Here is a 270,849-nt window from a genome sequence, read left to right as displayed (position 1 = left end):
CAGAGAGAGACAGAGAGGCAGAGACCCAGGCAGAGGGAGAAGTATGCTCCATGCAGGGAGCCCGACACGGGACTCGATCCCAGGTCTCCAGGATCACACCCTGGGCCGAAGGCAGAGCTAAACCACTGAGCCACACAGGCTGCCCAGCATATTTCTATTTGAACTTCCTAGAAGCCACATAAAAGAGGGAAACAACATCCACTGGCAGCTTCCTGGTGTCTATAAGATAACAGTTAAAGTGTTTAAGAGATACACAGATTTCTGTACAGATACAAAAAAGAAATGTCTCTAGTAGGCCCCTCTTGTCTTTGGAAATAAATGAACAATAAATAAACCTAATATAAACTGACAAATTATTTGCCAAATTTAATGTGGCCACATAATGTCAAACAAGCCTTGCAGATGTAATGTTGATGCTTCCCAGATATTGGTGGGTGTCCATCTCCTGCACCCACAACCACATCACTGGTTTTGACAAGAAATCCAACTGCACCAAACATTGTTGGTGATTTTTGCAGACAAAACTGAAGATTCCAGGGATGGCAAGCAAAGGTCCCACACTCAAGGTCTTGCTACTTTGTTGCCCATTCTCCTCATCATCTCCTCCTGCTCAGCCTCTTCATCCCTCCTCCCTGCCTCCCCTACCCCTCCTGCCAACACCACCCAGGCTCACCAGCCCAGTGTTGCCCAAACCCTTGGAACCCGCCATTTACTCAAATCTGGGAGTTGCTGCATTTCTCCATAAAAATCTGGCTTCTCTGTAAAAGGAATGTCCTCACTCTCCTTCTTATACACTTGGATTGGGGAGCCAATCATCCCTCCATACTTTCTCGTACTCCCACGTGACTGGAGGGATCCCTGCCACTCCTTCCAGGCTGGCTGACATGGTCTAGAGTCAGCTCTACAGAGCAGTACCTCCTTACAGTTATCTCTCAGCTCTGGCACTGGCTTTAAAATAAGCTTCTTATTTTAATTACAAAGCTGCACAGTGGAAGTAGACAAATGAAGTGAATCTGAAATCACTTCTGATCTGGGCGAAGTAAACAAGTGTCTGTTTCTAAGACCAGTCTGCAAATAGAACCAGGGCGTGACATAAAGGACTTTTGTCAGATCTCCTCCCCGCCCCTCCCCCCCAGCTTGTTCCTGATGTCTGAAGAGCCTTTCTCTTTACATTCTTTGCTGTAGGTACTAGGATCCTGACAAGTGCTTGATTCTCTACGGGGATGATCAGATAGGGGGTGGGGGTAGGGGTGGGGGGTGGAAGGAGAGCAGTAGGCACTTATTCAGGGGCCAGAAGACCATCTGCCATTCTTTCAGGGAGAAGCAAGGGGCGGGGGGGGGGGGGGGGGGGGGAGGGAGGAGGGTGGGAGCATCTGTGTCTTAAAGAAGAGATGAAATGAAGATGGAAAGCAACATTATGTCAAATAAATAAAATACGAAGAGGTAACAGGTATGAAGCGCTGGTTCACAAGCCTGGTGTCTTGCTCTTGCTTAGTGCTTTCCATTCGATCCGTTCAATTCAATCACAAGGTGACGTTATGATTGCCATTTGTGACAATGGGGAAACTGAGGCACAGAGCAGTCACGCCTCATTTTTGAGCGTACCCGAGACTGGGAGGTGACAGACTGGGGTTTGAACGCAGTTTGATCCAAGTCTGTGCAGTAACCATTGTGCTTTCTGACTTTGAAGCAAAACAGAAAGGCTGTTCCATCCAGGTCAATGTGAAGACACAGGGCTGGACGGAAAAAATCACTCTGAAGGCAGTGACATCGGAGCACCCCGGGGGGAGGGGGGCGGTGATAGCACAGCCCATTTGTCTCCCATTAGGCAGGGGAGGCGCTTGCAAACCCAGGCCAGAAGGGAGGGTCCCCGCCTCTGTTGTTTCCCAGTTACAAATAAGGTTTAGATGCAGATTCCGGAGGGGGAAGACACAGGGTGCTGTAAACACAACGAAAGTTGAATGGTCTGGTATCCTAGGATCTTTCTGAAAAAAAGAATTAGCACCGGGCAAAGACAGACCACCAGGGGGGCACTAGCTCCGGAATGGAAGAGAGGACGCCGGAGAGAGGAGGGAAGAGGGAAGAGGGACCGTTGCAGACGCTGGAATCCAACAGGTCCCAACGTCTAATTTTGCTCGGGTGTGGCCTTGCTCTCTCCTTCCCCTAAAGCCTTTTAAATTTTTTTTTATTATTATTTATGATAGTCACACACAGAGAGAGAGGCAGGGGGAGAAGCAGGCTCCATGCACCGGGAGCCCGACGTGGGATTCGATCCCGGGTCTCCAGGATCGCGCCCTGGGCCAAAGGCAGGCGCCAAACCGCTGCGCCACCCAGGGACCCCCTCCCCTAAAGCCTTTTAATGCAGATTAATAAAACAAGAGACAAAACGAGGAGCCGGAGAGCAGATGGGCGCTCGCGCCGAGACCTAGGCCCCCGGCGGGCGCGGGGACTGGTCTGCGCACTTCCCGGCTGGGGGGCGCCGTCCACACCCGCCGGGAGGTCAACCGCGTCCTGGATTTACGCTGCGCGGCTTCCGGGCCCGGGACTCCTCCCAGGGACTCTGGCCCCGGGACGGGAGGGACGGGAGGGGGAAGCATCGCCCCCGCCCCCGCCCCCGCCCCCGCCGCCGCGGGTCAGCCGTGCTCCGGGCGCCCGGTCAATGGGTCCCCGCGGCTCCGCCCGCCTCCTTGCTGCAGTCCTGGGTGCGGTCCCGCCAAAGCCGGGGAGGCGAAGCCGAGGCCGACCCGGGGCACACACGTTCATTATGATGCAGGTTCATTGGTAAAAATGCAAATGATTCACCTCATTTCATCCTCTGGCAGACTGTGCTGGGAGCAGTACTGGCTGCTCCCTACACCTGTCATCGCCGCAGCGCTGCTCACTTTGTGTGAAAGGCCTGCCACGCTTCAGGTGTATATATAGCAACCAACCCGCGTGGAAGCCCGCCTGCTGGAAACTCGATCGTGCACTGCCCCCTCGTGGACTACATGCGAATGAGCCAATGGCCTGGGTTCTTTTTGATTCAGCTTCTAAGCAAATCAGAGTCGCATTTTATGTCAGGAAGAGCGCCGGAGCCTGTTGCTTTAGTCATTGTTGCTGGTGGCTGTAGTTCTTAATTAACAGCACTTTAATAAGATAAAATGTCAATCGTGGGGGACTCTTTGTGGAGCTATATTTGGATGTGAAAAAAGCCACGACATTTTCAAAGTTGTTTGAGTCCTCATTTGAGGTTTATTTTTAAAGATCAAAATTTCTCTAGGCTAGAAAAAGGCTTAACATGAATGTAGCATCAAAGAGTTTATGTTGTCATCTAGCAAAGCCATCCGTTGTGCCTGAGAGAGAAGTAAGTTTATTATAAGGCAGACCCGATGGCTCTGCCTGTCTGGTCACCTAATCATCCTCAGGAGGTTTCAAGGTCTTTGCAATTTGCATGCTTCTTGAAGGTCATGTATTGAAGACTGAGAATTGAGGACCCAGTCACAAGCAGCATAGGGGAAGCTACATTTGCAATACGTTGACAAAAGGAACGGGAGCTTGGCTCACCAACGTCACAGCACAGGTTCTCTTGATGAGTAGTTATCCTTGGACTTCTTTAGATTATTGCATCTAGCTCAGGATCATGTGCTTAAAGATCATTTGATAATTTTCATCAGTGTTACATTCAGCAGACTGAGAAATCTGTTTCTTAAAATTATTAATCTATTTTTATACCCTTTCTGAGCTATTTTCTCATTGCAAAGCCTTGACAGACTTGTAATTATCTCAGACTTCAGTGACTTCATTGCTCTGACCTTCAGGCATATCTACTCCTAGAATATTCTAGGTGTTAGAATAACTCCCTTTCCATAGCCTAGACTCTTGTCATAAAGACCTCCATTGATATAGTCTAGGGCAACCACAACTGAAGGCATCCCTTGTGTGTGGATTAGCTTCTCACTTATACATCTAGAGTGATACCGTCCTTGGGAGAACTGAAAAAATCATCCCACAGATCATTTTCTGTGCTTTGTGGTACGGACGAGGAAGTCTGGCTCAGCTGGTTACAAAAGAAGTGGAGTCTGGGCGAGACCCACCGAGGGCTATAATGTTATGTCCCCTATCGGACAGCCCTGTTCATCTGATGTGTTTATTTCAAGCTGACAGTAGGGTAGAGGAAATATCCAGGAGAGAAAAATGGTGGTGAGAAAGTCTTCGTGGATCAGCATAGAGCAGAACTCAAATTTTTCCACCCTGTGTAGCTCAGAAACAGCAGGAAATGAAGTGCTTCAGAGTTTTTCCTAAGCAGACAGTAGTTTTCCTCAATCACAGGAAGTGCTGTTGGTGAATCACCAGGTTAAACTTTTCCTCCTGAGTCAGAAGTTAAGCCGAAGCTGCCGTGCAGGGTGGAGGCCCAGAGGGGTGGGGGTGGAGCTGAGGGTGGGGGGACTTGTTTACTAAGTGGTCCGAACTTCCAGCCATGAGACTCAGTAGCCTGCTAAAGAATGCAGTGAAACTCTCACGGTGGAAACTTTCAATACAATAATAAAAATTAAATAGGCTTGGGGGATAACTTGCCAGAGAGAAATAGGTCAGTGGAGCTGCCTTCCTATAAGTCCCCATTACAGCCCAATGGGAAGTCCCATGACTGCCTATTTTATTAAAGTTGGGCAGGCTGCCCATCGAGTGGCTCCACTTTACCTGACCTACTTTGCATTGGTCCATCAACATGTATCCCAGCCCCAGAAGCCCCAGAATGGAGTGATCATCTGGTCTACCCCTCTGCCCCCCACCCCAAGCCAATATCTCTGAGATAGCATCTCTAAAGAGGTGCTCGAGTTGGGACTGAATGAAGTGTCAGAGGCAAAGAGAAAGGGCAGGAGAGTGGGGTCGTGGGTAAAAGCTAAGAATAGCTTCTTTCATCTGCCTTGGGGATTTTACAACCTAACTAGAAGAATCAAGGCAGAACGCGTGTGGAATGATTTAAAAGTGCACATAAAGGAAAACACGTAGGACACAACCAATATTTCTGCTTTCTGAGCTTAGCTACTTTGTCCTATTCAAATCAACGGGCTGCGTGTCCCCGGTAGGCCAGCGAAGCGATCCAGCAGGCGGACGTGCACAGAGACAGCCCCTGTTCCGAGCTGGCCGTCCTTCAGCGGAGGAGCTGGCTTTCTCGAGGCTTCCCGCACGCCTTGCTGCTGCATCCTCCCCGGCTGGTCTCTGGCCAAGCCGCCTCACGGGCATAACTATGTTTTATGTAAGGGGTTCGGAGCTGCTGGGGCTGTGGCTGTGGCCGCGGGCAGCTGATGCAGGGGCTAGAACCTGGCCTTTCCCGTTTCAGTCTAGACAGATGCATGATTGAATAAAGGATTCATCCAAGCCCTGTGTCACATTGGCCATCTGGAAAGTAGCCAACCACTCATTTAGCAAATTGCTCTGTTTAAATGCAGCTGCTGTGTCTCTCAGCGTTTATACTACCAAGACAGATCGCATGATTCCTCTTCCTTCATTTATCTAAGCCGTTCCTCTCAATCTGCCAGGAACTTAAAAAGGCTGTTAATGCATGACAAGGCACTTGACCCGCGTGATTTCCAAACCGAGGAGGAGCATCCGTCTTGTGCCGGGTCGTCCTTCCCTCAAAAGCAAGGGCACCTTGCCTGTGCTCCCTGTCTTAATGAAAGCTGCCTTTATTAAGAATCCCATTAAGCTCCCCAGCGCCCGGCTATCCAACACTGTAAATATCACCCTTTAGAAATGCATCCAGAGGCCCCGCGCAGGCAGCTGGCCCGGTCTCGCGTGCTTGCCACTACAGTCGGGAGGTGACCTCAGACCTCAGCCCTCTGGACAAAGGGTGATGTTTGGCCGCCTGGTGCCTCTCTCCATTTGGAAAGATGGATTACAGTCGTTAGCAGATAATGTCAACAAAGCCTCTGAGATGATTTGATAAGACTTGGAAGCAAAATGATTTCAGACTAGCAATGAGCTCTCGTGGTTTTTTTGTTTTTACCTTGGTTTCCTTTCTTTCTAAAGGAAATGGTAAAGAAAATAAAAAAGGCACTCCCAGGGCGAAGCAGTTTATTGTCAGGATGTCACAGTCACTGGTCACTGGTACTGATTATGATCTGTTATTTATCGGGCAAATAATCCTGATATGACCACTGGTTTCATGAACTGCTTAACTTAATTGGGGTCACGGTATCATTGAAGTCTGGAAGCTGGAAGCCAGAATAAGTGTTAATTAAATTAAATATTATCTGATGAGCCCTTAGCTAGGCCCAATGGAAGAGAAACTGAATAGTACAATAAATGACCTTTGCCATTAAATCCTTTGGGGGAAAAAATGAAACCAACACAGGAGTATTTAGCACAGTGCATGTGTGAAGCATACATGCTTGGAATCATAGCAGGTGCAGGGAAGTCGCCAAGAGGAACAAGGTACCAGCAAGAGAAGGGATGCCTGAGAGGAAAGAGCTGCTTAGCAGCTGAACATCCAGGGAACTCAAGGAAGATGAGAGCCCAGAAAAGTTCCATTCGATGTATTAGAAATGGAACCAGTGATGAGAAAAATGTCATCATAGGAACAGGGAGCAGATTTCAGGGCTCTAAGGAGGGAGTGCAGTGTGAGAAAACTAGGGGAAATGTGAGGAGAGGGAAACAGTATACGGTGGTCTCTTGAAATAAAATGAGGTTCTAAATGGCACTATAATCGAAAGTGACAGAACCCAAGGATGAGAATGTAATTCCCATTAATAGAATATGCACTGGGAAAGTATTATGTAAGACACATGCCACAGAATTTTTGGTGTATGTCATACTAAGGTTAAAAAAATAGCACAGTGAGAGTCCAGAGATTTCTAGAGATTTGTATCAAGACAGAGTAAAACAATGACATTACAGACCATGCACTCCACATTGCTGATTCACCTGAGCTCAGAAACCACATGAAATTTAGCAAGTCCAGCATCCATGCCACTTAGGACTTCTGGTACTCTGGGTACATCATTCAAACTCCCTCTGCCTCAGGCTGCATAAGAGAGAATCAAAGTGTCTACCCTACAGGATTATTGGGAAGATTTAATGAGACAACGCATACAAAGCGGTTAGTGCGGGGCCTGCTACTTGTTCATGGAGGTATTCTTTAGCCACGCTGATACCAGAAAATACGATAGCAAGCTCCCGTGGACAAACTGGCAGCAGTTAGTTCATACAAGAGAGGGCAAGTTTTGCTACTATACACACCTGCTATAATACCAATGTTTTCCTCTGGCCCTAGTGCTGTTCCAAGTGCAGGTCACTATGAAAAATGTCCTGGAGTGATCAAGGTCCTCTGTGCACACAGTCACACGCGACAGGGAGCTCCCCCTGTGACCTAGGGCTGGGCATTTGGACAGTGCAGTCTGGCCAAACTCGTGTCCCATTCAAGGTTATGGCAGTTCCACTTGCTAAATATGAAAGCCCATCTGCTCAGGGAGAAACAGAGAAGCCTGAATTATCTATTCCCTTTTAACTGGGAAAACATTGCTTATTGATTCTGCCAAGAGAGCACAAGCTATTTATTAGAGCATGGGAAATAAATGGAATATGTTGGCTCTTTACTTCAGAAGGGAATTTATTTTTCTTTTCTTTTTTAAACTGTGTTGCAGGGATGCATGAACATTCTGTCTTTGGCTTCTGTAGGTGAACTGTTAAGGTAAATATTGAAGTTTAAATTTAATTTCAAAAAAAGGGGAATAATACATTTTTAAGCAAGGACATAGCCTCTTTATGTACCTATTGCCATGGGGTAAGATAATAAACTGAGAAAATGTTCTGAAGATTAGCTTGGGGCTTGGATTAGCTTTTTCTTCTCCTTTCTTAGATTTTCTTCACTATGCCACCCCCTGATATACTTATTTCCCTGCTCCAACACTCCCCTTTTGTGGCTACAATACCACTATGGACCTCCAAAGTTGGTACATTTATTCATTCACTCAAGAAATGTTCTCTGAGGGTGCATCCAGTCATTCTGCTTGGTTCCAGGTTGAGAGCAGTGAAACCCAAAACTAGCCACAGACAAAGCCAGGATGAACATTTCAACTAAACATAAGATGTTCAGAGGATCAGATGAAACGTAGTCTGCATTGTGTAGGCAAGCTGCTGCAACAAAAAGCACCCCCCGCCCCCCGCCAAATTTGGTGGCTTCTCACAGTAGACATTTATTTCCTGCTCACGTAACAGTTCACTGCATGCATTTGGTGTGTGGCCTCCATGTGGTGATTCAAGGACCCAGGCTCCCCTAGGGTGTTGAACCCTCTGCATCCAGGCAGCAAGTTAAGGAAGACGACTGAGTGAGGGGTCATACAGGAGGACTTGGGGATCACACCTGGAAGTACTGTGGATCACTTCTGCCCATTTTCCAGAAGTCAGTCACCTTATGTGGTCACCTTAATTAAGTCACCTTAATTATGGTCACCTTAATTGCAGTGGGTGCTGGGACGGGTAAACAGTCACCAAGAGGGCAATGCCTCATGGTGAATGACTAGTCAGTCTTTGTCAAGAAACCTGAAACTATGGTACCAAAAGCCCAACACACCATATGTCTCCTATGATATGTCTGCTGGTGGCATGGACACCCCCCCCCCACTACCTCCTACCCCACCCGTCCCAGGATATTCTCTCTTGCTGTCTCCTCTCCCTTTTGCTCCTTCTTTCCATTCCTCTTTGCCTTGCCCAGCTTGCCAAATCCATCTCCTTGCAGGCTCTAAGGTGGGCCATCTCATAATCTTGCCTTCCCCACGTCTTGGCTTACAGGTTGCACATTTGGAGTATGCCCTTCCCTCTGTCCTGGCTTTTCAAATTCCTCTCCCACCCTCAGTGCTCGGATGGATTCCAGTGTCTTCCAGAGTTTGGCTGATCACCGATCACCATGCATAGCCCTCCATCTATAATGCTCACTGTCTGCAGCACCCCTAGGGCTTTCTCACTCACCATCAGGTCGGGAGGCTTTAGAGCAATGCCTCATCTTTCAGTAAAATGGATGCTGTTAGAGAGGATGGCACCTGTCATCCAGACCTGATAGCTGGGGGAAGGAGACTGAAGTCATAGGAGATGCTGGCCCACAGCTCTGGTCCCTGTCTGGGTGTTCCCTGCAGCATGGGCTGTCTCCAGAGCCTTACCTCTGCTCCTGTGTCCCCACACAGAACCTGAAGATGACAATAGCTGCCCCACCTCTCCTCCCAGAAGGGTTTTGAAATTCAAACAAGGTAATTTAGATATATCCAGAAGGAGGACAGGGAAGATTATTCACCTAGCTCACCTGACTGGGAGGCAGCACACGGGGCGTCCTGGGAATGGGGCTCAGGTGGCGTCCCAGCACCTGCCAAGGGACCAACAAAGCCCTCATTGTGTCAGCAGAACAGAGTGGAGACGGAATGGCCACCTGTGGTGCTTCCTGGAAACTGGAGAAGTTTTATCTGAAATGAATAAGAAGGGGTACATCAGGAATGAACACCCCTGGCTTTGGGCTTTGAAATGAATAAAATATTTTTCTTCAGACAGAAGAAATAGCTGGCTACCATCACTCTGGTGGCGACTCAGAGCTCTACTTAGAGGGCATTTAACGCCCCTCATGGTAAGCACAGGTGTACTGCCCAGGACCTCTGTGTGAATAAGCCCATTCACCTGTCTCCCTGGGAGCTTTTGCTTTTGCTTGGGCCCTCTGAGTTCACTCCGGGAATGTCACCGCCCCCATAGCTGGAGTGACCAGAGGAGGGCCCTGTGAGTCCCTTGCTAGCAGCTCTGGAGTCAGGGCCATGCAGGGGCTTAGATAGGACTGTGATTTCCTTCCGCTTTGCTTCTCCCATTTGCAAACCTGGGAGCAAGTACAAGCCATATCATGGAGATACTCAAGGGACTTAATTGTTAATGCTTAACACCAATGCTGCACACGTTAAACATAAATACCGCTTTGCCAACAATGGCCTCTTGATGAGGAGATGCACAAGTCCTCTGAATGGATGTATCATTGGTTAATTTTAAGCTGGCTGAATAAACCGAAAAGCACAATTTCTATAGGACATCTCATTTTCTCCCTTTGGAGAAAAGCAGATTGAAATCCAAGTGTCTCCTGCTCTTTTGCACCATTTTTGAAAGCTTACTGGTAGAAAGGGTGCTGGACATGCTCCCTCTGCTGTCTCTCCAGTTAGTCCTGGAGATGACGAGTTTGTGCTTTTATCAGCGGAGGCATCCCTTGGTACATTAGTGGGTGCCCTAGGAATGGGGTCAGGACAGTACAGCTCTGTCCACCTCATGGGAGAGAGGTGATACCCCAGTCATATCATGCCCTCAGTGTGGTATACTGGCCAGCAGTGTGCAGAAGAGGCACCAGCAAATCACTGTTGGTGGCTAGGGATCCCAAGGAGGGAGCTACTTGCTGTTGGCCAGGGAACCGGGCCTGTCCCAGTCACACTCTGGGGACAATGAGGTACGAAAGCAAGGCAAGGTGTGCTGCTGTGGGCATTTTCTGAGGTCATTTTGTCTTCATGTACCATATCTCCACAGATAAATGTACCCATGGAGAGAGGCACATGGATCTACAGACACCCCCACACCCAGCCACACCTTCACAGAAACTTGCCCACTGACATCCCAAATATCCGCAAAGGCAAATGTACAGACTCTTCACAAATGCCCTACAAACACCCCTACATACTCCAGAGTAGAACAGCCCTACACACTCCTACATTCACACATTCACCCCCATAAATGCCCTATAGATACTTTGCAGGCACTCTCACACACCCTACAACCCCTCCACACCCCACTGACACCACATAGACACTTTTACTAATATCCCAACATCCTTCACAAACATCTCAAAATATACCCTCCAAACTCCTGCACACACCCCTCCACACATCTTCCACAGATTTCCTTGCAACAGTCAGCCAAATGTATCTCCTGATTTTACCCCTCAAACTCCCACCCAGACAGTCACAGCTACCCCCTCCAGAACACTGCACATTACCCTCTGACACACACACAGGCATGACACAGTCACTTCCAAACACCATCTAGAGATCCAGATGCACTGCACACAGTTACCACCCCACATAGATCCCGTGTGCAGCCACACACACAGGTCCTGTACACATACACACACACACACACACACACACACACACACAGTCACACACACGTAGTTGCCCCTCACAGGTCCTTGTGTGCACACAGAGATAGACACAAGCCAGATGTGCAAATATGTCCATACCTCTCCTTGGATAGGCCATACCACACACACAGACAGACTCACACAGAGACTCATCACCTGCAGAGGCTTTTGCTAAGACCTCACAGAAACTCTCCCTCCAACACGTGTAACACAGACCCTCAGGGGCCTAACAAACACAGCTGAAGACACAGACATACAGACACCTTAGCTTCAATTCCTTGATTTGTCATTTCAGACAGTCTTCTAGCTATAATCTTGTAAATCAATAAAAGTTCTATATTGCAGACAACTGGGGATAGGGTGCACCACTCTATGGTCATGGAAGATTAGAACAGAAGAGCACTCAAATGAGATCAAATGGTGCATTTTTCCATCACCCTGGCCGGCTGGTTAGAAAGCCAGGATGGGGACCAGACATCTTGCTGTGCCCATGAAGAGTGCCGAGCGCAGCTGGAAGACTGTGCTGTGGCTTCTGGATTGTGCTGGATGCATTTGTTCCCCCTATAGCCTTCTCAGGGAACAAAGTCTGTTCTGACCCCTTTCATGCAGGAGGTTGTTGTCTTCCTCTCAGGGATAGCTTTTCTTCCCACATGGCCCTGCAGCTGGTTTTCCTTATAATACAAAAGGAAAAAAAAAGATGTAATGCTCCAAAAAATCCTCACATTCTCTTAGAAAATAGGTGCTTCCAAAGAGGGGTATAATAGTATGGTAGCTGTTGGAAGAAGGAGGGGTAAAACATGGAGATCAAAAAGAAAACCAGGAGGATGGATAAAGGGATTAGAATGCAAGAAATAGCCCAGACCAGCTGGTGGCCATCTGGGAGCTATGAAGAAAGAGAAGAACAAAGTTGTTGAGTTTCTAGCAAGTGGGTACAGTTTTATCATGAGAGGAGGTTACTGCTTTGAGGAACTGGAGAGAAGCCAGAGCCTTGCTGCCATTAAAAAAAAAAAAAAAAAAAAAAAACACTAGTGGTTTCCCTGAAGAATGGATTACAGTGAATTTGCTCCTGTCTCAAGTAAACTAGCTAAAGACACGATAATTTCAGGGAAAGTTAGAGGGTGTCGGGTGTGTAGGGATTCAAAACTTAACCTCTGAGTGTCAATGTGAAAATGGACAATGGGGAAATGAGAAAGGAGCTTGGGTGTGCCTCATACAGAGGTTGTTTTTAAAGCCTCAGATAAAGACCATGGGGAAGACAATAAATTATTATCATCAGTTATTTTGATTTTGGCAAAAATTATATGTTTGCATCAGGGCTGTACAGAGGGGAGAGAAGCCATAAAGCCCATATGTACGCCATAATACATAGAGACAGTAAGCATCCATTCACCTGTCCCACAGAGAACTGAAGGACGGCATGTCTGAAACTCAGCTCATGATGTCTTTGCCATTCACCGACAGCGTCTCTTCTCTCTTCTTCTGCCTCTGCGAATGGTATCACTAGGTGCCCACTCCAGGCTAGTCATCCCACTCAGCCCTACATTCAAATAATTGGTCACCAAGTCCTGAAAATTCTCTCTCCTTAGCAATTATCACCTGTGCCCTCCTTTCTCTCCCCTCAGCCACTTCCTGCATCCAACCTATCATTACCATCACAGCGACAAATTCCTCACCCACCTCCTCAGCCTTCAACATCAGATCCCCACAGATCATTTCCCATATTTTTATTGGGTGTCTTTTTGTAAAACAGCAAGTCTAATCTTCCACTCATTTAACAAGCATTATTGAGCGTCTGTTGTGTTCCAGTCTTCATCCTAGTTGCTTGGGACATGATAGTGAATACAACAAAAATGTCTGCTAGATACCTAGTCAAGAGTCTAGTGGGAAGAAGAAAGCAATAAAAATAATAAATTATATGATATCTTTGAAGGCCCTGTGGATAAAAGGAAAAAAAAAACAGCAGGGCACAGGATATCAACAGTGTTGAGGGCATGTATGCATGCATGCACGCATGTGTGTGTGTGGGTGCGTGTGTGCATTTGTGTGTGTGTGTGTGCCTGAGTATGGGCTAAAATAGGGTAGCCAGGGTAGTCCTCACTGAAAGGCTGGTATTTGCTCAAAGGAGGTGAGGGAGTGAACCACGGGATATTGGCAGGGAAGAACATTCCTTGCAAATAGAATAACCAGAGAAGTACTCTAAGCTCGCACAGCAAGTGTGCCAGTGTGGCTGGAGCAGAATAGGTGCAGGGAATAGAGAGCATGAGGTCAGAATTAAGGGAAGTTACTTGAGGCCTTGTAGCAGGATGGAGCCATGGGAGGGTTTTAAGCAGTGGGGGATATGTTCTGACTTCTGTGTTGAAAAATCACTGTGTTGATGATGGTGACTCATACCAGGGAGAGGCAGAGGAGACTGAGAGATGGCGATATCTCCGTTCTGTGGAAAATCCATCAGCGACTTTTCCTTCGTCTTCAGATAAAATCTGAACGTGTCAGTGTGGCCCACAAAATATTTCAGGATTGGGGCCCTGCTTATTTATTCATCACTTCCTGGTACTTTCACACTCCCAATGGCCTCGATGTTCTAAAGCTGCTGGGTTTTTAATAAGCATCTTCTTCTCTCCTCTCATCATGCCATGAGGCTGTGTAGATGGCTTCCTCTGCCTCAACCACAGTGTCCTTCTGAGACTTCACTAAGCCCCTTTTCCTCAAGGAAGCCTCTCTTCTCCATACCATGCATCCCAGAGCAGTTCATGCATACTTCAATGATTGGGATTATAGCTCTGAGACAAATTGTTCTGTCCACAATCTGTCTTTCTTACTAAATTGGGAACTCCTAGAGGGTAGTAATTTATTTCTGAGTCCTTAGTGGACATTAAATGGATGCATGGATGATAGACAGATGCATGGATGGGTGGTTGCTGGCTCTTCATCAGATCTTGAATTCAAAGGATTTTATTTTCAGTTTAAAATTAGTTAAGCATTAGAAAATGCTTAAAAACTAGTTATAAAACATTAACTTCTTAGTTGTTGAAGGGATGGCTGAAGGAGTGTGCTCAGGTAACTACTTGTGAGCGTATATGCTCATCAACTGCATGTGACGGCTGTGTGAGTGGAAAGTTAAATATAAGAGGAATCTTGATAAGTGGCCTCTTATTTGTCCATTGACCAAATACAATTTCAGTCGTGCATTATTTTCTTGACATGCTATTCAATTAGCAGTGGTTCACACTATAATCTTATGTTCCTTAATATTTAGCTTTCCCTACCAGCATCTGTCAGATGCATCATTCAGCTGAAAGGATTAATTTCTATTTGGCAAAAGATTGAGGAGAACCCTTTTAAAACATGAGGAGTCTTTTTGCAATACATATGCATTTCCTAGTTCATCTGTTTTTCTAGTGTTATCATTGCCCAGGTTGGGCCTCAGGGTCTTCTCATCATGAGAAATATTGTAACATGTTGGTTGTATGTGTCAAGCTGGAAGCAGACTCCTTCCCCAACTATTGCTTCAGAAAGGCAGAGGAAGCAACTCCCAGATGGTGGCTAGAGACATATTTCTCATCCTTTGTAATCCTTGGGGGACAGAACCCAAAGGAGCAAACTCTCCCTCAAAGTGTCACTTCCTCACCAAGGCCATCCCTCACAAAAGTACACTGTAGACTGTATGGAAATGAAACAAAACAATAGCACATTTTCTCAGATTTGAACATTTGAATATTATTCTAAGCCTAGAATAACTGTAATGTAATCAGAAGGTTTAAATAAGAGATGTGAAGGATTCTGAGTGAGGTCTCAGGTAGGCACCTTATCTAATTTGTGACCAAGCCAGTGGAATTAGAAGCCTTTCAACCACATCCCTGAGAGGTAGACATTTCAAATTGGCTTGGCCTTTGCAGGAAAAAGGAGCTTCTTTCTCAAGGCAGCCCCCCAAAATATGGATTATTTCTAAATGTTAGAAGGCAAACCCTTGTATGACTCCAAATAGACTTTCCACCCTTCCAGGAAACAGGATAGGTTGAACACATGCCTCTATTTTTATTCCCGCCTAAACAAAATTCATCGTAACAACAGGAAGGGGATTTTTTTTTTCCTCTGAAGGTACAGCCTCACAAGGATAAGGTAAATAGAAACAGCAGCAGCAAAAATGTGGAGTTTGGAAGACAGATAAACACATGGTAAGTTTTTTAGGAAACCCCAAAAAACTAAATCCTTAGGTCAGCTGTGGGAAAAGCTGAGAGCCAAAGAACCATTTTACAAGGCAGAACCCCCTCCCCCACAGGCCCCAGAATTGGCAGCCCTACTGGCTAAATCATTGATGCCATACCTTCACCTTTTAGGCAGGAAAAAGCAATCCAATGTCATTATTATCTCTGGGAAGACGAGATAAAATCCATTAAACAGGAAGATGCCATTATAGAAGAAAATTCGGGAAATAAAAAGTTCTTCGAATTTAAAATTGTGACAAACATTTTTTAACTCAATAGAATCGTTAGAAGATAATATTTTCCCCAAGACATAGAACAAAAAGACAAAAAAAAAAAAAAAAAAAAAAAAAAAAAAAAAGAAAAGAAATAAAAGAGAAAAGATAAGAAAACCATAGGACCAGTCCAGAAAGTACAATATCCAAGTACTGGGCATACAAAAAAGAGAAAAGAAAGGGAAGAAAATAATCAAATAAATGGTTTGAGATCACTTCCCAAAACATTGAGCAGAGAGAAGATTCTAGAAGTGTTGAGAGGAGGAAAAATTCAGTTCATCATACATAGTATTAATACTCACAATGGATTTGGAGTTCACCCAGCAATACTGGAAGCTAGAAGGCAATGGAGCAATCTCTTCAAAAATCTGAAGGAGGGGCACCTGGCTGACTCCGTCAGTAGAGCATGTGACTCTCAATCTTAGGGTTGTGAGTTTGAGCCCCATGTTGGGTATAAAGATTACTTAAAAATAAAATCTTAAAAAAAAAAAAACTTGAAGGAAAATTATCTCCAGTGTTGAAATATACACCCAGATAAACTATTACTGAAATGTGGGAGTAGAACAAAGTCATTTTCAAAGATGCAGTGTTTCAAAATGTACTTCCCATATATGTACACTTTTAGAAAAGCGCTAAAAAGATTTTCTTTATAAAATGAGGGAGAAAACTGAAAAGAGGAGGAACAAGAGGAGACAGCAAACAGGAGGTACGAAGAAGAGGAGCAAATGGCATCCCCCTGATGACAATAAAAAGAGGGCCCAACATGATAGCTGTGAATCAGGCTCAGGGCAGCCAGAGCAAATCAGAAGATGAAGCCAATGAAATGAATGTCTCACAGGGCTGGTTGTCTTGAGAGGAGATTGAGATAATGGGTAAAAAATGCTAAGTACTCAGAAGTCTAAGCAAATGAAAATAGAGAGTCAAAAGATAATACTCCAGTCTGAGAAACCAAAAGAAGCAATACAGCCATGTTATTTAAAGACATGGAATAGATATCAAATAATCATCTAAAAGGAGAGAGTGTGGAGACCCTTGGGGATGGAAATGGGGAGAAGAGTCAAGCTTTTCAAATGTGCAGAATTATTATACTCTTTAAGCAAGTACATGTAGCTCAGATAGAAATAAAAATAATTTTTAAAGGAAAAGAAAAAAAAATTCCCCCAAATGCACTTTTTCAAGTTTTTGAAGATGACTATTGTTTTCTCTTCTTCCAGACAAACGTTTCTAGTTTTCTCAGCTGTCTTTCATATGACCTCATTTCAAGATATCTTGTCATGAAACCTCTCTTCCAGACACTGTCTGGAATACTCAGGACTGGACACCATAAGGCACCATATGGCCCACCAAACCTTTACTTACTGGCACATTACTTCCCACATTCAAGCCATGTATTCCTCATCCTTTCTTATAAATTGATGTTTTGAACCTAAATGCAGAGCCTTCATTCTTGCTAAATTTCATTTTATTGATTTTTTTTTACAATAGATAAATCTATTTGGTTAAAATAATATTAAATGCTGACATTGACATCCAGTATATTCTTTTTCTTAGCTTTGTGCAGTCAATAAATTTAGCAGTACAGAGGAGACTGTTGAACATGGCACAGGGAGAACAGAGTCCAGTGGCACGTCAATAAAACCTCCCCACAGGGTGGGATTCACCTGGTACTATTCATTTCCCTTTGACTAGAGGTGTTCGCTCATTTGCTCAAAAGATATAATACAAGGACACCTTTGGGAGAAGAATGAAAAAGAAACAGTACTGGTAATAATAATTGCAGGAAGTTTTGGTTCTCTCAAGTCACAGTAGGACAATTGATTGTATTCTTCACTTGCATCTAGGTGAAAAGGAATGAATCTGTTAGAGCTTTGCCCTATAATGGATGAGCCATCTCCCCTAACACACAGGCACGCACACACATACACACACACATACACGCACAGTGAAAAAATTTCTCAGTATACCTGCTGGGAACCAGAGAACCCGAGTCCCAAGTGACACTGGTCTTCCATAGCCATGGAGCTTCTGAAGTGTGGGAAGGGTTCTCATGGGTAACCATAGAGAGCCCTACACTGCTTCTTAAGGGGTCCTGGGTGGGGGGCTGGGAACTTGAGGTTCCAGATGCCTTGACAGCCTCCCTCCAATCTCTGTGTTCTTGGAAATTAATCCTGGTGCTTGGATAGTGCTAGATTTTTTTTTTTTTTTTTTTGACAAACTGAAAGATAAAGTTCAACGTGAACAACTGGCTCCCGATACAAACATACTCAAACTCATCAAGCCAGAAATGTGGAGAGGGTTCTTCAGAATGGATGAAAAACTGATACAAGAAAGATGATTTAATTTTCTCCTGTAGATATCTTCAGACAAGAACAGCTTTTGTCATAGGTAACCCAGGAAATCTATCTGCTTTATGCCTGGTGGAGATTAAAAAAAAAAAAACAACAGATTATGAATCTTGTCTGAATTAAAAAAATATTGATGGATCAAACAGAAACTATTATGAGAATGGAATATAAATTACAATCAAGTACTTATTCCTTGTTTTAGAGACTTTGTCCCCATCAGGTAATTCAGCACGAGAGACTGCATGTTTCCCAGCAGAATTTAAGGGTGTTTTCTAGAGTTTTTTCTCTTGAAATATGAATGCATGTTTAAAATCAGTCACCTTTGAGTCCTGAGCACCATCATCATCTCCTTAATCTCACTAAGTCTGTAAACTTGGCCAGTTTTTCTCTTCTGCCCCATTACTGTCATGAAAATTCCTTCCAAGAAATTAAATGTATCTAGAGAAAAGTAACAGATGGTGAATGGTATTATGAAGAAGAGGTTAATGGAAGGAGGTCAGAAAAGTTTTTATTCGAGAGAGAAATTTAAATGAGAGGTTAATTGACAGAAAAAGTGAGTTGAGGGATTCTCAAAGTACCACAAAGGAGAGTGCAGCCTGAGGAGATGTACTTGTTATTTGCTCTATTGTTGAAGAATAGGTACTTCATAAAGTAACAATACCAGACATTTTAAACCGCTTCTTGAAAACTGCTTTTAAAGAAAAAAGTTCCATTTTACCAGTGAGATCAGATTCATTGAGGGTATTGTTATGGAAGCCAAATCAATTTAGACCATAAAATAAATCTTAAAAGAACAGCTCCACAGGTAACAATGGAGGTTGTCAGGTAGCCAGCATTGGTTTCTGAGGTGCCATAATCTGAAAGTAGAAACAAGACAAATAATGGGTCCTGAGTTCTGAAGTTTGGGAAATGAGCTCTACTCAATTAATAACTTTCTGTACTCTTTGGCTTAGGTTGGTAGGAGATGAAGGGCCTTGGGTGGAACATTTGAGAAAACTCAGCAATAAAGGGCTTCATCAGGCAAAGATGGTTGGAGAGGCATGTGTAAGAGGTGAGGTAACCTGAAAAGGAATTTGGAGACGTGAGTCTTTGCACAGACTCTCCCTCACCCCTTATGATGTGAGATAGCACGGCAAAAGCTATAACCAAACTGAGAGGAAGTGAGGAGTGATCACCAATTTAGACGGTCTCTTATCAGTCTGATAGAATCATTACTCACAGAAGAGTCTCAAGGAATAATTTTTGAATGGCTTGAAGCATACAAATTTAATACTTACAAGTAGTCAAAAGTAATGAACAATTTAAATGAAAAAATAAACTGCCATGATAGCAATGAAAAAATACAGAGTAAGATCAATTTAAAAAATAAAAAATAGAAAGTGCAGACTAAGAGAACTTTATTATGATATAACTAATACAGTGGGGGAAAAAACCTAATTACTATGGGAAAAAAAATCCAATATTGGGACTGCTTTTGGGGAAGCCAGTGCACTCCTATGGTTGCTGGTGGTATATATAAAAATGACTTACTTACAGGTTTCAGTGAGTCAGAGATCACCGTTCCAGGTTAGATCTAACTCAAATATTTTCAAGGTCATCTCAAAGGATCCCTTGCAGCTCTAAAACAGTCCATAATTCTGTGACTTGCTGAACCACCCAAGCATCAATTATAGACTCTTGTGTACAGTTAGTCTAGCTACTAAGAATGCTTTAAGCTGCAATCCAGGCTGCTTGGGTCTGAATCCTGACTCTTCTACTTGTGAATTCTGGCAAGTTATCTAACCTTTCTGGGCCTCACATTCCTTATCTTTTAAAAAAAAGAACAATAGGAGATCCCTGGGTGGCTCAGAGTTTAGCACCTGCCTTTGCCCTAGGGCGTGATCCTGGAGTCCCGGGATTGAGTCCTGGGATCGAGTGCCACATCGGGCTCCCTGCATGGATCCTGCTTCTCCCTCTGCCTGTGTCTCTGCCTCACTCTCTCTCTGTCTCTGTCTCTCATGAATAAATAAATAAAATCTTAAAAAAAAAAAAAAGGAACACTAATAGTGCCTATCTCATAGGTTTATGCTGAGGAGTAAATAGGTTAATATGTATAATGTGCTTGGAAGAGTAGTTGACACATAGTAAAAAGTTAAGTGTTTGCTATTTTTAAATAGCAGGATAAAATAGCAAAAGATAAAGGAATTTATCTTTCTTTCATTAACAAAAATGTCAGGATATAGGTGGTTGCTGCATTGCTTTAGCTTATCAGTGGTGTCATGAAGAGCCTTCAGTCTCTATTATGTCCCTTCACCATCTTTAGTAGGTTGGCTTTTTGTCCTTCAACCTGTGCCTCATAGTCTCACAATGGCTGTCATAGCTCTAGACATCATCTCACATATTGACTGTGTTTAAAAACAGAAAGAATGCCAGCCAGGGAAGAGGAAAAATTAGAGAGGGAGAGAGAGAGACAGAGAGACAGAGAGACAGAGAGACAGAGACAGAGAGAGAGAAGAAGAGAGAGACTGCTCTCACACTATTTTCACATTTTCTGAAGAAGCAAAATATTTTCCCAGAGTCCCTTGATGATTTTACCTTATCCAAATTGGCCAGAACTGAGTCATAGGACATCTCTGATATCAAGGGATCTGTGCCTTGGTTTTGTTAGCAGACAAGAGGTATGAGAATACCTGTTGGGCAGACATGAGTCCTCCACAGTGAAGCATTCCTCTGGTTTTCTTTCAAATGTTTTGCTCCTGCTTCAGCTGTGGAAGGACAGTCTGTCTCCCAGAACATTCATGTGAATTGCTCAATAATTAAAGAGCTTTTATAACTCTGTGTGGTCACTGATGCCATTTCCAAGTTCTTCCCATTTGACTTCAGGATACTCAGAGTCCTTAGATAGTCAATATTAGTTGAATCCTTATTCTCTACTGGGCCTTGTGGGGGCCCTGAAAGCCTTCTGGTTGTACATGTCTGAGTGAGAAAACAAAAGCAGTACACATCAAGCATATCCTGGAGTCCAGAAAAGGAAGGGATCAAATGGTCTAGCACAATCAGAGAAGAGCCCATCAAGGAATTAGTGAGGCCTCAGAGGTTGGGAGGGAATTCCTGACCGGAAGGATAATCTGAGAAAAGGCTCCTGGTTGGAATAAACAGGATGTGGGAGGGAATTCATTCATATCCAATTGAGATTTTTATCTTTCTCCTTAGAACGTGGAAGAAGCTGCCCAAAATTGAGAACATGCCAAACATTAACATTAATAACGCTGTGACCTCTCCAAATGTAAACTATATTCGCTGGAAAGTGCATGGAGACTGGATTACTCAGGTAAAACAAAGGAAAAAATAAAGGAAGGAAATAGAAAAGAAAAAGAAAGAACAAAGAAAGAAGAAAGAAAGAAAGAAAGAAAGAGAAAAAGAAAAGAAAAGAAAAGAGAGGGAGGGAGGGAGGGAAGGGGAAAAGAAAAGAAAGAAATGTTTAAATGAAAGTAAATTGGGATCTGCCAGACTGATGTATCTCTCCAGGTATATCAGCCAAACAGCATATATATATTGTTTAATGAGTGACCACTATTCCCAAGGTAACTTTATTAACTAAGCTGAAAACAAATAAAAATAAATGTTGCATGAAATACCCAGAATAGGACAAAGAATGATAAACATCTAGTTTCTAGAAGCTAGTGAGACTGATCAGTTTGAACTCCTGGCATGCTTGTTTTGGGGTTCCCATTCATCATCATTTGGATCTGAAGACAATAGGTGTGATTCCCTTTCTCTTTTTGTTTAGGGCCAGTAATATGACTTTAGACCTGAGAGTCCTTTCCCTGAAATTTTACTGGCTCTGAGAAGCTAAATTAGTGTTTCTTAAACACAAAAGCAAGCAAGATAGTGTTCTTTATGTTAAGGCAGCACAGAAACCCAATACAGAGTGGACACTTCCTGAGGATTAGAGAGAGAAGGGTTTTCAGGGTTGATAGAACACCAGGTAGGGGAGGAGAGACTCCTGCCAACATCTTTTGTCTATTCCTAAACACATCGGGCTTAAGGCAAGAAAAGAAAATATTAGTGGGTGAAAGGAAAACTAGGAAAACAACCAAATTTATTTGCTAAGTGAAAAGGAAAATTCAAGGGGAAGAAAAATTGGACCAAGAACATAGCATTTGTCTAAAAGATGAACACTGACCAAGTTTCAAACACAAGAAGAAGAAAATAAAATACCAATTCTGGAGTAGAAAGGAAATGAGAATCAAGTAAGAATATAAAAACAAAACAATCCAACTAAACAGCCACATGTAAAATTGCCGTATGTAATACCTATTATTTTTCAAAGGTGATTGGTTACAAGACCCTTACTTTCTTAAACTTTTCTGAGGTAGCTGCATATCATAAATTTATGCATCTTGAGTGTACAATTAATGATTGTTGATAAGTTTACTGGGTTATTCAATTATCACTGTAATGCAGTTTAAGAACATTTCCATTACCCCAATAAGACCTCTGTTAACCATGTAGAGTTAATCATCATTCCCACCCCCAGTGCCAGGCAACCACTAATCTACTTTCTATATCTATTGATTTGCCTTTTCTCTCCATGTCATGTAAATAAAATCATATATTATGTGGCCTTTTGTGCCTGGCTTCTTCTACTTGGACATTTTGTCCCACTGAATTGCCAGCCCTCATTGCCTTGGAAGGTGAAAAGAACAATACTAAAATCTAGAGTCAGTGCCATCCAAGGGATGACCACACAAGGAGAGGTGGGGTTGGGGGGGGGGGGTGGTAAACAAAGCCGGGCATTGGCATTGGCCATGTAAAAAGGGGGCTAACAGAGAGGGGCTATACCAGAGAATTCCCCATCACCCCAGGGGTGTGTTCCTGGAGTCCCCATTTGGAAGTCTGCCACATGAGCCAGCTTGAGGGAGCCCATTTCAATAGAGAAAACACAGAGACAGTTTTGAGGTTGCTCAGGGCACTGGATCCTGCTCTGCTGGATCAGGCCTCAAGCTCCAGAAACCCTGTCTCCTCTCCCAACCCCACCCACCCCACCCCACCCCCGCCCCTGCCCCACAGGCTTACTCTTTGTCTTCCTGTGTCTCTGGTTCTCTGGTTTCTGCCCTCCTTGAGGGTTAGAACTAAGGGTTATCATCTGGGCATGCCCCTCTGAACCTAGCATAGTGCCTGGAAGGTCTAAAAGAGAAACCAATCATTTCTTGTAGCTAATATGTTGCTCTTTTAACACTACTATGGCCTTATCCATTTTACATGTTTTATATTCTTCAATTTTTTTTTTTTTTTTAATGATAGTCTCACAGAGAGAGAGAGAGAGAGAGAGAGAGGCAGAGACACAGGAGGAGGGAGAAGCAGGCTCCCTGCACCGGGAGCCCGACGTGGGATTCGATCCCGGGTCTCCAGGACCGCGCCCCGGGCCAAAGGCAGGCGCTAAACCGCCGCGCCACCCAGGGATCCCACATGTTTTATATTCTTAATAAGGACTTCCTCCAGGGAGGAAGTGTTCCAAGATCAGAAAAACTCCTCAAATCCCACCAACCCCTGTTCCTCGAACCTGAGACCAGCCCTGGCACCAGCCCGAAGATCCTGGTTCCCTAATCCTGGCACATCTGCTGCTTCAGAGCCTGGCTCTTGATTTTTAAAGACAGGGGAAGAGAGTCTTTTACCCTTCCCAGTATGATACTCAGCATAGTGTCCAATTTAAATATGATTTATAGTGAAGGATATGCTGTTTTCTCTGTGAAACCCCTGCAGCTATGTAGGCAGCATTCCGATTTTCTCAGAAATATCTAAAATACATAGTATAAACTTCAGCACAGTCTGCCAGACAGGATACCCAGGAATTGTTGTTCTGGTGTTAGCCTTGAGCGAGCGTCAAGGAGAGAGAACCCCCACACGCTCACTCCGCCAGGCCACCTACACATGTCTGCCCACTTGCAAAAGTGGGTTTTTAAAAATATGCCTATCCTCTGAGGAAGTTGTTCCTTTCTCTTTCTCAAAATGGGTGTCAAGAGAATGCTTTAGGTATTGTTACAAATTCTTTCTTGACCTGGTGTGTGATCTTCATATTAATTAGCATTTTGTCTTTTTTTGTCATTTCTAGCTGAACTACTATGATTCCATCAAAGCCGTCATTTCAAGCTCCAACCATGAGCCCACTGCTCTAGTAATAGGTACTGCTTTCACTCCCCTTACGTTCGTAATGTTCTCTGTGTGCCAGATCCTTGGATGTCTCCCACCTTTGTAATTTCTGCATTGCAACAGGCATCCCACACTCTGCAGCTCAAAATGTGACAACCTCCACTGTTCGGTTTGCCTTTAGCTTTATAAGCCTCACACTATGCTGTTGGAGAGGCAGAGTGAGGGAGGGCACTCCTATCAGGGCTTCACAAATACTGAGAGCTTGATCGATATTTGTTGATTTGAAATAAGAGCAAAATCCACTTCAGGCAACCTCAGGCTACACCATTTGAGCACCTCTAATGTGTTACAAGATATTAAATATACAGTAATGTCAACATAGGACTGCAATCTTGGGGCATTTGCGTGAAGTGAGAATGAGGAATATCTACAATTCAAAAGGCACACTGGAAATAACATTTTCTGTGATGGCAACAGAAAGACCCAGAACCTGAAGACCTTTGCATTTTTTGGAAGCTGGACTTTGACCAAATGCATTCAGAGAAAGGCTGAGGGAGAACCCAGATCTTAATCCATCCCTCACTCTTACATCCTCCAATGCATAGCTAGTCTGGGTATGGGCTTGGCAAGGCTGACCCTGGGTCCATGAAGTAGGGAATGTGGCAGAACAAGTCTGTGCCGCTCACGTGGGAATCACTTTGTCTGGACCAGATGGAGGGCAGACATCCTGGTACTGGGTGAAGGACTGGTCTAGATTTGAACCAAGATCCTTTTAAATGGATCACTCCCTGGATACCAGCTCATGGTCAGAAGTAGATGCAATCTCTGGCCCTAAACACTAGTATCAGACACTGTACTAAGTCCCTTCATTGTATTATTTTAATCTCCAAAACAACCTTATGGTTTAGGTCCCACCGTTAGTGTCATCTTACAGATGAGTAAAGCGAAGCATAGAACTTGTCCTGAGGTATCATTCAAGGCTTTTTTTTTTTTTTTTCAATATTAAAAGAAATGTAATTCAAATGGGAAAGCAAAAGGAGAATTTCTTGGATGACATGAGAAGGGCAGAAGTGCAACCCAGTGTTGGGAAATCCTGGTAGCAGAGGCTCAGATGCTGCTCCGACTGTCTCTCTCTTTTTCTCTTCTGCACAGTGGATCCCTCAGAGGGTGAAGAGCCCATCTGTCATGCCACTTTGCCACCAACAGACTGGCTGCCACTCTGGGTCCCCAGTCCAGCTGCTCCTGAGAAGATTCCCAATAGAGCATGTTGGCCCATCTTTGGGACAATTGCAAGCCAAATGACCCAGGAAAGGCAGGGGCAGTAAGAACCTGGCAGTGTCTGTCCAACCACATGATGTATGAAGAGGTGTGCTTTCAGAAGTAAGAGTGGAGAGAGGAGGTTTGCTAAAAAAAAAAAAAAAAAAAAAAAAGTGAAGAGTGATGACTGCACTGAGTCACACAACTCAGAAATGGAAGACCAAGGACTGGAATCCGGGTTGTCCAGGCTGGTGCTTGTAATCCTTGAATGCACAGCAATGGCATCCCCTGTGTGTGCACTAGAATTCCAGGGTCCCAGGCCCCCCTTGGAACAATGGAATCAGTCTACACTTGAAAAAGAACTGAAGGTGACTTATGTACATGTCAAGTCCAAGAAGCATCCTTTAGTCACAATAACAATATTTTCTCTTTTTTTGTGTTATACTAATATTTTTATAGTTTTTTCTAATAATTTGCCCTTTGAAGATCTCAATTCCTCATATTTACTTCATTAAACTTTATACTTATTTTGTGAAGCCCTTGAGAGTATGTTGGAAAGCCCCATCCAATTATTCAGCATCACTATCACCATATTTAATTTTCAAGTTTATTCTAACAGTGATTCCTTCCATGTGTTTAGTGTTTACTAATTTGTAAGAACTTTCACATTCATTGGTGGTTCTCAGTCTTCACTGCCTATTGGAATCATCTGCGGACTTAATAAAAGCTAGATACATGGGTCTTATACTCAGATATTCTGACCTGACTGGTCTGGGATAAAGCCTGGGCATCGACACCTTTAAAAGCTCCCCCAGTGATTCTAAAGATTTAAAACTACTGTTCAAGGAGGTATGGCCCAGACTTCTGCATTATTTGGACTCTTTACAGTGGCTTTAATTTGCTGCCAAGGGCAAGAACCACTCACATTCGTTACATTTCTTGTTTGATATTCATGATAGCCAGGTGAGGTATGAATTGTGCACATATCCCATTTTACCAGTGAGGACACCTAAGCTAAAATTTGCCCATTGGGTCACTTAGCTGGAAGAGGGAATTGGGATGCAAATCTGTTTTTTCTTACCCTAAGGCCACGAATCCACCTGAAATCCTGTAGAGTTGGGCTGGAAAAGTTTGCCCCTCGGGTCCTGGGACTTGTTTTAGGACAGCCTGGTTTCAAAAGGAAGATTCTGATCCTGGAGCAGAATAAATGTCTTGACTGCAGAGAAAAAGAAATGTTATAATTCATCTTCACATAGTAAGAAAGTGTAGCCAATAAAAGCCATCTTTGACCGCTTTTGTGTACCTGACAGCAGCAGCCTGAGAAAGGAATCAGTGAAGAGCCCAGACATAGACACTCGTGTCTACTGCCCAGCCAGGTGCGCCTGGCTAGCTGCACCTGAGTATTTCTGAGATTTGGAAAGGCTGAAATCCTAGAGTTTTTTGTTTTGTTTTGTTTCCTGAGGTCACAGCTCTGTTACTTACAGAGCCAGGGCTGGAACTCAGAGACCTTCATTCTGGATTCATTGCTTCTGTCTGCATAAACACTGAATTTCGAGCTGCTTCAGTTTCTGAAGGCTGAATTTTAGATTCTTAGGATTCATATCCATTATCATTCCAGAAAACCACAATTTCCCAGTTTCAAGAATGTCTAATGAAAATTCCCAAGAAACTTCATAACCACTGCACATCTTTTCCTAATGCTTTGGTGATTTAAATGTCAGTGAATCAGAAATGTATAAAGGAAGATTTCCTTGAAAGACAACGTAAGCTCGAAGGCTGTGAATCAGAGGTGGAAAGGGCCTCGGGGAAGCAAGGTGGTATTTCATAGGAGGCTGAGATCTCAGGCATGACTCATTACTGATTTTCCATGATGTTCGATGGCAACTGGAACAAAATTCTAAAGGGAAGTAGGAAACAAAAAAACCCTAGCATTTCAGCCTTTCCAAATCTCAGAAATGATCAGGCACAGTTAGGCTGAAAGGCATCATGAAAGAAATGGCTGTTGTCATGTGGGTGGGTGACTTCTGAGAGGTTTAAAAAAGTGTTAAATATTTTATTCATTATATATATACTGCTTGGTGAGTTCCAAACAGGCCCTTAAAATCTAGGGGTGGAGCTGTAGGAAGAAAAAGAGAAGGTGAGAGCCTGTTAGGAAGGCTGAAAGAAGAAGGTGATGATAATTCCAACAAATGAAATATCTGCAACTAACAGAGCTGTGACCTCAGGCCCCCATTTCTAGTTCAATAAAATGCTAGACATGAGCTGTGAGGATCCATCCAGCTCACATGCCCTGATCCCTAATTTTGCCACGAGTCTCCTGACCATCCCTTCTTCTGTCTCACGTTCCAGAAAGCAAGAACCACTAAAGTTGCTCATACTCAGAACCGCTATTAAGTCTAGACAAGTCTGTGATAAGAAAAGTCAGCACCGTCCCCACCCCAGTTACCAGCTCTGTAGTTTCTCGGGTGTGGTGCTGAGAATACTGGGACTCAGAGAGACTTTGCAGCCAGACTCCTGGAAAGAGCTACCTGCAGTTGCTCCTTCCAGTGCCTCACTTCCCAGTCTATGACCCACTTTGTCCCTGTCACACCTCCCAACTCACTCTTGTCAGGGGCCGTCAGGGCCACCGGGGCCCTGTGTGCTGCTAAATGCAGGGTGGATGCTCATCCCACTGGCCTCTCCACACCTGAAGCAACAGGTAACTTCAGCTCCCCTCCTGCACTTCTCTCACTGGGCTCTGGCCTCCAGCCTCTCTTGGTTCTCTCCACCCTGCTCATCGCATTGCTCCTTCTCTGCCTTCCTCCCATATTCCTACATGACTCCATGACTTGCTGCTGGAGCTCCAGACTTCTATCCATGCTCTTCTTCGCTTCCATCTCCATCAGCCCCTCGGTGACCCCCTCCAGCACCATTACTGTCTGTTCCCAAATTCATGTGTGCAGGCCAGCTCTGCCCCCAAACTTCAAGTCTGGCATTTCCAACTAACATAGAACATCACCATAGACATCAAAATTAAATCCAAACCTGGACCCATGTCTTCTCCCTCACACCATCCTCCCCAGCTAGGTTGGTTCTAAGTCTATCCTTCCAGTTGCTCCAGCCAAAACCTACTAGTCACCCTTGGCCATCTCTTCCACAGCCCACACCAAGCCCGTGGGCTTTGTCTTCATACTGCACCCAGGATCTGGCCATTTTGCCCCAGCTCCACCCCTACTACCATCTAGTTGGAATCACTCTCTTTTCTCTCCTGGATTACAGGAGCCTTGCAATTCTCCATGTTTCCATCCCATCCCTATGGTCTCTTTTCCACACAGCAGCTAGGAAGAGCCTGGAAAACTAGAAGTCAGATCCATCCACATCCTCCTTTGGACTCCCATCTCCTTCACAGTAAAAACCAAAGTCCTCTAGGGCCCTGTGTGTCAACCTAGCCCTTATATCTCTGGCCCAGTTTTCTACTTCTCTCCCTCACCTACTCCATCCCACTCACACCAATCTTCTGGAATATATGATCTTTTCACCGGATCCTCTCTCTGCTTGGGAGGTTCTCCCTGCAAATGTCTGTCTGCATCGTTCACTCCCTCATTTCCTTGAAGTCTTTGCTCAGCTGTCGCTTCTTGGTGAGGTCCTCCTTGCCCAGTTTTTTTCATACATATTCTGGAACAACCCAGCCCCTAATCTTCCTTACCTTATTCTACCCTTCTCTACATCCATAAATCCAGTCACCTTCTAATAGACTATATTATTTATCTCTTGCTTGCTGTTTATGGTCTGCCCCCCCCCCATCAGAAGGTGAGCCCCACAAAAGTAGAGGTTTCTGTTTTGCTCAGTGTTGTGTCCCAAGTACTGGGACTAGTGCCTGGTACAAAATAGGTGCTCAATAAACATTTATTGAATGAACTTCTTTGTGGTCAGAATTCAAACTACATACGTCTCTCTTTCCAAGTGGTCTCCTGAAGCATTGCCTTCCAGGAAAAGTAGAATTCTGTGGTGACAAGTATTTTCCTCCTATGCTATATCCTCTTTCCATCTCCCCATCTACTGCCCCGCAAGCATGTTCTCACAGTGTCCTACACATATATCACTGCTTCAGTCAGGTCTCCATGTATTCACACACACACACACACACACACACACACACACACACACACTCCTCCACAGGGTGCTATAGCACCAGTTCCCCACCCCTAAATGGGAGTTACAGAAAGGGCTCTGAAGTATAGGAAGTGCTTTCAAGTGTATTTGTTTACTCAAGGTCATAGAAGACAGGAATCTTTGACTTCATTTTGGTTATTAGTGAACATGAAAGGGAGATACATCTTGGTAGAGACCATGGAGAAACCGAGGCTGGGCCTTGAAAGTCTTACGTCTGCAGACGTGGGCAGGGCTCCATTTATTACTACAGATCTGTGGGCTCCTGCCACACTGAGGAAACTGATGGGCGGGGGGAATAAGATAAAAGGAAGGATGGGCAGGAGAGGCTCCAAGCTCCACCTCAAAAGAGGAAGAGTGAAAGTCTGAGCTTTGGGGAAACGCATCCACCTCACTGCCAATCCAAGGGGATGCTGGGAGCCCATAACTGTGGATGTGGCTCCTGGGTCAGCTCTGGTGCTAGCAGCTACATAATCTACCATCCTGTATGACTCCAGCACCTGAAGACTTGTCTGCTTGTTAGTTAGAGTGCTGGGGATCTGAACCTGCCTTGAATCTGCTCTAGGTTTCCATGGTGATTGCTTTAAACTTTTCATCATCCTCCCTTCAGACCTTGGGGGAGAGCTAGGCTCTCTGGTTTCCATGACAACCATTTAAACATGTATCTCTGTCTGGCTCTGTTGGAAGAGAACTGCAAGAGATCATGCAAATGAACTGGCTGCTCTCCCTCTACTTAAAAAAATAAAAATAAAGTGACACACCTGCTTAGAAGTTTCAGATCTTTGCTCATAACAAGAAGGGTGAAAGTGTCAAACTGGTGTTTGAGGAGGGTTTGCTGCATTGCTTTGATACTTCAAGTGCTCACACAGATACGCGGGTTCACTCTGCCGTCTGAAGTAATTATCTGCACTCAGCGCTTATCCTCCCTTCCCCTCTGTCTAGCAGATGAAAGAGCCCTGGGTTCAAGGCTGTTTACCTTCCTGCTGCATACCAGAGGAGGAAGGGAAGGACAGGGCCAGGGGGACTAGCCAGCTACCCTACCCAAGCCAGCCCTTCACCACTGCTCAGAGAAACTGTGGACAGCAGGGTTGTTACCTCAGCATACCATCAATAAATTGTCCCAGCACTTGGGCTGTAGCCCCAGATAAGGTGGAAATCACATACCCCAGTCATTCAGAAATGGAATTCAATAGCCAGATGACTCTGAGGAAAAAAGGCTCAGAAGAAGTGGAAAGATGACAGCCCCGTTTCCCTTCCCAGACACCTTCCTGTCCTCCCCTACAGCAACATGCTCCCAAACCAGAGGTCTCCAGAGGCAGCAGTGGGACAAGCAGCCACAGACAGATTTAAAATATGTTTTGAAGCTGTGCACTAACTTTTAAAATTCTGGAAGTTTCCAATGAAAATAGATATTTCCCACTTCTCCTGAAACTTAGCAGATCTGCATCAGAGTCCCACTTGAGGAGAGTCTACTGGATTGAAGAAGCACACCCGTCTGAGAAGAAGCATGCACTGGCTTTGGTCCAGCTTCCCCAAAGAACAAATTCTTCTCTTTGTTCCTGGGAAACAGTTGAACTGGTAACTTCTTACCAGTAGATATGTAACACATAGGACATCCAGACAAAACCAATCATCCCTCAAGTAATTGCTGACGTCACAAATCACGAAAGAGAATTCTTATTTGGGCATAGGGGCAGGGGGAGGCTGGAAGATGAAATATTCTTCCACCTGCTTCATACAGGGCCCTTCAGCCACCGTGGACACAGCTGAGATTGGAGATCAGAGTAAGCTAGATGGGGATTTCCTTCATGATCTTCTGGTGAGACTCATGTCTGACACCTACAGGAAGGCCTTTGATTGTTTCAGTATGTTGCTCCTATTGTCATTTTACTGTTCAGTAGATTCATAAGCAAAATAGTCATTTGACTAAATATATATGTCAAAATAATTATAGGAGAAAGTTGGCTGGTTGGTGGATGAAACTGATAGGTCAGTTCCATGAGCTCTGATTCACAGTTTGAGATACGGTTTCATTGTCTTCTTAATGACAAGTTCCTAACCCCTATAGTGTAAATTTTCCTATCTGTCCCATGGAGATAAAGTTGCTTCTCTCACTGAGTTTTTCGGTGATTCAAACAAAATTATGTATAGGGAGACCCTGGCACAGTGCTGGTTCTCAGTAGAAATTTGCTAGGTTCTTCAGAATGATTTGGCCTTCTTCCATTTCCTCCTTCCCTGGGTGACCCTTCTTGCCTTCTTCTAAAAAAGGAGGGGAAATGAATCTTGCTGTTCTTACAGACACAGTTTTAATCCTTCGCACTCCATGGTGTAACACCAGGGGCCAGAAAGAGGAAGAAAAAAGTAGACCTTGCTGAAAACAAGACCAAGACCTTTAAAAATCAGCAACTTGTCAGAAAATTTACTGATCATATTAATAAGTCGTGTTTTGTTTTTCTGTAAATATTTTTAGGGTGCACTATGGAAACAACAAATGTCAAGCAAAAGATGAAAGAGGTAAGGGGTGTTAGAAAAGATGTCGAGGCAAGAAGAAAACAAGCATTCCTTGGTTTACCCCAAAGGCGGGCAGGATGTGATCAAACTGTTTTTCACATCTACAAAGGAGTCAAGGCATTTTCATTCTGTAAGAGAAGGAACCTGCTGCTGACAGGTGGAATGGGCCGAATCATTCGAGTCTGGAATCCTTATCTGCCAGGGTAAGTTTTCTTTTTCTCTCCAACCCAAAGTGCCACTGACCTAGTAAAGTACATGAGCGCAAGACAGGGGATGGCTAATTCCCTTTGAGGATAATTTAAGAACCCGTTCAAAATTGATCTCCCATACACAAAGCCCGGGAAACTTCTGTTGGTGGCCACTAAAGAGTCCTTCTTTGGGGTTACTAAGCAACTCATTGGCCCCATTTACCAATGAAGAAACTGAAGCTTAGAGCTTAAAAACTTAAATAACTTTTTGGAAACAATGCCAGAATTGAGGTTCAAATGCATTTTGGCTGATTCTAAAAGACTATGTCATTTTCGTTGGTAAGTGTTGAAGACGGAAGAAGAGTGGAACATGGGGAGTAGTCTTCTTGTGCACTGGTAAGTGAGGATTTGTAGACAAGAACAAGTCATTAGGGGGTGCAAGCTTCCTCATTGAGCCTGTATACCAGGCATCAGTGGAGGAACGTCAAGGTGACCCATGTCCCTCAGCATGGCAGGCAGCTGCAGAGACAGTGCCATGAGCAGGGGGGCACATGGGACCTGATCCTACCCCTGTCATTTTCTAGCCCAGTGATCCTGCAGGAGGGCTGCAGTCAGTGTCCCCCTCGATAGTGGTGATCACAGGAGTACCTACCCTTCCTGTAGTAATAAAGATCATAAATGGGGTCACCCATGTATAGCGTTTAGCACAATGTCAGATGCCTAAAGAGAAAGAAAGAAAAAATGATTTTCTAACCACTTCTATTATCTTAGACTCCCATTTTTCTGGTGATGGAGAAGAATTGACTTACCTTCCAGTGACTTGGTTATAAAATGACATTGTGTTCTCCCCTTCAACCTCAGCCCTGCCTCCCTTCTCCAGGCCCTGCCTCCCCACCCTCTCACTACACACCCAGCCCTGTGACCCTGAGGGCGTTGTGATCCCTCAGAGTTCCTTAAAATAAACTCATATTAAAAATACCTCCCCCCTAGATCTGAATACTGTTAACTGTGGCCTGCATAAAGCAACACCCTGACATAGAATCTAGTCCAGCACCATCCTGTACTCTTCCTCATTTATTCCTTTTATAGTGATATTGTCAGCAGTTGGAGAAACAAAGCCCAGAGCTTCATCTCACACTGAGTTATGTTGCTATAACTGGGTATTATTTGCTTCAGTCCTTTTATCACACAAGATATATACTTGTGTGATTTCAGAAGGAGACATAACCCTCCTCCAGGCTGAATAGAACTGCCAGATCCGGGCCAAGTTTAGTCTTGCATTTTTATTTAGAAATAGCACATAGGAACTGCTTGGTGTTCATCTGTTCTTTTTTCCATTCTAGAAAACCAACAGGTATGCTGAAAAGCCACATGGCTCCAGTGGTCTACATCCATGTATCCGCTGAGGATAACAAAATATTTTCCATGTCTACCGACAACACTATTAAGGTTTTTGCCCTTTTACCTTTCTGATGTATTGTCCAACAGAGTTGCAGATAGAGAATGTGTATGTTTCAAGTTTTCTTTCCCCTCTGTGAAGCTCTGGAAGCCTCTGCATCAGCAGATAGTCAAATGGCAGTTACATTTGTGGGTTTGCTTTGGAAAGAGTAGATATGTGGGCAATTGAGGGGTAGTCTTTTAGAGAATTTTCTATACCTGGTATTGTTGGTATGAGTAAACCTTAAAGCATCTCAGTCTCTGTTTGCATGCTGTCCTCATTCCTCTGGGAGAATGTGTATTGGAGGATGGGGAATGGGGACATTGTGGAGGCAGCAGTCCCTCATTACTAGTGGTTATCTTATTTTGCAATACACATAGGGCAAGTGGGCCCTTTCTGAAATGTTGTCTGTAAGTCTTAGAATTTAAATCCTTTTGGCCCTGGTAGGAGTAGTGGTATCATCACCTTCATTTTGTTTGTCTTCACACCTCTTTTTATATGTACAGTTCTATCCACCTCTAAAACTCAGCTGCCCTGTGACCTTTGTATTGCACTATTTTTATACCCCCCAAAATTTCATCGATATGCTTTAGCCATCATTTCATATGCATTTCATATGAATATGAAAAAGTTTTCATGACTTCATCAATATTTCTTTTTCAACTGTCATGGGGTCAGAGGGTGGGATTTTAGATCAGTCTGAATCAAAGGAATTGGAGCGTGAGGCAGGTCGGTATCATAGCTTTGCATAGGTACATAAATCAGCTCACTGACCACACACATAATAAATGATTTATAGATGCTATGGGCTGAATCACGTCCCTTTAAAATCTATATGTTGAAGTCTTAACCACCGGTACCTCAGAATGTGATTGTATCCGGAGACACGGCCTGTAAAGAAGTAATTAAGGTTAAACGAGGTTGTATTGGTGGGTCCTAATCCAATATGATTGGTATCTTTATAAGAAGAAATCAGTACACTTAGATGGAGGGGCAACTGTGTGAAGGCATGTCAGGAAGGTGATCATTTGCAAGCCAAGGAGAAAGGGCTCAGAGGAAAGCAAACCTGCCTATACCTCAATCTAGGACTTCAATCCCTTACTTGAAACCATACTCAAAACAAGCCATAGACCTAAATATAAAAAGAGCTACAATTTCAAAACTCTTAGGGGAAAACACAGGAGTAAATCTTCATAACCTCAGACTAGGGAATTATTTCTTAGATATGACATCAAAAACAAAAGGGAGAAAATGAGTGAGTTTCATGTCATCAAAATTAAAACCTTGTGCCTCAGAAGGCACCAATAAGAAGGTGGCTAGACCACCTACAGAATGGGAGAAAATGTTGTCAATCACACATCTGATAAGGGACTTGAACCTAGAATACAAAAAAATCTGTACGCTCAACAATAAAACCACAAATAGCCTGGGCAAAGAACTTAAATAGAAATTTCCTCAAAGAAAATATTCAAATGGCCAGTAAATCCCGGACAAGATGCTCCACATCATTAGTCATTTTGGAAATGCAAAACAAAACCACCATGAGTTACCACTTTATACCCATTAGGATGGCTAAAATCAGAAGATAGAAGATAACAAGCATTGGCTAGGATGTAGGGAAATTGAAGCCCTCCATGCATTGCTAGTGGGAATTTAAAATGGTGCAGCCACTTTGGAAAACATTGTGGTGGTTCTTCAAATGTTAATCATGGAGTTACCATATGACCCACCAATTCTACTCCTAGATTTAAACCTAAGAGAACTGGAAACTTATGTTCACATAAACACATATGAATATTCATAGCAGTATTATTCCTTATAGACTAAAAGTAGAAATAAGCCAAATGTCCGTGAACAAATGAATGAGTAAACAAAATGTGGTATATCCATACAATGAAATATCATATAGTAATAAAAAGAAATGAAGTGCTAATGCATGTTACCACATGCATGACCCTTGAAAAGCTTATGTTACATGAAAGCCAGTCACAAAAGGCCACGTTTTGGATGATGCTATTTATATGAAATGTCCAGAATAGGCAAATCCTCAGAGACAGAAACTAGTTTAGTAGTTACTGAGGGGGTTCAGTGAGGTGGGATAGGGATTGGCCACTAATGGGCATGGGGGGTTCTTCCTGAAATAATGAAGATGTTTTAAAATTAGACAGTAGTGATGGTTGCACAGCTCTGTGAATATGCTAAAACCCACTGAGTTTGTACACTTGAAAAATGTGAATTTTGTGGGATGTGAATTATATCTCAATAAAACTGTTATTTTGTAAAGGAGGGGGAGGGGAGAGAGGGAGGAGTCAAGGGGAATGCCAAGGCTTTGGGCTGGAGCCCACTGAGACAGGGCAGATGGCGGAGAAAAAGAGCATAAGATCAGGAACTCTGTTGTACATGTGTTGGATAGACTCATCCTGAGTTGAGGGGAGATGTCAAAGCTAGAGATATAAATTTGGAAGTTATTAGCATTTAGATGGAATTTTAAGCCGTGGAGGGGATGAGATGGAAAAGAGAGCAAGAATGAGCAATGGGGAGAAAAGCCTCAAAGACTGAGCACAGGGGCGCTGTGATGGGCTTTGCTCTCAGGGTACATGGACATGGCTCCTATACTGTGAGCTCAGAGTCCATCTCATGGCAATGATGAGGACATTTTACACAAAATTAGGTGCTGAGATCACAGTTGGTGATGCAACCAGGACCCAAACTCAGTTCAGTCCTTCAAGCAAATTTGATTAAAATGGGAAGATTCATGGACCTCAGTATTTGATTTATTTTGAAAATCAAATCCATCCTAAGGTATCCTCCAAAGCCACAAAGTTGGAGACTTCATATTTTTAATGAGCTTTTTTTTTCTCAAAACTTGGCACCATCAGATAATCATAATTCTGTATGTGAGGACACGTCTCCTACCCTATTTTCTTTTCCTAGTGCTTCTCCATTTTCTTCCAATCTAAAATCATGATTACAAGATTAGCATCTTGCCTGTGATGATTCAGGCATATTGAATCACTTCCCAAAATGTGTTTAAAATATATTGAAATCCTATCTTGGAAATATGGTGTGTAATTTATTTCAGAATACATTATTCCTATCAAATAAAAAGTAATCAACCAGGAACCAAACAGCTAAATTTCTAGCATGCCTGATCAGATAGTCTTCGTTCTTCAAATTGATTTTTCAGCCCAAATATTTCACTTCTCTAAATCATGGGGACATATGAAACGTTTTGGGAGTCTGCTGGTTTCTGGCATTACCCTAAAGGAAAGTAAAATGACAGGTTCAGTTTTTTGTTTTCACTTGTTATTTTCTGTGAATTTAATATTACATACCACAAAGAGGGCTGTTTTGTGTCAACAGGAATTAGCATAGAAAAAAAAGTTATTTCTTGAAGGAAGATAGCATGGTGTATTAGTTAAGATAAGGCTTGCCACTGTAACAAATAAACCCCATATTTTCCATAGGTTGAGATAATAGAAATTTATTTCTGTTTGCTGTCACACCCAAGGCCAGTGCTCCTGGTGAGGGGCATTTTTTCTTCCATTCAACCAGGCTGTCTTCATGCAGGGTCCCAAGGTTCTCAGAATCTTCATCCCAAGACAGTGGGAATGAGAGAAGATAAGGCATATATGCCTCTTAAAAATTCCAACCATAAATGACCCATCACTTTCTCTCACATTTCACCAATGAGTTCATAACTCTGGGTGAAAGGGAAACCAGGAAGTGCCTTAGTTTGGTGGCCACTCCCCAGCAACACCTTTCCACTGTAGACAGAGAGTGTGCATTGAGGGGCTGGGGCACAGCATGGAGAGATATTGGAGAATTACAGACTTGAATTTGAACTCTGAAACTATCAGAAATTAGGTGATCTTGGTTGAAGTATTCAATCCCTCTGAACTCAGTGACTTAAATCTCTTGGACACTGGTCGCTTTTCTGTAAAATGGAAGAAAGACCCATCTTGTAGGTTAGTTGTGCTCATAAGCGATAATGTATGAATTGTGCTCATCATGAAGTAGTTTTACCAGGTAAGACTCTTGGGCCAAAGAGACAAAAATCTAACTCAAGTAGTTTAAGCTAAAAAGGGATAATTTATTGATTATAGAAACTGGATCATCAGATAGATGGTCTCATGGACAGCTGGGTTCAAAGATGGCACTGTTATTCCCATGCTTTCTGCCTGCACTTCCCTGGCACACTGTTATCCACTCCTAGTGCAGAAAGGCTATCTCTTTCCAAATGGTCGGGTCCATCGATGCCCAGTCTGAACTCACAACTCAACTTCAGATTCACTGTCAGCTTCAGCCAGAAAAATTTGAGGGAAGACACAGATTGACCAGGTTTGGGTCTCCTGCCTACTGCTTGCAATCAGAGAGGCAATTCTCCTCACAGAAGACGAGAGGATGCTGGACAGGCCATAGATAAGTCAGCGATGCTAATTCGTTGTAGCTTCTTTTACTTTGGGGATTTAATGCCAACTTTCCGAGTCAACCTCAGCAACAATAAGGAGAGTATATTCCCACCTTTCCTCTTCACAGACCTCGTAGGGGTCCCTCTATAGCATCCCGTCTAAAATCACTCTCCCAGGCTTCAGAATTACCTCATCCTGCCCCTCATTAAAACTTCCTCTCTTTCAGTAACATTATCTCATGAAATAAGAAGAAATTACCAGACGAATGGATAACTGCTGATAAAAACTGGGTGTGTTACCTTTCTATTACCTTTCTATCCAGGAAAATTAGCATTTTTCAAGCAATCAATACTCCAGAAAGGAGTGAGAGATGCCTCTTGAACAAGTAGTTGTTGGGGTCACCTTTCCATAGGACTATTTTACTTTGATCACTACTATCGCCCGCGTACTGACCTCCCAGAGTTTATTGCTTCCTGCCTTTTATGCCATGACCTAAAATAACAGATAAAAAAGCAGGCTAGAACTTTCAAAAGAACTTTGCTACCTGCTGGGGAGAACTAAGGAAAATAAACAGTATAAATAGAACAAATAAGAGTCTTGCTTAGGGGGCAGAATGCTTCAAATTTCCTGTTAGCTGATTTGCTTCCTGGAGTCACAAAGGAGGGGAAAGAAATGCCATCCAAGGACATCTTACCCAGTTTAGTCCTCGGATTTTCCAGTGCAGTCTTGGAGGGTGATAAGGCTGAGAAGGACTCCTACTCTAGCTGCTCACTGGCTCTGTCCCAACAGGAGAGTCATTGAACCTCCCTGGAACTCAGTGGATTATACCTACCTCCCAAACTTGGTTTAAGATCATATTCATTTGTAAAAAAAAATACCCCAAACTGAGTGACTTTAAGAATCCAAATTTGTGTCTCACAGTGTTAGAGGCTGGAAGGCTAAAGTCAAGGTGTCAGCAGGGTTTGGTTCTTCCAAGCTGAGGAATACTCTGTTCTAGGCCTCACTTCTAGCTTCTGATGGTTTGCTGGCAGCCTTTGGCATTTTTGGCTTATAGAAACATAACCCTAATACCTGCCATCATCTTCACAAAGTCTCCTCCCTCTTTCTGCGTCTGTCTCCAAATTTCCCTTCCTACAAAGATGTCAGTCATATTGTCTGAGGCGCTTACCCTACTCCATCACGATCTCTTCTTAACTAATTTTACTAGCGACAGCCCTATTTCCAAATAAGGGCACATTCTGAGATACAGGGGGGTTATTCGACATACAGATTTGGGGGAGGGGGACACATAATCCAACCCATAACAGAATGAATAAAACAATGCACGGAAAGCATTTAGCACAATGCTGGCGCACGTCAGCTCACTACGCAACAGTTGCCTTCGTGATGATTCTGTCTTCCCAGTTTTACACTTGGGCCCATCTGCTCTTCCCCAGGGATGTGGCCATCATTCCCTGCAGCTCTCATCAGATTACAGTACCTTAAAATACTACAAGAGCCATGACATGACTTACATAATAATCATAGTAAATGATTAACAATAATATCGTTCTAATCATGTGCCATCTTACCATGGCCTAGCAGCTAAAACACTATTTTTCACTAATATTTAAAAATCCCTAAGATTTTAATCCCTATAAGTTAGGCATCATTATCAGTCTCCCTATTCTACAGATGAAGAAACAGGGAAAGGGAATGTGGTAATTTGGCTGAGGCCACATACCCATTAGGCAGTAGAGCTGGGATTTCAAACTAGCCATGGAGATTCTGAACCTCCATGTCCTTGACCAAAAGCCATGCTGAGGTTTGTTCCCTGAGCCCTCCAAATATCCCCCCAGTGTCTGATTTTGAGGAACTGATTGAAAAATGGGAACACAGCTGGGGGATATAGGTAGCTCTGTGCACACATCGGACCCATGTTATCAGACCTACACTGTGAAAGATGGTCCATGAGAAGAGAAGCCACTGGCCACTCCTTGTGGTGGGGAGTGAGGCACAGGCATCTCTGCTCCTTGCTTGGTTTTATCTCTGCAGAGGGGCTCAGGAAAAAGGGCCCCACTTTTGGCCAGGTGGGAGGTTGGACAGTTTTTAAACATTGGTCAGTCCCAACCAGACCTCCGCAACAGGTAATGCCTTTGCAAACACGGCAGAGTAACCTGTCCCAGACCTCCAGCTACTTTGTCTTCATTTCTTCCTCAGATCTGGGACCTAGAGACTGATAGCTGCTTGTTGACCACCTCCTCCAAAGCCAGCCAGGTATTAAGGGGGATTTCGCAGCCTGCCTCTATCTCCCCCTCTCCAGGGCCCTGTGTGTGGCCACGGACACAATTGTACTCCTACACCTGAGACTGAGGTATGAGGTTATACTCTTGGCCTCAAGCTGTAGCTCTCTGGAGGGTACTGAAGGGCTCAGGGTAGCTGCTTGCAACCTTCTACATAATGATCCACAGTTAAGATCCCTGGGTAAGCTCCTGAGCTATATGCTCCCAAGTCTTTAATCTTACATATTGTATTTGGTTAGCTCCCTTTAACATTTCCCATTAATTACTCCAACACCACCTCCCTGTTATCCAAAACATGGAATCTACCTCTTGAGTCCTTATTGCCCCACTTGCCCTATGCCTATAGTGAGTTGTCCAAGAAGATCTGGGGGCTTTTAATTCAGTCCAAAAGCATCAGCCCTACTTGCTGCAGCAGTGGCCCACATCTGAGACCTTGTCTCTACAGCAGGGCAGCCATTCAGGGACAGTACAAGCCCAGGTGATGGAACAGGCCCTTGAGGAGGGTCCCCTTGTGGGCTTTTCCTGCCCAGGGCCTCAGGGTCAGGGAGCTTGAATGTCTTGAAGACATCTCGGATTCCTCTGCAAATGAGTCCACCTTAGTTTCCTTGGCACACTTTTGCCAGGCCACATTTCATTTCCTCCTTGGCAAGGAAAGTGGTGCCTGGTTGTCTTTTCCACACTCAGGGAGGTCATTGAGACATTTGTCCCCTTTGCATGAATGTCCATTTCAGTGCCTGCCCCTGTTCTGCCGAGGCTGCCCAATCTTACAGAAGAGTTTAAATCCTGCCTCCCAGATACCCACAAGTCACCTAGTGTGATGCTGCAGTTTTACCGATGAGTGAACAGAGGCCTGGAGAAGGAATGAGTCGCCCAAAGTCAGGCAGGGTGTCAGGAGCAGAGCTGCGACTAGAACTCCTCTCTCAGGAGTTCCCGTTGCCTTCTTCCTGCGTCGTGCTCCTCCCACCGGATGGGCAAAAGTCTGACTGAGACTTCAAAGGGGAAGGAGAGCTTAATTTGTTTTGTTTTGTTTTTAAATTAGACAATGGGAAGCACATTGTCTAGTCTTCCTTCTGCAGAGCCTGCAGAGCTCCTAAAAGACACCTGTGAGTGGTAGAGAGAATGGGCTCTGCCTCCCTGGGTCTAGAGGCCTTGGGGTAAGTTGCAACTCCTGCCCTTGGCCTTGGCAGAGCTCGCAGGGCACACTGCCTGCGCCTCGAGAACTTTCAGGCCCTCTGCATACATACTAAAACTAGAAACATCATTATAACCTTCTCATGGTTCAAACATGGTCCATGATTACTTTCCCCACTTGCTGCACTGAGATAAACACATTCCTCATTCCCCGCCTGCCTGCAGCTTTTCCCTTCACTCTTCAGCAGGAGGATGACTCCCAAATCCATAGTCTTTGAGGACTAAGGAAAGGAGGAAGGGAAGGTTCAGGCTGAATAGTGTGGTTTGCAGGGTTCACATCCCCTGTATATGATAATGGCAAATGGATTTCCTGAGCCTAAAAGGATGGCAGACTGTCCATAAAGTGAGTTTTTTAAAAAAGAAATTTGTGCACATAGGCACATAGGAAGAATCTTAAATATGTCTCTTGTGTTTGGTGATTAAATCACAGATCAAGAATTGACTTTACAGAAAACTGATCAGGTTTCACGGCATCAAAACTCTACTGAGAAGGCCAGGTCATATGGCTGCTGCCTATGTCTATACCTGCTCTTCCTAATTTGCCCCTGTAGCTGTGGGAAAGGCTCACATGGATGGGGAGCACCAGGGCAGAACAGTTGCCCAGTCATCAGTACAGCTGGGGCTGGAAGTGCGGGCTCTCTGCTCAAGATGCCAAAGCAACCTGCTGAAAAATGGGACTACAGTCCGTTGAATCGCTGTTTGTTCTACATGGTATCAATGTGTAGAAAAACAGCCTGTTGGATTGAGTTTTTTTTTCATTTAAGCAAAGTGACTGAAATTCTACCTCCTAGCAAGAACAGCCGGGATCTCTAGCGCCAACACTTAAGTGTCAGATAATGTCTGCCAGTCCCTGCTCTGTCGCAGGGAACTTTGTGATCTTGATCAAGTTACCTGGTCCTTCTTAACTTTCTGGTGGCTTCCTCATCTGTGAAGTGGGGAGACTCAGACTCAGCGCCTTCTCTTCATATTGGGGTAGGGGTATATAGGTAATGCCAGGAGGCTCTGGCTTGAGGCCCAGCACTTTCTCTCTGCAACTGTGTCCTTCCTTCGTTCTTCCCCACAGGCCAGACTTCGTCCTTCCCCACAGGCCAGACTTCACTTACAGCAGTCCAGAGACCATTCATGGGAAAGTGCTAGTCGTCCTTCTGCCAAGAGCTATTCTTCCTTGAAAGGGATTTCACCCACTGGAAATAGTCTGGCACTAAGTCAGAGGTTTTAGGTCCACTGAAACTTTTTGAGAAGCCCAGCTTTAGGGCCGAGTACTGGGAGGGACAAGAGAGAGAAGGCAAAGTAGTAGTAGTGGGAACCAACATTCATTTACGAAGTATCCCCCGCATGCCAGGCTTCTCCAGACATTTGACATCCTTTTCCTCGCTTATTCCTCACAAAATTTCTGTAAAGGATTCCATATTCCAGATGAGGAAATCAGCGCAAAGCATTCGATTGCTTAACTCCTGTGTGCTGTCTCCCAGAGGTGGCACACCGGGAAAGGCCCTTGGCCCCTGGGTGCCCATGGGAGGTGCACTGTGGTGCCTCGTCCCTGCTGTGAGTGAGAGGTGCTGCCCATCAGGATGGGATGATACAATTTGTGTTTATTTGAGGGAAGATGTAAATTCATAGGGAAGAAGGTCCACTGTGTAGTCGTATGAAACACACTCCTCTTGCCCTAAACAGGAGACATGTGCCATCAGTTTTCATGGTCATCATCCCCACTTAAGCAATAAGAATTTTCAGCAGTTAAACAACTTGTCCAAGGTCACAGACCCATTTCTATCCTCTTAATCTTTCTTTCTTAAAAGATTTTTATTTGTTTATTTATTTATTTATTTGAGAGAGAGAAGGAGAGAGAGAGAGCAGGAGGAGGGCAGAGGGGGAGGGAGAGGGAGAAAGAGAATCTTGAGCAGACTCCACACTAAGTGCAAAGCCCAACAGGGTGTGAGGTGGGGAGCCTCAATCTTATGACCCTGAGATCACAACCCTGAAATCATGACCCGAGCCAAAACCAAGAGTGATAAGCTTAACGACTGAGCTACCCAGGTGTCCTTATCCTCTTAACTTTTCTTTATAAAGCAATAGATGCCTCATCAATGGTATCCATGTCATACATTGGGTTCAGGTTTTCATTCTTCCTGTTTTTCATGAGGACGATCTCCCCCGGAGCCTTACCTAGCGGTCTCCCACCAAGAACCCATGCTGTGCTGCCGCTACAATCCAGCCTTCAGGCAGGTGGTCAGCTGTTCTGAAGCATCTGTTAAGTATCAACTCCTGCTTTCTTTAGCAATGATGTATTTGGGAGTGTGGGCCCAGCCCCATCGTCCTCACCTTGGAGCAGAGTAGAATGTTCTGGGGACATGCTGTCCCTGGAAGTTTGGAGTTCTACTAGAGTTCTTCAACTCTACTAATTATCAAGTATTGTTTGGACATTCTTGTTAGCTGGGTGGAAGACCTCACAGTTTCTCTAGTGGTTTGTCTTGTGAGCTATTTGTAAGGGCCATCTGGTACTAAGAAATGGTATTATTTCATGGTGGTGTAGGATGATTAATACAACCGTATTACCTACTTTATAACACTAATCCAGAGCTGAGGCTATGGAGTATTCCACATCCATTTGCCCTTTCACTGGAGTTCACGAGGATCACACTCATCCTCTCCTAGATGAATGGCACATCCTGGTCCAGGAGGGTACAGAACTAGTGCTTCTTGAATAAGGAGTGAGAGCAGAGAAGCACACACATCCCATAACTCATGTACTCCTGTCCTTGAGCTAATCGGGGGCCACATCCCAAGTACATTCAAGATATTTAAGTGTTCTGAAGTCTCCTAAATATCAGTTCAGTCACTTTCTGAATCACTGGCCTAAGCTCTGACATTACAAGCCGGTGTCCCAGGCCATCTGGCCACGCCCTCTTTCCTTCTTTCTGCAATTGCCAGGCACACCCTGTCTTTAGGATTTATAGCCCCGGGGGCACCACAGTCTGGACATGTCCTCTTCATGTTCACACCCACTTTGGCTTCATTCCCAGAGAGACTCAGTTGTCTTTGCTCATGTTCTTGCCAGTCCCTGCTCCAGAGATTAGTCATCACCATGGTTTTATTAACTATTGAAAGAAATAGATTATTTGGTCTGTTGATCAGAAATTTTTATGATGACTCAGTCTCAATTCATCTCAAAGAAGGTGGATTCCTGCATAGTTTGGGCTCATACTTATAAAGAATCATTTATCCTCCAGATTTATCAGAATCACCTGTTACTCCAAGGGCTCCAACATTCTAGTCTCAGTATCGTGCACTTGTCTGTCCCTGGTGCCGTCCAACATTTTCCTGTCTCCACTCTGGAATTTCCTGCTTCCTCCTCTTCTCTTACACACACCTCAGCAATCTTTCAAGGTCCAACTCAAGTCCTATCTCCTCCACAAAAATTGTCTTCAGTGCTCTCGACTCATACAGGCACCTTCCTCTTTGTGACTACCCAAGCTGATGCCTCCTATATAGTGCTGGATTCAGTTCTCACTTGCCTGCTCTGTTTCACACTCATGAGCCTTGTGTCTCTAATTATTCAGCAGGCACTTAGGGCAACAAGCAACTCATTTGTGTTTCCCTCTTCTTCCTTCTCTTTTTTTTCCTCTTCTTCCTTCTTAATCTGTCAAAACCCTTCTTATTCTTCAATGCACAACTCTGGATATCGGCTCCTCTGAGAAAAATTTCTAGATCCCTCCCACATCCAGGCAGAATGAAGGGCTCCATTAGCATCTGGGCTCCTAATTCTATGCTAGCAGTCTCCTTCAATAGCTTACTTTTGATATGCATTATCTTCCCTGCCTGTGGGTGGCAAAGAGATGTTGAATTGAGATATAAATACTCTCTTAGCTCTTACTGTATCCCTGTAATAAACTCTCAGATACTTACACTGGTAATAAACTCTCAGATACTTACTGAATTGAGTTATTGATTTAAGTATTTGCTCATCTTGCAGATCTATGTGTAATCTTTATAACATATGTCCACTGTCACGATCCACAGCATCTAAGCCACATTGCAGTTATATTTGTGGAGGAGAGAATATAACCCAAGATCTTCATGATGTCTGAAGTTATGAATACCACTACACCACATTTTATTCATTGAGTTGCAAAGCACAGTGCTAGGGACCACCAACTTACAATGCCTCTGAAAATGCTTGAAAATGAAATGATTTAAACTAATAAATATGCAATTAAATGTTTACAATGTGTTACATAGGAACTGCAACTTACACACATCCACATATACAGTTTTATTTAATATGGAACTTTACTTTTTAAGAATAATGAATAATTTTTCATCAACAGAGCTTACAACTATAAATATTTTGTAAATATTTTAAAATTAAGAGCAAAATTATATTTAATTTGGGATGTGGTTGCATTTTAATATGTTTAATTGAATGGGAACTTCAGAAGGAAGAAGTGCTTGGGGCAAGGAAGTTCTTAGAGGAGCCCTGCTAGGGCATGAAATCCCCTCTACAAAATGCACCTAAAAAGTATAAATAGCACCTTTAGACTTTTCTTGATTCTATAAATAGAACCCTGAAGTCATTTTTAAAGATATTGTAATTGCTCACTTCAATCTTTTCACTCTCATTACCTGCAGTAGCAGGTGATATTCTTGGGGGGTTTTCTTTTTAAGGAAACAAACGTGTGACTGCTTAATTACTTAATGGGAAGACAGGTCCATAAGGAAGATGTCTCCTTTGGGTGTCAATCCAGAGCTATTTTCCTCACTCAGGGCCCCTCTGCTCATTCAATGTCAACAGACACTTCATTCAGTTCTGGATCTCAACCACATTACACATCACTGCATGTTGTGAAACTTTGGGATGTTTGCAAATGTCAGAATAACTAAAGTAAAACTGAGTAATGCTGAGGGTCTATCACAATACTAAGGAGAACAAATTGGATGCACCTGAGCTGTAGACATCCCCAGAAATCCTGACATCATAACAGGACAGAGGGGAAGGAAGCAAAGTGTGCACTACTAAAATCTCGTCTCAGGTATATGAAATCAACAACAGTGAGAGGATGCCTTCTGGTTTCTGGATTGGAGGACTGGAAGTTTCTCTATGTCAATGGAACAGCCTCTTTTACAAAGTGGAAGACTAAAAGGAACATTCAGTAGTTCTGAGAAAGGGTGGTATCCTCAAGCATTTCTCCTCCCACACTGTCACTGCCTTTGGGTGCAGGCTTTCTGGAGGAAAAGCTCCAGAAAGTGCTCTCCTTATGGTGGGCACTTACCTATCCTAAGTCATGAAAGATACCACTCAACTCCCTCTATAGATGATTCTAATTCAAAAGTTGCTCAAGGGATGGAGCTGAAAGAAAGTAATTTCAAGACTGGAACTAGGTGGACTGAGCAAAATCTTAAAGCTGAGGGTTGAGAAGATATGTCTGTCCCTCCAAATAGGCGGTCTTTCTCACTCAGCTGTGCCTTGGTCCTGAATACATTTTGCTGCTCAAAATTCAATCAGCACCTATTCCTCTCAGCCTAGGTAGTCAGGAGATTTTTATCCAAAGATTTCTAAATTTCTAATCTTCTCACTGAGTGTTATGGGCTAAATTGTGTTCTCCCAAAATTCATATGTTGAAGTCCTAACCTCAGCAGCTAAGAATGTTACTGTATTTGAAGATAGAGCCTCAAAGAGGGGATTAAATTAACATGAGGATGTTAGAATGGGCCCTCATCCAATCTAACTGGTGTCTCTATAACAAGAGGAAATTTGGACACATAGAGACCCTGGGTGTGCAAACACAGGGGAAAGACCATGTGAGGACACAACAAGAAGGTGTCCATTTGTGAGCCAAGAAAAGGTATCTCAAAAGAAAACAGACCTGCCAACAACTTGATCTTGGGCTTCTAGCCTCCAGAACTCTGAGAAACTAAATGTTCATTGTTTGAGTCCCCCATTCTGTGGTATTTTGTTATGCAGCCCCAGCAAATGAATATGCTGAAGTAAGCCAACTTGTATTGGATATATAGATACTTTCAGGGTAAATTTTCATCTTTCATATCTATACTTTTTTATCTAGACTTCTAAATGCAAATTCTCTTTAATTTGATAGTCAATATCTCTAGGTCACGTTTTTTCAACTTCTGGATATAGGTGGTAAAAGTGTGGGACTTTGAAACAGGAAAGCTGTTGTCTGGATTTACTGGGGCTCATGGCAATGCTGGAATCACATGTCTGACCTTTGACTCCAGTGGAAGAAGGTATGTGTCTTCTCCAGTATCTTCAACCATTAGGTAATGAGATCCCTGACATGATTTCCTGACGGGAGACTGTTTCCTAGGCTAATCACTGGGGGCAGAGACCGCTGTCTGAAGATATGGAGCTACAACAATGGATATTGTCTGCACACACTGAAACATGGCAAGTCGCTTCCTACCAAGGATGTCCATAACATAATGTTGCGAGGGTGGAAATTTGTTGTCAATACAGAAGAAACAAATGAGATGGAATCTAGAATGCATGTAACAATCCTACACCCTTTTTCTTTGGCACTTTGTTTTACCAATGACTCTAAACTTCTACTGAAGAGAGACATATTTTACATAAATGTGTGTGCTCTGAGCTAAGCCTCCTGCACTTGGTCTTTTATTACCTGGTATATTTATGTAAGTTCTTAAATGAGCTTAACTTTTCTAAACATTTTAATCATCACATAAGTCAAAATCTAGATAAACAAACTAAAAGCCAGTCTGTTTTGTGCACTACTGTGATTTTTTTTCCAAGGCCTTTTATTCCACTTGTTCATGTGCTGTGCCTGATCCTCGTAGAATTTCCACAAGTCTGACCTGTCATCCTTCTATAAGGAAGATAAGAGAAAGACATTTTTTCAACTATCAGAGAACATAAATGAAGTCAAAGTAAAAAAGACATAAATTACCCAGGGTAATGAGTTTGTGATTCCTAGTTCTGCTTTCGACCTATATACATTCACTTGTTCACTCACTCACTCACTCACTCACTCACTCACTCACTCAACAAGTGCCAGGCACCGTGTAGGGTCCTGTCAGCAGAAGGCGAGCCTCTTTCCAGAGCTGAGCAAGGGCAAGTCCAGCTTTTTAGGGCAATGAATGTGACAAGAAGCCAGCAGTACTTTGATACCTTGAATAACCCCTAGATGTGGTCTGAAAACTAGAAAGTAAGTACTGAAGTTTTCTTCAATCATCAGTTTAGATGAGTCAATCTGTTCAAGCTGATTCAAGAACCAGTAAGAAAATTGTCTAATATACTTTGATAATGTTATCTTTCTAGATGAAAAGCAAAGTGAAGTGTGTGATTGTACCTACTTGGAGGTGAACCAAAATAAGTGAGTTATATTCAGTTTGGATATAGAGAGGCATCTTTTTGATACAAAATCTATCCTGGAGGAGGACACCAAGACAGTGAAGGGAATTTTCCAGGAGGAAACATGTCAAAGAATTCCCAAGGACCCCAGTTGCTCCCTGATGGTAATTTAGGCAACTAGCCTCTTCTAGAATATTGCAAGCAATTCTCTGCATGTTTTGATGACTGTTTAGAGGTAGGGATAGGGAGTACTGTATCTCTCCACCAAATGCTTTCTCAAGGAATAAATCACAGACTAGATTACTAGACTAGTTAAATTCAGTACCCACAGGTTAAAGAATAAAAATCCCATAAATTCTCTCCTGAACACTAAAAGAATAAAAACAATTCCTGATCAGTTTCTGTTTGTGTCTTGCCTCCATGGTTCAACCATGCTTTTAGGATCGAGAAACCCTCAGGAGGGTAGCTGCTCAGGGAGTAGCATCTGTAGACCTTGGAATTATAGATCCCTTAAGCACCAGTGAAAATACTAGCCCTAATTTATCAAATCACATTTTATCTTATTCTTCATAAAAAAAATTTTCCTGCTCTATTTATCATATTGACATGGCAAAATTAAACCACAGTGTTGATTGCATGCAAAAATTAAAGAAATGATAAGCTTAAATACTGAAATGTACTAGTTTGTTACTGTTCTAGGTGTATCATAGCTGTTGGATGGGACAAAAGAATAAATGTGTACTTTGTAAGTGAAATGTACAAAATCAGGTCTTCAAAATTCTGCTTACAATTGCTATCCTCCCCACACCCACACCCGTTGGTTCTTTCCCCACTAAAAACAAAGCTCGTAGTAATTCTTTATGCTCCTGCTCTCTAGTACAAGTCAAACCATGATAGAGACAGAAGAATTTCCTCCCTTCCTCCCTCCCTCTTCTTCCCTTTTAAAAACCTTTTTTACTTTGTTTTTTTTGTCTCTTCCCTCTAGTTATCTTTTATAGGAAGAAGTATAATGACACTGCACCTAATTCTGGGAGGGGGGTGGTTCCCACACAAACAAGTAATTCTCTAATACCTACGATGTCCTGCAATTCAGCTCAATCCTGACACCCTCTCCCCGGGGATGGCATCTGATCCCAAGTTACAGGCTCACTCCCACGAGCCTGCCCTTCTTACCACCACCCCCCGCCCCCGACTTTAGACACCTCCCATGCTCTCATCACTTAAGAAGTTCCAAGAGTTTTAGGAGTCGTCTGCCAGAAATGGAGACCAAAATTAAATACTTATTCTTATCACAAATTGCAATATCACAAAATATTAGCTAGAAGAGCTGTCAGAGGTACGGAGGGCATTCCTGGGAATCCAAAGCAGATGGTACTTGGAAAGCATAGCTCTCCACACCTTACTTTGTGTTCTTACCCCTTGTACAGGCTGACATGCTCCCTACTCCCTAGAATGCAGGAGCTTCAGCTCTAACTCCTATGCCCTCATCCCTAAATGAGGGTTAGCCTCTCTGTCAGTTGTCCAGCCTTTTACTTTCTTCCTTCCACCTTGTCCTTTTGCCCCTGAACCTCTCTAAGTGGAAAGGGGAGATGAAATGCCATCCATAAGCATCTCTATGGGGAAAAAAATCTTGTTTTTATGGCTTAGAGATGGAGAAGGGATTCAGAGAAAGGGGAAGTTGAAAATGCTGACTGAAACTAAGTTTTAAATCTACCTGTGACATTTTATTTCCCCTGCTTGCTATGCCGGATGGTCATGGATTTCCAACAGTCTTTAAACATTGTAAGTTCTTTATTCATTTGAAGGTGTACTGTATTTCACAGCCTAAGCCTTGCATCCCCAGATGATTTGAGAGATGACTACCTGAGAAGCCCTGGCATTGAATTCATCCTATGGTATTATAGGTTCCTGAACTAAAAGCTTTTGTTTTAACGAATGCAACCGTTATGGGTCTTATTATGAAGGCAAAGCTATGCAGACCATCCAAGGAGAGTTTGTCAGTTGACATATGATTCGTTGAAATGCAATCACCCAAACGTCAGAAGTGGATTGCTTTTTATTCTCACTAGCACTAGGGGAATTTGCTTTGACATTTTGAAAATCTACATCATTGGTGGGGTGAGGGGTAAGGTTATAAAATGTGCCAACACCTTCTCTCTGAAGTTGTGAGTGTGTTGGCAGCTCATTTCACTGCTTATACAACGTCCCCTCTTTGGCTTTGCATCCAGGATGCACCATGTGACTTTCATCACTTCTGGAAGCCTCAGCCACACTGGCAGGATGACCTGGTGAGCCCTGGTCTGCTGTCTTGCTCTCAACCCAAACAGTGGCACATGATGAGGATATACTTCACTCACAGCCTCACCCTGACTCTCCTGGGCCTGCTTAAGGTTATCACAAACACCTCAAAAGCCTCTGCAGTGGCAGGATTCATGACGGGTCCAGGTAGAGCCAGGAGCACTGATGTCCAAGCAGCTGCTTCCCTTCCAGGAAGAGTGATGGCCTTGTGTTCAGATTGGGGTATGGGGCCTCATTGACAGGCAGTGGGGGGGGGGGGGGGAACCACAGGAGGAGGATCCCAGGTATATGTGGTCACAAATCACAGAAGGAGGCAGGATTTGTCAGAAGATTGTGGAAAAGAGAGAACCATTGACCTTCTCTTTTCTGTCTTCTCTTTTTCAACTGTCTTATACCACCACCCTGCCAGCTACTTGAAGGCAGAAGGGACATCTTAGATGACAAAGGACACTCAGTGGGAAGTATGTGGAGGCAAGGGAGAAAAAAAATGTCTTTACAGTGCCAAGAGAAGTGAATTCTCTTCATGTGGAAACTGTACCCCAGTGAGAAAGTTGAGAGGATAGTGGCCAGGGACTCTTTAATCTCTGAAGCACTGGTCTCAAAAACTCCATTTTGGTTTCTCATTTTCTTAAGGATCCATATCCAAATCCTCCTTTCAAGGAGAGTAGGTGATCTCAATTCCTAACTGCCTGTGTAAGCCACAGGTGGGAGCCCTGTAGGAATCAAGTCAAGGGATAACACACTCTGGGATTTACACTTGAGCTATTGGGAAGCCAAGCCCTTGATCAGAGTTGGTTTCCATTATCCCATTGCCATCAACATTTCAGCCTCAAACAGGCATCCTTGCAAATACTATGCTTGCCAGCACAACGCAGAGGTCAGGAAACTGTTAAAAGTATCACTTCCCTGGGGAAGGTAATAAACTGACTCAAGGAGAGGCAGCATCTCCTGCATGGAGTGATGCCCTGATCTTTGGGTCTGGGCCTCAAGGTTCCAGATGAGTCTTCGAGGTTCTAGAAGAGTTTTCTGTGGGCCAGCTCAAAAGGAGGAATACGTCTGCATCCTCTATCTTAGGCATCAGATGAAGGGGAGCTAGCCAGGGGTGACTGAGGATTTGAAGTCTGACCTTGTCCCTCTCCATCTCTTTCTTTAGAACCATGGGCACAGGGAAGACATCCTCTGTGTGGCTCAATGCCCACCTTTTCTTCTTGCCACCTCCAGTTATGATGGGGAGATCATCATTTGGAATGTCATCTCAGGCCACATGTACTGTAGGCTGAATACTCCCAGCCCCTCAGATGGTGCAGAAGACAGAAAATGTAGGTGAGGGGTAGGCTCCATGGCTGGTCTGCACAGGCCCATCAGGCTTGGATTCCTGGTATATCCTAAAGAGATCTCAATTCTGGACAGAGTCCCAGTTAGAAGGGATGAGCCAGGTTTCAGGTTTAACTTGTCAGGTCTGCCAAAGCTGGAAGAGGGTTTAAGAGTTTGGCTAGCTCAGTCCACACCCCCAGGCACTAGTCCATCAGAGCCTGTCTTAGACTCACCCACCACCTCTGGGAGCCTTTCCTCATCCACTGTCCCCCAAAGGATTCTCTCCCCTGTTGAGCCTGTTAGGCCTTGTTACAGTGCCAATTTTACCCCTCTGTCTTTACAAGCTCCTTTTGCCCAGCTAGCAGGCCTGCTCTCCCAACTCACCTCAGATACCATCTTCTGATGTGTCACTCAGCTATCTGCCCTCAGAATTTATGCCACCCTCTCCATCAGCCCCTTCAGGTGGCCCCCAGGGTCCCAGAGTCTTCACATTGCCCATGACCCCCTGTACTCCTCCACATGGGTCAGTCTTTATTACTTGTGTGTGTGTGTGTGTGTGTGTGTGTGTGTGTGCATGTGTGTGTGGTGTATAGTTTTGTTTTTTTACAGTTTGTTTGTTTATTGCATGCAAGGATGGTGGGGAGGAGCAGAGGGGGAAAGAGAATCCTTGAGCAGACCCCCACTGAGCATGGAGTCTGATGCAGGGCTTAATCCCAGGATCCTGAGATCAGATCTGAGCTGAAACCAAGAGTCAGATGCTAAACTGACTAAGCCACCCATGCACCCCTTATTACTTGTATGTTTTATTGCAAAACTTTTCCCCACGCTCCCACCCCATTCTCCCTAGTTTTTCTGCCCTGATTCCATTTCTTCAAGACCCTCTCTCTTTGCTAATGTGATTGTGGGCCCATTCTTTCACATCTTCATTTAAAACATATTGGTGTGTTTTAATGATGAGTTCCTGCCACGTGCCATGCCCAGTGCTAGGTACTGGGGATGGTAACCACACCCGTCTCCCTCCAAGTCATGAACCATTTGAAAAACGCACTTATCTATCAGTTTCATGGCAGGTTGTACTGGATGGAAAACCATGGGAACACACAGCCAAAGGCTTCCTATCACTCCTTGCCTAACCTCTAGTGTCCAGGATCATCCTTCCCAGTGGCAGTCTAAAGACACCTGCCAACAGCCAGGAGATCCACTATCTCACACCCATGGAACCCAGGGGAGACACAGGGCACTGGTGATTTTACATAGAACTGGGGAATTCTTGCATTTCCTGAAACCCAACCAGCAAACCCTCAGAGAACCCCACACTGTAATCCCCCACTTCAGGCATTTGATAAGTTACTAGTCAAGGAACAGCTCTAATGACTCATTTGATCAGAAAATATCTTTGAGCCATTCCCCTTGGGCATACCCTAAGGGAGATGCATAGAAAAGACTAGAGAGAGATGTGAGGCTTGATGCTGCCTTCAAGGGCCTCACAGTCTAAATTCAGAGACGAGATGTACATGCCCAAGCAGGTAAAATAATGGTAAAGCAATGCCATCATCTTCTGGACTGCTGTGGTTGAGACACACTCTGGCAGGCAGTGGTTAGAAACTGAACACCATGAGATTAAAAAGAAACTCTTACCTATAGACTTATTATCCAGTCTATTCCTATCCACTTTGCTATAACGTAAAAAAGATCCTTCTATGAGGCTCTTTCCAAGAGTGCTTAAAACCTTAAAAAAATCTTCGGGGAAAAAGTGGTGGCATTTTCTTCTAAGTGATTATTTTTATTGCCATTAAAATGAAAATAAAGTCACTGGCCAAGAATGCACTGTTGACCTTTCAGCCAGCAGCTCTAATTTAAAATCCTGTTTGCAGCGGCATTTATTGCTTAAAGTTATGTGACTGCTGGCTTTGAGAAACTCCTTTTCTGCTCCCAAAATGTAAAGCCAGCCATAACTACCATAATTCACATTTCTACATTGCACAAATGAGATGAAAATATGTGAAAGTTCCCTACCCGTCCAGGAAAGAGCAGTATTGGCTGTTCTTGAAGGTCATACCAGGACCTAGTGGTTTTTTCACCACTGGGATTAGTTAAGAGGTCATCATCTTATTTGGAAAACTGTCCAGACAGTTCTTCTGAAGTCATTCTTAGTAGAGAAGGGAGCTAAGAGAGAAAGACAATTGTGCAAGCAAAGCCAAATGAGCTAAAAACAAATTCCTTCTGCTGACTTTTCAACATTTTACCTTCATTCTTCCTTATATTGGGGATTGCCACATCTTCCTTGACATCAAAGAGAAAAAGATTGACAGTGAAAGAGAGAGAGAGAGATTTCAACCAGCCTAAAATCCAGGAAAGCAGCGAGCTCACTGAAAGACTAAGGCTTTTTCTTTCTCCTCCTGCCCTTCCTCCATCCTCCACCCCTCCTCTTTCCCCTCCTTCTCTCTCGTCTTCATCTTTCTTTGTTAATTGTAGTAAAATACACACAGCAAAATGTACTGTGCAATGGTATTAAATATATTCACATGGTTATGCAACATCATCACTGCCAATCCACAGAAACTTTCATCATCCTCACCTGAAACTCTGTCCCCACTAAACACTAACTCCCCATTCTTACCTCCCTACTGCCCCTGCAACCACCATTATACCCATTGCCTTTATGATTTTGACCGAGTTCTTCATGTGTATGGAATCATATAGTATTTGTCTTTTTGTGGCTGGCTTGTTTCACTTAGCATAATGTCCTCAAGTTTTACTCATGTTGTAGCATATTAAAGAATATACTTCCTTTTTAAGGCTGAATAATATTCCATTGTGTGTGGATATGCCACAGTTTGCTAATCTGTTTTCCCATCAGTAGCCACTGGGTTGCTCCACATTTTAGCTATTGTGAATAATGTTGCTATAAACATTGGTGTACAAATATCTCTTCAAGACCCTGCTTTTCAAAGATTTGGGATGTATATTCAGAAGTGGAATTGCTTGATCATGTGATAATTTTATTTTCAATTTTTTGAGGAACCTCAGTACTGTTCTCCACAATGGCTGCACCAATTTACATTCTCACCAATAATGCACAAGGTCCGAATTTCTCCACATCATCGCCAACAGTTCTTTTTTCTTCTTCTTTTTAGGGAGGGGGAGGGAGGGAGGGAGGGTAGGAGGGAGGGAGGAAGGAAGGAAGGAAGAGGAAGGAAGGAAGGAAGAAGGAGGGCGAGGGGGAGGGGAGTAGGAGGAAGGAATGAAGTTCGAGTAAGAGGACTTGAAGGAATTCCTAAGGCTTCCTTACCTTCTCGGGACTGTTCTTTCTTTCTTTCTTCTTTCTTTCTTTCTTTAGTTATTCTTTCTTTCTTTCTTTCTTTCTTCTTTCTTTCTTTCTTTCCTTCTTTCTTTCTTTTTTTCTCCCTTCCTTTTATAGTCACCGTAATGAGTGTGAGGTGGTACCTCATTGTGGTTTTGATTTGCAGTTTCCAAATGATGAGTGATGCTAAACATCTCTTCATGTACATATTAGCCATTTGTAAATATTTTTTGGATAAACCATCTGTTCAAGTCCTTTGCCCACTTTTGAATCAGGTCATTTGGTTTTTCTGTTGAGTTTTAGAAATTCTCTCTACATTCTGGATATTAATTCCTTATTAGATATATGACTTACAAATATCTTCTCTTAATCTGTACGTTGTCTTTTTAATTTGGGTAGTGTCTTTTGATGCACATTTTAAGAAATTTTCATGAAGTTCAATTTGTCTATTTTAAATTTTGTTACCTGTGCGTTTGGTGTCACATCCCAGAAATCACTGCCAAATCCAATGTCATGATATTTTTGTCCTGTGTTTTCTCCTAAGAGTTTTAGTGTTTTAGGTCTTATATTCAGGTCTTTGATCCATTTTTTTAGTTAATTTTTATATGTAGTATTAGGTAAGGGTCCAACTTCATTCTTTTGCAGGTAGATATCCAGTTTCCCTACACAATTTGTTGAAAAGACTGTTCTTTCCCAATAGAACAGCCTTGGCACCCTTGTCAAATATTATTTGACTATAATTGTGAGGGTTCATTTTTGGACTCTCTATTCTATTCCATTTGTCTACGTGTCTGTCTTTATGCCAGTACCACACTGTTTTGATTACTGTAGGTTTTTTTAAAAAAAGATTTTCCTTATTTATTCATGAGAGACAGAGAGAGAGAGAGAGAGAGAGAGAGAGAGAGAGAGGCAGAGATGCAAGCAGAGGGAGAAGCAGGCTCCATGCAGGGAGCCCAATGTGGGACTCGATCCTGGGACCCCAGGATCATGCCCTGGGCTGAAGGCAGGTGCTAAACCACTGAGCCATGCAGGCGTCCCTGATTACTGTAGTTTTATAGTAAGTATTAAAATCGAGACATGTGAGTTTTAATCTTCTTTTCAAGATTGTTTTGGGTATCTGGGGTCCCTTGAAATTCCATACAAACTTTAGGATGGGTTTTCTATTTCTGCAAAAATCATCACTGAGATTGCATTGAGTCTGTAGATTGCTTTGTGTAGTATTGACATTTTCACAATATTAAGGCTGCAAATCCATGAACATGGATGTGTTTCCATTTATGTTCTAAGTTTTTTTCAGCAATGTTTTGTAGTAGTTTTCATTATACAAGTCTTTCACTTCCTTAATTCCTAAGTATTGTACTTTTTGATGCCACTGAAAATGTTTTTGTAATTTCCTCTTCAGATTTCTCCTTGTTTGTCTATAGAAATGCAACTGATTATTTTGTGTTGGTTTTGTATCCTGCTACTTTGCTGAATTCATTGATTAGTTCTTAGATACTAAGGCTTTTTAACTAGGAAAACAATATAGTATTATTTATTTATAAATAATGATATTGTCTATTATAACAATATAATATTTAATAGATATAATAATTTAAATAATATTTAATTATAATTAACATAACAATATATAAATATTATAAAATAGTATATTTAATCTTTTAAATATAACCACACCTGTCTCCTCCAAGTCATGAACCATTAGAAAAACACAAATCTCCACTTCATCTGGCTATGGAACTAATGCTCCAGTATCATGGGATTTCATGTGGTTTACCTCTTGGTAAATATAAAAAGTGACATAAAGGTTAATTTGTATTCCTCCAATCCAGGAATTTCTGGAGATCGGGGACTTCTTGAGAAGCACCTGTAAATTCCCAAAGTCTCTCAAATCCTTGTCTCTCTCCAAAAGTCCAAGGGCTCTGGGAAATGCCAGGGTTCCTGGGCTGCTGGGGCTGTTAACCTTCACACTTGACTTTATCTGGGTTGGTTCTTAAGCAGCGAAGGTACCTGCCCGCTTGCCCGCACACCTGTGTGCACAGCTCCTGCTTCAGGCCCACTGTGTGTTTGGGGGGGGGGGGGGGGGAGAGGGCAGAGCTGCAGAAGGGGGAGGGGGAAAGAAAGGGCTGTGAGCATTGTGGAGAGCACAGCCAAACTCTCCCTGGTCACCAGGCCCAGACCAGAGTGTTTCCTGCCTTGCCTTCCTGAAGACACGGGCTGCCAAGTTTGAATCACCTGCTGCTTCCCTAATCACCAATGGGCCCGAAGGTGAGAATGGCATGTCATTACCCCCACTCCCCCAGAGGCTGTGCTGCTCTGTCTAAGACTTGGTTACTGCAGGCCCAGGCTTGGAGAGGGAGGGTCCCCAAGCACTCACTGCTCTCCTCTGCACCCTCTGCAATTCCTCCCTCCTGCTGCTCCCTCTCCCTAGAGCCCAGGCTGACTAGCCTCCCACCCCGGCCTGCTCTGGCCCAGTCCTGCCAGTCAGGGCGGTGGTCACACAGGGAGTGAGGCCTGACTCCCACTCCCTCCAAATCAAGTTTCCTTGCCCAGCTGCCCACTCAGGGCCCTCTGCAAGTGAAGTGGGCCATGGAGGACATCATTTAGTCAGGCTCAGTAAACACCAAACCCAGCCTGTAAGGGTAGGGCCACAAGCGACCACAGGCAGCCTGATGGAAGAGCCTGAAGAAGAAAAACAAAGAATCCTACATGGAAATTAGCTATGTAACCTGCTTGTTTTAGGACAAAGAAGCCAAGGCTCCCCTGAGAGCTTAAGAATGAGCTTCTGAGTCCAGATCTGCCACTAACTAGCTAGGTGACACTACACAAATGACATGACCACCCCTCCGCCCCCCAAGGCTTTAGTAAAATGTAACAAGTGGGCCACAGTCCTGCTCCAAAGCTCTAAGATTTTAATTAAAATTTCCAGTTGAAAGCAGCCAGCCACCTGTGTCTGGTTGCAAGGGGAGGCTCAAGTTGTGTGTATTGATCCCAGGGTACTTGAATGTTTGTGTTCCTCTCATCAAGTGGTAATGGAGGCTGCCTCCTCCAAGTTGCAGACTCACAGCTCCAGCCCCAAAGCTGGAAATGCTCTTGGATGCTTCTCTTCACCCTCTACTCTGAGGCATCTATGGCTTCTGCTTTACCCAGTGGAAGCACAGAGCATCCCTTGTCCCTGAGAGAAGAGGAGGAAACTGCATTCATTAGGGAGCTCCCAAGAGGAAGTAATATGCATGGGGTCCCCACTTGCTACATGAGCACCCATGTATAAAGCACAGTCAAGAATGGTGCATGACTGGTAGGCAAAAAGAACCGGCCCCTGCCAAGGATCCCTTTGACTAGGCAAGTACCAGAGTGTATTTAAAATAAGTGCTTACACATACATGCACATGTGCACACACACACGTTAATTATTGCCATAGCCCAAACTTCTGGACCTTTCCTCCATAGGCAAAGCTGGAGACTTTCTCATCAGGAAAGCTGCCTAGATTAGTGGAGAAGGAAAAGGCTACTGAGCCATTTAATCCAAAACCCATAAAGAGGACCCCGTGCCCCAATACTCACTGATAATTCTAACTGATCGGTTAGCCAAGGGAAAAAGGAAAAAACCCTGGTGTCACGAGGCTGCAGTGCCTGTCAGCAAAGGCTCAGAGACTCAGCACTGCAGGGCAAAGTGTACCCTTCCTGCTGTTCCCTCCTCACAGGTTCTGTCACTTTCTGGAGGCTGTTCAGTGGAGCCTGTCCCATTGCAAACTTCATTCCTGTAAGTTGGGCAATTGATTGGAAATAACTTCCATGCTTTAGGTTTGTTGTTTTCTCTTTTTCTTTCTTTTAAGATTTTATTTATTTAGTTGAAAGAGAGAGAGAAAGCATGAGCGGGGGGAAAGGGAGAAGCAGACTCCTGCTGAACAGAGAACCTGATGCGGGGCTCGATCCCAGGACCTGAGATCATGACTTGAGCTGAGGGCAGATGCGTAACCGACTGAGCCATCCAGGTGCCCCTATGTTTTTTTTTTTCTTTTTTGACACTAGCCTGACTATGTAACACAGCAACTCTTCTGGGCTCTATGTTTTTAGCTTTACTTTCTATATAGCCTTCCTATCTTGCTGAAAGATTAACACCAGCACAGTGATTACTTCTAACTATAAATGAGATACAACATTCCACTTGCCATTGTCTGACAGGTAAGCTTTATCTGCAATGAGCCCCATGTGCATCTGTGATGGGCTGTGTGTGTGTCTGTGTGTATACGTCTGAAGGGCCCTATGTCTGTGTGTGTCTGTTTATGAGTGGTCCCGTGTGTATGTGACTGTGATGGGCTATGCTTATGTGTATGTGTCTGTGATGGGTCATGTCTGTGTGTGTCTGTGATGGACCTTGTGGATGTCTCTGTAATGGGCCCTATGCATGTGTTTTCCAGTCCAAGGACAAAGCGCAGGTCAGTAGCATCGCAGTGACAGCAGATGTCCTTGTCTATGTGGCTGACCAGAAAGGCTTTGTGCACGTCTACGACATCAAAGAGTATGGCCTGCAGGGACCCGAGCTGCAATTCCCCAAAAGTAGGCAATGAACTCTTCATGTTAAATACCATGATAAGCACAGCTTCAGTTTTAATTTTATATTCTCGTTGGCAAAATTAAATTGTACCAGTGAGGATGGTGGGGGGGGGGGGGTCTCTTAAGCCTTTTAAGAATGGATTTAGAAAAAAAAATGGATTTAGAAACAAATATTTTCAGGAAAATATTCATGGTTGATGAGGTTACTGGGAAATGGGCACTCATATACTCTTGGTAGGGGGTCAACTGGTATATACTCTAGGCAAGTTGATAATACATATCTAAAGCTTCAAACCAGCAGCCCTACTCCTAGGCATTTGGCTGAAAGAAGTAATAGGACATGTGCACAAAGATTCAGATATCAGGTTGTGAATCAATACATTGTTTGTAAGAGAGAAAGACGATAATTAGAGACAGCCTGGATATCCAACATAAGGAAAATTGATTCAGTACATGATGGTGTGACAAATACACTGGAATATTACCTAGTCTTAGATAACAATGCTGTATATGAAAATGTATTCACAGAAAAATACTCCTGGTAAATTAGTAAATGAAAAAGTTCAGATTGCAAAGCAACATTAAAGTATGAGTCTTTGTTAAAATTAAGAAGTATATGGAAGATTGAAAATCTGGAAAGACATACACTGAAGTTTTAACAAATGTTATCTCTTTGAGATAACACTGAGGTTATGGATGTGTTTTGTTTTTTATTTTTGGAAATCTGTATTTTCTAAATTTTCTGGGAACATCTTGCTTTAGCAGTAACAAAAATGTTTAAAATTTTAGAGCTCTTTCATACAATTGTAAAAGTGCTTAAGTTTAGAAAAAAATCAACACAAAAGAATGGAAAATGAAAAGTGGTAGTTGTTACTCTGACCTCTTCTACCACCTAACCTGCCATTTCTGCATCCCAGGAACACTGTTAATGAATTTTAATTTTTTTCCAGAAGATACACACACACACACACACACACACACACACACACACGGGCATCTATATATACACAATACATAATTTTCAGTACTTGTTTGGTTTTTTTCTTTGTATCCCTTAGACAACTTTCCAAATAAGTATATTTAGCTCTGTTTAGAATATTTAATATCTAACATGTCTAAATGTCTATATGAAATCCCATTAAATACATTTCTATAAAGCCAATATAGAGGTAAATATTCACATATTTCCATTTAGTCACCTTTTCCTGTTCACCACAAAAGTTTAAATGCTACTGTAAAAGAGATTGGAATCTAGAAGTAAGAGCCACCTGCCTAGCCTTAGTTCTTTACTCCAGGTACTGGGAGCACAGCTCTTACCAGGCTATTTTACAAAGCTTTTTTGGTTATTTGTCTACTCCTGCATGCTTACCAAACCATAAACACTGAGGGAAACTATAACATAAGCACCTAGCATGGGAGCCATTTTATGTCTTTGGACCTGACAGGGGGTCTTGTGCATAGTAGGTGCTTGATAAACACTTATCAATTAATGTAGCAAAACCAACAAGTGCCACACCAGTACCTTTCTCTTTTCTGGACACTCACCCAGATCTGACCCCATCCTATAGGAAGTGTTTTTTTTTTTTAAATATGTATATTTTTTTATTGGAGTTCAGTTTGACAACATATAGTATAACCCAGTGCTCATCCTGTCAAGTGTCGTACAGCATCTAGCATCATGGTGGTTAACTCTCCCACTGTACTCAGGTGTGTTCTTCCTTTCGATTCAGATGTGATGGTCTGGCGGGCCCATGTCAGTGTGATGAGATCGTGAGTACCATCCATTTTAGAGTTCAAGAATTTGTAAGAGTTAAAATATGTTCATAACTTTCATCAAATCAACCATCTCAAGAAGGCCTCTGAATTAATAAAACTAGGAAAATGGTATTACAATCCTGCTGTTGGGGAAGCAAGATGTATGTATCACTTGCACAGCATTGACTAGAAGTCTTTGTTTTTCTTGTAAATGGTTAATTATCTTCCTTGAATTGATCTGATCTGGTATTTTACTGTAAGTTTAGAAACTTCGTAAATTTATCTATCTATCTATCTATCTATCTATCTATCTATCTATCTATCTATCTTTTATTTTTCTACTGAGTTGAAAAGACTCCGTGCTCACGGCACGACCTGAACTTTGGCCAGGCTATTTACAACCTCTTGATCTTCCCCCCAGACCCATCATCCATAAGATGGTTTCCATTGTATCTTGTTTGATATCTTGGGGCTGGAGCTGGAGAATTTGGAGAGTGTGGTGTGGTAAGAGGGAAAGAATGGTACCAAGAATAATTCAGAAGATTGGCCTGGCTTCTATATTAATGGAGCATTGATCCAATGTCCCTTTTATGCTGGAGCAGGCTTGGAGCATCTATCCTCCCTTTTTATCTCATTCGTTTGGAGCTGGTAAAAGAAAAGTTTCTGTTGTCATCCTCCCTTGACCGCACTGTGTGCCTGTGGAGCAGGAATGGGGGAGTACATAGGTATGGAACATCTACCTGGCCACCTCCTTAGTCCCATTTCTGGGCTTCTGATGTTGCCTCTGTCAAGTCATGAATTCTCTGAGGCCAAGTGTACTAGTCAGCTCAAGCTGCCTAACAAATACCATTGACTGGGCGACTGAAACAATAGACATTCATTTCTCACATGAGAATAGTTCACAGACTAGAAGTATGAGATCAGGTGCTAGCATGGTCAGGTTCTAGAGAGAGCTCTCTTCCTGGCTTGCAGAGGGCCATCTTCTTGTATCCTCACATGACAGAGAGACTGCTCTGTTATCTCAGATTCCTGTCAGATCAGGATTCCACCCTCATGACCTCATTTTAGTCTTAATTACTTCCATGAATGCTTTATCTCTAAATATAGTCACATTGGGGGTTAGGGCTTTAACATGTGAGCTTTGGGGGGAAACAGAATTAAGTCTATACCTCAAAGTCAACTTATATTCACAATAATTATTAAAATCAAAGACATTTAAATGTAGAGAACTCAGCTAGATTGAACTCGGTGAGCTTGGTAAGGAACCGCATTATCATAGGGTCATGCCTTGGTAGGAACAATTCAGGACTGGGGAAGCTGTGCATGGGGAAAGGCCTAGCCAGAGTGGGCTGAAGTACTAAGATTAACTTGAATTACTGTGTAGAGAGACTCTGTACCTATTTCAGCAGGTCATCTGGTCTCCCTAACTGATATTCCTGGAGGCAAATGCTAAAACTGTTTAGAATTTATCCTGTAAGTCCTTAGTATATTACTGAGTAGATTAAGCACCCACGTGATGCATTTTGTAGGAGGCACACCAGGCTCAAGTCTCCAGAGCCAACTGCCCTGGAGTTGTTTCTTATGAACTACAGAAGCAGAACTAAATTTGATTAGGTTGGTTGCTAGGTTGACCTAGCAATCTTAGCAGTAAGCTTTGCTCTGATTAGAAGACAGGTCAGTTTCCGTACTATGCTTATTTGTCTCTATTCTTCCAGGAACCTTTGGGCAGCATAGCCCCAGGGATATTTTCACTCCTGCCTCCTGGAGCCACCCTAGAGTGCCCTATGAAATTTTGACAGATCCCCGGAGCATGCCTGCTCTCCCAGTGCTGGAACAGGATGTGGCTGCTATGCACACAGAAGAGGAAGGGCAAGACAACGTGGTGGTGGAAGAGTTTAAGGTTGGTTCCAGCACATCCAATTCACATTTTTGCATTTTTAGAATTTTGTGGTTTCCAGGCAGATCAGCATGGAGTACAAACTGCAGCTTGAAAGAGTCAAGTAACGATCCAGAGAACCAAATAAATATGGGAATTAAAAGTGTGTCCCTAGATCATGATACTGACCAGAGTTGGGGTGAGATTTGTTGGTCCATCTGTGGAAATGGTCAAAGCTCATCTCCCAGTGCCACTTGACTTTGTCTTCCTTTTGACCAACAAAACAGTGACTGCCCATGGCCTTAGAATGTAAGGAAACTCAGCCTCATGCTCAGCCCAGCAGTCACATCTGAGAAGGACAGACACTGAAAATTCAGCGCACTGCACACACTCCCCATTAAGAAATACACACAAAACCTTGGCTTCCTAACAAGTGAAAGGAAGAAATGATCAGGTTAGTACCCCAGTCTATGAAAGTCAAAATTGGAGCAAGAGATTTTGAGAAGGCTCTGGTAGATGCAGTCTTGATTTAGAGCTTAGTGAAATATATGGATTTCCGAGAAATGCTTGCCCTTTAATAAATTGAAAAGAAGGTCATTTCATGAGCTATTGCTCACTGGTTATGTTACAACTCAAAGCAGAACACCTGCTCTGCCAGCAAAATAATGTGTCTCGGGTTTTTCCTTGGCAGCCTCCTAGAATACTGATCACACAGTATAACCTCGTCACTGACTTTTGTGTAGATCCCCAAACATGTTCAAAATAGGAAATAAAGGGACTGGGCAAGCATAGATCAAGAAGACCTTCTGTCTTGTCAGAGGCCTCTCACATTTCCACAATCGTGTTCTCAGAAGCATTCCCAAGGTTATAAAGAGGTACGACGGTGGCTCTCAGGATATCAGAATGTGTCTACCCAGCACTATCGGCCTATTTAGAAATACAATAATTTCAGTGTGCATTTGATATAGAGCAAATAAATGAGTTCATTAATTTTGATAGACCTGCAATTTGGAAACAAAAGCACACAGGGAGGAGGGAAGAGAGGAAGGCGAGAATGAGGGAAATGTGCTGACGTGCGCAGAAGCCAGGCGGATGTTTGGCTGAGAGGCAGTCCTAGAGAAAAATCCGCTAGCAAGTCTAATGTAGGAACAGGAAGGAGGGAGCAGAGGGAGAGCAAAGCAGGAAGAAGAGGGAAAGGAGGGGAGAACAGAGGCAGGAGGGGAGGAAGGCTACTCAGTTCAACAAATCAAAATAGATAATTTACATGGTGTTTGTTCTCTGAGGGAAAAGGGGGTTGCAGTAGACTCCAGGATTGACCTAGGTCTTCATCCACGGTACCTCAGGTAATGGACTGAAAGTTCTTTCCAACAGAAATACACAGGAAAGAGGAAAATAATCTGAGCCCTTATATACTGTATTTGGGCCAGTCAATGGGAACCCAAACTGTGAAATTGCAGAATAAAGTGTTTGCTGCATAGTTTACAAGATAGGGCCACCTGAGTTCTACTCTCCAGTTCACCTTCATTAGATGTGTGACCTTCAGCAATCACTCCCAACAATCTATGAAATGAGAAGGGGTGTTAGCTGATCTGTGAGTTTTATTCTAGCCCTAAAAATGTTACATTTCTCAGAATTTCTGTTTTGCAAAACTGAATGTGTTGATTAGGTTTTGGGTGTCAGTAGTGATTGTTCCAGAATGCCAGCATATCAAACATAACCATAACTAAAATAAGGTGATGGGATGCAGAAAGTCATTCGCCTGGAAAATACCACATATGAGTTAGTGGTTTGGAAATTGAGTAAAACCTCAGGGGGAAATGCTCTTGTTTTCTAACCAATTCAGCCAACCGGGATCTTGTTCCAACATGGAAAATTCATGTAACTGACAAGTTATCCGTGTTCCCTGTCACCATGGCCATAACTGTTCCTTCTTCTTTCAGCCTGAAAAGACTCCTAACTCTTGCTCTCTAGAAGAACCCATCCTTGAAGCTGAAATAAAAGAAGACATAAATCGATGGTATGCATTTCTCAATGGCAGGTCAGCCTAATGCGAACAGCCAGGTTGACGCAAGCCACCCCACCCCCTACAGTAAGGTAGCCTTTCCTGGCTGAGGAATCTTAGGACACTCTGTCATCAGTGTGAGTCACTTGTCCCTAAGCCCCCATCCTGTGAGTATAATGAGGTCACCATTCAAATCTCACCCGTTTAATATCCTACCTGCCTAACTGGACACTCTGAGCCCCAGTTCTGTCTAGCCATCCCAGGTGGTCAAGGGCTATCTTTTTGGGTGCTTTACCTGGAGCTCCATGGCTGATGTTGTTGCCCTCAAGGCCACGTGAGACAGCGCCCCCATTATTATTCCTCCTGCAGCCACTCTGACCTCCTAAGGGTGTGGGGTTGGGGGCAGGTACTGGGGGTCCCAAAGCTCAGATAACATGGACAACCACAAAGGCCCTGTGTGCCCTCCAATCTTCCTGCACTGGGATGTGGCTGGGCTCTACAGAGAAGTAAGATGAATGAAAACCTCTCTTGGCAGTTCGGTGAGGTGGGCCCCAAACCAGCCTTCTTGGGCCCCAGCCACCAAGATGCCTGGAAACAGCCCCTTCAGTGTCACCTGCTGCTCCTTTCATCATGGGGTTTATATCTAGGCCATGGGGCCAGATGGGTGATGACACCATCCCGACTTGCCCAGTTCCTTGATGAGTGGCTCCATGTCATCAGGAGCCCAGGCCCTTTCTTCATACTTCTGCCCACTATCTTAGCTCTGGCTTCTGTCTTCACTATCATCCTATGGTACAAACAGTTACTAGGGCCTCTCATCTTCCAGACAGTGTGAAGAAACAGGCCCATGGAGAACAGAGGTCCAGGACAAAAGGGAGGCCCATTCCAGCCAGATTGGCTTCTTTTATAGGCTTTTCCAGGAGGTTCTACACACTTCTGCTTATATCCTGTTGGCCAGAACTTAGTCGCATGGGCCACACCTAGCTATAAGAGAAGTTCAGAGTTCTGTAACCAAGGAGGAAAGCAGCAGAGGATTTTTGGTAGATGGCTAGCAATCTCTGTTCCAGTGAGTCAAATAGAAAAACGTTTCAGATGCTATCAAAGTCAGAGGGCGTCACACATGGAAACACTACCATGAATATCATGACAGAAAATGGCTGACGGCCATGAATCTAAAGTTTGGTTTGGGAGAACATTTGGCTGGTTAGAAAATGACATGGGCTAAGATTATAGTTACAGGTCTGTCTCTGAAAACAGTGTAACCTCAGGCAAATCATTTAAACTTCCTGTTGATACACCTAGAGCTCTCCCAGGTGGATTTGCAATCTAAGGAAATGAGCATAACAGTGTATTGCTTTGGAAATGGAAGAGGATAGGGCTTCTCCATCCACAGACACCTGGGGTTTGACATCACCAGCGTCTTCACCATTGTCATCATGGGTAGCAGCAGAATCAACATTATTATTATTATTCTTTAAACATCTTCACACAGAACCACCCTGGGTTTTAGTTGTTTCTCCTCAGAGTGTTAATCTGCTCAGGCTAATGTAACAAAATATGAGACCAGGTGGCTTACACAACAGACATTAATTCTCATAGTTCTGGAGGGTGGAAGTCTGAGATCAAGTTTCTGGAGAACTCAGTTCCAGGTGAGGGCCTTCTCACTGTGTCCTTATGGGGTGAAACAAGAATAATCCCTCTTCCTCTTCTTATAAAGATGCTAATCCTATCCTAAAGGATCATGACCTCTCAACCCTAATTATCTTCCAAAGACCCATCTCCAAATAGCATCACACTGGGGGTTAGAGCTCTAACATCTGAGTTTTGAGGGACACCATTCAGTCAATCACCAGAGATTGCTGTGGGTGTGAGGTGGAGCAAGGCTTCCAAAAAACATAAACCAACAGGGGAGGCAGCTGCAGGAAGATGCCATCACACTCTCTAGGTTCACTCCAGGTGGGGCAGCATGAAAGTCTGCTCTGGACCCAGCATCAATTCTCTACTGCTCCCTGCTGAATGGCCACAAGAGTGAAACATAAAGGAGGAGCTATGAACAGTGAAGAAAAGAGGCCAGAGTGGGGCTGCTTAGAGAGTCCCAACCAGGAGGGAAACCAGTGGAAAATACTCCCATCCAAATGGATTGATGCCAGTGGTGGTTGTGCTACTTAAAAATATGTTTTTTTAAGGCAGGGAACCAATGTACATATGGTAAATGTTTTATTTCAACATGCAACAGTAAAATGTATCTTCATTTCCTAATCTTTGGATGTCGGGCCAAGACCTGTTCTTCAACTAAGAGGAGTTCAGCACAGTCTTTCATAAATACATCGTATATGACTTTCAGTTTCTGCTTTAAGTGCAGCAAGAACTTAAATATATTTGCAAGGCAACATGAGCACAGTAGCCTCCTAGATTTTTAGAATTTTCTCTAAGCTTTGAAAGTTGTCCCATTTATCCTCAATTCAATATCACCCTTCATGTAGTCTTTCCAAAGAATTCATGTTAGTTTCCACATGTTTGTCTTCACACTAATTTCATCAATTTTCAAATCATTTAAATTAATTGATAATCACGGGGTGCCTCAGTGGCTCAGCTGGTTGGGCGTCTGCCTTCAGCTCAGGTTGTGATCCCGGGGTCCTGGGATCCAGCCCAGCTTCTGGCTCCCTGCTCGGAGGAGAGTCTGCTTTTCTTTCTCCCTCTGCCACTCCCCCTGCTTGTGCTCTCTCTTTCTCTTTGTCAAATAAATAAATAATATTTAAAAAATAATAAAAACAAATTAATCAATAATCACAATAAAATGTACCACTGGCATAAATAAGATTGGGAACAAATGCAGTGAGTCCTTGTTAAGCATTCAACTCAACCCTCAACCATTGAGAGCGGACATGTCATGTAGCAGATGTGACCGTTGGGAAGCTGGGGGCATCTGGTGATGTTTACAGAGTCAGTCAATCCATCAGTTCAGTCAGGAGGGACGTCTGCCTCATGTGATCCTTTTGAGTAGCAAAGATCAAAACAAATCAAACTGATGCTTTCCCTGGACAGCCTAGCTGCAGCCCTGTGGATGAGAAGAAGAGAACTCAGGTGGGAAGGAGGAGGGGGAAGGTCCTGTCATTGGTCCACCCATATTGATTTTACAGATACCTCATCTACATTCTCTCAGTGGCACCCACCCTTCTCAAATAATAGCACACACTTTAGCCAACACCACAAAATGTTGAGGATCTTCCAGGTCACCTCTACTATTTAGGTGGGAATTATTCCTTTATTTTGTTGCATTCTCACAACATCCTGGAGATGTACTGTATGTTATCTATACTTACATATAAGGAAACTGAGGCTTAGGAGTTTGTCCAAAGTCAAACCAGTCATCGGTGGTAAGGCAGGCACATGGTACCACTGCTCTGGGAAAGGAGCATACCTCAGAAAAGGGCTTTTATAGGATCGCAGAAAGGAAGGTGTAGCTTTTTTTTTTTTTTAAGATTTGTTTACTTATTTGAGATGGGGAGGGTCAGAGGGAGAAGGAGAGAGTATCCTCAAGCAGACTCCCCGCTGAGCACAGAGCCCCAGGGGGGGCTTGATCTCAGGACCCTGAGATCATGATCTGAGCTGAAACCGAGTCAGTTCCTTAACCAACTGAGCCACCCCGGTGCCCCAGGGAGGTGTAGCTTTCAAATGCTCCAGATACTAAGTAGAAGCTGTTGGCAATGGGCAGACTATTGTGGAATCAAGCATCCTGCCCCAGATGCAGGCCTGGGTGACAGCGCTAGTGTTAACTAGCTGAGGTTCACGTATACAGAAAGAGGTGAATAGTGGCCAGAAGTAGGTACTTTCCAGGCTGTGCAAGGTGAAGTGAGGGTGGGAGAGGCTGGCAGGGAAGAAACTCGGCACCAGGAAGGCAAGTGGATGACCTAGTGGCTGTGCATGGAGCAGAGGGACGCTCAGAGACACAGAAAGAGTGCTGACTGTGGCCATGGAATCTAGTAAACAGACAGAGAATAGTACCCCAGAGACAAACCACGCTCTCGCAAAGGGTAGGCAAGTATACCTCCCATCCCTGATGATCACGAACATTCAGGCTTGGCCTCAAGAGTTTTGCTGGAAATTGTGCATGAATACTTCCAGGGAGTTCGCTCAGCATTCATGCTACACTACTTGTTGAGTGCTACTCTGTGCTGGGCACAGTGGGAACAGAAAGGAGTCTGTGACCCGAAGGAGTTCACACACTCAGGGAAGCAGAGGGGGGTCTCCAGGCTCTGCCCCTGCACTGCTTGGCAGCCCCCTGACAGCAGGGGTGCAAAGCATCCTGGAAACAGTTGGGGGGGTGGTGTGCTGCTGTCAGGCTTCCTGGATGAATGGACTTCATACCCAGACCTGAAAGTTGAATAGGATCTAGCAATTTGAAGGAAACTTTTAGAGAAGGAAAAGCTGCTATCCTGTGGACAGTAAGTGAAATAAGCTAAGTGAATAAGCCAGACACAAAAGGACAAATACTGTAGGACTCTACTTAATGAGAAACTGAGAGTATTTAGATTTATAGAGACAGAGCAGTGGTTGCCAGGGGCAGGGGGAAGAGGGGAATGGGGAGCTGTTGTTTAATGGGGATAGAGTTTCCATTTTACAAGATGCAAAGAGTTCCCGATATGAATGATGGTGATGGTTGCCCAACAATGGGAATGGGCTCAATGCCACCAAACTGTACTGTGGCTAACAGTGGTTAACATGGTACATTGTGTGTTATGCATGTCTTACCACAATTAAAAGTCCAAAGAAGGGTAGAGAGAGGGACAGTCGGGGGGGGGGGGGGGGCGTGAGAGGAGCATGAGGCTAGGCAAGGCAAGAGAGAAAAGTGGAGGAGTTCTGGGGAGTATGAGCAGCTCCATGTGTTGGCATAGAGTTTGGAGTGTGGAGGTGACAGTGGCAAGAACTTGACAATGAAAGGAAGGCTCCTAAGGGCTCAAGGTAGATGGCTTCCAAGGTGTTGAGAAATAAACAGGAGGGAGAAGAGCTGGAGATAGAGGTGAAGAGAGCAACCTGCACATGTTTTTGCTAATGGAAGCCGTCCTATGGTGGGGAGGACCACCGTGCTGAGCTGGGGCTTCCGTTTAAGCAGGAGGCAGCAGGTGCCCAAGCAATCCACACGCTCGCCTGGTTCTTTTCTTCCAGGCTGCCACGGGACCAGAACCTGTGAGCGGGGTGGCCCAGCATCTACCAGGCCCTCTGGTGCCACCAGGTCGCCTGCGCGTCAGCTGTCGGGGAGAAGCCAGACTTGTCTATTATTGGCTCAGATCTGTTTAATTTAAATTTTCTTGCACAGGGAAAGGAAAGAAGTGAAGCTTCCCAGAAGGAGCACTGATCACACAGCAGTTTCCTTGTCTGGGCTCTGAAGAGACCAGGATGCAATTTTCTTGGCAAATTCTTCCTCGGTTAACCCAGATGTCTGAGTGAGAGTCAGCCTTGCCCGACAGGGGCAAGGAGGAACAGAGCAAGAAATGATTTCAGCCGGTGTGGGCTTCCTCCCAAAGCAATTAGAGTTTGAATTGAAGCAGCCGACTCAGATTCGAGGTTTTTCTTCCTTGGATGCCATGATTTGCTGCGTGACGACAGCACAGAGCCGATGGGCTGCAGCTCTACCACAACCCAAATATCACGGCAGCCTCGGCCTGCAGGTGGGCTGGGAGAGCAGGCAAGAAACGGAGGCTGTTGGTAACAAGCGGACAATTTTGAAAGTTTGCTCTGTGCCAGGCGAGCCTCCATTAAGAGCTGGAATGTATGATTATCTCCTTTATTCCTAAGTTATTAGGAATGAGTAGATGCTAGTATTGCCCCCATTTCACCAACAAGGAAACTGAGCTCTGGGAGGTTAAATGACTGGCCGATGGCTATCAGTTAAGTAAATGGCAGAAGAAAAATCCAGAGCCCACATGTTCTAACTACCAACAATGCAGACTGTCAGAGTAGAGAGAAGCAAGCTCCAGGAATAAAATCAAAGGTCAATTGCCCTCTCCTTTTCAAGTGTGGTCCTACAGAAGCCATTTTAAAGCTATCAGCCCTCTCGGAGAACCCGACAGTGGTAAAAAAAAAAAAAAAAAAAAAAAAAAAAGAAAAAGAAAAGAATAAAGCTGCTGCCAGTTACTGAGCACTTGCTATGCCAGTCTTTTCATGAGCATTGTTTAACCTTGAAGCAGCCTAGGGAAGGTGCATCCCAGCTTTATAGATGAGAAAACTGGTCCTCAGAGAGATTATGGGTTTTTTTGCACAAAGCCACACAAGCCAAAACACTCAAACTTCAAACCTTAGCTGGGCCCCAGTAACTGGCTATAAATCTCTACCCCTAATTCAAAGCCATCCTTTTGTGAATAAGAATTGTAAGGTACAGAGTCCGTGATGGCAAACACAGGAAGTCTCTTGATCCACCCCAGTCCTGTACTTTCCAGTACGCACTCACCTGCTCTTTGGTCAACGCATGAGCAGCAGCCTTCTCAGAGAGGCAAGAGGGGTACTGTCTGGGCCATGTCCTTCCCCATGGGGCAAAGAGTCTGCAAGACTAAGGAGAAATGTCCCACTTCTGGACCATACTGCAGGTCCTGGGAACTGGAAATCTCATGCCCAGATATCCCTGGATCCATGTCCAGAGCCATGCCACAGGCTGTCCTCCGTGCATTGTCACATCACCATGGAATTATGAGGACTCCAAAAGTTCTACATCCATCCTGGCCTTTTGGGGTCTTCTGAGTGGCCAAGGTAGGAGGATAGAACATTCATCATCTGTTAATATTTTACTGAACACTTTGTGAACTTGATATTTAACTTTTGAAGCCTGAGCCTCCATTTGTAGTCTTGCCCTGGTCCCCCCAAATATCAGGGGTGAGCTTGCCTCTACTTCCCTTTCACTTCTCAGACTCCACTGTCCCACACCTCAAGGCACCTGTGACCACAATCCCTTTTCTGCCCTTGCCAAGAATGTTGGATCCTCACTGAGCAATTTTTAGGGGCCCCTCCCTGCCCCCCACCACGAATGGCGTTCCACAGTTTTTTGTATTTTCAGCAGCTCCAGGGGAGATGCTGCTCTCCTTTCTGGCTCAGTTGCCTGATTGCTCCCTGTGACTTTTCTGACCCAGCCACGCAGGAACCCAGACCTCAGTACCTCCAGCTGGTGCCGGTGGTGATCCCTCATATCAGCGAAGACTCTTGGGTATCCATTAGGCAATCCAAATTTAGGCAAAATAAGAAACGAATCTATTCCTAGAACCATGGGAAAAATCTGTCCAAGAACTCAGTCCCAGCAGTACTGACTTCTGTCCTTGTTCGTGTGGTTCCATCTGTTCTCTCTCTCCAGACTGGTTCTGCCACTTGCAGGAAACATGGCCACAACCATCCCTGGGTTTAATTTGTAGCTTTAATTCCACAGGGAGACTGACATCAAGTTCTCTTGGGCTCCAAGTCTCAAATCCCTAGCAAAGGGACATGCTGACAGTATCTTGGGTCAGCCACTTACCTTGGCTCAAACCAAGCAAAGGCTTGGCATTTAAAAATGCCAAAGGCATTTAAAAATGTCTGGTCTCTTAGAGCCACAGTGATGCAAAGGCCCTGCTGTCCCCTGGAGAAGAGGAGGGTGCTGGGTACACAACCAATCCTCTGCATATCCCTGAAAGCTAGACCGTTGCCTTCCACTGCCTCAGACTATCAAACAACGCCTCTCTGCCTGGTTTCTCCTTCCCCTTCCCGCCCTCCCTACTTCCTTCCTTTCTTCCTGACATGAGTTTAAATCCTGAGTTTTTTCCTTCTTACTGAATCCAAGCTCCCGAAGGATGGGGAGGACAGGCCCTCAGCTCTGTCACCAGCCTGCTGATGGGCCGGAGCACATTATTACTTTATCCCTTTAGTCTTAATATCCTCAGCTCCTGGAAAAGGGAAGGGGGAGCAGTTTGCTCCCACACAGGTTTTGTCCTTCTGTTTCTGAGTCTTGGAGCCTCCTAAGCAACCAGCCTACCTTGGCCAGACCCCTTTCCCACCCCGCTTTATGTAAACCTTTAAAACACTGGATTTCTCCCTATTTTAATGAAGTACTCATTTTTAATCCTTTATTTTTGGACCGTAACATTTAGAGTCTAATCCTCGGGGTTCTAGCCTGCCTACTTGGTACTATTTTAAATTGAGAGCTCTGCATTAGTGCTGTTTTGCTGAGGGCAGTGTTCTCTCCATTAACTAATCCCTTGAGGAAATAATGCCATTATATAAAGTCAGCAGCATTCAAAACAAAACCCATCTTATAAATCATGCCGAGCAGGGTTCCAGATACCTCCAGAGGCAACTTCCAATTGGTCTGGCCTTGTTGGAAGAAAACGGGGCAAAGAACACCAGAACTTTTTCTGATCCAGGTATTCCTTCGGCCCCACTCCTACCTCTGCATCCAGAGTCCTGCTTTCTCACCTGCCCCCTATCGCATCACAGCAGGAGCACAAACAAGTCCAGCCATTATCCACAGGTCCTTGCAGAAATAAGTTTGGGAAATGCTGGATTAAAGACAGTTAAGCGGGTTTGTTTACCTCTGATCCCATCTCAAGCCGATCACCTCCCAAAGGCATCACCTCCTACGCCCACCACATGGCAGTTAGAGCTTCAACATCTGGATTTGAGGGTGCTACCAACGCTCAGTCCATAACAGAGAGGTGACTTGTTCAGGATCATAAGCAAGAATGTGGCTGAGCCATGGCTAGGACAGATGTCTCTGAAGCCCTACAGACCTGTCCTCTTTCCCTTGTACATAAAGGACACTGTGAGGCATCATGGATTGTCAAGTAGAAAGAACGTGCTAGGCAGCTGGTAGGAAGGATAAGACTACATAGGATTTGAGAAGCTGATGAGGCCTGGCATCTGACCAGTGGCCCCAGGGAGTCTGAATCTGCCCTGCCAATAACCCCTTCTTCTAGTGAGATCTCAGAAGGAGACACAGCAAGGACTGATGTAAGATGGAAGCAAGTGCTATTTTATTGCTAGCTGAGATGCCTGGTAGTCCCTCAGATGGACCGCTCCAGGAAGCTGAGCTGGGGTTATGACAGGCTCAGAGCCTAAGCAGGTCTTCCTTCTCTGACCCAAATCTTACAACTGGACTTTGGTGAGTTGACAAGTCTGAAGTGAGTGACCCACCATGAGGGGTAAAGCCCATCAGGGTCCCTGTCTCTGACTGGTGGTATTAGAGTGATGGTACTGTCCTCTCTCCTGTTTGGAAAACCCAGCATAGCACCACTTGGAGTACAATTTGTTTGCCTTCCTAGGATGCTCCGGTAGAAGGTAGGGGCCCATCAAAGAGGAGCTGCAGCCTTTTCGCCACACCAGGTGCTTGAGGGAGGCTGGCTACAACTCTATGATGCTTGGTCAGCTGCCTCTGAGATTCAGAACAGGGGCAAGACCATTCTTCTAGACCGTGGAAGCCACTCGGCCCTACCTGAATCCTGACTAGTCCCAGGCCCCTCTTTGAGGCCAGCCTGTCCTCTCCATCCCTCATACCACCACCTGCCCTTTCTGATCAGGTAAAACCTGATCAGCCCCTCACCCTCAGTTCCAAAATCCCAAGAATATTCTATAGTTTAGATGCTAGTCTGAAATAATATGGCCGGTTTGATATATCATGCCCTCTCCTCCCTCCCATCCCAATACGCACTTTCCAGCCTCCCCTTTCACTTCTGCCTCTTGTTGTGGGAACTCTCATGAAGAAAGACGTCATGTGTGTGCCTCTTTATGATCATCGGAGGTATTACTAAAGGCTTACAAATTTTAATTACTGGCTTAATATGCCTATACAACAACAAAGGAAGCATATTTTCTCTGGGAGATTTCTCTCTGATGAAACACAGACAGGAAAACACTGCAAGAAAGACATAGGCAATATTTCTTCTCATCCACTGTGGGGCAGGTATGGGCTGAACGATGGCCAGCCACAGCTAGCGAGTTCCAATCCCCAGAACCTGTGGATGTGACCTCCCTGGGTAGTGGGTCTTTACAGATGTGATTAACCTCAGTATCAGGAGAGGGGGAGATGACCTTGGATTATTTGAGTTGTCCTTAAATGCTATCGTAAGTGTCCTTGTAAGAGAGGCAAAGGAGATAACATGGGGGAAAGATGACGTGAAAAAGAGAGATGTGGCCACATGCCAACAGACACTTGGAGCCACCAGAAGCTGGGAGAGGAAAGGAAGGATCCTCCCCGCAAAGCCCTCAGAGAGAGTGGGACCCTGCCACCAATTTGATTTCACACCTCTGGCCTCCAGACCAGTGAAAGAGGAGCGAGACATGCAGAGCAGTGAGTGCTACAAAGCCACCAGAGGAGATGAGGCCCAAAAGATCACTAGACTTAGCTCCAGAAAGTTCATGGGTGATTTCTGAGAGCAGAGCAGTTGGAGCGAATGAGCATGAGGAGACAATGGACGCTGTGTTTGCAGAGCACTCCCCCACATGTAGACTTAGGAGAGTGGGCAGTAAACTGGAACCCTAAATTACCCACTGAGTAAACAGGCCCTGGAAATCAGAAGCACGTGTTTCAGGCACCAGCATCAAACCCAGAAAGAACCCCGGAATGTCCTGGGTCCTCCCTTCTGTCCATCTGGTGTCACCCTGTCCTCGCCCCATTGCCTCTGCCTGTTTCCTACCTGGGGGACCCTCTTGAATCTCGGCTGCAGCTGAGAATTGACTTTCTCCCCTTCCACATGCTGTCCAGAGTTTTAGCCAAGAGTGAATTTCAAACTCCATCTCTCACAGACACTGTAAAGTTGCATGACACAAAGACCTCTTTGGAATAACAGGGTTGGAAAGAGAAATCCACCTGTGGCCTATCCTGCTTTGGGTTTGTCTCGTGGGGGCAGAGAGGGCATGCATGGGGCAGGGGGCTGCCACTGGCCCCTTAAAACAAGTCCGCAGAGAGGTCTCGCAGGCCATTGGGACCAATTCCAGGCTGAGGCCTACACAGATCATGTTCCTGACAGGGTGCATCATTTCTTACATAAGCTAATAAATCCTCATTTACTTGTAAGAGGAGAAGTCAGAGTGTCACAGCCAGTTTGGACAAGCAAGGAGAGCAGTCCGAGGCTATTCTCCTGTTGTTGGCTGGGGAAGTCTTGGGTCCCTAAGACAGTGACCAGCCTCTCCTCGGAAAATGGGATGATGTGGAGATGTTGGAGCAGGACTGCAGCTTCCACTGGAGAAGGAGTGACTCCTAGGGACCCTGTGTACCCCATATTCTGTTTCACTGGACACAGTGGCCCTGCTCTCCCCACCCACCAACCACCCACCCTTCACCCGGGTCCGTATATGGCCCAGTTGTTTGTCTACACTGAGAGCTTGAGGCACTGCCTCCACTCTAACCGGCAGTCTATTTTAGCTCAGACCTCCCTCCTGGGTTCTGCACCTGCGAGCCCCCCTACTCACTGGCTGTCTGCCTTGGTTCTCTGCAGACTTTCTTTCTTTCTTTCTTTCTTTCTTTCTTTCTTTCTTTCTTTCTTTCTTTCTTTCTTTCTTTCTTTCTTTCTTTCTTTCTTTCTTATTTTATTTATTCATGAGAGACACAGAGAGAGAAAGAGGCAGAGATACAGACAGAGGGAGAAGCAGGCTCCATGCAGGGAACCCGATGTGGGGCTCGATCCCAGGACCCCGGGATCATGTCCTGAGCCGAAGGCAGATGCTCAGAGGAGACCAGGCTAGAGGGGGAAGTGAGGAGAGCTGACTTCACCGTCGTGCGTGTTTGAAGTGCGAATTTGAAATGTTTGCAGAGGGACCCCTGGGTGGCTCTTATGACCCAACTCATGAGATCACCCCCAATTTCTTTTATAAAGATGCAGTTGATCTAAGTGAATACAAGTACTATCTAATTATTTGACTAATAAAGAACCATCTTCTAATTCTTCAGTAAAGCTCTTCTTAGGCAAAACACAAACAGTATTGCCGTAAAATGTCCAAAGTTCTCATACAAATTTAATTTACATCATTTAAAAGGAGGTTGGGCTGATAATGACAATCAAGGTGTATAATCCTTGATTGTATCCTGGATCCAAAAAAATAGCTCTAAAGAACATCTGGGAGACAAATGGACCTGATAATGCTATTGTGCCAGTGAGGGGTTCCTTGGGTGTGGCAACAAACTTGTGGTCTGGGAGAAGGAGGTCCCTGTTCTGAGGAGGTGGGTGGGGAAGAGAGAGGTGAGTGGAACCATGACTGGCCAAGTGTTCACTGCAACATTGTTAACTTTTCTAAATAAAAAGTTAAGGCACTTAAAAAGAATGCTACCTTGGTATTTATTGTTGTTTTAAGGAAAAGGGATGTTATTTAGGCAACTCTTTCAGAGGTATTTGGTGTTTGTTTGTTTGTTTGTTTTTTAAGTAGTCTCCATGCCCAGAGTGGACCCCAGCATGAGGCTTGAACTCAAGACTGTGAGATCAAGACCTGAGCTGAGCTCAAGAGTCAGATGCTTAAGCATGTGAGTCACCCAGGCACACCCCTCTTTCAGAGGTTTTTATGCTAGTAAACAGGATAATTCACAAATCCTGACAACCACCCCTTCTTCGGAACTGGGAAAATATTGTCCTCTGCTTATGGATTATAAAGCCATGGTTCCCAAGGGCGGTTTTGGGCACCATCTGTCTTTTAGAACATTCCTATCCTGAAGTGGTTAGCAAAAGGGTAGCCCTGGGCACCCAGCAATAATAAATAGACCGAATTCCCACTAACCCCACAGCAGCTGGTTGGTTCACTGAGCAGCAAGATGGGCATGCTTTGACTGCCTATGTCTATTTAAAGAGTCACGCTTTTCACAGAAAACATGAAAGGGAGGAAATTAAAAATATCAATGTGTTTGTGTGTGTGCAGTAATAACAGTAAACAGTACATGCTGATATTAGAGAGGAAAAGTAGCAGAGGAAGTGATTCTCTACTCTTGGTGTGGCAAAGCCTTCACTGGGTGCCTGCTCTGTGGCAAGATCACCAAATGCTTCATGTATAGAAATTCCTTTAATCCTCACAACCACTTTATAGAGGGAGAAACTGAGCTCGGAGGAAATTGGCTGGAGCGGGAGGGTTGGGTGTCAATGCCAAAACCATGCTGATTGTAAAAAGTGGAGCCAGAATGGAAACTGCAGTATGTTTGACTGAAAAGCTATGCAAACACTTAATTTACTATCCCTTACAACCCCCAACTGAGTTAGAGCCAGTACTGGGTAAGTAGGAGATTGTTTCCTGATTCTCTCTACTATACTTATTTGATTTTTAATAATAAAAGACCAAAGCATCTAAAAAGAACACATTTGTAGGAGAATATGCAGAGGATGTTGGGGTGAGGGGTGGTGGTGATGCTGGGAAGGACCCCCAAGAGCACTAGCACAAATAACTACTACCATTCATTCAGTTGGCTGCACAGTTGGCTCATTCTCAATATGACTCAAGCCTTAAGGGATGAAAGCAGAAGCCATTAAACGATGTACACAGCCATCAGTCCCCAAATTCTCCTACTGTGAAGTGACAGGACAGGTGTAAAGAAGTTGGAATTGAACATCCCTAGCCAATGAGAAAAGTCTGAGTACAGAAAAATGTAAATAGATGAACATATACCAGTTTACAGAACACAGTATCAATGCTTGGGAAATGGAACTTCAAATTCTTAGGGCTGAAATGTCGGTTAACATAGATGCCATATAGTCAACAGCCCAGTGGTTCTTGCACTTGTACATTAGCCTCATCTGGGAAGTGATGAAAATCCTGATGCCAGGGTCCCATCCCAGATCAACTAAATCAGAACTTCTGAGGGTGCTTGTGTATATATATATTTTTTATTTTAATTTTTAATTTGTTAATTAAATTAATTTTAATTTTTAAAAAATTTAAAAAAAAATTAAAGTTTTTTTTATTTTAAGCCTCTGAGATCTTTTAAGTTGCAGCCAGTGTTGCAAATCACTGCTTCTAGGGCAAAGTTTAATGAAAAAGGCAAGCTTGGTTTTTGTTTTTTGTTTTTTAAGGAACAATTGCAATAGCCTAACAAAAGCGTGATAAACAATTGCAATTGTCTCAGAACCAATACTCATCTTGACTGTTTTAGATTCACTGATATTTTGCTTAATCCTCGTCCCCATTCCCTCTTCTTTTCTGTCCCTCTCTTGATCAGGGTCAAAAACACTGGATTAAGAGTCTGTATTTCGTAAAGAAAAGCTTTGGTGTTTCATATAAGCATGAGTTTAGGAAGCTATATACAGCCTGGTGAAAAAAAAAAACAGCAAATCTTAATATGGTTGAATTCAACATAATTTCAAAGAACAGAATGAGTCCTCTCATGAAGCATTTGCAATGATGCTAAAAGTGTATTTTGACAGTGCTGACCAACTTTTACACCTAAGTGCGTGCTAACATTTATCACTCTACTGCCACAGAGAGAAGAGGCTTTGAGTCCATCAGATCTAAGTTAGTCGGACTGTCTTCCACCCCATTTCTCCACTTGTAAAATGGGAAATAAACACCCCTCAAAGGATTGTGAAGCCTGAGTAAGAGCACCTGGCAGAGTGCTGGGTCACTTAGAGGCAGTTAAGTGCCAATTTCCGTCCTTCACTTTTTGTAGGATTTTGAAGTTCACTTTCCTTAGAATGGATCTCAAGGTACAGGGGGCAGTTTGGGTTGTCACAACAGGGGCATCTAGTGGCAACTAGTGGATGAGGGATGCTGTTCAATGTTATACATGGTACAGGGCAGCCCCCGACAACACATTATCCAGCCCCAAGGGTCAATGGTGCTGAGGCTGAGAGATGCTGCCATCGAGGGATGCACAACATGAGAGACTTTGCCAAGGGTATGTGATGTAGCTTCGGATAAGGAAATGGGAGATTCAGGAAAGTCAGGTGATCTAAAAACCATAGTATTTGGGGAGGGGCCTGAGGGAAGCACAGTTTGAACCCTTGGACGTGAAACTATATCCTTTTTTACCTAAAAAAATGTTCTTTCCACTATATCATAGTGCCACCTGTCCTTAAGCAGAATAAGAATTATTAAGGGACCCACACTATGCTACAATACTGAGAAAATAAAACCAGTAGACACTGGAATAGCGAATTATTCTAAAGCTTTCAAATGTGTCACACATGCTCATATTATTTACAAAACACATGCAAATACAGATTCAAAAGTAATGAATTTTGGCTGGTCGTCCTTCAGGAAGTACCCCAGTCTAGCAAAGCTAGACAGTCATAGCACATTTGCCACTGATAGCAGCAATGGCATAGCAGAAACTTCCTCATCATCCTGCCCACTACAAGAGCTTAACCATGTCCAAATTACTCAGTTCTTTGGGAGAGTGAATTTATCTTGCCAAATACCTTTGAATCAAGACTCAATCTCTCCAGAAAAGTATGATATGGTTGTTTTGTGCTGATTACATACAGATAGTGAGATATTCCTTCACTGCAAATACCACAGACAAGACAACAATCTGGGTATAAATTGACAAATGGTTATGTCCAAAAAAAAAAAAAATATTGAACACTGTTGATAAAAGCAAGTCATCGACAACAGCTAAAGTTTATTTTTTTGGCCTTTCTAAAAGTAACTCTTTTTTTTTTTTTTTTTTAAAGTAACTCTTGATAGCTATTTAGTAAAGAAGCATATACTTTTTGATGAGAAATCAAGGACAAGAAAAATCAAGTAAATATTGAAGAATTTTACCCAAGAAAGTTAATCATTGCTCAGACTTCACCAATGTTCATGATGAACTAGACTTCAGGGGTCCATTAATGATTACTAAAGTCAGTATTTTTATTTTTTCAAGTTTTTATTTAAATTCTGATTAACATATACTGTAATATTCGTTTTAGGAGTAGAATGTAGTGATTCATCACTTACATATAACACCCACTGCTCATCACAAGTGCCCTCTTAAATGCCCACCACCCATCTAGCCTGTCCCCCTGCCCACATCCCTATAGCAACCCCCAGTTTGTTTCGTACAGTTAACGGTTTCCTGATTTGTCTATGTTCATGTTTTCTTAAATTCCACTTATGAGTGAAATCATATGGTACTTGTCTCTGACTTATCATAATAATACCCTCTAAAGAGCTCCATATACATTGCTAATGGCAAGATCTCATTTTTTGATGGCTGAGTAATACTCCATTATATAGACCACATCTTCTTTATTGGTCCATCAGTTGATGGACACTTGGGTCTCTCCATAGTTTGGTTATTGCTGATAATGTTGCTATAAACATCAGGGTGTTTATCTCTCTTCAAATCAGTATTTTTGTATTCTATGGGTAAATACCTAGTAGTGTGATTGCTGGATCATAGGGTAGTTCTATTTTTAACCTTTTGAGGAAACTCCATACTCTTTTTCAGAGTGGCTGCACCAGTTTATGTTCCCAACAGTCCAAGAGGGTTCCCCTTTCTTTGCATCCTCGCCAACACGTTTCCTGTGTTAATTTTCCATCCTGATAGGTGTATCTCATTGTAGTTTTTAGATTTCCCTGATGATGTGATGTTGAGCATCTTCTCATGTGTCTTTTTTTTTTTAAATCTTCTTTGGGAAAATGTCTATGTCTTCTGCCCATTTAACAACTGGATTGTTTGGGTGTTCAGTTTTTTAAATTCTTTATATACTTTGGATACTAACCTCTCATCAGATAGGTTATTTGCAAATATCTTCTCCCATTCCAAAGGTTGCCTTTTCATTTGTTTCCTTGCTGTACAGAAGCTATTTAGCTTAATGAAGTCCCAAGAGTTTATTTTTGCTTTCGTTTTTCTTGCCTTGGGCCTATCTAGTAAGTTGTTACCACCAGTGTCAAAGAGGTTAGTACCTATGTTCTCTAGAGAGTAGACATTTTTAAAAATAATTGTCATGAAGTTACAATTTAAGTGAAAATTAAATATAAAATTCAACGCTTTGTTAAAAAGAGCACTTACCCAAACTAGTCCATGTCCTGAGGATTCTAGGTGATTACTAGATACATCTAATGCAGGCTCACACAATTGTTAATACATATCACAAAGTAGTCAACGTTGACATTGTGGTTTTCCCCCACATCCAAAAACGCAATCCTGAGGTCATTTTATAAAAGATTTTACAGAAAAGTGATACTACAGAAAATTTCTAACCTTTAATTACAACAACTTAGGCCAGATGATAGTTCCTTTATCATCACCAGGTACTTTTCTGGGGTGGAAGAAAAAGTTCTCCCATTCATATTTTTAAAAATCTTTCATTTTTTATGGCCTTCCCAATAGTACACAGATCACTAACCTATCTTCATGTCTCAATGGGGGGCCACATACCCAATGAGTATATATTAATATGCACTAAGAAATAAGAAAAACCACAAGAGACAGACTCTTTATGGTTAAGAAAGGTGCAAAGAAATTACAAATTGGGAAAATGTGTGAAGTATCGGCAAATGGTTAAGAGTGTTACTAAGAACATTTTCTAGAAGATCAACATTCAAACATTATCAATAAGATATTTATGAACTGCAAATAGGAACACTTACAATGCTAAAGTACACATCACATTCACAAAAACAGATTACTTAGTACTTAGTGGCCATTTTTGGAGTATGGGCTTTAAAATTTGAGTAACTGGAGTGCCTGGGGTATTTGAGGACTGTATCTAACCTAAGCATGCATGTCTTCCCCAGCAAGCCAACCCTTCTTGTCCTTAGAAAATAAGCAGATAGGATCCATTGCAGCCTCAGATAACAAAAACCTTCTCTCCACCAACACTGGGACTGGTTAAAATATTTGTATGTCTTTATATTGGGACTCAGGAAAGCAGTGCAGTTACAACACCTGACTATATTCACTTCTTTCCTTGGTTATACAGTTTTAAAAAACAGCCTACACAACCATGTAACACGCATACCTGTCCCAACACTTCCCCATTATTAAGACAAGGTTTGAAGGATATGCAAGAAGTTAATGTTCCCCTCCCCCTGCCCCGTGCTAGGGCTATATTCAACTTTATATTTTAAAAAAATTTACCGTAATAAATATATGCTACTTTTCTATCAGGAGAAAGCACATGTAAGAACAGCAAAAAAGGAGAATCAAATTTTCATACTAAATAACTTCATTTCTGCTACAATTTATACACCTTCCCCTCCCCCGATTCCATTTTGGAGTTAGTGACAAAACCGTTTAGAAATAACACCATAAGATGAACTTTATTTTAAAGCTCATAAAAGGCTTCACAATATCAGTTACAAACAGAATCAACATTTCTTCCAATTTACACCTCCACATGACAATGTACTGTATAACAAGAGATATAGTTGAAAGTTTTTGTTCTGCATGCTAACACATTTCACTAGCTTTTGCTTTACTCATTGATTTTTAATATCAAAGCAAAAAGTTGTATTCTATTTTTCAGAATTAATATTAGAAAGCCCTTATGAAGTCAGACTTAGTCTTGTTTATAAACATCCACACCCACACACATGCTGAAATGGAGAGCAAAATGCAAGAAAACTACCTTGGCAGGAACAAATGCCTCAAGATTTTAATCACAGCCTTCTTGAACAAGCAGTACAGTTTTAGTTTCTCCAAAAGACAAAAGTCAATTTCATCCTTAGTGATGCAAATGGTAATACTGCACAGAAGCTTAGTATGAATTCACAATTCCACAGGAATCTGAAAGTTACCAAGGCAATTTTCCCTTTTAGGATCATAAAGACTACAGACTTAAGCTTTTTTCTCTTTCCATATAATACACAAAATTTCTAAACATCCTTAAAAAAAGAAAATATAAATAGTCTCAGTATGTTATGTAGAATCACATACTATGGCAAAAATATTTTATTCATTGAAGGACTAAGCCAACATAATATTATCTAGTCCAAGTCCATATTAATGGAACTCTTCTCATTAGGGTAACATTCCCCATTCTGATGTGGAGGCTCGGCACCAAAATTTTCTTTGCCTTCTAAATCTTCTTCCTTTTTATCAATATTTGGGCCATTTGGAGTTCTTTCCAGTTTGGGCGATTCAATTTTTGGCTTGGGTTGTGTTACGACGGGTTCACAAGTGTTATTCAACTCCTAACCAAAGGAAAAGAAAACCAGTAAATAGGTTAACTCTGATCCATCTAGTCATTTTCAATTACTTTCCTAACACACCTGAACTGTTATTTTTCTACCAATCCCAATTATACACGTCTCAAGGAATTCAATTTTCCCATTACACTTGCCCAAAACTATGGCTTGAATTCTGATCAAAAGAGAAAAGAGCACTGAATATTTTTCTATGATGAGTCAGGAACCTGCAAAGTACTAAAAGTGTTAACTCAAATGTTATTACTTCATTTAAACCTCACAACAATATTGAAAGGTAGAAATTATTATCCCCACCTATGCAAGAGGAAAGATGGTTCAAGAGAGGTTGGGTAACTCAACCTCAAGATCAAGAAAGCTAGTGAGTGAAGAACAGGGATTCAAGCTTATAGCCCTCTGACTTCAAAGGCTCACGATTCTTGGAGGCACCTGGGTGGCTCCCTCCATGGGTTGAGCTTCGGGGTCTTGGATTTCAGCCAACGTCATGATCTCAGGGTCCCGGAACCGAGCCCCATGTCTGCACGACTCCTGGGATACTCTCTCCCTCTCCCTCCCTCCCCCCAACTAGCATGCATGCTTGCTCGCTATCTCTAAAATATGTAAGTAAAATCTAAAAACAAAACAAAAGGCTCACAACTCTCACTGTGTTTGAACATTTTTCCAGATGGAAAGCATTCTTTGGTTTTCTACTCAACTTTCTTCAGAGCCTCACACACTTAGCAAGGCCTTTCTTGATAAAATACCATTCTGAGTCCTCCTCCAGTGCCCAGAATCTCCTAATCCTTTTGACTACTTTATTTTTGTCTTCAGCATGTGACACCATCTGATACACTTCCTCTCATACTTGTTGCTGACAAGCCTTCCTCGAACCAGATGACTGCTACAGGGGCAAGGACTGACTTTGTCTAAAATTAACCTGAGAACAATGTGGTAGGGGCTCAACAAATATGTTTTTGAATGAATAATGAAGCAATGGAAATTTAAGAAAAGCATATAAGGTCTTCAATATTTTGTAGTATCAATGATGAACTCAGAAATCTGGTCTCAATCAGGAGGAGGTAAAAGATTGATCAAAGAAAGAGCTTATTTAAGGTTCACATGATTGCAGGATGCCTGGGTGGCTCAGTGGTTGAGCATGATTCCGAGGTCCTGGGATCGAGTCCCATATCAGGCTCCCCACAGGGAGCCTGCTTCTCCCTTTGCCTGTGTCTCTGCCTCTTTCTGTCTCTCTCATGAATGAATAAATGAAATCCTAAAAACAAAGTTCACATGATTGCAACTTGAGTCCCGAAGAATACACAGCAGTAAACATTAGACAGTAATGCCTACCTTTATTTTTGCTTTAATTTCCTGAGCACGTACAACTGGATCCTGATCAAGACTCTTTTTAGCCTGAGCATTCATGATATTATTCATCCATTCCATCACTTCATTAACAGACTTCTCCACCTTTTTCATCTCAGACTCATCAATATGATTGTATTTCTCATCCTGAATGGAAAAAGGCATGGTCATTCTGTAGACTTAATTACGTACAGTGGGGTGCCTGGGTAGCTCAGTTGGTTAAGCATCTGCCTTTGCGTCAGGTCATGATCTCAGGGTCCTGGGATCAAGCCCCGCATTTAGCTCCCTGCTCAGCAGGAAGTCTGCTTCTCTCTCTCCCTCTGGCCCTACCCGCACTCATGCTCTCAAATAAATAAAATATTTTTTTTAAAAAAAGATAAGTATTTAACAGTAACCTCTAACCTGGCCCAATTTTCCATGAAGTTCAAATCTACCTCTGGTCTGAAATACGAAATTTCTTATTTAAGAAGATGTGTTCACAGTAAAGGTTCCTCAACTTACTATTAGCTTATTAAAACCTAAGGTAACTTACAACATACAAGACTTACATTATTTCGGAAGTCTGCTGCGATCTTGGCATAGTGCTGCAGCCTCTGTCCCAATTCTTCAAACACTGTTGGTCGTTCCTCAGCTTCTTGAAACCGAACTTTAACTGGAGTGCCAATTTTCTAAAACAAAATGTAATAACTTAACATTTGTTTAACTGCATTTCCAAAGTCTGTAGTCTAAAACACAGTGCTTTCTAGGGGGAGAGAAGGGCCTACCATTAATTCTTCCAACTTGTCCACATAGGCTTGTTTAGCTTGGTCCTCTCCTTCTTCATAAAGCCAGTTTTCTGTCTCTGTAAGCAGTCTCAAAAAATTTTGGTGATCCTGTATATGTAATGTGAGAGTCAGTGTATCAGTGGTTAAGTGTACTTTGAAAGTTTTCATAACAAAACAGAGTCATCCTAGATGTGTTAAAAACGAAGTCACCAATCTTATTTCTCAGAAGGCACTCTGATTAGCTGGATTCTCTTTATGGAAAAGGATCAAGGAGCAATGAACACTAGTAGCTCCATATTTTTTACATGATGGATTAACAGTAATTCCGCTTACTGACTTAACAATAATATCTCAGAAGTCCACTCTAGGACAATCTGTACATTGGAATGGGGGGGGGGAGGGTTATGGAAGGGCAACGATCTTGCTCTCCAAAGCAATTAGGTCTTAAGTAACTTTCTAATCACTCCCACAACTATCCAATACTGGAAAGGAAAGAGACAAGTTGACAATTCCATCACTGAAAAAAAATCATCCCGAACTAACTCCCATAACGTATTTCTACTCTATCCTTAGGAGGCCTATCCTGCTTTGGGTCATCTCTCCTTCAGAATCCCGATTATAAGAAATCCAGGAAATGTCAGGGCAGAGCCCAAAACTAACATGTATTACAAGGTAGCCCAAGGATCCTAGAACTAAAATTGACCCTTAAGTTTCAAAATTCTTTTAACTCCAGAGTTAATCCCAAAACCATCCCAAATTTCTACCTGCCAATTGTTTTCCAAGCCCCATTTTCACAGTTGTGCTTTTGGGATTTACTCAGAGCCACACAAGGACTGTGGGAGCTTAGAAAAGGCCTAAAGGGAATAATGTGCCCGATCAACTTTGGAATGACTGGAGGAATAAGTCTTATGGGATAAAATAATGACCATGACCAACCAAGGGAACCAGAGTCATAACAAAAAAATAGAAACAAAAGGTCTGAGGTGTTTAAAACCAAGGATTTTCTCTTTTTCTCCTTCTAGCCCCCATACCTGTAGTGTTATGACTCTGAATAAATGTTTGATAGGTTCTTTCTGGATGGTAAAAACTAAAGTCATTGGGACGAGTTAGAGTAAAACCACACCTCACTAATTAGCCTCTCTTCAGGACTCTGTTTATACAATCTCTGTTTCAAGTTTTCTGTTCTCAGAAAGCTCATTAGATAATCTAGTAGAAACATACATGTCAAATTTGATGTGAAACACTTTATGAGATTATCTAAATAAGAACAGAGCTGGGATCCCTGGGTGGCGCAGCGGTTTGGCGCCTGCCTTTGGCTCAGGGCGCGATCCTGGAGACCCGGGATCGAGTCCCACGTCGGGCTCCCGGTGCATGGAGCCTGCTTCTCTCTCTGCCTGTGTCTCTGCCTCTCTCTCTCTCTCTCTCTGTGACTATCGTAAATAAATAAATAAAATTTAAAAAGAAAAAAAAAAAAAAATAAGAACAGAGCTCCACACATACCTGCTCAGATATAAATTTTTCATATGGTCCACACAGCTTGTCCCTGAACTCATACACATATTCCTCCACTGCATTTTTAGCATCGTTCCTTTCCTTTTCCAATTTATCCTGCATTATCATCTTACCCTGTCAGAAAACAGAAAAGGTTAATTCCAGCCTTAATCTTCTATTGTAACTAAACGTTAACTAGACTCTAGTGTAAATCAACAATTATATCAAAAAAAAAAAAAAAAGTGTTTACACTTTTACAACTCATGAAACTTATAACAAATCTTACAAAGTTCTTCATTTACTAAATACACATAGTGGGTTTTAATTTTTTTAAAGTTATATAATAAATTACATAACTTTTGCATCTCAGGTTTAAACCAAGAAGGAAAAAACCCAATTCGTTTTAATTTTCTTTTAGATCATTCTATGGTTGTCTCATATTGGGATTAATATTGGCCAATATATAATGATCATAGGATGCTGGAACCATATTTGAAATCAAGGACTAGAAGTAAATTTATTTACTTATTTATGAAATATTAACGAGGTATGATTATTAAATTTTGAAACACGTTGCCATCTCACTAAAACAAAACAAAACAACAAAAGCAAATCTCAAATTATTTCACATACTCTAGACTACAGAGAGGTACAATGTATTTTAACAGAAATATTTAGTGTGGCCTGAGATACCAACTGTATTGTGCCCTGTGCTAGGACATCCTGGCATCCAATTTCTTCCAAGAACTTGGGCTATCAATTATCTATCACACAGAATGATCTATGGTATACATCTCTCTCGTAGGATGCAAAAATGTGATTAAAACTTGTTAAAAAAAATTAAAGGACCACTGGTTTTGGATTCATCTTATTCCTAAAACTGTATAAAACTTGGGGTATGAGAAAGAAGTAAGTACAGCTATTTCTCTATTACAAATATGGGTAACAGGGCCAAACTACTTAACAGATTCCAGAATGGAAAATATTTACCTGAAGTACTTACCTCTGTCTCAATATACATGTTAAGGAGGTCTTTTCCTAACTGCCAGACCAAGTTGGCTTCAATAGGCAGCTCAACATTCACCACCTTTATTTTGGGCTTTTTAGCTTCTGGAGGCTGGTCAACTTTCTTTTCATTTGCCTTAGAAAAGGAGTAAAAAAAAAAACAAAACAAAAAAAAAAAGGAAAATTCTTAAATAATCCTTGAAAACAACAGCAAAATCTCCCTATCATACTTACTAATGACTTAGGCAAAAATAAAGCCCCTAAAATCCTAAGTTAGAAGAGTGCAGATCATCTAATTGCCACCCACTCCTTTTAAGCCGGCCTGCAATTACAAGTGAAATAGGTCATATTTTTCCTCAAGAATTCACCAGGATATTTTTCTCTTTGCATGTTACACTTAAATTTAATCTCTCCTGCTAACACTTTTCTTTATAGGTCCTTAATTTTTAAGCCCCATAAGCAATGTCCAGGACTCCAAAAAAGCCAAAACTATTATTAAATTATCACATCTTTAAATACCAGTCTAGAATCTAACAGTAACTAAGATAGACTGTGACCAATGCTAAGCATATTAGAATCAATTCTATTCCTGTGATACAGTCCTGAGTCCCTATATCCCAGTATTATACCTGCTTCAATTACAATTAGCACTACACTGATGAGTGCATTCTGAAGTTTCCTCCTGAATTTGGGGATTGTATATACACACACATACATACATATATATATGTATATACATACATATACATATGTATACATATAAATATCCTTATTCCCGCTATCTGCCTTGCAGTCATACCCCTTTTCACAAGCAATTCTGGGAGGTAAAAAGAGATAAAAGAGCCTTAAAACAGAAAATGAAATGCAGCAAATTCTAATGGTTTACTGCAGATTTTTCAAAATACATAAATACAGGGCTAAAGAAGTAAGTATCTCCTATGGCCTTTAATTTTCCAAGACTTTTCTATGTATTTCCCATTTCTACAGGTTCCTACCAGCTGAGAGGACAAAGACCACAATTTAGGAAACTAACTCAGCTGCAGAACAGATCAGAAAATAACCGAGGGAATAAAACATACACCCTGACTGGCTGAACTGGTCAAGCAGGAGGGACTCATCATTATAATGAGCACCACCACTGGTTAATTCTGGCAAGTTAAAAGGTTGTTAGAACTCTAAGCAATTCATAGAAGAAACTGGAACTTGAAAGCGGTTCAGTGGCTTGCCTAAAATGACAAAGACAGATGTGGGACTAGAACTCCTTTTTCTCAGACTTCTAGTTCAGTATTCCTGTAAGTCACAGGTCTCAGAAGTGTAGCCAGTTGTCTCACCAGCAAGGATCTAGTCAATCAGCAGCAGTCCCCAAGTCTTCTTCACCCTAGAGCACCTGAGAACCCATCAATATACTGTGTATGCTCTGGGGGCACAGACCACAAAGAAAATGAATTAGAGGACACCTATACCTCGCAAAACACAGGCATACGACGGATATTTGATAAACAAATGGATGACAGTACACATGTGGCAGTTAAAGTCAGCATAAGACTCTGACGGTACAACATTAGACCAACTACTGACTAAACCAAAATTATTACAAAATGGCACTCAACAAGGCATGGATAAAGAACCCTCCAAAGGAGTGTGTGAGAACGTTCCAAAAGGCCTGACGCCAGCGGTCCCACTTACAACTAAGAACATTAGATAGTACCCAATGGCATGTTCCAGACAGGCACTGAGACTACCAGCACAAGTCAGTTAATACTCAACACTAAGTGAAGGGGAGGGATGGGACATTAAGCTGTTGTGGCAAAGAAAGCAATGCTGCTCTACCACCATCATTGTGGAGGACAGAAAGGCAGCTTTCAGAGTCAGGAACTAAAGCTCATAGGAGGATCCCCACAGGACCAGTCAGGGCATGGTAAAAACTGGAAACTTTACCAAGTGTAAAATGTATATTTGCCAATGAACAAGTCTGTAATTCATTTAAAGGTAAGAGAAATACAAACCACTAATGAAAGGCTAGTAATTTAACAAGCAACCTGTACAAAGAGTGAAGTTCTGCAAAGCACGGAATGATCTGGAGTAACAATAGGAACTTTCCAGTATCTGACTATGAATTTTAAAAGTCTGATTAGAAGCTGTTGTTTTTCAAGGGACAAAGCACAAATATTGAATTTAGCTTCCAATACATACTGTGGAAGCCTGGCAAAGAAAAAGGACTTTGAGGTACAATCTGGTTAACAGCAGACCATCATCATTAACTTAAATTTGACAGGTGATTTGACAGGAGAAAAAGTTTACTAGACTCCTATAGCCCATGTATTTATCATCAGACTAATTCAAGTGAAAACTCATCACACAGCAGAGGGATGTATCGATTTCTGTCCCTTACATGCAGGTACCTCTAGCATTAGAGAAGACAAGAAATAATATGCATTTGCCTCCTGGTGCTTGAAGTGGCAGTTAATCAAGAGAAGCTTTCATGTCTAAAGCAGGATATTCAATTCTCTTAGTTGAGTTTGAGCACCTCTAACTCGTTTTAATTGAAAAACATGTAAAAAATTAGAAGAAAAACCCTATACAGAATAAGGTAACTTGGTGCTTGCTCTTGAAACTGCAGATTTAATGATATCATTAATGATCACATGTTGCAACATTGTCTAAAGGAATGAACTAGAAGAGTCACTCACTTTGTCAGCATCTGGGATTTTGTTTTCTTCTGAGGTAAGTTCAGGTGAAGGGGGAGACTGTGAGGTTTGTTGACCATCAGTTTGTACCTGGGGCTGTGTTCCAGCTTCACTGTTGTCTTGCTGGATATTTTTCTGAAATGAAAGCCCAGGCACAAAGGATGTAGAAAGCAGGTGTACTTATATAAATTTAAAAGGTTATAGGGCACCAAAGACAGTACACTCAATTTCTGAAATCTTAGTAGGTGGAGGAGAACAGATACTGGATAAAAGCAAAATAAACACAAAATATTTGAAAACTCCTTATGAATCTTAAACCTGTAAGAAATTCTTTGAGTGATAGCAGTTAATATTGTTAAATAACCAAGCAGTAGGCATTTTGATGTGATGACAATGAAGAACTCTCCTTTAAGAAACTTTCACCTCACTTTACACAGCTATTAACTCTCAAAAGCAGAAGAAAGAGGTTAACTCCAGGCCTCTCTCCCAGAAACAAGATTCCAAAACTTAAGTTCACCAGCAACCATCAGCAGCTCGACTTACTGCCATTTCAATGAACTGAACAGTTGCATAAAGGAACCAGCTATCAGTAGTTCAGGGACTCATCATTTCAGCTTACAGATAGATACCCAAGACTCCTCTCTTTTCTCACCTTCTTTTTGTGATCCAGCTACTTCCAACTCAGAAGAACTCAGGATAAAGAATATGCGCTACAACATGTTAGTAGACCTCAATCCCCAATAAATCAGTGCTTGCTATAGTCTTCTCATCTTTGGGAGAAGCCCAAAACATTCTAAGTTACCTACTTTCTGCCCACCCTGAAGTCTCTCAAATTTTTCTTTCAGAGCTTCAAGATTCTAAGGCAGGTACTGAGTATACTGAAACAAGGCACTCATGATGTAAACAGATCCAAAAGATACTAAGAGATTGATACAACAGGCATTAGAATAATGGTGTCTGTAGCCAAATGGAAAAGTACAAGGCACTGATCATTCAATACATTATTTTGAAATTTTTAAAAATGAGAACACAACTAAGGCTCAGATATTAATGTTCCTGAAATGTTCTAAAAATGATAATTAGGGATTGTCTGACCACAGGATACCACACTTAATCATATTCAACCAGAACACTGTTCCACTTGCCTCTTCGTTTAAGCTACTTCTGATTATTATCCAGAAGTAAACTCTAAGAGCTAATTTATTTCAAAGTTTCTTTAAATTCTTCTGCACTCATGCTAACTGGAAACATATAAATGGTAACTTTCTATATTCCATGCAGATAATTCTCTCCCTTCCCTCTCACAATACATCTCCCTTCCCTCTCACAATATAACAAATCATGTAAATTAAAAAAAAAGTCTTAAAATACTAAAGTCAATTTTGCAATAGTTTTTTATGAATCAGCTTTAATATTTGGTATATATTTCACCGAATTTGTTTTTTAAGTCTTTTTCTTTTTTTCTTAATCAGTCAACACTGCTTTCTCAGTATGTGGTCAATGCCATAAAAAAAATTCAGAGACACTTTATTATTTTGTAATCAATTATTACAGTCTTATTATATAATGTGCCTGTTCAAATTAAGCTATACAGAATTTAAGCAGAATTCACCAAATTCTGGGCTATACATTATCACCATCTAGCAACTGCTATCATCATTCCCCAAAATTCTAAATAAAATTAAGGAAAACATTTTTGAGAACCCTTCCCTAATTCTTTTCCTCTGGAGTTAAGTCAAATATATATTCAAACTCAAAGGCTTATACAAAAACTTACATCAGTGTCCAAGTTTTCTGCTGGTCTCGGATTTGGACACTCCATGTCTCCTTCAACAGAAGACACTTCATTCTCCTCAGTTGGGATTTTCTCCACCATAGACGCTGTAGAGATGGTGAAAATGCCATGTGTATTGACTCGCACTTTGACTTTCACTCTAGATTTTTCTCCATCTTTCTGAGCAGAAACATTCTGAACTATGAAACGGCCTGGAACAAAAAGAAATTGACAATTTTTGAAGTGAATCTAAATGTCTGTAAAGAAGACAAAGGCCAAGAAATACAGTTGAAAGTACGGCTATTCCCAAATCCTCCCATTTTCTCTACCAATTGAATTAAGACATAAACAACAAACATAAAATAAACTTAGTTGTATGGTATACTTCAATGCCTGGAATTATTCTTAATGTGCCAGAAAACCTTCAAAGGTAAAGCACTCTTGGGATTTTTATTTAACAGATACTGTAAGACACTAATGATAAATAGTCCTTGCATCCTCCTACCCTATTTCTCCAGATGGGTAAGCACAAACTAGACATGAAAATCTGTTACACCAAGTAAAAGGCAGAGATCTCAGGCAATATCAAGCACCAGATGCATTTTAAGCCTACAGGGTCTTTAGGGAATACTGTTTTTCTGACTGAATAATCAAAACATTTTCCTATGCCTTCAATAGGAGAGGTTTGATAAAACCTGTTATCAAAACCCGAAATAATTATGCAAAATACAATAGCTCCAGAGCATTACTGAGTAGGAGTTAAGAGTATGGACTCTGACCCAGAGTCTCTGGACTAGAATCCTAGCTGTGTAATCTACTGCAAGTTACTTAACCTATGTGTGCTTCTGTAGATAGAGTTGGTAAGTATTTACAGTGAGCACGTAAAACTACAGAACCAAGTGGTAGGTGTTAGCTATCATCTCCAATGGTCTTGTTATTCTAGAGGCTGCTAAACCAAAATGAAGTATTTGGAACATAGTATGTGCAAAGCACTATGTATGGGGGTTTGACATCTTCAAATTTCAGGTGCTGTCTACACAAGCACAGAAAGTTGCAGATATAATTACCAGGTCAGTGAAAGATGCTGGAATAGGTATTCAGTAATGATCAAATCAATGGCCCTCAGGAAATAATTACTGTAAGACCCATTTAAAGTAACAGCATTTACTGTGGGGTTTCCAAGCAAAGATGAGTTAAAGGAGAGAGAGATGTAAGATCATTCTTCAGGTATGTGCAAGCTTTTCAGTTTTGGTGATAACCTATCGATTTAATGTCATACTGAAAAGTTTGGATTTCATTCTTTGCACGATGGAGAATTAATGCATAGAATCCAACCTATTAAAATTTTAGTCTCTATTCAACAATTTCTCTAATTTCTTAGCAATAAATTCGTAAAAATGGTTTACAAACATAATAGCAAAAAACTCTTCTGCATCAGAATATTTTTAGTGTTAAGTAGTAAGAAAGAAAACATAACTGGTCAGGTTAGACTTCTTCAAATAACTGTTATGAAAAGGTGTGGGGCAAGGGTGAGTCCTCAACAGACGTAGCAATACTGGCAAATTTTACCCTCAGCCTGGGAAAGACACATGGCCGCTTAGGAAGATATCTCCCATAAATTTTCAGTTACCAAGAGTCAAAACAAATGGATATTATCAAACCTCTCAAAGAAAAATGTACCAAAAAAGATGTACCTTTAAAAGGATTACAATAGAAAGGTACATTTGAGAAGTCGTCACAACAGTTTTAAACTGGAAGTAACAGTCTACCTAGAAGAAAGGTTAACATTAAAAATAGAGAGCGACTGCGTGGCTCAGTTGGTTAAGCATCTCCCTTCAGGTCGGGTCATGATCCCGGGGTCCTGGATCAAGCCCTGCATTGGGCTCCCTGCTCAGTTGGGAGTCTGTTTGTCCCTTTCCCTTTCGCCCTGCGCATGTTGTCAAACAAATAAATAAAATCTTAAAAAAAAAAAAAAAAAGAATAAAAATAAGTGGTAATCCTTTAAGTAGAGACTGTAACAGAAGAGAAAAAAAAAAACTAATGTGTCTGTCCCTAAACACAAACACATGGAAGAAACAGCAGCACTATAAGCAAGCTGATTTCTACAGGCCAATTTATTCATGAATAAAAGGAAGAGATTTCTCCATCATCATTATTCTAAACTGACAATGCCTTTAACAAGGAATTATGTTCCATTCAACATCACTGAGGAGAAAAAATTTTACATTGGCACACCAAGTCTTTAAAAGTGTAAACACACAAAACTTACTTACCTATTTTTGCTTCGGGATATGGAACTCCCTGAGGATCAGAATAGAAAGCTTCTAACTCAAAAGGCCCCCTTCTCAAGAAAGTGAGGACTTTGGAGAAAGGAGCAGCATGGTTTCGACTAAACACTTCATGGACCCTAGAGGAAAGAAAAAGGCATTCAGTATTCCAAGCACTTAAGCTTATTATGCTACACAAAATGGAAGAAATGCTCTGAAATCTTCACCAATTCTACTTCGCGATTTATTTACACCAAAAGGAGAGAGATATTGATAGGTTTGGTTGTTAAAGATCCCAAACAGATTAATCAGACCCTCAACTGCAAAAGCCATTTGTGTCAATTTTTCTTCTCCATATTAAAATACAGTATCTGAATAAAGTTATCTTCAGTTACATACCCTTCAGTATCTTCTGAATCATGGTTCCACACCAGAGAGATTGGAAAAGGAACTGCATCTGTGATGGAAAATTCTCTAACTTTAAATGCTGGGGAAAGAATTGCACACTTAAAAAAAAAAAAAAAAAAAAAAAAAAAGAAGAGGAGAAAAGAAAAAGGATTACTGTAAGATTATGAAAAACTACATTCACCTTTTAATATAAAAAACTCAATTCAAATTGGATGGTATGTTTAAACTCAAATTCAGAATTGCTTACAGTAGAAGTCATTTTAAGTACAAAGGATTTTAATATCTAAGTACTAAGCCAATCAATAAATATAGGCAGATAATATAATGACTCTTAGGACAATTATTAACTAATAGCAACTTTCATAGGAGATTAGGAATAAATCACTGGCCTTGCCAAAAATGCCCTGATAACAATTTCAATCATAAGCTGTATCGCTTTTGAATCTCTGTATATATCCACAAACAGCTCTGCCCACATCACCTTTCAAATGTTTAAGAAAGTCAAAAAAGATAAAACCCAAAATGTTCGTATTTTTAGGTAATTTTATAAAGGAAGCAATGGTAAATTCAAATCTGGGGTGGATAACACCCATCGACATATGGATTTAGATTAATCATATAAAACTGACTACACGACTAAACTAAAAGTTAATCTCTGATTAGCACAGGATCCTTCAAAAGAGAGGCCAAAATAGCCCTACATCTATAGACATACATTTCCAATGTTCTGGGGAATTAGAGAAAAAGGCACACTCCATTATCAAGGAAAAAGCAAAAAGGAAAACTCCATGATGCATCCCAAGGATCCAGTGGATTTATCAGCAGTCATGAGCATCAACATAGTCTTCCTTTTTTAAAGTACTAAGTATACTCCTTCCAAAGATCTTTGTGTACAAAGACTCTTGCTGTTTTGTATTAAAAATAACTGTGCTAACTAGATTAAAATTTAAGAAGTTACCTTGAAACTTTAGTTAAAACTACTTAGTGACTATATTATTATCCTAAATATAAGTAGTCATTTTCCTACCAGTAACTTCCAGTTTTGGTGCTTTTGCTTTGCTGAACAAACTTAAACCTCTGAGCGGCCCACTTACTTGATAAGGAAGTTACAATCAGTTTGGAGTAAGAGGAGTTATTTTCTAGAATCACTTGTTAACAAATACTTTTAGCCCTGCAAATCTTGCCCTAAATCATTTCCTTATTACACCATGTTGCAGTTCTCATTCTCCTCTCTGCGCTTGGGAACTACTATCACCACCACATAGCTAATTCGTGCTTTATGGTTTCCTGTGTCCCCTCAGAATCATGCCTGTTCCTTAAGAAACATCAGCTGCCAATTTCCATTACTCAAAAATTTCCTCAATCCTCCAGATCTGAAGATCCTTTTTTCCCCACAGCCATGTGGATGTGCTTAGAAGTGAACTCCCTTGTGTTACCTAACTAGACACAGGGCCTTGCTTACTATATGACCCCACCACAATGAAATAAAGTAGAAATGGGTTTAAAGAATTAGCCCCAAGAGAAAGAAGGGCCGAGAAAGCAGTACCTGTAGTGCACACCCTCTAGCTACTGCTTCGTCTGCATTGAGTGTTGTGCTAATGTCCTTTCCGAAGAATCTGGCAATTTTTTCTTTCACAGCTGGAATTCGCGTAGTGCCTCCAACTATCTCCACAGCACTCACATCTTCAACTTTGAGCTGAGTTTGTTCCATCAGTGAGTGAAGGGGAACTTCTATCTTCTGCAGGAGGTCCGCACAGAGTTCTTCAAATTGTGCCCTTGGCAAACAAGACAAACACTATAAATCTTTAGAAACATGATCTTAAACCAGTATCCTATCCTATCCAAAAATTTTTAAAACAGTATTAACTCCGTGAATTTTTTTTTTTTTCCTTAGACAACCTTGATTCCACATGGGCCAAGTTTAACTGTATTATAATTTGTAACTTTAAAAAAATATACACATCTACAAAACAGGTACAGAAAAGAAATGGGAGAGAAAACTAGTTCTACTGGTATTACTGGGAAAAAAAAAATCACTTTTATATTAAGATTGCTGTTTTACTCCAAAAACTTTGTGAAACCATTATTCAATTACTGGCCTAGAAATACTAAGAGATGATAAATACAAAAAAAACAAACAAACAAAAAAAAACACCAAAAAACTCCAACATGAGGGCAGTTAGCAAAGATCTTTTTTAAAAACCTCTTTGCATGGGGCGCCTAAGTGGCTCAGTTGTTTAAGCATCCAACTCTTGATTTTGGCTCAGGTCATGATCCCAGGATTGTGGGATCAAGTCCCATGTCAGGCTCCGCGCTGGGCAAGGAGACTACTTGAGATTCTGTCTCTCCCACTGCCCCTCCCTGCCCTAAAAAAAATAAATAAACCACCCCTTTGCAGAAGTGACCCTAGTTTCTAGTGATGTGAACAGTCCTAGTGTGTAGATACAATCTTGAAATGTGGGCCATGACACTCAACACCACAGCTAGATTAACATCTGGGCTGTAGTTTCAGCAAGAAGTTCCTTCTATTTAATCTAGCAGAATACAAGACGCACCTGTTCATCTTTCCTGAAACATCTTTGTCATTCATAAAGCACTCGATATTCAGTGGTAGGTCCGTGCTGTTAGAGCTCATTAGCTTTTTCAATTTTTCACACTCTTGATACAGACGAAGAAGTGCTCGAATTTTAGATTTTGCATCTAACTTGTACTTAGTTTTAAATTCTGTACAAAAATGTTCCACTAATTTTGCATCAAAGTTTTTTCCTCCTAAGAAAGGATCAAAAGCTGTGCCCAGTACCTAATTTAGTTAAAACAACAAATAATCTGGTTATTTTCAATCATATTTTTAATTAGAATCTTAAATATTGCTACTCAAACACTAATAGAATCAAAACTTTTATCTAAATTACAACATGAAATCCAAGTCAGGAGAAATTATTACTACCAAATCCAAATGAAACGCTAAATCGCTGATTTACTTTTAATGATTACATACAAGACCATCTTAAAAAACTGCTCTTTCTTAAGCAAGTATACTTACAAATATGCTAAAATAATTACATCATGTTTATAGACAGCAACCTTAGGAATAATACCTTGGTGATATTACCCAAAACTCTTCATTACCAAGAACCACAAAGTCAAGAAGCTCAGTCGCTTAAAGTAATGACAAATACAACACATTTAATATCTTTTGGTCACTGAATTCCAGTTTATAACTTACCTTCAATTTTCCCTTGTTAAAGGCACAGGCAGACACTTGAAAAGCGGAGTGTCCCATATCAACAAAAACCACTATCCGAGGTTTCTCATCCAGGCCTGGAAGATCCTGCTTATAAATTCCATAATTCAAAGCAACTACAAAAAAATAATTATTTCAATTCTTTGGCTCACATTTTCTCAGGAATTTCATCATTACCAAAATTATTATACATGCAGAAAACTTGACTATACTTCAAACACTTAAAGGTGAACACATTCCTTTTTTACCTGACTTTGAACTAATTTTCATGGCATCAATAACTTTTTCCCTTTCTGATTTTAGAACAATGCTCTATCACTTTCCAATGTATGAAGAGATGTGACAGAGAAAATGTACAAGGTGCAAATACAATGAAATGTAACCACAAACAGTAGCAGGCTCATTACACAATACTTACATTTGAACCACAACCTGCCAGGAGACTGCTTATCCAAAAAAATTAAGAATTTAATACACAAGCTACAGCAACTGCAGTTCCTATTAGTTTCTTTTTAGATCCAAGGCAAATAAATGATCTACCTTAAAGAGACTGTTAGCTTTTTCCAAACTCTGAAACCACTGAATTTTTAGATACATATACCTTGAGAACACATCTTTATCGATGCTTTAGGAGTTTTAAAAAACATATATATTAGATACACACCGGAAAAAAAGTCTTACTTGCTTTGTCTGAATACACTAAATTGTAACTGACTTTTTGTTCACCTATAATCATAAAAAAACAGTAAAGGCTCTAGGAGGAACAGTGATTGCTTTGCTTACCACTATATCTGTGTACACAATACCTGGCAAATGATACAGTTTAAGTCAATATTTGACAGAAGATGAATGATCAAATGACTAACTGCATATATGCAGGAAATATAAGAGGGAAAATTTTTTTTAACTTAACTAATATTTATAGTCAAGGCAGTTGTGAAACCCCAAATTCTAAGGTTTTGAGAAAACTGAAGTATAAAAACCATGTAAGGAAATAAAAAACTAAATCCAAAACACGTAATTTAAAGGATTAAAATACATACATAAAAGAATTTCTTAATGAAAACAGATTCTCACATCTGGTAAAGTGCCAGTTTCTCATTAAACAAAAGCATTGGAAAAGCTAGAATTCTTTACTTTCAAATCTAACCCGTATTTTTTAATAGGCTAGGTTTTCTACAAATACATGAAAAAGTGTTTGGTGATGGTACCTGATGTGTCTTAACTCTAATTTTGATAGTATAATTCATTTCTACACAAAAATATAGTTTATTTTCCTTACCAGCTGTCATGTCATTCATAAGTCTTAGGCAGTTTAGGCCAACTATTTGTGCAGCATCTAATACAGATCGCCTCTCAGCATCTGTGAAGAAAGAGGGGACCTGGGAACAAGAAAGGAAAGAATTTTAACTAGTCTAGAATATGCAAATTTCTCACAGCACTGACTTATAATAAATCAACAACAGTCCATCTAAATAGGTGCCTAGTGAAGCCATAAAACATTAGAACTTCAGACTTAGTTTCCAGTAAAAGCATCTTAACTTTCAGAAGAATAAAAAAAAATTGCCCCCTTGGGCAGCCCCGGTGACGCAGCAGTTTAGCGCCACCTGCAGCCCAGGGCGTTATCCTGGAGACCCTGGATTGAGTCCCACGTCAGGCTCTCTGTATGATGCCTGCTTCTCCCTCTGCCTGTGTCTCTGCCTCTCTCTCTCTCTGTCTCTATGAATAAATAAATAAAATCTTTAAAAAAAAATTGCCCCCTAATTGTATTATTAAAGTAATCTTTATTGTAACCAAATTTTAACCCAAAATAAAAATTAATCAGGAGTATTTGCTAATATTGCCAATTCTATCTAATAGAAAAGTTTTTTGGGGCAGCCCCCCAGTGGCCCAGCGGTTTAGCGCCGCCTTTGGCCCAGGGCGTGATCCTGGAGACCCGGGATCGAGTCCCACATGAGGCTCCATGCATGGAGCCTGCTTTCCCTCTGCCTGTGTCTCTGCCTCTGCCTCTCTCTCTCTCTCTCTGTCTCTCATGAATAAATAAAATATTAAAAAAAAAGTTTTAAGTGTATGCAATACCATTTCTAAGCTAATCTTAAATTTCTGACAGCTGGAGATCACAATGCTAAGTCAACATTTAATGTCAAATATATAATTGAACTACAGATAAATACTGCAGGACCTTAAAGATAATATGGAGCTAATTCTAGCATATGCCACTACCCTACAGTTTTGCTATTTATTGCATTCAAGCATTAATAAATGGTGGGGTACATTCTAATTCTGTAGATCTGTTAATATTACAAAAACATTTTTAGGCAAAGCCTGTTGATATTCTTAAAAGGAAAAAGAGCAAAAACAGCTCAAGGGATAGGATGTAGTTTCTTATGGTGCTGACTTGTGCTTACAGCTAGGTTAATTCTTTTGATGACTTTCTAGGACAGCACTTTAACTAGGACACTCTTTAGGAGGAGCATCTAACAATACAGCCACAGAATCACTTAACTAGAAAGTACCGAAGAGAAAACTTAGTATAGTGGCTTTCATTTTTTTTCCCCAAAGTATTTGTAGCTGCTTCAGAAAGAGGCAAGAGCAGAAGTGGGTCTCTGCTCACCTTTCAAATCAGGAACACTGCTTTCATCAGTTTTCCATATTGCTTATTTAAACAAAGCAAAAAAAGGAAGGAAGAACCATTGACTTATAATTCTTTAATTTTACCATATATTATTTTTTCCAAACGACAGCCAGATATTCCATTAGTAGAATACCTTCTGTCCTGCACAGGCAATAGGAGAAATTTTTAAAGCCTCTGCCTCTATTCTTTCATATCCTAGGATACACTGCCGTAAAAGCTTCTGAATGGTCTGGGCAGGCCACCCTGCCTATGTTAGAATACAAAGACCATGCATGATGTAGGTTAAGTCCAACACAGACGGCCTTAGCCCAGGGTATAATCACAGCAGATCAAAGAGTAACCACAGACATCTGGGAGAACAGAATTTACAGCTGCCTTTTTAGTGTCCAAATAAAAGATGGCTTTTGTCCATTTCAAATACGCCTTGATAACCTACCAACTGCTCATTGAGGGTAATGGGCTTGTCAGTGTTAAAAACCTTAAGTTTTGTCACTACTGTTAGGGGACATTGTAAAGCTCCTAATCAACCTGTTCTCAACTGATGATTCAATTTTGAAAATCTCCCATTAAGTATACAAATTGTCTAACAATGTGTTAATTCACTGTATTAGAACATCTCTTGATTCAACCAATCAAGTCTTTTTTTCCAAAGAGCCTCACAGGAGATTCTGATTTGCAGCACATCCAGTCAAGAACCTCTGCAACTTCTGGCTAAAAACACCACTCAAACATTCTGAAATGCTCCTGAATACTATGGTAATATGGTCCAGTAGAATTTTGATCTCTAGTAATAGAACAGTTTCACACATTTGATACTTAAGAGTAGCAAAAAAGGCAAATTAAAATAAAACACATTGCCTTGCTGAATTCTACTTACTGAAATAACACAATCTGTTACTGGTTTCTTGAGGTTGTTTTCAGCAGTTTCCTTTAATTTAGTCAACAGCATGGCTGTGATCTGCTCCACACTAAAGAGATGTTCTTCATCCATGTACATTACCTATATTGAGGAAAGAAAACATATAAAACATTATAGTACTTAAAGCTACATGCTAATACTAACTTCCAAATGTTATTACATATCCTGTTCCAGAAAATCTTTATTGTTGCAGTGGTTTAAAAAGAAAAAAGAAAAGGGAAACCAAAAGAACCCCCAAAAAACAAAAAACAATAAACTTCTCTCTGAAAATGCAAAGGAGCAAAAGAAAAGCTAGGGTAGATTATTCCTCCATCCAAAGTACTAGTCAAAACATTATAGAAATCAGTAAATTTCCGCTCTAACTGAAGAAATGAATCACTATGACAAATACTATTTTGTGTATATCCTTCTGCAAGTTTAAAAACAGATTTCTGGTTGCATTACACTACTGCTCTCCAAACAACCACAAATGGGCTGTCATGGAATAGACTTTAGTTTGATAAAACAACACAACTGAGATTTTTTTTTAACCACCACTAAGGTGACCTAAATTTTAACAGTTATAAAAGTTATGACACAAATTAAGTTACAGCAGTATATGCCACTTGAATAATTTTCAGACATTAGAACATACACCTACAGTTTACAAGAACTGGACAAAAAAAAAAAAAACCCTCACCTAATTAAGAAATTGAGTTAAATATTTATTAAGAATTAAGCGTTTTTTCTATAGGTGAATTCCATTGCCTATTAAGTATTCTAAGGTTGCTCGGTTATATTACCTTTATTCCAACTCCACCATTTTTCATTGGAACCAAATCGTAACTTAAGTTCTCCTTCTCCTTTTGAATGAAGGGGTCATTGAATGCTCGGCCATGAAATCTTTTGAAGTTAGACACTGTATTGTTTGCATGAGTGATTTGCTGCAAAAGAAATTAGAACTTTCATTTTTTTTCTAATTTGAACATCAGCAATTACAATTTTATAAAAAGTCAACTGTACAACTCAAACCATTAAGAATATAAATAACTTTCTTCACAACCCTGGGAAATGCCAGAAGGTAGGCAGTGAGAGGGAACAGGAGGCGATACTGTCACCAGACTTTTTAAAAATCTGCAAGATAAAATCTAAGATGGGGAAACTAGCACTAAAGCCCTGAACAAATCAACTGCATCCGTTTATTTCAGCCTTTCCCCCCACTAAGCTTATAAGTTTTATACCCAATGTATAAATGAATAAGGAGATCTAGAAGCACTACAAGTCAAATTACTTTTTTTTTAAAAAGTTAATTGTGTGTGTGTGAATAAAGATCTTCTTTATTCATGAGAGACACAAAAAGAGGCAGAGACATAGGCAGAGGGAGAAGCAGGCTCTCTGCCAGGAGCCTGATGTGGAACTTGATCCCAGGACCCTGGAATCACGACCTGAGCCAAAGGCAGACACTCAACTACTGAGCCATCCAGGTGCCCCCAAAAAGGTAATTGTTAACAGCCTAATAAATTGCCAATTGGTCAAGATAAACATTTTGTGTAATAAAATACATAGATTGGGATAATAATTGGGAATGTTAATTATCTATACCAAAAAGCAAAAGAGGCAAGGAAAATTCAAGAAGTTTCTAAGTGAATGCCTTCAACTGCATATTTTTTATGATTAGGCTTTGGAATGAAAAGACCCATACTTCATAGGATATTTTACTCGCAGAAGTCAGCAATGGGAACTTTATTTAAAATACAGAAATAATTCAAAGATTAAAAGCTGAGACTTCTTAAGTAACGAAAATACCAAAACAATTTAGTATTTACTGTTTCCTCTGGTCCACTTCTTTTAAAGGGAGACCACAAGTTGGCAGTGCTAGTTTTCCAAATAACATGGAATTGAAGCATATTTATACACTAAAATTCCCTGGAATTCTGAAACTGACTTGAAGTGTATCTAGTAACCTATAGACCAGATCTGAGCCTCAACTGACTCTCCTCATATAACTACAAAAAAATGCAAGAGAATTTTAGGTCTGGTTATCAATATTCTAAATGGCCATATTTAGGAAGAGTTACTTCACTAATGTGTCTCTATCCTTTTGAATATGTCATTTTGAGCGTTCATAGCTATCTTTCTTTCCTTCCTTTTTTATTTATCTTGTATCTCTCCCAACTAGCCTTATTATAGCATTCCAGGATTTAGAGTTTTGTTTCTGCTTCAGCAATACTATTTTCTGTATCTAAAATAATTTTTTCAGGCTCTTTTCAAAAGCCTCTCAGAAGAGATTTCATACTTCGTGCTCTTTTAACTTTTATTTTTTCCTCCCCAACCGTAAGGGTCCACCATTTATAACATGAGCATACATAAATTTTCTAGTCATGTTAAGTAGCAGGTGAAATTAATTTTAGTAGCCTATTTTAAAGCCTAATAGATCTAAAATACTGTCATTTCAATACGCACTAAATATAAAATATGAAGGAGATACTTATTTCTCTTTAAGACTTCAAAATCTCATGTGTACTTCATACTTACTTCACATTTGTACATTTCAAGTGTATCTAACAGATAACCCCCCAAAATAGCAAAGGTCTATATAGAAAGTTCTTCCAGTCTTACCCTAATTATTAAGTAACCTGAAAATGTTTTTAAATATAGAACTTCTAGAAGGAATCTTTAACTCTTAAAGGTGTATCATAAAAAAATCCATATGAAAGAACTTCAAGGGCCTTACTTATAATTTTTAAAAATCAAATAAACTAGAAGGTAGTAAAATTACTAAAAATTAATGTTGGCAGATTAGGAAGTTAAGGCAGATCTTAGGAAGAGGAAGGGAACAGAAGGAAAAATATCTATCTAAGGGCTCATAAATACTTGCATTACATTTCTAAAACTCCAATAAGCCATGCTATTTCATACTTTTGTATGCCTTTGAGATTTTACGTTGAAATTCTCTTAAAGAACATACCTGATTTTTGGCTGCAACTCCAATTGTTCTGTTTTTTGATCCAAATGAAATCACTGATCTAGAAGATATACAAACCACAATGTCTTAAAAACGTTAAAAGGCATAGACATGGATACCTTTAAACTGACAAAATAGAAACTTCATCCATTGAGGAGGAGGGCAGCACAACTATAGCACAATTTTGAACTCTAAAGCTTTGGTCAGATACTCAGTGGAAGTCCACTTCATTGCCAATCCAGGTGGCCATCTTACCCAAGAACTCTGCTCATGGTTCAGGGGGCATTTGCAAATACTTCATATACTAGTATAATTCTCCAGGTCCCCAATTATTAGGAAGTGGACACCAACTCTGAAAATACTCTGAATAAAAGATATTATTAACCTGTCCTTGGACACATAATCAACAAAACATATGTTACAATTCCACTTTTTGGTTGGCAACTCCACATAAATCTAAGTGTCACTGTCAAACCCACTGCTGTCTTGATAACACCATCAGCCTCTTTAGGATCAAAAGGTTTATATAAACCCAAAGAAGTGTGCCCAAGTGATGTTTCTAGAGTCTAAAAGCACAAGAGAGGGCCGGGCCTCTATGGAAGACTTTACTTAAGGAAGCCAAGTAAAAATGATGCAGAACAAGTACCACAGCAGAGCGGAGTTGAGGGAAAGCAGTGAATAATTAGTTACATTAAGTCAGCCTTGAAAAGATGAAAAATGACTTCTGTGAGACAGGCTTCTCTGCAATGGAAATGGAATGGTACCACAGAGCACACAGTCCTATCAGGAGAAGGTAAGCAAATTAGGTTTTAAATCAGAAAGCAGGGAGGAGTGATGAACAAAATGGGAATATGCTGAGGATATTAAACATGAGACTAAATCAACTTCAAATCTGCTAATAAAGGGAGATACCCTAGACCTAAATTATCTGAGCAGGTGCTAAATAGCATCCTAAAAGCCAGAGAAGTGTTCAAGCAAAGGCCAGAACCTTCCAAAAACAGTGAATCATTCCAGGCTCAGAATAACTATTCACTTGCAGAATGACTTAACTCATTTTCCACACTGAAATTAATAGTAGCCAAAGCAAATAAGTGAACATCTATTATATCAAAAGATTAAAAGGAATTCCAATGGCTGCCTCTGTTTACCTTTTATAGACATATCTGTCGTCTTTAGTTTCACAGTGGTCACTACAGCTACATACCCAATTTTTTCCTACTCTCATGTGAACAGCTTTTCTTCCTTTTATTGGATCAAAGAGAACAAAGATATAAACTGTACCTAAGCACAAAAGCCTGACATACTGTCTTTCCTACTACACTACAATTATAGAGCCCTTTACACAGCCAAAGAACAGACTGTAAATTTGCAAATAGGTAAAATCACAGAATAAGTCTTTCCAATGCTACTCGTTGTCAAATATTTGCTTATTTTCCATGCACTTTCATAAATGGCCATCTGTACTCAAATAGTGACATAAATACAGTCATTTTACCTTTAGGCTTACTCTCTCATTCTACGTTTTTTATCTTGGGTTTAAGGCATTTAAATATAGACATCTATATTAATTTTCCGGAGAAGTAAGCAATTATTTTCATCAATGTACACGCAGATCTGTTTGCATGTATTATCTCCAGAAAACAAGCCCCTCGAAAAAGTTGCTTTAATAAAATGTTCTCTCTGTCCACCCCATGCCGCTGTAGAATATAACATTTAATTTAGTGACAACACTCCTCTCCGAGTTCTAGCGCAAAGTGTGCAATTTTCATTTTACCTCCTTTATTTAAACTGTGCAAAATTAACAAAGTAGAACACGATTTAGGATGGCTCTCATAAAATGAGCAAAAGGACGTTTCCATCTTCACAAATGAGCCCAGGCACTAAGGCTGACAGCGTTAGCAACCAAGAGTGCGCAGGCCGAGGCATCAATGAAAGGAGGGATTCCGTGGTCGCTAACAACAATCCGCCTGCTCGCTGGGAAGCAGCAGCACAGAGGCTCTGGAAGCTTCCGTTCATTTCGAGATTCACAATGCGGAAGAAAAAACTCAGCAGCCCCGCATCTGCGGTGCGCAAAGATGTGCTCGGAGGGAGGGGGACAAGCTGGGGGCGGCCCCGCGAGCTCAGAGAAGCCGCGTGGGGAAACGGGGGCGGCCGCGGAAAGAGCCAACCGAGGCTTGCCAAGAAAAGGAGCCAAGTCGCGGGCTCGCCCGCAGCCCCGCGCCGAGGCGGCGACCCCGGGAACCGCCAAGACCCCCCCACCCCACTCCCGCTCGCAGCCCGACCGCAAGCCCCCGCCGCTCCTCCGGGGCGAGCGCCCGCACCCGCGCCCGCACCCGCACCTCCCGAGGGGCGCGCCGCCCCCCCCCCACCGCCCTCCGTGCCGCCCCGCGCTCCGCAGCCGCCCCGCACGCTCCCCCGGCCGCCGCCGCCGCCGGCCTTCCCCCTCACTCCAGAACCTCTCCCAGCGCCCCCGCAGGCTCCACTTACGGGGTGCACCGGTCGCTGAACTCGTTGGCGATGGTCTCGATGCCCCCGGCCCGGGCCACCGCAATGTAGCAGCTCTGCGAGCCCACGTCCAGCCCCACCACCGACATGGCCGGCTCGCGATCCGCCTCCGCCTCCGCCTCCGCCCGGGCTCCGGCTCCCGCTCCGGGTCCGCTCCTTCGGCAGCGCCTCCTGCCCCGGCCGCGCGCGGCTCCCGCGGAGCGCGGCCGCTCCCTGTCACTCGGGCGGACGCACGGACTGTCGGCCTGGCTGGCGCCTCCGGCTCCCCGGGGACGGCGGCGGCGGCGGCTCTCGGAGGGGCAGGCGCGGGAGCGGGCGGCGATCGGCCTCCGCGGGTCGCTCCGCAGGCTCGGGCTGACTGCGCGGTCCGCACCCACCGCTCACCCGCGCGGGGCTGAACTACAGACCCAAAAGGGGAGGTCCCAGCCGCTCAGCCTTATGTATCGCACTGATCAGAACTTTCCAGAATCTGCGGCATTTACTCACCGGCGCCTCCACCGGCCCCTCCACGTGCCACTTCCGCTTCCTTCTTCTCGAGCCTTCTCGAAAGATTCTACCCAATGGGTGGCTGGTCCCTCCGGGGACGGCCGCGGTTGCCATAGAGGCAGGGAAGCCGCTCCAGCGCCATTGGCTCGAGCCGACCAGGCTGGCTCCCCCACGTCCCCGCCCGCCCTAGCCACAGGCTCTGGGCCGTCCTGATAGAACGGACAATGCAGAACGACTGGGAAAATCGTAATCCTTACAATTGACTAGCGGGTGATGGTGTGCGGCCCCGAGAGGCCGGCCGCGGGGAGGGGGGAACAAACCCCGCGTCTGCGGGACCCAAGACCCCGAGACCCCGAGACCCTGAGGGGGCCGACCGGCTGTCAACAGAGCATGCCGGGAACCGTAGTCCAACTGGCCGATGGCGTGCGCCTTGCATGCCGGGATGTGTAGTCCCGGCCCGCAGTGCGTGCCGGGACCGGGCTTTGTCTTGGGGGACTCGCGGGAGAGGCCGCGTTCCCGGTGGTGGTTTTGCGCGCCGGGTGTGCCGGTGGTGTTTTGTTTGCTGTTTGTTCTATGTTTGCTCCTATGGTACAGATTCCGCATTAGAAGAGGGGATTTCGGCTTAAGCCGCTAATGCTAGGCATAGGGTGTGTGTTAAATGTTCCTGTATTCGTCAGAGGGCAGGATATTCTTTTGTGGAATAAATAGGTTTTTCGTTGTTTTGGTTTGTTTTTAAAGAAATCGTTTTTAGATGCGGCGTGATATGCAGGGCTGTCCGCGGCATCACTTGCCGCTTATGTTTCCTGTCTGTCTTGAGCGGACCTTGCTCTCCTCTGCCGCTTCTGGCCGTAAATTGTTAAGTTTTGCTTCTTGGTTTGATCAGAAAACAGCTTTTGTTTCTTTCCCTGAACAGCGATGTTGCTATCAACTTATTTTCAGTAAGGAGACAAGTACGAAAAGAAAATAAATAAATAAAAGGTGGAGCTCTGCTGCTACGATCAGGTCTTTTGTGCACTTCCTCTGTCTTCAAGTTTTCCTGGTAGCGCCCTGCCCACTCCCCCTCGGGCGCTTTAGAAGCACCAGCAGGGTTCAGAGGCGTGTAACTGGTGAAGTTGGAGGAGCGGTGACCTGAATCCGAAAATCTATCTTCTGAAGAGTATGACAATCATTAGACGGCTGTATTAGAGGGCACCGGAGTGGCTCAGTGGTTGAGCATCTGCCGTCCGCCCAGGTGGTGATCCTGGGGCCCTGGGATCCAGTCCGCGAGGGACTCAGCGCAGGGAGCCTGCTCCTCCCTCTGCCTGTGTGTGTCTCTGCCTCTCTCTGTTTCTCATGAATAAATAAATAAAATCTTAAAAAAAAAAAAAATTGTCTGCTAGAAGGTTGTATTAGAGACAAGCTGGGAGGCCCAGCTTTTGTTAGATGTAAATTGTACGTGCTTTATGATGGTTGGCCCGGCACTTAGACAAGCTACTGAAACTTTAGATGCTTCATCAGCTAACTAAAAGTGATTGGATTCTTATGTTTGAAAATACTGGTAGCTGTAATTTTTGTTTTGCCTTGCAAAAACTCTTGCCCCCATGTTGTTTTCATAACAAAATCTTATATTTTAAAATCCATGGAACCATAGCATTTTTGAGCAGAAATAGAACTTTGAGTTTTTTTGGCCTTCTCACTTTTTTTTTTTTTTTTTATGAGGAAACCGAAAGGAGAAAGGAATGGTTCTTGGTCTTTTAGAACTAAACAGCTTTGAGTCGGGTTCAAATCCTGGGCAATATTAAAATATTTTATAGCTTAACCTCTACGAGTAGTACCAGCCTCCCAGAGTTAGACTTCATGGGCTTTAATTCTGGCTCTTTATATTTAGTAATTTGCCCGCTGTGAGATCTTGAGATAAATGCTAAGCCTTCTTGAGTTCTGCCTTATAAGGTTGTATATAAGGACTGAAAATGTATATAAACCACTAAACATATGTCATTATTATGTGATAGCTGTGTAATCTTCCAATTCTTATTTAGGCCTCTGTGTCCTCATATGTAAAAATGGAGATCATACTATCTCATTTGGAGTTTGGAAGGATTATATCTAAATAAAACATCTAATATGGTAGCAGGCACTCAATAAATTGTAGCAACAGTAATATTTTTCAAGAAAAGCCATACCAGAACTTATATCTCAGCTCACACTGCTGTGAATTCTGAATTGTACATTTTGTAGTCCCCTTTTATTCAACATTAACTAATCTTTGGGACAGGTGAGTAAGTAGGGGCCATATGAACTACCACCTTTATTGCCTAATTAGGTAATGCTACGTCTATTATCTAATTAGAATCCTTGTTTTTGTTACTTTATCATACTTTATTATTTTATTACATTCTTAATACACATAATCTCTCACTGTCATAGTGTCAGGAATTTTAGGATGAAACTAAGAACAGATAGAAATAATACCAACACATCATTATTATGTAATTATGGAGCCAAAGGTAAACAAGCAATTACGGTGACTTTATTATAAATCTGCTAGCAGCTATCATGGCAGTTACTGGGGTTTTTTTTCCCCATATTTGCTTTGGAGAATGAGACAGTCATCAAGATTGGAAGCAGAAACAGCTCCCAAAGAACAATAAAACAAAAATGCAAAGACAAAAGACGAAAAGCCCAAATCAAAATGCCATTCAAAGAGGTAATGTGCAGTCAGTATAAAAAAGTTTTGATGGGCTTCCTTATAAGGAAGAGATGGTCAAAACAGTGGATATGTAGGTAGAATAATGAATATGAAAGTGCTCATGATCTTCAACTTCTGGTGTGAATCAGTATTATTGTGACCACCTCTGTATTCAGTACCGTGTCAGGTGGTAGGGGTTACAGAAGTAGGTAAAACTGGTTCTAAATCAAGATGAGTTTTGTATAGCTTCTCCAGAGTGCCCCTACATCTGAATACTCAACTATCTGAAATCCCATCCACTTGAGTGTCTTTTTTTTTTTTAAAGATTTTAATTTATTCGTGACACACACACACACACACAGGCAGAGACACAGGAGTAGAGAAGCAGGCTCCATGCAGGGAGCCCAATGCAGGAGCCCGATATGGGACTAGATCTAGGGACTCAATTCCGGGACTCTATACCAGGACCCCAGGATCACGCCCTGAGCCGAAGGCAGATGCTCAACAGCTGAGCCACCCAGGTGTCCCCACTTGAGTCTCTTTCAATACTTGCTTTCTAAAGGATTTTTTCTTCTCATATATTAACTTGAAAATTATTTTTTTAAAGTTCTGATAAAACCTATTTTGTCTTACTTTTAAGTGACATTAGAAAGATTGATTACCTAAAAGTAGGAATGCATGGAAAAATCCTGAAGGAAATACTGTTGTTGTTTTTCCAATCTAAAAAGGATCATCATATTTTATAACAAATGTGGTTAGCAAAAATCAAATTAGATGATACTGTTCATATCTGCCCTTCCAAGTTTACTGTGGACCACTTTCCCCTTGGAACACCATGGCCTCCTTTCCCCATCTCAAAACCTTTGTGCCCCATACTTCCCGCCTAGTTCCCATGCTCTTCCTTGGGCCCTTGACTACGCCAGCTCCTTCTCATTCTCCAAGGCTCAGTTTGAAGCTCATCTTCTACAGAGAAAATTTCTGAAAGCCACCCAGTAAGTAAGTCCCAAATTGATACAAAGTGTTTGTTTAGTTGTTGAGAAGCTGATTCCAGACCCCATGCCCAGGGTGGGCACTCTTTGGCTTAAGCCAATCAGCATATTCCATTCCCCTTGCCCACAGTCGTTGGTTCAGGGGTGGGTACGTGACCTATGCAGTCCAATCAGTTGATTCTCAATGCTATTGCTTAAAGCACTGGGATGAGACTGTTACCTGTGTGCACCATCCCATCTCCCTTGCCTTTCTGCAAGCACTGTGATGTGAAGTTATGAGACCTAATGATTACAACCAATCTTACTACCATTCTGAAAAGGAAGCTGGATATAGACCCTTGGATAGACATCGGAGCCTAAGCATTAATTCAATCCTAAGACCCATCCTACTTCTGAATGTAAGAGAAAACCATATTTTTTCTTACTGTTTAAGCTGGCCTAAACTGGGAGTTTCTGTTATTCGCTGCTAAGAACATCCTAATTTCCTCAGCGATGTAGGTCTTCCTTGGTTATATTATCAAAAGCATCTTCTGGTTATTCTCTATTGGTATCCATTTATTTCCTTTACAATATATACCACATTCTGAAATTATACTGTTTATTTATTTAGTAAGTTTATTTATTTCCTCTCTTTAAATTGTATGGCTCAGGATTGCACTTGTCTTTAGAGTGCTGTAATGTTCAATAAATATCTGGTGAATGATTTGGATGATAGAAATATATCACAAATTTATTGGGGAAAAGGGGAAGCTTTGTCAAGCTTTTCTCAGATACGGAGCTTCTCAAGCTTGGCACTGTTGACATACTAGGCCAGATCATTCTTTGTTGTGTATGGGCTATCCTAGAGTGTTTAGCAAAACCCCCAGCCTTTACCCACTAGATACCAGTAGCAGAAAAAAGAAAAAGTGTCCCTGATTGAGAACCTCTGCTAGAATATTCCTAAGATGTTATTTAGGCTGAACTGGCACAAATAGAGCATAGATGTTTTTGAGAGAAAATAGAATAATGTTTGATTCCGAAACCAGAGGCTATATAAGAGATGAAAGAACAATAATGACACTATGAATAAGACAGACAACTCCATCCTGTATTCCATTCAGTAGGTGAGGAGAGATGATGTGTCTCCCATTAGCTACAGGACCTGTTTGCTGTTGTGAACATGTGCCCTGCCCATTCCAAGGAGTTGATTTTGACAGTGATTGAGAAGTCCTCTTGTGATTATAAGACAGTTCAAACAATTATATGTAATGCACCTATCTTCTTTGCCTTGGTTTTCTTACTTACGAACTAATCATTAGAATTCCTGCTCTGTTACTGAAAATTATTAAGCAATTCTTATATCATGGTTACCTTAACCATTCTATGATAGTAGATATAAGAGATTTTGTATTTGGATAAGCAGGATCATTGTTGCTCTACATAATGTTCAGATTTCTCATCCCCAAAACTAAATTCATAGGCCAGAAACAGATTCCTCTTTTTGTTTTTCTTTTCTTTGTTTCTTCAGCACATGTGAGAGAAAGGAAAGGAAGGAGAGTTAGTCTCCTGCATCTTCTCTTTTTTGAGCTATAATGGGGTAAGTTCAAGTCCTTGATCATAAAGATGAGTCGTTTCACTACAGGCTATTTAGATTTGACTTGTTGAAAGGATGCACCTTCATTTCAGTGGGAAACAACCACCAAAGTGTTAGTGTTTTTGTTTTTTTATGAATCAGGTAGATTCTGAGACCAGGATGTGTCTGAGTTCCAGAGATTTCAGCATTTTTATGGATGCTATTGTTAGATGGCACCTTAGAGTCATGGAACCAGAGTGTGTATATTCAGTTTCCCAAATGAATTAATAATCCAGTCAGGAGGGTAGGAGTGCTAACATGTTGAAGATTTCTTTTCATTGGGCAAGTTGGACTGTTACTTCATTTGTGCAGAGTGAAATGAAATCTCTCTTTCTAGATCCTTCAGGAAGAGTTGGCTACCTGATTACAAAATCAGATCTTGGAAAAATGGATATAATCACAAAAGATCAGTTGTCTAGCAGTGGACAGCTTGAATAATTGGGAAAGAGAGACACATGAGAATTAAAAGTCATGCAAATTAAAATTGCTTTAATTCCCCAACAAAAAAGGAGAAATAGCAAAAAGGCAGCAGAAATTCTTGCCAACTCCAAATGGTGAGGCACTCCAAAATAATAGCACATGCTTTCCAACTGCTTTCTATATCAACAAACATAAGGTTTAAGGTATGTTATGAGTAAAGCATTAGAGAAGATAAATCCCTCCAACCTTCCAGAGAGGGAAAAACACAATTACTGTTAGGAACCTGATATTGCTAATGACCCTGAAACCAGCTATTTAAATTGTGAAATATTAAGTCTGTTTTTCCTGAGGAAGTTTGTGTGTTGTTATTTTTCATTAAAAAAAAGTCCCCTCCACAAATATGTTCTTGTACTTTATTCTGTACTTGCAAAATCTCCCTTCTGAGGAGGTTTACCATTTGTCAACTGTTGATTGATTTTTTGACAATGTAAATTTCTCCTCCTTTGTCTCTTAAGAAAGGAACAAGGTCAGCCCCAAAACAAAAGGTCAGGAATGTCTATAGTTCCTGACTCCTGCCTTTTCATACCTGCCTCCAGCCTCCTCATTTGCTATTGATTTGTTTCCTATGTGGCCCAGAATGCAAATCTCTGACCTGCCTCTGCTAAGGTTCTTAACATATGTATGTTCTGTTCCTACCTGATTTGTCTCTGACCTTCCAAGGCCTAAGAGGCTTACCTGCAAAAGGCAGCCCCAGTCCTGTTTTATATTATCAACTACATCAAAGCAGTGAAAAAGGGGCTTCTTTCTCCTAGAACAAACCACTACAGAACTTTATTTCCTCTGGCCCTGCACTGGTCTTGCTTTATTTTTCAATGGTAAGAACATCTCCTAAGGAGGAGGAAGTATTGACTATGGCTTGTTACCCTTGAGAGACAGAGATGAAAGAAAAGAACATTTTTGTTCCTCGAGAGTACAGGAAGCCCCACTCTTACTACTGTAACCTATGACCTGTCCTTGAGGATCACATCAGTCCTTGAACAGAACTCTTCCCTGGGGTAGGACTTACACATAAGAGAATGTGGAGATGGGATCCCTGGGTGGCGCCGCGGTTTGGCGCCTGCCTTTGGCCCAGGGCGCGATCCTGGAGACCCAGGATCGAATCCCACGTCGGGCTCCCGGTGCATGGAGCCTGCTTCTCCCTCTGCCTGTGTCTCTGCCTCTCTCTCTGTGTGTGACTATCATAAATAAATAAAAATTTAAAAATTAAAAAAAAAAAAAAAGAGAATGTGGAGATACTTGGCAGGGATGGTGGCAGGAAGACTGTAATATTGAGGAGTGTTAGGCTGTTTCCGAGAAGGATTGCAAGGATCTTGCTGACTTTTTTCAATAGCAGTGGGTCTTTAGGAAATTAATTACAATACAATAAAACTAATATGGCCAAAACTTTGTGCTTTAAATATGTCCTTACAGTTTACATAGTTAAAATGCCTATTGGCCTTCACCTTGAAATGCTCTTTTTCTAACTAGTCAACTTTGCACCTTGCTTATTTCAAAGTAGTCCTTACTATCACCTACAATGGATGAGCACCTTTGGTGTGCAAGGCCTTTGCTTTGTACTGAGACATGGTGGTGATCAGTCCACATCCTCAGCAAACTGAAGAGGACAGAGCTCTTAGAACCAAGCTCTGGTAAGGTTCAGGGCCTGGCCAGCAGGGTTGTGAATTTTCCTTTACAGTGACAGTCACAAGACAATCCACCAGCCTCTGTGTCTGGAATCAGATGGATCTGGGTGTAAATCTTTGCATCTGTAACATTTCTTGGGGAAATTTCTGAAATCTTATTGGTGAAATGTAGATAAGAAATCCTATTACATCATGGTATTGTGGGGACAGTTAATTCAATAATATAGCATAAGCAAAGGGAGCATAATGGACAGCAGCTATGATTGTTACTGCTTTGATTACTTAATCTCTTGGTTGCTCCAATTAGCTTCATTCCCCTCCTAATCCTCTCCCGGTAGGGGAACCTGAAACTCTTTACTTATCCTCACCTTTCACAGTGCGCTACTTATATAGCTTAGACGATCAACCATCCAGATTTCAAAATGTTAGATAGATCTGTGTTAATATCTCCACAGATAATTTAAAATCAGAGAGTCAGATTTTAGCAGGGACGTCAAAATGCCTCCTGTCATAAGAGATTCTTAAGAATATTTTGAATACCACAGATTTTAACTTTGTCACTGTCCTGGAAAGATAAACTTTATTTTCTTTACCTTTACTTCTGTTAAATTGCTTTTAAAGCCCTTTACCCACTGTTATTTTATCATGCGTTATTTTTCTGCTTGGGATTGCCACACTGATATTGTACATTTTCTAAAGGAGTAGTTTAATACCATGCACTAAATGGACCAATCAGCCACCCGTGTTTATTCAGTACTGGAAGTTTCCCCTAGTCTAGTTATTCATCCACTCACCCAACAAATATTTGTGGAATTTTTCCCATCGAAAGTCATTGTGTAAAAGTGTTACAGTTGATTCAAAGATCATGATCAACATAAAAAAAAAAAAATTTGCCTACCTGCTTGGGTGAGGGATATAGTGAGACATGAAGTGGAAGACTACAGGGAGGCATAGGTGGGGCCAGGGCATGGGGACCAGAGAGAGCTATGTTCAGATCTTAGCTCTCTCACTGTAACTGGGCGACTTCAGAAAGTAGCTCAAGCACTCTGAGCCTTCCTCTTCAGAATGTGGATCTACCATCATTCACTCAATATGCATGTCCATTTTGTGCTAGGTATGTCTGCAGGTCATTTATTTATGCTCTCTTGTTAAATTCTTACCACAGTGCTGTAGGCATCTGGCCAGTAGGTCCTCACCAAATGCTATTTTATGTTTTCCTATCCTTCTAAGTCATATATTCATTTAATAAACTTTGGGCCAAGCCCTGTGCTAGAAAGCACTTTTTAAAGAAAAAAAGACGGGGATCCCTGGGTGGCTCAGCTGTTTAGCGCCTGCCTTCGGTCCAGGGCGTGATCCTGGAGTCCTGGGATCGAGTTCTGCGTTGGGCTCCCTGCATGGAGCCTGCTTCTCCCTCTGCCTGGGTCTCTGCCTCTCTCTCTCAGTCTGTGTCTCTCATGAATAAATAAATGAAATATTTTTTAAAAATAAAAAAAGACATAAAGACCACACCTCAAGCTTCACAACCTCGTTGAGGAACACAGTTTATAAGCAAGTAATTAATTATTCATGTAGTTGCTGTAATGACAGTGCTGCACATAGAACATCATTGAAAATAGAAGTGGGACACTTACCCCAACTTGGGCCAAGGGTGTACAATGGAGGGGATAAGATAGATACACCTGAGCTGAGGTGAGGAGGATGGGGGAAGGATACTCCATTTCTCTATCAGAGTATGCAGATACGCAGGAGGTGAAGGATAACCTGTAAGGACAAGCAGGTTAGTGTTTCTGAAGTGCAAGGGTTGAAGTAAGGAAAGAGCAACAGTTATGTAAAAAAATGTAAGCACAACAGAATGGTACATACCAAAGACATGTCTCCAGATGGTCTCTGAGTACTAAAAGGTTAGTGAGGGTTCCAAGAACGTTCTTGACTCTCCAGGAAATTGATCATAATAAAACCAGTACGGCCAAACCTTTGTGTTTTTAAATGTACCTTTACAAATTGTGTAATGAAAATGACTATCAGCTTGCACTTTTTTTCAATTCTGTACGTTCTTCATTCAGAGAAATTTGGATAAGGCCAATTCATACGGGCAGGGCTTTTAGAAGCTCAATAGAATCTGGGCTGGTTCACATAGTTGGTTGGTGAAACCTGTAATAATACCAAAATGGTGCCTTGTGTCCTGACTGTTTTTGGATGCTGGGGACCCTCTGCTCCCTTGACTTGGGTCGTTCACTAGGCAACTGACCCAAATCCAGTGGCCACCCAAAATAGGACCAGCGAGAGGATTCGACTTGCTCACTGCAGACACAGCACCAGCTCGTGGCGGTGAGGTGAGCGGGGAGTGGGGATCATGAAAAAGAAATCTCTGTCAAAGGATCTATGGGCCAAGAGTAAACCCAAATATGTCTGAGACAAGAGGCGCCATGTGAATAAACTGTAGAAATGAAAATGCTTATGTAGAGAGTAGGAATCCTAGAAATGTGAATTTATTCTCTTTGCCACCCAGGGGAGCCAGAGACTCATGAAAATCTTATACGAAGCTGCCAAAGTTAAAAGCCAGGGCATGGAAAAGCAATTGCAGGCAACAGAAAAACCAACCAACCAGACAACAAAATAAAACTAAAGGGAATTTGTTGATTCACCTAACTTGGGAGTTTTGGGGTGCATCTGGTTTAGGCTTAGCCATATACAGGGGCTCCTTTGAGCTTATTAGGACTTGTTCTGTGTTTCTCTATCCAACTCTCAGCTAAGCTCTGCTCTGTGCTCCTGTCGTCCTGTCCTGGGGATGAAGTCAGGCCCTTCAGCTCCAGGTCGAAATGCTGTTTACTGCTCAGAAGAAGAGAGCGAGTGTGTGTGGGGGGGTCACATGTGTTCTCCAGATTAGCTCCCAAGGCGCTTCTAAGATAGGTACCTTCTATTGCATCCTCATTTTACAGAGCACAGCCTCACTGGATTAAGTGATTTCCCAAAGGACAGCTGGTAAGTGGTGGAACCAGCTGTTAATTCAGGAAGTCCTTCCATGATCGAAAGGGGCGGGTAAGTACAGAGGGAGGGTAGAGAAGAATAGGGGAAGGGTGGGGTAGAGGGCATTGCCTGGCAGGCTTGGGTGACAGAGGTAGTGGGCGTGGGTGCAAGGCAATAAAAGGAAACAGAGCAAAGTGCTTCTAAGTAATTCCTTCCCTTTTCTTCAAGCACAGCCTAAGCCACAAACTTCCTCACAGGCGAATCCCAGAGAATGGAACAATGTTCCTCTCACTAAAGGCACAGGTTAATGTATCTGGTATTGAGCACTTTGTGGGTATAGAATAGGGTGAGGCCTCTGGAGTGTAGGTGGGGATTGTACTCCTCCTGTCTGAGCTCAGAGCAGATCCTAACCCTCCTCTAGGAAAGGGGCGCAGAGAGTCTGGAGCAGCTTTCAGGTGGCGAGGCTGAGTTCCAAGGGGTCTCTTCTACGATCTGGGGCCAGAGAAGTGTATCTCTCCGAGCCAGTGAGGGCAGGGGAGGAGGCTAACAGGAAGAACTGGGGATTAACTGCATTTAGAGAAACCATAAACTGAACTGAGGTCTCTAGCAAGCAAGGGTTTGTGGCTCAAAAAGTTGGCATTCCAGTTTCTCCTTGAATTGAGGGCAAAATTTAGGAGTGTACTGGGTAATAGGAAATGAGGGAACGCCCAGAGCACAAATGAGCTGGAGGCAGATGAAAGCTGAGGCTGGAGGGAGCCAGGCTTTACCCTTGAAAATTTAATCAATCTGTGCTGTGGCTCTAGTTATTGTAGGATCATAACCCAAGCCCTATGGTAATCGGTTTTATACTATTTGGATTTCTTTTCATTTTACCTAAGAATTTTAAAGCGCTGTATTCTGTTTTAATTGTGTTTTTAAAAAAAAGGAAAGAAAAAAGGAAACACACACAAGAGATTTTTGTGAGCTATTTTAGGGTTGATAGTAATTGGATGGCACCCAGCATCCTCAGGTCCTGTCCTGTCCTTGAGTTTCTACAGAGAATAAAGTCAGGCAAAGGGGACCCCGTTACTAAGAGGCTTTTGCCTGAAACCCCAGAGTAGAAATCTATTGGTGGGGAAGGAGATCCTTTTACTTAGGCTAGTGGCAAACCTCAGGGTCATCCTGAGGTCACCCCACTGAATCCACACATATTTACTGTTCTGATATTCATTCGTTCAATACATATTCATTAAGTGTTTACTACATGCCAGACACTGTTCTAGGCACTTGGTTGTCAGCAGTAGCAAATAGTCTTGCCCTATAAGTGGAGGAGCCCTATAAGTAAGTGGAGCTTACTTTCTAACAGAGGGAGACAGAAAACAGAAAAAAAAAAAAAAAAAGGAAAAAGAAAAAATGATGACCTATGGTAAGCCCTGAGGAAAACTAAAACAGAATAAGGAGGGAATAGGTGTCTCAGGAGATTGTGCATGTGTGTGCGTGTGGGTGCATGCATGCACTTCTACTCTGAACAGGGTGGTAAACAAAAGAGTAGAGACTTGAATGAAGTGAGGGAGTGGCTTACCAATATCTGGAGAAAGGGATTCTGGACAGAGAGGAAAACACATGCAAAGGCCCTGGGGTAAAAGCGTGGTTGGCATGTTTACCAAGGAGACCAGTGTACCCTGAATGGAGTGGTAAAGGCAAAAGTGGTAGGAGAGGGGTTTGGAGCGGTAGCTGGATTCATCTATGATCACATAAGACCTTATAAGCCACAGTAAGATCTGTTACTTGCCTCTGAGTGAAATGTAAAAGCCTTTGGAGAGTTATGAATAAAGGAGAAACATGATATTCATGATTACCAAAGAATGACTCTAGGTGCTGCATGAAGTCTAGAGCAGTGTTGTCTGATAGAAACATAACATGAGCCACAAAAATGAGTCATACATTTTTAAAAATTTTTTCCAAGCAGCCACTGTAAAAAGCAAAAAGAAACTGGTGAAAATAATTTTGGTATATTTAACTTAACCTTATGTCTAAATTATTAAAAGTATAACACCTATAATCAATGTAAAAATTATTAAGATAGAACATACCCATCTTTTAAAAATACTGAATCTTTGAAAACTGGTGTATATTTCATTCTTAAAGCAGAGTCACAGTTCAGAGGCTTAATAGCTCTGTGTGGCTTGTGGTTACCATAATGTGTAACACAGGTCTATGCTATAGAGGCCAAGGGTGGAAACAGAGTCACCAGTTTGGACATTCTTGCAATGGTACAGATAGGAGATAATGGTGAAGAAAGATGATGCTAAGGGCAAAAGTGCACCAAGCATAAGCAATCCCAAGAAATAATAGCTTCTTCTTAAGGCATAAGCTAGAACTTGCAGAATTGCTCATCCTTACCTCTTGTAGGGAGAAGGAAGAACCACACTGGGAACAACTCCAGGCCTGACAAGACCTAATGGAAGAGAAGAATCCAGAAGTAGACTGTCTGTTCTGGCTTATTAGCATTGTAGCCTCTTCCTCATCACACTCTATCATGCAGCAAAGCTCCACTACCTCTTGCTTCTCAAATTATTATGTAGACCTTGAACATCTTTTTTCACCCTCTTCCATATGTTATGCCTTGGGATAGGGAGCACGGGGAGGCCCTATTTTCCCCCTGAGGCCAGAATTTCCTCATTTGTGTTCTTGGTTTATTAATCCCAATGTATTCAATGATTGGGTTGAGTTAACCATATTTCTATTGCTCTCCAGAGAGATTAGGGGAGAATTCTGGGTTCCCCTTCCAGCATCACATTATGACTTTCATGGGTCTTAGCCACTTTTGTCTTCATGAGTGCCTTCCTCCTAATAAAATAAAAATTATTTTACTAAAGCATTGGTAAAAAGATGAATATATTAATAGTATATGTGAAAACTTTTTCTTCAACATAGAAGCTCTCTTTTTTTACTTCTGATTTTAAAAGAACTTTCTGAAAGAACTAGGGGTCTCAGACTGCTGTGCCAAATGGAGAAGTTTACTCATGCCCCTTCACAGAATTGTCCTATCTTCTCTGAATATCCCCCAAAGTCTGTAAGGTAAGTATTTGAGCCCCTCAGGCCTTTAGGAGGTGATTCCTACCATCCTCTAAACTGGATCAAGATGAGATATTGTTATACTCAGTGTCATACTGTATAATAGGCTGAAAAGTCATCCATAGTTTACTTCCGTGGCTAACTAGGTTTGTCTGGCAGGTTTATATAGTGAGCTCAGATAGGAACCCAGCCCACATAATGGAGGGCTAATATATAAAAATAACTCAAAATTTGCATCAACATATGAAACTTTAACTCTTTTATTTTTTCCCTACAGAGAAGTTAAAATTGAGGAGACATACAGACATACAAAATGTATACTTTTTTTTTTTCATTGTCCCCTATTCTTTGCAATCTAGCCAAAGCAGTCACAGGTGGTCAGTAGATTCTGGAATCTTATCCCATTGCTCAGCCCAGGGCAGCTTCAATACTTTCTGTGGTAGTCATCAGTTAGTTCAACTGTGGTTTGGTTCTCCTCCTTCCAAGCACGTTGTGGGATAGTGCTTTCTCTTTAAATTTGGACATGTTCATGTGATCTACTTTGGTCAACAGAATGGGAGTAGAAGTGTCATGTGTTACCTCTTGGTGAAAGTCTTTAGATAGAATGTACAAATTCTATGTTCTTGTTCCCTGCCATGGGTCCACCGTGTAGCAGATGTGGGGGTGAAAGCCTCTGTCTTGGATTAGGACACCATAGATTAGACCCCTTCAGATGGACATATTGTGAGCAAAAATAAGCCTTTTTACTTCCTTCCTTCCTTCCTTCCTTTCTTTCTTTCTTTCTTTCTTTCTTTCTTTCTTTCTTTCTTTCTTTCTTTCTTCTTTTTCTTTCTTTCGAGTATTTGATAAGGAAGCATATCTGGGGATGGAGTATGTCCTTAGTTGTATTTCTCCATTTCCAGACCTCCTTGGAGTCTAACTTTTCTAAAGTTCTCCAGGGTCAATATAAAACATAAGAACATAACAGCATTCATTAGACTGTAATATAGTTTAAACATATTCAGTGACCTGCTTCTGGTGACCTCTCCTAGAAAGGATGACACATCCTATCACCCACATGTGTCTGCACAACTTCCTTTTCCCAGTGAAATGTGAGCAAAAGTGATGTATAGTTGGCTGTATTCTTCCCGTCCTGCTATGGCAACTGCTAATGTCCCAGGTAGAAGCTGTTCTGTCACCTTGGGTCCTAGAGTCAAAACGACATAGTACAGAGGTACAGCTGACCTTTGATAGACACGTAATGTGAGAGATAAATAAATCTTTATCCTGTAAACCTCTTAGAGTTTGGGGGTCATTTCTTACTGCATCATTACATGGCCTAACCTGACAGATACAACCTCAAACCCATGAAATTTAGAAAACCTCAGAAAATTATGGAACTGAATATTACCATTGAAGAAGAGGAATCTTCAGACCTTCTCATTGTGTTAGGCCTGCTTCTCCAGAGTGGATGGAATACTTTAACCGATTTTATCCTTATACTCAACTCTATTAGTACTTCTACAGAAAGAGGACTTGCTGGTCCAGTGGACTAGAATTCAGGGCATTACCTGGCCTATGATTTGCTTGTGAGCTGGTCTTAAAGGTCAGGCTGGACAAGAGGCACTGCCTTTTTTACATTCTGCCTCCACAGAACTAAGCTCTGGGAAGAGTATGTCAATCCTGCCCATTCAGTTGCTTGGGCAAGTGGACTCGCTGTGCTCTACAGATCCAGCCATCTAATAGTTGGAAGGAAAGCCTCCTGACCTCAACTTTACTCAGCTGTATTAACCATGGGTATATCCTCAACCGTATGCATCCAGCTTAATGATAGCTCAGCAATAGGGTTATTATTCAAGCAGTAGCTCATCTACTATTCTTCAGATGTGGGACAGCCAGGAATAAACCCCCATAGGAAAGGAGGAAATGAGTGGTCTCTTACCCCAAACATGAACTCAAACACTAAACAACTTCTTTCACTACTTTAAACTTACTATCAATTTCTTACCTGTAGGATTCAGCAGAAATTTAACATTGTCTTGAGGGAGAAGTAAACAGAAACAAAATAAAGAATAAGTGCTCAATCAAGACTCTGTATAGACATATTTCAAATAAGCTTTTTTAAATGGAGTATTTGGGGGTTGGTTATTGGAACGACGCTGGGAAATGAAGCTATAGAACATCATGTGGAGTCAACATGCACTGACTGAACCACCTTCCCATCAGGCAGGTGCATGCCAGCTTTCTTCCTAGAACTCACTTAATTATTAATACATAATATGTTGCCTACATAGATTGGCCATCAGCATATAATTTAAACAAAGTAGGATGAACATTGGAGAGGACCACAACATAATAGTATTTTTTAAACATTCTATTTTTAAACAAGTATTTCACAGTCAGATAATTCTCATAAGAAAAAGCACTGAGTCTTATGCCCAAAATGAATAGAATTTTCAAAAATGGGAATTGTGACTATTTGAAGTATATTCCTATTGGTTTTTTTCTTTGATTCAAGTCTTGCATGAATAACTGGGCTTTTGGCTTATTTGGGGAGACTTTCACATTTGTAAATTAATGACCCAGTCCTAGCTGTGATGGTAATGTCCAAATACTTCATTTCAAAAACAAACCCAGATTCTGGAATTTTTAATAGCTCCAGATCCAGGATTGGATCATCATTTATTTGTGCTCTAAAGCATAAATCCAGGACTGACAGAAAGAAAACCTAACTGAGCCCAAGATTGGGGCAGTTTAAATGAAGGAAGGTGATTCACTTGACTTTAAACTGTGGCTGTTTGGATAACTCAGTCAATATACCAATTTCTTCACTGTCATCCCTGAGAAATTATGGGAACTTGAAATAATTTATAAGAAGTGATTTCTTGTTATTAGGCTAATTCAACAGATATATATAAGCACCTAGTTTATGTGCAGATGGAAAGGCAAATTCAACAGGGTATTGAAACAGAATTGTAATAGGATGCAATAGATGCTACACACGAGATAGAATTATGTACCAAGGGGAAAAAAGAATTGGGTACAAATGATGTGACTGAGCTGGGGGTGGGGTAGGGGCAAAGAAAAATACTAGAATTGGTTTTGTATTTTTTACCTCATATTTTAAATTTTTCTGTTTTTGTGTGCTTTCAGATAATATATAGCTGGTATAGTGACACCCATGTAATTTATAAATAGATATAGATAGATATATTGCATAATTAATTATTTAGAAAGCAGTGCTAAAGGAGAACAGGAACAGGAATCATTTGATCTGAAGTGTGGGAACTTGGGATGACTTCCCCAAATAAGCAGTATTCAATCTGAGTCATACAGGAAGCCTATGATTTTGCCAGGCAGAGAAGTGGGGGGACCATCTTAGTCAGAAGAAAAATATAGCAGTGTTTTCTCCTATGTGTGAAAGAACATGTCACTTTTATGAATGGGAATGTGCTCTGAGAGAGTCCTGCCGCACTGGTGGGACATGTGAGGCAAGGGAGAGGTGGAGCCAATGGTGGAAAGGTTGAGACCAGAGTATGAAGAACTGTGTATGCAAGTTCATGAACCAATCTTTTACCTCACAGGAAGCAGAGGAGGAGAATCAGATCTTTCTACTGCCCCCATTGGACCAATCTGTGGGATTCTCCTCTTGGCTGCGATCCTGAGTGGTCTCTCTCTGTTGGAGGAAGAAGGAAGGTGATTCAAAACACTCTCCAGCCTTACCTAATACATACGATGTAGCTCTGAACAAGAAAAGGTCTCAGGCTTTTCACAACTGGACTGTGATGAGTCCTCCAGCACTCTGTAACCAAATCAATATTGTTGGTTAGCACAATACCGATCTCAGACATGTGGTTAGGTAAGTATTATCATTGAACTCACTCTTTTTTCCACTGTTAATCATATTTTATTCCCATTACTAGATAGCCATCTAAAAATCACAAATAACCAAATCATGAAATTGAATGCAATAATCAGCAGTACATTGTTGGCAACTTTTTGTATTAGCCATAGTTCATAGTTGCAAGCAGCAGAAGTCACTCTGGCTGATTTAAGAAGAAAAGGGACACAAAGGTATTGATTAGCTCAAATAATCTGGGGGGGGGGGGGTGATGGGATGCACATAGGGTGAGGGCATGGAGCTAGGTTTGGAGGCCAGAAAGCCAAGAGTAAGTCCTCCAGTCATGCTGGAAATTGATCCATTGAATCTGCTGCCAGCCCTGGGTGTTGCTGCTTACATTGTTGGTGGTACCAACACTAGGGGAACCAGATGCTGCCCTCATTGTTCACTGCAGAGTGTATCCTGCAGCACCCTCAGCTTCTTGTTCAGAGCCTGGGGAATGAATGTCTAATTGGCAGAGTCTAGATTTTGCCCCTGCTTTCTAGCTGCAATGCAGCAGGGGAAAGTGATCAGGCTCTGCATATAGTATGATGAGGAATTTCCCAAATGGAACAAAGGGACTCAGATGCTGGAAAGTAAAAGGGAAAGCTAAATGTCCACTTTCTTCCTCCATCTTATCTTCCTGGCACTGCCAAATCTGGTTCCTGCCCTACCTGTCAGATTGCTTTGTCACTAGCTTCTTTTCCTGCCTTTGACTCTTCAATGAGGACAACCCCGATGGTGTTATATAAAACAGCCATTTTGGTTTTCCTTGGTTCCTGGCACAGAGCTCCTAAAACCCTTGGAATTTCCTAGGTGATAAGGGTGACAGAAGTTTCTTTTGTTGAAGTGCTTCTTAGGGATCTCCTAGATAGCTTCAGGATAGAGGCTAGCTGCCAGAAAGATCAAGCTTTGATTAGAAGCTTGGAACTTTCAATCTCAATCCTTACTGCTGTGCCACCCCATCCCCTCCCTGTCCCCGGAGAAAAGAGATTGAGGCTAGAGGCTGGAGATTGAATTAATCACCAATGGGCAGTTATTTAATCCATCATACCTATGAAATGAAACCTCCATAAAAACCTATAAATGATGGTATTTGGAGAGCTTCCCTCAGAGAATGTATCTATGTGCTGGAAGGGTGGTGCACCCCAACTCCATGAGGTCCAGAAGGATCCTGAGCACAAGTGTCTGCCTTTGGCTCAGGGCATGATCCTGGGGTCCTGGGGTCGAGTCCCACATCGGGTTCCCTGCATGGAGCCTGCTTCTCCCTCTGCCTGTGTCTCTGCCTCTCTCTCTGTGTCTCTCATGAGTGAATAAAATCTTAAAAAAAAAAAAAAAACCTCTTGTGCTCAGGATCCTTCTGGACCTCACCTATATACCTCTCCATCTGGTTGTTCATTTGTACCCTTTATAATAAACCAGTAAACTTAGGCAAAGTGCCTGTATGGGTTCTGTGAGGTGTTCTAGCAAATTATTGAAACTGAAGAAGTTATAGGAACCTCAGATTTATATAGCCTATCAGTCAGAAATATGGGTGGCCCTGAACTTGCAATTTAGCGTCTGAAGTGGGGGCCATCTGTGGGAGCCTTTTAACCTACAAGATCTGACACGTACTCCAGGTGAATGGTGTCAGAATTGAATTGAACTGATGGATACCCAGCTATTGTCAGAACCTGAAGATGTGGTGTTGCAAAAGACACCAAATATTTGGGATCAAGATGGAAAAAACCTAATAGCCAACAGGATGGTGCCCCTAACTTGGTGTCTTGCCATTCGCCCCTCTCTTTTCTTATTGACTCCTATGGATTTTTTCCAATTCTTTTTTTTTTTTTAAGATTTTATTTATTTATTCATGAGAGACACACAGAGAGAGGCAGAGACACAGGCAGAGAGAGAAGCAGGCTCCCTGTGGGCTTCCCATTGCAGAACCGGATCCCGGGACCAGGATCATGACCTGAGCTGAAGGCAGATGCTTAACCACTCAGCCACCCAGGTGCTCCTTTTTCCCCCCAGTTCTTTTGTGGTTCCTTTCAAATCTGTATTTCAGCCACTAACCCTTCTCTGAGTCCCAGTCCTCCCATCTGTCTGCCTACTGAATGCTTCTATTTAGATGGCCCACCCTTACCTCACATACAGTTTGTCAGAAAACCAAAATCTTTTACATCAATGTGTTCTTTTCTCTCACTAATCTCCCCGTGGTACTTAGCAACGAGGATTCCCAACTTCAGAATCATGTTTAATTCCTTCTGGCTAATCCTAATTCTTTCTAATTTATCCTTCATGACAACTCTTGCATTCACTTTCCTTCCTAATTCTGCACCCGGGCTCCAGTTCTGCTCCTCTTGGACTTAAGCCTGGACTATTACAACAGTCTTCAACCCACCTCACTGTCGTCTGTACTCTTTCTCGTGTATCCTACACTTTGCCACGAGAGTTTTCTTAATGGGCTACGTCCATGAGTGTATCAGCCTCTTGACAATGCAATGGTTTCCTCCTGACTATTGGAGAAAGTCAGCCATCTTGATTCAACTCCTTTCCTCTGTTCTAGCTTTATATGGTCTCTGACTTAACCTCAAACATTTTTTTTTTTTTGACCTCAAACATTTAAACAAAGTAACAAATATTATCCTGCAGGAATCATGGAAAGAAGATGTTGATTTCAATCTTTCTGAGGTCCTCTAAGTTCGATGCCTGCAGTTTGTCTCCTTGCAGTCTCTTCTCTTCCATTACTGCTGCCCCATTTGATTTGTCCCCACTTTCAGCCAGGCCCTGAGTGCTTCAGTGAGTCAGGGCAGCTTCCCTGAGCAGAGGCATGGCCTGCATCTCAAGTTTCGGGGTTTCCTTCCTTCTTCCCTTTCATTTTATATTCTTCCAAAGGAGATGTCAGTAGATGTCACAAAGCACGAAAACACACAAACAGGACTTGCCTATCTTTGAAAGCCACTGACAATTTAATTTAAGCAAGATACCTTGACATCCGCTTGACTTAAACTTACTGAAGCACTATTTCTGAAAATTGTATTTTCATTTGCGTAAGATATTATCATGCCACAGCTATTTTATTATTCTAGAAGTTGAAGAATTACAAAGGAAGTACCTTTTTTTTTTTTTTTTTGGAAAAAAAGAGATAAAAATTTGGTTCTATTTTGGCTCTAGTTTTTTCAATTAAAAATAAATGATGTCTGTATCTCTAAGCCTAACATTTCTCTTGTTGATTAATGAGAAGTCCTCAGGGCCCCATGGCCTACTTTTGTGGGGGCCTGGTCAGCTGTACCCTCCCTTCCTAGGGACTTAAGCCCTCAGTGGGGCCAGGGCTCCTCTCCTGGGCTTGCTCCTATCCTCTCCAGACAACCTCCTGTCTGTTCTCCCCCTTGTGCCATCTTTGTGTACTACCAATACATTTTCTGACATGATCCCCTGTAGCCAATTAGTCTATTGGCTCTCTTGCTAATGTGTCTGTCACTTCCCTGGCTTTATGTCTTTTTCTCCCCCACCCCTTTTCCGTTTCTACCGGTTTGGATCCTTCTCTCATTTCATGACTTCTATTCAAACCCTACCTTCTCCCTGAAATCATCCTTGATTATCCAACCCAGAACTTTCTTTTTCCCAAGAACACTCAAAACTCTTCAGTTCATCTGGACTTCCCTGCTAGCCACCTCATTCAGCAATGATTTTCATGGTTATTTGGTAAATAGTAAAGATCTGTACAAAGGTCAGCTACAGAGACATATTTGTAGTCTTTTCTTTCTAGATAAATGGTGAGTTTCTGAAGGGCAGAGGCTAAGTACGGAGGACTGAACCTTACTCTTGCCCCCTAGCATCTAATGCAGCCTCTCTTCAGAGCAGCTCCTGGGGTGATAGAAGATGGGGGGCTCACAGGGAGTGGATCCCGGACAGTCATTGGCAGGATCCAGCTCCCCTCTGTTCTGGCTATGAGGACGGCACCTGCCCCACCCTGCAGTAAAACCCGTGCAGAGATGACTGTTCACTGTTGCTGGAGGCCTTTGATGGCTGGTGTTTGGCTTTCCAGCAGGCGCCTCTACTACAACGATGACTGTGAAGGAGAACTCCAATTGAGATAGCAGGCAACCTGCCATCAGTGACAATGTAGCACAGCTGGCCTGGAGGGTCACCCGGGCCAGCAGCAGACTTGGCAGGACCAAGAAAGCCTTTGTAATTGTAAGCGACTGAAATGTTCAGGTTGCTTGTTATCACAATATAACTTGGCCCACTTAACTGATACTTATTTTAAATCCCTAATGATTAGGGGTTTAATTAGGCAACGGAAAGCCAAAGTGATATCCTTGGAAATTAGGAACTTTTCACGCAATAAATCTAAAACCAAATGGAGCAATTTAGGGCAAGAGAAAGGATTTTGGAATCAGACCAGGGTTTGAGTAATGGCATCTACGGTTTACAAGGTGGTTTTCTTACCTTTTGGTCCCAGGACCACCTTAGACTCTTAAAAATTATTGAGGACCCTGAAGAACTTTTGTTTATGTGGGTCGTTTCTATGAATACTTACTGCATTAGATATAAGACCCAAGAAATTATGATAAATAACTCTATTTTATATGATAAATAACTATATTTTCCAATAGAAAAAAGTTGGGAGGGGAGTATCACTATTTCACATTTTTTAAATAAATTCTTTAATGTTTGGTTTAATAGATGAGTGGATTATTTTCATATTTGCTTCTTTATTGAATCTGGCGGGATATATATTATATATATATATTGGATATATTGTTATATAAGTGAAGAAAATCCAGCTTCACAGATACACAGTTGAGAAATGTAGGGATTTTAAGTAAACTTTTCATTTAATTGCAGACATTCTTTGATACTACACCAAAACTTGAGATAACTGGGAGTTTCTTAAACATTTGTTGTGACATGGAATCTGAAGCCATTATCAGTGAACTTTTATTTTATTTTATTTATTTTTTTAAATAATAAATTTATTTTTTATTGGTGTTCAATTTGCCAACATACAGAATAACACCCAGTGCTCATCCCGTCAAGTGCCCACATCAGTGCCTGCCGCCCAGTCACCCCCACCCCCTGCCTTCCTCCCCTTCCACCACCCCTAGTTTGTTTTCCAGGGTTAGGAGTCTTCCCTGTTCTGTCTCCCTTTCTGATATTTCCCACTTATTTTTTCTCCTTTCCCCTTTATTCCCTTTCACTATTATTTATATTCCCCAAATGAATGAGACCATATAATGTTTGTCCTTCTCTGATTGACTTATTTCACTCAGCGTAATACCCTCCAGTTCCATCCACGTCGAAGCAAATGGTGGGTATTTGTCGTTTCTAATGGCTGAGGAATATTCCATTGTGTACATAGACCACATCTTCTTTATCCATTCATCTTTCCATGGACACCGAGGCTCCTTCCACAGTTTGGCTATTGTGGACATTGCTGCTAGAAACATCGGGGTGCAGGTGTCCCGGCGTTTCATTGCATCTGTATCTTTGGGGTAAATCCCCGGCAGAGCAATTGCTGGGTCGTAGGGCAGATCTATTTTTAACTCTTTGAGGAACCTCCACACAGTTTTCCAGAGTGGCTGCACCAGTTCACATTCCCACCAACAGTGCAAGAGGGTTCCCTTTTCTCTGCATCCTCTCCAACATTTGTGGTTTCCTGCCTTGTTAATGTTCCCCATTCTCACTGGTGTGAGGTGGTATCTCATTGTGGTTTTGATTTGTATTTCCCTGATGGCAAGTGATGCGGAGCATTTTCTCATGTGCTTGTTGGCCATGTCTGTGTCTTCCTCTGTGAGATTTCTGTTCATGTCTTTTGCTCATTTCATGATTGGATTGTTTGTTTCTTTGCTGTTGAGTTTAATAAGTTCTTTTTTTTTAAAGATTTTATTTTTTTAATTTTTATTTATTTATGATAGTCACAGAGAGAGAGAGAGGCAGAGACATAGGCAGAGGGAGAAGCAGGCTCCATGCACCGGGAGCCCGATGTGGGATTCGATTCCGGGTCTCCAGGATCGCGCCCTGGGCCAAAGGCAGGCGCCAAACCGCTGCGCCGCCCAGGGATCCTCTGTTTAATAAGTTCTTTATAAGATCTTGGAAACTAGCCCTTTATTTGATACGTCATTTGCAAATACCTTCTCCCATTCTGTAGGTTGTCTTTTAGTTTTGTTGACTGTATCCTTTGCTGTGCAAAAGCTTCTTATCTTGATGAAGTCCCAATAGTTCATTTTTGCTTTTGTTTCTTTTGCCTTCGTGGATGTATCTTGCAAGAAGTTACTGTGGCTGAGTTCAAAAAGGGTGTTGCCTGTGTTCTCCTCTAGGACTTTTATGGAATCTTGTCTCACATTTAGATCTTTCATCCATTTTGAGTTTATCTTTGTGTATGGTGAAAGAGAGTGGTCTAGTTTCATTCTTCTGCATGTGGATGTCCAATTTTCCCAGCACCATTTATTGAAGAGACTGTCTTTCTTCCAGGGGATAGTTTTTCCTCCTTTGTCGAATATTAGTTGACCATAAAGTTGAGGGTCCACTTCTGGGTTCTCTATTCTGTTCCATTGATCTATGTGTCTGTTTTTGTGCCAGTACCAAACTGTCTTGATGACCACAGCTTTGTAGTACAACCTGAAATCTGGCATTGTGATGCTCCCAGCTATGGTTTTCTTTTTTAAAATTCACTTGGCTATTCGAGGTCTTTTCTGATTCCACACAAATCTTAAAATAATTTGTTCCAACTCTCTGAAGAAAGTCCATGGTATTTTGATAGGGATTGCATTAAACGTGTAAATTGCCCTGGGTAACACTGACATTTTTACAATATTAATTCTGCCAATCCATGAGCATGGAATATTTTTCCATCTCTTTGTGTCTTTCTCAATTTCTTTCAGAAGTGTTCTATAGTTATTAGGGTATAGATCCTTTACCTCTTTGCTTAGGTTTATTCCGAGGTATCTTATGCTTTTGGGTGCAATTGTAAATGGGATTGACTCCTTAATTTCTCTTTCTTCAGTCTCATTGTTAGTGTATAGAAATGCCACTGACTTCTGGGCATTGATTTTGTATCCTGCCACACTGCCAAATTGCTGTATGAGTTCTAGCAATCTTGGGGTGGAGGCTTTTGGGTTTTCTATGTAGAGTATCATGTCATCAGCAAAGAGGGAAAGTTTGACTTCTTCTTTGCCAATTTGAATGCCTTTTATATCTTTTTGTTGCCTGATTGCTGAGGCTGGGACTTCCAGTACTATGTTGAATAGCAGTGGTGAGAGTGGACATCCCTGTCTTGTTCCTGATCTTAGGGGATCAGGGGAAAGGCTCCCAGTGCTTCCCCATTGAGAATGATATTTGCTGTGGGCTTTTCGTAGATGGCTTTTAAGATGTCGAGGAATGTTCCCTGTATCCCTACACTCTGAAGAGTTTTGATGAGGAATGGATGCTGTATTTTGTCAAATGCTTTCTCTGCATCTATTGAAAGGATCATATGGTTCTTGTTTTTTTATCTTGCTGATATGATGAATCACATTGATTGTTTTACGTCAGTGAACTTTTATATCCTGCTACATGAAACCCCATTGGTCTCTCTTTGAACACAACTTTCTAAAACCCTTTCATGATTTTGTAACATTATGCACAGGTCATTTGGAAAATATTGTTTAATAAAACTAACAGAACATCTTCCAAATGTTGACACAGGTCAGTATATTATATAAAAAAATGACATTTTTTTACTACCACCTTTGATTTCGTGGAAAAGTTTTTAAGGATTGGGAAGCTATTTAGCTCATGTTGCAGATACAAATTTTCCAAAATTCAAGTTTCATGCCAAAGCTTGAATTTTATTGTTGGCAACAAATACCATCCAGTTGTTTTCCTTGAAGTGATAGGCTCATTTTGTTTATTTATTTATTTATTTTTAAATTTTTATTTATTCATGATAGGCACACAGTGAGAGAGAGAGAGGCAGAGACACAGGCAGAGGGAGAAGCAGGCTCCATGCACTGGGAGCCTGACGTGGGATTCGATCCCGGATCTCCAGGATCGCGCCCAGGGCCAAAGGCAGGCGCCAAAGCGCTGTGCCACCCAGGGATCCCTCATTTTGTTTATTTTTGAGAAAATGTATGCCCAGTCCCTAAGGTTGAAAAGCCATAGTTTGTCAGTCTGTCAACTAGAAATGGTCTTCTGTGAAAAAAGAAGCTAGTCCAGCTTGCAGCTTAAGCAATCACACAAGTGCTTTTTTTTGAGATGACATGATAGTTTGATGTACAGGAGGAGCACTTTTATGCCACACCTCAGTTTTGCCCACAAAATATAAAAGAGATATGTACTCAGTGTATAATTTAATAAAATGAGTAATTTGTAGTGCTTCACTAAGCAGTAACTTGGCTTTTATGTCATTGTTGCTACTGCCTTGATTAGTGCTAAGGCAATAGCACTTCTGCCCACACTGTTTTTGTACCAGTGGTAGAAACACAGAGATAAAAGCAAATAACATTTTAGTATCATCACAAAAAGTTTTGAGAATTGAAAGAAATATTGGCCTGAGAATTGAATAAAATATTATTTAACCAGAAGTAATGCATGTAAAGCCCTTAGTAGAGTGCCTGGTATATAAGTGCTTATTAAGTGTTAGCTATTACTATTAATCCATAGATTTTGTAAGGGTATAGCTGTCATTAGTAATAGTAGTAATACTGATAATCTTCTATTTTTCCCCAACAAATACTTCCTCTGGCAGATCTCCATTTTAGTTAATTGCTTCATCTGTCTCCTGTGATCTCTTTTTCCAGCCGATGTCTGTTCACCCACAAGAACTGTACTATTGATCTGACCCTCTGTTGTACTTTCACAGTGATCTCTTCTTTTCCTGCTGCTATCACCTTGGTTAAAGAGCATGACATTGTGGACAGAATTGCCACCAAAGGCACTTCTGGCTCTTGGTATTTGACCTGCCTAAGACTCAGTTTACTACTCCATAACTTGGGAAGAAAAATAGTCCTTTTCCACACATTTTTTTGGGAAGGTTACATGAAGTAACATATTTGAAAGTTAACTAGCTGAGTGCCCACCTATAGTGTATGTTCCACAAATATTAGTTTCCCTTCCTTTATCCTTTTCTCAGGATTTTGTTTTGTTTTCTTTTTTAAAAAAGCTTTTATTTTATTTTTTTTTAAAGATTTTATTTATTTATTCATGATAGTCACACAGAGGGAGACAGAGAGGCAGAGACACAGGCAGAGGGAGAAGCAGGCTCCATGCATCGGGAGCCCGACGTGGGATTCGATCCCGGGTCTCCAGGATCATGCCCCGGGCCAAAGGCAGGCGCCAAACCGCTGCGCCACCCAGGGATCCCAAAAGCTTTTATTTTAAATCTAGTTAGTTAACCTACTTCATTATATTAGTTTCAGGGGTACTGCTTTGTTTTTGTAACCACTCTTGCTTCTTTTCCTTCCTCTCTCCAATTCATCCAAAATGTCACCATTGAATTACTTTTTTATAGCAGAGCTCTGTCATGAAATTAGTACACAACACACATGAACTGGGTACACATTACGTACTGGGGTTTTTGATAGCAGTTGCAGACTTAGGACAAAAGATATACCTTGAGAGCTACAGTCTTACAGTGGAGGGTTTGAAATATCTTTCGCATCTCTCCATTGTGGTCCCTGCCACACTCCACTGAAGTCAGTCTCCTTAGCATGGCATTTAAAGTCTTCTGCGCGGGATCCCTGGGTGGCGCAGCGCTTTGGCGCCTGCCTTTGGCCCAGGGCGCGATCCTGGAGACCCGGGATCGAATCCCACGTTGGGCTCCCGGTGCATGGAGCCTGCTTCTCCCTCTGCCTGTGTCTCTGCCTCTCTCTCTCTCTCTCTCTCTGTGACTATCATAAATAAATAAAAATTAAAAAAAAATAAAATAAAGTCTTCTGCGCAGTGGCCCAAACTGGCTTCTCTCTTCCTATTTCTTATGTGCTGGCCAAACTGAACTCATCAGTCTTTGATCTCAGAGTTCTCGGCTTCCATGTTTCTGTGCCCCATGTTCTCTCTGTTGGAATGTCCTTCTCACCTCCCCTAGCTGTGAACAGCCCATCTGTTCCTTAACTCCAGTTCACCTACCCCATGTGTGAGACCTTCTCTGGTCCCCCAGGTGGAGGTGCTATCCTCTGTACACTTCTGTCCTATTTCCTTCAAATGCATCTTAGTTAGGGTACTTGTCATATTCTACATGAGCTCATGGCATTTATGCACCTTTTAGTCCTCTCAACCAGATTGTGATCTTCCCAGAATATGCATTTCTCTTCCCAACCTTAGCAGGTCATATGAGGGCCTTATATCTACAGTTATACTCTATGACATGTTTATTGATGGATAAATGAAAACAAATTTTTCTTCATTTTGTTGAATTTATTAACCAAGATCCTACACCTGGAAGTGGATATTATAAAACAAATGACTAGTTATTAGCAGCAGCACCAAAAACAGCAATACATTTCCTGTAAGCTGCTGTGCATTCATGGCCCACAGCTTCTATTCTTAAAAAAAAAGTCTTAATAAAAGCACAATATGAATATTTATTTATTTATTTATTTACTTATTTACTTATTTACATCCTCTTCATTTACTTTCATTACTTTCTGGTAGTTTCCAATATACAAGTCTTTCATCTCCTTGGTTAAATTCATCCCTAGGTATTTTATTCCTTATAATGCAATTGTAAATGGAATTCTTTCTTTCTCTGTCTTTTTTTTTTTTTTTTTTTAAGATTTTATTTATTTATTCAGGAGAGACACACACAGAGAGAGAGGCAGGGACACAAGCTGCAAGAAGCCCGATGTGGGACTTGATCCCAGATCTTGGGGTCATGCCCTGGGCCAAGGGCAGACGCTTAACTGCTGAGCCACCCAGGTGTCCCTCTTTCTCTTTCTGATAGTTAATTATTAGTATATGGAAACACAACAGATTTTTGTGTACTTTGTATCCTGCAACTTTACTGAATTTGTTTTATTAGTTCTAAGTATTCTGATGAATTCTTTAGGGTTTTCTATATTTAATATCATGTCATCTGAAAATAGTGCAGATCCCACTTTTGATGGGAATGTAAACTTGTGTAGCCACTACGGAAAACAGTATGGAGGTTCCTCAAAAAAATTCAAAATGGGTGAAAGACCTAAAAGTGAGATAGGAATACATCAAAATCTTAGAGAACACAGGCAGCAACATCTTTGACCTCGGCTGCAGAACTTCTTGCTAGAGATGTCTCCAGAGTTAAGGGAAACAAAAGCAAAAAGCCCTATTGGGGCTTCATGACGATAAAGCTTTTGCACAGCAAAGGAGGCAATCAATAAAACTAAAAGGCAATCTATGGAATGGAAGAAGACATTTGCAAGTAACATATCACATAAAGGGCTAGTATCTGAAATTTATAAAGAACTTATCAAACTCAATACACAAAAAACAAAGAACCCAGTCAAGATATGAGCAGAAGGCATAAACAGACATTTCTCCAAAGAAGACACACAAATGGCCAACAGATGCGTAAGAAAGTGCTCAACATCACTCATGATCAGGGAAATACAAATCAAAACCGCACTGGTCAGAAGGGCTAAAATTAACAATTCAGGAAACAAAAGATGTTGGCAAGGATTTGGAGAAAGAGGAACCTCTTGCACGGTTGGTGGGTATGCAAACTGGTGCAGCCACTCCCTAGAACAGTATGGAATTTCCCCAAAAAGTTAAAAATAGAACCATCCTACAACCCAGGACTAGTACTACTAGATATTTGTCTGAAGGATGCAAACATAGTGCTTTGCATGGGGCACATGCACCCCAATGTTTATAGCAGCAATGTCCACAACAGCCAAACTATGGAAAGAACCCAGATGTCTATCAACAGACGAATGGATAAGGATGTGTTATATACATACAATGGAATACTGCTCAGCCATTAAAAAGAATGAAATCTTGCCATTTGAAACAACATGGATGGAACTAGAGGGTATTACACTGAGTGAAATAAGTCAGTCAAAGAAAGAGAATTACCATATGATTCCACTCATGTGGCATTTAAGAAACAAAACAGATGAACATAGGAGAAGGGAAGGAAAATTAGATACAAACAGAGAGGAAGGCAAACCACAAAAGACTCTTAACTCTAGAAAACAAACTGAAGGTTGGTGGAGGGCAAGTGGGTAGGAAGATGGGGTAACTGTGATGGCCGTAAGCAGGGCATGTGATGTAATGAGCACTGGGTATTATATGCAATTGATGAATCACTAAATTCTACCTGTGAAACTAATAATATGCTATATGTTAACCAACTTGAATTTAAATTAAATAAAAAGTAAAAATAGAACTAGGATATGATTCAGCAACTCTACTTCTGGGTATTTATCTGAAGGAAATGAGAACCAATTCAAAAAGATATCTGCACCCCAATGTTCATTCACTGCAGCATTATTTACAGTAACCAAGCTGTGGGAACAACCTGTGTCCATTGATGGATGAATGGATAAAGAAAAAAGAAATAATAAAGAAATAAAAAAATAACAGTCTTACCATTTGCAATAATATGTATGGACCTGAGGGCTTTATGCTAAGTAAATAAGTAGACAGAAAAAGGCAAAAGCTGTATGATCTCTCGTATATGCAGAAAATTATATATATATAATATATATATAATATATATATAGGGGATGGAAGATAGGAGATATGGATGAATTATATGTTTGTTTTTAGTTTAAATAGTGTAATAATAGTTTAAATAGTGTAATAATAAAAAAGAATCATCACAGAGGGGAGATAAAATATAAATTGCTTTATTTTTTTATCTTTTAAAAGATTTTATTTATTTATTTATTTATTATTTATTTATTTATTTATTTATTTATGAGAGACACAGGGAGAGAGGCAGAGACCTAGGCAGAGAGAGAAGCAAGCTCCATACAGGGAGCCCAATGTGGGACTCAATTCCGGGACTCCAGGATCACGCTCTGGGCCAAAGGCAGATGCTTAATCACTGAGCCATCCAGGCATCCCCTTACATTGCTTTAAAAAAGAAGTCAAGTGCAGTTATTTCCTATTGCTCCTGTTGACACACCTATTAGGAGTAATTCCTGATCTTTACTGAAACAGGAGGATATGTGATTCTAGAAAGGAGAACAAAACAGTCAAGTAGATGATCTGTTTCTGATCAGAAGTTTCTAGCATATAGCTTTTTGTGTTATTGTTTTGCAGAGAAGTATTTATACCATACAGTATCTTCAAAAGTACAGAAAACGAAATGGCAATAACTTTGGATTTCTGGACTTATCCTGGGGCCTGCCAAGATGGTAACTTTTATTTCCTGGACCTAGGTTCAGGTCTGTGAGTTTCTAAGAATCCTGTAGTTAAGCCTCTTTAGGTAAAAGGACGGTTGCTTCTCTGTGCGAAGAGAAGTGCTCTCCTGAAGCCATGTGAGAGGGCCCTTAGAGAGTGGAGAGTTGAAATCTGTCTCTTAGTCTTTGCTGATAACAGAAACTTCCAAGTTGTGGGAGAGAGGTAGGAGGCTGGGAGGGGGCTGGATAAGAGTCTGCGCCGCTTCCCAGAACACCACACTTCTTTGGGCTGATTTGCTTTGTGTACGTTGTGCCTCCATCTGGGATGCCTTTCCTCTTTTTCTCAGGCCAGGAACCTTTTTCTCCTTTAAGACCTTGCACAAGTCACTTCTGCCTTACTGATGGATTCCCATGGCCACCATTCTGTTTTTCCCTCTGTATGTTCCAAAGTGTTTCCAACCACCTGTCCTGTAGCATTTATCATGGAGCAATAAAATTACTTACGAATATTAAAAAAAATTATTAAAAAATATTTATTTGAGAAATAGTGAGAGAAAGAGACGGGGAGAGACAGAGAGAGAGAGAGAGAGAGAGAGCAAGTACAGAGGGAGCTGGAGAAGCAGGCTCCCCGTTGAGCAGGGAGCCAAAGCAGGGCTTGATCCCAGGACCCTGAGATCATGACCTGAGCCAAAGGCAGACACTTAACTGAGCCACGCAGGCACATGAGGAAGATTTTTTAAAAGATTTATTTATTTGAGAGAGGGAGAGAGAGAGAATACATGCATGCAGGAGTATGGGCAGAGAGAGAGAATCTTCAAGCAAATTCCCTGTTGAGCTCGGAATCCACCCTAGCCCAACAGAGCCCAACACGGGACTCCATCCCACAACCCATGAGACCATGACCTGAGCTGAAACCAAGAGTCAGTTGCTCAATTGGATGAGCCATCTAGAAATCTCTGAACATTTTATCTCCCTAACTGGACTATGCCCAGTGCCACGTTTTATGCTTCACTGTATTGGCTCCAGAGTCTAGTAATGGATACAGCAGGTAGAAGCCATTCACTATCAATTGAATGAATGGAGTCCAGGCTTTTGGGTCTATAGTTATCGTAAGCTCAGAAACCATCTGTTTGGAGCTTGCTTATTAGATTATTTGACTATCTATGGTTTTACGCATATGTCTTTATATTCTTTCTTGGCATTTAGAAGATTCTTTTATAAATTACCAAACTGTTTTAAGTATGTTGTAATAGGCCCTCCTCCCTCAGAAGAGGGGACTCCTTGCTCCAGGGGAGGGCCATACTTTCAGGGATCAGTATGGGGCTGGCATCTGAAATCAAGATGAGTGAATCCCAGGAAGAGAGTTAAGGCTTGCTCTTTTTTCAGATCACAGTCCTAGAGTTTATGAAATTTATTTTTTCCTGTTGAGAGCTGTCCCCCTTACAGCTGGTGTTTCAGATGGCAAAGGAGGCACCGAGGTAAGCAGTTACCATGAATCCGTTAGTGTCCTCATGAGCACAGTTTGTTCTCAGAAATCCTCAACTTGTTTTTGGGAGATGGAACTCCCAGGAAGTCCATTTATCATATGACTAGAGTAAGTGAAAGGTAATCCTTTTTAAAATGTGAGTTATGGAGCTTTGTAATGTGCCATTTATCTATGTCTAGCGTGGAGCGGAAGAAGGCCAGGGCAGGTTATTACATAGAGTGTACTGTCTGTTGTCTTGAGGTCTCCATTCCCCACACCTTGTTCCAGCACACAAAATACTCTCAGGGGGTGAATTTTGATGAAAACATTGATTGAGCACTTAGAGTTGCTAGTTACCAAACATCAAGTAGGTATTTGAACACATACATGGTAAGCAAGCTGCTCAATTATTAGGCTTCTGTGTCTATTTACACATACCTTGGTTTAATATTCAATATCAATATAGGTGAGGAATAATTTTCTGGAAGAAAGCTAAACACCTTTGAAAATTGAAAATTGGAAATCTTCTAGAACTCTTTACCAGGCAGGTACATTTTGGAATATAAAAGGGATCAATGCAATCATAAATTTGAAAAGCTTCACACACACACACACACACACACACACGCACACAGGATGGATTCTTACATTTCTTTTCCCGTTTTATAAAAATAATATTGACATGTAGCCACAAAACCTGGCTGAATGGAACAAGATGGTACTATTTGCATTCACGCAAAATGGCTAACACACAAGATATTTAGTTCCTAGTTTTAGGAAAGCAGAGAGAGAAAACCCACAGTCTCCAGACTTCCTTTTTTTTTTTTTTAATTTTTATTTATTTATGATAGTCACAGAGAGAGAGAGAGAGGCAGAGACACAGGCAGAGGGAGAAGCAGGCTCCATGCACCGGGAGCCCGATGTGGGATTCGATCCCGGGTCTCCAGGATCGCGCCCTAGGCCAGAGGCAGGCGCCAAACCGCTGCGCCACCCAGGGATCCCCAGACTTCCTTTTTAAAAACACTTGCAGATGTTGTACCAAATCTGTTTGGTACAACATTTGTTGTAGCAAACGACAATACCACCCTAATGTATTCAAGGTTAAACCCCTTAATGGTCTTCACGTTTATAAGGCTCAAGACAACCTTTATTCAGCACCTGCTTTGCTGTTATCCCAACATCTTGCATTCCTACCACCTGACACTGGTCTTCACTTAATATTTAGCAAGTGGGTGAATGCTGCATGTCCATGTGAGAGACAATGGTATTGTGCTTAGCACAATCCTAGGTAAAAAGTAGGCATCCAAAAAACATGATAAAGTATGAATGAACACATGGACACAACCTGCAGGAGGTCATATCCTAATCTTAGGTAAGTGATTGGCACTGGGTTCCACATAGTTTCTGTGGGAGAGACAAGAGTCAAGGCTGGGGGGAGGCGCAAGGCAGTCAAGAACCATTAGAGGGTTCATAGTCCTTTTGTTAGTGCTCTCCTCGTGGGCGTGAGGCGCGCTTCCACACCCTCTGGCGGGGCTGGGAGCCCCTTGACAGTCCCATGGGGACAAGAGGGACCCTGCACAGGAGCTCACTCCCTTTCTCTGCATTCCAAGTTAATTAATTTTTATCAGACGTTTTGAATAAAATTACACCCTCCCTCTTCCATTATGAACACTTAAAATTACATTTATACGAAATTACATTTACACAAACTTCTATTGAAAGCCAAATTCCAGGCCTAAGCTATTGGCCAAATCCCATTAAAAAAAGAGGATATTAAGTAAATTAGTTGAGCTGATTAAAAACACCTTCATCAACGCAGAGCATGGGTGCCAACAATATTAAGCTGAATTGCTGATTTTTTTTTTTTTAAAGCAGATGGTACATCAGCGGGGAGGAGGAGTGACTCCCGTCCCTGTCCCGTGTCCTCCACCCCCCAGGCCCTCGGTTTGGGAGGTAGGAGGGGGCCTGCGGCTGACCTCCAGGAGATCCTGGAAAGGGAGGTGCCGGAGTCAGGTGGAAGGACGGGAGGCAGAAGCCCGGGCCGAGGTGAGGGACGAGGAGGGGAGGAGGGGCGGCTGCCGGCCGAGGGGGCAGGGGCCCCGCGAGGAAGGGGCCGCGGTGCGGGCGCGGGGCAGCCGCCTCTGCCGGGTCGGGCGGTCGGGCGGCGGGAGCCCGGCGCCGCCGCGAGCCCCGCAGGACGCTCCCGATGCCGGCCGCCAGGGGGCGCGGCCGGAGCCGGCGCGGCGGAGCCCGAGGAGGGAGGAGGGAGGAGGGGAGCCGGCGGAGAAGGGTCAGCCGCGGCGGCAGGGGCGGCAGCGGCGCAGCTCCGCTCCCCGAGCGTCTCCGTCCCGGCGCCCCAGGAGGGCGCGCGGCTCCCGCCGCAGGGATGCTGCCGCCCGCCCGCCGCGGCCGCCGCCTCGCGCTCCCGGCGCTGCTCTCGCTCCTCACCTGCTCGCTGGGTAAGTAGCGGGCGGCCCGGGCGCGCACGGGAGAGGCGTCGCTTCCCGGCGCTGCCGCCCGCGTCCCGCGTCCCGCATCCCGCATTCCGCATCCCGGGGCCCGCGCCCCGCGCCCCGCGGCCGCGCGCGGACGGAGCTGCCGGGCGGCCCACCCTGCCCCGCGGGCGCCCGTGTCCCGCCGTCCCGTCCCCGCCGCGCCGGCGGCAGCGCCCTCTCGCGGCGTCCGGGAGGGGACCCGGCTCTCCGGGACCCCGGGGCGCGCCGCGCCCGCCCTCTCGCCGGCCGGGTCCCGCCGCCGCCGCCGCGGCCCCCCTCGCGGCCGCCCGCCCGCCGCCCGCCGCCCGCCGCCCGCCGCCTCCTTCCGCCGGGAGCTGGCGGCCGGCCGAGCCGGGAGGGCGAGGCGCTCACCCCCACAGGAAGCGCTGACTTAACGTGCAACTGCGAGAAACTTTGAGAGCGCGGCCGCGGCGGCCGCCGCCCGCTCCCCGCCCCCCGCCTGCCGCCGGCGCCCCGCCCCCCCCGCCCTCCGGCGCCCCCCGCGCCCCCCGCCCCCCGCGCGGCGCCGGCCTGGAGGGAGCGGGCCCTGCGGCCGGGGCCTGGCGCTCCCCCCGCGCCGCCGCGTCGGGCAGGCGGGCCCCGCGCCCCCAGGGCTCTCCGCGATCTTCCGGCCGCGCCCGGGCTCGGGGCTCGGGGCTCGGGGCCGAGGTGCCAACTTGGCGGAGTCCTCGGCCGGGCAGGGAGGCGCGGGGCGGGGCGGGGCGGGGCGGGGCGGGTGCGCTCGCGGCGTGGGGCGGCCCCGGCTTGGGTGGCCGCGGCGGAAAACTAGAGCCGAAGCCTGGAAACCCCGCGGCCGGGCCGCCGCCGCCGGGCCCCTTTTCTGTCTGTGTTTTTTTTTTTTTTTTTTTCTTCCTTTCTCCTCACGAGCGTTTTCTCCTCTTTATCGTCACATGATGTGGCAAAAGTTTTTTTTTTCTTTTTAGGCCATTCCAATTGACATGTGTGATGAGATTTGTTCAAGTTTGAGACCGTGGGGGACCCGTGACTCCCTTTTCAGTGTTCTCGGGGTTATTTTCCTCCAACCCGGACTTCTGTGCTCCCAGTCCGTCAAAAGGCAGTAATTTCAGATTTTCAGAAATGGCAGAATGGTGCAATTTAGGAACAGACGTCGCGTTATTGCACACTGCTTTTTGGTAGCCCACCAGGCTCAGTTTTATTTGGATTTAAACGCACCGAGTGAGGACGTTGTTTGCGTGCCCTTAGCATCTCGGTAGGTGCTCAGTGTGGGAAAATCGACTGAGCTTAATTGTTAATTAATTGTTCACACGCATGATTAAGTAAGCAACAGTGTAATTAAAAATTTTCGGGCACCTTGGGCACAGAAAGCTGTGATTGACGGCGAGAGCTTCTGAACTTGGAGACCTGCTTCAGTGGAAGGAAGACCGCGTCGCTGGGAGGGGGTCGGCCCTGGAAGAGGGGAGGTAGGAGGGGTGGGAAATGGGGGTGACTCTTGGTTGCCTGGCTGGCTTGCTGCCTGGGAGCTTTGCACCTAATCCAAATGGGGTGGGTGGTAGCTGAAATTGGCGCTCTATTTATAGCATTGCGCCTTATAATGGTGCGCTGGGGCTACAATATTTGTACATAATATATTCCAGATATGGGCTGAAATACATATTTGTATTGCCATGTGCATCTCCCTCCCTCCCTCTCTCTCTCTCTCTCTCTCTCTCTCTCTCTCTCTCTCATTGCGCTTAAGGGAATATCTGTACTGCCCAAACTTGATAATACATTAAAGGACTGTCAGAATGAACCAAAATGTCAACACATTTTTAGAGACGTCTATTAACATTGTGAAGTTGTCAGATAAGCACAATAAATAAGACATAAAACCTATTAAAAGGTCCCTGTGAGACATTCGGCTTTGTGAACTGCCTTTCATGGGTTGGTACAGGCACGAAGCTGTATTCTTTGACGTCTGAAGTAAATCATGAGCTCAGTGGAGGGAGCTCTGCTTTGGTGGTGGTGGGGGAGCACCAAGATGTGAAAAGATGTGGTACCCGCTCTCTATATCTCCAAACCAAATATCTTAGAATACGGCTAGAACAGAGATTATGATACGGGTTCTGAGGCATGTGAACAATGTTGATTGCTTAAAAGTACTCTTAATATACCCTTATAAGTTTGACTCGGGTATGTATAGTTTTAGCTTTTTTACCACAAACTGTAGCATACCCATTGAGTTTTTGGAGGACAGTCAATATAGAAAATTTATTTTAAGCCCATATGATTATACAGACCAAATTCACTGCAACTTCAACTCTTTAAAGTCCAATGCCAGTTCTAGAATCAGATTTATTCACACCTCTACGTCAGCCACCGTGTGGCTTCTAGTGGGTTGGAGCTTGGTTTTCTATAAAACAGGAGGCATAGACTAGATAAAATACCAGAACTTTGCCATTTCTTACAGTTTTAACATACTGATTCTATTGTGGCAGAGACTGCTCTCTGCCAACTCAATAACCTGTAGTTCCTTCTTTTCCAGACTAAAAAACCTCTTAGATAATCAGGAATGTTGGGTGACTGTATTTGGAGTTAGAGCCTCCAAGGAGATAATTAAGGGTTAATGAGGCCTTAAGGGTAGGGCCCTAATCCAGCAGGACCTATGTCCTTATCCTTCTCTGAAGTGGAAGAAATGCCGGGGATGCGCGTGAACAGAGAAAGGCCATGGGAGGACACAAAAAAGAAGACTTCTACCTATAAGCCAAGGAAAGGGGACTCAGCAGAAGCCAGCCCTGTTGGCCCCTTGATCTTGGACTAATAGCTTCCAGAACTGTGAGGAATATATTTCCATTGTTTAAATCATTCAGTCTATGGTTGCTGTTAAGGCAACGCTAGCTGACAAATTCATATAGGGAGTGAGGGGAGGAAGGATGCAGGAATGTCATGGTGGTGGTAGCAGTGTGTCCAGTGAGAAAACATTTCCCAGTGGTCCTTGCAAGCCGGGGTAGCCACTGAGTTATCTGTAGAGATTTTTGGGTGGGTCTCTTGGTAAAGCTTATTAAAGGTAGCTGACCCAGTTGGGGTGCATCCTTTTTTTTTTTTGGTCTTTGTTTCATCTTCTTTCCCATTGTCTGTAAATCTGATGGCTGGAGCCATGGCGGTTATCTTGTGACCATGAGGTGACCTTGAAGACGGAAGCAAGTGGTAAGGATGGTAGAGCAGAAGGGATAGCACCACCCAGGTGCCAGATAGATGTGGGAAACCATGCCAGCCCTAGGTCACTTATTTCCGACTTCTGTTGCAAGAGATTAAGCCTCAATTGTTTAAGCCTCAATTGTTTCGGTTTTCTATTACATGCAGCAGCTAATGTATATATCTGTGAAGAAGCTCATTTGAACCAATGGTAACATAATAAGATACTCACTTTTATCGTTCTTATCCCTGTTTCTGCTCTGTATGTGTCAAGATTGAATTTGTTAGCATCTTCCAAAGTTAGGGTTGATTTTTCATTCTGGTCCAGTTCTTGCTCAGATTCTTTTCATTGCAGTGAGTTAGACATTTTAGGACACCAAGAGCCAGACCTGATCCCAGGTTATTTTGTGTGTGTGTGGTTGTTTTTTTTTTTTTTTTTTTAAACCCTGTTTATTTCTTAAGCAAATATGACTGATACAGATTTCACCCATCTGGATAGATTCTTATCCAGGTAGCCTGGGGTCCCCAAGTTGGTATGGGTCATGGGCTTGACCCAAAGGAGTTTGCCTTTAGCCAACCTTCAAGCTCTTTATGTAGGGGCATCTGTTTCAGATAGGATAGTGGGGAGTGGGGAGGAGCTATCCCGACCCTTTTGTTAACTTGCTCTAAGGCAAACATTGTGGGCAGAGTTCTTGAGCCAAGTTCTAGTAACTGACCTCATTTGGATGACTAAGGGCCAGGTTGTTTTTTTGTTTTTGTTTGCTTTTTTTTTTTGTTTGTTTGTTTTGTTTTGCTTTGCTTTTCATTAGAAACAGGCATAATTTCTAGGCACAAAGGGATTATTTATGGGGAATTTGCAAATGTATGTTTTGCTTCTTTGTAGCATTATGGGTAATCTACCTTTGGTGTTGCCAGATTCTTGCTTTATAAAGGTATATGGGAGTGTTAATGCCATCTTTCCCAACACAAAGGAAAAATTCTAGTGAGTGTCAGGGGTTCATCAGATCTATTATTGATTGAGAGTTTCCCTTAATTCCATGTTTCAAAGCTCTATTCACTAAGCCACTCCCCAGAGAAACCCAATTCAGTGTAGGCGCTGATTTGCACTCCTAGGAAATGTTAACAGTTCAAAAATAGTATTAAAAGAAAGAACTGTAGTTGGAATTTTTTTCATTTATTCAAAAAGTGTTGAGTATCTACATGTGTTAGGCACTGGGAGTATGCAGGAAGAAGACAGATCTAGTCTAGCTTTTCCCTATTGAGCATGCAGTCTCGAGGGGAAGGTGATATTAAACACTACAGAAACAAATTGCATTGTGCTCAGTGCCTGGCCAGGGAGTTTGGGGATACTGTGAGAATGCTTGGCAGGGAGATAAAGGGCTTTAGCCTGGAGTCTGGAATGGTGGTTCTCTACTGGGGGTTGATCTTGCCCCTCAGGGAACATTGGACAATGGCTAGAGACTTTTTGGTTGTCAGCGGGGATGATTTGGCAGGGAATGCTACTAGCATCTGGGCCTGGGGTGCTGCTGAACATCCTTCCAGTGTACAGGACAACCTCTCCTCCAAAGAATCAGAGATCTGGTCTAGTGTCACTAGTGTTGGGTTCTGGGTTGAGAAATCTTGGAGTAGGGGCTCAAGGAAGGGATCTTGGAGGAAGGGATATGGGAACTCAGACCTGAAAGAGAAGCAGAAATCAGTTAGGGGAGGACGGGCATATGCCCAGCAGGGGCAGGAGGTTTTTGCAGGAGGGATACAATAGAGAAAAGACAGGACTGGAGAGGTCCAGAGAGGGGCTGAGAAGTTTAGTAGGGTTCAGGCAATGCAGGGTCTCGAAGAGGAGCATAAGGCTCTTGGACTTTGTCCTTAGAGCAGTGGGAAGTGGCTGAAGGGCTATAATAGGACAGTGACATGATTTAACTTCCCGTTTTAGAAACTCACTCTGATTGTCCTGTAGAGAACAGGGATTAGAGGGGGCCAGTGTGGATGCGTGGGACCAGTGAGGAGGCTGCTAGAACTAACTACGCGAGAGATGATTAAGAGTCTCTGAGACACGGCGGTTGATGGGTACAGTGGGCCGAGAGAAAGGAGGGGGTCACGGATGAATCAGGCTTTTCTCATGAGCTGTGGGTGGCTACTGGTGCTGTTTACTGATACAGGCGCTAATGGAGAAGGACCAGATTTAAACATTTTTAAAAAATTGTAGTTAAGTAACCTAAAATTTCTTTTAACCATTTAGAGGTATACAGTTCAGTGGTATGAAGTACCCAGACACTGTTTCTAAAGTTTACTTTTAATTTGAGGTGAGGATGAGGAATTCAATTTGGACAAATTGAGTTTGGGGGGATGTGAGATGTTCAGGTGCCATTTCAGGTTGGCAGTTAGATTTGTGGGTCTGGAGTTCATTGGAGAGGTCGACTGCAGAGAGATTGGGAGCAATTTGAGTAGATTTTTAATTTTTTTTTAAAGAGTAGAGTCTTAATTGTCAAAATAAATCCATTTGAGCTCTTATTCAAAATTTGTGTGTACCCAAGATTTGGTAGAAGCTGGGGCAGAAAATAGTTTTTATCTGTATGATGTAAAGCTATAGGTTTTACACACACAAAAAAACGAGTAAAGGTATCATCGAATAAGATTTGAATGTATCTTAATTATAGCAATGCTATTTTCTCCTAGGGATATGACTTATTTTCACTCCTAAAAGAATATTTTATGGTCTGTAAAGGTGATATGTTTTAGTTTACATCATTGCTTGCTGTAGGATGCTCGAGGCTCTTTACACATCATGCTGAATTTATCTTCTCTAGATCCTTGAGGGTGGCTCTTCATTTATGAGGTGAGTGAAGTAAAGGAAGGTTAATGGCCAAGGCCTGTTGGAAAAATAGCCCTGTTCCCTTCCCATGAGCATCTGGCTAGTTATGCACCCCAGTGTGTCAGCACACAGGAGAATCACCTTAGTGTCTTGAAGAATTCCCTTTGTTAAGGGCCGCTTTGTTAAAATGTAGATTAGGGCATCCTAGCTCTAGATTTTTCTGACTCAAAAGATCTGAGAGGAGGCCTGTGGATTTGCATTATTGTAAGGCCCCACGTGGGTCTTGTGTGCTGGCATGCGCAGGAACCCTGCCTGGGCCACCCGAGGCCCAGGGATAAACTGGGACTCTTGCCAGATATTTCCTTATGTATCTGTACAATGTAAAGATGATTGCTGGTTGCTTTGTCTTTAAAACGAAATAAGGAGCTGTTTTGGACACAGCAAAGCGTGGATTTGAGACCTGATGTGTCCTGCTCAGATATTTCATCTCCTTGGGAAAGGAACCAGAAACCCCAGAATTCAAACTAAGCAGTCTTTCTCTGGTTCCAGCATCCTTTTGGAACTGGCAGGTTTTCAAATGCTACTGGAGGGGGTGTAGCAGGGGCAGCAGGAGTCTCAAGAACTAGAGATTAAGTCGTTAGAGCAAAGGTGTTTGGACAGTTGACAAGTTCCTAACAGCATTAGGACATCTCAGACTGTGGCTCCCATGGATTCAGTGGTACTGACAGGGAGAGCTTCTAAAACCACTTTTTGTGTTGCAGAAATAAGATACTCCAAATTTAAGCATAGATTGTATTTTTTAAAGTTAGTTTGACACCTAATTATTGAGTACTACTCTTACAGTGCAAAGGAATTATATCAAGTGCTGATTTTTTTTGTGGTTGAGTTTGTTCTGGAGTGGGTTGGGTGGCCAGGGATTCTTCTGCCCCTTACCTATGACTCAGCCTATGAAACATGCTTATGAGGGTGGTGTTTTGCATCTCTCCCCCGAACCTCTGTTTCAGTTGGCATATGGGTCTTCATAGTATTTGTTTAAATGAGATATGAACCAAAGAAGCAAAAATGACCTTTTTCTTTCTAAAATATACAATTATTTCCTATTTCTTTCTATTTTCTATTTACTGTCCTTCCTATAAGTACATTTACCCTCCGGCACAGAGAATATATTGGTCCTGGCCAAGTTTGTTTACCAAGTGAAGAAAAATTTGTATTCCAACCTCCTTTTTCCCACTGACTTTTTTTGATAAAACAGAGGATGTGTTTCAGGTGGAGTAGGATCAATAGGGGTAGGTACTGAGGGCTCAAAAGAGGACTATCATGTCTGTGTGCTCACTGCCACACTTGAGAGGCCAGGCCCCCCACCGCCAAAAAACAAACAAACAAACAAACAAAAAAAACCCACTTCATCACTTCTCTTGGTGGATCACCTAGTAAATGGTGCAGAACCCATGGAATGGGGCATAGCAGTTCCCTGGCCCTAAATGATGTCCAGCTGTCTCCTTGTGGAATTGTGGGGCATCCTCCCCAGTGCTGCACATCACTTCCTGAATTTGCTTTTTGGTACCTGAGCAAAACTCTTTCTTCCCATAGGCTGGGTACTGTCCTGAACCTGTACATGCACCAACTTACTTCGTTCTTGTTTTGTTACCCCCTTTTACAGGGATGGAGGCAAAGACCCTGAGAGCTCAAGTCACTGGCCCTATGGCACCTAGCTACTAAGTGGCAGAGCCTAGATTTGATGGCACGAGGTGTGAGTCTAGATTCTGTGTACCTGACCAGCATGCTGTGCTAGTCCTCCTAGTGCAGTGGGGCCTGGAGGCCAGGTCTCCTGTACTGCAGCCCCTTCCCATTGCACTTAAGAAGCTTTAGGGAGAGAACGCCTTAAAAGAACATCTTATAAACTCCTTAAACTACTGTCATCTCTTTAGCTTCTCTCTGCCTGGCCATTCATTTTTTTCATCTTTTTTTTTTAATAATTTTATTTTTTATTGGTGTTGAATTTGCCAACATATAGAATAACACCCAGTGCTCATCCCCTCAAGTGCCCCCCTCAGTGCCCGTCACCCAGTCACCCCCACCCCCCACCCACCTCCCCTTCCACCACCCCTAGTTCGTTTCCCAGAGTTAGGAGTCTCTCATGTTCTGTCTCCCTTTCTGATATTTCCCGCTCATTTTTTCTCCTTTCCCCTTTATTCCCTTTCACTATTTTTTATATCTTTACAGTTGTGTCCTGAAATGTTGGAGTTCCCTCACACTTCTGTCTTTCCATCTAGTCTTGTGGCTTTGGTTCCCTTGGACTGTGGGGACACTGTTGGCACCTCTCCTCTTGACCTGGGTACAGGCTAGGGCTGGATATATTGCCTTGAATGTCCCCAGCATCTCAGGATATTGGGAACTAAGCTGGCTTTTCTGCTCCCCTTGCTTCTTTCTCCAGCTTGTGAAGGGCCCTGGCGCATACCTAGCCACTCCCTCTGAAACCCCAACTCACCCACACTGCTCTCTCTCCCTCACCAGCCCCTCCGGACTTTCCCTTCCCCACCCCATCCACTGGTAGGGTCTGCTCGTAGCCTGTAGGTTCTGCTGCTTTAATAGCCCAACACCTGCTTTTGCTCACAACCTGCTGTGCCCCGGCAGTGCCTCACCTGAATTCCTTCTCTTATCTCATTACCTGGCTCCATGGGCTTCCCAGGTGGCATGTTTATGCCTTGTTTTTTGGTCCCTCCACAGCCCACCCAGTGCTACTCTACAAACCTGTCTAAGACACACATTTCAGCATGGCATTGGGTTTCTTAGAAGCTTTTCATGGCCCTCACAATAAAAACAGACTCTGACTAACACTGACCCCTTTCATAATACAGCCTCTATTGTCTCATCTCTAGCCCCAGTACTCCCCTTCCCCAAGTATCTATGCCCTAGTCTCTCCCCTCCACCACAAGTGTCCGTGCCCCAGCACATCCTTCCCCCATATATCTGCCTCACTGTCTCCCCTGCCCCTAGGTGTCCATGTGCCAGTGCTCTCTCCCTTCAGGTGTCAGTGCTCAGGGTACACTGGACTATTAACCAAGCTTTGTTGCAGAAGCCTATTTCCAGGCCTCCTTGCTCTTGTAACCTGAAGTCTCTGCTGCCTAGAATATACTGCCTCAATCATGACGTTGAGCTTGGTACAAGTAGTGCTTAGGTCTCTGGAAGCCTCCCCTTCCCTCTGCTGCCCTGCCTTGGGTAAGATGCTCTCTGTTCCCACCCTAGGTGCTCCCTTACGGACTCCCGTTAGAATGACAGTCATTAGAGTGGACACTTGAGGGCTTGGTTGTTGACCAAGGGACCTGTGTGTCACTTAGCTCCTTGGGCAGCTGCTGCTTCATCTTATCCAGCCCCTAGCATGACATGTGGCACTAGTAAACGCAGCCACTCTCTGATTTTCTGTTGCACAAATGAAAATGTAAACTAATAGTAATGACAATAGCTGCTAAGGCCCAAAGCATTTAGCATGTGCCAGGCCCTGTTCTAGAAAAATAACGCATGCTAAATCATTTGATCTGTGGCTGCATGTCAGGGCTGGTTGTGTCCTGGGCCCATGTGGAGTGCGAGGAGGTGGGGGCTCCATCCTCAGATTGGGCGGTGGTGCCTCAAGGTACATGGATGGAGCTGGTGCCCAGCACGTGCACCACCCCAGGGACAGCAGATTTGTCTGAAGAGGAGGAAGGAAAGGCAGGCTCGGTCCCCATCGCTGGGTCGATGCGTTTGTTGTTTCCCTGTAGCTCTGCTGCCGTGGATTATCTTCAAAGCAGGTAATCAGAGCTAAGTAAATGGTCTGTGGGCTGTGCATCCTAGCGCTTTGGGCCTCCCCTCCTCTGGACCACCTGGAATTCAGCCTGGAAAGCTCTGGGGAGCTGGAGCCACTCGGGGAGGAGCTGTGCTGGGTGAAACATTTTGTAAGTAGGTCACAGGAAAGCGAGTGAAGCCCCACAGGCTCCCTCTCACAGTGTGTCAAAAGGAAATGTGGGGCAGAGCCAGTATGAGACCCTGGGCCTTGCAGGGGTCCCGGCTGCAAGCTTCCGGGGGTGTGCTGGGGCTTTGTTCTGGATGGTGGGGCTGGGGACACCCACTTTCATTTCCTCCCTCCCGGCTTCAGCGTAGGGCCCGCGACCACCTAGACACCGCCCAGACTGACAGTGATCATTGCACCACCAGCGGCATCATTGCAGCATCTCCCGAGCTTTTAATATGCTGAGCTGCACGCTAAATGCTGTGTCCATTATCTCACTTAATCCTGGCAGCACCCCTCTGACTGGGGTTATTTAGTGTCTCAGTGTGTTTTTTTTTTTTTTTGTGTTTAACACGGTTTCTATGATGGATGTTCCTGGGAGAATCTGGGAGGACATACCAGGGACTAGGAACAAAACGGAGTTAGGAGCTAGGAGGTACACTCATCTTTCCTGCATGGGCATGGGGTCCCTCGCTCCCTCCCAGGAAAAAGAAAAGAAACTTGATTAGTGTTGCTTAAATGTGTTGCAATTAATTCCTCTTCAGTTTTCTGGTACTCTGGGGGCTTAGGCTGGCCTATAAATCTTAGTCCCAGGTTACTTGTAAAATCTTGATTTATCTCTTAGAATAGGTATGCTAACACATTAGTTGGCTTGAATTATTTAAAGTTATCTCGGAAAGGTCTTATTTCTATTGCCCGTCCTGATTTGCACTTTAAATATAGTTCCCTGTAGCAATTCACAGGAATTCATGTTGAAAATAGAAAAGGGAAAATTACTTTTAAACAGCAGTTTGGCATATAAGAGCATGATTTACCTTGGAATAGTTCTCCAAGTGCACATTAAGGCCAAGCTTTCAAGAATATTTTTTCCCCACTGACTCTGGAAATTAGTGTGAAGCTAAACAGCAAACATCCAGCCCCAGGTGGCCACTCCCTTTGGCAGAGTTGGGGGATCATTTCCTCCCTCCTCCTTCCCCCCACCTCTCAGGCACACCATGTTAAAGCCCCACTGTGTGTTCTTATTAGGGTCATTGAAGGTGACAGGTAATTTCTTCGCTTGCTGATTTTTCTCACTTTCTCCTTTAATTTTACCATTTCTCCTGCATTTGCAGCAACTGTGAAAGCCAAGATTTTGTTGGTAGGAATTGTGTAAAGGATTCATTATTTTAAGAGTGGGTTTATTAGTGGCATAGCATATTCTGTGCCTTCAAAATGCACTTGGTTCCTTGGTGATTTGTTTTATTTAGATTGTAGAAACATAAAGATAAAACCAACTAGTATTTCTGTAAATATTAAATGAGGGTTATCTTGCCATATGATTTACTCTTATACCTAAAAGTAACTGATACATTTCTTACTTTATTGCTTTACTTGTTTATTTTTTAAGTAAGTTCCATGCTCAATGTGGGACTTGAACTCATGACCCCAAGATCAAGAGTCACATGCTCTACTGACTGAGCCAGCCAGGCACCTCCTTGTTATTGCTTTAAATATTGTCTACTTTATTTCTGTCATGGGGAAAAAAGGAGTTCTTAATTTCACAGCAGAGTATGATCGGGACAAATGACAGGTGTGTGTGTGTGTGTGTGTGTGTATGTGTGTGTGTGTTTTAAAGATTGTATTTATTTATTCATGAGAGACACACAGCGAGAGGGGCAGAGACATAGGCAGAGGGAGAAGCAGGCTCCCCGTGGGGAGGCTGATGTGGGACTTGATCCCAGGACCCTAGGATCATGCCCTGAGCCAAAGGCAGACGCTCAACCACTGATCCACCCAGGCGTCCCTCTGTGTGTGTGTGTGTGTGTGTGTGTGTGTGTGTGTGTGTGTTTAAGGATATTTTAACTTTAGGCCTTTGTATTTTCAAAGGGAACTAAAGTCTAGTTTACTCTTCATTTAAGTGTTGCCTGGATAGAGGTATGCTATCTTGATTATGACAAGGAGGATTTGTGGAATTCACTTATTTTATTGGGAATGTCTTCTCTCCATATAATTCCTACATGAAACATTGTCAAATGACATTAGTTGCTTGCTTATGAAAGGCGATGTGTTAGTAACTCTCAGAACCAATACCAAATAAAGACATGTTTTCTTCAGTATAGAGTCTGCATTCTACAGGGCTTTCATGTTGACATACTCTTCTTTTTACATAGCCATCTGGCCTGCAAAAAAAGTGAGGAAAGACTAAATCCTGGTTATTAGATGATGAGTCACTGAACGTGTTAAACCGAGAAGGTTTTTTTATCTTGACGAAAGAAGGAATTCTAGCCCAGAGAGCTTTGACTGTCTGTTTGAAATTAAGAATTGATGGAGTCAGCAGAGAAGGATTTTGAACTAAGAGTTGTGTCTTACTTAGATTGACCACGGTTTTTGTATCCTGCAAGTTGTTGGAATGTTCTCTCTCTTGGAAATCTGTGGTGCTGAGTGATATTAACGTGTGGTGACTTCCCTATATACTATTCATTAATAGTTCTATTTTTGGTATCTTCTTGAGGGCTTTAAGTATGCATGCTAGTTTGGAGGAAATAAAATATGACAAAACCAAAGAATTAAATACCCAGAAGAATTTAAAATGGTGTTTGGGGTTAAATCTCTCCTTTCTTCTTAGAATTTAATGATGATTTGGGCTTTGTGGTTGCCTTCTTTTGTCTGTGTGTGTGTCTCTCTCTATGTGTGTGTGTGTGTGTGTATGTGTGTGTGTGTAAAATGAGAAAGCAGATCAGACACTCCTGAGAATAAGTTGGTGTTGGAGGACACACTAAATTCCTTTATTTTGCTTGGTGGATGCTACCTAGAGGAAGGAGTAAACAGCCTGTAAATAATGGGAATAATGGGATCCCAGCGCCATTGTAAAGACTTGCATTTATTCATTCATTGATTCATTCATTTGATAAATATTTATTGATGTCCTCTGTGTGCTGGCTGTGTTCTAGATATGGGGCAGATGGTAAATAAAATCACATTCCTGCCTTCATGGAGCTTACAATAAACTAATATGTAAGACAAGCAAAAAAACACATCAATACATATTATATTAGTGGTGGTAAGTGCTCTGGAGGAAAAGAAAAAGTGGGGAAGGTAAGGAGGGGTGGAGTTGGGGATTTATTGTTTATATGAGGTGGTCTCAGGGAGGCCTCCTGTAACACCTGCTGTTAACTAAATTCTACACATAGAGGTTCCTTTGGCTTACATTTCAGTTCCACCCTGCCTTTTGAAATGTCATCCCAGAAATGGAAATGATTAAATGACGTCAGTCATTTGCTTCTTAGTGTGAATGTTTTCGATTATTTCCTTTGAGCATGTGTTATGTGGAGAGAGAATTTGAGGCAGTGGCTGTCTGAGCTTTAGGGTGGGGAGGGACCAGAGGGGGGTTCTGAATGGGGGAGGTGGTCTGTTGCTTCTCAGGAGAGTCTCTTCTGTGACATGGGGGAAACCTACTGCTGAAACTCCTTGTATGATACTACTGTTTCATGGAATCAGCTGTCCTGCACTTTTAGTACATTACTGCCCTATGGCATTGCCCATTTTCTCCTGGGGATGCTAATTAGAGAAAGCAGACTCTATGAGGTGTTTTCCTCTTAGCTCCTCAGGAGGCATGCACTATAAAATTAAAGTATGTTATTTTTTTGTCCACTTAACCTTCCTGACTATTGGGTTTATTTTGCTTTGTATTTCCCAAGTGTTTCTGTCATGTTGTTTTGTTTTTCTTGTTCTTCTTCTAAATGTAGAGCCCAGGTGTGTCTGTAGGGATATCTTTATCTGTTTATGGGCTCCAACTCAAAACATTAAATCATTCTAAATAGAGAATGATTTTAACTCCCTGACTCTCTTGGCCACATCGCCGTAGTGGGCTCTGTTACCTCCTGCCTGCATGTGGCAGCATTATCTGCACCCCGCTCCTAACCTGGCAGCCCCTGAGACTGAAAGCTTGCCCCAGATTTAGCTCTGTTGCCTGCCAGGCTCTGGCAGTGATTATGTGAGTAGGAATTTGTACTGCTTCCCTCTGGATTCTCGGGAATTCCCCTTCCCAGAATCGAGGTTGCTAAGAAGGTGTACTTTGTACCCGTAGACACAAAACAGTATACAGATTCTAATTTCTTTGATGTAGTATTTTTTAAGCTGGTAGCCTAAGCACGTTGGCTCCCCACCGACGAATAATTTCAGGTCCAGTGATGAAGGTGGCCTGCGGTGCTGGTTTGTAGCAATGCAGCTGCTTTTAAAAATGAGCAAAGTGTGTCTTATTGAAGTACTCCTTTTTCCTTATTTTAAGCACCAGTGTTGAATGTGAGAATGAATCCTGATTGATAATTTTCGTGTAAAAATGTTTTCTCTTTTCCAGCTTTTGCTTTGGTTTCTGAAGATACAAAGAAAGAGGTCAAGCAATCTAAGGTACTTTTCTCATCAAATTTACTCTTCCTGTCGGAGATTCATTTGTATTTTTTTTAATGGGAGCTATAATAATTTCATCTTTCAATAGTTACCAATTTTTTTAATGAATTAATGAAATGTTGGTCAACATAGATTTTTAATCCCTAGTGGCAACCTACAGATAAGGTGGATGAAAAAAAACCCTTTAATAGTTAAAGCAAAAAAAAAAAAAAAAAAAAAAAAGAAAAGAAAGAAAAAAGAAAAGAAAAAAATAGTTAAAGCAGACCAAGTAGGTTTCACATTTCATTTTAAGAAAAAGTATTTTGAAATGGAGTAAGACATTTTAGAAGCTTGCTTGGATACTGTGGTTTTCTCTAGTCTGATTGCATCTAAACTTGGGCTTCATTTTCCCAGTCTGAGAAAGTAGTCTTAGGCTATGTCCCCGGGGTCACAAGAGCCTGAGTATCCTTCTCTCTGAAGGTGGCACTGCGTAAGAGACCCCAAAGGTGACTTCCAGGCTCCTTGCACAGTTGTACCCAGGAACCTCGGATAGACCCCAGGGGACCAATGGAGATAGGACAACACTTACCCAGATCTCAGAGCTGCTGCTTTTTTCATCATTGATCATGTTCAAGAACTTCACCTAGAGTTTACCATTTAGGCTTTGCATTAGATGAGTTTAGCAGATGAGAAAGAGAAACAATATATTTTTTTAAATGAGAAATGGTAGTTTAAGAATATCAATTGTCTTGGGATGCCTGTGTAGCTCATCTGTTTAGCACCTGCCTTTGGCCCAGGGCTTGATCCTGGAGTCCCGGGATAGAGTCCCACATTGGGCTGCCTGCAAGGGGCCTGCTTCCCCCCTCTGTGTCTGCTTCTGCCTCTGTCTCTCATGAATAAATAAATAAAATATTTTATTAAAAAAAAGAATATCAGTTGTCTTTATCATGTTAGTTAAGACTCAGTTGACTTTATTTTTTTTTTATCCCACAATTAGTGTAAAAGCATTTTTTAATAGGAACTCTCTTTTGTCAACAGAGTATTATCTGTTCTAACTGTATTGTAGGTTTCCTATACAGGAACAATAATAATGATTTCCTTTGGTTTTAAGATCCTTTGTGTTTAATAAAACATTTTCCGATATTTCACTTAATTTGATTTTCCCAGTGATCCTCAATGATCTCAATTGCTAAGCAAACAGATATTCCCATGTATAGGCATACCTCGGGGCTAGTGGGTTTGGTTCCAGACCACTCCAGTAAAGTGAATACTGCAATAAAGCGAGTCAAATGAATTTTTTGGTTTTCACTGCATAATGAAAGTTGTGTTGATACTATATTGTAGCTTGTCAAGTGTGCAATAACATGATTAAAGCATATACCTCAAATGTAAAGTACTTTATTGCTAACAAAAAAATGCTAACCATCACTCCATCACTTTTGCTTTTAGCGAGTCATAATCTTTTTGCTGGTGCCTCCACCAGCTCTTGCCTCAGTGTCAGTAGCTACTGACTGAGGTGCGTGGTGGTTGCTGAAGGCTGGGGTGGCAGTGGCAATATCTTAAAATAGGACAACAATAAAGTTTGCCCCATCAATTCACTCTTCCTTTCACCAATGATTTCTCTGTAATGTGTGATGTTGTTTGATAGCCTTCCGCAGTAGGACTTCTTTCAAAACTGGAGTCAGTCCTCTCAAACATCTGCTGTTGTTTTATCTCCTAAGTTGATGTACTTTCTAAACCCTTTGTTGTCATTTCAACAATCTTTACCATGTCTTCACCAGGAGTAGATTCCATCTCAAGAAGCCACTTTCTTTGCTCATCCATGAGAAGCAACTCCTCATCTGTTCAAGTTTGATCATGAGATGGGCCCATTTTTTAAAAAAATTGAATTAGAGTTGACACATACTGTTACATTACTTTCAAGTGTACAACATACTGAGTAGACAAGTCTGTACATTCTGCTGTGCTCCCCACAAGTGTAGCTCCCATCTGTCACCGTACACTACTGTAATACCATTGACTCTATTCCCTGTGCTGTGCCTTTTATCCCTATGACTTATTCATTGCATAACTGGAAGCCCATACCTCTCACTCCCCTTCATCCATTTTGCCCATCTCCCCCACCAGTTCCACTTCTAATTTTAGTCCTCTTGCTATTTCCTTGACAAATGTAGTTATTTACTGCCTCTGCTGAAGTTTTGAATCCCTTAAAGTCACCCACAAGGGTTAGAATCAACTTCTTGCAAACTCCTGCTAACGTTCATATTTTCACCTCTTATCATGAATCCTGAATATTCTTTATAACAGGTAGAATCTTCTTTGCCCAGATCCATCAGAGAATCATTACGAGGTCATTAGCCTTATGAAATGTGTTTCCTTTTATTTATTAATCTTTAATTTTAAAGAATTTTCATTCCAGTTTAGTTAATATACAGAAGTCATATGGTTTCACATGTACAATGTAGCAATTCAACAATTCCATGTATTACTCAGTGCTCATCAAGATAAGTGTACTCTTAATCTCATTCACCCATTTCCCCTATCTCCCTACCCATCTCCCCTCTGGTAACCATCTGTTTGTTCTCTATAGTGAAGACTTTTTTCTGTTTCTTGTTTTGTCTCTTTTTTCCCCTTTGTTCATTTGTTCTTAAATTCCACATATGAATGAAATCATATGGTATTTGTCTTTCTCTGACTAGCTTATTTTGCTTACCATCATACTCTGGCTCCATCCATGTTGTTGCAAATGGAAAGATTTCATTTTTTTTTTATGGCTTAATATTCCATTGAATATATACACCACATCTTCTTTATTCATTTAATGATGGCACTTGGGTTGCTTCCATAATTTGGCTATTGTGAGTAATGCTGCAGTAAGCATAGGGATATCTATCTGTCTATCTATCTATCTATCTATCTATCTATCTATCTATCTATCGTCCTCCTTTTGAATTAGTGTTTTTTATTCTCTGGGTAAATACCCAGTGGTGCGGTTGCTGGATCATAAGGTAATTGTATTTTTAGTTTTTTGAGGAACCTCCATACTGTTTTCAATAGTGGCTGTAAACAGTTTGCATTTCCACTAATGGTGCATGAGGGTTCCTTTTTCTCTTCATCCTTGCCAACATTTGTTTCTTGAGTTTTTGATTTTAGCCATGAAATGTGTTTCTTAGATAAGACTTGAAAGTCAAAAACTCTTTGATTCATTGGCTGTAGAATGGATGTTGTGTCAGCATGCATGAAAATAACATTCATCTCATTGTCTCCATCAGAACTCTTGGGTGACCAGGTGCATTGTCAATGAGCAGTAATATTTTGAAAGGAAATTTTTTTTTGAGCAGTAGGTCTCAACGGTGTGCTTCAAATATTTAGTAAACCATGTTGTAAACAGATGAGCTGTTATCCAGGCTTTGTTGTTCCATTTATAGAGCACAGGCAGAGTAGGTTTAGCATAATTCTTAAGAGCCCTTGGATTTTCAGAATGGTCAGTGAGCATTGGTTTCAGCTTCGAGTCATCAGCTGCATTTGCCCCTAAAAAAGAGAGTCAGTCTGTCCTTTGAAGCTTTAAAGCCAAGCATTGACTTCTCCTCTGTAGCTATGAAAGTCCTCAATGGCATTTTCTTCCACTAGAAGGCTGTTTTTTCTATGAAGAACCTCTTGTGTAGTGTAGCCACCTCCATTAATTAACTTAGCTAGATAATTCTGGATAACTTGCTATTGCTTCTATACCAACATTTGCTGCTTCACCTTGTACTTTATGTTCTAGAGCTGGCTTCTTCCCTTAAACCTTGTGAGCCAACCTCTGCCAGCTTCAGACTTTTCTTCTACAGTATCCTTACCTCTCTCAGCCCTCACAGAATGACAAAGTTAGGGCCTTGCTCTGGATTAGGCTTGGGTTTAAGGGAATGTTGTGGTTGCTTTGTTCTTCTGTTCAGACCACTCAGAATTTCTCCATATCAGCAAGGTTTCTCTTTCTTATCATTCATGTGTTCAGTGGAGTAGCACTGTTAATTTTTTCCAAGAACTTTTCCTTTGCATTTACAACTTGGATAATGTTTGGTACAAGAGGTCTAGCTTTCAGCCTATCTAGGCTTTCAACATGCCTTCCTTCCTAAGCTTAATTTAAAGTGATTTAAATTACTTAAATCATTTAAATCACATGTGACTTTTCCTTTCACTTGAACACTCAGAGACCACTGTAGGGTTACCAGTTGGCTTATTTCAGTATTGTTGTGCTCAGGGGCTAGGGACCCAGAGAAGAGGGAGGAGATGGGGAGCAGCCAGTTAGTGGAATGGAACACACACAACATTTGTCATTGATGTTTATAATCTTATATGGATGCAGTTCGTGGCTCCTCAAAACAAATACAATACTGACATTAAAGATCATCATAACCACATGTAATCATAATGAAAAATTTGAAATATTATGAGAATCATTAAATTTTAACACAGAGACACAAAGGGAGCAAATGCCATTGGAAAAATGACACTGATGGACTTGCTCGACAAAGGGCTGCCACAAACCTTCAATTCGTAAAAAACACAGTATCTGCAAAGCATGCTAAAGCAAAGTGCAATAAAATGAGGTATGCCTTTATAGCAGAGAAAACTCACCCTCAAAGAAGTTACATGATTTGAGTGAGGTCATGTGGCAATTAAAAGGTGAAGTCAGAATCTAAATTTCCTGAATCCTTGTATTTTTTCACACTGTAATTTTATATTATGTAACTTTGTGCATTATAACATGTATGTGTGTTTGGCAGTAATAAAGCTTATTTGTAATGAATTTAAAGGGCTACCTAAGTGATATTAATAGGGAATTAAAACTTTGCGCAGTGAATTGAGAATTGTAGCATATACTTTCAAGCGTAGGTTCTAACTCACCTTTTTAAATAGGGAAATATATATATCTGTCTTCTTAAATATATATACACACACACAAACACATATATGCACACACATATATAAATATATATAGAAATAAGGTGAGTCTTGTATCTTAGTGTCATCTTTCATGTAAAGGTATTAAAGTCCTTGAAAAGTGTCCTTAACCCCACCTGCAATTAGGCCATGGAGCAAAAAAAAAAAAAAAGCCATTAATCCCCTGAGGAGAGGCAGCGATAAAATGTCTACTATAGACCATACCTGAGACTGGGAGCTAGAGAAGAATTAATTTGTCTAAGGTCGCCCAAGGTCTGTAGATGAACCTGGAGATAGGAGTTAAGGCTCTTAACAACAACCATGGTAATTTGGGATTATCATTAGTTGATTGCCCATGAGGGCTGGTCTCCCCCATGCTGCTCAGGAACAGCCACCTTCTGTCCCCCTCACCTCACTGCTGGCCTTAGGGGCCCAGGCAGGGCTCTCTCTAGAAGGCAGACAGCCCTGCTCAGGGAGGGGGGCCCACCCCATGTAATGTTCAGACTCCCTGGTTAGCATCAGGTGGCTTCACATCCAAATTTTGGGTGCGGCCAGTGCCCTGTTGTACCTCCTGGGGCCTGCCCTCTGGGCCAAGGTTCCTCTCCTAGGTTCCTGGTCCCTGGCACTGACCTGGACTCTGACCTAGCTCAGCTCTCAGGGGAACCTGCTCCCCGCCCCGGCCCCCCACCACCCCCTGGCTTATGCTTCAGGCTGTGATGCTGCCTCAGCCATGGCCATGTATGTGCTTCAGCTTGCACTTTTGCCTGTGGTGGCTTATGACATTGTGCCCTGGGTGATGGAGGGATAGAGTTGGACACTGTGGTTCACTTCCCTTCTCTAACACTGATATGCTGTGGGATTGACTCACCTTCACTGTCTTGGTTTCCTCATCTATGAGATGGGGTGATCTAATTCAGAAAAGCTGTTTTGAAGATTATGTGTGTGTGTCCATCCCTTTAAACAGTGCCACACCCTATTTAAATGTGTACCTGATACGACAACAAGAAGTATGTTACTCAGCCTTGCAAGAGGAACTTTAAAAAAATCAAAAGTAAAAAGAAGGACAATAGACCTTACTGCTTTTTATCAGTTAAATTTCTTTTATGGTGTTAGTTGACTTCATATGAAATAGATGATGATCATGATGAAACAGAGCTGGATTTAACAACTATCGAGCATTTTCTTCAGGTAGATGCTATCTATGCTCAACATTTTATTACTAAATGAAACTCCCACAGCAATCTTGTGATGTAGGTCTTCTAATTGTTATTCCCGTTTTACAGAAGAGAAACTGAGGCGCTAGTTAGTAAGTGGTGGGGGCAGAATTAAAACAAGGACCAGCTTTTAGCTGAGTCCATTGATGAACACATCTTGATCAATTCTTTTTTTTTTTTTTAAAGACTTTATTTATTTATTCAGGAGAGAGATTGAGAGAGAGAGAGTGAGAGAGAGACAGAGGCAGAAACACAGAGGGAGAAGCAGGCTCCATGCAGGGAGCCCGATGTGGGACTCCATCCCGGGACTCCAGAATCACGCCCTGGGCCGAAGGCGGCGCTAAACCACTGAGCCACCCAGGGATCCCCTGATCAATTCATTTTATTCAACATCGGGGGGCGGGGGGCAGTTGGTTGTTTGCGACTGGGTACAAGATGCCATTTTACTTCTCTTCCTAAAAGATTTTTTTAAAAAAGATTTTTATTTACTCATCAGAGAGAGAGAGAGAGAGAGAGGCAGAGGCAGAGACATAGGCGGAGGGAGAAGCAGGGTCCATGTGGGGAGCCCCACGTGGGACTCGATAGCAGGTCTCCAGGATCACGCCCCGGGCCAGAGGCAGGCACTAAACTGCTGAGCCACCCAGGCGTCCCTTAAAAGATTTCATATCAAATTCTTTTGAGGATGTCTTGTCTTTTTTTCATGGAGGATTTGTAAATGAGGCAGTACATATGTGGATTGTGAATGTTGAAATCTATCGTGCCTTAATAAATAAAACCTGTACCAAAGGGTGATTTGGATTTGTCTTTTCTCAGCTAGGGTAAGAGCTGTTTGTGGGGTGGATACATGAGTAAGAAATCTCTTTCCTATCTGAATAACAATTCAGTTGACTCACAAAACTTTGACAGTGAGCACATTTTGACTGAAACTGATAGTCGGTGTAAGAAACATGTGGCAGCAGAGATAATAAAACAAACCACGTATTTCTTCTTAGGAAGAGCTAAGCATTTTCACGAGGGAAGCTGGAGACAGAATTTTAAATGTCCTGTCAATTTGTTCATTTAGTCTAATTTTCTTTCTCAAAGGGGAAATTGCCCAAGACCATTTTGGTTCCATTCAGTTCACTTAACCATTCTAGGATGTTTTACTTTTACAGTTTACAAATTGAGCCATTCACAATTGTTAATCATTTCTGAGCTATTGTTTTCAGCCAGTTGGAGCTGCAGGGCTTAATAACAAATGGAAAGATTTGTAATTTTGGTTGATTTTCTTTGGTTTCACAAAGAGATGTGGTAGGAAGTCCAGTTGGTTTCCAGGGTAAATTAGGAAACAAGGAGTTGAGGGTATTTTTTAAAAATCTTTCAGCTTATTGCTAAAGGAGACTTTTGTTGTGGGTATCACTTGGAGCTCACTCTCAAGTGTGCTTTCTTCTGATGCATATTTTCTGAAGAATACCTCTGGAGAAAGACGGCATACATTATCACTTGGATGTGCAAAAAGAACATTGGAAGGAGCTCAGAAGACCTAGATTTTTATCCTGGTTCTGTGCCTAGAATGACTGTTGGACTTTAGGCAAATCCTTTACCCGTTCGGAGTCTCCATTGTCTCATTTGTAAAAGGGGAGCATTGGTTTACATAATCTCTAATGCTCTCTCTTTTTAAAAACATTATGGTAAAATAAACATAACATTAACCATAACCATAACCATTTCTAAGTGTACAGTTCAGCAGTATTAAGTATATTCATACTGTTGTGCGAACAATCTCCAGGACTCTTTTCGTCTCACAAAACTGAAACTGTCCCCATTAAACAGCTCTCAATTTTCCTTCCCCAGCCCCTGGCAACCACCCTCTACTTTGTTTTTATGAATCACATTGTGCTGTAAGTGGAATCATACAGTATTTGTTTTTTTGTGTCTGGCTTATTTCACTTAGCTTGAGGTCTTCAAGGTACATTGGTGTCATAGCAAGTGCCAGAATTTCCTTCCTTTTTAAAGCTGAATAATATTCCATTGTATATACACTATATTTTCTTAACCACTCCAATGCTATTCTTAAATCTAAGCTTTCAAATTTTCCATGATCCTCACTTCCCAGCCAAAGCTGTGGCCTTGAAAGGAGTGGGCAGCTTGGCCAAGGGGTGGGCAGCAGGTTAACGGTGAATGCTCAGCGGCATTTCTGGTTTCTGAGGCTGGCGCTTCTTCTCCGAGGGCAGACAGACTGTGGAAGATGCAGTGAGTCGATCTGTGCTAACTTATGATGGTAACCTGACTTTGGTTCAGCACAAAGAAGTGGCTAGAGCATTCCAGTATTTTTTAGTGGGCTTTTCCAAAAAGTCCATGTTTCATTAGGATTAAGTAAAATGTCACTTGATCCTGAGGCACAACAGATCAGTACACCACAATGAGGTTCTCCTCTGCTCGGTGGTATTTCTACTCTTGAGACAAAGATAATGGCAGGAAATGCTGCCAAAGGTAGACGGTGTTCTATGTTTCCCTCTCTATCCTCCCTGTCTACCGTCATGATCCCTTTGGCATTCTGAGAATTTACATCTCTGTGTGGCTGCATCTTGGCTTGGAAGCTGTTCCCCATTTTGTTGGTAAAGGCTCATGAATGCATTTCTTGTTGCAGCCTGTGAAGAAAACTGAAGGATATTTGCCACTGTCCAGTTGTTATAATTATAGTGAATGGCAGTCAGAAGCAGAAAAGGGCAATTAGAGGGAAAATTCTTTTGCTGGAGAAGACAGGGAGGATGGCAGATTTAGTGGCTGACACTTTGCACTTTGGCAGAGAAATCTTTTATGAGCCCCTCCCCTAATCTACTCAGGATCAGGACCAGGTATTTCTGTGCCCACGTCTGGATTTCTGTCTTCCAAGCTCTGTAGCTGTGAGATGCTTTTTCTGTGCTCGTGAGTGCTCCTGAGCCACAGGCTGCCTGCTTCCTCGGGCTCTGCTGAGGCCCCCGGTACTGCTCCTCAGGTGGAGGAGCACATCATGGTGATGTTCTGGATGGATGACAGTGTGTCTGAGCCCACAAGATGATAAATACCATAATTAGTGGAGCTCATCTTCATGAGAAACACACTGCCAGCATTGATACTGTTTGTTTTGTTTACCATGCTTTTGAATTCACAGGATTTTTAAATGAACTCACCCCAGAACATTGTGAACCAGTTAAGAGTTACCTTTAGCTCCATCTTACCCAGGAGGAAAGAGGCTCAGTTCAATTAAGTGACTTGTCCAAGATCACATAAGAAAGGGGCAGCCCCGTAGAAGGCTCCTGTCATGATGCAGAAGTGTATCATCTCTGCTCGCTCCCCCATACATTTTGGTTTGTTTCTTTAGGGAAGCATTGCCAAGCTCTCCTCTTCACCGTTTTCCCCTAAATGTTACTGTGTACCATGCATATTTATTTGGTGTTTTGCTAGCTTTGTTACATAGATTTATCTTTTGCTCTTTTGTCCAAAATACAGAATTTGGAGAAAAGTGGTGTCTCAAGGAAAAGTGATATAGGTAAGTAATGTTTTTTTTTTTTTTTTTTTTTAACTTATGAGTATATACCCAGGTATATATTTCTTATAAATTATATTTCAGTGAAGTGAATTTCTGTTTCTTATTTTATTTATGAGGTAAATATCCTTGGGCAAATACATGTTCCATCTTGGGCCTGACCCAGCATCTACCCTCATGAAGACATGGGGAGAACACTTTTCAGATTGACATGGTGGCATGTGATTTGTACTGGACACAACTGCCAATATGTTAGATTGAATTCATTGACCCTCATTTATTGAGTTTCCAATTAGGGTGGATGACTGCGCCAGGTGGCCACTGTAGGGGCGATGGGGATGAGTAAGACACAGTCTCTGTCATTAGAGGCCCACACTTAGTGGGAGAAAAGGACTAACCTCTGCCTGGAGCCAGATTTTCTACATGTTGACTTGCAGTCATCACTTTCCCTAGAGATCAGCTTACCAATCATATCAGTCAAACTCATCCTGAGAACCCTAGTACAGAAGCAGCTTCTTGGATCTTTGTAGACATCCTGTAGTTTCCCTGGCCCCTCTGTACCCTTACTCATACTCCTTTTCAGAAGATTGTAAGCATCTTCAAAAATGTGACCATGAAGTCACAGTTGTTGTTACTATTGTCATTTTCTTATGAGAAAAATGCCGCAGTGTGTTGAGAGGATAAAGCTGGTGTCTCCTTGGACAGTAGAGAAAGGGCACATTTTCTTTTGTAGGCTTTCCTTTCATAAGCCTGGGTTCTATGGAGTCTAGAAGGCAGGAGAATGACCCTGGGTTTTTTGGGAGGATAGCTTGTGCTGGGGTAGCAGGCATGCATGCCTTCAGCTCTGAGACTGGCAGATTGAAGGAGCCTTGTTGGTTCATTGTCTTTTCTTCTTTATATTATGACATCCTGGATGCTCAGCCACTCCTCCCCACGTGGAGATGTTCTCTATGCAGCCAACATTTGTGATTTTGGGTGTTTGTATGTTTATTTTATGGGAGCTTATGGGGTTTCTGGGGCTCCTTATAGAAAATGATTATATTTTACTTTTAAGGAGGAGGTGGAGGGGGGAACTAAAGAGGGAATCTTAAGCAGGCTCCACCTCTAGCATGGAACCCAATGTGAAGCTTGATCTCACCACCCTGAGATTGTGACCTCAGCCAAAATTGAGAGTCAGACACTAACCAACTGAGCCATCCAGGTGTCCTGAAAAATCTGAAAATGGTGATTAAATGAACTAATGTTGCTAGTCTGGGATATGGGCTTTAAAGTACCAAGGGGAAGTTACCAGAATAAGTAAATCAACATTCTTGCTATTTGACTTTTATCAGAAGAACTGCACACTGATTCCTCATCAGAAAGACAGCAGCAGGATGGAATCCATGTTTGTAAATTACCTCTGACCAGGAAGGATTAGCACTTAATAGGGCATTTGGCACATGATAGGTGCTCAACACCTGAGAAATAGAGAACCTTTGATTTCTTTCTCCTTCAAAGAATTATTATTTCTCCTTTAGGGATCTTTCCTAACCACTTCCTTGGTTCTGTCATCTTTTCTTAATACTCTGCTGCTTACTGTTGGCCTCAGAACCATACGGGTTCTTTCCCAGCCTTGACTGATTTCTTTACCTTCCCCTTCTGGCCCATCATATGCCTGATTGTTGTCAGGCACTCAAGGTATGACCCATTTATTGCCCATTCCTGGAGGAGAAACAATGACCATCTGTCTTGAGTTTTTATAGTGTTTTCGTTGGCAAATTGCAGTGTGTTCAGAGAGGTGTGACCGACGTGATAAGGAAATAGGGGGATTGTCTTATTTAGCTCAGTTGACTGGGCAGCAAGAGCTTGAGAATCAGAGGCTGGAACAGCATAGGCAGAGAAGACTGCCACTAAGGTCAGTCCTGGGGTCTAGACTCAGCCAGAATGTGATCAGTTAGGGAGAGCTCAGGATGTCTGTCAGACAAGTCTTTCTTGGAGCTGAGATGACGAACATCAGGAGTTTGAGTATATAAACAGTTTTTAGCACCTAACTGTGCTAACTTGTCCCTCCCAGTCACCTCCCCGCCAACCCCCAGAATGGAGGTGGGGCTGGATGGCTTCTCAGTGATATTGTGTCATTCATTATTAATAGGGTTTTAGGAACTGGGTTGGGTACACCCTTCCTCTTTTGCCTTATCACCAGTAACTGCCCCATATGGATCTTATTTCTTAGCCATACTGTCACTGTTTTCAGAGCCCTAATTTCACTTACTCTCCCAAACCTTCACTGTTCCTTCTGTCCCTCAAACTCCTCTCACCTCTTCTCTGGGCATCCCCAGGACAGTGTCCTCATGGCTTCTTCTGGGAACTCCCTACTCCTTGGGGTCCCGGATGGCTCTGTGGCCCTACCCCAGTTTGAAAGCTTTTAATCTATAGATCCATTCTCTTAGTGTGGCACTTAAATCCTTCACAATCTGATCTGGCTGAGGCAGCCTCCCTCTCTAACTTTATCACTGACTGTTCCCTTCATCTTTTTCTCAGAAATGCCTGACAGACTCCCCCGGTCATCTACTCCTGATGCTGCAGAGAGAAGGCAGGCTGTGGGCTCTGTGATAACCCTGCTTCCTTCTCTGCCACCCTCTGTGCCTGAGTCTGCAGATAATTGCTGCATTTTAAAGGAAACTCAGGAAATGCCCCTTTCCAGAAACCCTCCTTACATTTGCTCCCCCTCTGTGCTTCTCTAGTTCCTCTGCTTGGCTTTGTGTTGTGAGGGCTGCCTTCTGAACTAGGCTCAGGCTCTTACTTGCTGGGACTGTGCAGCCTTGCACAGAGCTTTGAACTCAATGCAGATTTAGAGATGTTTGCTGGACGAGTGCTCATAGCTCACGTGATCAAGGCATGATGATTTCTTAGTAGCAGAAAAAACAAATACAGCTCAGAGCATGTGACTCCAGTCTAAGCAAAGGGGAAGAATTGACTTTTTTCCTTCTTGTAAAGCCTCTTCCCCATGTGGAAGAACTGTTGTTTTTGTGGGATCGGTGAGAGTTTTGCTTATCTGGTAGAAGAAAAGGCAGAAGTTGATTGCTGCAGAATTAACCTTTTGACAGATGGATTTGCTCTTTTAAAAACTCTATTATGAATTATTTTGAACATACAGGAAGCTACAAAGAGTAATGGGCATCCACGTATCTACCACCTAGTTTAAGAAATATAACATTCCTAACATAGCTGAAGCCTTTTAACTATGATCTTAGTTTGGTGTTTATATCATTCTCATGTAATCTTTTATATTTTCTGGTCACATATGATATGGTATGTATATATATATATATATATATATTTTGCATTTATATAGTATATATCCATCTTACATATATTTGTGCTTATCTTCTCACAGACCATTGATTTATATGGTTATTCCTTTGTAGCTTGTTGTTTTTTTTTTTTTCCCAATCTGTAGGATTCATCTATAATATCCACCTGGATTGATGCATCAAGTGCTAGTTAATTTCCATTGCTGCGTAGTATTCCAATTGTGTATGTTGTTAGTGGATATTTGAGTTGCTTCAAATTTTTTCCTTTTACACAATCCTGCTGTGAGCACTCTTGTTATATATCCTTTTTTTACAGGTATGCAAGTTTCTCAAGGATGATTAGTAGGAGTGGAGTTTCTGGGTCATTGGGAATGTGTGTCTTCAGCTTTATTAAATTTTGCAAAAATTATTCTCTGAGGTTTATTTATTTCATTTCTAACAAAAGTAAGTCTTTATAACTCCTCTTTTGATATGTCACTTAACAGCAATGTTTCAGATAGTAGATAGGATATTACATTTCTGTTGAAATTATCACTTACTTGTTTAAGTCTTATCTGTGTGTCCTATTTATAGAGCCAAGAAACTGATTTGAATTAGGTAGGTAGGTAGGTACGTGGAATGTTCATATTTGTATAAACTCCTACAGGAAAATAATTAGGTCATATTCAGTAGGTTGTTGAGCATTTCCTTTTAAATTTTTTATTAAGTTTTAACCAAAGAGCATTTTGGATTATTTTTAGGATCTAGATGGCTCACTGTGGAGCTATTTGTTGTATGAATATTTGAGTGAGTGAATAAATGAATGGAACTATGGAACTGAACATAGGAACAATAAAATTTAAGGAATAAAATTAAAACCAGGTTACGTCTCTGAATAGAGGTATTAAAGAGAAAGGCACATGGTAGGGGGCAGGTCCCCACCATTGCTGTAAGCCTGCCTGGAAGCTATAGTTTATATGAAGTCTGCCTTCTGCCAATGCCCCTGTCTGGTGGCAGGCTGCTGACATGATGGCTGTTTCTATCTGTTGCTTTATTGTAAGCTCAGAACCTAATGTGTTTCTCCATTGTGGGGACTGAGCAACCCTCTTTGCTGTCAAGCAAGTAGTCTTCCCTGGTCAGGTGGGCCTAACATACTAGGGTTTACTTTTTGCTAGCCATTGTGAGAAAGCTGGCCACCCTGAGGTGAGTCCCTAGGGGGCTAGTAAATACTGCCAGTGTTGTTGTAGATGGGCTTTTATGCAACACTTCATGTTGAAGCCCTGCTCCTATAGAATTGTGGCTGTTTTCCTGGAGATAACACTTAATTCTGGCTAGGTGCCATGGTAAGTAGAGTAGAGATTATTGAGTTATTTATTTGCAAGTACTTGTGACCTAATGGGTCAGAAGCAGTCCCTGTTGAGTGTCATCTTAAAGAGCCATCCAGAACATTCTTGAAGTCATGTATTAGTTTGCTAGGGCTGCTGAAATAAACTACCACAAATTGTGTGCTTAAACAATAGAAATGTGTCTCACAGTTCTGACGGGCAGAAGTCTGAGATCAAGGTGTGGGCAGGGTTGATTTCTTCTGAGGTTGATTTCTTCTGGCTTGTAGATGGCTGTCTTCAGTGTGTGGCTTCACATCATCTTCCCTCAGTGTATCTGTGTCTAGATTTCTCTTTTTGTAAGGATACCAAGTATACTGGGTTAGGTCACACACACCCCCCCCCCCCCCCCCCCCCCCCCCACTAACAACCTCACTTGAACTTGAGTGCCTCTCTGTAAAGACCCAGCTCCAAGTAAGGTCACATGCTGAAGCCCTAGATGTTAGGACATGAACATATGACATTTGTGGGGTTGGGGCGGGGGACACACTTCAACTCATAGCAGGTAATAGTGCAGTGTAGGATTATGTGTGAGTTGTTAGGCGGCTAGTTGCAAACAAGATTTTCAGCTACTGGGGAGACTAGCATTGTAGACACTTTCCTACTTTCTCACATTTACAGTCATCTTTCGACAGATGTAGGAGCGGATTCACAGTTTGCTACCACAGATTTGATCTAGTACAGTGAGCTTATTTACTTGCTAACTTCTAGGAAGGATGTTTCAGAGATCAGTTTAAAAAGAGATTTTTGTTGCTATGATTACATTTACATTGATTTTTTTTTTCCCCTTAAGAGTTTATGGCCTGAAGGCTTGCCTTACAGCTTTTTTTTTTTTTAAATCCATTTTTAAGTTTATTTCAGTTGTTGAGAAATAAATACCTGAAAGCTTTTTTTCCTTTGGTTCTAGATTTAAAAGGAATTGTATTTGTCATCCAGAGTCAAAGTAATTCTTTTCATGCAAAGAGAGCGGAACAGTTAAAAAAAAGCATCTTAAAGCAAGCAACAAATCTCACACAGGTATGTAGTGATGGCTGGGATGTCTGCTAGTTACTTATTTGTTGTTACTTTCACGTTTTCCAAAGTCCTCCGTCTGTAGATAAAATCCATTTTATTTAGATGAGAGTAACTCTTCTGACTTGTTTGCTTATTTAATACTGACTTGTTTAAAATGCTCTTGTTAATTCCTGATGCTCAAAGCATTGTCTTCTAAATTCTTCCTATTTTTTTTAAAAGACTTGCATAATTCTGTAGGACTCTTGTGGTTTTGTCATAAAGTATAAAAAAAGTGGAAGGAATAACATTTTAAAAGCAAGGCTTAAAATAGTAGGGATAATTAATGTTCAAAATTTTAGTACCAGGTTCTAAGGCAATTTTCATGTTGAAATAACATTTTCATTAACCTTAGTGTGGTGTTTCCTCCATGAGTCTCTTAATCAGTTTTTTAATTGGATATCATTAATTGAACTTTTGAGTTGATTTGTAATGTAATATCCAAGAAGGATTATGGAGAGAAAAATCGACACATGCACGTACATTTTAATAGTGTTTAAAATAGGCATGAACTGAATCTACAGCTGCTATGAATAATGCTGAAGGTCTGAGTAAAGGAAGGTCTACCTTCTTGTCTTGCCATAGAGGTGCTTTCTTCTTTAGCTGAGCAGAAGAAACATCCCTCCCAGTGCGCTCGCTACACTGCATTGCTATGGCCTTTAAGACAGAAGTTCTTGTCTGTAGATGAATTCTATCCCTCAGCTCTCGGCAAGAACTCTTTGACAGGAGATGTGTATCTCTGACCGATTGCTTTCTTTCTGCAATGACTTAAGGAAGGTGGAGATTTACTTCCCCTTACAAATAGTCCTGTTGGTGGATGGGCTAGGGGTTGGCAACTCTGCTCCAGGATCCTTCTGTTTTATTTCATGGGCTGAAATGTCTTGTCCTTGTTGGCATGGTTGGAACTGGTTTACTACCACTACATGGGCATTCCCATTTGTGGAGGACAACCAGGTTCCTTTTAAGGATATGACCTTGAAGTAGTATACATATTTCCATCATTTCCCCCTATATACCATTGTCATGTGGACACACCTAGGCTGGGAAAGGTAATATCTAGTTGGGTAGCCTATGGATCCAGCCAAAACGCCAGGAGTTCTAGTCACTGAAAGGAAGAAGAGACCAATTGACATCTCTGCTAAAGTCAGGATTTTGTTTACACATCAAGGACTCACCTAGTCAGTAGAATTTATCTATGAACCTCTCATTCATTCATTCAATATTTACAGAGCAAAGCACTGAGCACACAGGTAGCAGCAAAGTATAGTCCTTATACTTAAAGAACTCAAGTCCAGGAGAGGAGAGAGGCCCATTAAACAGGCAATTTCAAAGCAAAGTGGCAGTGCAGAAAGACAGTTACTGCATGATTCCACTTACATGAGGTATCTAAAATAATCAAATTCATAAATCAAAGACCAGGGTGGTTGTAACCAGGGGAAGGGGAAATGAGTAATTATTACCTGGCATAAAGTTTCAATTAAGTAAGATGAATAAGCTCTGGGATCTGCATTCCAGCATTGAACTGTGTTGGACACTAAATACTTATTGAGAGGACAGAGCTCATGTTAGGTGTTCTTATCACAAAACAATAAAAATAAAAAAATAAGGTACTATTTCCTAAAATAAGGAAAATAGGTGAGGTTAAGGAGGGGGATAGGAGCAGGGGAGGGTTTCTCTGTAGACAGCCAAGTGATAGCAACCAGGTGAGAAGCAGAAACATGTTGCATAGGAGGTGGGCAGTGTGGATACCAACCTGGAAGGTTAGGTAGGGACCTGATAGCCAGAGTAGCCATGAGCCCTCTTAAGGCCCCAGGGCCTTTCTCAAGGCCTCTAAGGGGGCACTCTGAGCATTTGAGATATATTTGAGATCCGAGACATTTAGCATCCCTGGCTCTTGGCAATACATGTCGGATGAACCAACAGTCACTGTTACCAAAAGCATGGCCAGTTGAAATGACTGCTAGGGAGAGCCAGTAGGGCCTCAGCATGTCAACTCTATATTTTAAAACGATCACTCTGGTATTTGTGAAGAAAGCAGCTGAACTGACCCAAGACTGCGGCAAGGAGTTGTTGGGGGTTGCCTGGGGGTAATGCTGCTCAAAATGAGGGTGCAGACTTCTGCTAGTGCTTCATCACAGGCAGTGTGAGAAGCACTGGACCAGGGGCAAGAGGCAGAGCTGGTGGTGGCAGCGGCCTTAGAGGGGATGTGAGGCCAGAACCAGGGCAGTTTGGGTGAAGGGCTGGAAAGTCAGGACCAGTGCCCAGCAAGGACTGAGGTGGGGTAGGGTGGGGCCACCATCTAAGGCTGAGGATGGGTTTGTAGGTACAAGATGACTTTTGGTTTCTATAGGTGATGTCTGAGGTGGAGGTGTCAGCTGCTGGAGGCTGGATATTTGTTTGCTTTAGACTCAGGAGAGCAGTTTGTCCAGAAGGTGGTGGATTTGGGATCAGGAACATACATAGGTAGTGGCTGAAAGCTTGAAGGTGCTGCTTCCAAGGGGAACAGTGGAGCCCTGGTGAAAAGCAGGGTTTGGGGGCTGGGCAGAGCAGAAGCAGCCTTCTGGGGACACAGGAGTGTGTGAGACACAGAGAAAGTGCGTTGTCTGATTTCAGGAAAACCGAAAAGTCTTGCGGGGACCCCTGCCTGTGCACTTACCTCAGGAGGTGTTGCCACCCAGAGGGCTTTGCTGTTGTTATTGTTATTGTTATTTTTATTCTTAATTGTGGTTAAAAAAAAAAAGAAAGCAAGCATGTAAAATTTGCCCTCAGCCATTTTTAAGTGTAAGTACTGTAAAGTACATTCACGTTGTATGCCAATTTCCAGAACTTTTTGTCTTCCCAACTGAAACTGGATCCATACCCGTGACACAACCCTACTTTTCCTTTTCCTTCAGCCCTTGGCAACCAGCGTTCTGCTTGTCTCTATGAATCTGACTATACTATGTACCTCATATAAGTGGCATCACATAGTATTTGTTTTTTTTTTTCTTTTTTTGACTGGCTTATTTTACTTAGTGTAACATCCTCAAGGTTCATCCATGTGGTAGCCTATGACAGGATTTCCTTCAGTTTTATGGTTGAATGATTATCATCATTACTTGGACAGCCTTTCCTCTGGGTCCTGGGGGTAGCCTTGGTCTACCATGATGGCCGTTTTCATCCACAGGCACTACTTTCCTGGAATGCTCCTTTGGTATTCCACATGGGCCCCCCTGCGGTGCCCTTTCACCTACAGGGCCTCTGGCCTGCTTTCAGAATCCAAAGGGAAGCAAGTCCTGCTCTGTCCTCTTTGTACCCCCTGACCTGTGGCATCCAGGGTAACGCCACACAGTGACATTAGAAACCGCATTTTTAACTGATACATTTTCTCAGCTTTTAAGTCTTAGAAAACAGTTCCATTTCACTGAAGTATTTACCTTCTCTAGAACTTTATTTCATGCTTCTAATTTTAGGTTTTACATATACTGAATTTTTATTGTCCTTTCTGTTTATCGTTTGTGCTTTAGACAGCCTGTTTAGTAGGTGTCTTAGATTGCCACTAGGTGGCAATATTGGTTTTACATTTAAAGACACGTAATTAAGCAACATCATCAAGCAAACCCTTAATTTCTGTGATAATAAATGGAGTCTAGACTAAAGCAATAAGGAAACTTCCTTTTAATTATAAGATAGTCTATTTTTCTTATTCTGAAATTCTTTCCTGGGATGGAAGCCAGCTATGAATACTGAGGTAGTTATGACAAAACTTTAACACTTGGATTTGATTTGCTCACAAGATCCAGCTCTTTGGTAGTTGAAATGGCCAGAAAGATTTTAGTGTCTGAAACTATGCTTGATACTAGTTAATTTTTTCTCCTTACAGAGTTTTTTATGCTATGTATATGATTAAAAGTCAAATTTTAAAGATCCAAAGGCAGTTGACAGCTAACATAGGGTCTGTGGACAATACTTGGGGTGGTATTGAGATACCCTGACCTAGAACTATGTGAAAATAGGGCAACAAGTTTGACTTCGGAGAATTAAATGAGATGCACAAAACATGGGGAGTGGGACCAAGTCCCTTTAAGAGGCAGGTATGGCTCCCTACTGAAAATTTAACTGGAACTTGTTTTGAGAGATTGACATATTCTTGAGAAAGAATTGACAACTCATTCATCAGCCATGGAAGTGGAGAAAGGGAGAATCTAAGGTAGAAGTTGTCAGGGCATCCCCAGCACTGTGATGGGGAGCATGCTCACTCCTTCGAGGAGGGGTCAATCCCATGGTTTGGCAGGTGTGCGTTTTAGCTCTAATTGAACAAATATCTCAGGCCCTCACATTATTTGGGACCTGAACCATGAAGTGTTCAGGTTTCAGTTTTGCATTTCCCCATAGATTTGCCCACCATGAGCATTCACCAAAGTTGCTTGCCAAGGGAGGAATCAACAGTGTTTTACCATTTGAATATTTATTTGATAGGCCAAAATATCTATTCCTCCCACACTACCAGATGTCTAGAACTGCTGTTTATTTATTCATTACTCTTGTCAGGTTGTACTTGACTACAAAATCTGCCAAAAATTAAGGTGCAAAAATTTAATGGTTTCTCTGATTATGCATTTCGTTCTAGCTGTTCTCTTTGCTTTGGCAAGTCATTATGTATGCCTGCTTTGCCTCAAGGTGCTAAGATGCGGTCTTATTAAGAACGCAAACATTTTTATCCTTCTAAATGTGAATATAAAGACAGGAGGCTAAACTAACTTTCTGTCTGAAACCTAGCTCTGTACTGGGAGTTGTGGCTAGAATGGTAAATCTTTTTTCTCTTGTTTCTAAAATAATTTGGCTCACTGTGAGTTGTCATGCCCATTTCCAGTTTTGAAGCTTATAATGCAGCTTCTAATGGCTCTGTAGTTTATAGTTATATGCTTTCTCTAATCAGAAAGCCAGCAGACTTTACCAAGTGCTCTTCTGTGTGCAGAGTACTGTTCTTGATTGCTATGGAATAAAGGGTTAGAAAAGATGCTCTAGCTGTTTGAGTTCCTTATGAGGTAGACGGTAACTGTTTCATAATGGAAATGGAAATGACTGTATCATTAAGTAGATTGGCTGTTTAGAGTTTCACAAACAAAAAAGCCACATGGAGGGCAGCCCAGGTGGCTCAGCGATTTAACGCCACCTTCGGCTCAGGGCCTGATCCTGGAGACCCGGAATTGAGTCCCACGTCAGGCTCCCTGCATGGAGCCTGCTTCTCCCTCTGCCTGTGTCTCTGCCTCTCTCTCTCTCTCTCTTTTTCTCTGTATGTCTCACATGAATAAATAAATAACATCTTTAAAAGAAAAAGCCACATGGAGCTGAGGCTAACAGAAACCCATAAGAGTTTGTGCAACAATCTCTTAAATAATCAGGCACTTGAATGTATTTTGTTTATTTATTTATTTATTTATATTGTATTATTTATTTATTCATGAAATTAACAGAGAGAGGTAGAAACACAGGCAGAGGGAGAAGCAAGCTCCCTGCGGGGAGCCTGATGTGGGACTCGATCCTAGGACCCTGGGATAGTATTTTCAGCCAAAGGCAGACGCTCAACCACCAAGCCACCCAGGTGCCTCATGTATTTCATTTTCAATGCTTACTATGTGCATAGCATCTGTGGGTCTGTTATGATTTGACTTCCCTTTTTTTGAACCTAAGAAAACTCCTTCTTGAATGGATGTTTCTGTGAAAATACTTGTGAATATATATATTTTGTGTGTGTGACAAGAAGTGGGAGCAAACAGGTTGGCCTCTGGTGAAGATACAATGGGAGTATCTTATGCTTATGTTGTTGATGGAGAGGCCGTACTCTGAGGGTTGTACCTTCCCTCCTGGTACCTGGGATCCAGTAACCAAGGGGAACCCAGACTGTGAAGTATTAGATATTAACTCTTGCCTGAAGTTACAGAAACTAGCATTGTTCTCCAAAGGAACTTCAAAATTAAGATTAAGATGGAAACTATAAAGGGAAGAATATAAAGCATCATGGTTTTTTGGGGGGGTGGTTTGTATTTTTAGTAGGTTCTGTTAAAACAAAAATTCTGGCACCATTTTGAAGACTCTAAAATGTGAGCTTCAACCATAGTACAGGGCAAAGGTCATACTTGTTTGGGGAACCACTTCGCATGGGGAAGTCAGCCCCTGTAGGAGTGAGTGCAGTGGGGAGGGAAGGCCCAAGCTCACAGTGGACACAGGACCTGAGAAAAATATGGGCAGAAGCACAGACAACTTAACGGTTCTGTTTTTCAGGCAACCTGCAAATACAGAAAAGAAAGTTCAGAGGTGGGATATTATGAGTTTTTTGGGGGGTGAGCAGCTGTATACATTACATTTGGTACATTTTCTGCTTTGGGCCAAATGGAGCTGAACTGGCTGCTTAGGAACTCCCGCACTCTCCCCACCCGCAACTAAATAGCTTTTGAAAAGAACAGACACTTCTAATTTACTGTCTTCTTTGGTGGCGTGAACTTTATCTGAAACCTAGAAAAATCTTGGGCAGCCTGGGTGGCTCAGCGGTTTAGTGCCACCTTCCGCCCAGGGCCTGATCCTGAAGACTGGGAATCGGGAATCGAGTCCCCCGTCGGGCTTCCTGCATGGAGCCTGCTTCTCTCTCTGCCTGTGTCTCTGCCTCTCTCTCTCTCTCTCTCTCTCTCTCTGTGTCTCTCATGAATAAATAAATAAAATCTTTAATAAATAAATAAATAAATAAATAAATAAATAAGTAAATAAGTAAATAAAATAAATAAATACCTAGAAGAATCTCCGCCTTAACAAATAAATGCATTTTTTTCTTATTCACAGAAAATTTTGTAAATCACTATTTTCTTGAGGAGACTTAGTCCACAGGCTTTGGTTCATAAGTTAAAAAAAAAACAACACACTTGTTTCCGTGAGATAAGCCAGGAAAGCCAGAGCAAAACCTTTTTGATCAGTATGAAGAAGCTTGAGAAAGATGGTTTTCTGTTTTTAGAAATTTTTTTTATTGTCAAGGAGACTGTGTGAGATACTCCACTGAAAGGTTAGCTTTGACAGTGTGTCACTGGCTATCACTAAAATCTTCTTTTTAGATGAGAACAATTGGATGCCTAATTACTTACTAAAGATTCACGTTTTGTAGTAACTGATAGGTGTTAAGACATCACGTTAATTCATTAAACTGGAGACTTTACTACATTGCTATTGAATAAGAATTTATTCATCTATCCCCTCATTAATAAATCCTTATTGAATATTTATTTTAAACAAGGACCTGGGCAAGATGCTGTAGGAGAAAATAGGACATTGAGACCCACATTGCTCCAAGGGCGGTTGCTCAGCAATAATGAGTTCATCCATACTGTGGAAAAGGCCCTGTTGTGAGCATTTGTCTCTTTTTGACAGAACCCCTTTCCTGTTCTGGAGAACTCTATCCCTGTGAGTCTGTTGGGAGCTGGGTCTTGGCCCAGTAAGAATGTCAGAGGCCAGATGCTGGGTTCAGGGGGAGGCAGCCTGTGATGGAGTGTGGCCAGGCAGACCTTGCCACATAGAATTGAGTCTGGAGCCAGGGGTCCACAGAAGCCAGTCACTTGAGAGAGCTCACTGTTTGGGTAGTGACACCCATACCTGGTGGCTAGAGGTGGCCTTTTCCTGGTGAGTGGCTATGCCCGTCCTCCAGCAGGCTCATCCTAGTAGGGGAGACACCAGACGTTGCTGCGTGAAGCAATAGTGGCCTTGCACTCTGAGAACACACACAAGAAGGCACCCAGCCCTGCCTGGAAATGTCAGCAAAGGCTTTGTTAGGGCATTTGAACTGAGCCTTGAACAAATGGTAAAGAGTTTGCCAGACCAGACTCCTGCTGGAACAGGTGTGAGGACTCTCGTGGATGGAGGCGGTAATCATGTGTCTCACTGGGTATCAGGGAAAGGGTGACTGAAAGGAAAGTGAGGTGCTCTGTGAGCTAGCGTATGAGCTTATGTTTAGAGAGGTGGGCTTGCGGGGACTAGTGAGACATCTGGTCGGTGAGGCCAGGGGCTGGAGTGCAGAAATCAGCTCATTTAACTCTGTGAGGTAGTTCCTGTTAATCTCCCCATTTTGCAGAGAGGAAATCAAGGCTCAGAGAGATCGAGGGATTGTATAATAAGACTAGAAAAATGCATTTGTTCTAGAATTTTTTAAAGCCTTTACCAAGGAGAAAAAAAAAGGATATTACCAACTGAGATTGATCAGTTCATCTAATCACAGATCATCAAAACAGTAGTGTTCCTGCCTAGGAGTTTTAGGAAGTTGTTTTGTACTGCAAGCAGAAAAACTGAGCTCCAAATGAGCACATTCAGCTTTGGAAAACTATATTATTTAATCTAGGCTCTTTTGTTTTCAAATTTAGACGTTTAAAAATAAAATACTTTGCATTGTAAAAAAAAAATGCCCATGCTGGCATCACTGATAAGTAGTGCAATACCATGCACCTTGGTGCCAGTGGGCTCCAGAGCCTCTGCTGTCTGCTCTGCTGCCTTCTGACACACAGATTGGGCTTTGATGCTGCAGCTGCTGTGCAAAAGTAGTTCCTGTGGCCTCTTCTCTCTATCCATTTACCTGGCTTCATTTTTTTTTATACCATGTATCCCCGACATGATATTCTAGATTTATTTGCTTCTTGCCTTTCTCCTTAATTGGAACGTGAGATCCAAGATGGCAGGGATGCAGCCCTGTCTTTCTACTGCTGTTTATTGTGTTCTTAGAACAGTGCCTAGGACACAGTAGTTGCTCAACAAACACTGTAAGATCAGTACTAATCTTAATAACCATCACATGTGTAGCATGTGCCAAATGTGTGGCATGTACTGGCTTTCTCGATCCCCAGGGCTAATGTTGTCCCCACATTAGAGATGAGATAGTAACAGCCACAGACAGCAAGGAACTTGCTCAAGTTTGCATGGCTCAGAGGAGCCAGAGTGAGGGTTCTTTTTTTTTTTTTTTAAAGTAGGCTCCACACCCAGCATGGAGCCCATTGTGGGGCTTGAACTCATGAGCCTGAGATCAAGACCTGAGCAGAGATCAAGAGTTGGATGCTTAACCGACTGAGCTACCCAAGGCACCCCCAGAGTAAGGATTCTGTTGCAAGTACCTTGGCTCCAGAAATCAGATCCTTAAACACTGAGCTGTATGGCCTTTCATGAATGAATGAATGATTAGTTAAAACAGATTTATACATACTATAAAAATGTACTTAGTAGCACATTTCAAGGTAAATAGTTAATAAAAATAAATGTTATAAATAATGAGGTAATAGCTTTCTCTTATTAGGAGACTGGTATCTGGGAAAAAATATATTTTAATATATAGGGTCAGGTTTCTGGGAGATATGTTATTACAGCATCACATGTAATCTACTGGTTCATAAATGAATACTGGATTTTTAGACTAGTAAATCTGTCTGATATGTGTTCCAAACAGCATATCAGACATCTTTATCATCATCCTCATAAGATATACTTCCTTCTTAGGGGAGAAATTATAACAATAAACAGATGTTACTTTTCATCATAATTCACGTATTGGCCTAAAAGCTCAGTTCAATGGATAAGACTTATATACAGTTGGAATTTGGAAACACAGTTGAACTGGAATCTTTCAGAGCCATTACCTCACACTGAACAAATGTTTTGGCTTTTGCTTTCAAATTTAGTACTTGGTCTGAATGATGAGGTTGAATTAGACCATAAACTCATATACTGCTAGGTTTATACTTTGAATTAAGGTACAGGCAAGTTATAAGTATTGGGAAACAGTTTGCAGAGAAGGAAAAAGGCCAGCAGCATGAAGTTAAATTTGTTGAATTCTTCCTAGACAGAGATACAAAGAGTAAAGTGATCCAAAACCAAATTTGCCTAACAATTAAAGTTATTTATGAGATTTAAAATATTAATCTGTTTTCATCCATGTTCAAGTGTTGGTTCTTTCATTTATACTTTTTCCTTCTGTATGCTCAGCTGTGGAATCAAACCCGTTTGCCAAATGCAGGTGGTGGATTTGTGTGAGAACCAGGGAGCCAATTAGAGTGTTGATTTTGAAGGTGTTTATTCTTCATAATTTTTAGTGGCTTTAAGTGTGAACATTTAAGTGGCCTTGATACAAAATGTGTTCAAAGGAAGTACTGAATGCATGTCCAGTAGGCTTTTTGACCTCACAGTGCTTGTTAGGAGATCAGTAGATGCTGATGATGGAAGTGAAGGTAGACTGGTTCAATGAGATAAATAGAGTTGACATAAAAGTTTAATTACTGTTCAACTTAATCGTTTTCTTTTCCTCTTCTGTCATATGCCGATAGTAAGCCCTTTGTATTTTTAGCCCGTTTATGCTTGCCTCTGTTATGGCATGATCACATTATTGATAGAATTTTGCCTTAAACTTTTCAGTTTGAAATAAAGTATTGTTGGGTGAATAGGCATCATTTAGATTGCCACCAGACAGTGCTGTATGCATGGGTGCCTTTACTATAGCTTTTATTCCAAATGGCTCTTACAAGGAGGCCTAAATCTGGTGGTGGTAGATAGAGCAATTTTATTTTATTTTATTTTATTTTATTTTATTTTATTTTATTTTTTATTTTATTTTATTTTATTATTTATTTTATTTTATTTTATTTTATTTATTTTATTTATTTTATTTATTTTATTTATTTTATTTATTTTATTTTATTTTATTTTATTTTATTTTATTTATTATTTTATTTTATTTATTTATTTATTTATTTTATTATTTTTTTATTTTATTTTATTTTTTAAATTTATTTATGATAGTCACACAGAGAGAGAGAGAGAGAGGCGGAGACATAGGCAGAGGGAGAAGCAGGCTCCATGCACCAGGAGCCTGATGTGGGATTCGATCCCGGGTCTCCAGGATCGCGCCCTGAGCCAAAGGCAGGCGCTAAACCGCTGCGGCACCCAGGGATCCCAGATAGAGCAATTTTATATAATTTTCCAAGTAGTAAAACCTGAGATGAGATCATTTGATGGAAAATTTTATTGTGACCTTTTAGATTATTTTAGAAGTGGTAGTATATATGTACATTTATACACATGTATATAAATACACATATACACACACATACATATATATATACATATATATAAAAAACAAGAATAAAAGCTCTTGGGCCTTTTTGAGTATTAGTGGATGAAAATTTATCTACAATGAAATGACCTTGGGTTAATCAAGAGTTAAGACCAGGTTTTGAATGCCAAGGTAGGCATATTTTTGAGATAAAGGTATTCACACACCTTTGGAGATAGTTATCAACACAGCCCACTAGTTTTGAAATGTTTCTATTTGGAGATAAATGGGTACAGAAAACTTGATTGCCGTTTTGTGTTCACTGACTGAAGCAAATATGAAACCCATGCATATGATTTAGTAAACAGAAAGGAATGGAGATAGGGATGATTATAATTCCTTAGTAATCCACAGAGTTTATTTTAGACTAGAATTTAACTCCTTTGTGCTAAGACTTTGCCTTTTTACTTTTATTGTCATGACAAGTTATTCATTAAGTGTGTCTTGGCATCCTTGCCAGGAAGGTGCCCTCACAGCCTTTCCGTGATACCTGTTGACATCACTTACATACTTCTTATAACCAGGAAGGGTAGGATTTGTATGGAAGAAGAATTCTGAAGTCTATTTATTTTTATGCAAGAAGCTTTAAAACTAAACTATGTTTTAACTACATTAAAGAATTTTAAAAGCATAGATATAATACTTTGGTCATCTTGACATAAATATTTTCATTTTTCTGGTTTCTTTCCAGTCTCTGTTCATATATGAATTTGTTTTACAAATTGGGAATCATGTGTTTTTCCACTTAACATAAAGACATTTCCATGGTTACAAAGACTTCATTATTATACTTTCAATTGTTACAGAATAGGTCTTTTTTTTTTTTTTTTTTTTTAAGTAGTCCCCATGCCCAGCACCCAGCGTGGAGCCCAGGGCAAGGCTTCAACTCACAAACCTGAGATCAAGACTTGAGCTGAAATCAAGAGTCAGACGCTCAATGGACTGAGTCACCCAGGCGCCCCTTACTTATTTTCTTGTAAAACCTTTTAAAGTATTTTGCTATGTTTCATTTCTAGCTAGTTCATATTAGCGTGCCATAATTATTTGAAAATTTTATGCAACTATTAATATTATTAGTTTTCTTCATACATGAATTTTGTTAATATTATTAGTTTTCTTCACACGTGAGTTTTGTTCTCATATAATCCCTTATGAATATACATGTATCTATGTATGTATATATATATACATATACATATATATGTGTGTGTATATATATATATATATATTATATATAGCCATTTCTTAAAAGTCAGTGAAAATTACTGCATAATTCATAGTCAACAGCAAGAAAGCCTGGAATTATATTGAGTATACCGAGTAACTAACTGTTAATTCAGCCTTTCAGCTTTTTTTCTCTTTGACGTGTCATACTGTTAGTCTGATTTAACCTTTGATTACTATTCTTGCATTTCATATTTATACATGAAAGTTAAATACTACATAAAATAAAGACATGAGGCTTTATTTGATAGTTCCCAAGATTTATATTGAAAACCATTCTCCTGAAATAATGAGCTTATACAAACTTAAAGGCTGGTATGGAATCTACATTAGTATAGTAATGGTTCAGATATTTAGGCACTTATTCTTAATGTCTTTTGTCTGCATCAGTTACCAAGAAATAGAATAAAACACAGAATATACTAAAGTTTGTTAGGGTGATATTCAAGCATATTACTATATATCTGACTCTGGGCTAGTAATAATGTGAAATATATTGAATAGTGCTTCAAAGCTAACATTCATAGCCTTAAACATATTAATCTCTCTCTTTGTGTATATGTATGCATATTTATTTAACTATAGATGTGTATTATTTTTGAATATTAGTTCATCCTATATTTATAAATTTTGAATTTTCTATTTATTACTATCATTGTTTGAATACCTAAGGGTTATATTTCTAGTATTTAGAACTGAAACTCTTCATTACTATAGTGTTTTGGTTTTTTAAGGGCACTTAAATTTCTTTTTACAGGAGATAAATTGGACATTCTATATACCCTCTTGTTTGGCTGAAGTGTTTTATTTTCCATCTGCTACCTGTGGTGTGTAAACAGTGAAAGTTGTTTCTGTGCCTCTGCATTATCTCTGACTACTTCTGGGCTCTTCCCTTCATATCAAGTCTGCAAATTTCAGGTCATCTACTGGTATCACCGAAGGCCATTCTTGGAGGCCCTCAGTACTGTTTCATGCCTGGGTGATACAGAGATTCTGTGGATTCAGCCAACATCCCACATTTCTAGTAGCTCCTGAGAAGGAAAAAGAGAGTAGTTAGGAGAGTAAAATGCCAGTTCTCTGAAAATACCTGCATTTAAAAATTGAGTCTTTTTTTTTCTTTAATTGAAGTGATCGTATTGTATTTTTATTTATTTCTCCCCTTTGATAATGTTTCTTTAGGAACTCCCTAGAGTCCTCCTTCTTCATCAGCTGTCTAAGCAGGAAGGTGCATGGACAATACTTCCACTGTTACCACAGTATGTTTAATTTGAAATGTGTGAATTTTGATGTTTCTACCTGAACACTTCTCTGTTCCCTACCTTTCTTACTAAGAGTCAATAAGTAAATTTGAACTCTGTTTTTATGATTACTACATTACCCAAATTTCTTGATTCTTTTAATCATGAATGGCTTCTATTTTTAAATATGTTGCTTTCTTAAAAGCTAAAATGTTGATAGGTTTGATATTTATATTTGAAAATAATCTACTTTTCTGCACTGGTGTCATTATGGAGAGAATTAACTTTAAGAACACTAATTGTAAAAAAAAAAAAAAAAAAAAAGAACACTAATTGTTTTTTAAACCATTAATATCTTGCTTTCCCATAATCTGAAACTATCCATTGAAGAAAAATGTAGGGGAAATTAATCTAGATTTCTTACAATCTTCTATGTCTTTCATCTGTTTCTTGTCTGTCTGTCAGTTTTAAACCTTATTATAAAATCATTTTACAGAAGTGATTACTATAACCTGTTTCTCTTTGTCAGCTTTTCTGTAACATATAGCAGAAATTCATCATGGATTTTCTTCTGTGAAGAAGAAACAAGGATACAAATTCCAGAACTCTTAGAAACACTCAGAAGATATGACCCATCAAAGGTGAATACAGTTTTAATACCTATATTTATCCTTTGGGGGAAATGCTTAAAAGAAGATTTGATTTTGATTAAGAGGTTTTCCAATCTAATAAAAACATTTAATTTAAAATTAAAAAGAATGAAATAATAGTTGAATATCTAGAAGCAATGTTAAAATAATTCTTTTTGAGGTTTTTATAGCTTTTGGAGGGATAGAACCTAAAATGAATCATTTTTATTTTTTTTTTATTTTATTTTTTTTTTTTTGAATCATTTTTAAATGACAATCTATTTACATGTGTTAGCAATTTCAGAGAGGTAAAAAGCTATAATGCAGAATTAAGAAATAAGTTTAAATTGCTTGTCTCTCTTTATCAACAATAACCACATATTATTTTAGATGAGAAGTGTTTCTTGGTTGCCAACTGTTTATCAAGCACTATGATAGCAGAGGCTAGGACAGACAAGGATCTTGATGATGTGGATGGTACAGAATGGCAGGGAGAAAACAGACCATTAAGGGAGCAATGAAAAGTGAGAGGTCTTATAGTAAGGGAAACATAGGGTGCTGTCAAAGCACATAGCAGGCCATCAAACCTTACCTCTGAGGGTCACGATAGGAGGTGATCTTTAATTTGAGTCCTGTAGGATGAGTAAAAGTTAATAGGAAAGAGTGTTTTAAGCAGAGGGAACAAAGTTTGAAGAGGTGTGGGGGTAAGAAGAGGTGCATCTCATATTAGAAGTTCAGTGCTACTTTCTGTATCCTTCTCTTTCATATTTTCAGATTTTATTTTGGGCAGATGTGATGTAGCAATTGGATCTTTTATTTCTAAGTTTCTAGCACTGAACAGAGTACTTAACACTTAATATGTGGTCAATGAGTTTTTGTGAATGACTGATTAACCCTGTAATGTCCGCTTTTTTGCTGGGCTAGCCCGTGTCTCAGGAGGATGCCCTAGAGATATGTCGAGAGTAATCAGGCTATTCATTTCTCTTGGAGAAGCCCAGGTTATACCCTGATCACCATATGGAATCCTTTAAGCTTGAAATAAGTAGACTTGGGCCCTTTCAGGTACCACTGGACACCTGCCCTACCCCTTTTCTGGTGTCCACTCCAGAACTAAATCAGGTTTATTGAGAATGTGGAGAAGGAAAGGTGGCTTCTGGGTGCCTGCTTGGTTGTTTGTTGATGTAGATAAATAATGTTGAGTGACAGTGATCATTCTCAAATACTGGAAAGTGTGTTACCTTAACAAAGCCACTGGTTTTGATGTTCTTTAAAAACTGTTAAGAGTCCATTATGATTTCTCTTTATGCTTTTGCTTTCAGAAAGATACAGATATAATTGAATGAGAAGGTTGTTAGGTTAAAAAGAAAAATCCTTCAAAGGAGAGAAGAATTATGAATGTGTCTTATCCCATCTTTTCAGATGATGCTAACCAGCATCTATGTACTTTGGCCATGTTTTGTGTAAAACATTTGTTAGGCTGTTATGTTTCCTTTTGACTTGAGAAAAACTCCCAAATCCTTTTTACAATGTAGGAGTTTTAATCTCCTTCTAGTGTTCATTTCACCTGGAGATTATTTTTCCATTATCCATATAGCTCTATTTCTGTGCAGAAGATGGTGACTCACTGTGCTTTTTAATGAAAATTGGAATGATAAATTTAAAAGTTCAAAGCAAGTTCATGAAAAGCAAGTACAGAATAGAGGTAAAATGAGATGTTTTCCCCTCCTTTCTGAGCTCAACCTTTAAAAAAAAAAATCAAGGATGCTTTATTTCTTTTGAAACTAGCATTAGGAAATAAAGATTACATAATGTTCAAGTTAGCTCAAACTAGTGTGCTTCCCCCTCCCCCCCACCATTTGAAATTTTAGAAACAAGGTATAAAGTAATACTGGCTTTGATAGAGATACAATAAACTATATTCAAATAATAATAGTGTAGTATGTTAGAATATCAATCTTTTTTTTGGATTCTGATTTTTTTTCCCTTCAGTCTGTCGTTCTTACTAATGCAAATTTACATTGTTACACAGTATTTTAAATGGAAAATTTAAATCCTTATTAAAGTAGTCATCTTTGTTAAACTGCCTTTCTAGGTGATTTCTATAAATTTCTTATCTTGCTGAAGTCTTTCTTTTTTTTCCCCACTGTATGCTTTTAATATAAGTGTGCATTTGCTGAAATGTATTGACATTTTAATAGAGGTAAAACACAGGTGCTGGTAAAGAGTATTCTAAGATACTAGTAGAACATTGTCTGAATTGTTATTTTACAGTTTATCTTGATTGTAATTGTCTTAATTACAATTATGTAATTGTTTTTATTATATATTAAGAAAATTGTTAAGGATGAGGGAATGCCTCTTTCCACAGATTTTGTATAAATTTCTCCCTTAGTTTATTTTTTTATTTTATTTTAATTTTTTTAAAGATTTTATTTATTTATTCATGAGAGACACAGAGAGAGAGAGAGAGAGACAGAGACAGAGACATAGAGAGAGAAGCAGGCTTCCTGCAGGGAGCCGGATGTGGGACTCGATTCCAGACCCCAGGACCATGCCCTGAGCCAAAGGCAGACAGACGCTAAACCGTTGAGCCACCCAGGCATCCCTCTCCCTTAGTTTAGATAATAACCCCTTCCCCTCCAAATATTGGAAAACAATCTTAACAATCTTAATCTATTCCTTGGGTAATAGCTGGACACTGCCACTAGGAGTTAAAACATAGAAACAGGTTCTGCATAAAATTATGTTTGCAGCAGGAAATTATAACAGTGAAGGATTAGCGAGCAATGTACTGAAAATCTCCTGCGGCATTTTTTTTTAAACAAGCTATATTGATATTGTATGTTAAATGTGATGATTTTCATATTCGGTAATGTTTAGCAGTTTGATAAAGTCCTATCTTACTGATTTTTTTTTCTTACTGATTTTTTAAAAAGATCTTGAATTTCTCTCTTAAGCCAAAGCCATTTACCTTATAATTATCCCCCTTGCCCAGTGATGATTTAAAATATCCATAAAATATCAAGAGAATCATGATGTAGCTCTATACCCTAAGTGCACAGTTGTATTGATGGGTTGCACACAGGTTCAGTTATGACCTCTCGGTGAATTGACCCAAACTAAGGGTCTGGGAGGTATTTGGGACAATTTCACAATCAGAAGAGAGAATATGTTGTCCTGCCTGTTTTTTTATTTTCTGATCAGGAACAGGGAGCGCGTTGGTGATGGTTGGATAATAGAGAAAATATGCAAAACTTTTAGAATTTAGGAAGCTTGATTGAAATTACTTATTAGAGAAACTTCTCTAACAGGGTGGTTGCCATTTGAAGCTCTCCTGGGCTTGCTCCATTCATTTAACTAGTGAGCACTTATTACATGTTAGTTATTCTGGTGGGGATATAGCAGTGAGCAAAATGGACAGTTTCCCTCCTAAGGAGGGGGATGTTCTCGTGACAGGGGAGATAGGCAAGGAGCAAAAATGCAAACAGCATCTGATGGTAGTAAGAGCGGAGCACAAAAAGAATGAGAGGGATAAGGGATAGGTTGGGGGTGGGCTTACTATTCTGTACAGGGTATCAGGTCACTTTTGAGCAGAGTATGAAGGAACCCAGGGAGTGAGCCATGTGCTCCCTACTCCTGTACCAGACAGCTTACTCCATACCTCTACTTGTCTAATCAGAACCCCACATTCAACATATACAAGACTGAACTCTTAATGCGCCTTTCAAACCTCTCCCATCTTTAGTCTTCTTCATCTCAGAAATGGCAGCACGGTCTATCCAGTTGCTCAGAGAAAAAAACCTATGACTCATGATTGATTCTTCTTTTTCTCTCAATCCTATGTTGGCATATCTCATTGACTCCACCTCCAAAATATACCTTCTTCCATCTTCTCTCCATGTTTATTACTGCCTTTCTGGTCCAGGCTACCATCATCTCTTGCCTTGACAATTATTAGAGTCTCCTTGCTGGTCTCTTGGTTTCTACTCTTGCCATCCTAGTAATCTAGCCTCTTGGTAATTCAGATCATACCACTCCTCTGTTCAGAAACTTCCACTGGTTTCCCATTGCAACTAAGATAGTTTCACTAGATTCAGCATTTTAGGTTGGCAGTGATTTTCTTCTATCACTGTAGAGATGTTCCATTGCCTTTTACATTCTATTGTTTCCATTGAAAATCCAACCATATGTCTTATTTTAATTCCTTTAAAAGAAATGTGTATACCCCTCTCCCCTCAAGCTACTTTTAAGATTTTCTCTATCTTTGGTCTTTTCAACCAACATATACCGCTATGTGGTTTCCTCTGTACTTTATTGGTATTTATAGAGCTTTTTGAATCTATGGCTTGGTGACTTTTGTTAGTTCTGGAAGATTCTAAGCCTCTATTTTTTCAAATGTTGATTCAGTTCCATTCTCTTTCTCTTCCTATTCTGGCCTCCTAATTTCATATGTTTTAGACCTGATTCTCACTGTTTCTCATATTGCTTTAGTGCTCTTTTCTCAATTTTCCTCCTTTTGTTTTCTTTTTTTTTGTGTGTGTATCACACAATAGTGTTTACTGACTTACTACCTTCCAAGTCACTAAGCTTTCCTTGTTCTGTGTCTAATATCCTATTGAATTCCTAAGTTTGGTTATCACATTGGTCAGTTTTAGAATTTCCATTTGACTTTTTTTTATTTTTCTAGATCTTTGATAAAATTCTTCATCTTTTTACCAATTTCCTTAAATATACGAATTCTACTTATTTTTTTAATAACTGCAGTACTTATCTGTGTGTATCTTTCTATTTCTCATTTTTCTCTTTGCTTTTGTTCTGGTGCTGTTTCTTGGCATGCCTGGTAATTTTTTGCTAAATGCCAGATAGTTTACATGAAAAAATCAAAGAGGTTGTGGATGATATCGGTGCCTACAGGAGGATTTAATATTCTTCTAAGTTGTAGACCTTGTTTAGGTAGGTCTATTTACAGACTGCCCTTACTTCTAGACCCCTTTCTTCCAGCAGACCCTGTATATGGGCCTTGGGCTCCCCAGTACCCCTGCTGAAGACTTTGGTCAGCAGTTAGCCTCTCTCCTGCTCCTTTCCACTTGGTTCTTGATTCTTTTCTATTTTTTTTCCTTCCCAGGCTAGGAGTTGAAAAGAAATCACATGCAGAATTTGGGGCTCACTTTTCTGGATCCTCTTAAATCTGGATCCTTCTAAGCCTCTTAAATCCTTAAATATCTTCTTGGCAACCTCCAGCTCCAACCCTTCTCTCAGTCCAGCAAGGCTGTGGAGTCCCAGATGCTGCTTTCTGTGGTGTGCCATTCTCTGCTATGGGAACAACTGGTAAATTCCTTGAAGGTAAAAGGAGGTGATTACAGTGTTCTCTTCTCTTCTCTCTTGGATATTTGCCCTCATCTACTATTTGTTTTTGGTTTCTGATGCCCTTAATTATTTGGTTTAAGTATTTTTCTCCAGCTTTAGTGCTTGTTCTCAGTGGGAGAGCCAGTCTGATCCAGGCTATTCTGTTGTGGCCAGAAGTGGCAGCCTTCCACTGCATTTGGAGTAAAGTCTACATTGTTCCCCACTGGCATCTGAAATCCACCCTGGGCCGTCTCCTGTCTGTCTCTTTTATACCATGTTTCCCCATATCCAGTATATTCTACCTCATTGGACTTCTTTTTCCATCAAATGTATCAAGCTTGTTTTCACCTTGGGACTTTGTAGTAACTGCCTTGATGGCTCTTCCCCAGATTTATACCTAGCTGGCTCCTTGGTATTGTTTATTCTCAGTTCATTTGTTAGCTCACGAGAGGTTTCTCTCTCTTTCCAGGGAAGTCCCCAGGCACTTGGTTTTATTTTTATCCTAGCATACTGCAGTCACCACCTGACCCTACTTTACTGATTTTCTATTTCCCTGCTATTGTGTAAGCTGCGTTCCCACCTGGTGTGGGATAAATGTCAAATGTGAATTGATAACAATAATAAATGTTAATCGAATGAATGAATAAATAAATAAGATAGACACTAATTCTGGAAAGAATTTTTCAGATTCTCCTTTGTAAACCTCAGTAGGGCATAAAGGAACACTTGTTTTCTTTGCCTTAATAGCATTTTGGTATGGAATTTTCTGTAAAATACACTTTTATATGACTATGGCATAATGATGACTAATATTTTGCTCATCTTGTTGATAAACTAAATTACTCTCTTTGTAAAGATTATGTCATGTTCATTATCATAGAGCATTAATTATGTTTTTGTTAAAATTCTTTAGAAAGTAATAACCCATGCTAATTCTATATCACCCAGAGTACTTAATTAGCTAAAATTAATGATATGACTTTGTTTTGGGTCATATGTGAAATGGCCATTTCACATATGAAATGAAAGAAAGTGACATTTATTTATTTTCAGTTTTTATTTTTTTGGATATACATTCAAAATACATTTTACTTTTATTTATTTTATTTAAATTCAATTAATTAACATATAGTGTATTATTCATTTCAGAGGTAGAGTGCCACTGAGTGATTCATCAGTGTTTATTTATTTATTTATTTTTAAAGATTTTTTATTTATTTATTTATGAGAGACACAGAGACAGAGAGAGACAGAGACACAGGCAGAGGGAGAAGCAGGCTCCATGCAGGGAGCCTGACACGGGACTCGATCCCAGGTCTCTAGGATCACACCCTGGACTGAAGGTGGCGCTAAACCGCTGGGCCCCCGGGGCTGCCCACACTCAGTGTTTATCACATCACATGCCCTCCTTAATGTCCATCACCCAGTTACCCCATCCCCTACCCCCACCTCTCCAGCAACCCGTTTGTTTCTTTTTTAAATTATTTTATTTATTTATTTATTTATTTATTTATTTATTTATTTATTTATTTATTTATTTATTTATTCCCAGTTTGTTTCTTATAGTTAAGAGTCTCTTATGGTCTGTCTCCCTCTCTAATTTTGTCTTATTTTTCCCCTCCCTTCCCCTATGATCTTCTGTTTTGTTTCTTAAATTCCACATATGAGTGAAATCATAAAATTGTCTTTCTCTGATTGACTTATTTCACTTAGCATAATACCCTCTAGTTCCATCCAGGTTGTTGCAAATGGTAAGATTTCATTTTTTTTTGATGGTGAAGTGATATTCCAGTGTGTGTGTGTGTGTGTGTGTGTGTGTGTGTGTGTGTGTGTTGTGTGTGAGATCACGTCTTCTTTATAAGAAAGTGACATTTTATATCTTTATTTAACAGGAATGGTTTTTAGGAAAAGCATTACATGATGAAGAATCTACAATAATTCACCATTATGCCTTTTCTGAAAATCCTACAATTTTTAAATATCCAGACTTTGCTGCTGGCTGGGCCCTTAGTATTCCACTTGTAAACAAGTAAGAACTTATTATAGACTTTGTGTGCGTGTGTGTGTGTGTGTGTGTGTGTGTACGTGCGCATGCACATACAGGTCAACTTTTATTTCACGGAGTATGGTAATTGATGGATCTCAAGTGAGTTTTGCTGCTGGAGGCAGTGTGTGGTAGAGTGGGAAGACCTGGAGCAGGAGTCAATATCTGAGATTCTTGCTTCTGCTCTGTCACTTACTAGTTCCCTCAGACAGATTACTCAACCATTCTTTATTTTCTTTTCCTCACCTGCAATACAGTGAATAAGAAATTGGGGGCCCAATGGGAGGGCATATAAGTACTCTGAGAACTCTACCTCCAGAGTTGTTATTACTATTATTAATGGATCTAGTTAGCTATAAGTATGCCTTTGATCATCAGTAAGAAAATGAATCAGTAAACATGCCCAGGATGGGAGTTGATGGCAAATTATGTATGTCGATGTATATGTTTCAACAGAGGCCAGACAAGAAGGACAGTTACCAGAGTCTCTGTAGATATCCATACCTAGCTATTTGTGTGTATAATTGCAATAATGCTTTTTTCAATGTGAAAAGTAAAGGTAATTAAGTTGTAATTCAGGAGAAATATGATTGTTGACAGACTCTTAATTCAAATGCTTCAGGTTAATTATTATGTTTTTTTTCTTTAGGGAATGGAAAGGTGATAAAACATTTGTGGCCTTTATATCATCAGAGATGGAAGGGCTTCTGTTATTTATTACATTAGATACACTGTTTCTAGGGTTTTGAGTCTTGGGAAACTTTATAGCCGATTGTAGAAATACAGCATAGTTGTACCTTGTCATTTGTGACTAGCCAACACTTATTGACTACTCCTTTGACATTTGAAAGTTTTTACAATGTAAGACCCTGCTTCCCAATGTAGAATCCAGAAAAGGACAACAATAACACCTCCATGTTGTGTAGCCTTCCTTCCCAGTAGACAGCAGCTACATGAGGTAAGCTCTAATAGGTTGATGCACTGTGTAAAATCGTTTTTGGGAACTGAGTTATATGGAGAAAGAGACAACATATGCTGGTCCATTTGACTTGAGAGGTCATATTAGAGGAGGGGTCATTTGGAGGCTGGCAGCTAAGAATAGCTTCCTGATGATGGCTGAGGCCACAGCTCCTCGGCTACCCATTTCTGTAGTATAAATCTGGAGGTTGTCCTTGGAGTCTTAGCCTCGAATATCTTTATTCTGATTTTCCAGTAATCTGTGAGATATTATATGTATTAATGAGTCTACTTTGTGCTTGAACTGGCCAGAGTGGATTCTGTTATCTCCAACTAAAATGTGTGTTGGACCCATGGACCCATCCTGAGAATACCAGGCAGGGATGCCCTGCCCCCAGCCTATGCCAGACATGCCTAGGAGGGCCACACACTCTCTCTGCTCCATTCTTGGAAGGGTTGGGCAGGAGGGGAAGGGGAACTAGAAGAGAGAGTTGTTATTCCCTTCTTACCCTACACTGATTTGCCTGGCTCTGCTCTGCTGGAGTGAAGGGAAGATAATTCTGTTTCAGTAGCCCAGGGTCATCTTTATTCTCAAATTAATTAAGCTTGAGTTTGCTGTAGCTTGAAGACCAGGAGCCCCCAGGACGCTCTCTTCCCATTATGTCCAGAAGCGTTATGTTTGGGCCCAGTTCAGCTACCTCTGTTCTGTCTGGACTCTCCAGAGCCATGAGTGGCACATCCCAGCCCTGGGTTGTTCCTTGTGCTTTACAGATTCTCACCCTGGCAGTAGCCTTCCTCTGGTCTGTCCTCACTCTCTATACTTAGCTTCATAGCCCGGAATTATGTGAGCTCACTTCTCTACAGAAGTTCTGGCGGTTCTGGTTTCTCTGACTTGGGGGTTATAAGCTCTTCCTAAGTCTACTTGTCTTCCATTTTCTGGAGAAACAAGTCCCTTGATAGAGGGACAGGTACAGCTATAATTTGTGTTGTGCAGTACTCTGAGCACAGATCCCACCTTCTTCTCCCAAGGTGGAAGAGAAACCCACGGACCTGCAAAGACCCCATTCAGTAAGCCTGGAATATAACTGTCTCTCTGAAGCCAGCATAACTCCTTTCTCCATTCTTCCCTTCTGATCTAGGAGGCCACTCATCCAGGAAACAAATCCTGTAGTTTAGAAAGTTTCACTTTTTCCATCCCGCATCCAGCAAAGACCTTGGAGGCTCCCTAATGCTGGATACAATTCACCTTTTACTGAGTTCAGTGTGATAAGGTACTTAATTATTGCTTTCCTTTTGACTTTTAAACCAAGTGGATGGAAGTAATCTGTGTTGGACAGATCTTTGACTCCTAGCATCCGCTTAAAGGACAGTGTAGCCTAACTCATTGCTTGGCAGCCAGGCAGTTCTCTTCTACAAAACCTCTTGGGTCTGTGAATTCTGCCTTCTGGCTTCACTGCTTATAAGCTGGAGAGGCAGCCAAAGTTCTGGCAGGTTCTGTTGACTCTGGCTTATGCTTGTCTCATAACTACCTCATGTTCACTATATGACTAACTGCCAGGGGCTTTGTGAATTGGGGCTGCAGTTTCTGTACTAGCCAAGGTATTCGTCTTATTGAGGGGAGACTGTGTTATGGATGACTTGGTGTTCCATAGATGTCACACCAGCCATGCTTCTCTTCTTGTCATCTTTACGAAGTCATTGAAAACATCTATTGATAAGTGTTCTTACTGTCTTTATGGTCAAGCTTAGCAATATTTTCTACTGAGATATGGGAGAGGACTGAGGGCTTCATGTCATTGTGGTATGGTATGTAAGGAACTTCATATGGGAATTGGGGCCAAAAGACTAATCTTTTGTATAAGTTTCAAAAATTTCCAGCAGTTCACCCATAACTCTGGCATGATAGAGGAATAAGGCACCAGTTAACCTTCTGCATTCAGTGTCATCTGATTTCATAACACTGAACGATTTCCAACAAACTGCACAATGTTTGTAGTTAATTAATATCCATGGTCTTCTCTGTGCTTCTCCTCCCTTTTTCTGCAAGCAAAAACAATCCTGTTGAAGATGCTGGTTCTCAATCTCTCATGCTTAGTACACAGCCTCCTGAAACCACATACAGCATCAGTTCATCCTAAATTTGGTTCCCTTTATTGATTTAAGGCAAAAAGGGCTACATGTTTTGTTTGTTTTTTGTTTCTTTGTTTATGTTCAGCAGTGGAGAACCTCTCTAACCATGGAATGTAAGTGCTATTCCTCAGTCACTAGTTGGATCTTATCTGATTGAAGTTGGTTGAGTCAACTTCAGGCATATACTAAATCCTGAACCATTAATGGTTGCAGGGAATTTCAGTGCTTTGGTTAGGTTCAAACTAATTCCGACCCTGAAGCCCATTTGTTGGGCTTAGTAATTAATCAAAATAAAAAGTCTCTTTTAGGGCAGCCCGGGTGGCTCAGCGGTTTGGTGCGGCCTTCAGCCCGGGGTGTGATCCTGGAGACCTGGGATCGAGTCCCGCATCGGGCTCCCTGTATGGAGCCTGCTTCTCCCTCTGCCTGTGTCTTTGCCTCTCTCTATCTTTCATGAATAAATAAATAAATAATCTTAAAAAAGTCTCTTTTAAAAATTTTTTTATTTAAATTCAATTAGCCAACCTATAGTACATCATTAGTTTCAGATGTAGTGTTCAGTAATTCATCAGTTGCGTATAACACCCAGTGTTCATCACATGCCCTCCTTAATGCCCATCACCCAATTACCCCATCTCCTCACCCACTTCCCTCCAAGAACCCTCAGCTTGTTTCCTAGAGTTAAGAGTCTCTCATGGTTTTTCTCTCTCTCTGATGACTTCTCCTTCAGTTTTCCCTTCCTTCCCCTATGATCCTCTGTGCTGTTTTATACTCCACATGTGAGTAACACCATATGATAATTATCTTTCCTGGTTTGACTTATTTTGCTTAGCATAATACCCTCTAGTTCCATCCACATTGATGTAAGTGGTAAGTATTCATCTTTTCTGATGGCTGAGTAGTATTCCATTATATATGTGTGTGTATACACACACACACCACATCTTCTATATCCATTCATCTGTCCATGGACATCTTGGCTCTTTCCAGTTTGGCTATTGTGGACGTTGCTGCTTGGACATTGGGGGTGCAAGTGCCCCTTTGGATCACTACTTTTGTGTCTTTGGGGCCTAGTAGTGCATTGCTGGGTCACAAGGTAATTCTATTTTTAAGTTCTTGAGGAATCTCCATACCATTTTCCAGAGTGGCTGCACCAGCTTGCATTCCTACCAACAGTGTAAAAGGATTTCCCTTTCTCTGCACCCTCACCGTTTGTTGTTTCCTGTCTTGTTAATTTTAGCCATTTTGACTGGTGTAAGGTGATATTTCATCGTTGGTTTTGATTTATATTTCCCTGACGAGAAGTGATGCTGAGCATTTTTTTCATGTGTCTGTTGGCCAGGTGTAGGTATTCTTTGAAGACATGACTGTTCATATCTTCTGCCCATTTCTTGACTGGATTCTTAGGGTTTTTTTGGTGTTTGAGTTTGAAAAGTGCTTTATAGATCTTTGATACTAGCCCTTTATCTGATATGTCATTTGCAAATATCCTCTCCCATTCTGTAGGTTTCCTTTTAGTTTTTTCAGTTATTTCCTTTGCTGTGCAGAAGTTTTTTTTTTTTTTTTTTTTTTTTTTATCTTGATGAAGTCCTAATAGTTCATTTTTGCTTTTGTTTCCCTTGCCTTTGGAGATGTGTCTTACAAGAAGTTGCTATGGCTGAAGTCACAAAGGTTGCTGCTTGTGTTCTCCTCTAGGATTTTGATAGATTCCATCTCACATTTAGGTCTTTCATACATTTTGAGTTTATCTTTGTGTATGGAGTAAGAAAAAGGTCCAGTTTCATTCTTCTACACGTGGCTGTCCAATTTTCCCAGCACCAGCACCATTTACTGAAGAGACTGTCTTTTTTTCCATTGGATATTCTTTCCTGCTTTGTTGAAGATTAGTTGACAATAAATTTGAGGGTCCATTTATGGGTTTTCTATTCTGTTCTAATGAGCTGTGTGTCTGTTTTTGTGACAGAACCATACTGTCTTGATGATCACAGCTTTGTAATACAGCTTGAAATCAGGCATTGTAATGCCTTCAGCTTTGGTTTTCTTTTTCAACATTTCTTTGGCTACTTGGGGTCTTTTCTGGTTCCATACAAATTTTAGGATTATTTGTTCCAGCTCTGTGAAAAATGTTGATGGTATTTTGATAGGGATTACATTGCTCTGAGTAGCATAGACATTTTCACAATATTTATTTTTCCAATCCATGAGCATGAAATGTTTTTCCATCTCTTTGTGTCTTACTCAATTTCTTTCATATGCATTCTGTAGTTTTTAGAGTACAGATCCTTTACCCCTTTGATTAGGTTTATTCCTATGTATCTTATGGGTTTTGGTGCAATTGTAAATAGGATCGATTCCTTAATTTCTCATCCATCTTGTTAGTATATAGAAATGCAACTGATTTCTGTGCATTGATTTTGTATCCTGCCATGTTGCTGAATTGTATGAGTTCTAGTAATTTTGGAGTGGAGTCTTTCAGGTTTTCCACATAAAGTATCATGTCATCTGTGAAGAGTAAGAGTTTGACTTGTTTTCTAATTTTTTTTTTAAGATTTTATTTATTTATTCATGAGAGACACACAGAGAGAGAGAGAGTCAGAGACATAGGCAGAGGGAGAAGCAGGCTCCATGTAGGAAGCCCCATGTGGGACTCAATCCTGGGACTCTGGGATCACGCCCTGAGTCAAAGGCAGACGCTCAGCTGCTGAGCCACTCAGGCATCCCTTCTTTTCCAATTTGAATGCCCTTTATTTCTTTTGATTGTCTGATTGCTGAAGCTAGGATTTCTAGTACTATGTTGAATAGCAGCAGTGAGAGTAGACATCTCTGTCATGTTTCTGACCTTAAGGGGAAAGCTTTGTTTTTCCCCATTGAGAAGATACTCACTGTGGGCTTTTCATAGATGGCTTTTATGATATTGAGGTATGTTCCTTCTATCCCTATACAGTGGAGAGTTATAACCACAGGATGCTGTATTTTGTCAGATGCTTTCTCTGCATCAATTGAGAAGATCATATGGTTCTTGCCCTTTCTTTTTTTAATGTTGTGTATCATGCTGATTGATTTGCAAATGTTGAACCACCCATGCAGCCCAGGAATAAGTCCCACCCAATCATGGTGAATAGTCCTTTTAATGTACTATTGGATCCTATTTGTAGTATCTTGGTAAGCATATTGGCGTCCATGTTTATCAGGGGTATCTGTCTGTAATTCTCCTTTTTAATGGGGTCTTTGTCTGATTTGGAGATCATAAGTTAATGCTCACTTCACAGAACAAGTTTGGAAGTTTTCCTTCCATTTATATTTTTTGAAACAGCATCAAAAGAATAGGTATTATTTCTTCCTTAAATGTTTGGTAGAATTCCCTTGGGAAGCCATCTGGCCCTGGACTCTTGTTTTTTGGTAGGTTTTTGATTATTGCTTTAATTTCCTTGCTGGTTATGGGTCTGTTAAGATTTTCTCTTTCTGGGCAGATGGGGTGGCTCAGTGGTTTACCGCCACCTTCAGCCCAGGGCCTGATCCTGGAGACCCGGGATAGAGTCCCATGTCAGGCTCCCTGCATGGAGCCTGCTTGACCCTCTGCCTGTGTCTCTGCCCCTCTCTCTCTCTCTGTCTCTCTCTCTCTGTCTCTCTCATGAATAAATAAGTAAAATCTTTAAAAAAACAAAAAGATTTTCTCTTTCTTCCTGTTTCAGTTTTGGAGGTTTATAAGTTTCCAGGAATGCATCCATTTCTTTCAGGTTGCCTAATTTGTTGGCATATAGTTGCTCATAATATATTCTTAAAATCATTTGTATTTTCTTGGTGTTGGTTGTGCTCTCTCCTCTTTCATTCATGATTTTATTTGGATCCTTTCCCTTTTTTTTTTTAACGATTTTATTTATTTATTCATGAGAGACACAGATAGAGAGGGAGGCAGAGACACAGGCAGAGGGAGAAGCAGGCTTCATGCAGGGAGCCCGACGTGGGACTTGATCCCTGGTCCCTAGGATCACGCCCTGGGCTGAAGGCAGGTGCTAAACCTCTGAGCCACACAGGGATCCCCCTTTCCCTTTTTTTTTGATACATCTGGCTGGGGGTTTATAGGTCTTATTAATTCAAAGAACCAGCTTATAGTTTTGTTGATCTGTTCTATTGTTCTGGTTTCTGTTTCATTGATTTCTGCTCTAATCTTTATTACTTTTTTTCTTCTGCTTGGTTCAGGCTAGATTTGCTGTTCTTTATCCAGCTCCTTTCAGTATAAGGTTAGCTTGTGTATTTGAGATTTTTCTAATTTTTTGAGAGAGGCTTGTATTGCAAAGTACTGCCCTCTTAGGACTGCCTTTGCTGTATACCAGAGGTTTTGAACAGTTGTGTTTTCATTTTCATTAGTTTCCATGAATCTTTTTATACCTAAAGGATATTAATCTTTTTAATTCTTCTCTAGTTTTCTGGTTGACCCATTCATCTTTTAATAGGACACTCTTTAACACTCTTTAACTAAATTTGAGTTTCTTCCAAATTTCCTCTCGTGATTGAGTTCAAGTTTCAAAGCATTGTGGTCTGAAAATATGCAGGGAATAATCCCAATCTTTTGGTATTGGTTGAGGCCTGATTTGTGACCCAGTATGTGATCTGTTCTGGAGAATTTTCCATGTGAACTTGAGAAGAATGTGTATTCTGTTGTTTTAGGTTGGAATGCTGTGTATATGCCTGTGAAGTCCGTCTGGTCCAGTGTCTCATTTGCCTGGGTGGAGTTGATCTGCCCTTGTTTCCTTATTGATCATCTACTTATATGATCTGTCCATTGTTTATATGATCCGTCCATTGCTTTGAGTGGGATGTTGAAGTCCCCTACTATAAATGTGTTATTTTCAATGTGTTTCTTTATTTGGTTATGAAATTTTGGTTATTAAATTAATTTGGTTGATTAAAATTAAATTAATTTGGCTGTTCCTAAATTAGGAACACAAATATTTATAATTGTTAGATCTTGTTGAGCTGACCCTATAAGTATGATATAGTGTCACTCTTCATCTCTTACTAGTCTTTGGTTTAAAATCTAATTTGTCTGATATGAGGATTGCTACTCTAGCTTTCTTTTGAGGTCCATTAGCATAGTAAATGCTTATCCACCCCCTTACTTTCAGTCTGGAGGTGTCTTTACGTCTAAAATGACTCTTGTACACAGCATTGATGGGTCTTCCTTTTTTATCCAATATGTCTTTATGTCTTTTGATTGGAGCATTTAGCCCATTTACAGTCAGAGTAACTATTGAAAGGTATGAATTTAGTGCTATTGTATTACCTGTAATACAATACAGGTTTTATTAAACAATACCCTGTTTCTGTAGATTGTCTCTGTTTCTTTCTGGTTGATATTACTCTTGGGCTCTCTCTTCAGTTACAGCATCCCCCTTAATATTTCTTGCAGGGCTGGCTTGGTGGTGACAGATTCTTTCAGTTTCTGTCCTAGAAGCCCTGTATCTCTCCTTCCATTCTGAATGACAGCCTTGCTGGGTAAAGTATTGGATAAAGTATCCAATATTTTATCCAAGCTAAATAAACATGGCTGCATGTTTTTTTCATTTATTACCCTGTATATTATCATGCCAGCCCTTTCTGGCCTGTCAGGTCTCTGTGGATAGGTCTGATGCTGGTCTAATATTCCTACCCTGTAGGTTAGGAACCTGTTGTCTCAAGCTGGTTTCAAGATTTTCGCTTTATCTCTGAAATCTGCAAGCTTCACTATTATATGTTGGGGTGTTGATCTATTTTTATTGATTTTGGGAGGAGTCCTCTCTACCTCTTTAGCATGAATGCGTGTTTCCTTCCCCAGGTTAAGGAAACTCTCAGCTATGATTTGCTCAAATATATCTGTGGCCCTCTCTCTTTTCATCTCCCTCAGGGTTTCCAGTAATTCAAATATTTTTCATTTTATGGCTTTGCTGATTTCTTGAAGCCTCCCCTCAGGGTTCATTAGTTGTTTTTCTCTCTCCTCAGCTTCCTATGCATCAACTTGTCTTCTATGTTACTTAATTCTGCCTCATTTACCTTAGCTGTTAGAGCATCCAGTTTAGACTGTATCTCAAAGCATTTATAATTTTGGCTTGATTAGGTATCATTTCTGCACTAAGAGATTCTCTAGTGGGTTTTTTTTTTTTGCTTTTTCCAAACCCAACTATTAATTTTATACTTATCCTGAATTCCATCTCTGACATTTGACTTATATCCATATTGATCAGATCTGTGGCAGAGTATTACCTCTGGTTCTTTCTTTTGTTGTGAATTCCTCCTTCATTTTGTCCAGAGAAGAATGGATGATGAACAAGTAAGTACTATCAAGAATATCAACTAAGACCCAAGTGAAATACACTAGACAAATCCCAAGAGGTCAGAAACCAGAAAAAAAAAATGAAAAAAACAAAAAGAGAAAAAAAAAAGTGTATATGGGGGTAATAGAGAATATCATCCCACAGGGTGGACAGAATAGGGTGATCCACTTGATCCCGAGTGAATTTTGGTCTGTGTGTTAGAAGATACTACATACCAAATTGTAAAGAAAGCAAAACTTATGTATATATACAAAATTAAAATTGAACAGTGAAAGGAAGCCAAAATGAAGAATATATCTATAAAATGTAAATGTAAAAAACAAAGAGTTGATAAAATAAGAAACTAGTTGAAATGGGAAAAAAGAAAAAAAAAGGAAAATTTTAAACTGAAAGATAAGTGAATTGTGAGAAAAAAACCCATGAATTCTATATATTATTTTCCCCTAGTACTGGAGTTTTACAATGCTGTGTGGCCTGTACATTTGCTGTTCACCTGTTCTTCCAGTTGGTCTTCTGGAGGAGGGGCCTGCTGTGCTGATTCTCAGGTGTCTGTGCCTGGGTGGATTTGCCCTGCCCCTTGCCAGGGGCCTGGGCTCAGTGTAAGCTGTTTTTGGTTGCTCTGTGTGGCTTTTATTTCCTCAAAGGTTTCTGTGCCTCTTTTAGAGGATTGAAATAAAAATGGCTGCATCCTGATCTCCAGCCCCAGAGCTGAAAGATTGCAGTGCTGTCTCTTCAGTGAACCCTCAGGAATAGATGGTCTTCACTGGCTTACAAATGGGGCTGTAAAACTCAGTGGAACTTCTCCTAATGTGGAGTCGAAGGGGCCCCCTGCCTGTTGCAAGTTTCCAGGCTTGCTGATTGTGTCTTTAGAGCTTGTGTTTTGGGACATGACTTAATGTCTTCTAAAAATAGAAAAGCTGAATATCAAGTGTCATATTTGCCAGGAACTGAATATTTGATGAGGAAATATTTTATCTGAGTAATTAGAATTTCTGACCTTAATTTTTTTTTTTTTTTTGGCATTGTTGGTTACTGAAATTAGCATTTGGAGAACCCTCGTGCTATCTTGTTGTATAGAAAAGAGAAACCTAGTGCCCACTTTTAGGACTTGCTTTTTAAATTCGGTAGATGCCCTGCACACTTTTAGGACTTGACCATATTTGTAAGTTGACTGACTTAGGCTCAGGGTGTTAGAGGCAGACTTGTCCATGTGACCTTGATGCTGAGGTAACCATCACTTAATGTTATAGTAGACCTCATGAGCTGCCAGGCACATCCACTTAAAAATGTCAGTGTATGTCTTTGTGTGTCTTTGAATTAGTCATTGTCCATCTTAATGAAATTCTGTCCGTGCCCCTCTAAGGTCTCCCTCAAATACAAATGTTTAAGAATTGAATGAAAAAGAAACTTAGAGTAAAAAAATTAGAAAGCATGTTGAGGGTAACAAGGCAGAAGTATTTATTGCCTAGTAAAAAAGGGGCCTGTGATGCACGGCCATCTAACAACGGACGCCAAAACCACTGGGTTCCCACCACAACTCCGTGCCCCTGGCCTGTGGCAGGAGGTGCAGGTTTATGATTTTCTCTGTCTTTGGTATCTGAATGTGGTCTGATCAGATTTTGAAGACACTTGGCATAAGTCCAGATTCCAAAATTACCTTGATTCTGTTTATTTATAAAAACTGGCTCTAACTGAGCAGGCTTCAAATGGGATGAGAATCCACGCCAGGGCAGATTTTTTTCTCTTAACATATATTGGGAGTGTGTCTGAGAACGTTGTCTCTTTATGTATCCTCACCCACTCCTCCTGAAAAATCTGTGGGCTGGTATTGAGCAGGAATGTGACTGAGATTACCTGGGCTGCTTTTGGAGCTACCTGCCCCCAAGCTTCATTAATAATCTACACCTGGACAAATACTTTAATACTAAACTTAAGTGATAACCTGTGTCTTTCTTCCTTTCCTCTAATTAAAAGTAAATTTTAAAAGAAATCTTTGTGGTTCAACTAGGCTGAAAACTCAGTAAAGAGTTTGAAACTTATTACTACATTTCCTTTTAAAACCACTATTATATCTTTATAGTTAAAATATGTGCTAGGGGGTTTGTAATAGAAACCAATGGTCTAGCCTGTAGCCCTTTGATGGATATAGAACCGTATGGCATTTCAGTGGTCTTGGTATGTAAGTCTACCTCCTGCAGCTTGGAATCAAAGAATATCTTGCCCTCATTTATTCAGGCAGCTCATTGAGTGCTCCTTTTGGCTAGGCACGGTGGCAGTGCTGGCGATACAAAGACTCCATAGCACAGAGAGGCACATATACACAACAGGATGTAACATGTTTGATAAAGTTAATGGGGCTTGCTTCCTATTCTAGGAGCAAAGGAATTTTCCATTTATGCCGGTGGGCAAGTCTGGCAACCTTCTCCAGGAGAGGCACCCTTGAGTTTGATCTTGACCAAAGGTTTGCCAGGTAAAGGTTGGGTGTGAGTGTACTAGGCAGATGTACAGCGAGAGACACCAGTGGGCAGGTATGTGCTGTGGGTATAGCATAAGTAGGTAGGGTAAGTATGGAGGAGTTAGGGGACAGTGGAAGGACTCTCATCGGCATGGCAAGAAGCCAGTGAAGATTTCTTTAAGCAAGAAAAGGACTTGAAATGTTTTTTCTTTCCAGAAATCATATGCTTTCTTCCCCTAAAAACACAAACTACAGTTCATTTGGATTATGAAAAGGAGGAGACTAAAAAGTAGCAACTTTTTTTTTTTTTTAATCTTTTCTGTCTTCTTTCTCTGTCAGGAGTCAATATACTTTCAGGAGTCAGTAAACTTTGTGGCTTTGTTTTTAAGGCATTTACTGTATTGTGTTGTAGTTTATCTTATTTGCCAGATGTTGAAACAATGCTACATTTGCAAAAAAGGCTTGCCTTCATTTGCTCAACAAATAACTCCATTTTCACAGGGCTTTGCCTCAAGGAAATGTGAAACTCTTAATTTTATCTTAAAATGTGTGCTTTTAATCTGTTTTCAAACATTAGAAAGTCTCAATGTGTTATTCTTGTTCAATGCTTCTTCTGATTAAGAAAAAAAAAAAAACGCCACCTCAAATTGTATCTATTTTCTAGGCTTACCAAGAGGTTAAAGAGTGAATCCCTGAAATCCGACTTTACAATAGACTTAAAACATGAGGTACGTCATGGCTTTTTTGTTAAAAGTCTTAGTAATCAAGAATCCATGTATTTTGATGTAAAAGGTGTTTTTTATTCCCTAACAGTGTGCCCTCCCCCAGTGCATCTATACATCTTCTCCCCACCAAGGTAATTCTTCTCCCGAAAATTAGGTCTTTCTCTGTAAGCTCATTTTAATCATGTAGGTGGAGAAGGAGCAGTGCAAGAGATTGCATCTGTGATTCTTAATATTTGTATTTTTTTAAAGCTAGGTATACTGGGTGCAAAGGTGGATTTCTAAAAACATGCAAAACTGCCATTTGCTCTTATTTGGTACTTTGGTTGTACACATGTCTTGGTCATGTTTCTGTGCTTGACCCTCTGGGGCAGAATTGAGCCAGTTGGTCCCAAGAGGCAGCCATGGCATACCAGTTGAGACCCGAGCATCCTTGGTATTTAGTGGACATCTGTGACCCACCATCCTGAAGGCAGGTGGCAGGTGTCCCATCATTAATCATTACTGAATCATTGTTAAGAAGATTTCTTTGTGGGTTTCATTCACAAGCATAACTGACTGCCTAAAACAGCCCCACCTTTCTCTGCAAGAATCTGTATCTTAGGACAGCTAGATCGGTCTTGACATGTAACTCAGTCCAGCAGTGCTGGCAGCCTGCCAGGAGCAAAAAGGGCATGCACAAGGCTTTACCTTCTTGGATGTTTGCATGTAAGGAAATAGTTCATTGGAGGAGAAATAGACATGTAAAAATCATTCCTCCTCTCCATAGAGAGGAAAGAATGACTAATCAAAAGCACAGGTCTGCCTAGATATTTTTGAAGAAGATTGAACTTTTTGATATAGATACCCAGGTTCGGGAATCTATAGACACTAAATACATAGAAAGAGTATTTCTAATTTATGTGAAAGGTATGAAGATCAGTCAAAATATCTATGATGTAATCACCTGGCTTAAGAGCTGGAACATCACCTCATGTTGAAGCTAACCTGAATGTGACTTTCCTTGTCCCTTTCACTCTTATTAGTAAACATTTTCTTGAAATCTCTCTTCCTTTTCTTCATATTTTACAGCATATGACTGTATCTCTGAATAACACATTATGCAATTTTGCATCCTTCTGGACTTCATATAAACAGAATTGTACCATGAGTATTGTTCTAACTTGAAACTCATCCATGTTTATCTGTGCAGCAGCTCTAACAAACTTATTTCCACTTTCTGCTTCAGTCTCTCCTATGGCTATGCCAGTTTACTTATCCATTCTCCTGGTGGTGGGCTTCTGCATTGCTATGGGTTTCCTGCTATTACAGTCATTACTTCTATGAGGGTTTTTTTTTTCTTTCTTTTCTTTTTTTTTTTTGTTTTTAATGCGCATCATGATCATTGGCAGGAGTTTCTCTAGGGCAGAGACTTTTAAACTTTTTTTTTTGTACTGTGATCCACTTTAAAAACTACATTTTTCTTTGTGACCCAGTATATTTGCATCTGTTGTTATTGTGTTACTGATTTCTAGCTTAATATTATTGTATCTATATAACAGTAATTAGGAATATTTTTAGGCTTATGTGGTGGCCTGGTTCATGTTAAATTTTCGTGAGTAGAGAAAAAGATATATATGCTATAATTTGGGGGGTGTAATATTCTCTTTATTAAAGAAGAAATAGATTTAATCGAGTAAGTTAATCTTCCTTCTTGTTCCCTCCTTCCTTCTCTCTCTCCCTCCCTCCCTTCTTTCTACTTTTGTCTGCTTGATCTATCATTTATTAAGAGAGGAATGGGAAAATCTTCCATAATAATGGTGCATTTGACAGTGCTTCCCCTTGTAACTACCAACTCTTGTTTTTTCTAGTCTGACATTGTATTTTTTTTCCCGACATTGTATTAATTAGATGCATGTAAGTTTAGAATCTTTATGTCTTCGTATGAAATCATCTTTATCTCTTGTCATGCTCTTTGCCCTTGCATGTATTTTGTTGCGGTGATTATGTCTATGCTAGCTTTCTTTTAGTATTTGCTTCATAATTGTCTCTCATCTTTTTCTTGGAACCCTTTTGTGTCCTCTTTTAGATGAATTTCTCTTAGGACTATCTTTTTTTTTTTTTTTCTCTCAGTTTGCCAGTCTTTGTCTTTAAACCAGGTAGCAAAATTTACACTTACATTGAACACAATTACCATTATATTTAAACTGATTTCTAACACTTCATTTTATCCTTCCCCCCATTTTCTCTCCGGAACTTTTTTAAAAAACTTCCATACTTTCTATATAGATTATTTTTTGTTCTTTCTTTTTCCATTTTTTCCTCCCCTGCTATTTTGGAAGTTCAGTCCCCATGTTTGTACCTTACTGGTTATTTTAAATATTTTAACATGCATTCTTAACCTGACAATGGCCAATTAATTGATGTCCTAAAAATTTGGCAGATGTAGAATAGTTGAACTCTGATTATTCCCCTCACAATTTATATGCTCTTTGTTGTCTAGTATTTTTGTTCTCTTTTTTTAACTCCTCCAATATTACCTTTATTTTATGCAGTTCATAGTCTGTATTAGCTTAACCGTATATTTCCCAGTGTCTTTGCTTGGTATCCCATCTAACTTCTAAGACCTGCTGGCTGGGATAATTTTTTTGGACATTTTTAAAATTCAAATTCAGTTAATTAACATATAGTGTATTACTCGTTTCCGAGGTAGAGTGCGACTCAGGGATTCATCAGTTGCATATAACAGCCAGTGCTCATGACATCAAGTACCCTCCCCCTTAATGCCCATCACCCAGTTACCCCATCCCCTCACCCCTACTCCCCTCCAGCAACCCTCAGTTTGCTTTCTAGAGGTAAGAGTCTCTTATGGTTTGTCTCCCTCTCTGATTTCATCTTATTTTATTTTCCCCTATGATCTTCTGTTTTATTTCTTAAATTCCACATATGAGTGAAATCATATGATTTGTCTTTTCTGACTGACTTATTTCACTCAGCATAATACTGTCTAGTTTCATCTAGGTCATTGCAAATGGTAAGATTTAATTTTTTTTATTGATGGCTGAGTAATATTCCATTGTATTCCATACACACACACACACACACACACACATACACACACAGTATCTTCTTAATCCATTCATCTGTTGATGGACATCTGGATTCTTTCCTTAGTTTGGCTACTGTGGACATTGTTGCTATAAACACTGGGGTGCATGTGCCCCTTTGGATCACTATGTTTGTATCCTTTGGATAAATACCTAGTAGTACAATTGCTGGGTTGTTGGGTAGCTCTATTTTTAACTTTTTGAGACACATCCATAGTGCTTTCCAGAGTGGCTAAACCCAGATGGGATCATTTTTATTCTTCTAAGGCACATCTTTTAGCGTTTCCTTCAATGAGGTGGTAAATTCTCATCTTTTTTCCTTTAAAAACATTTATGTTAACTTTGTTCTTGAAACATAGTTACCATGTCTTTACAACTCTGGGTTGTCAGTCATTTTCTGTCATCACAGTGGCCTTACTGCACTGTGTTCTGGCTTCTGTTATTGTTGTGGGAAATAAAAATGGTCTTACATGGCTACTTTGTAGGTATTCTGGCATTCTCTCTGTCTGCTTTTAAGATTGTAATTGGTGTTCTGCAATTTCACTATGAGATGTCTAGATGTAGATTTTTTTTTTACCATCTGCATAGGATTCGCTGATTTTTTTTTTAAAGATTATATTTATTTATTCAGGAGAGACAGAGAGAGGCAGAGGAAGAAGCAGGCTCCTGATATGGGACTCCCAAGATCATGCCCTGAACTGAATGAAGGCAGACTCTTAACAGCTGAGCCACCCAGGCATCCCACTGACCTTTTGTATAATAGAATTGTTATGTAATTTTCAGAAATTCTCAGCCATTGTCTTCTCAAGTATATTCTCAACCCCCATTCTCTCTGTTATCTCCTCCTGGATCTTTCCAATGGTGTGCTTACATTCTGAATTTTTCTCTTACATTTCCCACCTCTGTTTTTGTTGCACTGCATCTCAGACAGTTTAAGAGCTTTCATCTTTTAGTTCACTATTTTTTATTTACCTGTGTCTAATATGCAGGTAAATAAATTTAATTTTTAATTTAAATTTAATGCTTATCCTAACCATTAATTTTTTTCATTTTAATTATTTTTTATTTTTAGAAGTTTAGTCCTTTCTTTCTCAAATTTGCTTATTTTATATAATCTTTGAAAATAATTTTTTGCTGAAGCTTGAAAGTTTTCTCTTCTTTATGAAATCATATTAAACATAGTAATTTTATAATCTGTGTTTGATAATTCCAAGACCTGCAGTCTTTTAGGTCTGATTATGTTGTGTCTGCTGGCTCTTGATTGTCAGCTCACATCTTTGTGCTTTTTGTGATTTTTCTCTGAGTAGTCTTGCTTAGAACTGTATCTGTGGTAATCCTTTGAGCCCTACAGTATGGTGGGAGTTCCCCAGGAAGGGTTTACATTTGCTTTTCCTGCTGCTACAGGGTTATGTTGACTTGGGGCTTCTTTGAATTACTGTTTGAAGTGTTTTGGACCATGTTGGTGACACAAATTAGGGAAGCCTGGGTTTTGATTACAAAATCTCAGAGAAAATTTAGAGATGATTTTTCCCCTCTATCTAGCTCCAAAGTCCCAGCTTTATGTGGGGGTTGCTCTTAGACATCTCTCACCTTGGGTACATCATAGGCTTTATTTTCTTAACTCTTATCAGAAACTCAGCATCACCAGAGTTCACCTTCCATCTACTGAGTAAAACTACCCTCGATGCCCTTTTTCCCAGGCTCTTCCTTTTGTATATTCTTCCTCATAAGTTCTATACTTCTGTGGCACTTTAGCAATCCAATTAAAATCATTTTAAAGATATTTTATCCAACAGTTTTAGATGTTTTCAGCAAGTCAGTTAGTCAAGGTATGTAGGTACTGTACTATACTGTAGAAAACCAAAATCATGGTAATATTTTCTTTTATCTTTCACTGCAACGCTTTAGAAACCTTAAAATAGCTTCCCTGAAATTGCTTATGACAACTCTGGAATTGTTTGGCAGTCAGAATATGGATTCTTGTTAATGAAAGATTAGATTGATCAATGTGAAGTTACTATTTTTATAAGTAAAAAAAAATCTGTTGAATATCATCAGATTGATATGCTTCGGTCTAAATGCCCTATAGAAGATGTGATCTGCTTTTCTTTGAGATATTTTGTACCTTCTTACACTTGTGGTATTGGCAGTGAGTTCTTTCATTTGCTGCTGGCTCCTGTCCTGACAGATTGCCCTCTACATCTGGGACAAAGGCGATGGGCCTCCCCTCACTCCAGTGCCTGAGTTTTGTACAGATGCTGTGGACTTCTACTGTGCTACCACCTTCCATTCTTTTCTACCACTTTGTGTAAGTAATAGAAAAAAAACTTTCTTGCATATCAAAGGAAAATCTACCTGCTGTGCATAACGTTGTCCTGGCACTTTAAGTATATACCGAAAAGAACTCAACATTTCTTATGTGCCAGGTAAAAAGTTTTTGTCACATTTCTACTAATAATAGTCCTAATCAGGGAAGCACTGTTATTATCCTATTTACACACAAGAAGAGAGGGGCACTGAGAAGTGCTTGTTCAAGGTCACACAGTGAGTCTGGGGGAAGGGGAAGTGAGGACTACAATGGCAGAGACTCACTCCAGAGCCTCTGTGCAGAGCTGCCTGCCACAGTTCTTTAGAGTCAGTGTGCCTGGAATCATTTCTCTTGTTGATGATACAGCATGTGTCTACTGGAATATCTATTTCATTTCCTAGAAGAGTGATTTCAGACATTTCCTGTTATATCTAAGCTTTCTCCTCAAGCCCCTCTCTGCTCAGCTGGAGACCTTGGTTTGATCTCATCTGACACTGTCCAGCAGAACTTTCAGGATGAATGTACTTCTTATGGCATAACCTTGGTCCAGTCCCCAGGATGAGCCTGAAGACCCCTGAAACTCACTAGGTTGTTAACAGTTCGTCCTCAGAAGGGAAAATATATTCATCACCCTCAAAGATTGTCTGTTCTTCTCAAGGCAGTCATACAGAAGTCTGTGGGTTGCATTTTCAAAGATGAATATATGTACACACACACACACACACACACACAAACACACTGCAGTAATTGGGGAGAATCTGTAATGTTTGCCAAGTTCCTGAGGGGGAAAGCCTGTCTCTCTAGATATGATACTTACTTGTTCTTTAATGCTCTTCTTGACCCCTAATGGGGTCAACCTCCTAGTGTCTTGAGTAATGTGACAAAGCTGTGGTTAGATGTCACTATAAACTGGCTCTAGATGTTTGAGTCATGAAGGAATGTTATTAGAGGCCCAAGACAGATGATAAAGGGGTCAGAACACCCCATGAAGCAGTCTGTGGCCTCATGTATAGGCTGTCCACAGGCTGTGTGCCCCTTTCATGTGCGTGGTCAGCTGGGGCTAGGCCAGCACAGGGCTCCTAATTGCCCTTCCTTCCCTGCACCCAAGTGTTTGAAATAACCCTATTTTTGTCAGAAAATAGAATGTTACTGTAGGCTAGACTTGGGTAGACAATAAAGGAGCCATAGAAATACTTTCAACATCAAAGTAAGACTGGCCCCACAAAAGGGAGTCTGCTCCTGTTTTACACTGAAACATCCCCTGGTTCTCTCCCCTTGTCAAAATCTTCAACAGCTGGGAAGAGGAGGGGAAGGTGACTAACATTTACTGGGCAATTATAATGTGCTAAAAAAAAAAATGTAGTAATAAAAGCAGCTTCACTGGTGGTTATTCTGACCATTTTCTAAATGAGCAGACTGAAGTCAAGAGCTGAAGAATGTTGTCTGGATGACACAGTGTGTACAGGGCAGGGCTGGGATTTGGGCCCAAGTCTGGCTGATGTCCGAGGCCTTGTAAGCCTAACAACAGTTCCTGTTTTTGCTTAAAACTTAATCTTGGAAACAGATTTGATGTCCTTGACATTGGAGAATGTCACCCCTACAGTATGTGAGATCTAATATGGGTGTGGATGTGGGTGTAAATATGACATAGACTCATATATGTTTTCTTGTTTTCTAGGGAAATCCAGTGAAGAAAGAGGATATATTTTTTGCAGTAAAAACGTGCAAGAAATTTCATGGTGATAGAAGTATGTTTTGTGTTACTCATTTCTGTTGACCTTTTAAAATCCCAACTGCCTTTTTAAAAAAAGTACAAACCAGATAGGAACTCAAGGGATCATGATACATATATTGTTGAAATGAAAGCAGTTACTTAGTTAGTATTCCTCATTGTACCACTTCAATCACCAAGATCAATTAGAAGGGACCGTTTGTATCAAAACATGAGTGGCCTTAGCCCTTCTGAATACTGTTCAGAGCAGTGTTTTAAATTGGAAATGGGAAAGCGCAGCTGTGACAATCTTGGACACGATGTATGAATAACAATCCATTCTGCAGAACAGTGTCCTATTATGTCCATGTGCCATCTCTGAATTCTATGAAGAATGTTAGAAGGGATTTCAAGGTGAGAGACTGCCAAAAAAGGATGTTTTCTTTGAAGACTAATCCTTCTTTTTGCATTATGGCAGATGTGCACATTGGAACTTTGAAAGATACCTATTTGCTTATGAGTAGATTATACTGCAGAAAAGGCAACAGGTGGCTTATACACAGTGGTCCCTTAAGGAAATCTTGGCATGCAGATGAATGTTTTTATTCAAGTTTTTGGTGTCATTACAGAATTCTACTAAGTTATGGTGATAATGTAAAAAAAAAAAAAGCCCATCCTAAATATAAGTAGACATAATTTCTTTCTTTTTTCGCCTTATTTCAAGCTGCACTTTTCTCAAATTGAAAATTAGACAGTCTTTTGCATTTTCTAATTTTAGCATATATTTTAATTTTTTTCCGTGAAAAGACTGTCGATTTCATCAAGAGTGTGATATTTATGTAAAAGAGATTTCTAAACCAGCTGTCGTTTTCATGGGATTGGAGCTATGGGGGACATTCATTTATATAATTTTTTGATAATATAATACTTACAAATTAACTTTAAAGGGGAACATTTTCCAAATAAAATAATATTATGATTTGGGATTGAAGGTTGTTTTAGATGTTGACATCAATTAAAATCTGGTTATGATGTACAGTATCTTAAAAGTACATAACTATAAACCTTCGTGTTTACCTAAAATAGTCACAGAAAGTACCAAGTCCTATTAAATCAGCCTAATATATGCACTCATTATATAAGGAGTCCTAAGGACTATTAGAAATCAATATAGCAGTTATAATTTTCATCATTCACAAAATTGACCTAGTTTTAATATCCTTTTGCTTATTTTAAAATCTGGAAGGGTGTTTGGGGACAATTTTTAACATATAAAAAAGCATCAAAGGAAATGAATGAGGGGACTTTCTTTTTTTAACAACCAGCAGAAGTATTCAAATTGATATATTTGATCTTGAAGCTGCACTTGGGAGTAGAGACTATTTTCATAATCTTGAAGCTGCACTTGGGAGTAGAGACTGTTTTTATGATGTTAAGAATGGTGGTCGTATTTTCTCTTTTGAAACATTATTCAGGTGACGGTGAGGCAGTAAAATGAGGGACCAATCCTGTTGTATTTTTCAAATTCTACAGAAATGAAAAATAAGTTTGCTAATTTTAATTTAGTAATTTTGAATGATCTAGTTTATTGTTTTATTTGCATAATGTTGAGATAATCATTTTAGATATCTGTGAAACGCTTTTATATTTGAATTTTGAGTCAAACGTCTTTAAAAATTACAATCTTTTTTTTAATAAATTTATTTTTTATTGGTGTTCAATTTACCAACATACAGAATAACACCCAGTGCTCATCCCGTCAAGTGCCCCCCTCAGTGCCCGTCACCCATTCACCCCCACCCCCCGCCCTCCTCCCCTTCCACCACCGCTAGTTTGTTTCCCAGAGTTAGGAGGCTTTATGTTCTGTCTCCCTTTCTGATATTTCCCACACATTTCTTCTCCCTTCCCTTATATTCCCTTTCACTATTATTTATATTCCCCAAATGAATGAGAACATACACTGTTTGTCCTTCTCCGACTGACTTACTTCACTCAGCATAATACCCTCCAGTTCCATCCACGTTGAAGCAAATGGTGGGTAAAAAATTACAAATCTTAAGAGCCTGTTAGGAACATTAAAACCAAACCTCCCAAAGCTGGATGCATTGATTTGCTGCTGTGAATTTGGATCTGGGGTCATTGAAGCCTGAGACTTAATTAAAAGGTATTAGGAGGCTTTCACAGTTGGGTTTCTGTGGCAAGCTCTCTTTAAACTTGGATGTTTGTTTGCAAAGATAGTCTGGGGCAGCAGGATTTTAGGCACTTTGATGTCCATGTTGCTTGATGGAAATGAGCCTGCCAGGCCACTGGGCTCCTCTCCTCCTTTTGGAAGGTAGTCTAACCACCAGATGGTCCAGAAAATTAACCAGTAATCCTATCGGTTAAATTGACAACACCGTATTGACTGCTTCTATACTTATCTTCTTTACGTTTTCTGGTGTGTTTTTTTATATATGTTGTATTATCTGCCTTCATGTTGACAATTCCTTATGATGTGATAATTAATGTTGTTCCCTTGGTAGTGTAGAGAAAACCGAGTGTGGGACAAGACACAGCTGGCCCATGTTCTTGTAGACTATGGAGTAGGTGAACTAGGACTCAGGTTTTCTGGCTCCAAATCCCAAATTCTTTCTGCCACAGCAGACCTGTAGTGTAATCTCCTTGGATGTATTACAATCTTAACACTTGATAAATGGTATTTGATATTCATGTTGACGTTCTGCTAGGCTCAAGGTCACTTTTGACTTGGCCAGAAGTTAGGAAAGTAGGCTTTTTATTTTCAGTAGGAATGGCAATAGCCAGAAACTGAAATCACAGAGGACCTAAAATATAAACCTAGCTGGGCATTTAGACTGCCACCCCTGTCCAAGCATATAACTGCTATAGTCAAGCAGAATACATGAACCGGGGTGGGTTTTTTCTTTTTTCTTTCCCTGTATAGAAAACACTGTGGTAGAAACACTTTAAGTTACAAAAGCCAAATGACAATGAAGGAAAAAAACCCAAAGATAAGATTGTATATTTTACCTTTGAAAAACTGAGAGCTGGCTATACTGTTCATTATATATCTGGTGGCAGGTTCTCATTGTGGATGCACTGCCCCTCGGTACAGCAGAGGACCCCCAGCAATGCCTCTTACTCCTGGCTCCTTATAATGTTGGCCATGTCCAGGGTGAGAGTGAGGGATGGAACTTCTGTTAAAGGCTCCAGTCAAGGCAAGGGAAAGTATACATTGAATTCATTTTTCTTTTTTTATTTTCAATGAAGAATTGATAAAAAGGCAAGTTCCAAAATTAAACTATTTTACCTCTTGTACCTTTTTTGCCTAACAGTGAAACAAATGCTTATGTAACTGCTTTATGTCTGGATTCTGATTTAAATGAAATAAAGTATTCTCAGGACACAGCAAAAATATATTCTATCTTTTGGCTTAAGAAGGAAATACATATTGACACCATCGAAATAGCAACACACTCTTGAGATGCAAGCAGTTAGTAGGATTTTAAAGAAACTTTAAAAGTATTATATAAAGCAAAATAGGCATAGCATGTAACATATTTAAGCAAGGAGAAGGTCTCTGGAGTTTTAATATTCAGCTTGTTCACTTCCTCTTGGGTTATGTGTTTTTCCACTGTGTGACGTGAGCTGTCAGAAAATGTTAAGAATTTTTTTTTGCACCATTTTGCCATGCCGTTCCTGTGCGTCTCTCAAGTATCTTGTGGCAGCCACAGTTTTGTTCATCAAGTGGTGGTGGGTCGTGAGATGTTCTCCTGCTGCAGTCTCCTCTGATTAAAGAGGTAAAATTGCTATTTGCTCAGCATTTAGTTCCTTTTTCACAGCTTCCTGAGCACCTAAAAATGAACACTTTATTCCTTTCAGACTGAAAAAACAAAATACCCTGTTATCTTTACGGCAGTCATCTTGTCTGGAAGAGGCAAATCTGAACAAATTTATTGAAAGGGGTCTGTGGTAGCTGGGTGCTCTTTGGTTAGAGAGGCTTACAGGTACTGTGGTGCAGTCTGCTTATTTCAGACATGAGACGGATTACAAGGCAGCCAGGTAGAAGGCTACACTCTATGTCAAATGATGTGATCAGATTAATTATTAAGGAGAGGGAGGGAGTCAGGTGCTGCCTCATTCAGTTCTCCTCCTGGCTGTTGAACAGATAAAGACATTCCTGATTGCCCAAAAATGTTGTTTTAGATCAGTCCCAAGGGTTGCTTTTCAGGCTTCTGTATACCTCATCTTTAAAATCAGAGGGTGTGTCTCTAACCCTCTCCTGTGGAGAGAGGAGCAGCCAGGGTTCTGTCATTGATATGCATACAGAGACTAGAGGTCTATTTGTCAATTGAAAATAGCAGATTTCTTAAAATCAAGAGTTATTCACATTCGATTGCATGGTAGTTTCTGTACAGTGCTTGTGTCTAGTTCATTTTCATATGTAATCATTTTTGCAAGTAAACTCACCAGGGGTGAAAATGTGTGTTCTGTGCCTTGTAGCGAGACACATCTCCTCCTGCTTCAAGTCTGTAAAGCCATGTGGAAGATTTATACCATCTGTGCAGTGGGGTATTTTTTTTAATAGTACAAGTTTTACTTTGCTCCAATTATAAGTTATCTTGTGGCAGACCTTCTTGAAAGAGGCATTCACTAGTGTTTTATTAGGTGGTAGAAAGTATGCTTCTCTGTATTGAAAATGAGATAATAGATCATGTAACTATATTGAAATATTTTCTCGAAGTTTAATATCCTTAGGAACATGGTGCCTCAATATAAAATATTTTATAAATAGAATGAATTCAACTTAGAATTCAAGCATTGTTAATAAAATAGCAAAATAGACTAGTCTTTTAAAAGTTTTAGGTAATTTTGAGTCAACCTCAGATAAAGATAAAGGCTTTACCTGCTGTCCCAGAAGATTTAGCATTAGCTTTAAATTCTTTATAGCTGGCAGATATGACAAATGCCTTGGGAATTACAGTAATTAGGGTACAGATATTAAAAACTGCTGAATGCTTTTGGGATTATAGAATCATAGCACCTTACTCTATTAAAATGGCTGGTGTGTTTTTATACAATTGGTAATGGTGGCAACAGTCTTGTAGCAAATGACAAATTGCCTTTATGAATAAAACCTTCCTTTAAACTAGTTCCAAAAATAGCCCTAAGCCTTTTGTTAGCACTTCTACAAAAGCCAGTCCTTCTTCAACTATTTATTGAGCACTTATTACATCCCAGACACTGGGCCAGGTGTGGGGAGCGAGGTGCACAGTAATTCTTACCTTGAGGGAAACTTCCGTTTCAGCTGTTTCAAACGAAAACTGAAAGCAAATAGTTAGGTACGGCAAAGAACTCACTCACAACTTGATTTTAATGTCATTTAAATCAGCCAAGAAGAAACATCTCCCCTGCTTAATAAAGCTATTAGAGCAAACAGAAACTGGAGGCTAAAGGCTGAGGACAGTAAAAGCAGACGTTTGCACAGGTTGCATGGCTGAGTGCTGGGGACTGAAGAAGATTCTTGACATTTCCTCACAGCTTCTGCCAGCATCATGCAAGGGAGGACATTTTACCCAAGAGTGAATTAGTGGCAGCAAGCTGCAGGGAGCCCTTTCAGGGGTAAGTCCTCCTGCGTGTTATATGCAAAACGAACTGCCCCTGCAGTGCCAAGGTGAAGATTTTCATTGTGCTACGACATGAAAGTATATTATTTTTTTTTCTTTTTTCTGCCCTTCCCCCAGCAGCCTTATCTGTTATTTATGCACCTTTATCCATTTTGACATGAAGAAATCTCTGCTTTTTTATGATTGCAGAAGTACGTCTTAAGGTCTAAAAGTTTAGTGCGTTAAAATAGGTAATTTAGATTATAACAAATGTCCAGAATTCATGGGTCTTTCTTAAAAGCTAGTGAATAATAGATAAAATGGTGCACTTTTGTATTTTATAGACAAAGGCTGAGTTTGACTGAGTTTGTTGGCTTGCATAGCCAAACACTTAGAGGTAATATTGCATTGGGAGTTTTTGTATATGTTTTTATTTGGGCTGGAGGAAAAGGAAAAAGATGAAGGATCTGATAAAATCTCTAAATACTGACCTGAAGATCTAGTTCACTTGTGTTCTGAATCTCTACTCAGATTCTTAAATTGCCAGGGCTGATCAATTTTTTTTCTATTAAAACAGCAGAAACCTCTTTTTAAAATTTAGAGATGCACAGAGAGTGGCTTAAAAAAAGTATATGAGAAATAATTATGCAGATATTTGGTAAGGTGAATTAATATCAAAGAGTAGTCAGGCAGAGTTCTGATCAAGTGTGGAGACTGGAGATGCTTAAAGATAGCTTTAAATTACAGAAAACCGGGGAAGTTTTCTGTTGTTTGTGTTTCTTTTATTAAAACAATTTATCTCTTAATGGTAGAGGTAAAAAATCTGCAATGGTTATCAGTCTTTCTTCTTCCACATTTTTCAGAAGTGCAGCACAAGAATATGCAGTGGGTCTCAGGGTCATGCCCTGGATAGGATTGTGTGGTTCTGTTGGAATCATTGAGTGCGGACGTGTGTAGTTTGAGAAGCTCCCTACACCTATTGTATGGGAGGTAAATTTGTGTCTCAGCCAGAAACACAGAACATTCCTTAGAACTAATTATATTCCCCACTCCTCTAAGAAGCATTTTAAAAATCCAGTAGTGAATTTTAAATGCAATAGCCCATGGGGGCGGGGGGAGAGGAAAATTAAGCACAACAGTATAAACAGACTAGAAAATGTATCATTACATGGACGTGGAATGAGGAATCACCAGGAATGGAAAGTGTTGGGCTCTAACGTATACTGAAAATGGCTCAAGAAGAGGGTTGGTCCCACTCATGTGCTGTCATCAACTAACAGCCTGACATTTCTTAGGGTAGGAAAAGCTAGCAGGTGAAAACACCTGGAGAAGAACAAATAATGGTTCTCTTCCTTTATAGGTGATTATGCTGCCCTTCAGAATGCTAAGCCTCCCTGCATGATTATGTCAGTGACTGTCACTCCTCTCATTTTTTCAGTTCCCATTGTAAAGCAGACCTGGGCAGGCCAGGCAAGTCTCATTGAATACTACAGTGATCATGCAGAAAGTTCCATTCCTACAGTAGATCTGGGGATTCCCAATACAGATAGAGGTGAGTCCTTAATTCATACTACTCTTACTCAGAATGTCTATTCTGAAATGTAGTAAATAAGAATACAAATGAAATGTATTATAAATACTATGATTTTTGCCTTATGTAAGTTTCACTTCCTCCCCTCCCCAACATCTTTACCCATGGATTTGGACCAATTCTCTTGGATTAAGAGCTGCTTTATAAGTACTAAGAAAAGATTCTAAGTTCTTAGGCCATATTGATATGACCAAGCACATGACAATTAGGATTATTTAATGGATCCTTTTATACCTTAATGATTCATTATGACCATAATGGAGTGTCCAAAGTTAATATTATCTTCCCACACAAAAGTTGTCCTCATTTAATTTTAGTAGTTTACCCGGCCAGGATTGTTCTGTGACTGCTGTTTGCCAGCTGCCAAAGCCCTGGAAGTAGGGAAGATAGGAATGAAGCCTATGGTGTCTATCCTCATGAAGCTTATGGTCTCACATTTTGTACCTACCTCTCAAGTAGCACTTACCCACATTCTACATGGTTATGTGTGACATAAGCTCCATGATATTCATGTATTTTGTTAACATTTTAATTAGTAATTGATGGTAATTACCTGTTTTTCTCTTCAGATTGCAGGTTTTCTAATTAAAACATTTTTTATTTAAAAAAAAATGGAAGTAGGGGCACCTGGGTGGCTCAGTGGTTGAGTGCCTTTGGCTCAGGTTGTGATCCCAGAGTCTTGGGATCGAGTCCTGCATCAGGCTCCCCACAGGGAGCTTGCTTCTCCCTCTGCCTATGTCTCTGCCTCTGTCTGTGTCTCTCATGAATAAATAAATAAAATCTTAAAAAAATAAAAATAAAAAAAATGGAAGTAGAAATTTGGCCACTTTAGGCAGCCCGGGTGGCTCAGCAGTTTAGTGTCTGCCTTCGGCCCAGGGAATGATCCTGGAGCCCCAGGATCAAGTCCCACATTGGGCTCCCTGCATGGAGCCTGCTTCTCCCTCTGCCTGTGTCTCTGCCTCTCTCTCTGTGTCTCTCATGAATAAATAAATAAAAATCTTTAAAAAAAACAAACAAACTAGAAATTTGGCCACTTCACTTTCAGATGCTTTTTATCTTAATTTTTTTCTAGTATTCCCACCACATTATTTTCTTTAGTTTTCTGGTTCCCCATACTCTTTTATGAATAGAAAAAGAAGTAGTAAGTTGATTGTCTTGTTCTCTCGAGTAGTTTATCTGGATTGATTCATGGTCACATTTCTCATAAGGCCTTGATTGATAATGTACAATGTAGAATTAGATATGCATTCCTGTAGTTATCAATTCTTCTGACAAGGTTAAATATATTACTGAGTCTGTCTATTGCTTTTGCTTTGGAAAAATGATTTTAGATTGAGGTTTTTTTATTGTTTGCTTTTTATTTTTTTTATAGATTTTATTTATTTATGAGAGACACAGAGAGAGAGAAGGCAGAGACATAGGCAGAGGGAGAGGCAGGCTCCTTGTGGGAGGCTGATGTGGGACTTGATCCCAGAACCCCGAGATCACGACCTGAGCCAAAGGCAGACCCTCAACAGCTGAGCTACCCAGGTGTCCCAAGTTTGCTTTTTAGATTTCAATTTAGGTTGCCTTTAAAAATCATTCATTCATGTATTCCTCATTTGATTTCTTAATTGGTGTTTTGTCTAATATTATTATTGCTATTTATATTCTACCTTGTTCCAAATGGAGTTTGAGATGGCTTTCAAATAATGGTTAAAAATTCATAAAGAGATCAAGAAAAATGAAAATAAAGGTCAAATTGAGTGGTTTAATATTAGCTTGTTCTCTATTGTGTCAGCAAATATCTTGTTGAAATCAGGGGTATATTACTATTTATTGATTTGAGTACTATTTCCAAGCATTGTATTCTTATCTTGGGCCCCAGCATCTTCCATTAAAGCACTGACCTTTATCTGTTGGCATCCAAAGAGCTGTAACTCTTGGCCACCAAGAACACTGTGCTTTGAGAGCAGAACTTGCCAGGATATCTGGCATATGGGAAATTAATAGTAAGTGTTTACAAAGTAAATGAATGAAGGTATAATCTCCTCCTTTTGTACTACTGTTCTGTTACCCTATTAATGTGTGCTTGGGGTTCTAACAGTTCTTTCAGAGTAAGAATATCTAAGGAAAGGTGCCAGGCTTCTGTAATTTCTATGAGACTTAGAACTTTGGAGTGAAGATACTAGTCCTAGTTCTACCTCAGATTATCTAAGTGACCTCCTTTCTCTCTCTGGGCCTCCCGTTTCCCCATGTATGAAATAAATGGCTTAGACTTCATGATCTCTTAAGTCCCCACCCCTTCACTATGTCTATAAAAATTGTAAAAGGATAATTTTAAAAATTTCTACTTGTGCATGTGTCATGACGCACATAAGGTTTTACTTTTAAAACTTTAAAATGTTTTAAAATGAATTAAGTATGTATTTTTTTAACTTAAAAAAAAAGATTTATTTATTTATTTTAGAGAGAAAGGGATAATGTGGTGGGGAAGGGCAGAGGGAGAGAGAGAAACTCAGTTTCCCCACCGAGTGCAGAGCCCAGTGTGGAGCTCAATCTCATGACCCTGAGATCGTGACCTGAGCCGAAACTAAAAGTCAGATGCTTAACCACCTGTACCACTTAGGTTCCCCTAAAATGAGTTATATATGTATTTTAAAGAAAATATTTCACTGTAAGTTTTCTTCTTGCCTTTCCTAGGTCACTGTGGAAAGACATTTGCCATTTTGGAAAAATTTTTGAATCACAGCCATGACAAAATAGCATGGTTGGTCATCGTGGATGATGATACATTAATAAGGTAAGGAGTCCTTCTCATCCTAGGGTGGCTTTAGATTCTACATGTATTCGTATTCAGAAACTATGATTGGTACTTCTGCTTCTAGCCAAGATTTTCCAACAGGAAATAGATTTACCCTCACATCTGAAACAACTCCCCCAAAAGGACAAAATACATGAAATGAGGGTTTTTAAGACAAGAGATTGGACATTAGGGAACAAAGGACAATGACCCATGAGACATATGAAACATAGGAAGTAGGTTCTATGACAGCCTTAGCTAATTGCCTTAAGAACATGTAAATAGCTGCTGAGGAAGGGGAGCCTAGGTTGAACCTGGCCAAACCTTGAGTTGAAGAGATGACACCAAGATCCTGGAGTGACTGAGGCCATTAGTTTATAAGACAGAGCACCAGAGAGGGAGAGCTGCATAGAAGGGGAACACTGGAGATCTGTGGGGGGTTCCCTTCAAGTATTCAGTAAAGTATTGATTGGTACACATATGCATGAGGAAACTACTGGAGGCTAGGGAGAGAACCAGCCAAAATGATGAGAGGGGATGGTGGCCAACACACAGGGCTGAGTATAGTACCTGTTCTCACTAGCCAGACTGGGAAATCCTGGATTCATAAGTGGGTAGAGCATATAGAAGTGTTTTGCTTTAATAGTGGGAAACAGCTAAGGCTGGACTAAGTAAGTACTGATCCAGTCCTGCCTAAGGAATCTTAAAAGAACCCAAAAGAACAAATTGTTTGCAAGTAACTAGTCTGCATCCAAGAACAAAGCTCAAGATTTCTAGAAATACAAAAATATCCATAACCCAAAAAAGATTCACAATGTTTGGCATTCAGTCAAAAGTTACCAGACATGCAAAGCAACAGGAAAATGAACCCATAATAAGAAAAATTAGTTGATTGAAATTGCCCCAGAAATGGCAGTGTTAACTAGTTATTTTAATTACCAGCTCTGTTAGTTATAGCTTAATAATTCTTCCATTTATTCCAAAAAGGAACATGGAAGGTGTAGCAAAACTGAACTGCTCTATGTTGTCTGAGGTGAAAAATCTATTGGATGGGATTTTTTTTTAGATTTTATTTATTTATTTGAGGGAAAGAGTATGAGAGAGAGCATGAGTAGGGGGAAAGGCAGAGAGAGAAGGAGAAGCAGATTCCCTGCTGAGCAGAGAGCCCACTGTGGGACTCAATCCCAAAACATTTAAAGGAATATTTTCCAAATTTGATAAAAACTATAAATCAACTTATCCAGACACTGATTCCAGATCAGTGAACCCCAGACATAACTGTGAACATCTAAGCAAAGCACAATCACCTTCAAAAACAGGGTCTTTTATAATAACATCTTGTATAACATTATTACATTTGTAACCACTACACTTGGTTCATTTGTATATCAATCTTCAGTAATCTACATTAAAAGTTTTGCCACATTTTCTTCATATTTAGCAGCAATAATACCTAATTGACCAATAAGGTCATAAATGTGTTTTTTAGTTTGAGCTTGTCTCCTTTTCTTTGCAAGATTCTGACATCATTCTTGATCACATGAACTTTGACTACTCCTAAGTCATGAGGCTGAATAATTGCAAGAGTTAGAGGCAGATAGGAAATTCAAAAATGGAGGGGCACCTGCATGGCTCAGTTGGTCAAGTGTCTAACTCTTGATCTCAGCTCAGATCTTGATCTCAGGGTCATGAACTCAAGCCCACTTTGGGCTCCATTGGGCATAGAGTCTAGTTAAGAAAAAAAATTCAAAAAATGGAAAAAGAAAGTGGCCAATAAAGGGAAAAAGTGAAACTAGAACAAGAAAGAAAAAGGAAAATGCATATCTGGAGTTATGAATAAACACCCTAAAGTAAATAAATTCAAATAAAAATTTAATAAGGGACATGGCTGAAAATTAGGAAAGCAATCCAGAAAATGGGGTCAAGTAGTTAAAAAGGTTAGAAAAAAAAGTGGTTAAAATGAAGAGGCAATGAAGTCCAACACATGCATAATTGGAGTCCCTGATTGAAGAAAAAGCAAAAGAACAGAAATAAAACTTAAGTTACCAGAAATAAAAGAGGACTTTAATGTGTATGTTGAAAGGTCCTACCTAGTGGGTGCCATGGAAAATTGACTTGGGATCTTCAACCTCACATAGCTGGGTAAAACTACTATATTTTGATGATAACTTCCTCGGAGTCTTGAGGCAAAACGATGGAATAACCTATAGAGCAAGAAAGTAAGACTCGCATCAGACTTCTCAGAATAATACAAGTATGGAAACAATAGAGGAATGTGTTAAACTCAAAAAACTGAATCCCAAATTTTATATGTAGCTATGATTCTCTTAAGTATCAAGGCTATGGAAAATGAATGAGCATGAAATAAAGGACTAGTATGTGCATGCATCCTTCTTGGGGAATATATTAGAGAACTTCATGCAAACAAGACAGATGAAATTTGGGCAAGAGGACTGATGGTGAACATGACATAGATTTAACTGTAAAGCAAAAACAGGGTCGGGGAGGTGGTAGAGGAATAGTATATAAATGTAATATGTTTTGACAAAGCAGGAAGTATGCAACTTTAAAAAATGGAAAGAGGAGCATTTGGGTGGCCCAGTGGTTGAGCATCTGCCTTTGGCTCACGTCATGATCCCAGAGTGCTGGGATGGAGTCTGGCATCAGGCTCCCTGTGGTGATCCTGCTTCTCCCTCTGCCTGTGTCTCTGCCTCTCTCTGTGTGTCTCTCATGAATAAATAAAATCTATATATATTTTTAGAAGTAAAGAAAAGAGGAAGTAGAATAAGATCATGGCTTATTGTATACCTAGTAGATGGATTCAAAAGATACAATGTAAAGCTGACAGATCTAATACTGTTAAATAAGAAAAAAAGCCTAAGAAGGCATAAAAAGTTAAATACAGGATAATGGGAAAAACTTTCTCAGCACACGGAATATTTTTTAAAGGAAAAACTAAAGAAATACAGTAAACAGTTTATGTATAATTAAAACCCAGAGTAATTTCTGTATTATATCAAATATCAGTCGTGTCACTAAATGCAAATGGGTTTAACTCACCAAAGAACTTTTCAAATTGGCTCATAAAGCAAACCCCAACTCTATATTTTTATATAAGAGACACATAAACAGTCCTTCACAAAGCCTAAAAATAAAGGGATGGCTAAAAATTTGGCAAACCAAAGAGAATAAAAAAAATCAATTCCCAACTCAGAAAGTTGGAAAAGAATCACAAAGCCAATGCAAAAAAAGACAAGGAAGGAAATAATAAAGATACATGCAGACATGATGAGGTAGAGAAAAAGATCAAATTAATGAAAATTCTGTCTCCTTGAAAAATTGTATTGAATGCTTTTCTCATTTATTGGTATCTCCTGGAAATCAAAGTGCACAATATATTTAGTATGCCAGTCTCTGTGAGAATGAAAGGGAAATAAAGCATACCTATGTCTCCTTATCTTTACAAAAACAAGTGAGGGCCAGATGAACCAGTAAACCATGAAGTTGGTTTCTAGAAGGGTTGGGTGGGAGAAGAAGATAGATGGTGTGACACTTCTGAATTTATCTTTTAACTTAGTTGGGTTGGGGAAGTATGCTCATATTTTACATATTTGAAAATCAGTAAGGACTGGAGAAAAGTCAGTAAGGAAAGAGAGAAAACTGAAGCAAATGAACTCAACTGTGTTTCAAATGAAAACATCATCACACCAAAGGAAAAATGCAACTGGTGCAAGTAATGGGGGAGACAGTATTTAGAAGGTGTGGGAAGAGGTAAGGAACGTCAGACAAATCCTGAATTTTCAGTTGGTCTGATTATTTTTTGGAGTGGTGTGGTAAAACCATTCTGAGGATTTTTAGGTACACTGGAGGCACACTGGAGGATTGAGTAAATGGGATTAGAAGCCAGGGTTCTCACTGTGGAAGAAGGGAAATATGGACATTGATTGGGACAGGTCAATGGGGGGGTAGATTGGAAGTAGAGAAATTTCTAACAACTCATAATTTTTGTCAGACTCATGATTTCTAAAGTACGTGTATGTGCACTTGTATGTTTCCTAGTTCTTTCTCCTAAAGGAGACTACAAGCAGATATCCCCGTAGCACTGGCCAACTAGAGAGCAGAACTGTGGTGCTGGCTGCTCCACTGATGCAGAGAAATAGCAGGTTCTAAGGCTTAGGCAAGAAGATATAAAGACAGTTGGAACATTCCTTTTTTTTTTTTTTTTTAAGACTTCCTTACTTTCTGGTATAAAAAGAAAAGTGCAGTTTAGGAGGACAAAGAAACAAACTTTAATGGTTTCCCAATGGCCAAGTCTTGGACAAACATCATATAATTAAGGGAAAAAATGAATTATGAACCATTAAAATTGGGAATCAGTGAGTTCATGATTATAAAAAGTAGAAAATAGGTAAATAAATGGGGGGAAGGATGGTATATTAAATACCATAGAGTGGGTAGTTTAAAACAACAGACATTTTTTTTTTCTTCTCACAGTTCTAGATGCTGGGAGGTCCAAGATCCAGGTCGTGGTAGAGTAGGTTTCCAGGGCCTCTTCTCTTGGTTTGAAGGCAGCCACCATCTCTGTGTCCTTTGTGTTCTGTGGAGAGAACTCTGAGGCATCTGTTCTTAGAAGGACATTAAATCTGTTGGATCAGAGTCCTCCTACCTTATGATCTTATTTAACTTTGATTACTTCCTTAGAGTCCCCATCTCCAAATATAACCACACTGGGGGTTCTGGCTTCAATGTATAAATTTGGAAAGGGACAAAATTCCATCCCTAGTGGGTAGACTCTTGCTTCCAGGATAATGAGAAGTTCTGACTGGTAAATGTGGAGATAGTGATGGAGTGGGAAAAGCCATCACTTTGTAACCATCATAGTAAAGATTAGGATAACAATCATTAATGGATGTTAAACTAGGGGTACGTTTTAATAGGGCCAAGGATATTTGCTGGTGTTAAAGTACCTGCCCAGAGTCTCAGAGTTAGCAATAGAAAGGTATAAGATGTGCAGGTGGCAGAAGAGGACCCTAAGTTCACCTCATCCCATGGAAATACCTACATAACACCTACATTAGTGTAAATAATCCAGAAAATGACCCAAAGACTGGTAGAACAGAATCTCTATGGCTAAATATAAAGGGGCCATGTAAAAAATGGTAGGAAGGGCAGAGAAGCAGTCAGGAACCAGGCTGACCTATGGAACTGTCCATGGGAGGGCCACTACAAGTACGGAGAAGGGAGAGAAGCAGACCCCACACTGGGCACCTTCCCAGGACCTGCACTGGGAAGACAAATCCTTATAATATTTAGCTTTGAAAACTAGAGGAGATTAACATTACCAGTTTTTACAATCAGTGGAGCTTAACACCTAGAACTTCAAAAAATCATTGGCTCAGCTCTGGGAGAGCTAGAGGGCCACAGGAAACTTGAGTTCCCACTCATAAAGAGATAGCATAACAGCCCCACTGAGATACAGAATAGAAGCAGCAGTTTTAAAAACCTGGGGTATAGGGAAAGGAGTTTTGTTTATTATCTCAGAATATATGCTGGAAGGGCAGGGTTCTTTAGGAGACTTCTCCAAGAACAAAAGAGCTAGCAGGCACCATTTCCCTCCCCCACCCCCTAGCCTACATGGACATGTGTAGCAATCAGCACAGTGCTAACACTCTCCATGTAGTTTGCTAACCATCTGCCACCTTCCCAGCCCTGCCCCCTTTTCCCCCACCCCTATACTTTTCTGCAGACTGCCCCCTTCAACCAGGCCTTGGCAGGAGTTCTCTAAAGCAGCACCAGATCTCCTTCCGCAGCAAATTGGGGCAAAGCTTGCTGACGCTATACACCCCATCCCCTCCAACCAGCCTTCAGCAAGAATGCATCCAGAATGGTGCCACAAGCCTGGAAATGTGCAGGCATCCCCAGGAAGGGGGGTCACTCTGGGGTGACTCCTGCCCCTGGGAGAGGGTAAGATAACCACACACACCAGTTCTACTGCAGCTCCAGCAGTAACCTGGGGGCAGACATATGGTCTGACTTTGGGCCCCACCCACCAACAGCTTCTCAGTGGACGATGCAGGGAGAATGCCCTGCAGTCCGATACTAATGCATCTCTGGTGAATAGATGGTCTTACCCAGCTCATCCCCACGGCAGTCCCAGACTAGCCCATTAACAACACAGGGGCCAAATCCTGCCGCAACAAAGAGAGCAACTGCAGACAACTGGTCTGAAGGCAAAAGCAGCCTAGCCAAACAATAGGGCACACTCAACACACACAGGAGACATCCCTGAAGGGAGAAGCAGGCTCCATGCAGGGAGCCTGACGTGGGACTTGATCCCGGATCTCCAGGATCAGGCCCTGGACCGAAGGCAGTGCTAAACCACTGAGCCACCTGGGCTGCCCTATCATCTTTTTTTTTTTTTTTTTAAGATTTTATTTATTTATTCTTGAGAGACACACAGAGAGAGGCAGAGACATAGGCAGAGGAAGAAGCAGGCTCCATGCAGGGAGCCCGATGTGGGACTCCATCCCTGGACTCCAGGAAAATGCCCTGAGCCAAAGGCAGATGCTCAACTGCTGAGCTACCCAGGCATCCCTGGAATTTTTCTGTAATCTTGATGTTATTTCCTAATAAAATGTTAAAAAACAAAATCCATAGTAGATTAGAGTAGAATTTCATCTGGATTTTTAAAAAATCATTATTCTAACAAGGCAAAAGATAAATAATATAATCATCTCAATAGCTGCATAAAAAGTATTTGACAAGATTCCATTCATGAAAAAACTCTCAACAAAAGAAGTATGTTTCTTCTAAACCCAAACATAATAAAGGCCATAAATGAAAAACACACAGATAATCCTCAAATGATGAAAAACAGAGCTTTTCCCCTAAGATCAGAAACAACACAAGAATGGTCCACTCTTTGCTACTTTTATTCATCATAGTACTAGTCACAGCAGTCAGACAAGAAATAAGAGGCATCCATATTGGTAAAGAAGTTCAACTGTCACTATTTGTAGATGACATGATATTATACATAGACAAACCTAAATATTCCGCCAAAAAAAAACCCTACTAAAATAAATGAATTCACTAAAGTTGCAAGATTCAAAATTGATACCCAGGAATTGGTAGTGTTTCTATACACTAACAACAACATCACAGAAAGAGAAATTAAGAATACAGAACTTAAAATTTCACCAAAAAGAATAAAATACCTAGGAATTAACTTAACCAAAGAGGTCAAAGACCTGTACTCTGAAAACAAGAAAACACTGATGAAAGAATTTGAAGATAACACAAACAAATGGAAAGTTATTCCATCCTCATGGATCAGAATATTGTCAAAGTGTCCTGTTACCCAAAGCAATCTACAGATTCAATGCAATCCCTATCAAAATATCAGCAGCATTTTTCTTAAAATTAGAATAATCCTATAATTTATATAGAACCACAGTAGCCAAAGCAATGCTGATAAAAAAAAAAGAAAAGAAAAAAAAGCTAGGGGCACTTGGGTGGCTCAGTCAGTTAAGCATCTGTGTTCAGTTCAGGTCATGATCCCAGGGTCCTGGGATCGAGCCTCACATCAGGCTCCCTGCTCAGCAGGGAGTTGGCTTCTCTCTCTCCCCTGCCCCTTTACCCACTCATATTCTCTCTCTCTCTCTCTCTCTCTCTCTCTCACTTTCTATTAAATAAATAAAAAAATAAAATCTTAAAAAAAAAAAAAAAGAACAAGCTGGAGGTACCAGAATTTCAGATTTCAAGATATACTACAAAGCTGTAGTAGTCAAAACTGTATGGTACTGATGCAAAGACTGACACATAGATCAGTGGAAAAGGTTAGAGATCCCAGAAATAAACCCCCATTAATATGGTCAATCTATGACAAAGGAGGAAAGAATATACAATGGGGAAAAGATAGTCTTTTTAATAAATGATCCTGGGAAAACTGAACAGCTACATTTAAAACCAGGAAAATGGACTGTTTCCTAATACCCTACACAAAAATGAACTCAAAATGAATTAAAGACCTAAATGTGAAACCTGAAACCATAAAAATCTATAGAGGCACAGGCAATAATTTCTCTGACATCAACCATAGTAACATTTTTTCTAGGTATGTCTCCTAAGACAAGGAAAACAAAAGTAAAAATAAACTATTGGGACTACGTTGAAATGGAAAGTTTTGCACAATGAAGGAAACCATCAACAAAGCAAAAAGACAACCTACTGAATGGGAGAAGATATTTGCAAATGACATATCCAACAAGATATATAAAGTTAATATCCAAGATATATAAAGAACTCCTACAGTACCAAAAATAATCCCATTAAAAATGGGCAAAACATCTGAATAGACATTTCTCCAGAGAAGACCTACAGATGGCCAACAAGGACATGGAAAGATGCTCAATATCAATAATTTTGAGGGAAGTCAAAACCAAAACTACAATGAGATATCACTACACACCTGTCAGAATGGCTAAAGTCAAATGCAAGAAAAAAGAAGTGTTGGCAAGGATATGGCTAAAAAGGAACCCTCCTGCACTGCTAGTGCTAATGCAAACTGGTATAGCCCCTGTGGAAAATAGTATGGAGGTTCCTCAAAAAGTTAAAAGTAGGAATAACATAGGATCTGATAATTCCATTATTGGGTAATTACTCGAGGAAAAGGAAAACACTAATTTGAAAAGATATATACACCTCTATGTTTATTGCAACATTATCTGCAATAGCCAAGACATGGAAGCAACCCAAGTGTCCATCGATAGATAAAGAGGTGGTATCTATCTATCTATCTATCTATCTATCTATCTACCTACCTACCTACCTACCTATCTACCTACCTACCTATCTATCTACCTACCTACCTACCTACCTACCTACCTATCCCACACACATACATACAGTGAAATATTACTTTAGCTATGAAAGAAAGATTTTGCCATTTGTGACAACATGGATGGACCTGGAGGGTGTTAAGTGAAATAACTCTTTCTCAGTTTGACTTATGATTCCACTAATGAACAGAATATTAAAAAAGAATAAACAGCAGAATCAGAATATAAATACGGAAAACTGATGATTGCCAGAGAGAAGGGAAGTGACGGGGGACGGGGGGACACAGACTTCCAGTTATGGAATGAGTAAGTCTTGGGAATAAAAAGGAGAACATAAGGAATACCATCAATGATATTGTAATAGCAATGTCATGAGACTGATGGTAGCTATACTTGTGGTGAGCGTAACATCATGTGTAAACTTGTCACCTCACTAAGTTGTACACCTGAAACTTAGATAACATTATGTGCCCACCACACACACACACACACACACACACACACACACACACACAGATCAGTATTATGCAGTTAAAAATCTATATGCAACACTAAGCTGTGTTAATATAATTTTGATAGCACATAATCTTTAGTGTTGCCATATTGTTTTTCTTCATTTCTGTGCCTCAAAATTGTCTGAAATGGTAACATATTGTTAAATAGAGTTCCTTTCCTGGGTGAACAGCCAGTCTGCTTGGACAGAATTGGACTGCTTTATTCACATTTCTAGTTTTTACCAAAATGAACCATATGATGGTTGTCAGACCCAGTTTATGATTCTCCAGCTTTAAAATGATATTGTGAGTAGGGAAGTGATTGACGTTATAAGGAAAAGAAACCCAGATGAGATATTAAGTACCAGTTATTTTAACCTCAGGAATTACAAGTTGGGGGCTGAATCGACATTTTTATAGTATGCAGAAGGAAGAGAAATACTTTTCATTTCTTCTCAGGTCAAGAACGTGATGTAAATTTTAAATTTGCCCCAGAGGTCTTTGAGGTTTTTTGTTTGTCTTTTGGTGGTGGTGGTGTTGTATTTTTACCTACAGACTTTTACTAGCCAAAAGTCACAGTTTCCTTAGAAATCTTTAAGAATATATTTTCCATAGCCGAATGCTGTCTTACTGGGTATCTGTACACTTTCTTACCTCCCCCTGCCAAGTTATTAGCTGACTTTCTGAAGATAGATTCCAAACTAGGTGCCTAGAATGTTTACCTTGTGTGCCTAAAATATGACAGTTTCAAAGATAACGTTTTTCTGGTCACTCAGAAATTATCTACATTGCCAGAGGCCTTGACCTCTAGGCAGATATAAACATGTTTAACAAACTTATAAACTCTCAGCACCACATTTTTAAGTGATATTTTCATGCATTAAATTTATTTTCTTCATTTTAATTTTTAGGCTTATTAGCTGGGGTATTTGTGTAAGTTGCATGAATGTGGATTGGAATGGTGTCCTCTTTCTTCTCTACTTCATACATCTCCACTTTGACTCCTTAAGACTCTACCTATCCCCCAAAAGAGGAAAGTGAAATTCTAGAACAGAAGAATTTATGATTAACGATTTAGAGAGGTGCTTGCTATCTCCACCTCTTGCACATGCATGGTGCTCATCAGGCTTGAGAAAGATTGAAATTTATTTAACCAATTAAAAAGAATCCAAAATTGACCAAGAAACAACTCTTTTCAGGGAACACTGATTAATATCATTAGAGAATTGAGGATTTTTGTGGAGACCTGGCAAGCTCTAGTTTAGAACACACAGTGGAAGGACTTTATAATGCATTTGTAAGTGATACAAGTTCTTCAAACATGGAAAAACTAGCATTTTCAACATCAACCTTTGTCTCACCCTTGAAAAATATTTCTATGTTTTATTTTCCTGTGAAGTCTTTTTCTTCCTTCATCCTTATGGCAGCTGTAGTTGTAGGTGTTTTTGACTAGCTCCTGGATATTCTCATTGCCCTTTGTAAGCTATCTCGTTGACATATAACAAAGAAGTATGGGTTCCAGAGGTATAAATAGACATAAAAAGACAACTCATGTGCCCTTACTCAGGAGAAAACTGTGCATGGCTGTATGCAATAATTGGAAGGTTTCCTGGAAATCCTCACTGCCTAAATTCCCATTCCCCACCTGCCAGCCATGTGCCTGACGTGGATCTCATTTGTACCTCAAATATTCCATTTGTGGGGGTAAACTGGGTGGCACAGTCTGTTAAGTGCCTGACTCTTGGTTTCAGCTCAAGTCATGATCTCAGAGTCATGGGATCGAGCCCTGAGTCATGCTCTGCACTCAGCCCAGAGTCTACTAAAAGTTTCTCTTTCCCTCTCCCTCTGTCCCCCTCCCGACTCCCCATGTGCTCACTTGTGCACTCTCTCTAAAATCTTGAAAAAATTCCTTTTGGAATCCATTAAAAATTAAAAGATACTAAGTGTTAGAAAGTGGCAGAGGGTCAGTAATGTATTCTCCAGACTGAGAAGGTACTATAAAACCAAAAATGAAGCAAGCTTCTTCAAACCAGTCACAGTTTTATTCCTAGGGTAACTTACTGAGAGGCTGATGGACAGATGATCCAGGCTGAAACATGCTCTTATTCTCTACCCCTATTCTCAGCCTCTGTCTGGACCTTTCCCCTGCTCTTATGGAGTGAGGGACATGGTGGGGAGGTCATGAGTAATTATCTTAAGTGGTACCATCTGTGCACTAGAGGGGGGAACAAGGTGAAGTCCTCAAAATGGAGTCAGTGTTGTCAGCACTCCTACTCTCTCCACCCTTGACATCTTTATGGCCTAATCTTTGCACACCATTCTTTCACAGTGACCTTAGTACCAGACAGCAGGAGGTGACTTGTATCCTGGTGCCAGCAACAATATAGGAGCTTAACCAGTACTACTCCTTGATTTTTCAGGATTTCTCATTCTTGAGGGGGTAGGGGTGATGACCAGTCTAACTACTTCCTGCTGAAAAGGGGTGCAGATCAAGATTTGAGGAATGAAACTGCCTTGCATCAAACTGCAGAGATTCTGTTAGTACTAAGTTGAGCCCCCATCGTTTATGGAGCCATTATTTTGGATATATTTGCATATAGTCTTAGCATCTTTTTCTATTTTATAACAAGGGCAATTAGGTAAGTTCATTTGAAGAGCGGTTCTCATTTCAGGAGGTCGTCCTGCTGGTGGGCTTTCAAAGTCAGGCCTATAGTGTGCAATCTGTCAGGTAGAAAATAAGCCATATATGCAAGGAAACCAAAAGAATGCAGGGTCCAGCCTAGTTTTAGAGGTAAACAATCAGCATTCAAAGATAATCAGAACTAGAATCTAACACCCATTAAGACAAATTACTGAAAGAATTTTTTTCTCTCTAAAATCATACTCATTTTTTTAAAGATTTTTATTTATTTGAGAGAGAGGGAGAGAGCAGGAGAACACAAGCACTGGAGAGGGAGAAGCAGGCTGCCCATCCAGCAGGGACCCTGATGCAGGGCTGGACTCCAGGATTATGACTTGAGCCAACAGCAGCCACTTTAACCTATTGAGCCACCCAGGTGCCCCTAAAATAACCTTCATTTCTACAAAGGTAGCCAAATTCAGATTAACTTGTTTGTGGGGCACCTGGGTGGCTCAGATGGTTGGTTAAGCATCTAACTCTTGATTTTGATTCAAAATGTGGAGTCTGCTTGAGATTCTCTCTCCATTTCCCCTTTGCTTCTCCCTGCCCGCCTCCCCTTCAGCACCCCTTGCCGCCAAAAACAAGATTAAGCTATTTGTAAAACAAGTCCAATTTTAACAAGCTTGCCTTAATTATTATTTTTAAGCCCAATTATTTACATAAATGCAGTAAGAATAGCAGCTGGTCATTAGGTTCTTTTTAAATCTGCTTTACTGGGACTTCTCATAAGGAATTTCAGATTGAGCCTTTAACAGCCTTTGGAGACTGCAAGCCAAGCCAAATACCTCCCATCAGACTCACCTGCAATCTGTTTAGTTTGGTTACTTCCTCTCTTCTTCGAGTTCCCCCAAATACCTGTGGTTCCTGAGACTGACAGGAAATGATCTTCCTTAATCTCCTGGTAAGGCTCTGAGGAAGCCTGTAAGCAAGGGACCAGGCTGATTTTTTTCCAAGGGGCTTCCTTGGCTCCCTAAAACCAATCTTAGTTCCTTAAAGCTGTCTGGCCATATCAGAATCTATGCAGGTCTCTTAAATAGGACCTTCCAGTCACAGCCTTGATAATATAACCACCGTTTCAGTGATGTCCTGTTACAAGAACCATATTCTTATTGAACTTCTATAAATAACTATAATTGATTTCTCATTTTGTTGTTGCCACAGCTTCAGCCAAACCCTCTGGATGTGAACTTACATTCAACTCACATTTGGCATTAATATTTCTAAGGCCTTTTACTACCATTTTTGCCTTTATTTCTCCCAAAAAATTTAAGGTGTTTCTGTAGACAAGTGTGCATTCAGCCAGTGATTGTTAGAGCTAGTACAGTCTGTTGGTTAGTGCAAGATCAATAAATGATTAATTCCATATAGGGCCCTCTGGTTGGCCCCTCCTGCATGCATGAGAGGGCAACACTGGCCTAACTCCTGTCTCTAGGGGTAGGTGGTATCCACCCCTGAAATTCTGCCATTAGCAGAGGGGCCCTTGACAACACACCTGGCTTTTTAGAGCTTTCAAGGAAGTAAACTGCTTTCCCTTAGGCAATGCCTTCTAGAGGCTTAGCAAGACCCAACTGAGTTGTCTATATTTTCTCTTGGGGTCCCAGACAATATTAGATCTTGCTACCATTGTTTACAAGATCTTGATAGGCTTCTTTTCCACCACTTCATCATTGAGGGGATCCTTTATTTTTCCCTATTTTTCAATCTATTTACCTTTCAGTTTTGTGTAAGTTGGCTACTATAGTGGCTATCATAGCAGTGGGCTGTTTAGCCACACGGACAAGAACAGATACTAAAGTCTGATACCCTGCCCTTGGGGCTGACTGTGAGATACGAACATTGATGTAAGAGAAAAGTAATTCTTCATTTGGGCCACCAAAATACTGGGTGTAAATGGTATGTTCCATCCTCGGTTCTTCCACAGGGGTCCAGTGCAATGGAGGGGAGGGAGTGTCCTTGTTAAGCCAGGTTTTAAGTGCCTGCAGGTCTCACCCATGCCTGCAGTATACAGTCTTGGTCACAAGGCAGGTTGAGCAGTGGCCTAGGCCATTTTTGACATCTTAGGAGTCCATTTACAATAATACCACCTCCTCCAGCATCCCACAGTCATAACACTCAAGCTGCCACCGCTTCTTGGCCCATTTGCTTCTCCACGATCTCAGGCATTTTTAGGGCATCTCCATATTCACACACTGGCCTGAAGTGCTCAAAATACATGGCCAAGTCTCCCCACAGGGTCGTGGCTAGCCAGCCTGGGATTTCCCGTGCATGGACCATGGGCTTCCCCCGGCTTGGCTGTTTCACCTATGGCTTGTTTCATTGTTGGTATCCTGCCCACTACTTCAAGCATTAGTAGGTGCAGGAGGGTCAATAAAGTATCTTCCAAGACTGAGAGGGCACTTTAATACCGAAAAAGGAAGCAAGCCACTCCATTCTGCTTACATAGTTTTATTTAGGGTAACTTAGTGATTGATGGTCAGTTGATAGGTCAGGACAGTAATATGTAGCCATTCTGTGCCACTCTCCAGCCCTTCATCCCTCAGGGCATGGCGGTGCTGTCTCAGGGTAGGTATCTAAAGTGGCGCCACTTGTGCACTACAGGTGAGGGCGAGATGGAGGGCCAAAGATGGAGTCAGTGTTGTTAGCACTCCTACACCAAGTACACCTGAAAAGATGTGGCAGTTAGTTCACACTCACTGGGAAACAGGACTGGTACACTGGCCACCTTTACTTCATTAATCTGCCACCCTGTTCACCCAACCTAGGCAGCTGTGTTCTGGCAGGAGCTTTTTAAAACTCAGCCTGGGGGCACCTGGGTGGATGAGCAGTTGAGCATCTGCCTTCAGCCCAGGATGTGATCCTGGAGTCCCGGATTTGAGTCCCACATTGGGCTCCCTGCATGGAGCCTGCTTCTCCCTCTGCCTGTGTCTCTGCCTCTCTCTCTCTCTGTCTCGAATGAATGAATGAATGAATAAAACCTTAAAAAAATAAAATTGAGGAGTAAGCCCCACGTTTTTTAGTTTTTCTCCTGTTTCTGGGAATATACAGCTTCCATCAATTTTTCTTTCCTTTTTTTAAAAAATGCATTTCTTCTGTAAATCACTTAAATTTCATTTCTAAGTGATTTCAGTAAAGTATTATACTATCAGTATATCTGTATACAGACAATTATACATATGGAATAACCAGTGGGATGTAAGAATCACAGACTATTTACCATGAAAAGAGATTTTGAATTAAGTCCTTATTGCTTATGTTCCCTTTGGAATTTAGCATCTCCAGACTCCAGCACTTGCTTAGCTGTTACGACTCCAGTGAACCGGTGTTTCTGGGAGAGCGGTACGGCTACGGCCTGGGCACTGGCGGCTACAGCTACATCACGGGAGGAGGAGGGTAACTATGACCATAGTTTTCTGCAGATACTTTCAACATTAATTTCTGTTTCCATGATGTAGGGCTGGGTCTGTGGTGGTGGGATCTGTCTTGATACCTAAGTGCTCTGTAAATGGCAGTTGTTTCTTTAACAGGAAAGTGAACAAACATTAAATTTACTAAATACAAAAAAAAAAAAATCCATGGTAAAGACTATTTCACACCATGAAGAAATATAAATGGGTGTCAAGGTACTTGGTAGAAATGTTCCTATAGGAATGATTGCTTCTAGGTAGCCAATTATTTTTGATTGTTTAAATGGAAAAGAAATTTGGATATAGATTTTATTGCCAGAAAATAAGCCATTAGACTTTCAAATCATCTAGTGCTAATAAATCACATTTAGGAAGAGTCGTATAGAAGTTTAGACTTGGTATCAATTATAGTGATTTAAAGTTCATCAACAGGTATTTGTTGCATGCCCACTCTGTGCCAAAGCAACATTCTTGGCACTGGTGTATAAACCTCTGAAGGGTCGGGACTTGGTATTCTTACTTGGTAATCCCCTAGAGCATAATGGTTCCTGCTGCAGGACCTCAAGAATCATGTTCCAGATGTTCTGGTTTGGTCTAGCTAATTCAGGGGTTAATATAGCTTGGATGTGGCTCTTTCCTAGTGATAACTAAGCCTGGGCAGGAATACTAATCTTTTTGAGCAGTGCCATGCCTCTACCTGACCTCATTAGCAACAGGGATGGGTGTCCATGTAGGCCTTTGATAAGACACCAAAGGGAAAGGCTATGGAGTACTGATCTCTTCATTTAAAAAAAAAGAAAAAAAAAAAGGCTTGCAAGCTATGTGCCGCCTTATGGTAATGCATTTTGTTTTCAGTGGGTAAGGCTCTGGTGTTGTTTTTGGATCAGGGCATGGTATCTGTTGAGTAAGAACTCCTTACCTTTGAAAGGGATCTTATTTGAATATGGGTTTATATATTTTGTAGCACATGGGTGTTTGTATACTTTTAACACAGAAGTGACTTGTGTCAAGAAAACTATTTTGTTGTCTTCCTTGCCTGTTGGATTTCAGTGTTATTTCTGAGACTGGCCTGTGATGCCTGAAGTGGCACTTGACCTCGCCTAGCCAGTATTGTCTCATCACTCCAGTTGGTTGCTCATTCACTCCACAAGCCTAGTGAGTGCAGGAATAGGGGATGCAAACAAAAGCCATGGGAGCTCCTTCCTTCCCTATGATCAGGCTAGGCCAGATCAGCAAATACCCTGCATGAGAGTCACTGATCCCTTTCCTAGGCCTGTGGTGGCTAAAGACAGCATCTTTAGCCTTTTATACGTTCAACTTCTTTCTACCTTGCCTACCATGGACTTTCTACTGCCTCCAGTTTTCCCATCTTAAAACTCCTTCCTGCCACCACACCCTCCTTCTTCTCCCCCTCAGATCATCTTAAGAACTCATCTTTTCTGCTTCCCCAGCCCACACTTCCATCTGGCCCCCACACTTGGCCTTCCACCTAAACTATCCTGCTGGGGTCTCTGGCGGTGTCCATGGAGCCAAATCCAGTGGCTCAATTCCAGTTTTTCTCAGCAGCCTTTGACAAAGGTGACTGCTTACTCCTTGAAATGCTCCTTTCTCTTGCTTTCCAGAACAGTGTCCTATCCTTGTGTATTCCTGCCGTTCCCATTATTCCTTCTCAGTTTCCTTTTCCTATCCCTTAAATGACTGTGTTTTCCAGGCATCTTCTCCAGTGTCTCTTCTTTTCTTGATCTGTATTCTCCTTTGTGATCTTATCCACCCCTACGACTATGCTGAAAGCCCCCAAACTTCTATCCCCAGACTACAACTCTCTTCTGACCTCTGGACTCCTACCTCCACCTACCAGAGGCCGTGTTCACTGGGGTGAGTTACAGAACATGAGACCCAGCACTCCATCCTGACCTCATCTTCTGACTCTGACCCCTGATTTAGTGTTTTTCTGGTAGTCTCACCTCAGGGAAGACATGCAGTCACAAGTTCCTGCCCCAGAGACCTGTGAGTCTGCTTTATGTTTCTCCTCCTTATCCCCCAGGACCTTGCAGTCAATCTAGTCACTTTTGTCTCCTAAATACCACTTCTGTCCCCACTTCTCCAGGTCTAGTCTGGGTCACACCACCTCTCCCACATGTGCTCCTGCCACAGTGGGATTCAGATTCCAACAGGAGTCATGCTGGTCTGGGAACAGGCCTCATTTTAATCACTGTCAGTTTGCCAGGTCCACAGCCTGCTTAGATGCTGCTGAGGCCACTGCCATGGGGCCGATGTCTCTAGCTGGTCTCCTTCCTCCTGCCCTTTGACCCACCTTGTCCCTGAAGTTGCCACTGCTTGCTGCCCACCTGAGAAGGATTCCTCTCTCTAGAAATTAGTTCTTCCGGATTTCATACCATCCATCTCTTCAATAATTCCATAGGTTAATGTGATTTTAATTTTATTTGATTTTTTTTTGTTTTTTTTGGTATTACCATGGGAAATGAAAGTCTTTTGCATTCTTTTATAACCTCCTGTTACCTTTAGGATAAAGTCCAAATTCCTCATTTGGACTTACCAGGCCTCTCATGACCTTGGCAGATGCTGTTTTACTTTTCTAGCCTCGTTTGTGTGCACTGTCATCTTAAAGAGTTCCTGAACTTACTTCAGCTCCTCAGAGGCATTTCTTCTTTTCTCTTCCTCCAAGACTGGCATCTACTGGTCTCTACATAGAACTGTGTCCCCTCCCCAACTTTCTGTCCTTGTCACCCTGCTCATCCTTCTCTTTTTTTGGACATAATATAGCTATCATTTATTCCTGGAAGCCGTTGGCCTAGTCTTGCTTCTCAAATCTGGGTTTGATGCCTTTCAAATGTACTTTCGTAGCATATTATGCAAACCATTATCATTTAATTGCCTATTTACCTTTCTACTTTCCACCTAAATTATGAATTATTTGAAGGCAGCACCTGTGTCTCATTTCTCATTATATCCTCACTTCCTAGCATAGAGACTCATTTTTTACAAGATACAATGAATAAATGAATAAACAAATGCATGAACACAGACTTGATCTGTATATAACTAATGACCAGTATAATGTTTTGTTTTTAATAGCATTTTTACAAAGATGCAGAAACATTCATCATGAGATCATCTCATATCAACCTTTGAAAAAAGTTGCAGACACAATGTTAAATGATTTCTCAGTAGACTTATGATTTTTTTTTTTGTAAACAGCAAGCCAGGATCAATTAATGGCTTATAAAATCTATGAATGGATCATGACCATCATTTAAAAATGATAACATATAAAATGGAATAGAATAAAATAGATATATCATAGTGTATCACATGTAGCAAGGATATGTATTGTGAAATTTTGTTTCAGTTTTATACACACAGCACATATAAATGGTTGTAGTATGAAATGTGTTTGTGTTCTCTCTGGTTCACAGTCAAGTTAAGTTTTTGTAAAGCCTTGCCTTGAACCATCTCTCTTAAGCCCCACTAAGCAGAGCTGAATTGGGAGTATAGACTCCATAGTGCTTTACATGTAGGTACTCTGTATTGTTTGGAAAATGAGACCTTTGCATTATTTGAAGCCAGTTGTCTGGTGTTCACTTCTTTGCTTCCTCCTTGGATATTTGGGTGTCTGCAGATAGTTTATTCAATAACTGCTTTCCTTTTTGCAATACTTACCTCTGTCTCTGGATGTCATTATTATTCTCTCTGGCAGCCTCTTTGGAAGAGGCTGAAGGCAGTGTTCTCTAGAGAGAGCCCTGGCTTGCTCATCTTCTGGAAGACCAAAAGCAGTGGGCATCTTTCTTTGTTTCTTTGTTTCTTTGTGAGGAGGGAGGAGTGAGGGGGGGGGGGGGAGGGAGGGAGGAGGAGGGAGGGAGGGGGGAGGGAGGGAGGGAGGGAGGAGGAGGGAGGGGGAGGGAAGGGGAAGGGAAGGGGAGGGAAGGGGAGGGAAGTGGAGGGAAGGAAGAGGGGGGCGGGGGGGTGGTAGGGGAGGGGGGAGGGGGGAGGGAGGGAGGGGAGGGAGGAAGGAGGAAGGGAGGAAGGGTGAGGGAGAAGGGAGTTGAGAAGGGAGGACGTGAGGAGGGAGCATTCCCCCTTTAGGGGAAGGGAGTACTGTGTGAGGAAGGTCTTAAGTGCGTCCGGTGCTCCTTTCTACTTTTTCTTTCTTGACATTCTTAGTCTTCTTCCTTTCTTCCTTTTTCTTTCTTCTTTCTTTTTCTTTCTTTCTTTCTTTCTTTCTTTCTTTCTTTCTTTCTTTCTTTCTTTCTTTCTTTCTTTCTTTCTTTCTTTCCTTTTAGTGGGCATGTTTCTGATGCAGTTTATCTTCTGTATGTGCTCTTGATCCGCATGCATGGCCTTAGGCAAGCTCCAGTCTCCCGTTTCAGTCTTTCTTCTGCTTAAAATTGGTGTGTTGTATATTAAAAGAAATCACTTAGAGCCTCTCAACATCTTTTTAATATTTAAAAGTTGGCATACGAACAGACATACCATGATGTGTCTAGTAAAAAAACCGTCTTCCATTTTGTGGGACAACTCTTCATTTTGAAATAACTCATCAGCATAGTTATAACCAGGTGTTATTAGAGGCTCTTGTATATTTATTCTGTGTGCATAACTGATGTAAGACTGTTCTGTGTATGGAAAAACAGAAAAAAATTACTAATAAAGATTTTATGCTTCCATTTTATCTTCCTATAAGGCTAACTTTTTAGAGAGTGGGCCAAAATAAAAGAATGGGCTTTCCCTTTCTTTCTCATTCTATTACATGGTGACAAAAGAAAAAAAAAAAGTAAACTCTTTTTATTTAAATTTAGTTCAAGATAAACAAGATTACAGCTCTGAAATACAAGTACAGCAGCCCTTGAACAGTTGGGTTTGAATTGGGTAGGTTGGCTTACATGCGGGTTTTTTTTTTTTTCCGATAAATACAGTACTATAAATGTATTTTCTCTTCCTTATGATTTTCTTAATAATACTTTCTTTTCCATACTTCACTTTATTGGTAGGAATACAGTTTATAATACATGTAACATACAGTGTGTTAACTGAGTATGTTATCAGTAAGGCCAAGAGTAGGCTATTGGTAGGTAACTTTTAGGGGAGTCAAAAGTTAGCATCAGATTTTTTTTTTCAGCATCAGATTTTAAATTGCACATGGGGCTGGCCCTTCACACTGCATTGTTCAAGGTCAACTGCAATATACTTAGGAAATTCCCCTGTAGTATCAGATGGATGTGGCAAGGGCAGTGTCTGTCTCCTGTCCCCTTACATAGATCCTTTTCCTGGGGTCAGGTAGATGAGCCAGATTTTGACTCAGCACAAAGGTGCTATCCAGTTGCTGGGAGGCACTGAGACTCTGAGAGAAAGAGGATTTCTGGTGAGTTTTCAAATGTGCAGGTTTCCTTTTGGGACAGTTCATAAGAACTGTTTCTTCTTTTGGTACAGAACCATTCTCTTATATCAGCTTAAATAAAGAGCTTCTTTTTCCTCTTGTCTGGTCTTGTTTCATCCTGTCCTCTGGCATCTTAGCCAGGGCAGAGCAACTGCCATGTGTGTGGTTATCCTGCCAGCACTTGCCCACTAACGTTAAACTACACTGACCTGAGCCCAGCTGAGTGTGGAACCAACATTTTGCATCAGGGATTGTACTCAAGGTCTTTGTCCCGTTTTCCTTCACACTATATATAGAACTCCTTCCCCCCACAGGAAGACGATCTTTATAAAGGCAGCTTAATTCTCACTTATTTGATGCATCAAATTCTAGTGAGTGCTTGCTGTATGCAAGGCCCTGCATTTGGCTCTGGGAACATGTGGATAAACTGTAGACAGTTTTGCCTTCAAGGAAGTCATGGCTTATTGGGGATGAATTTGTGAACCATATTAGTCCTTTTAGCCCTATCGGCTATTGGATTATTCATAATATGAGAAAATCCATTACTGCCATAGGGCCAGAATGGTCCTATATTTTAGGACCAATATGCCTTTTAAAAAGAGGATTTATTGCAGGTACTTGGTACAAAAAGTGTTGGAAAGGGCCTAAGGAATAAAACGGTGCAGGTGGCTCTACCTAGAGCTTGGTAATTCTAGAAAGCTACTACTGCCCCAAAGGATGGAAGAGCAAAGCAAAGGCTGTATCCTGGAGCCCATTCATGTGGGTTGCTGTGGCTGCTCATGCTGTTAGGACACCACACTGCATTTGAGGCAGTCACAGGACTGGCTCTCCACTGCTACTGTGTTTCTGCCATTAACACTCTGCTGCCCACCATCTTCTGCCTCTGCCAGAGACCACCAGAGCCAGAAGTAGATGGCTTCGCCCAGTGTAGTGCCTCTCATTGTCAGATTGAAACCAGGTCTTAGCTGGCAAGGGAGTCTGAAAAATACTGTTTTAAAATTTCTAGCCTCTTGCAAATCTGAGGAGGGTACAGAAAGGCAGGACCATGCATGAGTTCCACAAGAAAGTACCGAACATACCAGGTCAAGTATCATCATAGTACTGTTTGAGGTAGACCAGTCTCTCCTTCTCTCTGTCTCCTTTTTCTTTCTGAAAATCACCTAAGTAAGCTTCTGTAGACTGGAATCACTTGGACAATGCACAGTGGTTTCAGTTAGATTTGATTTCAATGTCAGTCATCACCTGTATGAGTGAGGTTTACCTGGGCCCATCTACGTGCTGGGATTGTTGGTGGATGTTGTTATTGATCTCACTAAGAGTGTGAAAACTAAAGAACTATTCTAATTTTCCATTGACATGTTAGGAAAAGAACATTGTATAGAACATTGTATAGTATTCATTTGTAAGAAATATGCAAAAAAATAAAATTACCTATTAGATAGTAAACACTTCTTCAAAGTAAATTTTCCTTTCACAGAAAGCACAGAACACTTCCCCAGAATAACTATTAACATCTTTACCAGGAATGTATCCTCTGAACTATATTTCTTTATGTAGATTAAAGGTCTTGAGATGCTGCTTACTCTAACCCTTTGCTCTGCCTGGCTTCCCATTAGAATGGTCTTCAGCAGAGAAGCAATTAGGAGACTTCTTGCCAGTAAATGTCGCTGCTACAGCAATGATGCTCCCGACGATATGGTCCTAGGCATGTGCTTTAGCGGGTTGGGAATCCCTGTGACACACAGCCCTCTCTTCCATCAGGTGAGAACAATGTTTTTATTCCTACCTCAGAGGGAGAGGGGGATTTTCTTTTCACTTTAAGGTCCTATTTCATTTCCTTCACATATTCTCTGGAAACAATCTTAAAAACAATGTGGAAATGTTCAAGGGGGGCATCCTTAACACACCTCTTTGTCCAGAGGATTGATGCTGTACCATGCACAGCAGGAAGATGGAAGGCAGAAATCTCTAGAAAACAAAATGGGGTTTGACTGGTGTCCTTGAATACAGGGCCAAGGGAAAGCTGTTCTTTTTTCCCCCTTTATTTTTGAGTTAAAAAATTGATGGCATTTAAAAATTATTAAATGCTATCTGGAAATATACAGGAATGACCTAATATTTCTTGCTATATATATGCCACCACATGTATGTAATTCTATACTGTCCGCAGTTTTTTTTTTTTTTTAAGATTTATTTATTTATTCTCAGAGAGAGAGAGGCAGAGACACAGGCAGAGGGAGAAGCAGGCTCCATGCAGGGAGCCTAACGTGGGACTTGATCCTGGGTCTCCAGGATCACACCCTGGGCTGAAGGCGGCACTAAACCGCTGCGCCACCGGGGCTGCCCCTGTCTGCAGTTTTTACGCTGTCCGTTGATTGCCTTTTTATTGGGCTTTCTCCCCGTTGGTTGCTATTAAGCTGAGTGGCTAAGCTCTTTTAAGCTTTAATTTAGTATCTCAATGAGCATATAATCTGGGGGTGGTTGTAGTCTAAGATGATGTGTACCAGAGATGGTTGGTACTAATAACTTTACCATACTGCACTTTGGAGAAGGGAATCCTCTGAACTATTTTTTGTAGTTTTTAAGAATCATGTCAGTGAATGTTCTGATGTTGTAAGGATAAATAATGTCTTATTTAGTAACCAGTAGCAAATGCTATCATGGCAATATAGAAAATTGAACATGACATAAAAGCACTCTAGGAAATAACTTGAACAATGCAAAGAAAGTATGTGCATTATCAAAAAAGGCAGGATCCATTTCTGCATCTCAACCACAAGGGAAGATGGAAACAGACCTTTCATAATAAGATGTCTATGAGAAACCTTCATTGGTACCAGTCAGGAGTACTTGTCCATCTTTTAGAATCTTGAGAGATCTTACCCGTTTTAAGCCTATGTGTTGTGTTACGGGATGACTTAGAGAAGCAAGTTATTTTCTCTTGCTCTCTCTCTTGCTCTATCTTATAGTATTTCACTTCCAGAAAAGGAAGGGCAATTAAAACTATTGGTGTATAAGGGGAATGATTGTTAATAAGGCAGTGTTAGATTTTTATAGTGGCCTTTTTCACTAAGGGAAGAATATGCTAGTAAAGAAAATGATAAAGAGAAAAGAAAAAAGGAAAATACTCTCTAAGCAAAAATCCTTTGAAGATAATTTAAAAATGGAAAAAGGTGTCATTTCCCAGACATAAACTCTTGATTTCTCTATTTTGCATAATAAATTTTAAATCTTTCCAAAATCATAAAATATGCTTAAAACTTATGCTCCCCAACAGATACCACTATATCTTTTAATTCTTAAGCCTCTTTTAGGGAGTTTGCTATGATTTCAAAATTATTTCCCATGTATAATGCTGAACAGTGATCCAAACAGTGTATTTGTTCATATTGAGAAATACATTTGAGGCAAAAAGATAAAAATCTAAGATTCCTGAAGAGTTAGAGATAGAGTGGGCCTTGGGAAACAATCTCAGATACAAAAAGTTGCCTGGGACACTTTCCTTATCTTTTTAGTCAGGGAAAGTTACTGTGAAATCATAGGCTTAGAAGGGGATTTAAGGAATGTGTAGTATGTCCTTTTATTAAAAACAAAGGATCTAGCGCATGTGATTTTCTGTTCTTCCAAAATTATGTGCCACCAATTCATTCATATGGCAGCATGCCATGGCTAGTGAATCCTCTGTGCAAAATTATCAAAATACTTATTTCAGGAGAAGCATTTATTCCTGAAAAACTGCTATAGTTTCAGTAAGTCCAACAGAGTAGGAGGCTTTCGGAAGCCTTTCTGCCTGAAGCCCTCCCAGCCTCCACCTCCCCATCCATCCCAGCTTGGAGAGAGGAACAACAATTTGGCCTGGCTGAGGAAAATGGCAGCTTTGCTGTCAGAGGGGGTGGACTTGATGTGGGTAGGGAGAGATAAAAACCTATAGATATGTCAGCTAAAATAGTCAAACTTGGTAGGAAACAAGAAAAACCTGTACCTTTATGGGCCTGAGGTTGCAGTCTCAGATATGGTAAAGGGTATCTACACCAGAAATTTAATACATAGTACCCTGGAAATAAGAGAGAAATAGAAAGGCTATAAAGCTCTCCACAATTCTCTGACCTGGTGGGAAACCATGTGCATGCACATGGACCACTGGATGAGTCTAGCAGAAAGTAAAAGTAAAATCCAAGCCATGTTTGAGAACCCACCGAAGCTTTGAATGCACTTTCCAGCCCAGGTAGAAGCCTGATGGGCTTGAGCGTAACCTCTTCCTATATCATAAGTTGGCCACAAACTATTTAAGCACAGGGGTGACCTCTAGTAAGCTAAGCTACAAGATAAAAGTAAGAACTAAAAGTTGAGTGGAGATATCAGTAGCCATACATTGCAGTGAGAATGATCCCACAGTGTAAATCCAGGCAAGTTACTTTTTATAAGGAATTTTTAAAAATTTTTTAAATTTATTTACGATAGTCACACACACACACACACACACAGAGAGAGAGAGAGAGAGAGAGAGAGAGAGAGACAGAGACATAGGCAGAGGGAGAAGCAGGCTCCATGCACTGGGAGCCTGATGTGGGACTCGATCCTGGGTCTCCAGGATCACGCCCTGAGCCAAAGGCAGGCGCCAAACCACTGCGCCACCTAGGGATCCCTACTTTTTAAAATGTAGTAAAAATAGATTTGTTGTTAGAATACATTTTCAAAATAATCAACTTCCAACAAATTATCATGAGACAAAGCAGAGAGATATACTGAGGCAAAAATGTAGAAATAGAAACGGACTCTGAGTGGGACCAGATATTGGAGTTGATAGACAAAGGCTTCAAGAAGCTAATAAAATTAAAGTCATAGAATCAAAGGGCAATATGAGGAGAATGACTCAACAAATGGTAAATCTTAATAAAAAATAGGAACTATGATTAAAAGCTAATGAATGGTTATGGAATAACATGGGAATGGTTGTAAAACCAAATAATTGAGACATTATCTGGGCAGACATAATAGTAGATTTAAGATGGCAGAAGAAACAATGAATTTGAAGGCAGATCAATAGAAATTACCCAGTCCAGAGAATGGAGACAAAAATAACTAAAGAAAAATGAACAGAGCATTAAAATACTTTAAAGTATACCAACCGATGGGAGTTCTAAAAAGTGACTAGAGAGAGAATTGGATTGAAAATTTTTTTCAAAGAAATAAGGTTGAAGTTTCCCAAATGTGATGAAAAACATTAATGTATAGCTCTAGAAGGCTCAACAAAGCTCAAGTAGGATAATCATGAAAAGAATCATACACTGACATGTTATAGTCAAACTGTTGAAAGATGGTGAAAAGTGAAAGTCTTAAAAACAACAGAAAACCTAATGCAAAGGGAAAGAAAAAATATAGTTACTGGCTAATTTCTCATTAAAAATAATAGAAGCCCAAAGGCAGAAGTCCCAAAAGAAACCAATCAACTAATGATTCTATATCCAATAAAACTATCTTTCACAAATGAAAGTGGAATAAAGATATCTGCAAGTAAACGAAAAGTGAGATAAATCTTTGCTAGTAAAACTTCCCTACACAAGAAAACTAAAGGAAATCCTTTGGGCTGAGAGGAAACAGCACATGGTAATTCGAATATACTGAATGAATGGAAGAATACTGGATAGGGTTAATATGGAGAAAAATATAAAAGACTGTGTTTCTGGATACATATACATATATATGTACACATATATATATGTGCATATATATAATTAAAAGAAGAAAAGTGTGTGTATAAGCACACATAAACATACATATTTTCTCTCTTAATTTCTTTAACAGACATAACATTGTTTAAAGCAATAATTATAACCCTATTGTTGGGTTTATAACAGATAAATGCAATATATATGATGATAATAGTGCAAAGGCAGGGGAAGGAAATGAAGCTCTATTATAGCAGTTGATTTTATCGATTCAATTCAATTTTTTAAAGATTTTATTTATTTATTCATGAGAGACATGGAGGGGGGAGAGAGAGAAAGAGAGAGAGAGAGACAGGCAGAGGGAGAAGCAGGCTTCCTGCAAGGAGGCCAATGTGGGACTCGAGCCCAGATCCCAGGATCACTCCCTGAGCCAAAGGCAGACGCTCAACTGCTGAGCCACCCAAGGCATCCCTGATTCAATTCAATATTAACTTAAGTTAAAGATGAAAGATGCATATTGTATCCTTGGAGCAATCTCTGAGAAAATGATTTTCAATATATAGCTTAAAATATCAATACAGGGATTTAAATGTACACTAAAAGATTTTGTTTAACAAAAAAGTCAATAAAGGAGAAACAGAGGGACAAAACACATGAGACATAGAAAATAAATGGCAAAATGACTGATAAAAATATAGATATATCAATTTTAACATTAAATATCAATGGACTAAACTCCTTTAGTCAAAGGCAGATATTGTCAGGTTGTATGAAAAGCAAGATTTGACTATATGTTGTCTATAAGAGTCCAGTACACTTTAGATTCATAGACACAAATAGGTTGAATGTATAAGGATGGGAAACACAATATGTTACGCTATGTTAAACACAATAGACTTTAAGAAGAGGACTATTATTAGAGAGACATTTTATAACCAAATGTGAGTACATTAAGAAGATACAATAATTATAAATGTATATATATACACCTAACAGACCTTCAGATACATGAAACACAAATGGACAGAATTGAAATGAGAAATGGACAAATACTAACTACTTACCTGACACAGAATGTTTTATCTGACAAGAGCAGAATGCACATTCTTTCCAGGTGTTCATGGAATGTTCTAAAGGATAGGTCATATGTTAGATAATAAAACAATCTCAATAAATTTTAAAGGATTAAAACATACAAAATATATCCTCCCAGCAATGCAATGAAATTAGAAATCAACAGAAAAAAATAGTATTTCCAAATATTTGGAAATTATACAACACATTAAAATAACCCTGGGTCAAAAAAGAAATCATAAGGAAAATTGGAAAATATCTTGAATAAAAATGAAAAAAAATAACAAAAGTATTTAGCATAGCTATATAGGGAATGGAAGGAAATTTATAGTTTTTAAACATACTAGAAATGGATAATGGTATTAAATCATTAAAGATCTACAGTGAAAAATGAATATTATCATTCAAATAGCTATATAGGGATTCGAGGGAAATTTATAGTTTTAAACATACTAGAAATGGATGTTCTTAGCGGGGCGGAGGGGGGGGGGCGGGTGGGGGGGGCAAGATGGCAGAGGAGTAGGGTCCCCAAGTCTTCTGGCCCCATGCAACTTACCTAGATAACTTTCAAATCATCCTGAAAACCTATGAATTTGACCTGAAATTTAAAAAGAGAACAGCTGGAATACTACAGAGAGAAGAGTTTGCACTTCTAATAACAAGGTAGGAAGACGGAAAAAAAAAAAAATCAAGTTGGGGAGGCCCCCACCCCCACCCTGCGAGATGCTGGTCTAAGAGGGGTGGCAAGAACCTCCCGGACAGAAGAGCCCAGCCCCGGAGAAGCAGGAGCTTTAAAAATCCGTACTGGAGTCTTCCTGGACGGAAAGGCACTCTCAAGGAGCTCGGGCAGGATTCCAGGAGGGGCAGTGGAGCTCCCAGGTTCCCGGGGTCACTGACAGAGGAACACACCACAGGCCGAGCTCGGTAAAGGGCTGAAGCATGCCCGGTGGGGCCTCGGGAGCAGCTCAGGCAGCGGCTCCATTTGGAGGGGGTTGCGTGGCCCCAGGAGCACAATGCCAGCAGCACAGGCCCCGGATCCCACGGTGCCAGGGGACACAGCCCAGGATCTTGCGCTCCACCGGGACAGACAGAGGCGGAGAGGGCACAGGACAGTGAGGACGCTCTTGCCGCCATATGCCCCCGAGCTGTGCAGGTCAGTACCCCCACCCCCACCCCGCCCCGGAGAGCATCCAAGCCAGTGCAGACTGGGAGACTAGTAGTTACTCCGAGAGCTGACTCCAGAGATGGAGAGCTGGCTTTAAAGATGATGGAGAGCTGGCCGCCCGTGGTGTTGTTCCTCCTGGTGTCACCTGTGCCTGGGAGAGGCGGGGCTGCCAGGGGACAGGGGCCTCACAGCTCCCACTGAGCCCACCACCTGGCACGGGGTGGGGCAGCACCCCCAGGTGCACACACCTGAGAATCAGTGCAGCAGGCCCCTCCCCCAGAAGACCAGCTGGAAGGACAGGGGAAGAGCAAGCAAGTTTTGGCCAAGCAGCGCTGGAAAGCTCCAGGGGAAGTCGAGGGATTTCCAGTATATAGAACAAGAGGATATCCTTCCTAGTTTTTTTTGTTTCTTTGTTTTGTTTTTTTCTTAGTTTTTTCTTCCTTTTTCCAGTACAACTCGTTTTTAGCCACTCTGCACTGAACAAAATGACTAGAAAGAAGAACTCCCCACAAAAGAAAGAATCAGAAACAGTACTCTCTGCCATAGAGTTACAGAATTTGGATTACAATTTGATGTGAGAAAACCAATTCAGAAACACAAATATAAAGCTTCTGGTGGCTCTGGAAAAAAGCATAAAGGATTCAAGAGACTTCATAACTGCAGAATTTAGATCTAATCAGGCTGAAATTAAAAATCAATTAAATGAGATGCAGTCCAAACTGGAGGTCCTAATGACAAGGGTTTAATGAGGTAGAAGAAAGAGTGAGTGACATAGAAGACAAGTTGATGGCAACGAAGGAAGCTGAGGAAAAAAGAGAAAAACAATTAAAAGACCATGAGGAAAGGTTAAGGGAAATAAATGACAGCCTAAGAAGGAAAAATCTACGTTTAATTGGGGTTCCAGAGGATGCTGGAAGGGACAGAGGACCAGAAAGCACATTTGAACAAATCATAGCTGAGAATTTCCCTAACTTGGGGAGGGAAACAGGCATTCAGATCCAGGAGATAGAGAGACCCCCTCCCCCCAAAATCAATAAAAACCATTCAACACCTTGACATTTAATAGTGAAACTTGCAAAGATAAAGAGAAAATCCTTAAAGCAGCAAGAGACAAGAGATCCCAAACTTATATGGGGAGAAATATTAGATTAACAGCAGACCTCTCCACAGAGACCTGGCAGGCAAGAAGGGGCTGGCAGGATATATTCAGGGTCCTAAATGAGAAGAACATGCAGCCAAGAATACTCTATCCAGCAAGGCTCTCCTTCAGAATAGAAGGAGAGGTAAAGAGCTTCCAGGATAGGCAGAAACTGAAAGAATATGTAACCACCAAACCGGCTCTGCAAGAAATAATAAGGGGGACTCTGTAAAAGAAAGAGGAAGCCCAAAGAAATAAGCCACAAAAACAGGGGCTGAATAGGTATTATGATGATACTAAATGCATATCTTTCAATAGTAACTCTGAATGTGAATAGTTTAATGATCCCATCAAAAGACGCAGGGTTTCAGACTGGATAAAAAAGCAAGACCCATCTATTTGCTGTCTACAGGAGACTCATTTTAGACCTAAGGACACCTACAGCCTGACAATGAAAGGTTGGAGAGCCATTTACCATTCAAATGGTCCTCCAAAGAAAGCAGGGGTAGGTATCCTCATATCAGTTAAATTAAAATTTATCCCAAAGACTGTACTAAGAGATGAAGAGGGACACTATGTAATGCTTCAAGGATCTAATAAGAGGACCTACAAATCATGAATATTTATGCCCCTAATGAGGGAGCTGCCAAGCATATCAATCAATTAATAACCAAAGTAAAGACATACTTAGATAATAGTACACTAATACTGGGAGACTTCAACACGGTGCTTTCTGCAAATGACAGATATTCTAAGCACAACATCTCCAAAGAAACAAAAGCTTTAAATGATATACTGGACTAGATTTCACAGATATTTATAGAACTTTACATCCAAATGCAACTGAATGTGCATTTTTCTCAAGTGCACATGGAACTTCCTCCAGAATAGACCACATATTGGGTCACAAATCAGATCTTAACTGATACCAAAAGATTGGGATTGTCCCCTGCATATTTTCAGACCATAATGCTTTGAAACTTGAACGCAATCACAAGAAGAAATTTGGAAGAAATTCAAACATGTGGAGGTTAAAGACCATCCTGCTAAAAGATGAAAGGGTCAACCAGGAAATTACAGAAGTATTAAAAAGATTCATGGAAATGAATTAGAATAAAGATACAACCGTTCAAAATCTTTGGGATACAGCAAGAGCAGTCCTAAGAGGGAAATATATCACCATACAAGCATCCCTCAAAAAACTGAAAAAAAACTCAAATACACAAGTTAACCTTGCACCTAAAGGAAATGGAAAAAGAACAGCAAATAAAACCTACACCCTGCAGAAGAAGAGAGTTAAAAGATTCGAGCAGAACTCAATGAACTAGAGACGAGAAGAACTGTAGAACAGATAAACAAAACCAGGAGTTGGTTCTTTGAAAGAATTAATAGGATAGATAAACCATTAGCCAGCCTTTTAAAAACAAAAGAGAAAAGACTCTAATAAAATCATGAATGAAAAAAGGAGAGATCACCACCAATACCAAGGAAATACAAACGATTTTAAAAACATATTATGAGCAGCTATACGCCAGTAAGTTAGGCAATCTAGAAGAAATGGACGCATTTCTGGAAAACCACAAACTACCAAAACTGGAACAGGAAGAAATAGAAAACCTGAACAGGCCAACAACCAGGGAAGAAATTGAAGCAGTCCTCGAAAACCTCCCAAGACACAAAAGTCCAGGGGCAGATGGCTTCCCAGGGGAATTCTGTCAAATGCTTGAAGAAGAAACAATACCTATTCTAATGCTGTTCCGAAAGATAGAAAGGGATGGAATACTTCCAAACTCTTTCTGTGAGGCCAGCATCACCTTACTTCCAAAACCAGACAAGGACCCCACCAAAAAGGAGAATTATAGATCAATATCCCTGATGAACAGAGATGCAAAAATTCTCAACAAGATAGTAGCCAATAGGATCCAACAGTACATTAAGATTATTCACCATGACCAAGTGGGATTTATCCCCGGGATGCAAAGCTGGTTCAACACTCGTAAGGCAATCAACGTGATAGATCATATCAACAAGAGAAAAAACAAGAACCATATGATTCTCTCAATAGATGCAGAGAAGCATGTGACAAAATACAGCATCCATTCCTGATCAAAACTCATATTGAGAGTGTAGGGATAGAGGGAACATTCCTCAACATGTTAAAAGCCATCTACGAAAAGCCCACAGCAAATAACATTCTCAATGGGGAAGCACTGGGAGCCTTTCCCCTAAGATCAGGAACAAGACAGGGATGTCCACTCTCACCATGGCTATTCAACATAGTACCAGAAGTCCTAGCCTCAGCAATCAGACAACAAAAAGAAATAAAAGGCATTCAAATTGGCAAAGAAGAAGTCAAACTCTCCCTCTTTGCAGATGACATGATACTGTACATAGAAAATCCAAAAGCCTCCACCCCAAGATTGCTAGAACTCATATAGCAATTTGGCAGTGTGGCAGGATACAAAATCAATGCCCAGAAGTCAGTGGCATTTCTATACAGTAACAATGAGACTGAAGAAAGAGAAATTAAGGAGTCAATCCCATGTACAATTGCATCCAAAAGCATAAGCTACCTAGGAATAAAGCTAACCAAAGAGGTAAAAGACCTATCCCTAAAAACTATAGAACACTTCTGAAAGAAATTGAGGAAGACACAAAGAGATGGGAAAATACTCCATGCTCATGGATTGGAAGAATTAATATCGTGAAAATGTCAATGTTACCCAGGGCAATTTATACATTTAATGCAATCTCTATCAAAATACCATGGACTTTCTTCAGAGAGTTGGAACAAATCATCATAAGATTTGTGTGGAATCAAAAAGACCCCGAATAGCCAGAGGAATATTGAAAAAGAAAACCAGAGCCGGGGGCATCACAATGCCAGATTTCAGGTTGTACTACAAAGCTGTGATCATCAAGACAGTGTGGTACTGGCACAAAAACACACATAGATCAATGGAACAGAATAGAGAATCCAGAAATGGCCCTTCAACTCTATGGTCAACTAATATTTGACAAAGCAGGAAAGGCTATCCACTGGAAAAAAGACAGTCTCTTCAATAAATGGTGCCGGGAGAATTGGACTGCCATGTGCAGAAGAATGAAACTAGACCACTCTCTTGCACCATACACAAAGATAAACTCAAAATGGATGAAAGATCTAAATGTGAGACAAGAATCCATCAAAATCCTAGAGGAGAACACAGGCAACACCCTTTTTGAACTTGGCCACAGCAACTTCTTGCAAGATACATCTATGAAGGCAAGAGAGACAAAAGCAAAAATGAACTATTGGGACTTAAGATAAAAAGCTTCTGCACAGCAAAAGAAACAGTCAACAAAACTAAAAGACAACATACAGAGTGAGAGAAGATATTTTGCAAATGACCTATCAGATAAAGGGCGAGTATCCAAGATCTATCAAGAACTTATTAAACTCAACAGCAAAGAAACAAACAATCCAATCATGAAATGGGCAAAAGACATGAACAGAAGTTTCACCAAAGGAGACATACACATGGCCAACAAGCACATGAGAAAATGCTCTGCATCACTGGCCATCAGGGAAATACAAATCAAAACCACAATGAGATACCACCTCACACCAGTGAGAATGGGGAAAATTAACAAGACAGGAAACAACAAGTGTTGGAGAGGATGTGGAGAAAGGGGAACCCTCTTGCACTGTTGGTGGGAATGTGAACTGGCGCAGCCACTCTGGAAAACTGTGTGGAGGTTCCTCAGTTAAAAATGGAACTGTCCTATGTCCCAGCAATTGCACTGCTGGGGATTTACCCCAAAGATACAGATGCAGTGAAATGCTGGGACACCTGTACCCCAATGTTTATAGCAGCAATGTCCACAATAGCCAAACTCTGGAAGGAGCCACAGTGTCTATCAAAAGATGAATGGATAAAGAAGATGCCGTATATGTATACAATGGAATATTACTCAGCCATTAGAAACGACGAATACCCACCATTTGCTTCAGTATGGATGGAACTGGAGGGTATTATGCTGACTGAAGTAAGTCAATCAGAAGAGGACAAACATTATATAGTCTCATTCATTTGGGGAATATAAAAAATAGTGAAAGAAGAGAGGAGAGAAAATGAGTGGGAAATATCAGTGAGGGTGACAGAACATGAGATACACCTAACTCTGGGAACAAGGGTTGATAGAAAGGGAAGTGAGTGGGGGGGTTGGGGTGACTGGGTGACGGGCAATGAGGGGGGCACTTGACAGGATGAGCACTGGATGTTATGCTATATGTTGGCGAATTGAACTCCAATAAAAAATATTTTAAAAAAACATACTAGAAATGGTACTGATATTAAATCATTAAACATCTGCATTGAAAGCAAAAGAATATTATACAAATCTGAATTAAGTGGAATAAAATATTAAAGGTTAGAGCACAAGTCAATGTAGAAAACAGAAAAAAAAACAGAGAAAATTAGTTAAGTAAAAAATGAGTTATTTTGGAAAGATCAGCTAATTTGGTAAACGTTAAGCTAGATTGCTCAAGAGAAAAGGAATGAAGACAGACATTACCAAGGTTGATAATAAAAGAGGGGACATCACTGCAAATCATACCCAAATTGTGCCAACTTAGACAATTTAAATAAAATGAGAGAAATTTCTAGGATCATGCTCATTAGCAAAACTTTTTAAAAGTATTTGAACCTACATACATTGATGGAATGGAATTAAAGGAGTGAGAATACTTCCCAATTCATTTTATGAGGCCAATATTAGTCTAATATGTCAAAGACACATATTGTTGAGGTGCTTGTGTAGTGCAGTCAGTTAAGCATCTGATTCTTGGTTTTGGCTCAGGTCCCCACATCAGGGGACCCTGAATCAGGGCTCCACACTCAGTGGGGAGTCTGCTTGGGTTCTTTCTCCCTCTACCTCTGTTGCTCCCCTCCTCCCCCACACACATGCTCTCTCTTTCTCTCTCTCAAGATGCATATTGTATCCCTAGAGCAAGAACTTAGAAAATCACTCCAAAATATTGCTAAAAAAGTAACAGAGGGATTAAAATGGTATATCACAAAAGTAAACTACCAGCTGATATTACTCTTGAGCATAGATGGAAAAATCCTTAACAAAATATTAGCAAATTGAATCCAGCAATGTATAAAAGAGGTTATATGCCATAACCAAGTGGGATTTATCACAAGAATGCAACAAAATTTGTGTAGTGATTTGGCAACAAAATATCTGAAAATGAAGAACATAATGTTATTCAAAGTAGCATCCAAATGAATAAAATACTCAGGGATAAATCTAAAAAGGAAGTTACACTGTATGATAAAATTCTGAGAGAAATTAAGATATAATTAAATGAAGAGATATATACCATATTTATGGATTAGAAGACTCAATATTGCTATGATGGCAATTTCTCCATCGACTTTTTAATATTCATTTAAAGTGAACTATATTATTTCATCTTATTCATTTAAAATTAACTTATTCTGAGTGCCTAAATGAAGTGTTCTGGATCAGAGATAGATTTTTACATTAAGTACCTCACAATAAATAATAAGCCTATCTTGCCCTCACTGCCACTCCCACTGCCTAGAGGTAGTTTTTACCTTCAGGGAAGCATATAAGGGCCAATTCACTTTCCCTACACAAGTGACCAGATACCCCATAGGCAAGGGACAAAGAAAAATTGTTTTTTCTGCTTCTAAAGGTGAAGCCTTCCTTACTTTAGCATTTTGGTATGCAAATAAATACGTCATTCTTCCTTGAAATGTAACTGTATCCCCAGGTGAAAGTGTTCAGGTCTCTCTGGCACCTTGGTGCGCTTATCCTCTGGACCTGGTTCAGGGATACAACCATTGGCTTCTCCAAGAGATAAGGTCGGTTTTACTCTCTTTGGGGATCAGATCAGTTTAGACAAATGGAATGTGAAATGTTTCTTGTAGGGCTTTTTTATAGGAAATTTTATTTCCCTGCATCCCCCAAATTCATCTATAGATTCAGTGCAATCCCTATCAAAGTCATAGCAGGCTTCTTTGTAAAGATAGACAAGCTGATCCTAAAATTTATATGGAAATACAAATTCTTAAAAAAAAGAGCAAAATTTGAAGATTTACCCTCCTGTGATTTCAAAACCTATAAAGCTATGATAATCAAGACAATGCATAGTTAGTATAAGGATATACTTATACACACGCATACACACACATCAGTAGAACAGGATAGATTCTAGAAATAAATCCTCTCATTTATGGTAAACTGGTTTTTGACAAAGATGCCAAGGCAATCCAGTGGAGAAGTAGAACAGATGGTCAGATGGTGCTGAACAATTATATATTCTACACAAAAAAATTGAACCTGAAACTTGACCTCATAACACAAAAATTAACTCAAAATGTATCATAGTACAAAATATAAGTACAAAATATACTAAAACTATACACTGCTGGAAAAAAACCATAAGGATAATTCTTTGTGACCTCAGTTCAGGCAAAGATTTATGGCATCAGCAGCATGACCCATAGAAGGAAAAATTCATAAATTGAACTCATATAACTTAAAAACTCCTTGCTCTTTAAAATATATCCTTAGGAGAATGAAAAAATTCATAATCTGGGAGCAATATTTATTAATTATGTATCTGGTAAAGGTCTTGAATCCAGAATATATAACAATCTTTTACAACCCAATAAGAAAATAGAATTTAAGCTGGGTAAGAGATTGAATAGACATTTCACTAAAGAGGATACATAAACGGCTACTAAGCACATGGGAATATGCTCAACATTATTAGTCATTAGGGAAATGCAAACTAAAATCACATCTATAGAACAGCTATAAGCAAACAGATCATTCCCAGTGCTGATGAGGATATAGAAACCTGGACCTCTAGTGGCAATATAAAATACAGTTTCTTTGGAAATGTTTTGGCAGTTAAAAAGTTAAACATACATGCGGCAGGCACTTTATGACATAGATCTCTTTGGTTCCCTCCTGTTGGTATTCATACCCTGTGTTTCCTTTCCTGAGTATGAGCCAGTAGCACATGGCAAAGGTGATGGGATGTCTCTTCTGTACTTAAATTACAAGGGATTGTGACTTCCATCTTCCTTGTAGACTCTCCCTACTTCCTTCCTGGCTTTCAGGTTTTGTTGGAGCAAGCTGTAAGGGGGCAGGGCATGAGAGTGAAGCCTTCAGCTCGGTAGCCCACCATGAACTGAATAAGCCCACCAGAAACTAGTAACCACCCAGTGAGCTTGGAAGTGGATCTTTTCCTAGTTGAGCCTTCAGATGAGATCACAGGGCCTGGGCTGACATCCTGATTATGATCTTGTGAGACACCTTGAAGCAAAGGTTGTAGCTAAGTTGTGCCAAGACTCCTGACCCATGGAAGCTATGTGATAATAACTGTGTATTGTTTGAATGGTATATCCACTCAACGTAATACTGCTCAGCAGTAAAAGTAATGATGCAGCAATGCTAAGTGAAGGAAGCCAGGGACAAAACATTCACAGTTTATGATTTCACTGATAAAGAAATTTCTAGAAAAAGCAATACTATAGAGAAAATGCAAACCAGTGATTTCTTGGGACAGTGAGGGTGGGGATTGACTGAAAGTGCATGGCAGGGAATTTTGGGGAAATGACTATAATCTTTTAAAACTGGATTTGTGGTTGCTTAATATGGAAATCTATTAGAAATTTTCAAACTACCGTGACTGTGTGTGAATTATATGGTATGTAAATCAAATGTCAATACAGCTAGAAAAAATATTTTTGTCTAAGGAAATACAGATTTAATCTCCATTTGTTGCAGTGTTCAATGTGCTCTAATATTTACAGATTAACTTTAATTTCACCTAATGGATGTACTTCTCATGCAGTTTATGCCACCTCTCTCTTTCTGTGCACAGCTTCCCATCATGCTCCATGTATGTTCCTGAGGCCACCTCCCTCACCCCGACCATGCCTGTTTGGTACTTCCTTTTGGCATTTTGGACACAGAAATGTGATGACCAGAGTCCATTTAGACTTCTGGTATTATGGACACCTCTGTGAATCCATTTCACTTCTCCAGTTTTGTCTTCTTCTTTTCCAAAACTGCATTTTCCAGAAACAATTAGCACATTCTAATACTAAACCAGCTCTTCACTCATCCATGACTCCTAACATTCAACTATAATCATTTCTGGAATCTGCATCAATAAAGGGAAAGATATTATGGATTTATTTTTTTCCCTGTGAAATGCATTTGTGTCTCTAAGAGTTCATTTTTAAATATGAAAAACAAGCTAAGATTTGTTTCCATGCTTTTCTTTCTTTCTTCTGGGAGCATTGTGGAATTATCTGAGAACTGAATTGAGAGTATATTTTCCCTGGGGTTTCTTCCAAGCCAGTAAACTCCCAGAGGTCCTTACAAATAGATACCATATATGAATCCCCTCAGCTAATACTCAGAACTTTCTCAACTCTGTTAGACTTTATTCTAGTGTGTATTTTTGGTCTTTGTTTCACTCTCTTCCTTTAAAATTGTCTTCTTAGATTTTTAACTCCATGAGCACATAGAATTTTTAAAGGACGATGAATGGTTGGTATGGAAGTTCTCCCCCTACATTACTTTGAAGTATTCTGAGCAGATATTATTGTGAACACTTATCATAGCAGAATATTTGTACCATCGATGGATAAAGCTTCCCAAGGAGGCTAGGGCAGCCTAGCCCTGCTGATGTGCCACACTGCTGATGTGCCAGGCTTGTGCCACACAGAATCAGGACCAGCTTCAGGTGTCCTTGTAGAACACTGGACTAGGGGCTAGGCACCTGCTCTTGTCCCCATTCCAATATGTGCTAGTCATGTTACCCTAAGGAAGTTATAACTTCTGTGAGCTCCAGTTACCTCCTATGTAAATTGAAGATGAATCAGGATACTCTGACCATCTTGCAAGGTTGTTTTAAGGGTTGAATGAGATAAAATTTAATAAAGGTATTTTGTAAACCATTTAAGAGAGTTTATAGTATTGTTATTAAACATTTAAGCATAATGCAATAAAGTAATAGCCTAAAGAAGACTTTTTAAAAAAATATCCTATCCAGCTTTAATAAAGCCAAGACTATTTTAGTATTGATAACCCAGTGAATTACTATAGAACACAGATAGTCTATATAAATCTGTAAACAAGATAAACATTGAAAGTGTGTGGATGCTTTGTTTAGAGTAAAAAAAAATATCTGGTTCTGTTTCCTTTTATACCCTGAAGGATATTTCAATCTCAGTCATCCTAGGTTATGTCTGATTCTGCTTAAACTTCATTTTGTAAATTCTAGAAAATACTGAAATTACTGTGGACAAACTTTTTAGGCTCTCTTTAACTACTTCTAGTTACTCAATGTTTTCCTTGCCATTTCTGGAGTCAGACTAGGTATCTGCGTAGGAGGAGAGTGTTGTGTTACTCACATTTCTCCCTGACTTCTGATGAGCTCCACATTTTCCTTCTCTGAGAGACATACACCTAATTACACGTCAGGGCAGTGGGCAGGCGAGGTGAACCCCAAGAACTCTTCACCCCATTCTTACACACACACACACACACACACACACACACTGTATAGTCAGAGTTTCTTTAGACAGGCCTGGGAAATAGCAATTTTTCTGCCTTTTACCGAAGTTGTAATAGTCTCTTAAATAACTTACAAGGAAGGCTTTTTAGATTTATTACCATGGTTGAGGAATTTCCTGGAGGTATGATTATAGATCATGGAAGCAAAAAGTGGTACATATGGATATTAAATTTAAATTAAATTAAATCTCCAATCTCCAATTGGAGATACAAAAGCTAAAGCCTCACGTCAGCAGGAAGAGGGCGGAAAAGATTTTCCTTTTTGCCTTTAGATTCCCATAACCCATATCAAATATTGAAGAAAATCAGTCATTTCATAAATTCAAATACTATTCTGAAGCAAAATTGTTTTCAGCGAATAAAGGAACATAATTCTCTGTTCCTTCTTCCTGCAGGCTCGGCCCGTGGATTATCCTAGGGACTACCTTTCTCACCAGGTTCCCATATCCTTTCACAAACACTGGAACATTGATCCAGTAAAAGTGTATTTCACGTGGCTGGCACCCAGTGAGGAAGACAAAGCCAGGCAGGAGACACAGAAGGGCTTTAAGGAAGAGTTATAAAGCGTGCTAGCCTGGGAGCACAGTTTGGGTCGGAGACTGGCATCATCCTGCTGAGCGGTGAGCATACTGTTGCCACATGCCACGTGGCATTGGAAGCCTTTTGACTTTAGGTTGAAATTACATATACGGTATTTTTTGAGGCGGGGGGGGCAGGGAACAGAGTCATAGGGAAAACCCTGGGATTTTTTTTTTCTGGGGGAAAAAGCATTTGCTTTTTGCATTATGCAGTTATTGTTAATATACAATGATTGTGTATTTTTTCAAGTTGTGGTATAGCAGCTTTATTACTGTCACAGAAAAATAAATGGTACCAGAAGTCTCCCTCCTATTTTCTCTCTTCATTATAAAGTGTCAGATGGGTATGAGACTGGAAAGACATGACTGTATTTATATATGTGCTAGATACATATATGTGTGTGTGTATATATATATAGTACATATAGAATATATACTTTATACATATAGTATATATTCTATACTTTAGATAGAAGAGGCAACATCTGTTGACATGGATATTGCCATGGTGTAAACTTTTTGACTGTATTATTGATGATTAAAATTATTTTCTGGTTATTCAATAGGAATAATGCTGTAGTAAATATCATTCATAAAACATCATAAAAGTCTAGATATGAAGTCCCCCATAGTCTGTAATCAAGGTTGTTATGTTTTATCTATTTTTCTGTTTTTGCCTCATAAAAAGAGAATAAGAAGTCTTCTGTTAGAACTTTCTATTTCTTTAGAGGTTTATCTGTGTTCTATTTCTCCCCGAAGCCCTATCTTTATGACCTCCTTGTAACACAAAAGTGTACTGGATGCTGCCAGAAAATAGTGTTTTCAATATTTAAAGACAATGTTGTCATGCTTTATTCAAGTTAGTGAGCTCTGTGTAAGTCTCAGGAAGTGAATTAAATTAATTTGTACCTGATGTTTTACTCTTATTTTTCCTTGAATGTTACTTAATGACTCCCTGCTGGCTCATAATAGACCCTCCAGTGTACCATGAAACCCTCGTGGAAAGACAGCATGGTGATTTGGCAATTAATTACCCTGGTTCTTACAGAATGAGATTTGAACACAGTATTTTTTATTTTCAAATCATATCTTTAATATATAGTAATTTAACACATTATTAATTTGTAAAAAGTACTCTGATGTTTTAATTATAGAATTCAGTTTTTCTAAGAGTGTTTGCATAAAATTTGATTTTCGTAGGTCTTAAACTAGTTTTGGTCTAGTAAAATACTTTCCTTTTTTTAAAAAAATAAAAATTGCTATTCGTTAACTTTGCTTATAAGGCTCATAATTATAGTGAAGTGCAGGGTTTTAAAGCCATACCATCAAAAGTACCTATGTGTGTTTTTTTTAACAATATTTTTTTCTTATAGCTTAGACTGGACTCATTTCCAAAATGATGCAATAGTATTTTTACCATTGTTCCAAATTAGCAAATACCAGGACTGGTGTGTTTTCAGTGGTACCTGAATGCACTGGATTTGTTTCTGTGAAAGTGGATTTTTGTGGCCTGTGCAAGGAATGGATCGGAGACGATGAACTGGATGTGAAGCACCCTAAGGATTTATAGATCTATCAAACTATTGGTGGTGACATCAGCATTGTTGTCATAGCTGGGCTGGTTGTCATGGCTACTGTTGCAGAGGCCTCCGTGTCACCTGTGATAATACTCCTGGAGGGCCTAGCTGCCTGATCCAGTGGAGAAGAGGCTTTGGTTCTTCCTGCTCCTGCTCCCACTTGTCACATTCAGGATACAGCATATTCGTTTGACAGGACTGAACCAGCATCTGTATGTGAAGATCCATGTCAAGCTTTCTTATGATCAGTGCCTTCTACTGATACCGGAGCACCTCCTCTGGTACTTGTTGGTGTTTTGTTAATTATGTTTAGTTTCTGGAACTATGTAAGCCTAACCACAAATAAAAGGTCTTTGCCTAAGTTACTCTTTCCTCCAATGTATTCATTAGTCCAACCTAGAGTGGGAAGGGCAAGGGGAAAAAGAATTAATGGAGTCAGTGGGAAAAGCTGGTGGCTTGGTAATTTTTCAGAGAGAAAAAATAATAAGCTATCCTTTTTAAAAATATTTTATTTATTTATTAATGAAAGACAGAGAGAGAGAGAGAGAGAGAGAGAGAGGCAGAGACACAGGCAGAGGAAGAAGCAGGCTCCATGGAGGGAGCCCGATGCAGGACTCGATCCCGGGACTCCAGGAGCCACCCAGGGATCCCCCAATAAGCTATCCTTTTAAGAGAAAACCATCAGACATTGAAGATATATTTATACTAAGTCCATGAAATGATCATCTATCTTATTATTTAAAAGTGGGGATGTTATTTTGGAATGGATTCCCATATAGTTCCTATCTTAAGAAATACATTTTGAATCTGAACTTCCCAGGACAGATATTGTCCTAGTCACAATTTTTTTGCCTTTTTTTTTTTTTTTTTTAATAGGCAGAGGGAGAAGCAGGCTCCATGCACCGGGAGCCCGACATGGGATTCGATCCCAGGTCTCCAGGATCGCGCCCTGGGCCAAAGGCAGGCGCTAAACCGCTGCGCCACCCAGGGATCCCCTCTTTTGCCTTTTTAATAAGCATTTACTCCCAGATGGTTATTTTTATCCTAGGGATGTCAATAGCTGGAATGCTATTTTTGCTTTTAAGGCACTTCTGATTTAACTAAAGCCACGTTGTCTGACTATGTAGGATTTTTTACATCTTGTAGCTAAATTAGAAATTTAGACACAAACATAGCCCTTATGGAACATAAAACAGTAGCACAAAGTGATTATTTGCACAGGTTTATCAATGTTTTCTGAATTTCCTGATTATTGAATACCTTAAGTGTTTCCACATCCGTATCCATTAAAATTGTTTGTTTTTCCTCAAAAATCCAATAGAATAATGCTGGAAGAATTTTAAGAATGTTTCTATTGTCTTTCATTCATAATCAGAGATGTAATTTCAGGGCACCTGGGTGGCTCAGTCAGTTAATGTCTGCCTTCAGCTCAGGTCATTATCTCTAGGCCCTGGGATTGAGCCCCACATGGGGGGTGGGGTCCCTGCTCAGCAGGAGTCTGCTTCTCTGTCTGCTCCTCCCCCACTCATGCTCTCATTCTCTCTCTCTCAAAAAAATAAATGTTTTTTAAAAATCAGAGATATAATTTCTGTGGACTAAAATGAATGAATTAATCAATAGATTCATTCAGCAGCTGTTTATTAAACACCTACTATGTAGCAGACATTCCAGGATGCCCTTTATCTGTCCTCTTCATCACTCTGCCCCTAGCATCTTTGAATACCTGGCACACAGTAGGTAGTGTTGTTTTATATTCCCATGAATTCTATAAACATGTCAACTGCAAAATGTGTTTTCCTCCTCTCTGTAGAAAGTGAAGTGTTTGTATCTCATATTGTCTCTTAGTGCATGTCTTCCCTTAAGAGGCATTTATATTCCTTGTAGGAGTAAGGGTAAGTGGAAGGAGAAGGAATGTAAAGTAGTAAACAAGTGAAGGAACAAGATAATTTCTCATAATGATAAATGTTATCATAAATTTTAAGATAGAAGGTTCTAGGAAATGTCCTATGTGATGAGAATGATCACATAGAGAGTGAGGTTGGCACAAACAGGATACCATGTTAGATCTGGAGACTACATTGGGTGGGAGTGGTCAGAGAAGGCCTCTTTGAGAAGGTGATGTTTGAGCAAAGATCCAAAGGACTGGAAGGGATCAGGAATGCAAGGTAGGGGATCCCTGGGTGGCGCAGCGGTTTGGCGCCTGCCTTTGGCCCAGGGCGCGATCCTGGAGACCCGGGATCGAATCCCACGTCAGGCTCCCGGTGCATGGAGCCTGCTTCTCCCTCTGCCTGTGTCTCTGCCTCTCTCTCTCTCTCTCTCTCTCTCTCTCTCTGTGTGTGTGTGATTATCATAAATAAATAAAAAATTAAAAAAAAAGGAATGCAAGGTATATTCATGGGTTGTTCTAGGCAGAGGGAACAGGAAATGTGAAGGTTCAAAGGTGGGAACAAGATAGTTGTGGGAAAAGACACAACTTTGTGTGTGTGGCACTGCTTAGCTATCATCATTGTGTGACCATTGCTTAGCTATCATCATTACCTGACATCCATGTGATGTCAAATAAATAATTGATAGGGAAATCTGGAGATCAGCCAGAGGAGTCAAGCCTGGAGATATAATTTTCGAACTCATCAGCATGTTACAGGTTTTGAAAATCACAAGATTGAACGAGGTTGTCTAGGGAGAAAGTACAAGAGAGAACGGAACAAGGAGGTCATCTAGGGAGAAAGTATAGGAGAGAACAGAACAAGGGCAGCCTGAGCAGGTCAGTCAGTGAGGTGGGAGGGACACCCAGTGATGTATAAAGGAAGCCAAATAAAGATTTTTTTTAAGAAGCAGATGGTCAGATGTGTCCCATGTTGCCAAGGGGTCCATTAGAGAGGATGGAGAAGTGACTATGTGATTCAGCAGCATGGAGGTGACCTTGATAAGATCACTCCCAGTGAATGGGGTAGCATGGGGGAAGGAATGGATTCTGAGACTGCAGAGAGCAATTATAAACATTTTTTTTTTGGGGGGGGGGATGAATTTAAGACAAGGGGAAGCAGCTTAAGGGGGGACATGGAGACTAGGTAGTTTGCATTTTAAGATAGAAGATTCTAGGGAATGTCCACATGTGATGAGAATGATCACATAGAGAGTAAGACTGGTACAATGACTACATGGGCAGTCTTGGCACAACAGGACAGAATCCAGAGTTCAGTGGAGGAATCCACTCTGTCGAATGGGAGAAAGTGTAGGCACAGAGAAAGAGTTTTAGATTTGCTGACAAGAAAATGTGAGTGTTTGAATCGGATCATTTTTTGGTTTTAAGATTTTATTATTTGACAGAAAGAGAGAGAGGGAGCCTGCACAAGTAGGGTGAAGGGCAGAGGGAGAGGGAAAAGCAGACTCCCCGCTGAGCAGGGAGCCCAATGTGGGGCTCATCATGCCTTGAACTTAAGGCAGAGGCATAACTGTCTGAATCACCCAGGCACCCTGAATTTGATCACTTCTATTGTGAGACAGGTAACCTGCTGGGAGTGACTTTTCACATATGTTTGTTCCTATGAAGAGCTGTGATGTGAATAATACATAGAGGTTACTCTGCTTGGCACTGTTCTAAGGGCTTCACACATCAGCTTATTTAATCCTCTCAGTAACTCTTCGAAGTGAATACTATAGTTTTTCCCAGTTTACACTGGGGGTAATTGAAGCACAGAGAGATTGAGTAACCAGTTAAAAGTCATACAGCCAGCTGGTAAGTGGCACAGCTGGGTTTTAAGCCCATTTTGGCTCCAGAGTCTATTCATTGAATACTTGTGGACTTTGACCTCTAAGAAGAACCTGTAACACTAGCACAGATAAAGATGACCGAGAATCCAAGAGTCAGTCATAAGTAACCCTATATTAGAGAGATTCAAGGCCAATGTGATTATATATCAGATAAATTGTAGAAGCAAGATGTGTTGGGTGGTTAAAAAAATGAGGAAACGGCTACCTGAGATTGAATTTTAAACTCTGTACCAGCACTGTGGACAACAATACATCTAGGGATGAAGGTACTCCTGCACTGTGACTCCACAGTTCTACTCTGAGGCATATGCCCTAGTGACACTTGTACGCCAATGCACTGAAAAGCATGTACAGCGATATTCATAGCAGCATCATAGCAGCATACACAGTTCAGGAGAGCCAAAAGCTGCAACTAGTTTATGTGTCCCTTGCTTGAAGAACTAATAAGTTGTGGTATGTCTTTATAATATCACGTCATGCAGCAATTAGTATGAATGTACCACCGCTACATGAGACCTCTCCATGTAGCAAATTTAAAAAGTCACAGAACAAAACTTGTAGTAGGATTTCCT

The 270,849-nt window shown here is 41.1% G+C and overlaps 3 protein-coding genes and 3 long non-coding RNA genes across 10 annotated transcripts; 3 read left to right on the top strand and 3 right to left on the bottom strand.

The window, feature by feature from the left end:
• Positions 1-9,280: 9,280 nt before the first annotated feature.
• Positions 9,281-31,065, bottom strand: LOC111092427. 3 transcript variants are annotated; one of them, XR_005378183.1, is made up of 3 exons: positions 30,865-31,065; positions 26,421-26,555; positions 9,281-9,431 (listed from the first exon to the last, which is right to left on the bottom strand). It is a non-coding gene; the product is annotated as an uncharacterized LOC111092427 (long non-coding RNA). The 3 variants fall into 3 exon arrangements; XR_005378185.1 differs by lacking the exon at positions 9,281-9,431 and adding an exon at positions 18,335-18,807; XR_005378184.1 differs by lacking the exon at positions 9,281-9,431 and adding an exon at positions 25,146-25,486.
• Positions 31,066-31,179: 114 nt separating this feature from the next.
• On the top strand, positions 31,180-65,953 carry LOC119865901 (WD repeat-containing protein 49-like). Of its 2 annotated transcripts, XR_005378389.1 has the most exons (11): positions 31,186-31,353; positions 31,959-32,002; positions 32,109-32,202; positions 33,531-33,636; positions 57,923-58,018; positions 59,455-59,513; positions 59,828-59,935; positions 60,172-60,310; positions 62,038-62,077; positions 63,778-63,962; positions 65,879-65,953. XR_005378389.1 is itself a non-coding variant. In XM_038573341.1 (6 exons), exons 1-5 carry the CDS (start codon positions 31,282-31,284, stop codon positions 57,956-57,958), a joined length of 306 nt encoding a protein of 101 aa, XP_038429269.1. In that variant the 5' UTR covers positions 31,180-31,281; the 3' UTR covers positions 57,959-58,018; positions 59,455-59,661. The 2 variants fall into 2 exon arrangements, 1 of the variants encoding a protein (XP_038429269.1); XM_038573341.1 differs by lacking the exons at positions 59,828-59,935; positions 60,172-60,310; positions 62,038-62,077; positions 63,778-63,962; positions 65,879-65,953 and having other exon boundaries at positions 31,180-31,307; positions 59,455-59,661.
• A 2,807-nt stretch (positions 65,954-68,760) lies between these two features.
• LOC111092279 lies at positions 68,761-72,605 on the bottom strand. The gene is made up of 2 exons (XR_005378390.1): positions 72,389-72,605; positions 68,761-68,998 (listed from the first exon to the last, which is right to left on the bottom strand). It is a non-coding gene; the product is annotated as an uncharacterized LOC111092279 (long non-coding RNA).
• Positions 72,606-94,451, top strand: LOC119865902. Its single transcript, XR_005378391.1, has 2 exons — positions 72,606-72,684; positions 90,594-94,451. It is a non-coding gene; the product is annotated as an uncharacterized LOC119865902 (long non-coding RNA).
• HSPH1 (heat shock protein family H (Hsp110) member 1) lies at positions 84,091-109,149 on the bottom strand. 2 transcript variants are annotated; one of them, XM_038573339.1, is made up of 18 exons: positions 108,972-109,146; positions 106,488-106,545; positions 104,323-104,463; positions 103,499-103,621; positions 101,269-101,368; positions 99,969-100,102; positions 99,298-99,542; positions 98,289-98,517; positions 96,734-96,840; positions 96,341-96,474; positions 94,071-94,279; positions 92,297-92,428; positions 89,605-89,742; positions 88,611-88,736; positions 87,111-87,218; positions 86,895-87,014; positions 86,332-86,493; positions 84,091-84,990 (listed from the first exon to the last, which is right to left on the bottom strand). In XM_038573339.1, the coding sequence occupies exons 1-18, from the start codon at positions 109,076-109,078 to the stop codon at positions 84,784-84,786; spliced, it is 2,580 nt and encodes an 859-aa protein (XP_038429267.1). In that variant the 5' UTR covers positions 109,079-109,146; the 3' UTR covers positions 84,091-84,783. The 2 variants fall into 2 exon arrangements, with proteins under 2 accessions (XP_038429267.1, XP_038429268.1); XM_038573340.1 differs by lacking the exon at positions 92,297-92,428 and having other exon boundaries at positions 108,972-109,149.
• A 34,537-nt stretch (positions 109,150-143,686) lies between these two features.
• Positions 143,687-266,868, top strand: B3GLCT (beta 3-glucosyltransferase). The gene is made up of 16 exons (XM_038574489.1): positions 143,687-143,939; positions 158,259-158,308; positions 167,896-167,935; positions 173,494-173,603; positions 187,147-187,223; positions 187,735-187,846; positions 195,073-195,209; positions 206,994-207,089; positions 207,739-207,802; positions 213,071-213,190; positions 214,869-214,938; positions 221,943-222,056; positions 224,778-224,877; positions 240,162-240,281; positions 247,307-247,451; positions 264,744-266,868. Exons 1-16 carry the CDS (start codon positions 143,687-143,689, stop codon positions 264,909-264,911), a joined length of 1,776 nt encoding a protein of 591 aa, XP_038430417.1. The 3' UTR covers positions 264,912-266,868.
• The last annotated feature ends 3,981 nt before the right edge of the window (positions 266,869-270,849 follow it).

This window comes from Canis lupus, chromosome 25, assembly GCF_011100685.1.
Source record: "Canis lupus familiaris isolate Mischka breed German Shepherd chromosome 25, alternate assembly UU_Cfam_GSD_1.0, whole genome shotgun sequence".
Taxonomy (NCBI): domain Eukaryota; kingdom Metazoa; phylum Chordata; class Mammalia; order Carnivora; family Canidae; genus Canis; species Canis lupus.
This window is presented reverse-complemented; position numbering and strand designations above follow the sequence as displayed.

What these genes read in the sequence shown, in the direction of transcription:
- LOC119865901 (XM_038573341.1), top strand. Translation starts at nt 31,282, where the DNA reads ATGGGGATTTCCTTCATGATCTTCTG. An exon ending in ATTTCCTTCATGATCTTCTG is followed by an intron (nt 31,308 to 31,958) that starts GTGAGACTCATG and finishes AAATATTTTTAG; the next exon opens with GGTGCACTATGGAAACAACA. An exon ending in TCAAGCAAAAGATGAAAGAG is followed by an intron (nt 32,003 to 32,108) that starts GTAAGGGGTGTT and finishes ACATCTACAAAG; the next exon opens with GAGTCAAGGCATTTTCATTC.
- HSPH1 (XM_038573339.1), bottom strand. Translation starts at nt 109,078, where the DNA reads ATGTCGGTGGTGGGGCTGGACGTGGGCTCGCAGAGCTGCTACATTGCG. An exon ending in CTAGAGGGTGTGCACTACAG is followed by an intron (nt 96,841 to 98,288) that starts GTACTGCTTTCT and finishes TTTTTTTTTAAG; the next exon opens with TGTGCAATTCTTTCCCCAGC. An exon ending in ACAAGTTGGAAGAATTAATG is followed by an intron (nt 87,015 to 87,110) that starts GTAGGCCCTTCT and finishes ATTTTGTTTTAG; the next exon opens with AAAATTGGCACTCCAGTTAA.
- B3GLCT (XM_038574489.1), top strand. Translation starts at nt 143,687, where the DNA reads ATGCCGGCCGCCAGGGGGCGCGGCCGGAGCCGGCGCGGCGGAGCCCGA. An exon ending in AAGAGGTCAAGCAATCTAAG is followed by an intron (nt 158,309 to 167,895) that starts GTACTTTTCTCA and finishes TCCAAAATACAG; the next exon opens with AATTTGGAGAAAAGTGGTGT. An exon ending in GAAATTTCATGGTGATAGAA is followed by an intron (nt 214,939 to 221,942) that starts GTATGTTTTGTG and finishes TCATTTTTTCAG; the next exon opens with TTCCCATTGTAAAGCAGACC.